The 265,292-nt window shown below is 41.6% G+C and overlaps 23 protein-coding genes across 35 annotated transcripts in view; 10 read left to right on the top strand and 13 right to left on the bottom strand.

Moving 5' to 3' along the window:
* Nucleotides 1-3,766, top strand: part of ap5m1 (adaptor related protein complex 5 subunit mu 1) — a 3,841-nt gene extending 75 nt beyond the window's left edge. Inside the window, exons 1-8 of the mRNA XM_085768217.1 lie at nt 1-157; nt 305-968; nt 1,059-1,286; nt 1,377-1,516; nt 2,192-2,277; nt 2,361-2,473; nt 2,625-2,721; nt 2,814-3,766. The exon at nt 1-157 is cut by the window's left edge and continues 75 nt beyond it. Of these exons, the coding sequence (XP_085624343.1) occupies nt 90-157; nt 305-968; nt 1,059-1,286; nt 1,377-1,516; nt 2,192-2,277; nt 2,361-2,473; nt 2,625-2,721; nt 2,814-2,896 (1,479 nt within the window). The 5' untranslated portion in view covers nt 1-89 and the 3' untranslated portion in view covers nt 2,897-3,766. The remainder of the gene's footprint in view (nt 158-304; nt 969-1,058; nt 1,287-1,376; nt 1,517-2,191; nt 2,278-2,360; nt 2,474-2,624; nt 2,722-2,813) is intronic.
* Nucleotides 3,767-4,543: 777 nt separating this feature from the next.
* Nucleotides 4,544-7,815, bottom strand: LOC146963852 (uncharacterized). The gene is made up of 6 exons (XM_085768218.1): nt 7,280-7,815; nt 7,103-7,185; nt 6,855-6,914; nt 6,664-6,747; nt 5,877-5,991; nt 4,544-5,759 (listed from the first exon to the last, which is right to left on the bottom strand). Exons 1-6 carry the CDS (start codon nt 7,476-7,478, stop codon nt 5,560-5,562), a joined length of 741 nt encoding a protein of 246 aa, XP_085624344.1. The 5' UTR covers nt 7,479-7,815; the 3' UTR covers nt 4,544-5,559.
* Nucleotides 7,816-10,100: 2,285 nt separating this feature from the next.
* On the bottom strand, nt 10,101-28,955 carry slc35f4 (solute carrier family 35 member F4). 2 transcript variants are annotated; one of them, XM_085767796.1, is made up of 7 exons: nt 27,358-28,955; nt 14,714-15,014; nt 13,384-13,603; nt 13,149-13,274; nt 12,560-12,752; nt 11,443-11,532; nt 10,101-10,857 (listed from the first exon to the last, which is right to left on the bottom strand). In XM_085767796.1, exons 1-7 carry the CDS (start codon nt 27,722-27,724, stop codon nt 10,616-10,618), a joined length of 1,539 nt encoding a protein of 512 aa, XP_085623922.1. In that variant the 5' UTR covers nt 27,725-28,955; the 3' UTR covers nt 10,101-10,615. The 2 variants fall into 2 exon arrangements, with proteins under 2 accessions (XP_085623922.1, XP_085623923.1); XM_085767797.1 differs by lacking the exon at nt 27,358-28,955 and adding an exon at nt 18,599-18,741 and having other exon boundaries at nt 10,483-10,857.
* A 22,262-nt stretch (nt 28,956-51,217) lies between these two features.
* Nucleotides 51,218-66,536, top strand: pgfb (placental growth factor b). The gene is made up of 7 exons (XM_085767244.1): nt 51,218-51,863; nt 62,771-62,807; nt 63,926-64,125; nt 64,221-64,300; nt 64,765-64,794; nt 64,903-64,965; nt 65,062-66,536. Exons 1-7 carry the CDS (start codon nt 51,801-51,803, stop codon nt 65,081-65,083), a joined length of 495 nt encoding a protein of 164 aa, XP_085623370.1. The 5' UTR covers nt 51,218-51,800; the 3' UTR covers nt 65,084-66,536.
* A 480-nt stretch (nt 66,537-67,016) lies between these two features.
* On the top strand, nt 67,017-72,653 carry cipca (CLOCK-interacting pacemaker a). 2 transcript variants are annotated; one of them, XM_085767640.1, is made up of 4 exons: nt 67,017-67,206; nt 68,280-68,402; nt 68,862-69,031; nt 70,181-72,653. In XM_085767640.1, the coding sequence occupies exons 1-4, from the start codon at nt 67,182-67,184 to the stop codon at nt 70,994-70,996; spliced, it is 1,134 nt and encodes a 377-aa protein (XP_085623766.1). In that variant the 5' UTR covers nt 67,017-67,181; the 3' UTR covers nt 70,997-72,653. The 2 variants fall into 2 exon arrangements, with proteins under 2 accessions (XP_085623766.1, XP_085623767.1); XM_085767641.1 differs by having other exon boundaries at nt 67,086-67,206; nt 68,285-68,402.
* A 50-nt stretch (nt 72,654-72,703) lies between these two features.
* Nucleotides 72,704-76,744, bottom strand: zdhhc22 (zDHHC palmitoyltransferase 22). 2 transcript variants are annotated; one of them, XM_085767865.1, is made up of 3 exons: nt 76,569-76,684; nt 74,772-75,329; nt 72,704-73,988 (listed from the first exon to the last, which is right to left on the bottom strand). In XM_085767865.1, the coding sequence occupies exons 2-3, from the start codon at nt 75,325-75,327 to the stop codon at nt 73,711-73,713; spliced, it is 834 nt and encodes a 277-aa protein (XP_085623991.1). In that variant the 5' UTR covers nt 75,328-75,329; nt 76,569-76,684; the 3' UTR covers nt 72,704-73,710. The 2 variants fall into 2 exon arrangements, with proteins under 2 accessions (XP_085623991.1, XP_085623989.1); XM_085767863.1 differs by having other exon boundaries at nt 72,705-73,988; nt 76,592-76,744.
* Nucleotides 76,745-77,779: 1,035 nt separating this feature from the next.
* Nucleotides 77,780-108,641, top strand: tmem63c (transmembrane protein 63C). Of its 2 annotated transcripts, none has more exons than XM_085767324.1 (23): nt 77,780-77,871; nt 89,811-90,039; nt 94,136-94,215; nt 95,602-95,689; nt 97,759-97,796; nt 98,572-98,714; nt 99,594-99,645; nt 99,741-99,849; nt 100,193-100,266; nt 100,394-100,474; nt 100,569-100,689; nt 100,916-101,049; nt 101,235-101,357; nt 102,542-102,695; nt 102,798-102,904; nt 103,557-103,643; nt 103,891-103,956; nt 104,044-104,206; nt 104,304-104,409; nt 105,971-106,138; nt 106,233-106,345; nt 106,437-106,511; nt 106,684-108,641. In XM_085767324.1, the coding sequence occupies exons 2-23, from the start codon at nt 89,827-89,829 to the stop codon at nt 106,921-106,923; spliced, it is 2,535 nt and encodes an 844-aa protein (XP_085623450.1). In that variant the 5' UTR covers nt 77,780-77,871; nt 89,811-89,826; the 3' UTR covers nt 106,924-108,641. The 2 variants fall into 2 exon arrangements, with proteins under 2 accessions (XP_085623450.1, XP_085623451.1); XM_085767325.1 differs by lacking the exon at nt 77,780-77,871 and adding an exon at nt 87,384-87,726.
* Nucleotides 108,642-115,392: 6,751 nt separating this feature from the next.
* Nucleotides 115,393-117,428, bottom strand: ngb (neuroglobin). 3 transcript variants are annotated; one of them, XM_085766812.1, is made up of 5 exons: nt 117,155-117,428; nt 116,810-117,044; nt 116,242-116,350; nt 116,010-116,129; nt 115,393-115,898 (listed from the first exon to the last, which is right to left on the bottom strand). In XM_085766812.1, exons 2-5 carry the CDS (start codon nt 116,905-116,907, stop codon nt 115,746-115,748), a joined length of 480 nt encoding a protein of 159 aa, XP_085622938.1. In that variant the 5' UTR covers nt 116,908-117,044; nt 117,155-117,428; the 3' UTR covers nt 115,393-115,745. The 3 variants fall into 3 exon arrangements, with proteins under 3 accessions (XP_085622938.1, XP_085622940.1, XP_085622939.1); XM_085766814.1 differs by having other exon boundaries at nt 115,518-115,898; nt 116,810-116,965; nt 117,155-117,349; XM_085766813.1 differs by lacking the exon at nt 117,155-117,428 and having other exon boundaries at nt 115,518-115,898; nt 116,810-117,074.
* Nucleotides 117,429-119,310: 1,882 nt separating this feature from the next.
* fam161b (FAM161 centrosomal protein B) lies at nt 119,311-123,722 on the bottom strand. The gene is made up of 8 exons (XM_085766811.1): nt 123,500-123,722; nt 122,899-123,416; nt 122,160-122,455; nt 120,868-120,986; nt 120,334-120,501; nt 120,115-120,214; nt 119,853-120,028; nt 119,311-119,603 (listed from the first exon to the last, which is right to left on the bottom strand). The coding sequence occupies exons 1-8, from the start codon at nt 123,706-123,708 to the stop codon at nt 119,522-119,524; spliced, it is 1,668 nt and encodes a 555-aa protein (XP_085622937.1). The 5' UTR covers nt 123,709-123,722; the 3' UTR covers nt 119,311-119,521.
* A 937-nt stretch (nt 123,723-124,659) lies between these two features.
* Nucleotides 124,660-133,661, top strand: coq6 (coenzyme Q6 monooxygenase). The gene is made up of 12 exons (XM_085766816.1): nt 124,660-125,047; nt 125,409-125,543; nt 127,017-127,075; nt 128,958-129,084; nt 130,355-130,485; nt 130,585-130,692; nt 130,972-131,034; nt 131,143-131,250; nt 131,927-132,129; nt 132,316-132,431; nt 132,791-132,957; nt 133,534-133,661. The coding sequence occupies exons 1-12, from the start codon at nt 124,846-124,848 to the stop codon at nt 133,561-133,563; spliced, it is 1,449 nt and encodes a 482-aa protein (XP_085622942.1). The 5' UTR covers nt 124,660-124,845; the 3' UTR covers nt 133,564-133,661.
* A 213-nt stretch (nt 133,662-133,874) lies between these two features.
* On the bottom strand, nt 133,875-142,666 carry entpd5a (ectonucleoside triphosphate diphosphohydrolase 5a). The gene is made up of 13 exons (XM_085766823.1): nt 140,751-142,666; nt 140,229-140,308; nt 139,761-139,904; nt 139,286-139,361; nt 138,722-138,757; nt 138,175-138,263; nt 138,010-138,089; nt 137,814-137,875; nt 137,621-137,722; nt 136,795-136,938; nt 136,620-136,676; nt 135,619-135,734; nt 133,875-135,412 (listed from the first exon to the last, which is right to left on the bottom strand). Exons 1-13 carry the CDS (start codon nt 141,214-141,216, stop codon nt 135,329-135,331), a joined length of 1,536 nt encoding a protein of 511 aa, XP_085622949.1. The 5' UTR covers nt 141,217-142,666; the 3' UTR covers nt 133,875-135,328.
* Nucleotides 142,667-146,675: 4,009 nt separating this feature from the next.
* Nucleotides 146,676-154,950, top strand: LOC146963862 (basal body-orientation factor 1-like). 2 transcript variants are annotated; one of them, XM_085766821.1, is made up of 11 exons: nt 146,676-146,891; nt 147,696-147,948; nt 149,313-149,378; nt 150,915-151,058; nt 151,139-151,219; nt 151,349-151,419; nt 152,154-152,298; nt 152,874-153,367; nt 153,566-153,670; nt 154,456-154,527; nt 154,720-154,950. In XM_085766821.1, exons 1-11 carry the CDS (start codon nt 146,848-146,850, stop codon nt 154,817-154,819), a joined length of 1,575 nt encoding a protein of 524 aa, XP_085622947.1. In that variant the 5' UTR covers nt 146,676-146,847; the 3' UTR covers nt 154,820-154,950. The 2 variants fall into 2 exon arrangements, with proteins under 2 accessions (XP_085622947.1, XP_085622948.1); XM_085766822.1 differs by lacking the exon at nt 146,676-146,891 and having other exon boundaries at nt 147,839-147,959.
* Nucleotides 154,951-155,103: 153 nt separating this feature from the next.
* aldh6a1 (aldehyde dehydrogenase 6 family, member A1) lies at nt 155,104-161,150 on the bottom strand. The gene is made up of 12 exons (XM_085766819.1): nt 161,034-161,150; nt 160,523-160,564; nt 160,349-160,423; nt 159,693-159,854; nt 159,408-159,486; nt 158,688-158,990; nt 158,090-158,211; nt 157,534-157,723; nt 156,819-157,000; nt 156,539-156,718; nt 155,559-155,657; nt 155,104-155,477 (listed from the first exon to the last, which is right to left on the bottom strand). Exons 1-12 carry the CDS (start codon nt 161,070-161,072, stop codon nt 155,373-155,375), a joined length of 1,578 nt encoding a protein of 525 aa, XP_085622945.1. The 5' UTR covers nt 161,073-161,150; the 3' UTR covers nt 155,104-155,372.
* Nucleotides 161,151-161,392: 242 nt separating this feature from the next.
* gstz1 (glutathione S-transferase zeta 1) lies at nt 161,393-163,917 on the top strand. Of its 2 annotated transcripts, none has more exons than XM_085766824.1 (9): nt 161,393-161,668; nt 162,080-162,131; nt 162,219-162,286; nt 162,477-162,557; nt 162,643-162,768; nt 162,852-162,927; nt 163,021-163,073; nt 163,508-163,557; nt 163,738-163,917. In XM_085766824.1, the coding sequence occupies exons 1-9, from the start codon at nt 161,639-161,641 to the stop codon at nt 163,862-163,864; spliced, it is 663 nt and encodes a 220-aa protein (XP_085622950.1). In that variant the 5' UTR covers nt 161,393-161,638; the 3' UTR covers nt 163,865-163,917. The 2 variants fall into 2 exon arrangements, with proteins under 2 accessions (XP_085622950.1, XP_085622951.1); XM_085766825.1 differs by lacking the exon at nt 161,393-161,668 and adding an exon at nt 161,790-161,972.
* A 59-nt stretch (nt 163,918-163,976) lies between these two features.
* Nucleotides 163,977-167,598, bottom strand: LOC146963865 (uncharacterized). Of its 2 annotated transcripts, none has more exons than XM_085766818.1 (13): nt 167,446-167,598; nt 167,173-167,343; nt 166,981-167,086; nt 166,709-166,828; nt 166,516-166,629; nt 166,246-166,423; nt 166,036-166,164; nt 165,698-165,885; nt 165,421-165,617; nt 165,240-165,331; nt 165,092-165,146; nt 164,732-164,829; nt 163,977-164,538 (listed from the first exon to the last, which is right to left on the bottom strand). In XM_085766818.1, the coding sequence occupies exons 1-13, from the start codon at nt 167,505-167,507 to the stop codon at nt 164,309-164,311; spliced, it is 1,740 nt and encodes a 579-aa protein (XP_085622944.1). In that variant the 5' UTR covers nt 167,508-167,598; the 3' UTR covers nt 163,977-164,308. The 2 variants fall into 2 exon arrangements, with proteins under 2 accessions (XP_085622944.1, XP_085622943.1); XM_085766817.1 differs by having other exon boundaries at nt 166,975-167,086.
* A 920-nt stretch (nt 167,599-168,518) lies between these two features.
* Nucleotides 168,519-171,592, bottom strand: tmed8 (transmembrane p24 trafficking protein 8). 2 transcript variants are annotated; one of them, XM_085767086.1, is made up of 6 exons: nt 171,463-171,592; nt 170,935-171,067; nt 170,687-170,780; nt 170,478-170,571; nt 169,975-170,268; nt 168,519-169,845 (listed from the first exon to the last, which is right to left on the bottom strand). In XM_085767086.1, exons 2-6 carry the CDS (start codon nt 171,042-171,044, stop codon nt 169,628-169,630), a joined length of 810 nt encoding a protein of 269 aa, XP_085623212.1. In that variant the 5' UTR covers nt 171,045-171,067; nt 171,463-171,592; the 3' UTR covers nt 168,519-169,627. The 2 variants fall into 2 exon arrangements, with proteins under 2 accessions (XP_085623212.1, XP_085623211.1); XM_085767085.1 differs by having other exon boundaries at nt 170,935-171,046; nt 171,435-171,592.
* A 203-nt stretch (nt 171,593-171,795) lies between these two features.
* Nucleotides 171,796-174,015, bottom strand: noxred1 (NADP-dependent oxidoreductase domain containing 1). Of its 2 annotated transcripts, none has more exons than XM_085767647.1 (6): nt 173,659-174,010; nt 173,370-173,551; nt 172,840-173,020; nt 172,619-172,773; nt 172,326-172,524; nt 171,796-172,109 (listed from the first exon to the last, which is right to left on the bottom strand). In XM_085767647.1, exons 1-6 carry the CDS (start codon nt 173,814-173,816, stop codon nt 171,965-171,967), a joined length of 1,020 nt encoding a protein of 339 aa, XP_085623773.1. In that variant the 5' UTR covers nt 173,817-174,010; the 3' UTR covers nt 171,796-171,964. The 2 variants fall into 2 exon arrangements, with proteins under 2 accessions (XP_085623773.1, XP_085623774.1); XM_085767648.1 differs by having other exon boundaries at nt 171,934-172,109; nt 173,370-173,539; nt 173,659-174,015.
* Nucleotides 174,016-174,171: 156 nt separating this feature from the next.
* atg2b (autophagy related 2B) lies at nt 174,172-191,931 on the bottom strand. Its single transcript, XM_085767646.1, has 43 exons — nt 191,775-191,931; nt 190,709-191,122; nt 190,443-190,605; nt 190,158-190,310; nt 189,972-190,074; nt 189,478-189,640; nt 189,213-189,392; nt 189,022-189,118; nt 188,739-188,903; nt 188,478-188,629; nt 188,226-188,337; nt 187,682-187,925; nt 187,403-187,565; nt 187,187-187,279; nt 186,860-187,048; nt 185,797-186,070; nt 185,589-185,697; nt 185,308-185,509; nt 184,708-184,850; nt 184,327-184,484; nt 184,032-184,207; nt 183,769-183,919; nt 183,408-183,610; nt 182,014-182,094; nt 181,771-181,877; nt 181,587-181,679; nt 181,391-181,461; nt 181,221-181,297; nt 180,934-181,104; nt 180,032-180,164; nt 179,183-179,382; nt 178,861-179,090; nt 178,285-178,402; nt 177,995-178,186; nt 177,814-177,915; nt 177,649-177,727; nt 177,355-177,562; nt 177,094-177,163; nt 176,927-177,009; nt 176,679-176,800; nt 175,834-175,988; nt 175,595-175,741; nt 174,172-175,507 (listed from the first exon to the last, which is right to left on the bottom strand). The coding sequence occupies exons 2-43, from the start codon at nt 190,868-190,870 to the stop codon at nt 175,277-175,279; spliced, it is 6,225 nt and encodes a 2,074-aa protein (XP_085623772.1). The 5' UTR covers nt 190,871-191,122; nt 191,775-191,931; the 3' UTR covers nt 174,172-175,276.
* A 10-nt stretch (nt 191,932-191,941) lies between these two features.
* Nucleotides 191,942-198,276, top strand: gskip (gsk3b interacting protein). Its single transcript, XM_085767649.1, has 3 exons — nt 191,942-192,128; nt 196,198-196,443; nt 197,115-198,276. Exons 2-3 carry the CDS (start codon nt 196,201-196,203, stop codon nt 197,271-197,273), a joined length of 402 nt encoding a protein of 133 aa, XP_085623775.1. The 5' UTR covers nt 191,942-192,128; nt 196,198-196,200; the 3' UTR covers nt 197,274-198,276.
* A 2,607-nt stretch (nt 198,277-200,883) lies between these two features.
* Nucleotides 200,884-216,510, top strand: gabra2a (gamma-aminobutyric acid type A receptor subunit alpha2a). Its single transcript, XM_085766502.1, has 9 exons — nt 200,884-201,224; nt 202,622-202,734; nt 203,468-203,535; nt 206,642-206,862; nt 208,517-208,599; nt 209,175-209,318; nt 212,089-212,241; nt 214,203-214,405; nt 215,993-216,510. The coding sequence occupies exons 1-9, from the start codon at nt 201,157-201,159 to the stop codon at nt 216,299-216,301; spliced, it is 1,362 nt and encodes a 453-aa protein (XP_085622628.1). The 5' UTR covers nt 200,884-201,156; the 3' UTR covers nt 216,302-216,510.
* A 5,857-nt stretch (nt 216,511-222,367) lies between these two features.
* Nucleotides 222,368-234,197, top strand: gabrg1 (gamma-aminobutyric acid type A receptor subunit gamma1). The gene is made up of 9 exons (XM_085767650.1): nt 222,368-222,508; nt 227,014-227,174; nt 227,440-227,507; nt 228,164-228,384; nt 228,687-228,769; nt 230,352-230,489; nt 231,022-231,174; nt 232,670-232,872; nt 233,747-234,197. Exons 1-9 carry the CDS (start codon nt 222,432-222,434, stop codon nt 234,023-234,025), a joined length of 1,383 nt encoding a protein of 460 aa, XP_085623776.1. The 5' UTR covers nt 222,368-222,431; the 3' UTR covers nt 234,026-234,197.
* A 17,669-nt stretch (nt 234,198-251,866) lies between these two features.
* Nucleotides 251,867-257,824, bottom strand: LOC146963872 (glucosamine-6-phosphate deaminase 2). Of its 2 annotated transcripts, XR_015034738.1 has the most exons (7): nt 257,655-257,824; nt 257,462-257,563; nt 256,124-256,306; nt 255,205-255,389; nt 253,501-253,675; nt 252,171-252,815; nt 251,867-252,135 (listed from the first exon to the last, which is right to left on the bottom strand). XR_015034738.1 is itself a non-coding variant. In XM_085767565.1 (6 exons), exons 1-6 carry the CDS (start codon nt 257,776-257,778, stop codon nt 252,757-252,759), a joined length of 828 nt encoding a protein of 275 aa, XP_085623691.1. In that variant the 5' UTR covers nt 257,779-257,824; the 3' UTR covers nt 251,867-252,756. The 2 variants fall into 2 exon arrangements, 1 of the variants encoding a protein (XP_085623691.1); XM_085767565.1 differs by having other exon boundaries at nt 251,867-252,815.
* Nucleotides 257,825-261,570: 3,746 nt separating this feature from the next.
* On the bottom strand, nt 261,571-263,555 carry cox8a (cytochrome c oxidase subunit 8A). Its single transcript, XM_085766968.1, has 2 exons — nt 263,385-263,555; nt 261,571-261,906 (listed from the first exon to the last, which is right to left on the bottom strand). Exons 1-2 carry the CDS (start codon nt 263,499-263,501, stop codon nt 261,811-261,813), a joined length of 213 nt encoding a protein of 70 aa, XP_085623094.1. The 5' UTR covers nt 263,502-263,555; the 3' UTR covers nt 261,571-261,810.
* Nucleotides 263,556-265,292: the final 1,737 nt, after the last annotated feature.

Below are 265,292 nucleotides of genomic sequence, written 5' to 3' on the forward strand. Positions count from 1 at the left end.
ACGTGCGATAAAATGTTATTATTCTGATGTGTGGTGAATAAGAGTTTGTTAAGTTAAAGTTTGAGGACGTCAAGCAGCAAGCAGGACAAATGAGCGTGCGTGCTTTGTGGATTATATCTCACGAGAAGGGAGAAAATGTGTCGATACGCTTTTCAAGGTTTGATAATTCATTGCCTAGTGTGTATAATATAGTATACAAGTTTAGAGCAGCGGTCTGGTATCATAAAACCTCCGCTGTCACACTGCTTGTCGGCTGTTTTGTGTCATAATGTGTGTGTGTGTGTGTGTTGTGTGTCCCTGACAGGAGGTTCTCCACAGTGGAGCACCGTGCGCAGCGCCTGGCCGGTTCCTCCTATGTAGCAGTCCCAGAGGAGAGCACTGTGCTGCAGCTCCTGCTCACTGAGCTGGGCCTGTCAGATTCAGACAAGCCCTACGTGGCTCTCAGAGATGATTGCCTTCATCACCAGAGGTCTCCAGCCCTGGAGCTGCGTGTGGACGGTCCTGGGAAGGGAACACTTTGGCCAGTGTTGGCCGTCTCACAAGGGCCTCTTATTCTGGCCTGCTTGTCTTTAGTGGACGCCCCTCCTGAGCCTCGGCCGCCCCTGGCCAACCTGCTGTCGGTCTCGCAGGGCCTGGCGTTCCTGGAGGGGCTGCAGACTTTTCTCCTTGGCTTAGGGGGTAAGCCTGACAGTGAGGGGCTGGCCTCTCGCCTGGCGATGTTGCCCTCTGTACTGCTGCAGGTTTGTCCGCTTGGCACACCCCTGGATGTACCGGTGCTGGGGGCACCTGCTGCTGCACCCACGATGCCCACACCTGCTGGGAGCCAGAAACAGCCAGCCTGGAAGACGGGGCTCCACCGCGGTCGGGCTGTTGTGAATGTAGCACTGACAGAAACGGTACGGTCCATGCAGTATGGTAGCCGAAGCAGACAGGACCTCTGGGATGTTTACGGCACGGTGACATGCAAAGTAAGTGCCTAGTGGAAGGGAAAGCAATTAATATTATCAATATTTAACTTTTTCTTGATGCTGTGCATTTTCTTTCTCCCATCTTTAAAGTGTGAGGTGGAGGGAGTGCTCCCAAATGTGACAGTGACCCTCACACTGCCACCAAATGGTTCTCCGCTGCAGGACATCCTGGTCCATCCCTGCGTCACCTCGCTGGACTCTAGTATCCTGACTGCCAGCAGCGTAGAAAACTTTGATGGTTCAGCTTTTTCTGGGCCATATAAGTTCCCCTTCTCTCCTCCTCTGGAGCCTTTCAGACTATGCAGCTACACATCACAGGTTGAGGACCTATAAATCCTGCTTACGTGGTTTTACGTTTACACATTAGTGATGACTTATCTTAAGAGACTTTTTAAATGTATTCAACAGGTTCCTGTTCCCCCTATTCTTGGGTCCTATCAGCTGAAGGAAGAAGAGAACCAGTTACGTGTGTCTGTAACCCTCAAACTTCATGAAAGTGTGAAGAATAGCTTTGAGTACTGTGAAGCACACTTGCCCTTCTTTAACAGGTAAGAGCACAAGAAGACATATTTATTTTGATCTGAGAACTAATAGATATCTGTTTCCTGATAGAGCAGAGAGGTTTGGTGCTTCATGATCCATGTCATCTTTGAGTTTGGATGTGAACTTGCTGGGAATAAGAAATAACAACCTCTTACTTGTTAATTTTTTATCATTAGCTGATAATTTTTGAATCCTTGTTTTAAACAGGACATTCTTCTTTACAAATCATCTGCACTGGTCTCATTACAATTCAGACCAGTTAGATGAAAAATTTATTTCTCCAACACCTAAGAAATAACCCAGTAACAAGATCCTCTGACAACCATATAATAAAATACTCTCACACATTTCACAGAAACAACCCTTTTACCATTTATTATATCAGCAGGCGATTCTACTTCTCTGATTCTCACACTAAATACACTTACATTTGTCCCTGTGGGTTGTCCTCACAGCAGACACTCTCTTTTATTGGTCTGATCAAAATTAAAAAAAAACAAAAAAAAACAGGTTCCTCTGTGTCATATCTGCTTTCATTTTGTTGCTCTGTGTCATTTTGAAAACAAAGAAAAATGAATGCATGTATGTTTTTGGAGCTAAAAGTTACCGCAACTTATGTCCAGCATGGTTTGTGATAAATGTCATAAAGTTTGCATGTGGGCTGTGTGTGTCCTCTGTAGGGATCAGATTGGCGCTGTGGATGTGAAAGTGAGTTCAGGACAACTGGAAGCTTCAAAGGAGAAGAACCTGCTGGTCTGGACCCTGGGTATGCACTGTTCTGTAAAATAAAAGTACAGCCGTATATCTGAAAAAGAAACTAAAGTGTAGATTTCCCTCACTATTATTCAGGACAAAAGTTCCCTAAATCTCGTGAGGTCACGATGGAGGGCAGGATCACCTTCTCCGGGCCAACACCAGGACCCACTGACCCCCTGTGCACAGAACTTACAGCTTACATTAAAGTAAGCAAAAAGAAGGACTTCATGAAACATGATCAGATCTGTTCATATCCAGTCACAGGATGTTGCAGCAATTTTTCAACGGCAAAATCTCTAAAAGATCCATTATCATGTGGTCACAAAGTGACTAACGCATCTGCTGTTTTCTTCACAGTTATATTTCAAGGTGCCTGACATGACGCTGTCTGGATGCTGTGTGGACCAACATTCAGTGCAGGTTTATTCCTCTGCCAAACCACGGATAGTAACATGTGAGTTTACAGTCTTGATGTATTTGAATAATATTTTCCTGGTTTCACATTGTCTGAAAGTGACAAAAATGCTCTTTCTGCCTTATTTCCAGCGCGAGAACTTCACTCCAAAGAGTATTATATATGGAATTCAACAGGTACCGCTCCGGTGTCCTCTGGGCAGATGATGCTGTAGCGTGGATCCGTAAAGAGTCGCTCAGTGGAAAGGTGCACAGGTCACTTACAAAGTGATGGGACTGAGGACCATGTCAAGTACATTCAATGACCTAGATTGGATATGTTACTACAAATAAACTAATTTGTTACTATTTCACTGGAGTGTTCAGAACTGAAAGAAATTGAAAAATCAGATATGTGTTATCTATTTACATTGAAGGATAAAATAATTTTGACTAAAGTTTTGATTTCGTTGATGGATAGCTAATTTGAAGAAAAAAAAAACCTCCCCCTGTAGTCCAACTTCTTTTATCCCCCCAACCTCCCCTCCCTCAAATTTATCCCATTGCAGACACAAGGGCCACCCTTCGCTCCGACAGTCCCACTTCAGTGACTCTCCATCAGCCGGATAATTAGCAGCTGGGACCTTGTCATCAGCTGTTGTGGGCCTGGAGGAGCCGGGCGGCTGGGCTGTGAAAGGCCAGGCTGCTCTGGCCAGTGTTTTGGCTACAAAAGGCTCCTCTTTTAGAGCTGGCAGGAGTCCTTACCCCGACCAATCACTCACCCCCACCTCTTTTGACCCCATCCCCGCCCTGTCAACTAGTGGTTAGTTCAAACACACAGCCTCTCCAACCAGACTCTGATTGAGCACTGACCCTCTGGACCTCTGAGACTTTGAAAGCAGCTGGTCCCATTCAGCGAACAGGACCTGCCTAATTGGTGAAAAAGTCACAAGGACGGTAATGGCTGGGTCGCCTCTTGAGGCTGCAGAGGTGCTTTAACTCAATTAATGTAAAACTTGAAGTATTTGATCTTTATTGCTATGACACAATTGTCAGGGTCAACCTCTCTTTGTCTTTACCTGATTATAGAGAGGTTATTTGAGGATGTGTGTTTAGTTTCAGACACTTTTTCACAGTTTACCATTGGTGTACCTAAACTATGATGGGTTATTGACTAACTATGTTACACTTCTGCTACATAAGCTTTACCTCAGTGTATTAAACTGAATGAATAACCAGCTGACGAAGGGTTAAATCAGTGAAGATTGTGCCCCACTATTCCACAGCAGCCAGACTCCTCTGAGTGCCCTCATTGTCTGCTGTTGGCCTCTTGTGCCCCTTGCTGGTCCAAATGCTACATTCTCACGTGGATTTCCACTCAGAAGGCTGACCATGACCAATCCTCTGTCAATTGGAACCAATTGCTCACACGGCATCCTTCACCTTCTTTTTATGTAGCGGTACAGAGTGGCAGACACCAAGACCTCGCGGCTCTCCCCCTCCACGATGATTTGGCTTTAAGGCCCAGTGTGTGTGGCTAGCGAACTGGAAAAGGAGAAGTTTTTTTTTTGTGAAGACTTGGGCCACTCTAAATCTCTTCAGTATCCCAATATGTGGTCAGTCTGGCTCCTCCAGTCTGCAGTCAGTGGCCTCTCACTGGCAGCCATTGCTTTGTTTGATTGAATGGCTTGCTAAGTAGATGGACTCGTTTTAATGTGTCTCTCTGCTCCAGTGCCTTCATACCTTGTGCCTTTTAATTCTGCTGTGCTTCTCAGATTCATTCATTTATTCCATCATTGCTCTAGTATACATGGATACACGGACAACATTAACATAAAAATCACACAGGCCAAAATACATGTGTGAAATTAAAACAGCAGTGGTGATCCTCATAAACCATTTGAATGCATCATTAGGTCACAATTCTCAAAATGAGCTTTGATACCAAAAGATTTTCCATAACAAAACATTTACTACAAGGTTATGAACACCACTAGTGTAGTCTGCTGGACTGTAGGAGCTCACTTCCTCTGTGTCTCTCAGCCCAATAATGACACCCAGTGGTAGCACACAATATTGCTCATGTTGGACTGTTCAGATCTGCTTAATACAGTTCAATGCACATTTCCTCTATTGAAATAGTTTCACTCCAACACTGCCAGATAATCTTAGCTGATTTCATTCATGTCCAGGCCTCTGCTGTGTGATGTGATCCTTGTGGCGTTCATCTAAGGCGCCGTGCCTGAGGACCGGGCTTTTGTCGGCCGCTGTGGCCTCAGGTGTTTGGTACGAGTCCAGTTCCTCTCAGCCTCTCTGCATCCTCCACGAGCCAGCCTCAGGGAGAACACTTGAAGAACGATAGTGCAATTAGCAGCTTCCTGTTCTTCTCAGACTAATTATTCTTCAAGAGCTACAGATCTTTTCATATAATGGGATATCTTTGGATGCTGGAGGATTCTTTTGTGATCATTTGGGCACAAAATGTCCAATAATAGAGTAGAAGCTTCAAAGCTCACTGATTTCAATCAATCTTCAACTCTTTGAACTAAATATAAAGTTTATTTTTTATATATTTGCTGTTAGTATTGTAGGAGGGCTAACATTAGATGTGCACTAAGTTTTCCCACTTAAGTGCATCTCTCTCGCCCATAGAGGGCACCAGAAACTTAGTCAAGCAGGTAATATGTCTGAAACATCAGTTTGACTTGACATTGCCAACTTGACCATAATGGGTTATTAATTTCCCATGACATCACTGAGAAAAAAATCCAATTTTTTTGTCTTGAGTTTCAATAGCCAAGACATAGCTGTGTTCTCTATAAATTCATATTACCTGACCTGATGATTGAGCTCTCCAGCTGTCTGTGGTACTTTTCTATTTAAAAACCGGCTGCCGTATTCAGTTTCTTCCTCCTTCTGTATTGCATCTGCTGCCTTTGCACAGGAGCAGTTTGTTGGGCTGGTGGCGGAGAGGCAGAGATTTAGGCTGCAGAAGACGGGCAGGGTCCAGACGTTCTCCTCTTGACTCATCCCAGAAGATGTCCCTCTCCGTGGGCCTTCTCACAAGTCTCACCCTCTGGATCCCTTCTCTGTTTGGATCTCCAAAATAAAGGTACAAATGAAAGAAGCAGATTATGTTAGAATCAAACAAAAGATCAAATTAATTTCACTTCTCTGTCTCTCTCTCAGAGTTTTTAAAATTAACATAGTTCCTACCATTGACTGTGTAGACAACCTTATGTCTTCTCTGCTCTCTGGCTTGTCGGAGGTGAGTTTGCCGATGCCGATATTCCTGTTGAGTTAGGGCTGCCTGGGCCTCCAAAAATCTTCCCTAGAATAGCCACCAGTGATAGAAAGTAAGTAAGTGCATTTACTGCAGTAGTTACTGTAAGTTACATAGTTTCCATCTTACTAATCACAATGCAATTAAATGTTACTCGTTCTGGACAAGTAAAAAATATATCTTTACTCAAAAAAAATAAGTAAATTGTGTTTTTCAGTAAAGGTTACTTGATCAAACCTAGTATTATAACAAATTAGTAAAAGTTACTCATTTTTTCTAAGTCGTGATGACTATTATGTTTTACAGTGTAGATTCAAATGCATACTTTACTTTACTTTACTCCAGTAAAGGTAAACAAAGTAAACCCAAGGCAAACTGAATTGTCAAGACTTAACTTTTCTTTGTGTCTGCGAATGTGTATCTAATAGAGGGGGCTTTTCTGTTCCCCGTACCCTGAAAATAGATCCCATTGAGAGCGAGTCATGGCTGTGTAGACCACCCTACTTTCCACTCCACCGGCACTTTAATCAGATCCACTGGGACAGGAGGGGTCCACGCTCACAGCTGCCTCCCTCTTTCTCTCATTTTCTTTTCACCCATCTCCCCTCTCTGAAGCACCGCTGCACACTTTAATTTTCCCACAGAGCAAAAATGTATGATCTGAATTATTGATGCTATAGATGCACTTCATCTCTTCCGTAAATTGTCCTGATGCTTTACCTGAATCATTCTGCCGGTGCCAGACTGTCCTGTTTGGCAGGTTGTAGAACACGGGTGGACACCCCCATCTCTGCAGCCCCTGCCCTACAACAGACATCACAATGCTTTATTGGCTTTCAAAATAGCAGGAAGGCAGAGACGGTGGCACAGTCAGCAGGGGTAGGTTTTTTTTCCATAGTTTTTTTTATTACCATGGCAATTTGATTGTCTGCGCTTGCATGGCCAATTTGAAGGGCCAGTGGTTGTAGTAGCTGAGGAGAGATAATGATGTGACATCTGGGTAAAAATCACAACCAGATGGAGACAATAATGCAAAATTATGTCTGCCAGGGTCCAAGAACAGGATTGAACAGTTGAGAAACTTCATGAATTAATCAGACGGCAGCAATAGCCTGTTCTTGTAAATAATCTACTGGGTGGCTGATTTCGCCGTGCTAACCTGAGGTCTCCGGGGAGGATGAGAATGGATGATGCTTGAATTTTTGCTTTGCTTTTGAGACAGGTTTCCTGCAAAGTATGAATCTTATAGCACACACACATACTCACAGTGTTATCTAGTATCAAAATCAGTATCACAACACAGAGTGACGGGAAAAAAGGACAAACTTCTACTGACCTGAAAGAGAGGAAAGAGTTATGTCCTGTTTCAGTGGAGGTAAGATAGTCTTCCGCCGTCCCAAAGATCCCAATGGCTGCTCCAGGGTGACCGGCAGACCAGGGAGGGTCCATTGTGGTTTGAGCTGCTCTCCGTCTTCTTGTGGACTATTACATGGGGCAACTTTACGTAACCTGGGTCTAGAGCCTTCGGATCCCATTGTCCTGCTCTCTGTCCTAAAGGCTGATGCTTAAAGACCAACTTTTCCTCTAGTACTGGTGAGAATATTTTTAAAGTTATCTTTCTTCTTGTTAATTCAGTAATATCTCACCTTCACAGAGTCTTGCCTGCAGTTTCTGTCCCTGGGTGTCCATTGGTGGTCTTGACCTATCCCATATAGAAAATGTAAAAAAGTTTTGGCATCTCTTATAAAAAAAAACTTCAAGTTACAGAATAACTCCACCCAGGGATTTGGCTCTTCAACGTTATTTTCAGGACAAATGTATTGTTTGCCCTGAAGCGTCTCTGTCTAGTGCTAAAGTACAAATGCAATAAACACTTTTGGTTGTGGTTAACAGAGTTGATGCGTACTCCATCTCTGCCTTTGTACTTGATTTTCTCATTATAATGAGCAATGTTTCTATGGCAACTCTCCCTACAGGTTACTCTGTAACTCATAAGTTAATGCTTGAAAGGACCCGTCATTTCCCTGCACCCCCTTCCCTATTGTAAAGCCCAGAGGGTTTGAGAACCAGGCAGGTTCTGTAGGAAATTGTTAACTGAGTGAAAAATATGATTCCATGAGTGCTCAGAAAACCACAGGGGAAAATCAAACACTCTGTGACAGAGGTAGGTCATACTGTATTAGGTTGCATGTCAGGCCATTGTTTTATCAGCCCTTTCTGCACTGTACATCATATCCCCACTAGTTGGTGTTACGCACTCTACAGGTATGAAATATCATGACAGATACTATCTACTGTACACATTCATGGTGCCTGTTTCCTGTACCATGACCATGAAGTTGACACTCATTTTTATTAGTAATGTTGTAAAGACCTTTAAGCCCAAAACATTCATTTAGTGCCAATACAAGGTCAAAATTTCTGTTTGTCCAATAAAAAATACCTGTACATCAATTAAGATAGGATCATCTCAGCTGTATTTTGTGTTTAGTGTTAATTAACAAATGTAAGAATGCTAACATACTAAACTAAAATGGTAGGCTGCATATTATGGTTTCCAGGCATCAGCACGTTAGTATTGTCACTGTGAGCAAGTAGGCCTTAGTGTTGCATGCTGATGTTAGCAATTAGCTCAAAGCACTGCAGTGCCTCATCGAAGCCTAGAGCTGCTAGCAGGGCTGTGCTCTCCTTATTATGTGAATGATTTAGCTTTTTTTTTTTTTTTGGGAGCACTATTAGTCGTCTCATGTTACTTAAAGTGCTGATAGCAGGGCCCTTTTTAGCAAATGGTGCTGATTGGCATTCAACCTGTAATATGACCAGACCTTGTAGCAGCATTTTGTAACTCTTTACATATTCTCCTTGTATTTTTTTCTATGCACTATTCAATTATTCAATAAGATTGTGTATAAAATTCTGTTGTTTAGGCTAAGTCCCCCTTCATCTGATAAATGTGTCTTATCCAGCTGAGTGCCAGGGAACAACATGAAATCAAAATCTGAACGTTACATATCCCTTTGTTTCTTCTAGCTCATTTATTTCAATATGTTGAAATGCCACCACAGCTGCTCAGCTGAAACTGTCACCTCAGCAAATGCTTCATTAGAGGTCTCACCTCACTGAATGTACTCCAGCATCCATGGCAGCGCGGTGGTGTGACTCTTGGGAATGTGTGTGTGTGTGTGTGTGTTTGACAGAGAGTGACAGAGAAAATATTGAGAATTGACTCTACTAACACTTCCATCTCCTCAATAGTACTATTTGGACAACAAATTAAATTTGCCACCATGTTATGTGACACCAAGAGCCTATCACAGTGTTATGCTCTACAGACAAAACAGGTCCCAAAGGCTATTTCCAGATAGACGTGCCTTATTACCACAAATTGTGTGTATCTGTGAAAGGGGATAAAATATAGTAGAAACAATCATTCTTTTTCAGTTTGCTGTGTTTATGTGTGTGTGTCAGTGACAGCTACATGCAGCACAGAAAAGCATTGCATAATATATTATAGTGCAGAGAATTCTGCGTAGTCATCACTGCCAAATCAATGCAATGCACTTTACAGATTACTAATACTGTATGAGTCACACCACTTTGTTCTAGCTAAAAACACTTGGCCATAATACAATTATGGTGCTAACAACAACAATTTGGCTTATACGTTCTTATAGGGCCATATTTTAAGTTCTGAAAACAGTTGGCTTAAATCCAACTTACTTTAACATCAAAACAGTGGTCTCATCTTGACCATATGATCATTGGTATATAAACATGTTGAAGTGGACGAGCAGATTTAATTGCATTAAAATGTAAGCAAAGAAAACATTGTAGGTCCAAGCTCATCCCAACAACATACTTTGGATAATAATAATAATACTATTTTTCATGTTTGGCCTCACTGCTGTGCCCTTTACTTTTTTATTAACCTGTTGACCCAACATAATCAGACTCATATACAAAATGAGGAGCCTGTTATTTCCACATAGTTTATAGACCAAGTGTTTTTAAAGCAAATACTCAATATAATTAAAATAATATGTTATCAGCAGCATCAGCAATGTCTGCATTCTTCTTGTGCAACAAAGTGACAAAAAAGATGTTTCAAAATATTGTGTGATCAATGTGAGTGGAACTGGAAATATGCTGCAGTGAGGGAGGTTTTTTAGTCTTTTATTATAAAACCAAAAGAGCCTGTACATTACGCATAATATAATTGTCATTCTTGTATATAATCCTATTCAATAAGGCTTAAAATGAATACTCTTATTGATACAGCTATAAATAAATATCATAACTACATATAAGTTTGAGCCTAACTGGCCCTGCCAATATTTATATTCACAGAATACAGTCTGCGGAGCAGGTCAGGGGTTGGATAGTCAGCTCCTGGTTTGGGTGCGTGCGAGGAATGGGACTGAGCGTGGCAAGTATTTCACGAAAGTAAATAACACTTTCCACTCTTTCAATGAGCAAAATCCATTAATGTTCTCTTCCGCCCTACTGCCGTGAAGTGACGGAGACAGAGATGCACCTCCAGAGTGAAGTTTAAAGGTTAAGACAATACTTCCTGTCTTCCTGATAGTGAGTCCATGTGGACTGACATCCTGCCACACCTCCTGGTGGGCAACGGAGAAACATGAGCACACAGGGCTTCAGGACTACTGCCACGTCACGCCAAGGGGATGGAGACGGTGCCGTTTGCTCGACTGCGGCTTCGGGTGTGGACGCTGGACTCTGTGAGTTCCTCGCCGTGTTCCTCTGACTTCTTGTCTGCAATATTGGCCAGGAAACGCAGCGTGACCGAGTCCCACTCTTCTGGCAGCAGCAGCAGCAAGAAACCCAGGCAGATGATGCAGGTGGCTGCCAGACGCACCACACTGAAGATCACCTCGTGTTTCAAAACATCCACGGCTACAGCAGGTAAAGAAAGACAGGAACAAGAGAGGGAGCCGGAGAGCAGCACAAGGAGAGAGGGTGAGGAGGAAGGGAGGAGGGAAACAAAAACAAATTGAGATTAATTACATAAAGTAAGATAAACCACAGGACACTGCGGCTGTAGGGGATGAGTGCGGCAAATGCGGCTTATAATCAGCACAAGCGATCCACTTCATCCTCTTGTGTTTTTGCGGTCTGGAGCCCTGGGACAAGTTGGCGTAACCCACTGTCCTTCATACAGTCCATCGTGGTTAAAGAAAAGAACTTGTCTGCTGGCATTTAGTGTCGCCTTGGCAACCTGATCCTCCCTCAGCGAGAGAATAGTTGCAGGGTCTGTTGAAGCACATTGATGATTGGGTTTCCAGGATGAGAGAGGCAGGCTTGCTGTGTAATCTGTTTGCCTTAGTGGCCATCAGTGCTGACCTCACAGTACAAAACCACAGGACGTGTGGCCACTTGCTCTCATTTCATAATCATTTTAATTTCCACCATAATTATCAAGTAGAAACAATCAGCCAATTGGAGGTAATACTCAATACGTATTACAGTAAGAAACCCTACCTGCATTGCCCGGGACACTGAGCAGCGTCCCTATAGAGATGAGAATTGGGTAGGTCAGCACCACACCAACATGGACCAAGATGTTGAACACTGTAGGGGACATGAAACAAATGTATATTTATGAGTAAACTAAATATCTTTGGGTTTTGCTTGTCAGGCAGACTGTGTACTACAAATAAGCCAGCTTCTCAATTTTCTATAGAGTTCTATCATGTTGAGTTATGCATTTTCAGATGCACAATAATGTGGCAGAAACACATGACAAACCACATAGCAATCACTTACTGTACGAGAAGTATATCATGGAAAGTAGCTTGCAAGTGCAAATGGATGTAAACTATGTGGAATTTTTATTTGAGAACCCAACTTTACAACCACACACCACATAGCACTTGAATATAAAAAAATGACTGGCTAACTTATTAAAGCAGAAGTAAGCAATATTTTTGTGTTAATATAAGTCTTGAATAGTTCTATCTTCCGACAGCAATCACTTACATAGAGTGTTTGGACCGAAACACGGGTCTCTCAATCACTCTGCTCTGCTCTGAGCCGAGGAGAAAACTTTTCTTGTATCCTACAGTTTTTATCCAATGAGGAGAGAGAACGGCATGCAGGGCTGTGTGTGCAGCCAAGGGATGCGCCTGAATGTGGTGACATAGGGACGAAGACCAATCCATGACGAGGGCGGGGGCTGCTAACTCCATCGGCTGACAAGACGTTATGGTGCGTTCAAGGCAACCCGTAACTCGTGTTTTTCCGACCTGTGAAGTCGTACCAGTTCGATCTGGTACGAGTTCACGGGTCGGAAGTTACGAGTGGCCGTTATAGTGACTTTCACAGGTAAAACAGGTCGGAAAAACACGAGTGGGTTGCCTGGAACGCTACAAAGTCGTAAGTCGTGACTTGAAGCTGTAATTTATGGTTTCAAAAGCCTGCCTGGAACGCAGCATTAGCCAAAACGACCGGATTGCTTACTTCTGCTTTAACCTAATAACTAAATCAATAATGAAAACAGCTGTTGCAGCCGTAAAATTAATTCATATGCTTTGTTTATGGAAACACACAGTAGAAACCATGGTCAACACACTCCCTCTGGATGTATGTGCACTCTCACCCAGCCACAGTCCTGCCAGGCCACACATGTATCCCCAGGGCAGTGAGGACAGCGAGCCCCAGTGCTCCACCTTGGTGAAGTAGAGGATGAGGGGCACACAGGAGATGAAGATGAGGTTGAAGAAGCCCATGGTGGAAAGGAAGTGAGCCACCTCTCCAAGGTTGGCACTGCCTAGGAACATCTTGAACAACACCTGGATGGAGAGGAGGCAACAGTCAAGTATGTAAATTTCAAAAAATGTTCAAACAAAGGAGCACTTCGTGGACTCGTTGTTTAAAAAGAGGTGCTCTTTGGAAAGGGATCAATGATGTGAGGAAACAAAAGAAAAATTCCAAGGCACTCTCTTAACTATAAAATGCCTTTATTAAATTATGGCATGTCAAAAAAACTCCCTGATGAAGGCTAGACGCCGAAACGCGTCAGAGTTTTTAATTGTTATTTTGACCATGCCATAATTTAATAAAGGCATTTTATAGTTAAGAGAGTGCCTTGGAATTTTTCTTTTGTTTTCTTTTGTTTCCTCAAGTATGTACATTTACTTAAAGGCCAATGCTGGGACTTCAAACTGTGATACGCTGAGCAGTCTGACCTTGTATAGAGCGGATGTTGAGGCTGAACCCACAGCCAATGCCACACCCACAAAGGAATCACCATGGAAACCATCTGCATAGGCCATCATGACGATACCTGTGATAGCCATTATGGCAGCCACAATCTGCAGGTGAAGATTAAAAAAAGGCATCAGTGACAGTTCCTCTCAGAGGAGTGATAAACTGTCCTCAACAGGATACTGTAAGTTGCATTGTGGGTGTTTTCATACGGACCCGAACGCCCATGAAGCGATCCTTGAGGACGATCCAGGACAGGAGAAAGACGAAGGCCTTGTGGCAGCAGTAGAGGGCAGACACGTCAGTGGCGGTGAGTTTCTTCAAAGCCAGGAGGTACAGGTAGTTGGTCAGTGTCCACAGGATGGAGAAGGGTGCTGTCCTCTTTACAAAAAGCTTGAGAGTCATCCCTTCCTCCCCAAAGAGCCTGCTGCACTCCCTGATGGAGAGATCACACAGGAAGTCATGTCACCTGGGTTCTTCCTCTTTTGTTTGTTTTGTTTGAGGATGGAAATGTTGGTTGCTTGGTTGCCTGGTTCCTCATGGACAGTCAGGTGGTTTCATTTTGTTACAGCTGAGCGTAAAAGAGCAGCCGGGCCTCTGCGGGGGCCACTAATGAAGCTTTAATGATCAACTGGTACCAGACTTGATCTTATACTACTTGTGTTACAGTTTTTCTCCATTGGTTTGGCTCATTTCTTGAAACAGAAATTACATTTTCAAAATAACATGGACAAACCTCCAAACCACTTGTTCACAACAGAATTGAATTTCTCATTCATTTCATCAAATTGCAAATATATAACCCTAACTCTTTACAAATGATTAAGTACAGATAGCCTGCAGTTAGCACAATTTCCAAGTGAATAGATTTCTCAGTCTAATGGTTGTTCTCTCCAAAACATGTCAGCATCATTTCATTGTACAAGTCATCACATGCACAATAGTCTGTTTTTTGTCAAATTGTCAAAATTAGTCAAGAACAGTACAGTAACCATTGTCAATGAAGGACTGGGCTAAGACTGAGAGGTGGACATGAGGGATATTTCAATGGTTCTCTGCCATAGTGACAAAACATCTCAACATTTTGACTTGCAGTGCTTAAACAACGCCAAAGGGATGATGCATTTTGGGGGCACTGACTATTTATATGAGAAAGGAATTTAGTTTTGACACATGAGTGAACTGTTTTGGGAGAGATGTGAGCTTTTGCAAGTGAGCTATGGTGTTGTGCTGAACTGTTAAGACTGTTTTGCCAAATGATCTTAGAGTGTTGAGAATGTCATTTCTGTTTCAGGAAATGAGCCAAACCAATGGAGAAAAACTGTGAAGTGGGAATCATATTGATGAATTGTGTTTCCTCTCTGATGAACTGTACTTTATTTGGCTAAACTTCAACATAACTATCACATAATTTCCCTTTATTTTGGTGTCTGACTTTTAGTGACTTAATTCCAGCGTATTTCAGTAGAAAAAACCCATGTCAAGTATTACGTATTACATTTTTCCTATTTTGTTGAATTACAATTTGATTTTGTAGGTACATTACCTGAATTTCTGGATGGGGGTCTGCTTATCCCGTGTGGTGACCACATGCCCAGAGTAGTAAATAGGGAAGAAGAGGATGTTCCAGTTGCTGCTGAACCAGGAGATGAAGAAAGGACAGGAGAACGACTGGAAGGTCAGCTTCACCACCTGAGTGGTGCCCACCCAGGAGGACGACACACACAGCACCACCAGAAGACCACCCAGCACCTTTAGCACTGTGTTGGTGCAGCCTTCGTAGGATCGGCTCTCTCCGCTGGTCTCACTGCCCGGTGTCTCAGCGTGAGACTCCGAACCATCCTCTCCTGATGAGAGACAACAGGAGTAAAAAGGTCATGTAGTTTCTCTGCACATGGATCCCACGTCCTGTACAAACTTTAATAGGCACCACAAATATAAAACAATGTGTTGTAAAAAAATCTTTGTAGTACTATGTATACGCTTAAATGTAGCCCACAGTAAGACTGCCATGCTGCGGTCTTGCTCATAGACATTTATTGATCAGCCGTCCTTTGTGATGACTACCACAGTTTGCTGTGGAGGCACTAATGCATGAGGCAAAGCTTTGTTTAAAACGTGTCGGCATCTCAGAAATAGCTTTGTTGCTAAAGAAAGACACGTCAAATAGATGATCAACACGATAGATAGATAGATAGATAGATAGATAGATAGATAGATAGATAGATAGATAGATAGATAGATAGATAGATAGATAGATAGATAGATAGATAGATAGATAGATAGATAGATAGATAGATAGATAAGATGTGTTAACCGTGCAGTAGTATAAGAGAGGTGCTGTGTGTGAGAGTATTTCCGGAGTGAGCTAAGATCCGTTCTTTACCTTTCAACAGTGAGATCAATTTACACCAGGGCAGGAATAAAAGATGACATGTGCTGGCTGTTTCCTCCCTGTGCTCTCTTTGCCTGCTCAGCATGTGACGCTCTGCCATTTCCACCATGGCTACAGATACTGGAGCCCTGTGAGCACTGGATCTTGTATGTCCCTCTTTACAGCAGTGGATACATCTCAGGAGTGCTCATTATTGTATCTGTTAGTCTTTTGACCTCAGCAGGTTGTTAACCAAAGACCAAGGAGGTAACATCACTGAAATGTATCATGGGAGTGAGTTGTGCCCCCACTAAGTAAATAGTAATCCAGAAGAAGGTAAGAAAAGACAGCGTGACGGCGCCTGGTAGTAGTGAGATGAGATGCAACTACAACTTCCCTGTTAATTGGCAGAGGAAAATGCCACCAATCTTTCACATTGTAAGTCAGGGACTGTCACTGGAGAGTCCTGCCAAACATATTTGATAAACCTAATGAATACATGAGATCACTGCTGGCACCCAGGAAGTGTTTTAGAGTAAAGTGTTGGCTGTAACTGTGATACCCCTGGAGAGGTAAATATGTGTGACAGTGCGGTGGTGGAGGAAGGAGTCAAAGTTTTAACTTGAGTAAACAGACTAAAACCACAATGTTAAAATGCCCAATGTAATGACATACAGTGACAAAAGTGATATGGCTCAATGTTTCTGCAGAAAACTGGCACCTATGATTGATGTATACAGTAGCATTTTAATGTTGCAGCTGGTTGGGGTGGATTTCCAACTACTTAGCTATCATATAGTTTAGTAGTAGTAGATAAAAGGTTTTGAGGAAATACATTTTTGACTAAGATTTATATTTATTGAGGATTTTTCTTTTTCTCATATTTGTGATATACTTTGGGCTTCAAACCCAAATACAATGCAATGTACTTTTACACTCAACACAATATGTTTTATGTAAACTAATTTAATTGATTTCATACAATATAGTGGAGCAAAGAGTATGTTATTGAGCTGTTGGAGTTGAAAGATAAAAGAGCATAAATGAAAACACTAAAGTAAAGAACAAGTTTCTTACAAAAGTAGCTACTAAAGTACCATACTTGAGTAAATGTGATTAGTTTCCAACACTGCGTCAGTGCAGTATACTGGTTTTGGGTCTGCCCACACTGCAGAACTAAAATTTCCCACTTGCACTAATGTTTGAGGCACGAGCCCAAAAATATATCACATTTCAAACTATGCAGAGATGAAAGCCTTCAGCATAGCGGGTGATGACTCCCACACATCACATCATACTCTTTTACAGCTCAGTCCATTAGTGAATATCACCTCAGAAATCTTCCAGGTAAAATGTTTCACCTTAGAATACATGGGAGCAGAGCTACAGTATGTGGTGAAAGCAAAATGTTTAACACCGATACCAATTCGTTTGTACGGGCTCATCGAGGGATTTGGTCTAATTACATTCTGTCACAGCAAGGATTCTTAATCAACCTAATGAGCTCGGTGGTTTCTAACTGGAAAAGTGAGATCTGATATTACTGGAAGAGAGAAGCTGCTCTTTTATTCTTTTTGTCTTCATGTCTGCTTTTTCCTCATCCACCGAGCGAGAGAGACGGTTTTTGTTTCACATCACTGACAAAACCTAAACCTTTTAGTGTTGGATACCGGCTCGTCTGTACTCAAGTGAAAGCCACTACAGGCTGATCTGGTGCCAAGATGCAGTAATATTATAACTCAACCATTCTCCTGCCTCAAGAAAACGGCTTTTCAGGCCAAACTGTGTGCTCACAACAGACAGTGTTATTGCTCATTGTTATTGCTCATTAACAATACTGGTAAACAGAAACTTACAAAGGAGAATCAGGGATGTTTCTTTTGATAGGTAGTAATCATATTTGTTTCAGATGTGTTTTCATCAAAAAAGTTTAAATATAGGCTCTCCACATATACAGCTAAATATGAACTATAACTGCTTATAGTATCTACCCAAATGTGAAGCAACAGCATAGCCATGTTATTAGTGCTATAACAATAATAAATGCAATACATCTAGACTAACTGAAATGTATATTTCCATAGCTTTAATAGGGAGTTAGCTCAACATAGTTTCAAGGTGGTTTCAGAGCATTAACATTATACCATTGCATTACCACACAGTGCTGCAAAGTATCCTTCACTACTTGCACCCATTAACAGCGCTTATCCTCTCTGTGTGACGCAGCACGCTGCTCAAACCTCACATTTAAATCCATTCTGTGTTTTATCCTCACCACTGACGCCACACGCCACTGACATTGATGGATGGAGTCCTGCTGAATCCAATCTGAAGCTCACAGTCACATCTGCAGTGCTAGGCAGGCTTACTACAGGTCAAACAGCATGAAGCCTTTACCTAAATTAGGTCAGACCATGTGCAATGGTTCTGATGATACTGATGAAAGGGTGATTCGTGGCATCTCCCTCTAATCTCTGTTACAAAAGTAAAGGTGTGTGTGTCGGGGGGTGAGGTGAGGGTTTAGATGAAGTGGAGGCTTTAAGTGATGAGGAATGAACAGATGTGAAAGCAGCTGAGCTGGGCTTGTTTGTTTTTTTTTTTTAACATCAGTGCTGGGCCACACAGGGCAGCCAGAAACAACCAAACATATGCTCCTGCTACAACTACACTTCCTGTTGACACATTTAGCTTCTCAGCCATGCCAGCCCAGCAGGAAGCTGAAATGATACTAATGTGTTTCTGCACCATCCCAAAGCAAAACTGGAGTTAAAGTAAAGTTGAGAAGACACCGTTCAACAGCTGGCCTTTGCTTCTTTTTCAAAGTTGATGCAACACACCACAAACTAAAGTAGTTAACATCAACGTCACACTAATATTTCTAACAAATACCTGTGCTCACACTTGCACATGGAAACAACGTCATCAGAGTAAAAGTAGCTCATGGTTTTAAGCAGCCAGAAACACACACACACAAACATACAACACACACACACACACACACACACATGTACAGTTTAGTATAAATGCCATGCTGGGCCTTTGGTTCTTTAAGTTTACCTTCAGAGATGGGGCAGGTCAGGACCTGAGTGCTGTACGAGCTGAGAGGAGCCACTCGGGCTGAGTGCTTCTTCATCCTCCACTGGGGGCACAACACACTGTCCTTCCCTGGGAAGCGTGTGTGGTGTGTGTTTGTGTGTGTGTGTGTGTGTGTGTGTGTGTGTGTGTGTGTGTGTGTGTGTGTGTGTGTGTGTGTGTAAATGTGCCTGGGCTGCTGCCTGCACGCTCAGCAGCTCCTCCTGCTAGCTCTGTGCATCCTCAGACTCCTGACTCCTCCGCTTCTTCTTCACGCTCTTGGTCGCCCCCCTCCTCCCAGATCTCTGTCAACTCTTCTTCTCTGTCTTCTTCCAGCACTCCAGTCCTGACTCTCCGTTTCCTCTCCTCTCCAGCCCCGAGCCCTCACTGGAACTCTCTCTCTCTCTCTCTCTCAGTCTGGATAGTGACACAGCTCAGTGGAGAAAGCTCAGTGAAAGTGCAGTGAAGTGGAGACTCTACTGTCTCACTGTCATGCCGTGATCCAGCAGTGCCACTGTCTCCAAGGGAGACTGAGCTTCAAGTGTGTGTGGCATGGCGCAATCACTCCCCTCATCTCTCTCTATCCTCCTCCTACTCCTCTTTTCTGTCTGTCTCACCAGCTTTTCCCCTCCTCTTCCTTTGCTCCACAAATCAGCAGCTTTGTTTGGAAGGTAACCAAGCAGCCCAGGCTAATTATGCTGCGTTAGCTGCTGCCCCCTCCTTTCCTCCATCCTCCTCCCCTCCCCTTTCTACCTGACCAGGCTCTCCTCACTGCTTCCCTCCTTGTCTCTCTCTATCCACTCTTGTCCTCTGTCTGCCAGTGACTCTCTCTCTCTCCTCTTGGCTCATCTCCTGCTCTTCACTACTCCTTGAGAGTCAGATTATTAGTAGAGCTCTCTACTGTTGGCTTCACCACTGCAATATTAATCAATTGTGCTCCGAAAACGACAAAAACCGTTGCACCCACGCTACACATGAATACATGACAACTTCATAGATGTTAATTCTGTTGCTCACTGAGGTAATTTTAGTGCCCTCAGTATTTAGAGGAGAGATAAAGAAACCCTCTCTACCCACACAATCCTCACACCACTACTGCATGTCTGCACACCTCCACTATGATACGCTACGCAGATGAAGCCATATTGCACACAGATTGCATGTAGGAGATAATGGTCCAAATGTTAAAAGGAATACATTACCGTACTTATTCTGAACCAGTGTTGGTACTTTACTGAAAACTTAACAACAGCATTTACAACTTTGAATCAAGAATTCATCCAAATTATCTTAACCACCCCGTGTTATTTACTCAAACTAATTTATCTGAGGAAGACAAAAAAGGAGAAGACTCCTTAGAATATAGAGCAGGTTACACTGACTCTCACTCCTTTTCATTTTGTCAAAGTAGCCCTCGGTGGAAAAGTTTAAACTATAGCCAGCAGAACATGGTTCCCCCTCAAAACATTACAGTTCACCACCAACATCTTATGCAAAAGGGTTTTAGAGTTAGATTTGGCAGAAAACACTCTTTGAAGACGCTCTCAAAAAATCAGAGTTGCAACTAGGACTTTGTTACTAAATCAGCCCTAATCTGGATCACAATAGTCCTGAAGGTGTCCTATGATATTTGGCAAAGAGATATTAGCATCAGATCTTTTAGGTCCTGTGAGTTGAGGGGTAGATCCTACATGGATCAGACCATGACATGCTGTCTAGATGCTTGGGGATTTGGAGGTCAAGTCAACAGCTTGAACTCATTCTCTTGTTCCTCAGACCATCCCTTGAAATGCTGAGAGAGAGGCCACAGATAGGGGTGTAGTTGGTCTATAATAATGTTTAGGTAGGTTGCATGTTTCAAATTTACATTCACAAAAAAGCCAAGAACAAATGTTTCCCAGCATAGAATGGCCTGAGGCATCACACTGCCTCCAATGGCTTGTGCACATCCCATAATGCATTCTGTTGACATCTTCTCACCAACGTGATATCAAAGAAAGCACAAATCATTAAACCAAGCTTTGCTCCATAGTGATGCTATTTCTAATGCTGACATACCCACTGTAGGCACTTAATTCACTGGGCTCGATTTAAGCTATGAATGGTGCATTTCTCTATAAAATATTTACATTGTGATGCTGCTATTTTAAAAAGAGTTTTCAACAGTTTTACATCATTGTTGCACAGTCATGGGAAACCCTCGTGTCACTTGAGTCGGCCTCTGATGTTTCCATCTCAAGGAAAGCCCTCCTACCCTTCTATCTTGAGCTGTGGTTTATCCACCATAAGATTTAATGGAGCTAAATGTTGCTTGGGCCTTTACATCAATGACATATCAGTGTGCGGTCAGACACATGAGGCCTCCCAGCCTGTAATACAATCTTAATATAACCTATGCTATGCAGTGTTCACGCTCTCACCAGTAAAATCAATACTAGCCCAGCCAGGAACAGCAGCACTATGACCTGTGAAAGAGAAAGCACTAAAAGTAAACATGCAACGCAGTAATAGTGCAGTGGCCTTTTGTTTAAGGTGGTGGTGAGTTATATTATTACTAAATTAGCACTGTTGTGCAGTCACACTTGCTCCAGGATCTCTGTCATTATATCAGTATCACTCTGAGCCCCTCCCTTCTCGTCTGTCTCTAGTGCTCATCACCAAAGATCTGGCACTTGTATAGAGAGAATAGCAGATCAGAGTATTTGTCTGTGCATTCTTCAGGCTGAGAGAGAGGGAGCAGAAAACAGCAGAGTTCTGGTTGGGCTGTTTGTTACAGTGGGAAACTGCAGAGCCTCATCCCTATAACAGCATGGTGATTTATTTGTTTGAATGCATAATTCAATATTGGCCTGACACTTTGAAATAGCAACATTTGTTTTAGGACAACACCATGGTATACTTAATTTCATCACCCAATGCAATAGAATGAGCGCGACCCTAATGCAAATGCATTAAGTGATGTCACGAGGTCTGGTCTTGTTTAAAATGTTGGTGCATTAAGTGTGTGAGGCGAGCGTGGCTGAGACTGTTTGGTCAGGAGTAAGCAGGGGATGAGCTGGGGGTATGGATCCACCGAGACAAGGAGGGTTAAACTTAAAAATAGCTTTGCTGATGAGTGGAGCCAACAGCTAGACAGGGAGGGGACTGAGAAACAGCCCAGTCAGCAGAGCCTGGGATGCTAATCACTATCAGATTAAGAGAAATACCTGGACCACGGGTGCATCAGGAGGCCACAGTTCAATCTCAAATATTGGACCAAGGTTCTCAGGAGATTATTTCTGCCTCTATTCTGTCTTTGTGCTGTTTTTAGGTATCTAAGTTTAGCTTCAAGCTGCAGTTCAATTGGCAGGATAGATTCACTTTTCCACATCCATCCAAGGAGGAGGAGAGTATACAGCACTCATTTTCAATTACATTTTCTATCCTTAAACTACTTCCACAGGCCAACAGTGGGCTATTATATCCAACACTGTGAACCATAAACTACAACTCCAAAATAATCCACCAACACCTCCCTAAAGCAGTTTGAATGAAACCCAAACATCACAACCTTGTATAACCTAGCTAGGTGTACCTAATAAACTGGAAATTGTATAGTGTAGCTATATTAGCACAATGGTGCAGTTGCATCACAGATCAAAGCACAAAATGATACAGTGTCCTTCCTGTTTACCTCCATAGCAACAGAGGGTCTCCTGTGCACACTGATGCTCCAAACCCATTCAAGCTCTTTTGTCATTTAGATTAACACATGCTCCTCAGTGTACGGTACAAGGCTCTTTGTCTTAGCGCGTCTCTATTCCTCATCTCATCACATCTCGACAACGAGCAGGAGCAAAGAAGAGGGCTGAAGGACGCTGAGTGTTGCAGAAATGGGGCCTAGGCCGTCTCTGAATGAAGTTCTGGTTGGAAGTTGTGAATCCATTCACTGGATCTCTTCAATGCATCAACCAAACTCCAAGTAGCTGGAACATTGGAAGATGAGGACACCTAGTGGTGAATATGATGGATTGCATTCCAGGTGCATAGACAGGGGACATGATGATAAATGTTTCTACATAAGACAGTTACCACTCCCATCCTTAGTGGTGTCTTGTTATGTGTATAGCCCCAGTTTGATGAGATGAGGTCTCGCTACTAAAGATCTTACCTCCAATATCAGTGAATGCAATTTTTATTGATGGTTTAGCTGTTGAAGCATTAACAAAACTCCACAGTGTGTCGCTGTAAACAGTTTTATGTGGCTTGTGTCTCCTGTAGAAAGTGGTGCTGATGAAAACTGTTCACACTGAGGTCTGCAGGTGACAGGAACAATATTGGAAATAGCAGCTACAGTAGATCAGCCTGTCAGGAAGCCCCCAGTGCCTTTCTAAGTAATAGATGCTGTATTTCTTAACCATTTCTTCATTTATGGGAGATGGCAGCTTCGTTCTTCACCCAGAGACCAACCAGCACTTCCGCGTTAGAGTGATACGTGTGCCAATTTATGACAGTTTGATTAAATGCAACTTCATTTAGCAAAAATGCCCTTGATATTTTAAAACCTCTTTGACTTTCCCATGGGTGTATATTGGATATTATGTTTTTTTTAAACTAATGGGGTGGGTTCAAGCTGAGCAATTTCTTTAGGCACTAAACTGGAACATCACAAACCCGCGCTGACACAATAAAATGTGAAATAAAGTGTATTAGTCTCTCCATTATAATTTATACATGGAAGTAGTAATTATACTAAGTAGTAAGTACTCATGTTTATTACTGCCTGACATTTCAGTGGAGGATGTGGAAGGTCACTTTATTGTTGTTGTTGGATTAATAGACCACACGGGGGCAGTGTTAGGCTTCTGATTAGACTGTTGGCATAGTTGTTGCTTACACATGTTGTGCTCTTATATTATGTAATATTACTTTTCCCAGAAAGTCTTAGCTACGAGGAAAATTGCTTCGGCCAAAATATTTATAAAACCAACACACAGCACTATAATGCACGGCTGGCATCACTGTGGCATGAAAACAGCAGGTTTTTTTTAACTCCTGGGGAGAAAGATTTTACCCATTAGATGTAGGGTGTTTCTACTCATTCCCAGGAGCATGTAAGAGTCACAGCACTGCAGGAGTCATTCAAGCAAAGCTCATATCCCATTCGATGGTGGGTTGGTTATAAATAGCACAGAGTGAACAGGCATGGGAACGGGACAGTCCAAAATAAGTGTATGTGCGCACAGAGTGACCTTGAGGAAGAAAGTGAAGATTCACCTGCTGTTAACACCGGCTGCAAATGATTTCCAACATTACAGAGTGAAAACAATCAGTACAAGCATGAATGGGTTCAACAGCTTGTTTATCTTCTCTATCACTCCACACGTTTGCTGTTATGCCTGTTCCTTCATAATTTGTGCGGTTGTCTTGCTGTGAGGCCAGCGGTGAACAACACAGGCAAGGCGCTGAGTGGGAACACCACAACAAGTACCTGTCATTCCTCCTGTATAGGAGCATGCCAACACTATACAGACTTGCCCTTTTCTAGCAAATTATTGTAATGGCTTTCCGGGAGATGCTGAGAAAGCTTTTTACTGCACACACCATTGTTGCCTGGTGTAGCAGGAGCCAAACGGGTGCTGTTACTTTTCTTTTTCTGATTTAAAGTCAATTCCACTTTAGTTTTTCTCTTGTGCACACCGTAATTATGCTCTTATTTACAAGTGGTGCAACAGGAGGTACTGTACCTTCCTTATTTAGAACGGCTTTTACCTTCTTGCCTTGTCCCTGCATGTACACTGTACATATCATAACTGTACAACATGTATCACATCTTACACCCTGTCACCAAATGTAGTCCAAAGTCCCCCTCAGAGGCATTTTCTTATTCCACACAGATGGCAAGAGGCAATAACAACAAACTGGCAACAGGATCTTACTAAATATATCATTACCCCATAGGCTTGGCAGGATGAGCCTATGTTCTATTTACGTGCTCCTTTGTCTTTGTCACCCTTTATGGAAAATGATACTCACCAGCTTGAGGGCCACGTGATTCCCAGCACAAAGTTGACAATAGTGTAAACAAAACTAATAAAACTAAGTGTTATGCTCGCAGGCAGTGAGAGAACTGTTGAGAAAGTGACGTTTCACATTTGTATTTCTAAGAATTAGAAACATGCAAGAGGAAGACGGGCCTGCAGACTGGCAGTAAGAGCAACATCAAGTTTAATCGCTGGAGTACCTTCTGTTGACTCTGGCAGAGGAAATCAGCCGGTGGATAGATGGAGAAATGCGGGGCTACAGATGGTGTATTTTATCAGAGGCAGGGGAAATGTCTCTCAAATCAAATAACCCTCCACTCGCAGATACACTGGATTATATGGGTTTGGTATCAGTGCTATTACAATCCACACCTGCTCCTTATAACTGAAATTACATCACAGACAACACCACATCTTTCATTTCCCTCTCTCTAGCTACAGCAGGCATGGAGACGGGACAGATAGAGGCCAGCATATTAAGAACCTGGGCCCCCACTAACGATTACTTCCACTATCGATTAGCCGGCCAATTACCATTAAGCTTAATCAATAAGTCTTCAAGTCTATGAATTTACATTGAATGTTGGCGCCTATAAAAACAGGAAATGTGCTTATTTGTCTGACCAACAATCCACAACATATATTCTGTTTATTGTGTTATAGGACAATGAAAAGCAGCAAATCTTCTCATTTCAAGTGTTAAAAAAGTGGATTATTTGTTTGTTTGTTTTTATTATAATTTTTTTTATAAAGTACTGATATTCACAGACTGTATCTTGGCCTCAGTGAATAAGAAAAAAAAATCATCTCATCACCTTAAACTAGTAGAAAGGATGGTGCCTTTTTTCTGGTAGATGATTTCAACTGGCCTCTGTGTTCATGTTACATAAAGTTGACAGAAGGCAGTTTAGTTTGTCAAATTTTCACTTTCAGTACTTTCCTACAATTGTTAATTTTTTTTCTTTCATTATTCTGTTTCAGTTTAAAGTTTTGGACGTCTCTTGTAAATCAGGTATTCTTTCCATAGATTCCTCTGGACAAATAGATGTATTCTCAAATGAAATCTGATTGCATTCATGGTTAATCTACTGCAACTGTCAGTCCTAATAAACAGGAGGCAGTTAATGAGAGACAGACTCATTTCCTCTTCCTTGGCCTCAATCTTAAAAATCCACTGAGGTCCTTTCAGCTCATCCAACAGGGACTCAGCTGGAACTGTTCTTGATTGAATGAGGCCCTATCTGCATACTCACTCATTTCCTTTGAGATTTAAAACAGGTTTCTCAGAGTAATGTATTAAGTCACAGAGTGCCAAGGTTCAGTGCAAAATTCAGGAGATGGCTGTCATAACATTGAAAGAACAGTTCACTCTTCGTCATGTATTTCTAAGTCATGAATTTGTAGTCAGGCTTTTATGTAAGAGCCAGGGGGAGATGTTAGGGAGTTTGCGTGACAAGTCAAATTCATGTGAGGTGATAGGTGAGATATCGATGGCAGTTTTCACTTTATATAACAAAAGTGCCAGTTATTTCCCACCCTCAGTGAAACCTGCATGGTCACTTACGTAACACAGAGGTGAGGGTCTGTAGCTGCCCTGCTGCTGCAAACCCCGTAAAATCCTGCTCTGCACACCTTGCTTCATTTCCATAAAGCTGCGTGCACACTGCACAGCGGTGCAATGGTTGCTCTTTTTGTCAGTTATAGTCCCACTGGCATTGACCACACTGTGAAAGACCTGGAGGGCAAGATTGTAAAGATCACCTCCTCATATAAAGTGCATCATCAGCTCTATCCTCCGATCATTGCCGTTGTCTTGGTGTCAGCAAAATTCAGAGCATTGCTCTACCAATCACAACCACATTGACATGTGAAAATTACAGAGAAGCTTAACGTGCTGAAGCCACGGCCATATCTCAGGAATCTCAGGAAATAGATGGCAGCGTCCACATGCATCATGGGAGCAGCTGCTCTATTTGTCATCTGGGAAATTGGTTGTTTTAATTTGGAATCCAGAACGACGCTGCCATGTAAATGACTGTTTGCAGAGTTTCATCCATATGTGTTTGATCTGGACAACATTAGGCCACAGTTTAAATAATTAACTCTGAAATTGAATTTGAAATGGCAGCATAATATTTTGCCATGTAATTGCATTGCTTGATAGTGTGAGATTTGTTTAATATTCTCTCTCTTTCTCGCTCTGAGTGTGTGTGTGTGTGTGTGTGTGTGTGTGTGTGTGTGTGTGTGTGTGTGTGTGTGTGTGTGTGTGTGTGTGTGTGTGTGTGTGTGTGTGTGTGTGTGTCAGAGATGGGTAGGCCAGTGCAACCCTCCAGCCCCCAGCTGATAGGGACATTGATTGACATCATGCTGCTCCATAATGGCCCATAATTAAAACCCGGTTAGCTGAATTTGCATTGGCGGATTTTTTTTTTTTTTTTCTTCCAATAGCTTAATTAAAATGAAAAATGAAAACTAATTTGCAAGGGAGGAAGATTCGTGCATTATTCCTCGACACACCAGTGGCGCCGTATTAACAGCGTCTCTGTTTTCCTTATCAGTAAATCCCTTCATGCACACGTTTCTCATCATAATCTCGTTAAATTGTGGTCTCTTTAATTCACGCGATCTCGCACCTGCCACAGAAATGCGTGTCCCTGTCGCACCCACTCATGATCCCTACCCACCAGCCCACTTTGTTTTTCTTTGCATCTTTTCACTCACTTCTGTGACTGGAGTATCCCGGGTTGTAGCCGTAGTAGCCGGTGATCCTCAGAATCCGGTCCTCGATGTCGTGCACCCCGTTGGCTGTCACTTTGGGGGGGCTGCCGTCCATTAAGACGCCGCTGCTGCCGCTGCCGCCACCGGTCGGTGTCGTCTTGCCCGGCAAGTGTGTGTTCTTCAGGGGCTCCAGCTGGATGCAAGGCTGGTCTCCACTCTCCAAAACACTCTCGGTGCTCATCATCATGTTAGGTCCGAGCGGGCAGAGATGAGAAGAGACCGGGGACGAGCCCTGATCATCGGCACCATGCGAGACCCTCGGGGCTGCATCAACAATTAGCAGGCAGGAGGCGGACATCCAAATCCTCATTCACATTCCTTCAGTGATGCTCCCAGACGCAGAGCAAGGTTATCAAACTCCAGTAACCTGGCAGACGTGAGACACTAGGGGGCGTGTCACTACTACCACATGCTTCTTATCAGTATTCAATCAAATAGAGAGTTGGCTGTGGGGAGCAGCAGAGGAGCCAACATCATAAACACAAGCCCCTTAAAGCATTGCATTTGGCAACACATGTGGGTTCTGTTAATACCTATTTATGATATTAATTCCTCTGTGGGTTTTTAATTAATAATGAGTCACCTGATGCTATTTTTTACCCCCTTTGTTTTTACTGATGCAGCCAAGTAGTTTTCTTGATTGATTGTTTTCCAATAACAATGCTGAACACTCTGAGGTCCTTTGACTTTAAAGTGACCTTCACTGTGATATTCCTGTAATATTCGAATTAGATCTTGATATTTGATTCCTTTTGAAGTGAAGTTCCTTTATCTAAAATAAGCTTCTCTCTGAGGTAGTCCTACTTTTATTTCCTTTCACAATCAATGAAACATAATATGTCCAAAAATAAAAACAACACTGTGCATGTCTATGTCTATTCTGAGGACAGAAAAACCAAACACGACTGACTACCTGCAGGGATGAAATAAGTGTTAACCTTTCATTCAGAAATAGCCCAGTGAAGTGAAGCACTCAAAAAAACACTCTTTAAGACAGTATTTTCAGTGTCCATTCTCGTGCTCTGATATCTGTGGACTCATGCTGGACCTCTTAGTGATGCCTCCATTTGTTGTTCACAATAAAATATGTATTGTGCTCTTTGAGAAACACAGGTTTCTCTCATGCACTGGTTCACACTCCCTTCTACATCTGAATGTGGGCCACAAGTGTTACTTCTATTTTCAGCACTGTTTTCCTTTGAGTATAATAAGTTACAGATTATGAAGTTGGAGCACATTACTTTATGGCATACCATATAAGGTTTTTTTATTTATTTTTTTTATTATTATTTTCAAGCACTTATAACGACATGAATTTTATTCTAAAGGTAAAACCCAGAACAATCTCTTTTCCTCAGCTGGCTGCAGGTTCTTGTGCTGGCTCGGGTAAGCTCGCCTCGACTGGATCCCCCAGCTTGCAGTTGCTGCGGAAAAAAAAAAAAAGAAAACCAGAAAACTGGGCTCCAAATCCAATAACACAAGATGCAGTATTGCAGTGTCTCCCCGATACGCCTCTTTCCAAGTCCTCCACTCTCTGTGTTAAATCGATTCCCAGTGTGTGGAGAATTTGCGCCCCTGTTGGCATTGTTGTGCAGACACATGCTGGGGTTTATGATGCCCTTGGACGCCAGAAGTGCTTCCTCCCCCTCTCTTACTTACTAAACCAATCTCCACCTCATGTTCTTTTGTTTCAGTTTGTTTGTGCTCCAAAGCACTTATCTCACACATTCAGTTCAGGGACAGCTTTGTGGCTACAACAATGAAATGCCAATGCCCAGAAAGTTTCTCCACGCCTTTTGAGAATTGCTAATTTATTATTGGACCCTGTCTTACAAGCCTGCGCAGCTACACTCCAGAGAAACTTTTCTTCTCTTCTTACTTTTGTTGTGCTGCTTTACAGTCCTGTGTACAGTAGTTCATAGCAATAGAAAATGTAAACAGCACAACACTAGAAGATAATGTGTTGGTTGCTCTCTGTCATGTCTGAGGTACTCGTCAAAGTTATAATTTTCCATCAGATGCAGTGCATTAAAAAAGAGTTTAGCATGAGAAAATTGCTCTCTGACAGCAGAGGGCTCATTAAAAGTCTCTGTAGCCACATTAAGAAAGCAATTTATGCATGAGCTGTGTCATTGTAAGTTCTGGCTTTAAATACACATTTACTGTATTGTATTGTAGTGCGTTTAAGTGTCATCCTCTGAGCAATATCTTGAAAACTATCATGAAGGAAAAATCCTCGCATCCTATTTAATATCATGCCTAATTGTCCCCCAGCGGTGTGGATGGAATGAGTTTGGCTTCAATCTCAGACAACATGATTAGCATTCAGAGTATCCCCAGACAGGAATGCTCTGTGCATGACAATTGTCTCATCTTTGCCTCTTTTTCTTCTTCTGCTTCAGAAGAATAATTCAAAGGGCCTCATTTGAAAATGCCAATTATTCATCAGATCCCTAAACATTTCTTTTCGCTGTTTTTGTTGTTGTTGTTGTTTGTTTTACCTGTGGCATGACAAGAGATTTTCTGCTTATTCTGTGTAGTAAGTGAGTGTTAGGGGATTAATCAGATGAGTTTGACCATAACTGCCTGACTGTAATTGCTCGTTGACTCTTGTCTTCGGTGCTCGTGGTAGGCATCCAACCATAAAACACAATCCTCTGCCTAAGTGGAATAGAAGGACACAGAGGAGACAATATGTCCCATGTGACTTCATCCCAGTCCAACCCCAGCGCACCAGCACCCCCCATCGAGGCCCAGCAAGTCACCTTACAGATCAGTGACCGGCTCCCCTGCCACCTGCTGTATAAATATTCAATGTGCACTAAAGATAACCTGGCTCGTGCAGCGGAGAGAGAGAGAGAGAGAGAGAGAGAGAGAAAGAGGCCTGTTCGGCAGAAGAAGGGGTTGTCATTTGAATATAGCGAGCGCTACTGTGTCTTCATGGTGCGTTGGCCTGCAAAGGTCAGGTTTAAAAGCTTGGTAAATATTTAATAACTTTGATCAGCAGGTCTCTGAGGTAATGTATGGCTTTAATTACAGAGAGAGAGGAAAGTGAGAACAATGAAGAAGAAATAATCCTATTAGAGCTGATTTACAGTATGAATAATCACATTTTTAGGCAATGAATGTGTGATCATGCCGGAGAAAAATGTGATATTTGTCCTCTTACAATAGAGGCCATACGCTTGCCAACAACAGAGTGTTAATCTTGCTTTCTCTCTTTATCTATTGTGGCTGTGCTCAAGATTAAATATCATAATGTCCCTTGAAGCCTGATATGACCTTTCTTTGTTGTCTCCATGCAAAGAAAAACACAGTCACCTGCTTGTGAAGTATCACACAGCATTGAAAGGCCTATAGGATTTCCTCCTCCTCCTCCTCCTCCTCCTCTCTTCAGCAACAAAAGTTGATTCGCCTCGAGGAGGCAATTGGCGAACAAGTCTGCTTGCTCTCTTTGCCATTCCACATATAAATAAAATATACAATGACCAGACCGCATTTTTAAAAATAGACGATCCACAGAGCAAAGCCTCTCTGTCATGCCAATTTGCCGCCCAGCCATGTTTCATGCCTCTTTGAACATGTTTTTATAGAGAGGTAGTTAAACACTGTATATGTGCAGTAACACTACAGACTTAAAGTGCTGCGTGTCATCACTGTCACATGTCCTGAACATCATTCAGATTCATTTATTACAGTAAGGACTGCACAACAAGTCGGCAGAATTTGCTTTTGGACGGAAGAGCATAATATTACAGCACATAGTTCTGTGTTGGCAAGAGACAGACAGTAGCTACATCAACATTACATGCAGACATTCAACATAGACAAAGGTAGTAGAGGTGAGTAGAATTTAGTGACCTAATGGCAGTGGGAAAAAGCTGTTTTTGAACCAGGTTGTTTTTGTCGATGTGGATATAGCAGTTGGAACAGGTGGTTAGCTGGGTGTGATGGATCAGAAATGATCTTATGTGCTTTTGTGCGTTTATGGTAAAATGAGTCAGATGATGGGAGGGGGATGCCTGTAATTAGTGATGCTTTTTTAATGATGCGTTGGAGTTTACTGCGTGTATGACTGTCCAGACTACCGTACCAAACTGTGATGGATGATGTGAGGATACTTTTAAGGAGAGCTGTGTAGAACTGGAGGAGCAGATTTGTTTTACTTTAAATTTCTTGAGTTGCCTGAGGTGGAATAGCCTTTGGTTGGCCTTTTTGATTATGTGACTGGTGTTATTGCCCCATTTCAGTGTGTTGCTGATGTGAGTGCCCAGGAATTTGTAAGAGTCTGTGATTGTGATGGGTTGTCCTGAGATATAGCATATGTCCAGCATTTTATTGAAGAGTTTGACCGGGTCTATGGTGTTGAAGGCAGAACTAAAATCCATGAAGAGGGTGCGGGTGTAGGTGTTGGGTGTGTCCAGGTGCTGGAGTGAGCTGTGGAGGGCCAGGTTGACTGCATCCTCGACTGATCTATTTGGGCAAAGTGGTGAGTGTCCAGCAGGAGGGAGGTGAGTTATTTCAGGTGGGGAGAGGATGATGCGTTGACATTTTTTTTTCATAACTATGGATGTTAGGGTGATGGGGTGGTAGATGGTTTTATTGGATTTTGTCACGGGGATGATAATAGAGTCCAGAACAGTACAGTGACGGAGCATGGAGTTGAACAGCTTGGTGAACGGTGGAGCGAGTTGTTCTGCACAGTGAAACAGTGTAGCTGGACTCACACCATCAAAAACGGGTGTAGAATTTGTTGAAATGGGGGGGACTTATTGCTGATAATTTTTTTTCCAGAAGTATTTCCCATACTGTGTTTTTGTTTTCCTGATGGCTGATCTGAGTTCTGAATTTGCAGTGTTATATAGTTCCTTATTTCCACTGTGGTAGGCTGTGTTCTTTCTATTGCACAGGAGTTGAATACCCAGCTGGCAATTATCCTCAGTATCACATACATCATCATCATTGAACCAGATATGTTTTTGCACATGAAAATTTCATAAGCAACAGTCTAGGTATCCGCTTTTCTCCATAGGTGGTCAGGTTGTAGAGAACATGATATAATGTTGCCTGACAGGTGACGCTGTCAGCAAAATGGAAATCATATAGCCTACAACATAACTTAAACATGTGGCTTGTACATGAAAAGACACTTAACCTTTGACCTCAGACAATATGGTTAAAGAAACGATCAATGTACTAAACCAAATTACTTTTAATATTACAGTAGGAGTCTCCATCCCATCAGTAGGAGGCTGTCAATAAGGAATATGTATATTGAATACTTGATGGATTGCTGTTTAAATAGTTTAGTTTTAATAGTTTGTAATGTTTTACATATTCATACTTACACAATATGTTTCTGTATTATTGATGTATATCCACGCCTGTGAGAGAGACTTCAAAAATTCAAGAGTCTGTTTAGATACTGTATATTTGGAGATGTTGTCTGTGAGATGAAGATAAAGAAACTAGAGAGCAGTTCAGAATTAACAAGGCAGAAAGGCAAATAAAATGCTTGAAAGAGTTTCAGTCCATTAAGGCAGATTGTTTATCAAGAAGAAGTTGAGAAAATGTACATTTTATTTTGTGATGACATAATTTATCACTGAGATATGCTACAGTCTGAAAAACAGTAGCTTCATATGCCCCTGTATCTGTCATGCAACATCATGTGTGTAATCATTTTAAAATGATGCACAGTGTTTCTGTTCTCATTTCATGAAGGTGGACACAGGCGCGGCACCCCGGGGCCGGTTTGGCTTGATCTCACCTGCAGCCTCTGGGAGGCCTCTGCTGGAAATTTATGGCCCCTGGAGGTAACAAAGTTAAATCCCTCTGCGTAGCTCTTCCACGTGCTCCATCCCTCCTCGCTGCAGTCAGGATGACGGATTAGACCTTTAGTGAAAGGGGGGGTTGAGGTAAAGGCTGGATGACAACAGCGGGGACGAACATTTAGCCTGACTGACCAGATTGGATTGTGAGTAATGTTCACATCGATATTAGCCAAAGGTCTGTCTCGCTGTCTCGCTGTCTCCCGCTATGAATTTAAATCACTCCAGGATGTTTATTGTAACAAATTCTGTTCAACAAATTTAATCTGGAGATATTTCTGGTCCATTTCACTACTGGGAGACTGATGTGGTTGGACATACTACACGTTTCTGCTGAGCTATTTTGACATATGACAAAAAATCTGGCACCACTCTGATGAGGCTGTTATGTTTAATGCTCATGGATATGTCATAACTCATCAAGTTGGCTTTGTTATAAGATAATAAGATGTTTAGCGATGCATTTTGGGACAAGAGGTTGATGTTTTTTCGTTTGTTTTTTACAACATGATGAAACAAAAGTTATAAATGGAATATAATTGATCTGTAGATTGATATATGATGATATGATGATCCTTAAGCTCTACTTCCATTTTGGCAACACTATTCAATAATAATAATAAAAAAGCTAAACTTATTGCCTTTCCTACTTCTAACTACAGTCCTGAGATAATGTTTGACATCTGATATCATTTTCATTGTCTTTAATTCGTGTTACTTTGCCAACATTTACAAATTAGTATTAAAGCGGACCCTGGTGGGAATGTCATTAGATTGGTTGGTATTTGGTCATAAAGAAAATTATTGAAATAAATAGACAACTAGCAACTTCATGGTTGCACTAAAGGAAAACATAAGGTCACCACCAAAGTTGTTCAAGCAGCCATGAACATCTCTGCATAGGAAGATCCAGGTTCCTAGATCGTATACAATCAGGGTCAGTGGGACACCAGCTCTGGAAACAGATAAGCCGTAACGCGACTGACAATCAATCAGGACTTAAACCTCAATCCAATACGCAGCACTCATTGAACCACGGCTGACCTCACTGTCTTGCCAATGGATGGTTAGCTTTTGATTTTGTGGTGCTAACAGTGGACTGCACCTTCATCGACTCAGTTACCATTGATGGTAGAAATGGTCTCTCATCTGCTCCGCAGGCTGATTAATGGTCCCACTGAACCCCCAGCCTAAAGCTACTCTCCTCACAGCTCATTAAGTATGATCTAATAGAGGATGGGGATGGGGTGGATGGTATCAGCCAGGAGGGTCAATTCTGTTGAACTCTGATGCAAGAGCGGCACGCTGACACTGGGAATTCAAGGTCGAGATGTGTATTGACTGGGAGATCTATTAAGAGAGTTGGAAATTCTCCACAGAGTCGTCTGTACCAGTCATTGTCATTTGTCCTTTAATGAAGAATAGTGTGGGGGGCTGCCATTGTTCCAGTGGTTGTCTCTTGTGGCTGGTGCCCAGGGTGAGGTGGTTGACACGTGTGGCAGAGCAGAGCACACGGCCAAGTGGCTCAGAACCTGTATTGCTCCAAATTATCTTTTTTCCCAGCAGCTCCAGGCATCACTGTGAGTCCACTTTCATTCATTAAACTGTGGTTCAACTTCTTTATGGTTCCTTACACACACACAGAGCGACCGAACAAGGGAATAAGTGTTGTCAGGAAGTGCTAGTCAGCAAACACCACCTAAATAATGACACAAAACAGTGTTTTAGCAGCAAACAGCTAGAGTGAAGGTCTGACTGTTGCAGACCTTTTTGCCTTAATAGGCAATATGCTCTCAAGTGACACAAATGAGGCTGTTATGGTACAGTAGTTCATTCTCAGCTCATGTGCTTTCACACTCACATTAAATAATTCTGTGGTATTTCTGGTGCCACACAACGCGTTAAGGAAATAGTTTAACAGAGTGAAATAAGAAGACTGATAACACTCTCAAATCCGTACAGTAAATATGATGTTAAAGGCTTTCAGTGGGCTGATACCGTCCCTGTTTTCATTTCGTGTACGCTAACAGGCTGTAAGCAGTAACTTCATATTTACCACATAGTAGACACAAGAGTGGTAAAATTTTATTTCACAGTAATTAAATGTACTATTTACAATTTCATTTAATGATTTACTTAATCAGTGTTGTAGGCACAGGGTCACACTCACTCTCTCTCATGGTCACTGTCTCAGCAGAGAGTAGTTTATAGAGAATCAATCCCTGCTGATAGCTCCTAAGGGGTTTTCTTAAAAAGGAAATGGTCCCAAGCACCTGCTGTGCAGTCAGCCACTAACCAATAAAGGCTGGAGCGATGGGGTTATTGGTGATTGATCATTTGTTTCGGCTGTGTGCAGTGTTTCATCAAAAGTAACAAGACTGCACAATCAGTCCCCGTGTAAACAAACTCACTAACCTGTGCACCAACCTCTCAGTGAAAGAGGAACTTACTATTTGGGAGATGTACTACAAATCTTACAAAAAAAAATCTGGAACGCATATACTGTAATGTTAGAAATTCAAAATGAATATGATGTGAACATTGATTGATTGTAAACGCAGCTAGAATCTCTTATTCAGCTTGTTCTCTCTCCAGTTCTCATTTAACACGAACATGTCAACATTAAACTTTTAAGTGGACTCTGAGTAAATGCAGCCATTACCATGTGTCATCACATTAACCTTAATGAATAATAGCTTACTCAAGCACCAGAGACTTTTTGTTATTACTGTATGACAACATTATATATGAAGATCATTTATATCCTGCAGGTTACTCTGCATGAGTGTGTGTGTATAATACATAGCACTAAAAGAGCCTAGCTAACCTCATTCTACCACTGGTGCTTAAATTCATATAATATGTATGATGTCTTGTAAATGCAGATATTACACAATAGAAATTATGACACAGAGGCAGAAAAGCCAATGTTTAACATAAGCTTTCTTTGGATTAATTAGGTCCATTAGGAACTAATTAAAGCTGAAATATATTGAAGAATTTTGACATTTCAAAATCACATTTTTGAAAATTAACCATTGTGAAAGTGTCTCTTATCCTGGTGCCACAAAGTGAGTATCTGTTGGCACCATATTTATCCAGCCTTGCTCTTACAACAAATTATGTTGTTTTCCATCATTTTACAGCTGTTACCAGAGTGCCACCCTCTGGTCAACTTGCTAATTACAGATCAGGTTCCCAGAGGCACAGTCGCTACTAAGATGCTGCAGACAGCAGACATAGAGGGCACCGATACAGAGGGAAAATGTCTCAGCTTGTGCAGAGGGATTTGGGATGCAGAATTGATAATAATGTTGATTTCACTTATTTTCACAGAATATGTTCAGGATGTATGTTGCAGAGGGACCCATCTGATGCTCCTCCCAACTACACTCTCTTGCAGTGGTATAGATAGGCTATTTGTAGAATGAAATTCTGATATATCTCATGTAGATGACATTTTCTTCTGTTTTCTATTTATGCTATATGTTTTAATTTCAGGGAATCAGATAACTGCCCCTAAATGGACACAACAGTCATTTACTCCGTCCAATTAAAACTGGTGCTCACCGACAAAAAATCCCACTACAGCCATTCAGGACTTCTAAATAGCTGCTGTCTACTATAAAGATTCTTTTCCTATTTCTGCATTTCCTCATTGCCGACTGACTCAGTCCCTCACAAGGTAACACTATCATCACTTGAGAAGTACAGAATAACATCAGGAAAATGAATTGCAATAAATAATCTTGTTTTCCTCTCTTAAATTGTATTATTATTCATTGTTTTGTTCCTTTGATGAAAAACCACTTTCAGTGTGCACAATGTTTGAATGTTGAATATGTGTCATTTTGTTGCAAATATTTGTTTATGAAACATCATTTTTAACAAGCTACTCTACAATTATATTCTATTCAGTTCTTCATCAACATACAGTATAATAGGGCTTACGGCAGACGCACACTGTGGTGTGCAGAGATCCTGCTGAATACTCACAGTGTATAAATGCTCCGCTCGGCAGTCGAACAGCTTTGTCCTGATTAGTTAGACGATTCACAACTGTTTTTCTCTATCACATGGTACAATAAAAGTGCAACAGCCCGTTCTCTTGAATTCTACACTGTTGTTATCAGATGGTTAAGTGTGATATGTAGTATGCAGTATTAATAAAACAAGCAAGTAAAGGTCAACATTCCTTTGAAACAATTTAACACATAATAGTATACGCCCTATAAGACAGAGAAGACCAAAGAACCAGTTAAAGATTTTGGCCTATTTATACCTCCCTTGGGGGATTTAAATTTAAAGCTTTGGTTTCATAAAATGGGATGAGAGCTGCTTTCACTGTTATAAAGACAGGGCAGAGAGGATGCATAAAACATGGTGGTGAAGTTTGGATTTGAGGTAAAATCGTGTTCAGTTTCTTAAATGAACATCCGCCTTAGCCATATTGTATCACAGATTAAAGTGTAAAATTCCTTTTTATCTCAAATATTTGCAACTATTTAATTTACTAGCTGACAGTTCAATTCAACTTAATTATCCAGGCAACGAACCCCATGACCTTGTATTCAAGGGCAGATGAACTTTATCTGACATGCATATCCAGAGGTCTCATGACTCCGTCTCAGCAGTCAAAAGCACCGCTGCTTCTCACTCCTCAGCCTGCAGTGTCAGTGTTCACTGTGATTTGACCAGACTTCCTTACGCATGCCAAAAGTTATCGCACTGGCACCTCATGAAAAACAGAATTTAATGGGTGAGGGAGTCAGGGTGCTCCAACTGCACGGCAAGATGGTGTTTCCCAACAACTTTCTGGGAACTGAGATTAGGAGTAATTTCAGATGTTACAGTGATTGCCTGGTCTCCCAGAACAGAGCTGAGTCCAAAAGCCCAGTTTGTGTGGTCAGTGAGTGAGATCAAGTCCGCCTATAAAACACGCTACATATGGAAAAGACTCATCAGTAGTTCAAAATGATCAATATTGCTTGTGACAGACTGGGCCAACTGAACATACTGTAATATATAGGGTATACGTTTGTGCAAGGAACTAAGACATACTAAAGTTATAAAATATTGTAATTTGCGATTGATTGATGCTTGAATTATCTTTGATAGCACAACTTCTCAAACATCATCTGGTGATTTAAGTGTGCAGCATTTGGATTTTATATTCATGTTCATATCACATATCAAAATGTTCCCCAAATTTATATCCAACATATCTCCACGTGGACTTATTATGTCAGAACTACATTTTTCTTTTTGTCAACACTGCATTACCTACTCTCATGAATGATGAGTGTCATAGAAGTGCACAGTATTTTACTTATTTTTCAAGCTCAACCCAAGTCTCTCCCTTGACTTTGACCCACAGCGCACTCTGTAAATGCAGCTCATCACAATGCTGACGTTTTTAACTTTGAGAATTTAGCAGATTCTCAGTTTCTTCACATACATATTTATTTAAGCTAGATCATTTAGATGTGCCCTTAAAATGTTGAGTTGTTGTCTTTTTTGTTTTGTTTTTACACAACATGTCTTGTAGGCTATTTGTTGTTATTTTATCTTTATAGTTCAAGAGTAGATCTGCACAGCAAATAGGAAGAAAGTGATGACACCAGGGCCAGGTCTAGCTGGTTAGCATGCTAACTTCAGTGGAAGACAGACAAAAATAACCCTGGATTTGCTTTCCACCACTGGAGACTCTTTGATACAGACCTGGGAACATTTCTTGTAGACTGGTGAGTAAACAGCTGTTAATGTGAACACTGGCCATGTTGCAATAGCAGAACTTCCAAATAGCACCTTTAATCGTTTCATTCATTTCCCCACTTGGTGAATAGCACAACAGTTTATGAACTTCTGAACCTCAAATGCCTGCCGTCCCTGCTGGCTCATTTTTTCATCTTTCAATAACAGCCAATATATGATTTTTATTGGAAGCGTTTGAAAACGTGTAGAGAAAAATGCAGCACTGATCTGATAAGCCACAGTTAAGTTTTCATGACTTCACAGCTGCTGGCTTTCAAAGGCTTTAAAAGCCACTACAACCACTGTACTACTGAGGTCATGTGCTTTAGACAGATGCTTGTTAAATGGTAGCATTGGCTTTTCTGAGAATTACCAATGTCATTTAAGTGTTTCCACACATTGCAACCAAATAGAAACACAAAAACAATGCCTCACACAGTGACAATATATTTTCCTAACATAGCCTACAGTTTTTTTATTCCTGTTTTCTATGTCTGCTATAGAGCTGAAATCTTCAGGACAGTGGATAGCACACTGGAACAGATGTTTCTGATGCCGATATCCGGTATAAGTCTTCACAGTGTAGATCGTTCCCATTTTCTGTTTCTCATTAAAGGTATATCAGTTCTCATAAGGTAAATAGACACGCCCACACAAAGTGACGGCGGAAAACGGGCCAAATCAAACGCCAAATTGCATAACATCTTGTCCTCTTGTGAGCCAGATCATGGGACTGGACATTTCTTGTTAATTTGAGGTTTTTCACTTCTTATTTCCTATTCCTCAGGAGACTCGCTCTTGGCTTGCAAAGTATCACATAATCTCAGATACCATCTGCTTTGGACTGGACAATGACTGTAGTATTTTAGCTCATATCTGCTCTGCATCTTTGAAATTGCAACGTGCTCTCATCTCTTCCCCCTGCTCCACTTTCCTCAGCTTCCATCTCATTTCCACGGCGGGAGATAAATACACAGCAACTCAACTGTCGTTTGTGCCTTTTTGAAGTTAAGAGTGTGCACATGAGAAAAAAATGCAACTTCTCAGAAACAGACACTGCAGAGATCAGTTCTGTCTCCATTCACATGCTATTAAATGTAAAACATCACAGGCTCTTACATGTAAAACTCAGCAGCGTGAACTGTATAATATATTTCATGAGCACTTATTTCCCATGCTGTAGTTTCTGATGTCTCCCAGCTGTTCAACATCTGCAGATTTGTGTTTCCTGCCCAGAGTAAGAAGGTCTGTCGATTCATGAGCGCATTTCCCATGCTTGCGTGCTCAGCCTGATCCTGTTGCTCCTATGCTCTGTACCAGTCCACTTCTCTCAGGCCTGTAATCTAATCCTGGACCCAGCAGAATGCATAACACAGATCTTGTATAGCACACCATCCGGAGTGCCACAAGACACCCTGTCTAATAGTTATGAGGCACGCTGCCCCCCCGCCTGCACCCCCCTTCCCTGCTGCAAATCCCTTGTCACTGTAGACAGAAGATGAACAGCAGTGTGCAGGCTCCTCAACTTAAGTTGGCATTTCCTTCAGTGACTTCTTCACATTGATAAGAGTCCTCTCAGGGGACGCAGGGAGCAGAGGATGGGGCGAGGGGAGGGGATGGGAGGTGGGAGCGGTGGGGCACCAGTATAATTGCTGGTATCACGTGAGCATGTTGTAAAACCCACTTGCCAGAATCCATTTGTCAGAGATTATCTGTTATTTGGAGGACTGTTAGAGAACTGGGCCAGAGGGTGGGGTAGTGGGGGTGGGACCCCTCTAACCTCGCCCCCCATCAGAGCCATAAAGCTGCTGGGTATCTCTGCGGCGAAAGTGGACACAAGTCACAACAGAAAAGGACCCAGATTCTCCCTGGTCACAGTGTGGGAATATGTCATCTCAGCAAGAGGCAGGAATAATAAGAAGATGAGGAAAACCACAGGGAGGAGGGTCGAGAGGGAGGGGAGGGGGGAATCACTTGTAACTGCACCATCAAAGGCGGCAGATGTGGGACTGCTCCTTCCCCTCAGTTCCCCTTGTTACCAGACAGGGGAACCCCCTTTGGTTTGAATCCTAGCATTGAATTCCAAATAATGGCCCATTTAGTTTCCTGCTGTACCATTTAGTCCCCAGGCACCTCCCGCATATACATTTCTGTGTGTTATGACCACACTGTCACAGTTTCCCATAAATCACCAGCATCGCTCCATCCACCGTGTGATTAATCTCTCCATCTGCGGCGCGCTGGCTCCGCAGGTGCCTGTGGGCTGGTGTTTCTTTAAAGCCAGGTGTAGTGGAGTGCAAATGGAGAGACTCAAGAGCTTGGACAGTGGAACATTAGAGCAGAGTGGCAATTGTTCAGTTTCAAAATATGTCAAAAATGATAGATGAGTTCAATACTAAGTGCCTGCCTTTGTATGTTGAGAGAAAACAGGATCAGGTGTAAAACAAAGGCTGTGATTCCTCTCTGATCACAGGGACAGAGACACGGGATGATTGTCAAACTCTTTTCATGTCAGATTCACAACATGACAGGTTATTATTTGTTAAATGAGCGGTCACGGAATAATAATGAAATCCTCCCGACTACATATGGTTAATATCATCTGTCAGAAGATGCTGTTTTATCTAAAGAAAAAAAAGTCCTAATCTGTCGCTTACTCTTTCTCCTTATGCTGTATTAAAAGTTTGAAAACTCACTCCATGACCCACCCATTTTGCAATAGTAGTTAATGTGCTATTTAAAAAAAAAAACAACCTCAAAAATCAAAACAATCCCTGACATCCTCTAGCTACAATCTGAAACCTCAGCATTTTGTTGGTTTGGCAATCTCTTACTCTCTCTATCAGCTGTCAGATGAGATAATGTGGCATTCAGTGTATGCTAAGTTTAATCAGGAATTTATATTGAAAACATGTTTTTTTAAATAGTACTACACTGTTTATCTCCCATGTCCAAATCCTTTGGGGTTTTTTACAGAGTTGATACATCTAATTAATGAGGTAGCAGCTCAGTGGCTGATAGGAACATGCATACCACTCGCTATCTTGCTGATATGAAAGCACTCCATACTTCCTGGACATGGCTTTCAAACCCACATCGGCACCAGTTTGTCATCAGTGTGTGTGTGTGTATGTGTGTGTGTGCGAGTGTGTGTGAGTGAGTGTGTGTGGATGTCTGCCATGAAGCCACCACTAGCCTCCTTTTAATCCCAGGTCATTCAGGTCTGCTTAAACACTGAGCCACAGAATGTAAACACAGCCTTATTAACACTGCCAGACTCAGTAATCTTCCTCAGTAACCTTCAACCATGACTCAGGCTCCAGCTTCAGATGTGCACACTACACTACATACTGTAGTACTTTGCTCATTACAGCATAGTAAGTCTTACAGTCGAGACTCTTCTAAATTTGATTGTTTTCAGTTTTAATTGACATCAACATGTTGACACTTTGTACAGCACTGAGATAAAAGTGTCTATAAGAGATTTTAAATGTGCATTTTCTAAATGGTTTTGAATAAGCATCATCGTAAAGATAGCTGTGGTGTATTTACAAGCAGTTTGATATAATGTAAACAAGAAGACTTTCCTCATGCGCAGATGATGATAAGAGTTGCAAACATGTCATTATAACATTAAACATTATAACATTAAACTATTTATATTATACTATTTAGGCAGCCCAGATGTTCCCTGTTGTCCTAAAATGCCCTTGTAGGATTTTACCAAATCATTGAGGCTCATGTGATGATCGTTTTCTATCCATTCAGAGGGCACTCCAGTACCAACTGAGTATTGCACTCAAGTACTGTAACATGTTTCAGATTCAACACAGCACAACCAGATTTACCAGATATATCATCTCAATAGCCAACACTTTCATCATAGTTGGGTGTGTTATCTTAGCAATGTGGCTGCACAAGTTACATCAATGAAAGTATTGTTTATCTGACTTTTAGATTTCATTTGTAAAATCAGTTCAGTTTACACATTACATAAAATTACACACAAAGTCAGGCCACCGGCTCAGGTATCACAGCATCGGAGGGAATTTTTAAGCTGGAGGCTTTAACCTTGGCACTTTGGTTGAGGGATGATCTCTCTAACCATGAGGCCGCCCTGCAATCCTAGCTGCCTAAACAGTCTCATACCAAAAACCTTATCTTGGAGGATGGCATGGCAACATGGACATTTAACACGCCTTGGTGTAAGCCTTATATCTTGTCCTTCTGCTCTCCCACCTTAGGATAGTGAGTCAGTCTCATCTCCAGTGGGAGCTCCTGTTCCTCCTCTTGCTGATCTGTTTACAGACCAAAACACCCGGTGACTGGCCCAAAGTTCGTTTCTGTCTGTTTACGCTGCGAGCCAGAGTATGCACGTCAGAACTGAGCCTCAGGAGCCAAGGGGTTGGACTCGAGGGATGTCAGAGCAGGGCTCAGGGGAGCTGCAGGTGCACAAGGCTAAGCCAGAGAAGATTTATGGTGAAACCAACTCCAGAGGCAATGATGAGAAGAGGTCTTATCTTCAGGATTCCTCCTCCTGCCATGTAGTCGGGGGGGTCATAAACAGGACCAGCTCTGGGAACAAAACAGTTAAGCTTGATCCCACCTAGAAGAGCCAGCTAACCAGCACTTGTCCATCTCAAGTGGGAATCTCCAGAACATGACGTTTCTATCAAGTCGCCCTTGTTTGTGTTTTTCCATGAGAAAGTTGGGAGCTCTTGGACCGACTCCATGTGCTCACAGCTCTGTACCTAAAGGCAGTGCCTCCCACAAAAAGGGCTCCTTCATCATGTGATCGAGCTCAGGGACGGCCACCCTTCCCATGGTGCTCATGTTCCTCCCCCGTTCCCCGGGGGGACGCAGGGCCAGGTTTGCTCCAACGAGGGAAGGACACAGAAACGGAGTCGGTGCAACAGCGCGAGAGCGAGACAGAAAAAGAGAGAGACATCTGCTTCTCATCTCGATGGGAAAATTCCCCTGATCCTGGAGATTAGGATGGAGTCCCCCAGACAGAGCACGCTGGCTCCTCCGAGGCTCACCATTTGTAAGCAGGCTCCCTCAGGCCTCGTTGGCTTTAATCCAGAGCAACTCATTTGAGTGAGTGAACCTCTGCTCGCATCGTAGTGACACACCTCCAACACGCCACACAAAAACATATGAGAGATCACTGCGTCTCTGCCACCATATAAAACTCATCTCGTATCTTGGGGAAATTGTAACATTCTTTTATTTTGTTAAAAACAAAACCGAAAGTAATATGGGTGGACCCGTCAGATGATAGGCCTCACCCTCCTGCAGTCATTCCTCCAGTTACCATGATGCCAGGGGGTGGTGCTCTGTTTATTTTCCCCTGATCAGCACTGCACAGCTTCACTTGTTCACAGCTCGGGTGTGGGGGAGTCAGCTCGTGGTCTGCGTTTATTCAACACTAGCTCCTTCCACTGTGGTTCAAAGCTTATCATGACACCTTCCAACCCCCCCACCCCCCAATACTCTTTCAGATCCGTGCCCTCACACCCAGACAAGACCCACGTTCTGATCTTTGTTGATCTTTGCGTCAAGCACCGGTTTTCAATCATTCCCTCCGAGCCGATCACAGAGGAGATAAAAAGCATTCGCCAACGGTAAAGCAGGTTTGTATGGTCTGAAAGCAATCATGCCTGTAATCACACTCAATATTTCTGGGATGTCACAGCCTTACAAACAGGATGGATGTCCTGGTCTTCATCAGAGAACGATATTGGAAGGACCGCACAGTTGGTTTCTAAAGAAATTAGTTTTGGCTCCACTACAGATCCTTTGGATAAGCACACTGGATTAGTGAAATCTCTACAAATGTAATAAGAGAATTGAAAGGTCTTATGGTTTAAAGTAAGAGCTGTGAAGAGCTACAGATCAGTATAATGAGTGATCAGCTTTTATCTGAACATAGGAATTCACCATACTTAAAATCAATCAACTTCAGTCATAGGAAAATAATATTTTATGTCTCATATCCTATTTTATGTAATTATCTTCAATTGTTTCCACATATTTGAGGGATGTGTTTGGATTAGCTGAGGGATTTTCCTGTGCAATGGAGATGAAATCAGAAACTACAGAGCAAGAAAAGAATTGGTTCTAACCGCAGGGCAGACGGGCTCCTCCTTTCTCACAACCCCAGCCTCACCATCCTGGAGCTTGTGTATTTATTTGCTTATTTTCTTTTTTAGGGTAATGGAAAATTAAACTTCAGCCAGAGTCAGTGAAAGTGTTTCCTTTACAAATGGGAAGTCAGAATGATTTTTGTCACAGAGGACTGAGGGTGGTTTTACTGAGCCGAGTGAGAATCTCATTCAAGATGCTGCAGGTCAATCTGCCTTTTATCCGCTGCATTTGCTTCAACTTAGTTAATATTACGCATGTCCATCCTGCAGACCCAGTGTCACTGTCGGGGCGTTTTATCCACTCTGGTGGTCCTCATTTATCTGTCCCCTCTGGGCGCAGCGCCATCTGGGATTGGTTGTTTCCACCATCTCCCTGGCAGCGACACTTCCAAGACCAGAACCAGACACTTAATCGCAGGAGTAAAACAACAAACATTCACATTGTCTTGAGTAAAGCAATCTCCTGTCCCAGCAAGTGCACAGTAGCCACCAAGCATTCAGCGCAGTCTTTTTTTTTTAACCAGAGTAAATCTACTCATGATAATAAATGGCACTGCAGCCAAATTCCCATCAGTCGGCTGTATTATTTATTATTTCAAGTTATTAACTTTCCCTAGCTCTTTGACCTCCACCAATCTCCTCCTCACTCTGCTCCCATTTCCTTGTTCCTTGTTCTACAAGCTATAGTTATTTGGGTAAATGTATTTCTCTCCACAAAAATAAATCTCAGTGTACAATTTTGCTTGGCTGCAGTTTGTGTAAATACTTGTGCACAGATGAACTTCACCTAACACTTGCTCAGGCCATGGCCTACTTTTGTCATTTTCCTCTCAGGGCACCTATTCTGACAGTGAATTCGTCATTTCAACACAAAACCTCGAAATCACTGCTGTTAAATACGAGTCTCCGCGGCTTCGTTCGAAGTATTAGTGAGAGGTGAGTCACTCCAGCTTTCTCAGTGGTTGTGTTGATATTTCCAAGATCAAGCATTCCACTGACATATCTGTCCCGCTGATCCTTTTCTTCTAGATCCAAGCATGTGTTAGTTTTTTACTGTTTTCTATGTTGTGGTTATTGTTCAGATTAGACTGATTTGTTTCCCCAGTTTCTCATAGTGACTCACTGCAGCCTCTAGTCTGTTTTGAAGAAGTATCTGCGCAGAGGAGGTAGCCTCCTGGATCATGAAGACAACTATGACTGAAAGCGACAATCAGAAAATGCTCACACAATAGCCCCTAAAGGTAACCTACTGCCATCTCCTGCTGCTGCCATGTGAGTGATGTCAGTCTTCTCATCTAACTCTCTCTAAGAAAGCAAAAATGCTAATTTCCCCAAATGTCTATGTGTTGTTCTAAAACAGCAATAAAAGCTGCAGAGGCTGAATGAGATTATGTTGGAATTATAAGCAGCACCATTACAAAGTCAAGTATTACAACATGTTTGTGTACAGCTACAGAAACACTTACTAGAGCTTATAAAAGATTTACTTTTAATGCCATCTTTACACTAATTGCCCCAGTGTTGCACAGCTACTGTCAGTTTGCCCAGATTTGTGAATGTGGCTGATGTGTGTGTTTATTGAGAAAACCTTTTAAAAAATCCTACACAAAGCCCCCGAGGGAGGATAAACTAATTTGAGGTTTTTAAAAGAAATCTGTCTGTACACTGAAAAAATAAACACCAGCACTCAAGTGCGACTGCAGTCCAGTAAATCTGGCTGCCTGATTGAATTCATGTTTACTTAAGGGTCTCCTACTCGAGGAATAAATCTAATCTCATTGCCAATCAATCTCAGCACAACATTTACTATTATAAGTATTCCATTAGCCTCAGCCTCCTTTATTTCATTCAATAACATGTCAGAGGGCCGAATGAAAGGATCCTGTTGGTTTATAAGGAAGCATGTTTACTGAGTAATCTGAGTACACCTGCTGGCTCTAACATTATGTTTACATTAAACATAATTTGGTGGTTATTATTTGAAGAGAATGTTTTAGCACGAGAAAGATGTTAGAAACATCTCATTTATCTGTGTAATGGCCCAGGCTGAATCGCCACCACCAACGGAGTCAACCCATGAACTCGAATGTGCTCCACATGTGGGACCTCTTAATGGAGTTTAGAGTATCACCACAGGCCTGAGTTATAACCTGCTCTGTGACTGCGGGACTACTTCCGCACAGATTGCACCGCTCGCCCTTCATTAATAAAGCTAACGGCTTTTTTAACTGGTGGTGACACAAGCCGCGATAACTCACTCTCAGTGCTGTTTTTCCTTCTCTCTGTATTACCAACCGCAAGACTGTGTCCTCCCAGCTTGTGGAGGTGATGAAATTTTATTTTAGACAAACAATCAGTTTCCTCTCTGAGCTGCTGCTGCTGCTGCTGCTGCTGCACCAGGTTCCCTGGTTCTCAGTTAGCAGGAGCCGCCGCCACTGAATCACAAACAGATGCAGAAATTCTCACAAAAGACCTTTTAATTGAAACAGTCTTTGTATTAATTAGAAATATACATCATATTGTGTGAGCAGGATGAATTGTAATTTAATGGAAATGGACTTAAATCCAATATTCAAAGTTTTTTTTTTAACAATTTAGGAAAATCAGTTTCTTGCTGCCAGCAATTAGCTTAGCCTGTAATTAGGGAAACAGATAAGATTAGGTTCTCTGCTGATTGAAAAAAAACAACCCAAAAACCAATCAATCAAATATTAAACTGACATTTTAACATGTTTAATAGTTTAATCTTCACAGACACATCCTCCCATTAGCTGTAGCCTTTAGGAGCCAATCCCAGCTGACATTGGCCGAGGGCAGCCAACACCCTGGACAGGATGCCAATGAATCACATTCACATTCACACCTATGGGCACTTCAGAGCCGTCAGTTAATTAAGTTAATGTGCATGTCATTGTGGGAGGAGGTGGGAGAACCCAGACAGAACCCGGAGAACGACCTTCCACTGTTAGGCGACACTGCTAACCACTGCACCACCTTGTGGTTTTAGAAAAAGGTTTTTTTTATCCATCTTTAACTTTAGACACAGCCAAGTTAGTTGTTGTTTCCATGTTTTTTTTTAGAATAGGCTAACCATTTCTTAGCTCTACACGTAGCGTCTCTGACAAAAAGGGCAACTGCACCCTTTTCATCTAAATCTAGGAAACAGAGGAACGTTTCTCAAAATGTCAAAGTACCAAGTGTTTTCCTTTTGAACTGCTCCCACTGGGTGTTATTGTTAAACACAGAACACCCTATAGTTTGCTGTAATCGCTCCTCAAATAAAACGTGATGAATTGAGCCATATTTTTGTGACATCAAGAATTAAATGCTCATTTAGCCTGTGATTAACATGACCAACTGACATTGTGATGTCCCAGACGCAGCTGCATAGGGTTAAATAGTATCTGGAGATTTCTGCAGTGACTGATTCATGGCACCCCAAGGCTAAAATAACTTCCAATTGTCTCCTAACATGTTGTCTGGCTTCCTACAAAACAAAACAATGCTCGCATATGAACAACAGACTGAGCATGAAAACAGGATGACACCTGACAACCTTGGGAAAATATGTCAGAGACATAAATATGTCAATGCTGTACGGAAGTGTAAACAGGATTTGACATGTTTTACATGAAAGAACTTGTTGTGTTATAATGCTAATCACCTTAGGTAATGCTAAGGAGCTTTTTACTCACGGCTGGAGCATTTCCTATTTACCACTTATTTCAGATATAGTTTGCTTCACAATGATACAGTGGGTGTGGGAGGAAAGGATTCATGGTTTGTCACAGCTAATTAGTGGCAGGAAAAAAGGGGTCTGGGTGTTAAATATTGCCATATCCTGTTTGGGTCTGCTGTCCAGGTGGTTGAACATAAGTAAAAATCATATTACATCATCTCCTTGAATGGTCTTGTTCAGTTTACCCCTTCCATTTTGTACATTTTATTGTCTTATAGTTTTGGTTTGCCTGTTTAAAATGTATAATTTTTCACAGTTTTTGGACCACACCATAAGATACTTCCAAGGATGAATTAATCTGCACAAATTACAGTGGCACTGTGACTGACTTCTTCTCCCTGAGGGGTTCTAACTATTGTTAATGAGATCCTTCAAAGTAAGGGGCTCTCTGGCTCTCCACCTTCCCCTTCAAGGCCCCACTGTGGAGGAAACCGAAGTCGCCCCAACAATGATGAATGGACATCATTAATGTTGTTCATCTGTTTACCTTTTACGCAGCAATCTGGGAAAATGAGGGGTCAACAGCATAAGGAAATGTGCTTATACTTTGGCACTCCAGTTCCACTCATTTGGTCCTCACAACATCAAGAGAGGCTGCAGACTGTAAGGGACTTATTATTCTGACCAGCTGACCTCCCTTCAATCACGAAGCCTTATCACTAAACCTTATTAGAGAAGAGGCCTGGCTGACATTTTGGTCCCCTTTTTCCATCAGTGGAAGCTTTCAAACATTTTGAATATTAATGAGGAAATTGTGAGTCTTTCTATCTGCTGTTCATCCAAACATTAGGCAAAAAACAGCGAATTTAAATTGAGAATAGATCTTTAAAGAAATTAATATCCACACTAAAAGGCATGGGCCAGTTTAGTTATCTCCAGCCCCATTGTTTGACACTGATCAAGACAAGACACATGTTAAACACCATCAAGCTTTGCGGTTTCAGTAAAAAAAAGCAATGAGGGCCTCAAAGTTGACAGCAGAGAGATCCATCTCCCCCAGAGCACAATATCACTCGAGCCTAGTTTGTTTGTCCTGTCGGATTATATTTATAGTGTAAACAATTTGTGATCTTATTAGGCCCCCATCAGCTGGTGCACCTTTAAAAACACAGATAGATCACTGAGCAGATGGCGAGACGGCGTTAAGAGTCTGCTTCTGTCTGCTGAACACACAAACCAGCCTGTGTGGCAGCTGCAGCAGGGAGGGGAGAGCAATGATCCTCAAGTCATCCATTTAAAATAACTTTGAGACAAAACATGAAACTGACTCGCACTACATCATTATAGCCTTACATAACCCTTTTCTAAAAGTGGAGGTATTAATCTCACCATTTAGAAGGGGGGGGAAACAGCTTGTGGGCCATCTCTGGTTCATCTGCACAAGCAATATTTCAGCAATAAGATGGATAATTAGATAGTTTGTGGGAAAAGATTTATATGGCTGTAAAGGAAAATGCTCACCGTCCAGACAATGACAGCTCACTAAGAACAGGACTAAAACAAAAATAATTGTGGAGTCCAATTCCTTGAAGAATCACAGTTTGCTTTGCTTTCATTCTGTCTGACTTTTGAAGAGCATCCATCACGGCAGTGTAGAGATACAATTTAGGTAAAGACTACTGTGATATTGCCCAGTATAATTAGAGGAAATGTCTTTCATCCACTGGACTGTCTGCGCTCACAGATGCTCCGGCCAGGGACGGCTGGATAGTAAAGGGTGGTGGACGGCTTACTTCTTCTGCCTAAAGTATCTGAGATGTTTAGAAACCCCACACTCCTGGAGGAATGTGTGGAAGCCCCACCAGGAATCCATTTTGTTTCAGGGTTCCTGCAAACACAGAAGTCCCTCGCTGCAGATTAGCTGGATGTGTCAACAGTAATGGAATCTCCCCCCTTTCTGTCTGTGCAAACTTTGACTAAACACTGAAAAGCCTCAGAGGAAAATCTCCGTGTGTCCTGGAGCCTGCTCGGGCCAGCAGTGAGCACACACACCATCCATGTCGGCAGTGAAATGATCTCTAAATGTTTATCTTCCTGAGGAGCTCTCACACAGAGTCCTCAGAAGTTCTGTGCAGTGTAAATCACCTGCGCTGTGTGTGTGTGTGTGTGTGTGTGTGTGTGTGTGTGTGTGTGTGTGTAGTCTAGAAATCAGAAATAAAGCACCAGCAGCAGTGTCAAAAAGCTCTGTGATAACCATTTACAGCATCACATAAATCACCATTACATGCAGAACACACACACACACCCACACCCACACACACACACACACACACACACACACACACACACACACACACACACACACACATACACACAGAGAGAGGGAGAAGGGGAGGAGATTTAAATGGCCAGCTTGTGAAAAGGTAGTGTGGGGCAATTAGAGGCAAGTGTGTGTGTGTCTCTGCCGAGTGGAGCCGGGAGCAGGAGTGAAAACTGAGACTTATCGGTGCAACTTTGTGGTGCTTTTATTTCGTAAGCAGCGGATCAACACTTCAAGATTTCTGGACTGAACAAAAGTGCGCTTCTTCTTATTGTTTAGTTTTGGCAAAAACTGGACATTATTGGACAGAAAACTATTTCGATTCACTTGTTTTTAAATGTGAATATAAAAACAGAGTTGCCCTTTTCTTTTCTTTTTTTCCCTAAAAGTATTATTTTATTGCCCCAGCACCTCAGCCAGTTCGCCTCTGGGACCTTATTCATTAGTAAGCACTATCTACTTCATCAGGTTACACGCGGCAGAGGAGCTACGTGACTCTCTGAGCATTTACACCAAACCCGGGAGCAGATGACTTGGAAATTCTCAGTCAGCATCTTTCCCGCTTTATGAGTATTTTGGGACTCTTTTGTTGGATTGTTTTATTGTGAGCACCGGGAGCCGCCGCCCCGCCTCTCTCACTCCGCACACTTCGCGAAATGAAACTCGGTTTTGTCATCGAGACTGCGGTGGCGCTTTATCTGCTGCTCTCACCTGCACAGGTAAGAACGACTCCTATAACAGAAAGATTTCATCTCTACTTACTAGATACCGTGGGTCCTTCGTGGTTGGAGTAATAATAAAACGTGCTTATATATTGTCAGACATGTTAATAGTTTTTCTGTGGGTCCCAATGTGCCCGAGTCAGCACTGTTACACTGTTAACAACCTAAGTGATAAACTATCCCTCGCGCTTTGGCACCTTCACGCCGTTTCTGAATGGGCGCCATCCTGCTGCTTCATTCATAAGGTGGAACGTGACAAACTGCATCACTCTCCCCGTGGAGCTCGCGCTGCAAAGTGACTCACTGTTTCATTTGGCGAAGATTACTAAGCTCATAATTACAGCCGCATCTTGCGTTAAAGGCCAGTTTCACAGACGTGGATTACGTTCATTGCCTTAGGATCAGAGTTTTTTTTCCCCCCCTCTTCTTCTTTGTGTAGATTTCCATCAAGGAAATGCTTTGATTTCTATTTGATTTAGGAACTCCTCAAACAAAGGATGTTCCATGATCTGCATTATCATTCTTGCATTGTAATCTTGTTTTAAAGAAGTGTTTACAGGTAAAACAGGTGTTAATCTACAGTAGAACCCTTTGAATGCAACAGTTTTTCTTTCTTTCTTTTATTTGCATGATACAGGCAGGGTGGGATATCAGGACAATGAAGATGACCATGCAGTGTGTGTGTGTGTGTGTGTGTGTGTGTGTGTGTGTGTGTGTGTGTGTGTGTGTGTGTGTGTGAACTCTTTTGAAGCTTCTTTTCAGTGCTGGTCATATCGCTGTCAGGCGACAGTGCGTTTGTACAAAGCAGTTCTATTCTCTGTTGCCTGGCATTGCCTTTTAGTCTTTTAATGAAAATATGCCAGAACAGGACTGAGCTGAAACTGGAGTGAGGCCGGCCGCTTTCAAAGGCCCTGTGTCACGCCGTAGAGACACTTGTAAGAGGATGTGCCTCGGACAGCAGGACTCGTGCCAACTAACGCTAGGGCTCTTGAACCCATTCAGTCTCTGATTTCCTCCCAAGGTGGCTGAGAGCTGGCAGCTGTCTCTGATGGCTCCTCATGTTTAATGCAGAACCAGGCCGGCCCTGCATCCATTCACTGTTAACTGTCAGAGTCTAAAAGTAACGCTGCAGGAGTTTTACCTTTTTTCCAGGCTGGAGCCCACGTATAGACACGTTAACAGACTCAGGCGGGCTCTCTAGTTTGAAAAAAAAAAAAAAAAAAAGCTCCATGTCCCACCAGATTGTCTAAGTGGAGACTTTGCAGCTGTTGCTGAGTTGAGGGTGAGTGGGAGAGGCATGGGATCACCACATCTACACTAATCCTCATAATCAGCTCATGGCCTGCTTAGTCAAAACAGGAGTGACAAAATCCAGGGCCCTCAACATGTAGTAGGCTAAATGGCCTCCCGCTGCCATGAAGACTGACAGCAAATGTAAACGGGTCATTTCAGAGAGTCAGCGTCCACTCTGTCATGCTGATGATCTATGATGAGCTCGGCTTGTTATTTCTGAGGTCTGGGACCTTCTCTGACCCCTCAGTTGCCATTAATGTTATTTTTTAAAAGGAAAGATTGTTCTATTTTCCTCCTTCACTACAAATAAGCGTCTTGAGGTTTTTATCCTCGAGTATGTTTGAGGAACTAAATATTTCACATTTTAAGCAAACAAGTGACACTGACACTAGCAGCTCTTTTCTGCTCACAGTGACAAAATGAGACTGTTCTGCTGGGTGTCTGTCTGTCTGTCTGTCTGTCTGTCTGCCAGCTCCCACAGTAAGCTGTCAGACTGGAATACCCAAGTGGAAAAAGCAAACATTGGCCATGCGGTCGGCAATGCTATTTCCAAATGTCTTTCTTTCGGATCCTTTACCCATAAATATGTGCCACTAATTGACAATGAATGATGATTCTTCATCACTGTTACAGCTGGATCTGCCGTCAGAAGCCTCATGACTCATACAGTCATTCATGTCCGCTATGAAACGTGGAGCGGCCAAGAGAGGGTGGGGTTTAGTTTAACTTCTTCATGGTTCTTCTTGGTTTACTACCAAGGATTTACAGCAGAGTTGAGTCCAGTGTGTGTGTGTGTGTGTGTGTGTGTCTCTCTCTCTCTGTCTGTGTGTGTGGAAATGCTCTCTCTTTAAATATGCTTGCTGAAATGACGTGGATATTAATTATAGTTGCATTATATTGTTTTCATCATTGTATCTTCATACAGACTTGTGGTTGTAATAATAATAACAACAATTATAATACAAATAGTATGTGTCTTGTCCTTTTTGGGGGTTTTGGTGAACTGTTTGTTAGCCGTGGCTGCAGTTGTAATGAGACATCACCGCTGCTGCTTTAATCTTGTTTTACTGAGCTGGCAGCAGTGTGTGAGACACAGCACTGGGCCAGCAGCCACTGCTGTGATAGTTTGGGAGGAATAGTGGAAATTATATTATGGCAAGTAAAGTGGTCAAGTACAGGCATGTGCTTGATGGGAGTGAGGAAGAGTTCAGCTAAATATGTAAATGATTCATTACAGATTTCTACATAAAATACCAGGGTAATTAGGTGTGATTTAGTTAGTCATGTTTCGCAATAGATCATTGTTGCTAAATGTTGGGGTTAATCCAAAATCAATATCGCAGCAGATAAAATCCAATTCCAAATAATCCTCCATGACTCACGTGTGCATTTATGATCTATTCTCATGAAACCCTTCAGGTCCTATGTACTATATACAGTGTGTGGCTCTTGACTGCGGGTGGAAGCACCTGGCTTTCCCTTCTGAACAATGGTGGCCTCTCTGTCACCCGATCACCAGGCTGTCTGCTGGAGAATATGACATAACTGCCATCCACCGGCTATTTCGCTCACATTCCTTGACACTCTCCATTTTCCTGTTTGATGTATTATTGTTACTTCCTTTGTGTGTGTGTGTGTGTGTGTGTGTGTGTGTTTAAGCCACAGCAGTGTGACTATCACTTCTCACATTGTCTGCGCTGCAGATTCAGGGAGTGTTGCCAGTTACTGCGCTGTACCTGTTGCCTCCTGCCCATTTCACAACTTCCACCAGCTTATAACAAAACCCCCGGAATGCCATTTACTGTATATGGTATTTATGTCACTGTGATATATGAATACAGGTGAACCCTTGCATTAACACAACCAAACCTGTCTAATGTCAGTCGCTGTTTCCAAGAAGAAACCTGGAGGAGATGCTTCAGTACTGGGAATTCAGCTCAAATCCTCAAAAAAACGTCCATTATATTAAGAAATCAGCGAAGGATGAGAATTATAAGCCTCTTTGGAATGAGATTATGAAATTCTTTGTTGATGTCTCTTTTTTAAAATACAGCATTTCCTTTGAATAAAACCACAGAAACCAAATATGGGAAAATCTTCTTTCACAACTCATTTTTCTTGGACTCATCACTTCACCAGTATGCAAAAGAAAAAAAGAAAAGAAGCCACTGAGTCTTATACCTTCTGCTCTCGTATCTGTGTTAGTGAGGATGTGACGCTACGCAGGTGTTTCCTTCACATCATCACCAGCAGCAAAACAAAACTATATGACCATCTGCATGCGACATATGTGCCCGTGTTTGTGCTCATGGTGTGTCTTTCTTATTTAGTAAGTGGAAATGACTTTGTGACTTCATATTTCCAGTTGTTGCAATGAGGGTTCATACAGTAAGCAGAGAGTTTCTGAAATACCCAACAGCAACAGAAAACACCACGTGTGGGTTTCAGCTCTTGTCAGGATGCAGCTCAACTTATCAACAATCAAAGTGAATACCCCCAGCTTCCCTCTGGGTCTCTTCCTCTCTCATACACTTGAACATCTTCACTAGATCAGATGTCTGCCATGCAACAGGGAGTAGTGACCTGCTGACTGATGGGGCTTTTATTTGCATTGTTGTGGTATTTCTCTGGAGTTGTAATGTCCCGGCCCAGGGGAGAGTCTCAATCTCAATCAGGAAATATGGATTTCTCCTTCCTCCTGTGGAGGAGGAGGAGGAGGAGGAGGAGGAGGAGCGTCGCTCGGGGCAGCCCTCTACTCAGCGAGCTTTAATCTCCCATCTGGATGTAATTTACTGTGGTTTACACAGGGAGAACAGCGTTTACTGTAATAGAGACCACAATTACCACCGGTCAGCCTTATCTCAAGACCTGTGTCGTGTGTGCGTGTATGTTTGTGGACAGGGTGAGCGGTTATACAGTGGTTGTGTGTGTAATGTGTGTGTGTGTGTCTTTGGGGGGACATTTGTGCATGCATTAATGGACTTATACAGAGGAAACAGTGTTTATCTAAATCAACATTTATATGGACCTTTACCTCTCCCCTGTTTTTATACTACAGTAGGCTACTCAAAGAAAACATGATAGTTTGTAACTAAGCTTACTGTCAGGGATAAAACTGATCATTAAAGGGGATAATAATCTTTATCTTGATAATTATTGGAGTGGAGTAATCTTACATTCACATTTTGGGAAATACTTGCATTCACTTTATTGTTGAGATGCTGATCGGACTAGCAATACCACTCTCATGTCTCAGCTCGGGCCAGGAGATGGTTAGCATATGTTAGCATAGAGACTTGAAACACCGGGAAGGGCCGGCTGCCCTCTGAGTTTTCATTTTACAATCGGTAAGGTGCCTGGCTGGCTACATCTTATCTAACTCGTGGCCCAGTAATTTCCGGGAGTCTCGTTGTCACCATGAGGCCAGTCAACCAGCAGGGACTCCAGGAAGTACCTGCAACCTGCCAAGACAGTATGCTACATACTCATAACTCTGGTTCTCAAAGGCTCCATTCACCCAGATTATTTGAGAAATTGTTGTAGCACATCTACCGCATACTCTGTTGAAGTTTGCCGGTGTTTTGGCATCGCTCTGTGATCACAGGCCCTGACCTGACCACCCTAGAGACCCAGCTGGTTACTGTCAGACCTGTAATGGCACCGCTGTCATTTGCAGTTTTACCCCTCTCGTGTATACAAAACAGAGCCCGTCTTTCTTTTGTAGCGGTGGAGAATAGATACAGTGACCTGCAGGCCCCCGTGAGAGCTCTGAGAATTAATGTCGCGGTCATGGTGTTGATGATGTGGAATCTGGCTCTCGATAAAGGATGGATGAGGGGGATCAGTCAGGCAGGGAGGTAGCTCTGTTTCTCACTCGTCTAGCTGTCTCTGTGTTTGTATTCATTCTCTCTGCTCTAGTGCTCCCTGTCCTGTGTGGTCCCATGTTCAGAGTCGAGTTTTAGTCAAAACCAGGACAATGCCCTCTCTGGCTGGCCTGCATGTTCCAGGTGCTTCACTGGCCTGGGTTACAGCCAGACCTGGGCCTTGACTTTTATTTCTGTCATTGTTTTCTGCTGAACTTTTCCGTATATCATTCATCTCCGCAATCACCACACTCAGTTCAAGAGCCACAAGCCTGCATCTCATCCAAAAACCGTTTATCCACTGTAACCCTCACCGAATAAGGTTAAGTTTGAACCTTTGCAGAAAGCATTGTAAATAATGGCCTTATGCCCAGTAGCTGGGATTATTGTTTGCCAGAGTCAAGAAGAATTGAGGAGCCAAAACTCAGTCTGGCTTCTTCTGATTAAAATGAAACCCAGCGCATACTGTAGCAAACCTGACAACATACAGTAAACTTTATCAGTTTTAGTCCTATGACAGTTTTCGCTGCATATTGCAAACCTGCAGTCAGCCAAGTTCAATCACTGGACTAAAGTTATAATACACTTGTAAAATAGTGAAATACACCTCTACAGCCATAGTAGCTGAAAGGTTTTTAGGTAACTATACTCAACCAAATTATGGTGATGATGTTGTAGAAAGGTTTATTTTTTTCCAAACTGCAGCAACCTAGTATGCTGTTGACTCATGGAAATTCCTGAGCAATACAAGCACATTGTGATATTGATACTGGCACTTTTCACCGACTTGGCTCTGCTGAAGTTTTGAAGAGCATAAATGAAATCTGTTGGCACTGTCAACCCCAAGGGGCACGAACCAGCATGTCAATCATTTTTTTGTGAGGAGGAGCTCATCAAATATCTACAAACTCCAAATAATCTTCAACCTATTGTGATGAAAAGCTGAATCTTTAGCTTGCTATGTCAACATATTGTACCCTGCAGAGTTAAAAGAGATTAGTTCATGATAATAAACAGGATTCTTCAAGTTCCTTTTGTTCCACTTATTTGGAAACAGGACAGGCATTGCTCACCATTTACAGTCTGTGTTTTGCAATCCAAAGGAGAAGAGAAACCTCGATGAATTAGTCTAGTTTTGCATCACCCCCCCCCCTCCCCAGTCACCCAGGAGAAGGAGTCTCATCTATTTAGTGTAAACTGTCAAAAAAAACCCTGCCTCCATTGATTTGCAGCGCTTTACACTGTAGAGTATACACCCTGGCTCCTGTCCAGATCTTTTTTGGCAACTGACCATGGTACCTGCTGTTGAATTGCCCATCCCCCTCCCCTTGCTTGACCCGCAAAGTTGAAAAACCTTTTATGACCATTATCCTGGGTCCCCATCATGTTTTATTTTTGCTCCCTACGCACACTGGCCTTCCTCTGACAGATGGAGTTAAGCAAGGAGGTTAAAGATGACGCAGTTCAGCTGTGTGGGAGTGGAGAGCAATGGGGCCCGGGGCCTCTGTGGCCTGACAGCAGGAGCCCAGGGACACAACAGGTCCTCTGATCTGACCCAGAAGACGGAGCAAAACTCTCAGCTAGCAGCTTACAAACTTACGCTGGAGACTTCAGAAACATAAGAGACTTCTTTTTTCTTTTTTTTTTAAAGCAGCTCTGCAGTCAAGCGTGACGACCCATAATGCCGCAGTTTCATCACCGCTGTAACTGCTACAGATGTTTGACTCTAACCTCTTCTGCTCCAACTAACTGCAACTCATGCTCTGCAAACCAGTCTGGTCAGGGGCAGCGCTGATTCACTACGCCGCTTAGAAAAACTTTTCTGAGAAGCAGCCGTTTGAAGAAGAAAACAACTTGTTCAACTATGGGACAGAGACCAGAGAGGCCAGGGGGATCATGACTCTCATTACATATCCAAAATGCTAATAATCCAATGAGAATGACTTTTAGACAGGAATCTTCTGGCCCAACAGTAGTGCTGAAAAGATTACACAATTAATCAATCACAATTTTGCTAAGAGATTAGGACTCATTGAAGTCATTTATCAAATGAAATGACCAAGTGCCAGTCACAGTAAACGTTGCTGTCTCTCATTTCATGACTCGTGCCTTTTTTCGAGCTGTTTTTATTATTATTGTACCATGTTTGGTCTGTGGAACATAAGATGAGCATTTGCTTTATCTGTCACTACAGCTTATTTAAAAATAAGTAAACAATATAACATTAGTATTATATAAAAAATATTTCATGTGATTCTGACATGAAACATCTGTGAGCACAAAACGTGTTCACGCCTAACTACAATGACCCCCAGCTCTTTCCCATTACATCCTTTATTTTCAATGTAAATGTGCTGAGCACTTTATAGGCTTCAGTTCACATCAAATATCAGATTTGAACACGACATGATTGACAGTGCCAGTTGGGTTGCTTTGAGTGTTTCTGAAACTGCAGACCTCTGGGAATATCACAAACAACACTCTATAGTTTTTTTTTTTTACTCAGATTGGTTCAAAAAACAAAAAGGAACCAATGAGCAGCAGCTCTGCGGACGGAAACGCCTTGTTGATGAGAGAGGTCAGAGGAGAAAGGCCAGACTGGTTGGAGCTGACAGAAATGCTACAGGAACTTATATAACTGGTCTTTACAGCTGTGGTGAGCAGAAAAGCATCCCATAATGCGCAACACGTCGAACCTCGAGGTGCATGGGCCGCGCTCAACAGCAGAAGACCACGTCAGGTTCCACTCTTGTCAGCCAAGAAGAGAAATTTGAGGCTGTGAGTGGGCACAGTCTCACCAAAACTGGACAGTTGAAGACTGGAAAAAAGCAGCTCGGCCTCAAGTAGTCTCAATAGTCTCATGAATCTGGTTTTCTGCTGAGGCACACAGATGGTAGGGTCAGAATCTGGCATCAACAGAATCTACGAACCCACCGTGTCAACAGTCAAAGCTGGTGCTGCTGGTGGTGGTGGTGGTATAATGGTGTGGGGAATATATCCTTGGCACACGTTGTACCCCTTATTACTAATAAATCATGGTTTGAATATTACAGCCTTTTTGAATATTATTGCTGACCATGTGCACCCGTTCACGGCCGCGATATTCATCATCTCCGGCTACTTCCAGCCTGATGATGCAGCAGGTTAAAAGTCGCTTCAAACTGGTTTCATGACCATTACACGTAGTCTGGTGTTCTTCACTGCCTCATTAGTCATTACATCTGAAGCCAGTAGGGGATGAGTGGGATGTGGTAGAAATGAATGTGCAGCTGACAAATGATGTGACGCAATCGTGTAGTAGAGTCTCAGAGGAATGTTTCTAACAATGTTCCTAATAATATATTATTTTAGATATTTATTTTAGAGTTTTTTCTTTACACAGTTGTTGTTACCAAATAAGGTTTTATTCCACTCTAGTCACTCCACCTCTGCTTTTTGCTCTGTAGATGTTTAGTCAACCATCCAAAGCAATGTGTTGATATGCTGTTGTTGTTTTTTTGTTTTTACAAACTCTGTCTTGTTGTTGTTTTTAGTCAGTATTAAAAATGTGGCCTTGTGAAAGGATTTCTCCCCCACGCTACAGATGTTGTACATACAGTATAGTGCAGGGGGACACAGAGTAGAGGTACTTCGTTTGCCAAGACTAAAAGAATTTATTGTCAGGTCAAGTGAAGTCAAGTTTATTTGCATAGCCCTTAATCACAGTTAGTCACAAAGGTCCTTACACCGGCAGAATGAAAACAATAAATGAAAATGAGGCAAGGCAATGTCTGACATAAAACCCTCTGAAAGGGGTCACCGGGGAATGAAGTGAAACCATTAGAGTGAAGTGAAACCCTGAGAGGACTACACACAGAAAGTGATCCTGCTCGTGGACAAGTTTATACACATAGTGATGCAAAGTGGTTTTCCTTCTCTGTCAGAGCTGAATTAACTCCTAGTCACCATTAATCACAGAGTTACATACTGTAAGGATGGAAGAATGACTACGTGAGGATCCTCATGCAGCCTGTTATAATCTGGCAGCGTCTTGTGGCCAGCTCACTCTTCTGTTCTCAACCACAGGAGGTTGCCAAAGATGCTTCCACGCCATGTCGAGGCTTAACCCGTGACCAAGGTCAGAAAATCCTCCCCACCTCACCACATTCTTAACGGCAAACCCCGAGGCCAGAGCCAAAAAGCCCTTGTGATGTGGGGCAGTCTCATGAACACCCGTAGACGTGAGGAGAGGGAGCAGATCATATGCCAATTAACACTGGAAAAGGATTTGTTTTATCAGCCTGGCAATGCAGAAAAGGATGAAAAAAAAATATATAATAATAATAATCGATGCCCCGGAGAGTGGAAGTGACTTTTAACAATAACTGAAACTGAACTGTGACTTTCCCATGCTGTGCTTTAAGAATATTCTGCAAGTGGAGCTTATATCCTGCGGTGCTGCTGTAAAACCAGCACAGTTCAGTGAATGCCACTCTGTAGTAAAACTGTTCTGTCAGAAGAACAGCTGTACGCTTTGGCCAGATGACCAGCCACTTTGACAAAAAAAAAAGAAAAAAAAGGTGGGGGTTGGGGGGGGGGGGGGGGTTGCCTCAACAGTTCCCCTAACACAGGGAGGACTGAGCCTAAGTGTCTGACTGGAAGCTCTTGTATCTATTGATAGGAGGGTCTGTGTCACGCTATGTTCTGCTGCAGAGGGGACAGATAGCACCCAAATACACAGAGCTGCCTGACACTTATCTCAGTGACAGTTTTACAGGAACCTCCGAAATGTTTGTGTGAGTGTGAATGCATCATCATCATCAAAGCAGGACATTCCTCTTTAATCACATTGTTTGGGAGAAAAAAAAATGGCTGAGTATAGCACTGTGCTGACAGATCCTATCCTCACTCTCAAACTAATTTTGGTACATAACAGGAAGTGGATGCAATTTAGCAGCGGACAGATGGTGTAAAAAACGACAGTCCCAACTTCCATCATCAAGGAAAGTCCTTGTCTGTCTGATTTTGTATCGTATGACACGTCTTGTCTCAAGAGTTTCGGATAATGTTACAATCATTTTCTACACAGGCAGTGATACATTATAAATTTCTTCAGGTATGTGTGTGTTTCCGTGTATGTTTGTGTGTGGCAGAGACACTGATATGTAACACCAGTGATGAGGAGGGATTGCGGAAGCAGGTTGTCTGCCGCCTGTCCTGTGCTGTCCGCTGGAGGGTATTTTGTTAAAATGTAGATTTCCCTTCCTGAGATGGAGTCAACTAGAGGTTTTGTGTTTTCCCAGGCGAATGAGAAATGCACTCTGTTTATCATGGGATGATGGGAAAAAATCAAGACGGAGGAGGAAACCATCAATGGGAAAATAAATAGAGAGCTGAATCTTACACCACAGGAAACAGGTTTTGAACCTAAACAGTTGGGCACACAGACAAACGTGACATATACAGTACGAGGGACAGAATCTGCTGCTTGCTTGTCAGGAAGAGTTTTCCTCTGCAGAGCAGGACAAAAAAAGCTGCATGGTCATCCATGTAGTTCCAGCTTCCACCACTAGAGGACAAAGATGCAGGGTGCTGTTTTCTTATAGCTAGAGGATATTTGTCACAGGAATGTGTTTTTCATGTATAAAAATGTGGATGAAGGTAACAGGATGTAATTTATGTGAACATGTGTTTTTGTTACGTTATGTTTGTTTCGATCAGTTTCACTGTCCACTGTTTAATTTGGATTATTTTTTGTGTCTTTTGCAGAGTCTACCTTTTGCAAGCATAACCAACACAACTGAAGGTAGGAATGTTCACTTGTTTCATTTCTCAAATAGTTAATAAAATATTTTATGGCAAGAGAATCAAAAAGGATTACTTTGGAAAAATAGTTCACTGATTCCAGTCCTGACAAAATACTTTCACACAGAGGTGTACTACAGTACTCACCCACACTGCATTTGTCACGCACTTTTCACGAATATAAACGACTAAGCTCGCAAATGGAGCGTGAGCATTCGTCAATTATTGGATTTTAAGAAAAACAGGATATGTCTGGACTAGCAGGGATTACTCAGCTGCTAAACCTTCTCTCCTCGTATCCTCTGTCTACCTCACATCATTATAAATTAATGCAGCATAAAGTGAAATCACTTCTTTGTTATAGACTTGTGCAACTTGCAGACAGAAAAGTTTAAGAGGACATGTAGCAGACGCACACGTCAGCCCAAGGAGCAGTAACTGGCCAGTGAACTGGCCCTTTGCGCTGTACAACATTACAGTTCATGGCCTCATCTCCCTACCGTAGATGCTTCCCCAGCAGTCCCCTCCCAGCCTGTCTGCTTTTATAAACAGCTGTTGTGGTGTCAGGCTCCATTCGGTGACCTCGGGGGTCAGTGTAGTCCCAGAGGTGCCTGCGGGGTAGCTCAGCTCCAGCTCCAGCAGGGTTCTGTTCATGGCCATGTTTCCAGTGTTTGTTTTCTCTTCCCTCTATGTTTGTTCGGCCGTAGTCATCTCTATTCCTCCCACACAGTCTGTGCAACTGGGACACTTTCACACATATACTCCCACAGGAAAGCATACTGTACATTATACAAACATTTTTACTTATAATGATAACAGGATACACACTGGCGCATTGCAACTGGTTTTAGGTTTCTGTGTACATGGAACGAGCATGGCATTGCTGGATTACTGAGATAGACACTGATACTGTGTGTGTGTGCGATAGCATCATTAACAGAGGAGTTTGCTTGTTTGTATTTTTTCCTGGCACTTCTAATTAAGCTTCATAAACACCTCCACATCCACAAACCCAGATAAGTTGTCCGCTGCACTTTGCGCTGTGGCAGTAACATAGAAAGGCAGACATGTGATAATTATTCCAAACTGACCCATTCTCAACCTCTAATTTCTCATCAGCGGTGTTAATGTTTCAAGAAGTGTGGGGTCGCAGCTTCTGCCGAACCATTGAGAAGCTTGTGGAGGTGGTGCAGGAGTACCCGTCGGAGGTGGAGCACATCTACAGCCCCTCCTGTGTGCCTCTGGTGAGGTGTGCAGGTTGTTGTGGGGACGAAAACCTGGAGTGTCATCCCACACACACGACGAATGTCACCATGCAGGTACGAAAAGGGTCGGGCTTAGAGCACAGGTCTGCTGTCACTTTACCCACTGTTTTTGCTTCTGTTGATAATCTGACCTCAATTTTATCCCTCAGCTGTTGAAAATCAGGCCATCAGAACCGGGTCAGGAATATGTTGAGATGACTTTTGTGGAGCATCAGACATGTGAATGTAGGTAAGAAAACAATAATTTAATCATAATTTGTGATATAAAATACTCATAAGTTTGCAAATACCTGTTCTAGACATTACATTTATATATCCTATAAGCAAAGTAATGCTGCAGAGTTGTATTTTTCTTTAAACATGATGAGGAAGTTTCTCATAAACTGCCAAAATAGGCTACACCACAACTTCACTGACAATATGTTTCACTTTTTCCCAACACATGATAATGTTTCTAGGAAAATATCTTAGACTGGCTGAATACCGAAAATGGATATACAAAGATGAGACATCTTTAGTTCATTAGAACTTATCTGAAACCACAATATTTTTCTAACTTTACCAAAAAAAGTGCTAGGAGTGCTGGGAATGTCAAATGTAATTTCTGGGGAACAGTGTTGGAAAATACTTGTGATGATAAGTAATACTGCACCTGGATAATCTCTCTAATTTATCAAAACATTTCCTCCTCAGAGTCAGGAAACCAGTTGTGAAAGTTGAAAGGTAAGAACACGAGCAGACTGTTTCTATCATCAGTTTGTTAAAAAAGAACCACTTTCCATCTGAGTGAACAGAGGCTCAGTGTTGTTTTCGTTCTGGCTGTAGGAAAAGACAAAGAGAAAGAGGAAGAGGAAGGAAGAGAAAGGAGCGACAGAAAGCGAAAGAATGCGACAGGTGATGGCCCAGTCTTGGGAGAAAGAGTTCAGATACTTTCCCAACTATCAATTAACAACATTAAAAATGCATCTGTGTTTTTTTTGTGTCCCTTAGGTGCCAGATCCCTCGCAGGTAACTGCAGTGGTGACCCAACCCCCTGTTGCAGTGTGGCTCATTATTTATTTCCAGCCCAGTGACAGCATCAGGAGTGCCCTCCACTCATCAATCAGAGCTGCGTCTGCGGCCGAAGACTCAGAAAGCTGGGTTGTACTGCTGACATGCTCTCCTGCTGATGGGCAGAGTGTTTGTAATGACAAGGTTCAACAGGAAGTGTGTTTGTTTTTTTTAAATTGGTGGAAACACTGCTGTTACACACCAGATACAGTGGATATCCCTGGGAGCCAGTGCAATGTAGAATTAAACAGACTGATGCCTTTTCTTTTATACCTGCTATTACTGTATCAGATATTATAATTTGTTGACCTCTGTGGTATTTAAAGGTGGTTATGTTTAAAATCTATATTTATTGATACAGCTGAATATATTTGGACCAGCAACCTGTTAAACGTTTGTCATTCTTGTTCAAATTATTATCCAAGAGTTCTTGACTTGTCAAAGCAATACAGTATATGATGGAACGAGTGTGCAGATGCTTTGTCCACACAGTAATGAAATGTCTCCCTCTAGTGTTTATGGAAAATGTGTTCAACACTGCTCTATAAGAAAGATTTTTTAGGTCAAATATACAAATAAGATTAGACAAACAGGGTTTGTAAATCACAAGCAATCACGTCATCAGCTTATAGGTGATTTTTATCAGTCTTATAAAGTATCAATCCCACTGTCCCTCCATAGCACCATGTGACCAGGCATGAGCTGGAAGTGTTCTATTGCAAATTCACACTCAATATTTACCAGAAAAGTTCAAGTCGTCCGCAGAAGATTATATATACATAAATATATGAAATTGTCAAATTGTTATAATCCAAATTGTTCTTTGAAATCTCCCTATTATTGCTTGTTTTGTTGGGCAGGATAGAGTAGTAATTATAGCTGCCTTACAGGTAAACTAAAACCTCAGCTATTTGGAATAAGTTTATTATAATAGAAAACACACACACACACACACACACACACACTAGGAAGTGTGCAGTAGGCTGCACGGCGGACGTGACAAAGCCCAGTAGGAGAGAGGGCAGATCAATAATCAATACTCTAAAGCAGCCCTGATTTGATAATATTGATGCTTTTTGAAGAACATTGATCACAGTTGTTATTATTTTGTTTACTGTGGTTACAAGCTTTCTGCAGTTATATTAAGGAAAAATATTTCTCTTTGTGTGGACCCTGGTGACACATGAGTCACACACGCCCACACCACAGGTGTCTTCCTGTGTCTGTTTATGGAAACACTGCAGTGAGGAAGGGATCAACTGAAGTAGTTATATAAAGTCATGTCCTTTGATTTGTTTTTTCATGTACTAGCCTACACAAAGAAAATGTCTATGAAAATGTCAAAAGTAACGTTTCTACTCTTTTAGCATTTTAATTCATTTAAATATTTATTTTGTAATTAAATTGTTATGGTTGTCAGCTTGTCTTGTGTGATTTATTTTATTGTAACCCCTACAAATGAGTAAACTGATTATTCTATAGCCTACATTTGACATACACATTTTCAAATTTTCACAGGCAATAGCTCGTTATTGATGTTTTTTTGTTTTTCCATATGACGTACATCTACAGTAGAGTTTTAGCCCAAATGAGCTTGAAGAGCCACATATAAACCTGCAGGGGCCGCACACGCTGCAAAACCCCAAAACCCAGCGCTTCTGTTGTCTCATCATCTGGATTAGACCCGTTTCCCTGGCAACGCCTTCGCCCAGTCACGTTTATTTCTGTAACTCTGCCCTTCTCATTGACTTAAAGGTCCCCCCCACTCACTTTGCTCCACCCTTCGGAGGCAGACGAACACTGATGTATAACCAACCCCACCGAGGCATTGTGTTTGACAAAAAACCGAAGTAATACGTTGGATAATTACATACTTACATTGATTGCGGAAAGAGAGGAAATCTATCAAAGTTTCACAGGAAAACTGCGGTTACCTGTAAGACCTTACTTGAGGAATAAGGTTGTTGGTGTTCATCCCAACAAGGCGTTGCTAGCGTTAGCTGGGAGACGAGTGTAACTGGAGGCCAGCTATAACCTCGGGTGCCAGTATAGACGGATACATGTTTTCAAGGAAAAGACGCATTGGTAAGGACTGTAAAATAATACCAACAGCCGAATAATTATGCTATCTTTGGTGCAGTGATGAGCTGGTTGCAAAGCTAAAGCCTAGCCTAGCTAACTGAGCTAACAGCCAGCAGGGCAGGGGCAGGGCAGTAAACACAGATTGCGTGGATGCAGACAACAGCAAACGTGACTGCTGTTATTAATGTTGCATTTAAGGAACTGGCATGTTTTTATTTATAGCACAGTAACGTTAGTCATCCTCCTGACCATCCTGACAAGCTCAAATTAACCAGTGTTTGTCAAGTTTTTAGCTGCTAGATAACGTCAGTTGACAAAGTTGCTTGTGTACGCAACAACAACCGCTGGCTGCATGAAACCAGTTCAGACTGCCGATGATATTTATTGTTAACCTTTAAGTCTTTTCTTACTTACCACATATCAGTTACATACATTTTATGACGGGGGATGGCGAAAAAAGCACATCTTACATTAGCTAATGACTGTGTAATTAGCCAGGCTAATTGTGTGGGAGTGGCAGGCCTCTAAACACCAACCTGAAATAATAATATTGCAAGTTCTTGACTTTACAAAACTTAAGCTAAACTAATTCGTTCTCATCATTAGCATTTCTTCAAAAGAAGATGTGTATGTGTAAGTTATATTGTTTTGCACAAAGCACAAATACGACATGCCACTAAGCCAACACACACTTTTAATATGATAATGAGTATTTTGTGGAGGGATGTAAGTAAGTATTAATAGCAGGGTTGTTATATTTACATGTGTTAGATTATACCTGACTACTGTTTCTTATTTTCTGGTCATTTGGTAAAAAAAAAAAAGTTGAGGGATCATGGAGATAACACTGACCTGTAAATGATTAATAAACAAAGATGAAATAGTAATAATTCAGTCAGTCCTTAATTACCCTTACTTTGAGATATCAAAATGACAAATGACGATAAACTAAACCAGAAACAAACCAAATTGTAGTTACAAGTTGACTGTGTCTCTTTACTTTTTTATTTTATTTCACTTTGTCCATCAGAAAATCAATGCTTAGATTTTCATCCTTTAACTCTGTATTTTTCCAGAACAGACTAGGGTGACGATGAGCAACTTTAGTAGACCCGACAGACACAGGACACCGGCGTTCACCAGGGCAACACTCCTCGGAGCATCCAAGTCTGACCTGGAGAGAGATTCAGGCTTTTCAGGTTTGATTCAGTCCTAATTTTGTTTCACAAAGATAAACATTTGAGTGCCTTATTACGCTGAAAGCAAGGAGTTTCACATGGTGGAATTGATAGTGCGGCACACGTTGTGAAATGGTGTTAGTCTCTAGACAGTAAATGTTTAAATGTTTTGTGATAAATTACAGTGAAGTCATAAACAAGGTCATATCTAATCAAAATGGGGGATCTAGGTCACATTCTCTATGTAGGCTATCCTCTATTGGGGCAGTTTTTCTGATGACCGTTATTTGCACCATCAGGGCAGACCTGGATTTGGTATAATCCACCTCATCGGGTTGATAGTATACTCAAGAGGTGCTTATCTGCATCTGCCACTGTTTTCGTGGAGATTCTATTCTTCTCAGTTACAGTGCACAAAAGAGAGGGCAGTCTGTCGCTTTTAGCCATGATGACACCCATATGCTTGTCTTCTCTCCTCAGATGCCAGCTCAGAGTACTTGAGTACAGTCGACCTGACTGACTCCGAGGATGCAGGAAGGACTGGGTCCATCTATGGCCAGGACCCGAGTGGTCCGCAGGTGGCTCTGATGGGAGGCTCATACGCTGGGCTTTCTCCAATGATCATCATGAACAACTTTGTTCTAAATCAGGTAAATACAGCGTTGTATGTTCTGCCCAGAGTTGTTTGTTTCATTACTCCTACAGTAGAAGATTCGGCTCAGCTTGTTTGGCTCTGCACTCTTTATATATGCTTTTCGATTCAAACCTTTAGTGAAAATGAACAGCTTGTGTCACTGTAGAAGAGGTGGATGCAACAAGATGATGCCGTTAAAAGAGTAGTGAAAAAACATCATAGAAATATGGCATTTATCTTTGTGCTTTGTTTTGTTTTCATCTGCTGCCAGAATCTGTATCTTCTGGAGGGTGGAAACCCCGGTGGACATTTACGTCACAATTATTTAACTGAACCAGTCAATTTATTGATACATAAACTTCTCCACCACAGCCTAAAGATTATTTTAAATCTCTGGCAAACCTTTTTATTTTTTTTAATTATTTTTTTTCCGGCAGGCTATTAACTTACCTTGTGCAGATATTTTCCCCTCAGTTTCTAAGAAAAAACTGACTTGTTATGTCAACTGAGTTTTTTGATTCAGGCTTTTCTCTCATAGGATCATAGTTTAGTCATTCTTTACTATGAATTCATTGTTGAATTTCCTTTAGCTAGGGAAGAGGAACTATGCAGGATTTGTAGTTTAACTATGCTACATTTCTACCTTAATTAAACAGCTTTGGAGTAATTGTGATGGTTTAATAAATGGCTTAACTTGTTATGAGGGAGACTGGACGCTCTTTGCCTTCCTCTTATTGCGTCTCTTGGCTGAAAACCAACCTTGCAAAACCGCTCTCGTCTTTGCGCACCGCGACACAAACACACCCATAACCCGTAATTTCTTATTTACGACAGATTGAACTACACACAAATATACACATCGTAACATCATGTATGATATATAGTGTTATCTACCGCTCTCTTCATTGCTTTCTGGCCAGCTTCGTTGTAAACAAATCCACATGGCCGGGAGGACTCGGGTTAGCAAAACAGCGGAAAAGCGACCGGACTTGCATAGTTCCTCTTGAAGTCTTTCTGGTCATTGTAGTTTGAGTGTTATTTTTATTTGCAATGCACTTTGTTTTGAGTGTTTTTTATTTTTTATTTTTACATGATCCATGTGTATAATACATTATGTATTGTATTATAGCGTAATATTTTAATAGGTATTTTTTCCTCCCTATAGGCATCTTCAGTGGCCCCAGCAGAAAAACAGTGGGGTTTTCCTTCGCCCTTGGAAGTGGTGCCTCAATCACAGGTGGTTCTTCTCCAACCAATGGTTTCAAACGGCAGCAGCAGCAGCAGCAGCAGCAGCAGCAGCTGCTCTCCAAAGACTTGCTCTGAAAACACTCGACAATCAAAAGGCTACATGCCCATCCTCAAGTCATACCCCAGAATCGCCCCTCACCCCACAGACGTGCACACGAAGAAGGCAGGATCCTCCAGGATGAGGGGGCACTCAGGGTATGACCAGCGACAGAGGAGGCACCACCACAGCCACAGGCCCTACAGCTTCCCGAGCCCACAGCCGGCACTGCAGAGTCCAGCCAAACCCATCTCCATGCCTGAAGCATCAAACGACCAGGCGCAGGCGGTCGAGAGTCAGGAGCAGCTCGGTGACAGCTCTCTCTTCTCGCTGGCAGGAACCAGCTCCCTCACCCCCTGCACAGATGAATTCGGGATGGAGCTGGACAGTGACATTCTCCATGCTGACAAATACCAGGACGCCCTCTTGATGGACAGTAACAAACTGAAACGTTTCAGCAATACCTACAATATTCTCAGCAAGTCTGGTTTGCTGGGAATCACCATGCGTACAAAGCAGCTGATGAAGGAGAATAAGCACACCCAGGGCCAGCTGCAGCAGCTCCAAGAGCAAACCTCTCTGCTGCTGGAGGCGCTGAGCAGCAGAGACCCACAGCTCTGGACTAAGCTCCAGCTCTCTCTGCAGGATGTGGACAATGAACAGTGGGGGGCTAAAGCTCAGAGAGTCCTGGCTTAAAGTATGAATTATGGGTGCACGTGACCAGCAGTTCTCAATCAGTGGGACAGAAGATGATTTAACGAATTAAGTAAATATATCAAATCTTTACAAGAAAAAGCTTTCTCCTCGTGAAATAGTCAACGCAACATAAAGCGTTATAACTAACCCAGCAATTACAAAACTAAACCTTATGCTTTCATGCTTTTGCAGGAGGATGGAGGTACAATAATTTTACATTTGCAGATTCAGAACTGCTGGTCTAAGCTCCAAACAGCAAGATGCACCACATCCACTATTTTCATGTGGGAGATAGGAAGCATGTTTTCATTTAAACCCTTGCCTATAAGAAATCTTCTTGCCTCTGCTGTTTCAAAATAGCAAGTATCACTTGCAATAGGGCTATGCCTTCTATACTTTGAACTCTAATTGCATAAATGCATGCCTTACAGCACATGTGAGGACAGATGCGGTTAATTCATACAGAATATGCCTCGAATGTGATTTCTAGGGAGGAAACATAAGCATCATTTTTACTTTTTAGATCAAATAGACGACCCAGTATGGATTAATGTGGCCTGCATTCTCTCTCTCTCTATTGACCTGCGTCTTGAGTCACTGAGGTTTTTTTTTCTATTTCCTTTGTTAATATATTGTATAGTTATGTGACTGAACAGAGAGATATTGTCTGTATCCAGAAGTGGATCACTCACAATTAAGCGTGTTGTTTTGTTTTTTTAGTATAAAGTTGTTAGTTGGTGTCAATATTATTTATTTTTAATATTGTTTTTGACCAAGCTTAAAGCTGTTTGAATCATATAAACAAAGTAAGAAGCACATTATAACAAGTTTGCCAGTTCACTGGTAAAATAAACTCTTTTTCTCAAGATACATTTGAAGAGGAAGGAAAAAACTTAAACTGTAGCAAGTGAAGTGCTGTAGCTAATAATTGTCTTGACTTTGTATATGTTGCTGCTCATTCTTCCTGCAGTTTTAAGCTTAATATGAATATGATGTAGTGTTACTCAAACCTTTAAGACAGAAATGACAGCTAAATATTCTCATTTAGTTTCCTATTACAAATTCTTGCACTTTAGGTACGGAATTACTGTCATTTTTAGACAAAATGTTATGACTTATATCTCTATCTGAGCATTGAGTCTTGATAGAATAATGTGAATATAAATGTTTAACTGGATGCCTGTGCCTTTTTGAACATGTTTATGTTTGTATTTCATATCAACATTTGAGCAGCTTTGATTTCCGTTCTTCTTTGTGAGCTTTATGTGGAAGAAAGTTGAATGTATTTAAATGTCCCCAAAGAATTCACGTTCTTTTCTGAAAGTGTAAAACAAACTTTAGCTGTGCCAACATTATACAGTCAAAGTTGCAGTGGAAAGATAATCATAAAGAAAAATGAAGTCCCAAATGGTTCAATTTTAATCATGAGATCAGCTATTGTTTTATCCATTTTTAGACACTTTAAACACTGCTGTTACAAAATTTTCTAATCATGAGAAGTATCAGTAACAAATCAGTCTTGGTTTTAAACGAGGAAAAGGAGAGTGGCAAACATCATCATGAATATTGCTTTTCGCTGTTATTGTGAAATGTGCTTTCTGTATCACTTTTAATCCGTTTGACTAATGATGAATTCTCATAAAACTTTTGGGTTTGAGGACTACTTCCTCTCTGTCATTTATTGAATTTTCCTCCATGTGTGTCACTTTGAAAAACAAAAAACGGCTGCTTGTGATTTGAATACTTTTATTGGTATAACAGGAATAGACAAAATATTTCTAAAAAGTATACTTATTGAAATCCAAAACATCTTTGACACAATGTTGAATATGTCAGTAGCTCTAGCAGCAGCATAACAGTGAAAAGTCCACACTAGTCTTATAGAGAAGGCTCTATCATTAGCAGTATAACCTCATCTTTGGGGTCATCAATAAGCATGTAAGACACAATCTTATGGCACATTGTGAATAATACCCTGGATAATAATATGGTAATCATTTTCACATTTCCATCATTCACCCGTTCTTCTAAAGGAGCAGATTACTGTACCTTTATCCAACTGTCTGACTGAGTGAGTCACATCCTTTTGAGTAGAAAATATCAACACGTAGCAGTGTATTGTATTGTCTAAACAGTGGTGTCAAGCCTGGCAGTTGATGCTATAGACACTGTAGTTTTCTCTGTCTGCTAGCCCTTAGTGTCAAAGTGAATTATTGTTGTAAAAACTGAATTTTCCTGAATGTCACATTGTAGTGTCCTACAAGGAAGTCTGGAAGAGCGACGTACTTTGACTGATAATCTCAGAGCGCTGCCACACGGCGGTCAAATCAAAAGCATAATACGAGTTTGCAAAGCTGTGAATGCATGCACCTACGCAAAGCTGTCTGTGTAATGTAAGCATGTCGCTAGAAGTGCATGTAAAACGTTTTGTATCTCAAAAACAACCAGTTTATTTGTCTTAATATTGCCTTGTAAAAAGCTACTTAGAATGATAAACTTACACTATGCACTTATTCAAAAGTTTCACATTGCTTATATGGCTCCTGTCCTTAAAGGAATGTATACTAACAGCTAACTATTTCATGACTACTTTATAGAAGTCATAAAGCGTCCATTTAGTTTAGTCAATCACCACACGGATTCCCTGGAAAGCATTTTCTACAACTTGTGCGAGCTATTGGGAGCTATTGATATGACCAATATGTGGTTATCACTCAGTCTTGTTTGTGTGCATCTATGTCATCTGAGCACATCCCCGCTGTCTGCACAGGCACGAGAAGGCCGAGGATCCAGCGGGTACCGAAGACATCCTTGAGGTTGGTTCTCCAGGGGCTGCGGTTCTCCACCAGCTGCCCCCTCTGCATCTGACACCAGGTCTGTCCCCGTGCCACCAGCAGCACCTGCTGGCAGCAGAAGCCGGCGCAGACCAGGCCGATGCCCAGCCACACGTACAGCATCAGCACCACGAACAGCTGCAAGCCTGAGATGGTTCCTGTGAGGAGAGATTGAGAGGGGAGGATGTGAACAGGGCCGGCCCCCGGTTGTTTAGGGCCACAGCCGTTAGGTGGGGGGCCACATGATCAGAAAGGTACCGGGGTTCATCAAGTCATTTAAACATCCTGAGGTCTGCACGTGCACGCTATGAGCTTTAGGCTATATGTAATTTGAAGTCAATATTCAGCTTCTTTTATCTCACATTGAGACTTTTGGTGAAAATAGAATGGCAGAATGACAACATTTGTGCTCAAAAAGCAATCTTACAAAGACTTGTTTTCTACACGTATCTATTACTGTATTCATATCCTATTTCAAGCACCAAAAACAGTTCATTCTCATGACTGAAGGTGTGTTTTCACAAGGGATTTGAAATTTTTCAAAAAGCAGACCTCAAATTTCCAGCATTTGACCTAAATTATTTCTTTATACAGTGTTCTAGGACAAATTGGCGTCAGTGTGCTTACAGCGGAGGTTCTAATATTTAGACATAAAACACTTGAGTATTGTTACATCTGCAAGTATCTTAAAAAGATACATTTAAGAAAATATGTTAAATTCGAGAAAATGGCCTCAAACCTCAGAGGGTCAACATGTCTATATTCAGTTTTAACCAGTGATTTGGTGTTTGTGCTTAGAGTGCAGGGCCACAAACAAAAATCTTGTTTAGGGCCACCAAAATCCTAGGGCCGGCCCTGGATGTGAATTTCTCAGAAAACCATGTGCCTCATATTATATGATCATCTTTGAAGTGGAAATACAACACCAGGCAGCAACTCACCCATGAAGAAGTAGCCGGTGGAGAGGGGGAGAAGAGTGAGGAAGGTCAGCGGGTTCTCGAAGGAGATGGAGTACTCCACTGTTAGAAAGGCCACGCCGAGAACCAAAGAGTACAAACATGTGCATGATGTGTAGATGCAGAACATGATGAAGTAGCGCATGTTTTTGTTGCCGATGCAGTTCCCCGTGAAAAAGCAGTGGTGGTCCCTCTTCAGGATCACCTTCTTGCACAGTTTGCAGAAGTGACGTCCGTTCAGGAGGTAGTGGGCGTCCACTTTGTCCGAGCAGTGTGGCGAGCACACCGGGACCACAGTCTCGTTGGCACTTTCAGCAGGATATTTGATAGTCATTATGTAATTTCCCAACGCGTTGAACATCAGGAAGAGGAAAACAACTGTGTGGAGAGTCGTGGACACCCTCGGTGACGCGTCCACGTTGGGGAATATTGTTGGGATGAAGAAGCAGAAGTGCAAAATGAAGGTGACCGCTGTGGCTGTGAAGAAGTACGCAGGTGCCACAGCGTTGAGAAGTCTCAACTTTAACATCCTGGTGAACATGTCTGCATGAGAGTGAAGAAGACACAGCAGAGATGTGAGTAAGACAATAAGAGGTCAGTATGATAGATCCAAATACAACAGCTGTTTCTATGTTATGGCTTTTACATATCACCTTTAGATTTTTCCTTTCCAATCTTAACAACTAGGTCAGTATTATTCACTTAAAGCAGTGGTTCTCAACTGGTGGGTCGGGACCCAAAAGTGGGTCGCGGACCCGTTCTGGATGGGTCGCGGACAGCTGGTCAAAAAAGTAAATCATATTTAATGCACATCTGATGTTGGACATGTCTTTCATTTTGAAAAATAACTTATATTGAAAGGCACACGAGACACGTGAACACATGCAGTTGTAATGCTCCTCACTTTCTTATTATTTGCTCTGAATGCAAAGATATCAGTTTCTTATTAATGTGGTCTGAATGCAGTGAATCTTGTTTTGTTTTGTGGGTCTTTATTTTGTGCAATTTGATATTTATTCACTTTTGTGAACATGCTCTGAATGCAGAGATGCATTAGAAGTCAAATATATCATTTTGTTGGTCTCCATTTTGTGCAGTTTGATATTTTTTTATTCACTTCCGTACATGCAGTTGTCATGGTCCTCCTCAGTTTCATTAATGTGCCCTGAAATGCACTTTGCTCAATAAAGAGCAAAATGAGTTTTTAAAGGCTTAAAAAAAAAATCTTGGTTTGAATTCTATAAAAGTGGGTCGCGACTTAATGACCATGGGAACATGTGGAGCCCAGAGTGAGACTAGTTGAGAACCCCTGACTTAAAGCATCGATGTGATGTAATGTCCTATAAGGTTATAAATATTGTATGTCCTGGCTGTTCTGTCTGCTCTGAGGAAAAAACTCATTTCTGAGCAAATGTAGGTCTGGGGATTCTCAGGGGCCACTGAGAATACCAAGAATATCCCAGCCTTTTTCACATGGTATCTGCTGACCTACAGTAGGTACCAACACACAGTGCAAACCGCACAGTGAAAACAAAACTGGGTCTTTATGCTCTTGAACAGGGGTCTTCCGCATGAAAATACCGGGGAGCTCCACTGCATGCCCCAGATGACACATGAGAGCATTTTCTGTTACGATCTATGTATGTAGGGCTCCTTGATCCCCTCTCCTTAAATTCAAAATCAGATCAAACCGGTGCAACTGAAGGCGCCAATCATTGTATTTCCTTGAAGACGCATTTGAAATTATTATGTAGGCTAATATTAGAAAAAGACCGTGCTCACCGTGTCCGGGGCTTCCCACCTACCTGCAGGTGTCAGGGAGCAGAGGAGCAGAGGAGCTGTCCTTTCAGCACCACGGAGCTCGGCACGTTCATTCAAACGCAGAGACGAAGGTGTTGTTCAATCACATTGACGTCTTTTTTCATTAAAATGGTGTCTGCTGCTTTGTCTACCGCCGCCTGTTGGTCTGGATGCGTCTGTTTTCTTTCCTTTTTAATATTTCTGAAACGTCTACGTCTACCTACATTTACTATAGGAGAATATGACTTGTCAAGGCAGAACACGTCCATAGAGATAGTGAATTAATCACAGCACAAAACCAGCCAGTTTGTGTGGAAATAGTGTTGGATGAAAGATTGTTCTTTATTTTTGTTTTAATTTGGCTTTAAGAAAAAAAAAAAGAAGAAGACAAAGAAGAAATGAATGTGTTTTCACCTGTATCCAGTGTCCACCCACTGAATAAGCGGGGCAATGTCCTTTTAAACATTTTATTGTTTATAGTGATTGAAAAGATGATCAGGTCCATCAGGTCCAGGAGAAAATGCCTAAATTAAAAATATATAGCCCACTGTATATTTAAGAATGAATTAAATACATCAAAAGAGCAAATCTCTGCATAACAGTGTAGTTTAATTTACTCAATGCAGAATCATTCTTCAATTCATTCATTCATTCAAGATTTCTTTTGAAGGAGAGTCTAAATTTGACTTTGTAATGTGCAGATGCTAAGTAGATGTAGCAAGTCTATTCAATACACTCATAATATAGTGGAATAAATATGTTTAAGTGTTGTGAAACAAACACTCAATCATTCATTTGTGTGTATGGTAATAAAATAAAATAAAATGGAATAAAATAAAAGCAGATGTTTGCAAGAGAGACGGTTTTCCTGTAGGTGGCAATGCATCCTCAGTCATTAAACCTGTCCTGTCTGACTGCTGTCATATTACTGCTGTAGATATGTTTTATTGTTATAGCCTATTCCCGACTCCACACTTTTCCTATATCTAGTTTCCCCAACCATTTAATCCGCAAATAAGTAAATAAGTGCATAGCCTATCTGATCACATTATTGCACCTATGACCTTATTTATTCGCATATCATAAAATCCTAAACATGATCAGAATATTCTTCCCAACACCTCTCGACGCTCCCTTAGCAGCCTATTGTGGCAGGTGTTTAATTGTCATACGGTCCCTAAGTAGGTGGGAGTTTCTCTTGTTTCTTGGTATTGGGTAAAAAAAAAAAAAAAAACAGCAGCATCTCCATCACCACCAGACGCCAGCGACCAGGACGCCTCTTGAGGTGAGCGACGGGGATTTTAAAATAAGTAATTTATGGATATTTAGTGGTTTAAAGGTGCGGAGGAGCGGTTTATTGGCGCTATTTGTGGCGCAATCGTTATCATCAAGTTGGAGAGCTGGAGGGAGGCGGGTGTGTAGACTGTTGTGAGTGGTGCAGTAGCATTATAAGCTGGGGGAGCACAGTACAATCGCTAAATATATCGCTCACTTAACCAGCTTTTTCTTTCAATAATAACAGATGAAAGATGTAGTCAAACCTCCGCTTCCTTCAGCCCCGCGCGTCACGCTGCTGTGTTGTTAAACTGGCCGGTGAGGAGGATGAGGATGTTTCTGGCAACGTGTCAGATCTTTTACACCCCAAACCAAAACAGGTACAACCCTTACTGCCAGTAGAGGCACAGGTCTATTGTTCCTCGTGGAGTCAGAGGGCTGAGCTGGGGGCTTTTCACTGTGATCAGAGGTAAACACGGGAGTCTGTGGGGCTTTTCCCTTCATGCTGTGGCCATGCTGCCTCCACTCTGCTGTCGTCTGCTGCTGCTGCTGCTGCTCAGTGTGTTGTGTTGGGGGGTTGTGCAGACACAAAGCCTTGTGTTGGTCAAGTGTGAAAGTAGTTTGACCTGTTGAATCCATGTTAATTCTGCTGTAGGTTTTAGCACAGAAATGCAAGGTTTTAAATGCTGCCTCGGATTGGTTTTCCAGAGGCAAACTGGGCTCATAGCTGAGATGAATTTGCACTTTTTTGATATTATGGTCATGTTGAATGAACTCCTGACTTCTGCCATTTGCACCTGACTATGAAGAAAAGAAGTGGCCTTTGAAAATGTCAGATTTATGGCAGGACTTTGAATTGGTTGAAAGGTTTTGTAATGGAAAGTGATATTTAGATACTGAGTTGAATTTTTAATGTGGAGGCAGAAAGCCGTCTTCTACGGCTGTGTCAGATCTGAGGATCAGGGATAATGATATTGGCAATTAGTGATGTTCATTAATTACAGAGGAGCTCCATTTGGTTGCAGGCTCCTGTTTATGAATCTTCCATAAATAGATAGAGATATTATAGGCTCTTGAAGACCTCTAATTATTTTAATGAACATCTCTATTTACATGAGAGTCATTATAGCTTTTAACTCTCTACAATCGCCATCAGGCTTGAGTGGTCACTGTTAGTAGCTTTTATAAAACATAGATTCAATTGGAAATGAATCCAATGACACCAGTACTTTAAAAAGGAGCAAGTGAGCAGATAATAAACTCCCACACAGTATGTATGTAGCCTACTGTGTATATTTTATTAGCTATGTTAAAGTGTAATTTACTGTTCTTCTCTCTGCTGTTTGGAGTTTGACTCATTTTCTCAGTGGTGTGGTTCAGGTTCACCTTGTTTTTTTCATGTTTCACTCCTGAGGCAAAGGTCCAATCAAAAGCTTTTCAGAGGTCTACCACTTTAAATTTTAATCTGCGACAGCTCCAGGAGGAGTGCACACTCAGTAGGTCTCCCAAGAAAAGGGAGCGAATGAATGCTGGTCATCTTCAAGTATCACACACGCATTAATATTTCAGGAGACTCTAAGCTGAGATTGAAAAAGGAGCTTGCAGTGGAGAGATGGCTTGTACAACATCTAACAGCTGCTCAACATGAGTTAGACTTTTCAGAAATTCATAAGCAAACATAAGCCTCTACCCATGATGGATCTATTTTATGTGGTTGGCTGTTTTTCTTTTCTGAGCATGTGGACACAGGTCCAGCCGAACACAACGATCAAACAGTGAAGTAGGTGTATGAAGATCCTTTGTAGATTTGTGAGTTACCACTTCCTTTTACGCTGTGAAGCATCAAATAATCACGTAATCCTCTCTGCTTCTCATGGAGAGAGTGAAAGAGACAGAACAGAACAGTGCCTGCAGCACTGAGGCTCCAGGAATATCAAACATAAAGTCAGAAGGAGCTTTGAATGTGACTTTTTTTCCTGAAAAAGATTTGAATTACATTAAATCTCAATTTTCAGTACCTTTTTGTCACATAAGAGCTTTATTGTGATGGTCTTGAACCTTAGCTTTAAACAACATATTAGCAGTGTAAGTATATATCAATATGAGGGTGGGATCAATGGACAAAATCATCGACTATGGTATAAGACATTTCCTGCAGTGTCAGTGTTTAAGACTGTGTATTGTATTGTCTGGAAATTCAAGAAGTCATTTGCAGAGACAGAAACCAGACATGAATGTTTTTATGTCTAATCCAATTAAATATGTGAACGGTAACTCATTCAAAATCAAAAATATCCTGTATTGCTATCTGAGCATAACTCACAATGGTCTGACACACTCAAAGATATCAAAGCATTAGGTAAAAAATATACCAGTGTATATATAATTTGTCATATTGTATAATGCTACACGAGATATAATGTAAACATTCCTAAATTCACTTGGCACTGCAAGAATTATTCATGACTAAACTCTCTGTAATACAGATTCAGCATTCTCTGCATTATCTACAAATTATGGTTGTTAATGCCATAAATATGTCAGATTTTTCAAGATCCATACATTATTTCCTGAAAAATGAAAAAAAATTATCTCTAGATCTGTACCAACATTGAAAGGTCTTCCCTCCCTGGCTCGTGCCCGATCCATCCAACAAGTTTGAAGCACATCTGTAACCTTGGTGACAAATAAATAAACAAACCGACAAACAGAGACAGGTGCTAAACACAACCTGCTCGGCGGGGCCAATGACAGTTAACTCTACACACAGCACAGACTGAGGATAAGAGAGGAGCATGCTGTTGATAAACTGCACACACCACTAGGGATGTCACGATTACTTCACAATTAATCGTGGTATTAAACACCACAATTAATTGATCGTAAAGATTCCTAAATACCGTCACTTTCTGAAAAAGATTATATTGGAACCATATCTGCAGTTGTGCGCCAAAGTAAAGGTAAATGCACAGATACTGGTCCATTTATCTAAAGTAACACTGAATTAGTAGGAATTTAAATGTTAGCGTGTCATTTGTATTGTGAAAAAAATGATTAAAATAAACGTAAACATTTGGTATAGAGGACAATTAATGACATAAATATTTCAAACAGTTCCCCCTGGGGGATTAATAACTGGTCCTATAGATTAGTAAGGTGTAAATTCAAATAAAGTCAAAATATAATTTTATATTTTGACTTTATTTGATTTTACACATTCATAGTGTTGTGAAATGTATTGATGCATAATAATCGTGGTAATCGTAACACCTTGATTATTTCTCTGACAATAATCGTACCAAGAAAATCTATAATCGTGACATCCCTACACACCACTATGTTAGTGATGATGATTGTGTGTGTGCGTGCGTGTGTGTGTGTAATACATCAAAGATTGTATCTAAGTGAGATGTATTTCTGTGACTCATCTCCGCAGACACATGTCACAGGCTGCAGGGGATGAATAAAAATGTCACAAAACACTTTGGTGAAAGGCTCCAGTGAGATGATTGTACACAAACAGGATATCAGAACAAAACAGAGGCTACGCTACACACTGTAAATCCCATCACTCACTTGACTTAAAAGGTTTCTGGAAACAGCTTCCACATAAAGTTTTAGTGTAGTTTTTGGTAGAAAACTGATATTGAGGCAGGTACGTAGTATGTTTCAGTGCATCTCCACTGTCCAGGCTGATTCCATCTGCTTTGTGATTGGATATTGTGAATGGATCAAGATTTATAGTGTTAGCATGGTGGTTAGCTGCCTTATAACCACCGTCGCTCTGCATCGTAAACTCGCTTTTGTTCTTTTTACGGCTTTGTTGGTGAGGACGCTCGCTGCTATTTGAGATTCCTGTTGTAAACTTCCCTGTTATCCCACAGGGATCCATCACAGTCATATTGATGCATGCCGCCCTGTCACTGATGTATTGTGCACAGATCCTCACCACCAAAGCCCACACTGCCACAGTCTTGCTTACAATATCAATAAGGAGCTTTTGACATTCATTTCATACCGACTCTGCCTTTTGTTCGTGCACTGTGGGCTGGAAGATCTGTCTGATGTAAAGGAGCTCCTGCAGTTACATCAGATGTTGTGATATGAGCCGGTTTCATCTTGATGCTCAGTTATTTCTGATCATGGTTTTGCCGAGGGCGACGGTCAGAGTTAACTGTAAATGACATACTAAACATTACTGTTCAAACAATTAGTCAATTATTCAAACTATCATGACAGGACATTGATATGATCTGCATTAATCTGCCACTGGATCAAAATTTATTAAGTCTTTTACTTGTTGGAATATTCAATCTGTGCTTTTTCTAAGCTTTTTCCTACTTTGTATACAACATGTTTTTAGATTTATCATTAGAGTATGATATTTCTGGATCCTGAAGAATCAGTATTTTTCCCCAAAATCCTCATGACATGTGAAAAGCAAACTCGGAAGATGGGAAAAGAATAAAATATACTCTGGATATTTCCTGCATTGTACAGTAAACGCTGCTGCTCAGCAACTGACTCTCAGATCTCCGATGTTGGGACTTTCTTGATAACAATGCGCACTATCCCTGCTGGCAACCGCATTTCCTCATGAGGTCGTGAATCTGACAACAAATGAATAGATGGAACAGTTAAGGCCTTTACATGTAAAGCAGGGAAGATATGGAATAGCTTTGCAATGAGCCTGGCGATAGTGTGGCTTTAAGAGGGAGCATAACTAATACACGTCAAAGCAGTGCTGATGAAAAGACCCATAACAAATAAAACCTCTAATATATAATTGTCCTTTAATCTTTTAAGTAAAAAGATTAATAACATCTACAAATAGCCAGGGAGCAAACGTGATGCTGAAAACTATTGCTGAGACAAGTTGTGTGACATTTTACTGCAGAAAATGGTTTTGATGCTTTAGAAAGAGGAGGTTTCTCTGCAGGACTCTGTTCTGTTGAGCTGTGGTTGCACTTTGTGGTCGATGTGGGGGTGAAGACCATTTTAACTCTGAGACTCAGGTTTTCAGGATCGAATCCAGCAGCGTTTTACAGTGTAAAGAAGCTGTGGGTGGAATCTTCCAGAAGCTCGGAGGATGCAGTGAAAACACAGCTAGCCTCTGTGATGGTTGAACTGGTTGAGTGTCATCCCAGTGTTACGTGTTGGACTTGAGCCATCGCTGAAACCAGATGGGTCCTAATGAAGTTCACACGGCGGCAGCAGGGCAGACACAGGGTGCCCTCCTGGGGATCTACTGAGCATGTGCAGCCAGACAGCAAGCAGGTGTGTGCGTGCAGCCCTCGCTCCAGGCAGGTTATGGCTCATTCAGCCTTCAGAGAGAGACTGAGAGAGAGGGGGGGGGGGGGTCAGGGCCGCATTAGCTGTGTGCTCTGAGCAGACACACCTCAGTGATCTGTGTTTGCGTATGATGTGATGGAGAGAGAGTGAGATATGAAAAGAATGGAGCCTCCTCCTTTAATCGATCTGCATTGAGCAGGTGGTGAGCAGATTGTGCTGAAACCCTCCGCTTCCCCTTTTTCTCCCCCCTCAGGCTAGGTCTGCCCCTCCACACACACCCCTCCAACCAGAGCCATCACAGCAGAGGCCTGTAGCTCCTGTGGAGTTGAGAAGAAGATGCATTCACACACAGCATCCCCATTAAAATGTCAAAAAATAACTGCACAGTTAGACGAAGCCAAAAGTACTGTATGTAGACGCTCTTGTCCACAAACTGACTGATTTTCATGGATTTCCGTGGCTCTTTGGAAGCTCTTTCAGAGCAGTGGAGGCTGTTACAGCAGCATATTAATATCCATTGTGCAAGAATGAGATGTTCAACAACCCCATTTTGGTCTCTAGAGACCTCTAACCCTGCATGCTATGAATATGAGCAGTTGGAAGCTGAAGAAGTCTCATTACAATCCTCTTGTGTTTCTGCAAATGTGCTGTCAGACTCTGACTGCAGTTGTATTTGAACTCTGCTTTGATAAGACTTCATTAAACCATTATTCTGTCTCTGGTCCATGTGGATTATTAGAGGGTTTATCTGTGACCTACAAGACCACCGCAGGTAAACGGCAGGAGGAAGACAAAATAATAGAAGTATGCAAAAACAGAAAAAAAAGATTTAACAGTCATGGTTATGTTGCTACAAACACTAAATGAAAATCAGCTGGATTTATCAGCCTTAAAAGAGGTTTGTCATTCAGTTGTAGTATGGGAGTTTTGATAGGAAGCTCAACTGCAAGCCTGTCTGAAAACTGTTAGGGAATTAATTGTGTCAAGTGGGCAGCCTTGATTGTGTGACAATGTGTTACTAACTATAAATGGGTAAAACTAGAAACTAACCAACACAGTTACTGACATTCACAGAGATTAAGTAATGGTTTGTCAAGTAGCTAATACTAATTGCTTTGGAAGTTCAGTCACTTTTAAGCTGCACTGATCAATATTTAAACATTAAAGATGGATAAAACGACTCTGTAATATGAAAGAGCTTCTTGTAGTGACAGACCCACAGAGAACCATCATTACTCAGCTCTGTATTTCCCCAGCTACATAGAGCTTTTTTTTTTTTTTTTAGCATCTCAGCTGATTTTATATGGCTCTGGCCCAAAGTGGTCCTATCACATCAGGCAGCTGTTTTTATGATTACCTACTGCACACTGCAGCAACAGCACACGGATAAAGTTTTCTATGTGCTCACTAGTAAGCACATAGAAAACTAAAGCGAAATAAATTTCCCTCAGGCGTTGGTGGAGACCAAAATGAAGCCAAAAGAAGGAATGTTAGATTTGGATTTTTAAGTCGTCCAGAAACAGAAATACTTTTTCTGCATGTAAAAAGTCAGTTATTTGCTAATGAACTTAATGATATGAAATGTCAATTCACTTCAGTACAGTTATGTTACACACATGTGAAAATGAAACATGTGATGCAGGTTTATAGCTGACATTCTTTAAGCCAAAAATTGTTTCCATTATTTTTCAGTCAATTGGAGAAGGATTATTTAGGTTACTCTTTAAACAGCAGAATTTTAATAATGAGGATCTCTGTTTTGGATTAACAGGCAGAGCACAGCTAAGAATTACTCATACATATTTTACCAGCTTGGGGCCTTTGTGATGAAGCCAAAGACGGGGGAAATGTCAGCCCTTTCCTGTCCATTGCAGGCATTGCTGTCTCATACAGGGAGAGCAGCCTTTGCCAATACAAACACATTAGTGACAGGAACAAGTGCATGTTTAACAAAGCTGCAGTGAAGAAGACGGTGGCAGCTCTGAAGCCATTATTCTTTTATTTATGATGATTGCAAATCGTCCTTGGGGATAGTCTTTTATCTCGCAGTGACTGGCATTTGATGAGGTGCAGTGGTTTGAAGGTCAACACAAGTTCACATATCATCGATGGCTCATTTCTCTGGCAAAAACACCACCATCTCTCTCATTCCCTCAGGCAGGTATTGTAATTTATCTCAATCCAACTGAAAGTTTGACGATGGGAGGAGAAACTCTGTCGGAGCTGTCCAAATGCTTTATGGTGCTGATCAGGTTTAGTGCAGCAGAGAACGAGGATCCAACCCATTTGGAAGTTGTTTAAGTGTGAAGATGTTTCCTGTTACAGCTGTTTTTTTTATGACGACAGCTTCTTGACGAAGAGCTTGTTAATGTTTGCATCAGCGGTGAGGTCTGCATTTGTATTCGAGTGTGCTGCATGCTTGGTTATCTGCCATAATGAAGGCCCTTTACTGTTCAACATAGGCTTGTTTGTTGTGTTTTTTTTTGCTTTTATGCCTTTGATTGATAGGATAGTCAGAGTGAGGGGCTGCCGGGGGATTCGAACCAGGGCCAGCTGCAGCGAGGACTACTGTAGCCTCTGTATATGGAGGTGATACAGTTTTGCAAAGTCAACTTCCAGGGTTTCGCAGTCACCTTGGAGATATTGGTCAAACTTGTCAAATGCAAAGATGACAAGACACTTTGCTGGTATTTTATAGGATAGGCTGGTAGCATGGCCGATCTCTGGTCTGCAGGGGTCAGAGTTCAGAGGATGAAGCATCAGTCTGTCACTGTGCTCTGGAGGATCTCCAGTTACTGTAAGTGTTGCCTTTCATGACCATTTGTTCTGGTACAAGAGGGGAGCGTACCTATGTTCCCCGGGTCCTATGTTACACGGTTTTCCCAAAAAGGGTCCTATTTTCCCTGGTCGCAATACATACTGGGGAACATAGGACCTTTTTCTAAAAAAAAGTCCTATGTTCCCCACTGTTACCAGTCGATGGACTCTCTCTACTGTACTTATCTGGACTCTCTATCTACTGTATCTGGCCTGTCTACCCTCTACCCGGTCTTTTTACTAAACTTAACCAACTCCTTTCTTTATTGCCTAAACCCAACCAATGGGACAATTCCACTTCTCACTCAAAGTCACAACTCAACTTCTCATTCAGAAATAGGCAAAAATCTGCAAAGTCACAACTCCACTTCCAGGTATGGGTACAAAAATTACATGTTCCCCGCCCGGGTCCTTTTGGGGAAAAGCGGGGAACATAGGATCCTGTTTCTAAAAAAGGGTTTACAAAGTACCAAGAGGATGAAAACTATTGACCCTGGTGATTCTCTGACTTTTCATCAAATTTCCACCCTGTGAAATATCTCAAGCAGAAGATGAAGGCCCAAAGGAACAAAACATTGTGCAGAGATCTCCTGTCGACCATTAGGTTGACATCTGTCATTTTGAAGACGATAAAACATTAGACTTGCTAAATATTACCACTGTTTTCCTCTTCCTATTGTCACTCATTCATGTCATGCTAGCTTTAGCATTTAGCTCGGCACATGTGGACTCTCTAGCTCGGCTGCAGACACTATTTTAGGTCAAAACATGATTTGGTCGTGTCACCACCCCTTGAAAAACTCCATGGTACGTCTGCGACAAAGCTAATTTAATCAAAATATTACATGAGGAGTGATGACAGATATGTGGATTGTATCAGAGTTTATTGTGAGTTATCGATCCTCTGGCTTAGAATTTAATTGTTTTGTCTAAATCACCTCAGGCATGATATCCTCTCTCTCTCTCTCTCTCTCTCTCTCTCTCTCTCTCTCTCTCTCTCTCTCTCTCTCTCTCTCTCTCTCACACACACACACACACACACACACACACACACACACACACACACACACACACACACACACACACACACACACACAGATACCTCAGCTGTTTTCTGGTGCAATGAGCAGATAAGCTGACCTGAGCTAGCTGTTTTTTTTTCCTTCTTCTCCTTTTTTTCTGCTTCTCTGACTCAAACTCAGGTATAGGCCTATAGCCTACTGTATCTCATCACCAGCGCACGGCCCCTACACATCCGTCAGCATCTGTGATCAAGAACAGAGAGCGAGAGAGGAGAGATTTCACTCAGGCTGCCAGTGGGAGGCACAACGCTGCTTCCCAAGCCAAACATCAGTTTGTAATCTGCTGTGTTGGCTGGGAGGCTTGACTCAGGGATGAGCCGGAGAGGAATGAGCAGAGGGGCAGGATTAGGAAGACTTCACATTTTCAGTTGAACAAACTGGAGAAGAAATGGATACCATGGGATGTGTCTGAGCCTGTTTTAGTGTTTTAAGAGGGACGAGATAGAAGGAGAAAATCCACGGAGTCTCATAGGCAAAGTGCTGAGTCATGCGGGGTGACGTTTGTCCAAATGTTGTGTGAAACCACACCACACTCAGCCTGTATCCTTTAGCATCCTGCTCTGCTCTGGAGGTGGAGGGGAAGGAGTTTTACTGTTGACATCTGCAGGCGGTAGCACTGGAGCTGAATGACTCGTCAGATGCAAGAAGAGAAACAGCTCCATGAGCCGATAAAGGTCTGTGTAAGCCTCTGCATGTCAAAGTTTATCAGTGTCTTTCCAGTTTGCTGCTAGTTAGGCATGTTTTTCTTTCATAATGGGGCATCGTTTCTGTTTGATTTAGCTCCTGTTGCACAGTTGACACAGCTGCTCTTTGATTTGTTTGCTGCCATAAGCTCATCTCAGGAATATAATAATAGGCACTCATTGTTTACCGTTTTTTTTTTTTTTTTACTGCGTCTATTTATATCAGACAACGCGCATATTCCCTAGAGAAAGTGTTTCGATACAGACTGGAAGCTGTGGATGATTTGTTTTTCTATTGATCATAGAACTTCAATGAGTTTGTCCATCATTTTGTCTGATAGTGTTTTTCCAGAAATGACAATTTTGGACACAAACCTTCACCAAATCTACTAATAAAGAGCTACGAGTTTTAATTTTCAGAGAATGTCATGTTCTTTCCTTGTGCTGTAAGCCAGTTGTGGCGGTTGTTAATCCATTTTTGGCAGGAAAATAATCCCCTTGTCCATATTGATGGCCCCATTCATTATCAGCGGGGAGAGAAAGCCTGAGATATAGTACACCAGCATCTGTGGAAACACATTCTCTGCAGACCGTGTGTGTGTATATGTGTGTAATGGATTTGCCTTGTGATCCATCCTCAAGGAAACCCCAGTCGTCTCCTCAGGGAGGCTCAGATGTTGTGTATCTGTACAGTATCTGGGTATTGACTGCGAACTGTACACTCTCACAACAACTAAGCGAGACACCGGAGTGGTGCAGAAAGAGCTGCTACAAGATCACTGGGTTGTATTTGACAGAGTGATGTAAAGCGGCCCAGCAGCACTGCCATTGATCAGCTCGCCTCCTACACAAGACGTCCCGCTGTGGCTTCTGTTGCACAACAAGCGCCGATTGGGAAATGCTTGATAAAAACTGTAATGGAGCTTCACAGGAAGTGACATCATTGGCGCAGTGATAAATCTCACCGAGGTTTTGGTTTAGCTTCCTTTTCTTCGCTTTCACACATCTCATTTAATATGTTACCTCACAGCTCCAGTGAGAGTTGGACAGCAGAGGACTGTGATGCAGTTTTGGCTGCCATTCACTGCTGCAGAGCAAACACTGTTTACTACAGTACAGTACAGAGCACCCCCGTTCTGTCACTGTCCCGGCATACGTGGCTAGAGGTAATGCTTCCATGAAGGCCAATGATGGGTGTCTTTCACTCAGGTGAATTGGCAGTATTGATGCAAAGCTTTGTCAGCACTCGGCTGTTGCTGCTCCATTTTCTCTGACTGTTTGTTCAGCGAGGAGCGTACATGAGCAGAGCAGCTGGGAGCCGCGCTTGTATTGATTGAGAGCAGGGAGACTGTGTGCTGTTGGAGGACAGATGGTTCAGGCTCATGGGAGTGTGAATGATGCTACCCTGTGCATGGCTCGCACAGAAACACACAGAGGGTCGTCACAACTGCAAACCACCAACAATCTGGATCAAAATATGGACAAAAAGATTGTTTTACCACTAAAATGTATAAATAACCGAACGGTTTGCACTGTTACTCTTGAATGGTGTCTCACAACAGAATAGATTATGTTATATTCTTGCCTTCATGGTTCAATTGACTTGTTAGCATTTTACTGCTCCATCTTGAAGCTTTTTAAAGAGTCTACAATCAGATTGTTTGCTTTTATGTGACATTTCCACTTCCACAGACACAGATCAATGGCTGCTAATGGAGCGCGGTGGTCATTAGACCGATCCTTGCAAATGGTATCATAATTGCACTCAGAGTGAATGACAGACACTTCTGATGAGAAATGAGTCTCAGCAATGTTCAAAAGAAACACAGACCATTACGCCCCAATCTCAGCAGTTACTGTCATCACATTCATAAACATTGTTACTATACAGGCTGAGTGGCTACACAACAGATTTAGAGTTATTCCATAGTGTCACTTGTTGCACAGCTCATAAATCGGTGTCCACAGCTGCAGGTTCAACAAGTGTGGCGCACAAAGCTTATAAAAAATTTTAAAAAACCACCTTCATCTGCCCTAATGGTCTCTGTCTTTTTTTAACCTCTCTTTTTCTTTAGGTATTGTCCAGTGCTGATGTCGCACTCTGAGCTGTTTGTGATGAGAGCGCCCCCTGCGGCGGAGGGGAGCGCCTCGGAGCTCAGTGCTCTGGGCCTCTTGGATGCCTTTGGAGAAGAGAACAGCACGGCTGAGAGATGCTACCGCTCCCACTCCCGCAGCAGCGTCCTCCAGGGCCTGCCATTTGGAGGGGTGCCCACGGTCCTCGCCATCAATGTGGTGCTGTGGATGGTACAGACTCACACACACACGCACACTATCAGGGCCGTTGTATAGGGGAGAAAGGTGATGATAATTCTAGGGGCCCAGTGCCCAGTGGGGCCCATAAAAAACCCCAGTAGTCTAATCTTTGTATGACTGAATTATTCTGCATAAGACCCTGACTAATACTCATAGTACACTGTAAAAACTATTTACAATTTTTGTCTTATTTCTTGTCCAAATGTCTCATTTCTAGTCAAAACTAATCTCTTTCCACTTAAAATAAGACTCATAACCTAAAAATTAACTTGTTTTTGGATCATTTTCACTTGTTTCAAACAAATTTTCACTTGAAATAAGTAGAAAAATCTGCCAGTGGAAGCATGTTTTTTGTGCTTGTAATAAGGAAGAAAAACTTGTTCCATTATCAGATTTTTTTCTACTTATTCCAAGTGAAAATCTGCTTGAAAGGAGTAAAAAGTGTCTAAAAACAAGCTACTTTTAATATGATGTGTCTTATTTTAAAGATCAGTGGAATGTTTTTGTTAATATAAGTCCTAAATAGTCCTATTTTCCGTCAGCAATCACTTACATGAAGTATTTCAGCCTAAACACGAGTCTCTCCGTCACTCTGCTCTGCTGTAACCCGAGGAGAAAATTTTCCTTGTGGGATACAAGTGTTATCCAATGAGGGGAGAGAACGGCATGAAGGGCTGTGTGTGCAGCCAAGGGATGCGCGTGAATGTGGTGACGTAGCACGAGGACCAATTGATGCCTGACAAGGGCGGGGGCTGCTAACTCATGGTGCGTTCAAGGAAACTCGTACTTTGTGTTTTTCCTTCCTGTGAAGTCATACCAGTTCGATCTGGTACGAGTTCACGGGTCGGAAGTTACGAGTGGCCGTTATAGGGAACTTTCACAGACAACAGGACGGTAAAAACACGAGCTACGGGTTACCTGGAACGCTACCAAGTCGTAGTTGTGACTTGAAGCTGTAACTTACGGTTTCAAAAGCCTGCCTTGAACACAGCATTAGCCGAAACGGCCGTGCCGCTGTTATCTGCTTTAAGTATAATGATATTTGTTTTGACTAGAAATTACATTTTGACCAGAAATAAGACAAATATTCTTGGTAAGATACTTGAGTTTTTGCAGTGTAATGCTGCATTAGCATCAAAACAAAGTAGGCTAAATAATAAATGATAATACATACGTAGTCTAAGAAAAAAAAAGTGGAAAAGTTAGGGGGAGGGGCCCACTTTAGTATTCTTTAAGGGGGCCCAGAATTCCTAGCAACGGCCCTGCACACAATAATATCAAAAGTAGAAAAATAGCTCCTGAAAAGCCACAGTCTAGTGACATCCAGCTGTAAATTTAAATATGAAACAGCTCTGAAAATGTCCTTCTTCTGTAGACCCACCTTCAATAACATAGATTAATCTGCTCATAATTTTATTGATTATGTGTTAAGCTGCAGTGCATTGAGCTCTCAGGGCCACTGTACCAAACCTCATCATGCTGTAATACGTATACGTCTACCTGACAATTCAAAACCAAGAAATACTACTTTAAGTACAGAACACTAAATCAAAACATAATAATTTTTAAAATTTTAAATTACCAATTGTCCCAAAAATATTTAAAAACTGACTCAAACATCCAGCCATCTGCAGATCAGTTAATCAACTCTACACCTGTAAAGCCACATTTACTCTCTTATCTTGAAGCTTGGGCCCATCTTCTACTCTCCAGATCAGCTCTTCCTTGTTGTGCAGCTTGAGGGGTCTCCAGAATATACCCAAACTGCCAACACCATGTTGAGATATTATGGAAAGCTCTGATACAAACAGACAACAAGAGGTGGTACATGGTCAGGGGGGGGGCATCGTGTCTCCAGCACCTCACTCTGCTCTTGATGATAATGAAGTACAGCAGCAGCATCAGGGGGGTTAGTGATGCTGGACATCATCTGTGAAGGTGTGACATGAATTCTGACACACTGCGTATTGGAAACATGTCAACACACACATGTTGGGGCAGCACTGTCTGTGAAGGACAGTATAAATAAATAGATGATTAAATTCCATTTGTGATGAAAAATGCATTACTTTTTCGTATCTTTTTAATTTCTGTATTACTGTGTCCTTGGCAGCCCAAACATCAGTCTTAATCGCAGAAAAATAGAACACAGACAAACACATTTTTGGTAGGGGTTAGCATTTTTGTTACCAACTTTATTCATTTATTGTTTTTTGTCCTTCATAATATACTTAACGATGTGGCACCATTTTGGTGGCTAATCAGTACTTACCATAGACTGTAGCCTATATAAAAAGGTACTTACTCAATGAATCATTGGCTATCACAAATTAATATTCATATTCAAAATAGTAATATTAAACAATAAGTTTAAAATTGATTCAGAGACAGACCCCTTACTATCAAATACCACAGCATAGTATAGCATAGCATAGCATAGCATAGCATAGTATAGTATACAGTACAGTGTGTATTTTAACCTTACCTGCCGACGTCTTAACTAACCTTAAGAACTGTCTTCATAATAATCTACTAAAGGTCAGGATTTCTCAGATAGTGCTGTGTACATTCTGGTTTTACAATCCAACCCACCCCCGCCTTTATGAACTGCAGTAAATGTTACAAAATTGGTCTTAACGGCCTTAATCTAATGTGCTCTTTGAAGGGAAACTCAAAAAAGTATCTTTAGACTGAAGTAACCTCTTAGGAAATGCATGCTGCCAGAGCAGTGTCACTGTGGAGCTTTTCATTTGCCTTCTTCTCCTCATCTGGGCTTTTGGGCTTCATAATGATCATGAACACAGATGAATGCAAACACATTATTCTGTGCATGTAGCTGATAATGTTAATTTGCACAAAAGCTACATGTCCTAGCTTTCAGATTTCCTTCTGCATTGTTTAACACGGTGTTTACAAACAGTTGCATATCTGTCTCCAGATAATAATAGGCCTCCACTCTCAGCCGTCAACCAGCTCAGTTCCACTGTCAGGCCTTGTCAGACTTGATCTCTGCACTGATATCGCTCTCAATCTGCCACCTCTACGTTTTAATTGGCTCATTTTATCGCTGCCTGGTTGTCAAGACAACGCAGATGGTTGAACGCTGTCTCTTAATGACAAGCATGAGTCAAAGCACGCGTCCCCCCCAGGTGACGGGAGCACGCCTCTGCATCAATTCCATCATCATACAGAATAAATCATCTGTGGGACTTGAGGAGAGCGTGCCCACGCATCGAGACCAAATAAAAGAAAACAACAGGGAGGAAACGGCGGGATAATGGAGAGGGAGACGCTTATTTAAAGGAGTTTGGGCCCTGTCTGCTGGTGTCAACACAGGCTCATTATTCAGCTTCAAGCCTGAGTCAAGGTTGCTCTGATCGTCTATGCATGGCTTTGGATCACTAAAGAATGAATCATTCAACATTCATGGGAGCTTTCTTCCTATTAACGTGGCTGCCATCCATGTCCACTTAACCAAACGTCCTCTCGCACGGATGCACAAATGATTAAACACCATAAACTAAAAAATCAAACATTCATCAGCACTTTTGCTCCATTTGCATTTGTCAACATTCATCTGTCATGTTCCTGTTATGCTCTTAGATTTTGACCCAAGGCTGTTCAGCATGAATCCACTACTATGTCTCATAATAAGTGGTTGAATAGGGTTTTTTATCCCTTGCGATGTGCAGCTTGCTCTCCATTTGAGGCAGAATGGAGGCTATTGAGGTTTATTCTTCCCATTGACTACATTCATTCATTATTAGTGCGCAGCATGTGTTCGCAGGGTCTATGCTGACCTGTCGCTGGCAGTTTCCAAGACAACCACGTACTACTCTTAAGAAAGAAGATAGCTCATTATTGCTGCTGCTTTTTTGCTTTTTAAACCTGTCAATTATCAGGAGGGTCTTCATGAAAACGCTGAGACGGGCCTTAGCGGTGTGGTAAGGGTGTGGTTGATGCTAAACCCAGAACGGATGAGGACATGGGGTGTGTGTGTGTGTGTGTGTGTGTGTGTGTGTGTGTGAGTGTGTGTGAATCAGGTTCCCTGGAGATCTGCATTCATCTTCTTGTTTTTATCTTCCAGTTCCTGTTGCTCATCTTCTCCTGTCTGAGGAAGGCAGCGTGGGACTACGGCCGCCTGGCTCTGCTGATGGAGAATGACAGGTAAACCCTCCACGTCTTTGTCTCACACTGAGGAACGGGATGCACTCGCTTGCTTGTGAGCCATGTCAACAATTAAGATGGAGTAATAAATCTCAGTTGAACCACTCCTGAGTCCTGATGCCGCAGCCTCCAGCTCCCTCTGCTGAGTATAAGTGGTAACTGCACAGAGAGCAAGCATCTGTTTGAGTCGTCTGTTGTTGTTGTTGGTGTGATCAGTATCCTCTATATGTTCACATTGAATCTGAAACCTAAGCCAGACGTACACATGTACAGTATATATAAACATACAGTGGTCTAGATGGAGAGATCTCATCACTCCTCTCAGTTAAGAGTTGCGCCTTTTGAATATTTCCATTATTGATTAACCCAGTGAGTATTTTGTAATATTTAAAGCAGTTTATGCTTCAACTGACATCTTTATATTGGTGTCTGAACAATAGTCCAACACCACAAGATGTTTAATTTATAATTGTATAAAACAGAGAAATATTAAACTAAAAAGCTGGAATTAATCAATATTGGCATTGTCACTTCACTTGATGAATGAATTAAAGACAACAAACCAAAACAAACAATGTATTTTCTCAGTAGCTCGTGACTTCCCATTCTTTAAACCTTGGATCATTTCCTTAAATATCTGTAGTTTATGGCAAATACAGGTAAATAATGCCTTTATTTGTGACTAATTCCAGCTGCAGGTTAACAAACAGTGTTTTGACGACACCACCTAAACTCTGGCTACACAGGCAATAGACTTTTTGCATGTAAAAATTATTTTTGATATGGGCATTTTTATGTTTTCTGTCAACAGAATTAAAAATAAGGAGTATCACCAGACTTATTCTTTAAATTATTAATCAACTGTTTCTAACTTCTTGTGGATCGATTGGTATTTCATTCAAATACCTCAGAGGTTATGAAATGAGTCTGCAGTGGTTTCATCCTGCCTGACCTGACTCCCTCTCTGTGGGAGTGTGGGCTTGATTAGTTCTGCCTGACCGATGGTGGCTTCACTGCACCCGAGGGCAAGCAGCATCTGTGTGTTTTGCCAAGCGGTTCTCTCTTGTACTAATTCAATTATACTGCTTAATTTGACGCGCTGTGGAACTGTCAGTGCCACAGCCCACAGAGAAATATCCACAAATTCAATCATCACTCTGGCTTTATTAGATCTGACCATATTGTATGTGTTTTTAATATCTATGTCTTCATGCGCACTGGGATGGATTGCAGACCGGTGCTATACGGGGACTGTCTGCAGCAGTTACAGTACATTATGAGATCCCTTACACTCTACAATACTGAATGTACTGATAAGGTCGTGTCAGGCCACAGTCAGTGTGATGATCCTGCTGTTTCTTTGTGTTTATTTTCCGCCCACGTCAGTCTCACATCCCTGTTTTATGGAGAACCAAGTGAGAAGGAGAAGTCGCCGTCAGAGTCCAGCCCCTCTGACTCTGAGACCAAGGACATGGTGAGTTATGACTTTGAGAGTTTTTCATCAGTTTTTAAAAGCACAAAGGAGCCCTTTAGTAGTACTCTCAGATCCATTAAAGATACCCTATAAAGCTCTCTATAAACAAAGACCGTTGTTTGATTTCCCTCTCAGCAAAATATATTTTATGCTGCCTGAAGGTCTAAAGATTTCTTACCTTGTAAAATATTTGCAAAGTTTTCATTAGTTTTGAACTGTTGATTGTTGACATTGTATGTGGTCTTTTTCTGTGACTAATTATTTTCTATATACAGTATATATTAAGAATGCACCAGATAAAAGTGTGTAATGTGAAATATGTGGATTAGATTAGATTAGATTAGATTAGATTAGATAGAACTTTATTCATCCCGAAGGAAATTATTCGGCCAGGCCACTCCAGAGAAAAATAACTTAGTTAAAGAAAATAAATAGGATACAAGGAGGAAAATATATGACAAAATATATCCTGCAATGTCTAGACAATATACACAACAAAAGAGCAACCTAGATATAAGTTAAAAGTTAAAAGTTAAAATACAGATTATCAACCAGTTCTGCAAATCAAAGTAGTTTCCAGCCACAGCAACAAAGTTAACAACTACCTGATCGTGCACGTCCCTGAATTGTGGGAGGGAGCTGGATAGAGCCCACACAGACACAGCGAGAGCATGCAGACATGAGACAGAAAGGAATCAAACCCTGAACCTTCATGCAGAGAGGCATTACCACTACAAAACTGTGCAATCATCAAAGAGACAAATATTTTCAGACGGAAAATAGTGGAAACAAGACCAGAGTTTAAAGCAGAGTGAATATAGGACTGAGCCCCTTATCTGCTGGGCGTGTAAATAGGCAACTCTTCACAAACACAGTCAATACACGTCAGTCAAACGTGAATTACTGCAGCTTTCAGATTGAATGTTTATTTAAATGTTTTATTTGAAGCTGCTGGGTATAATTAACTAGAGCTAGCGCTGCTAAACAATGCCACCACTGTGATGGTAAAAAAAATTAAAAATCCTCTCTCCATGTTTAGTTTTGTCTTCTGAGGAAGAGCTGTGATAATATTTAGATATTTTCACAATTTCCATTCAGCGCTCTGCCCCCCACCCCCCAGCCCCCAGCCCCCCTCCTGCAGGAACAGCCACCGGCTCAGTCACCCTGCTGCCACCATTTTGGCTCGGGTGCAGAAAGATGTTAGCCAAACAAGTCTGTACCACAGAATGGAAACTATTCCACTGTGTCTCCCTTTTACGGTCGGCCAGCGCAGCTCAGCACATACGATGATCCGTAGTGCGCTGTCATTAACCACAGCACTAGGTTTAACCACAAATAGTCTTTATTTTGTTTTTTATAGTGGGACAAAGCTTGAGAAGTTTGTTTAATAGCTCTGAGATTATATGAGATAACATGTGTCCTCCCTCTCAGGCAGCGATGCAACATTATGTCACCCCCATGCTTCTTATGCACACATAAACAATAAAGGGACCTGCTTATAAACTCCACAGGGCACAATAAATCAGTGAATAAGTAATTAGAGTAAGGAAAAGACTGGCACATTTTCGTTACACTTTAAATTATGATGGAGACCATAATAATATTTTTTATTTTGAATAATTATAACAATGTGCTCCAGTTAGTTATTTAGCAACATATTGATTTCTGAAGATGCTGCGTGCCGTGTTTCATTATGAGCCCCACTCGTCTGCGTCAACTGTTGTGAGAGGAAAGTTTGAGTCATGACTCAGCTGGAATATGTGACACCATGACACCTGTGTGATAGACTGAGGTCACTCTCCGCATGTTTACAACGGTGTAAGACAAAGAGTCAGACTGGAGTCATCGCCCTGTGCCTACACAAAAGCTGAGGCTGCAGTAAAGTGGTTACTGCTCCAGGCTAGACCTATTAAACCTCCATCTCCATGTCACTGCAGATCTTATTACTATGCAAATAGCGGATGCATGCAAGAAGACAGATGTGGTGTGCTCAGACTTGAATATGTATGTCATATATTATCTTTAATAACCGATACATTGGGTGATTTATGATTCTCCTCTCCGTCCAGGGCTTCTGCTCGTGGCTCTCATCTCTTTACCATATGAAGTAAGTACACAAAGCAGTTGCCCTTGTAATTATTTTACCCTCTTCTCATCTTAGCTTCCATCCTTTTATTGGCCCTCGTGTCTTCAAAGCTGAGGTCACTCTCAAATGTAAACTCTCGTGTTATATCTCATTTAGCAGCAAAAACAAACGAGTCTGGGCTCATGCGACCGCTGGTGCCACGATTTCCAGTTGCATATTTGCACTTTGCTCGAGTCTGACTGCACACAACACATTTAGGCCCCGTAAAAAAGCCGATTTTCACGCTGTCCATAGTTTCCACGGCATTATGGTGGAGTTTGCGTGCTCCTGTTTTTAGCTCTCGTGCCAGTGGCTCACCCTGCGATCCCTGGGAAAAGAGCAAACCCACCCTGCAAGTTCGCAATGTGTGGGCTGCCATGAGACCGGTGTACACCTCATTTCTTCTTTTTTTTCATGCTTTTTTTCTTTTCTTTTCTTTTTTTTTGTTCTATTTTATGACATTGGTTTTTCAAAACCTCCCGTCTGCTAACCACAAGCTCTAGCATCAAAATAGTGGTGCCACAATTTTACTCATGATGGGGTACAAGCTGTGGGCCCACGTGTCTTAGCAACAGATGGGGCTGTATGTGTATGTTTGGTTAGGCCTGCATTATTACATCTGCACATGTGGAAATGTCATCACTGACACCTCTGGGACAATTTAACATGTCTTTATTTTTTGTTTGTTGTGTAGATAGTTCAGAGTGTTTGTTATTGACTGATCCTGAAAGACTCTCTCTCTCTTCTCCATCTGCAGAGATGAAGAGATCCGTAGCAAATGCGGCATCGACGCAGTCACATACCTGTCCTTCCAGCGCCACATCATCCTGCTCATGACGGTCGTCTGCTTGCTGTCTTTGGCCGTGATCCTGCCGGTCAACTTTTCCGGGAAACTCCTGGGTATTTTGGTCCTCATACGATGTGTCCGAGCTAGTCGTGTGTCTGAACAGCTGAGGGATACCCTTAACCTCAGGAGAGGCACCTCGCAGGGAGAGAGGCCAGGCCACACAGAGACAATCACACACATTTTACTCACCAAAGGACACACTGCTTAAATACACAGAAATTTCATCTTAAAATAACCAGTGGTAAAGCTGAGGTAGAAAAAAAAGTAAAAAGAGATCAAAAGTGAAACCATGAAACAATATCATAGAGTAAAACTACTTTTATTTAACATAAATTCATACATAGCTACACAGGGGCTGCACTTCATTTAATGGGAGTTGCTAGCATACCAGTGGCAACTCATCAAGTGCTTCCCCAAGTCAGATTGTAGGAATAGAAAGTGCTTCATTTCCTCTCGACATACACATGTAGGTGTCAGGGGTGGGATGGTGAACAAAAACCAGCTGCTAAATAGCAACAGAAATGCGTTTTGGCAGTTGTGTGCTTTTTATGTAGCAACGGGATGAAGGCAGGAGCCATTATGGGGTCTACGAGGAGCTGGAAGCCTTTTTTATTACTGCTGGGCTGACATCTTATGGACCAGTGTGTGTCACCCTCATCATTAAATGAACCAACACCCGATGACAGGCTGCCATAGAAACGGCAAACAAAGGGTGTGCCAAAATTAAAACAGCTGTTAGAGTCGGGCATGAGCACGGCACTTTGGGTTTTGTGTGAGATTTCATTAAATTGGAAGGAGCAAGTGGCATTGCTTCATTCAAAAGACATACAAAAGAGGTAAAAGGGGGGAAGAGAGGGGAGAGGGGGTCCCCGCTTAAGTCATCTAAAAATTAAAAATGTCTCACTCTCTGTCATGTTTCATTATCTCTACAGGGGACAGCCCTGAAAACTTTGGAAGAACAACACTGGCTAATGTTAGCGCAAAGTGAGTCTAACACTAAATCTCATGACATATCACAGGGACACTGGACTGTGTTTGACATGTTTGACTCACTGTGTGTGTTTTTTCGTGTGTGACAGGGACAGTTTTCTGTGGCTCCACAGCATCTTTGCTCTGGTTTACTTCATCCTCACGTTGCTGTGCATGGCTCACCACTCCATACGGCTGGAGTACAGGGAAGACGAGAAGGTCTGTCACCGCCATGACCCTCTGTTCACACGTTGAGGCCTGGAAGGAAAAACGTCTTTTTATCAAGCTGGTTTCTCTGTTTTTTTGGGGTTTTATTCCAACACAATCAAACCATTGCTTTGAAAACAGTGTTTTTTACAAAGTATAGGATCAGATTTCTGCACTAGTATCAAGTTAAATGCTTAAACTACTTATAGTCTGCAGCCATAGCAGCAGTTCTGGAGGCTGTAATTTCATGTAATACCCATTTGAACCTAAATCACAAAACCACTTGATAAGATGGATCGTTTTCTGCAGTTGACTTTAACACAACTACTCATTGTGGTTGCCTTATGTGTTGCAGGTAGCCAGGACACTGATGATTACCTCCATACCCAGAGAGATCTTAGACCCAGGACTCATCACCAAACATTTCCAGTACCTGTTTACTGCTACCTCTCTCTTTTTTTTGTCAAATTTGTTTTATTTCCTTCCTCTCCTTAGGAAGACCTGGTTAATTTTTACTTCTTCTTTCTTAATGATTAACTTCTGCTCCATTCACTAGTGAGGCCTACCCCAGCTGCACTGTCACTGACATCCGTTTCTGCTTTGATGTCCACAAGCTGATGAGGCTGGACCTGGAGAGGTACAGTACAGTAAAATAACTGCATGCAGATCTGAAGACCACACAGTTTTGTGATCAGCCTGAAGCTCTTGTATAAAGATGTTGTATTTCGCAGGCGTAAAGCGATGAAAGGAAGACTGTATTTTGCCACCAAATCTCAAAAGGAGGGGAAGATCATGATCAAGACTCATCCGTGTGCTCAGATATTCTGCTGTGACATCTGCGGCTTTGAAAAGGTAGATTACTGCATATCAGTGTCACTGGGCTTTGCACATGGCTTCCCTGGCTTGTAGAGTTGCAGCATAGTTGGGCTGCACAGAGAAGATGCCACCACTGGATGGCACTGCAATCCAAATGTAGTTCAATGTGGTAACAACACATCCTGCCACTGCATATCTGGAGGATCTCTGAGAGTGAAAAAAAATGCAGTGAGTAATGGTGCTGTAACTTTTTTTTCTGCAGGTGGATGCAGAGCAGTACTACAGCGAGTTAGAAGAAAAACGCACAGACGAGTTTAACGCCGAGAAGAACCGCATCTCCATGAAGAGGCTAGGCATCGCCTTTGTGACTTTCCGTGATGAGAGGATGACTGCTGTGTGAGTAAACATCAGCACGACACTGAGGTTTGGGTCTGTCAGATCCTCTCATCACATAAACCCTTTTTCTCAGCAGGGAGCACCCTTAAAATTCATGGAGAGGCATAAAAGCGAGCGTGAGACCGAGCGTTGGTGCAGACTTCAGCAGCGCGTTTGTCTTTATTTTTTGTTGTTTTGTCCTCCAGGATCGTGAAGGACTACGGTCGCGTGCGCTGCCGCCGCCGACCCCAGCAGTCCAGCATCACCACGGTGGTGCAGTCTCACAAATGGGGGGTCAGCTATGCACCGGCTCCCAGTGACATCATCTGGTCAGTACCACTGGAAGTCACGGTTTTTATTTGGTTCTTTTTATAACTCAGATTACAATTCCAATATTTAATTTTGCCACTATTAGTCCGTTTTTAAACATCTTAAAACAGGAGATATCCCCACTCATCCTGTTCATGCATACAGGGATCTGAAACCTCTCCCCAGTCACATTCACACCTATAAAACAAGCGAGTATTAACCTTCAACCTCCAGCATGTCTTTGGACTGTGAGAAGAAACTCAGGGAGACAAAGGGTGTAATATCCAGTTTTGCACATCTCATGCATCATTTTGACACATTTTCTTTTTTCTTTTTAAAGTATTTTTGGGCTCTTAATTGATAGGACAGTCAGAGAGACAGACAGGAAATGGGGAGACAGCGAGGGGAAATGACATGCAGCAAAAGGCTGCCGGGGGAATCTAGCTGGGGCCGCTGCAGCAAGGACTATAGCCTCTATATATGGGGTGCCTACTACTACAACGCCCCAGACACATTTCCCTTTTAATTAAGCCTGAGACGTGTGATCTCTTCGGATACTCTAAGATCACTTTAAACTAAAGTTCTATGAGTTTCAATTGTGCTTGTCTGTGCAAAGTTAGCTCATAAACATGGAGTTTCTGCATGAATTATGCATCTCAGCTTTGGTATTAGTGCTACTGTTCCTATTTCCTTTTCACTGAGCACAACATTCAAGATGTATCAGTGTGTTGCTGCTTGTTGTTCAGCAGATCTTTAAAGCTCATTCCCTGGCCGTGGTTGGATTAGCCACAATGCATGTGTTCTCATCTTGGAAAGCAAATGCAGCAGTCCCAGCGAGATTATGTAACAAATGAGTGATGCATATGTATGGGAGATTAACCAAAGAGATGGTACTGTAGTTTTCACCGTTGTGTGCTTCACGCCTGATTGGCTGCAGCGTGTTTGTTGAAAAGTGTGTTTTTGCGCTACTGTAGACTACTGGAGCAGTGTTAAAACTGTTGTCCCCAACCTGCTCTCCAGCCCAGTGCAGTGGTAACACAACCACCAAGTCACACAGAAGAAACTACTGTTTCTTTCTTTCTTATGTCAATATATGCAGTGCAGGCGTGTCAGGGGGAGGGGAGGGGAGGGGGTTGTGTTAACTGTTCCCGTCTGTCCTGCTGGATGATTGTGAACTGAGGCTCATTATTTCTCCTGTCACCAGGGAAAACCTGTCAGTGTGCGGATCTCGCTGGTGGCTCCGCTGCATCCTCCTCAACATCCTCCTCTTCCTGCTGCTCTTCTTCCTCACCACTCCCGCCATCATCGTCAACACCATGGACAAGTTCAACGTCACCAAACCTGTGGAGAGCTTGCGGGTCATAGTTTGAGATCAATTTAAAACTGTGTGACCTCAGTTGCTTAGTTGTGACCCTCTTCTGTGTCATTAATTAGCCTTTTTTTTTTGCTTTCCAATACAGAGCCCTGTCATTACCCAGTTCTTCCCCACCCTCCTGCTGTGGGCGTTTTCGGTCCTCCTGCCCTTCATCGTCTACTACTCAGCCTTCTTTGAGTCCCACTGGACCAGGTACTCACCAGCCATCGACCACCGCTCTCCTCTGAAATGGAAATGCCCGTCCTTTACTTCTTCAAATGGACTCTTCATATGAAGCAGCCTGTCTTCCTCTGAACTCTCTGCATTTCTTTTTTTTTTTTTTTCATCTCAATTATTTTTCTTCTCTTTCACCCTCTTGCTCTTTATTACTCTCTCCCCTCTCTCTCTCTCCTCTCCTTCTCTCTGTCACTCTCCCTGCACTGTTATTCTGGGCAGGTTGTCATAGAGATCTCCATGTGAGGATAATGATATGCACAGTAGTCGCCATGCGCAGAGGAGCGCTGCATGGTGACTACTAGTAGGAGGAGGAGCAGAACAACCGTGCATAGGGAGACAACCTCATGCAGCACCTATGAACACCCTGTCTTTACATAACCACCCCCACAAACGTGTTGTGCAGGCGTGATGTGCGAGGGACCGAATGCAAATCAACTGTTTACTGGAGTGAAAAGCGTTGTTCGTGCTAATGAACCCAACAGTCAGCTGACTTTGCATTACATTATTTCACACAACTGCATTTATTATGTAGAGGGGAATGGTTTAGGTGCGTTTTTTAGAGCTGGATGCGGATTACACAGTGATCCATAAGTTCTTATGATCTCGTGTTTGTCATTTAATGTTTCAGATCTGGTGAGAACCAGGTAACAATGCACAAGTGCGTTTTACTGCTGGTCTTCATGGTCATCATCCTGCCTTCACTTGGTCTGTCCAGGTACACTTGCTTTAAATACACAGTCTCACAAAAATCAAAAATACATAATTAATTGTGTAAATAAACATATGCAATCACTGTATACATGCAAACCAAACCAAAAGGAGAACAAAAACACACACACAAAAATAAAAGAAACACACTTTTACTCTTAGTGTTATGCAGCACTTCAGGTTTTTCACACTTTTTAATTTTTCACTTCTTTTTTTTTCATGTACATCCCTTTCATATTTTATTCTTTCTGTAGTCTGGACCTGTTCTTCACCTGGCTCTTTGATGTCAACTTTTTGGATGAGAAGGATGTCAAATTTCAGTAAGTTTAAGTAAAATTCAGCATGAAGCAATCTTAAAAATGAATTTCCGTTGCAGCCCAACACTAAACGTTGTTTTCTGGTTGCAGGTGTGTGTTTCTCCCTGACAACGGAGCGTTCTTTGTAAACTACGTGATCACGTCCAGTCTGATCGGCACGTCCATGGAACTGCTCCGTATCCCGGCGCTGACGGTGTACGCCCTCCGCCTCTGCTTTGCAAAGTCCCAGGCTGAGCGGATTCATGTCAAAAGGGTTGGTGAACCCTCTCATCAGCAGTGTTTTTAATGTGAGCATGGATTTTTAAAATTTGAAACCCCCCCCCTCACTGTGTTTGTGTCTGTGTCCACAGAGCCAGGCCTACGAGTTCCAGTTTGGCCTGGAGTACGCCTGGACCATGTGTATCTTCGCAGTTAGCATGACCTACAGCATCACATGTCCCATCATTACGCCCTTCGGTGAGCGAGACGCTGTCGCCCTTTTCTAACCTCATCTACCTCTTCCTTCTCTCCCTGTTTTCTCTCTCTTTCATGTGTGCCTGCTCTGTCTCTCCTCGTACTCTAACCTCACTTTCCTCCACTGCCTGCCAGTCCGATGCAGACTGTGTGAATTTGCTGCTGTAGTCCCAGACACCCAGACACAGTGAGTTGCGAGCCAGACGCCCACTCTGCTCCTGTCTCTGCCCAGAGCTCACCGAGCTTCTATTTACTAATGCAGCCCGATCATCAGTCCAAACAGACTTCTTTATAACTCATATACCTTGATGCTCCATGTCTGTCCCCTGTGTAGTTTCCTGTGTATATCTTTTAATTCTTACAAACAATTCTCTGTGGCAGAGCTGAGGCAAATAATCTCACAGGTTGAGTAAACCTCATTGGCCCTTAAAGGGATAGTAGCATTTTTTTTAAAAGTGGGGTTGTATGATCTACAAATAGCCCCTAAGTACTTTAATTGCAGTAGAAGACTCTCTACACTCCTCCCGTTAGCAACGCCAGCCCATAACCTTGCCCAGAGATTTACAACATACATTGTTGTGAATGGACCCAAAGAAACGGCCTATTTTCGCGGCCTAAAAGAGGTTTTATGTGAAAAAAAAATAGACAGTTCCATTGTAAAAACCTCTTTTAGGCCACGAAAATAGGCCGTTTCTTTGGGTCCATTCACAACAATGTATGTTGTAAATCTCTGGGTAGGGCTATGGGCTGGCGTTGCTAACGGGAGGAGTGCAGAGAGTCTTCTGCAATTAAAGTACTTAGAGGCTATTTGTAGATCATACAACCCCACTTTAAAAAAAATGCTACTATCCCTTTAAATCAGAAGCTGTGTTGGTTCTGTGTGGTTCCAGTCAGAGTGCAAAATATTAATTTGCAGAAATGAACCAACATTTTCATGTCCCTTTTGAAATCATACGTCATACTGGAGCCAGAAATACTGTTACTACTGTACTTTTTTTTTTTTTTTTTTAACGACGTTTCAAAGTCAAGTTAAACAACCCAAAAGTCATATCCAACCTTGCTGATGTGCAAATTAATTATAGTAAAGGCACAATAACACCTGAAATGGAAGGCCATATAGGTGGCTTTTTGTAAGTGTAGTATATACTGTACGTATAGTACTATACTGTATTTGTTATTATCAAGTATTTGTCCTTCCTGCCTGTACAATGTGGTTCATTTCCTAAGTTTCCCCTCTTTTTATGACACTCATCAGCAGGGCCGTTGCTAGGAATTCTGGGGCCCCTGAAAGAATACTAAAGTGGGCCCCTGACTTTTCCACTTTTTTTCTTAGACTACGTATGTATTATCATTTTTTATTTAGCCTACTTTGTTTTGATGCTAATGCAGCATCACTATGAGTATTAGTCAGGGTCTTATGCAGAATAATTCAGTCATACAAAGATTAGACGACTGGGGTTTTTTGTGGGCTCCACTGGGCGCTGGGCCCCTAGAATTATCATCACCTTTCTCCCCTATACAACGGCCCTGCTCATCATCCATGTGTTTTACTCTGCTCCTCTAGGTCTTCTCTATGTGATCCTGAAGCATATGGTTGACCGATACAACATCTACTATGCATACGTTCCCACCAAACTGAGCCAGCGGATTCACAAAGCAGCCATCAGCCAGGTCGTCATCGCTCCGCTCCTCTGCATGTTCTGGCTGCTCTTCTTCTCTGTGCTCAAATTAGGTACTTTATCACTGTCATTTCTGTCCTGATACGGTTTCTATAACTGTTACGCTTTAAGTGTTTTTTAAAAATTGTTTCACTCTCATTATTAAAGGTCCAGTGCATCCCATCACCCTCTTCGACGTAGTGTCCCTGCTCTGCTGTATTGCCTTTTCCCTCTTCCGCTTGTGCCTTAGGAAGCAACCAGACAAGTCGATGAGCTACCAGGTGAGCAGCTCTGCTACAACTAGAAGACACATCAGGTTTATCTGAAGAACCGGTGATATTCAGTGAAAAGTCTTCATTGTCTCTGTTTCAGATGTCCGATCAGCCAGCAGAGGGGACATTCACTGATGCAGACAGGACTACTGTAACAGCAACCACCGCCTCCAATGTACAGTACCATATTTTTCTCTAATTAATCAGTAACATGATTAAAACATCTTAACTGGGTGCAAGGATATTCTCCATCTCATTTAGGAAAACAAACCCATATTTATAACCATGAATTAAATGATTTACTGTGTGATACGATCATAAACTGTATGTCAATCTGGCTTCCTCAGCTCTTTGTGGCGTCCGTGCTGCTGGAGCCAGAGCTGGCTTTGACTCCGATGCCCTCCCCGGCCCACCACAGCTACGGCGCCATGGCGAGTTCCCAGGGTTCAAGCCACAACGAGGTGGAGGAGGAGGAGGAGGAGGGCGAGGAAGACCATGCCCAGACCCGTGAGACTGAGCTCCAAGACCCCCCAGACCCCTACTGCTCCAGCCCGCTCATGGACAGCCCCGTGGGCTACCACCAGTAACACCAAAATCCTGCAAGCTGATTTCCACGTGTCCTTCACCTGGGGAACACAGATTGCTGAATGCTGCAGTGCTGCATTTTCGCCACTGACCTCAGACTCCAACTTAGCTGCCTCAAACCCCGAGATTAGACTTGGTTTGTTAGAAAGGATGAAGAGCCTGAAGGAGTTTGAGAATACAGGAGCAGGATCCATCATACACATCAATATAAATGTATAGACAGACAAAACGGACATGAACGACACATCAAACTTAATAGAACAACTTAAATGTACAGATGATTTTAGTTGAACTATTGGATGCTCCATCACAGGGATAACATCTTCTTCTGTGGCTTCATTTGCAAGTTAAAAAGGTTCAAAGTAATTGACTAGGGTGGAATCGCCTTTGGTTATCTATCAGAGATGCTCCGTCTTTGCGGTGCCACTTGGACATGAGCGGAGGTGAAAGTTCCCATCAGAGTGGGTGGTGTGAGCAGGCTTGCCCCGACAGACTGACAGAGTGGTCTGGGCACTGGGTGATATCTGGTTCCCCGGCAGCAGAGCGCGGGGAGGCTGAGGGTGAGGGCAGCTAGTTGTGAAGCCATCTGCAGCGAGAGAGCAGACAGACGGAGGGCCGAATGTAACTCAGAGATGTACTGTAATAGATGTACACTCTCTCCACAGAGGCACAAGCAGCTCGACCGTACCTGAAGCTTGTAACTATTATCAATTCAAGGTTGCTATTTTTGCTACAGTATTTTTGGTGTCATTGATATTGTGCTTTGGGTTGGGGGCGGGGACCACTGGAGACTGGTCAAGGATTTGCAGAGCTGTCTCATTTTAATCAGACTATTCCCTGTTTATGCTGTGTGGTCCGTGTATGTGATACACATTTTATTCTAAATGAATAATTGAACATTTGGGGAAATACACTAATTTGTTTTCTTGCTGAGAGATAAATGTGGAGATTACCAGCAGCCACTAAACTTAGCTTTGTATAGTTTAGCTTAAAGACTAGAAAAAGAGGGAGAGAGTCAAGGTCAGGACTATTTCTTGGTGACACAGAAAGTTACGACATCTTTTTTTATTGTAACTTACAAGAAGCCAAGTTAGGCTAGTAGCCTTATTCTGCAAGGTAGCTGTGAATGGGTTTGCTTTGTCTTTAACAGAAAAACAAGGAGTAGGACTATCAAATCTCCTCATTTAACGCCTAGCAAGAAAGTGAACCAGAGACCCTGAAATTAGAAGCACATCCTGGATTTACAACATTTTGAGAGTATATCACGGAGTCTACAAGACAAAAATGGAAATTTCTATAACTTCATTAATTTTGCTAATTATGTCAGCTATAATTACACTTCATGTTTCTACTAAAGTTTCAAAAATACTGAAAACTAAAATTCAGACAGTTCAGTTTAATTCACTTTCATTTGTTTAGCGTCCAAATGTTTCTGTGCTAAAACGTTGCGATATTCAAACGCCACTCTTCACCATGATTTCAGTCACAGACCACTGCATGTCAGCTATGTTGTAAAAATGAGGTATGCATTTGTATCCTTAACTGAAGTTTACCACCTTTGACCCATTGATTTGTTGTATGTCGGCAAGTTTTGTATTTTTGGATTATTTTCATGAAAGTTTTTTTTTTCTCATCAATCTGAATGTAAACTAGATTGTAGTTTGTTTTTCATGTCTCTTGCTGTGCCTTGAAAAAAAAAAAACTCCCTTTTGTGTGACAATCCAGCATGGCCTGAAATATGCTGCATGGACTAAACTAAAGAGCAGGTAAACAACCAAGTCATGACAACACAAAAACAAACACAAAAAACTCAACAACCCAGAGCAGTGACTTCATGCTCACTAACAGGTTAGTTTAGCAGTGACTTCCTTCCACTAAGATATTAACAGAACAATCCTAACACAAGATCCGCTTTCTACCTTCTCTTGAATAACTTTCTATCATGTCACATGGTCTTCATCAGCAGATACGTTTGCTCCGTTTGCTCTTACTTAACTTTTTCTGGAGCTTTCAAGAATGACCCATGAATCTAGTGTAACAGTAGCTAACACGAAATTCTCAGGTCAGCAAACTATATCTGCTGATGCAGACAGCGTGACGTGGTTGAAAGCTCTGGAACAAGCGAACTTCAGCTCAACACGAAGCTAACTTACTGTGTCGTTATGTCACAGCAGTTGTTGCTTTTTAAGATGTTTTGTATCGTGGCCTTGTTGATTTCAATCAGTTCTCAGCTGCTGCTTTCTCTGACCACATAGACCTTCGTATGATGCAGCTCTTTTTCAGCTTTAAAAGCTGTTTGTCTTACGTCTCAACAAGTTTGACTAATAGTGACAGTCCTGTTGTTGACCAGTTCACATCAGTTATTTCACAAAACAGCTAAATGGATTTGAGTCCATTTTATGTTCTGAGAGGGTTTACTCTAACTTTAATCATGAAAAGAAAAATCACATGCCTGTGATGTGAAGTTTTCAAACTTTTTTTTTTTTCATTTGTGCTTTCTTAAAAATTAACGGCATATTATTTCATAAAATGAAATGTATTGCTCCATTTTACAAGAAATCTAATTCTAGTTCCTCATGCTGTATAAAACAGATGAAAGCTGGCTGCAGAGAGGGTCTGAAGTGGTCAGTGCACAGAATCATGAAGTAAAATCTGTTTGGGAAAAAAAAAAAACATCAAAGAGCATCTCCTGTGGGTTTCTCTTCCAGAAGCTTGTTTCACAGATCATTAAACGTGCTTTCCTTTGAAAAATACAAAGTAAAACTTATTAGGATATTCTTAGCTCAAACAGCCATGCAAGGAAAGGATTGTCCATTTTCAGGCTTAACTAGTTTTATTGTATCCTGTCATGTCTGTTCATATACTGGGTAGATACATTAGCTTTCCAGACGTGTCGATTCCTTTCTGCTCTTGGTTACGAAATGTGTGTCTCATACATGATTTTCAAACTTTAGCCTGCTGTAAATGTGGGTTGTATTATCGCCAAGAAGGCTGAGGTCAATGGATAGTCTGCCTTTGAGATTCATCTGTCAGGCTAACGAGTCTTCATCTGTCAAAAGTGAAGTGCTGTGATCTGAAATTAAAATTAATTCAGCTCAATCCACTCATCTTGTGCCATGACCTCCTCATTACTCTCCTCTACTGTGGTCTATGATGAAGGGCTTCTGAGAGCCACTGAGTCAGACTTCATGTGGTAAGTAGTAGTGTAATGTGCACAGCATGCTTTCAGGAAATGTGTACATTTTCTTTAGTCAATATCTTAACACTAAAACTGACCAGTTTAATTAGATAAGTGGTTTAATATTTTTCAAAAAGTTCAGTTATTTGCTCCCATCAAAGGACTAATGACGACATCAATAACACTCATTCAGACTAATACTTCAAGATAAATGTGAATCTAGAGCTGAGGGGAAGCAAACATGATTAAATGAAAAAGCTATTTTTTGCAGTTGGGATTTAATAGACAAACTAGTGAGATAAAACACAACACATATGAGCATTAGAGATGCTGCAAGGTGGATTTGTTTTACAATTAGACAGAGCCAGGCAGTCTGTCCTCTGTTTCCAGGCTTTGCGTTAAGCCATAGCAAACTGGCTTCTGAGCTGAGTGATATCTTGTCACTGAACTCACGACAAAAACAAACACATTTCTCAAGGTGTCATACTACAGTGATTCCTCCGATCAGACCCTCTTTCCACAGACAAGCACAAAGCAGACACCTCCATCTAAAACAGCAGGGGAGAGTCGGATAATGAATGCAGGTGCATGTTGGCCGAGTGTGTGTGCATACAAACTAGCCTCAGGACAAGCCTCAGTACATACTATAGACCTCATGGGCCCCTGAAACCACATCAGTGGGTGGATGGTGCAATTAATTGCATGAGCATCTGCTTTTATCCAAACCACATTGGAAAGTGGTAACACCATAGTGCTGCAGCTGAAGATACTGTTCCAACAAAGTGGTGCACAAGTTTCTTTTCCAAACAGGATCGTAAGGTGGTTGAAAAACCCCAAAGCATGCCATCGCCCGTCATTATATACAATGCTGCTTCATTACTAAGAGTTATGAAAGAGAGAAAGGTCCCTGACATTTCCCCTGTCACCCGTGGCAACTGCCGAGAGCCCGCTTCTCAGTGAAAGGTGAATTCCTCTGGGTACGTGACCCGCCGCTCGCCTTTCTCCTGCCCAGATGCCTAGAATAGAAAATGTGTCTGCCTCCTGCAGCAACCATATTGTCACTCCCATGTGGCTTAGTTTCAGCATGCAAATACAGTTTAATAAGTCAGTGTTGTTTAATATTTACATAATATAGAAGCTCAAAGTAATAGGCTGGCTGATTAGTATGGAATCTGCCCTGGGGTGTGCATTCTTCCAACATTTATATATATAATTCTTAGCAGGGCATTGAGATTCAAGGTTCATCCTATGACCCTGGAAAAGCAGTTGACACAAACAATCTGAACACAAAGGCCTTCACTGTCTGTCAATAGCAGGATGTTCTGAGAGGCTGACAGTGGGCTCCTGGCCTTGGAAAAAGTAGGTGTAGCTTTCAATCATATCACACAATCTTTTTCAAATTTCAGTCCAAAGAACATGCTGACATTGTTTTACCAATTTGATGGGGATTACCTTTTTGAACTGAGAAGGTTTCAGGTATAGGCAGCCGTCGTATCCAGTATGATATACATCAGCATCCCCCTCTTCTATTACAGTAAATCTCACTACGTCAAGAACAGTTACCTAATGTAGCACTTAACCTGTTGTATTTTTGGACTTGCAGCTTAACAAGGAAAACCTTGTGGGAAAAACCCATAGAAAATCACTTGTCAGAGGGTTTAATTGGATACCCTTTTCAAACTCACACTGTGATAAATTTGTCCTTGAAGAATTCACCAGATTTCTTTGCTTCAGCTGATCCTCTTACACACTCCATTAAGGGATAAGACCAGTAAGAAAACAAAATGAATGGATCCTAATTGACTTTTGTCTGTGTAGCCAAAGTCTGATATGTCTCATTCCTCTGATCTCTGTGTATTTACCCACAGCTGAAACACCAACCAAATAAACTATTTACTCTAATATTTGTTCAAATCTACTGTACACAAATGTTTTAGGGAATTACTGTAACTCAGCCTTTCCTGAATGAAACAACATTCACACCTGCAGCATTAACCACCACAAACAGGATATGGGATTCAGAAAGCAGAGAGAAACTGACATACAGTACGCCATCTCAATCTTTTCATGGGATTTGTTTACAGTCAGATTATACAGTATATGACAAACACCAGCTTCATCCTTTATCTGACTGTGCTTCATGTTTGCACTACAGTAACTGTTGCAGCTGCTGACAGACAGACAGACAGACAGACAGCCAGCCTTTTCCCACTGGCTCGTGTTGCAGGCTGCAGCTCCTCCAGACCTATCAGAGCAAACCTTATTAACCTGATCCTGCACCCGCGGTCTCTGTCCCACTCCACAGCGTGATTAAGGATGACTGAGTGATGGAGCAGCGCCTTGCCTTGCTTTCCTCCCCTCTTCATCGAAAACAAACACACACACGCACACACACACATGTACGACTCTGGACCATCACTTAACAGTTGCCATGACAACGTCGAATACCCCCTTCATTCCAAAACACATTGCAGACTTTCTAAAAATAATGTGTGTTATGTCTTTTCTCACAGACTCCCGCTCCAGACGACAGCCTTCACGAGCACATCCTCGTACACAACAAGGTAAGACTGCGGAACCACAGGGACTGATTAATTAATTACCAACAAGAGAATTTAGCTCACAGCTTACTGGATTTTCTTTTTTTTTTTTGCTCCAGTCTAACCATTGGTGACCTGAGAGAAGGGTCAAGCCAGAGCCTCCATGAAGCCCAGTGACCAGACAGGTCTGGCTCAGTGTTCCTGAGGCTGCAGCGAGACACGGAGCATGGATCCAACATAAACACAGCAGACTCTTAGCGGGACAGAGAGGGTGAGGATACTGTTGGCAGTGCAGGGACGACAGATTAAGGCCATGTCAGCAACTGCTCCAACAGCAGAACAGACAGCCAGCTCATGGATGTGACTTTTACAATGATACAAGCAAATTGTAGAAGGGAGAAATGAGCCCTGTGTATTATAAGATAACTCATCACAACTATACCCTCCCTTCTCCATTTCCCTCATTACTATGGCTTCACCTACACACATACTGTAGGCTACAGGCAAACTGGTGTTCACGCAGCAACACATCACATGCAAATATGTGTAAGGTTTTTACTTGTGTTTAGAGGAAAGTAAAAAAAAAAACAGCAATCTGCATTTTAAAAGCAGAATTGGTGAAATTTCCTGACAATTTTGTGAAATTCTGTAAACAACCGTGATGTGACATTGTGCAGTTGCATGAGTAAGTGGGCTGATGTGCCTGAAGTCGCCCTCGTCTCTGTAGCCAAGGGCGATGAGCCATTCGAAGCTTGGATCTTATGTAACACTAGGAGATGGGCTGTCAGTGGGAAGGAAATCAGGCATCGTGTGATTGATTTCAAACGCTGACTGTTGTGTTGTAACCATCATCACGTCTGTGACAAACAATCTGAGAGCAAGAGGAAAACACACTGACCTCATTTAGCAGTAAAATATCCACAGAAGATCACTTTATTTAGTCTCCAGTAAGCACACAACATGTTTTCCTTTAAAGTGTAGGATGGATTCCAGTTTACAAAGAGTGCGTGCTTGTTTTAAATAATTATGTGCGTTTTTCTTTCTTTTTTTTTTCATTTATTTATTTATTTTGGTTGAAGGATAACTAGGTGAAGTTATCGCTGTTCAGTAGCAGCTGATAATAATGAATGAGGTAGACAGAAACACACCCAATATGTACAGAGCTGGATGTTAATGGGATAACAAGCCAGTTGTCAGTCATGCCTGCTAAAGAGACCTAATGTCAGGTAGAGTGAAAAGTAGAGACATGGAGAACAACAACCTGCATAGGGCTGTGTACTGATACTAAGAAAAGAATCACTATAAATAATACACCACCTACACAGACAGTTAACAAACATTACACCTGTGGGCTGGACAGTACAGACTGAACCTTGGAGGGATATAATAGTTCAATAGAAAACTTTTATAATTATCTGTGAGGATTGCACATTTAAAAGTTGATAATAATTCTATTATACTGATAATAATTCTATTATACTGATTGATACTGAATAGATTAAACTTGTTTAACAATAGCAGATTTTAGTTATCTTGTATTGGGATCATTAATAGGAAATGAACACAAGGTTATATACCTTTGGATAATATACTGTACATCAAAACAAATCAATGCTTTTTAAATAAACATTTACATAACATTTCAGAATATAAAAATAAACTTTATAAATGTAAACTCAGACTAAAGCGATAATAACCACATATCAGCAGCTTGGATTTACAGTTGTATGGTGTTATTATCTAATACTTGGCGCACTGTTGCTAAGTTACTTGGCATCATGATCATGAATGTAAATAACAGCTGAGGATGATACATACAGTGTCATGGCAGAAGAAACATATCACACATACCGGATGGTGTAACCACACAGTATCTCTGCATTATTGGTTTTCAGTTGATAAATTGTAAAGATAATAGTCATCATTAAGTCAGCCGCTGTTTCATGATCCTAAACAAATCCAGGTAGTTGTCTGTGCTAGATTAACACAGGCCACTCTGCTTTTCTACACCTCTAAAGCCGAGGTAATACTACGTTAGTAGCCACAACAACACGGTAAATAATCATCACTGACAGAAGCGACTAGAGCACAACAAAACAAAATTCCTCCAAAGTGCCTTTATACTTTTAAGCTCATAAGGTCACATAACAGTCTAGTAGTGAGAGTTTAACAGTCAGCTGGAGCCTATTGAAATACTCACAACCTCTACAGGGGAGCGCATCACACACCATGTGGAGAAAGGTGCACTCGGATGCCTTTTTAACAGTCATAGATCACTGGAGAAAGCTATCAGAGTGTAACAGTTCTTGTCATTAGCTATTGGAGATCATTGTTAAAAATTTGCTTTGCTTGTCATCAGTAGGTTAAATGTTTGATGACAAAGTCACACACAGAAAGAGGTGTGGTGATGTGCAATATTAATATTAATAATAATAAAAAACAACAACACAGTAATGATTGCGATTAAGGTGATAGGATTTTCTTTCTTTAAGGTCACATTGCTTTGTCCCAAAGGTCTGAATGTGTATTGAAAAATATCACTGTGTTCCAGTATGATAGAGAGCTGCCGTGCTGGCCACAGTAACCATCACAGTTTGAGTAGTGTGTGATGCTTAAATATAATATCTATTGTTTCACAATTGTGCAACTCTTTTAATATACATCACAAAGACCACTACAGTCACTGGTATCGTCTGAGTATATATATATATATATATGTATATATATATAAATATATACACATATAGATATACATATATATATATTAAAGCCATTATGTACAAAGAGACAAAACTGTTTTCCTTTTTCTCAGTGTGAGGAGCTCAGATTACAGATCCAAACTCAGATAAACCAAACCAGAGTGGCTCAGACCCTCACAGCCTCATCTGGTAGCTAAAATATCCACAGCAAAGAAAACAAACTCTGTGATTGGTCGATCCAATTGTAAAGTGCAACCACACCATACAATCGCTACGCTATGCGACCCCACTCACAGAGCAAATGTACAGCAGCCAAAGCCACAACGCTGCAAGTTACACAACCTTATTCCATGGCAACCATGTTGAGTGATTTGACAGCAACTGCTCAGCAGCTCCCGCTGCGCACCTCAGTCGGCCTTGTCCTCGCCGTTCTTGGCCCACCCTCGGCTCATGGCTGCGACCACGATGCTGTACATGTTGAGCCAGGCCTGACGCAGCGGCGCCGTGTAGGCTTGGCCCAGACTGCACTGCAGCATGTAGAGAAGAGACTCTCCCACCACCTGCAGAAACAAACAAACAGAATAAAATATTCTTTACTCGGCTCATCCACTTGTGAAATTGCTTTTTTCTTTTTCTTTTTTTAGGGTTGTGGTGTAAGATGTTGGTCCTACAGCAAATGACTGTGTGTTGACCCCCACTGCCTGATGCTTCCTCCCAAGGTTGAGGAGAAAGTCCTCCAAGGTGTGAAGGTCGTCCAGGTGGCTGACTGCTGCATCGATCACAAGCATCACCTAAAAACACGCAAAACACACACACACAGATACACAAGCAAAGTGTGCATAAGAAAAAAACCCTTCAAATGTGTGTATACTTGTGGCGGTCACTGTGGTGGACGATGCTCACCTTGGTGACATGTTCCAAGAACTCGGGGCTGGAGAGGCAGTCTTGTGTGGAGCCACAGTTTGTACTGTAGTGGAAAAGGCTGAGCAGCGCAGGGTCCAGCTCAAACAGTCTACCACAGACAAATACCACACTGTTCTATAGGTGTATACAAACGGCACTGGGTTGCCAAACACTGCACACGGACACAGAATCAATCTGTTAATCATACATCTACAAATCTCTCCTGCTAGAGTCTGATTTATCGGCAGCTGTCTCAAAGTAAATTGTGGATTATTGCAGTCTGTCGCCAAGCAACAAGTCAAGCCTCCGGTGCCTGCACGGTGAAAGTGTGCAAACGAAGGATCCTATCCTGATTCTCTCTGCACACCTGTGTTACATATTCTGACACCACAATTATAAAGCAAACTACACAGAAAACATTACCACTATTGCATGTGTATTAAGTGTCATAATGCATGTAAATGAGGGGATAACTGCACAGAATAACAACCTCAACCTGAAATCTTCTCTAACAAGTCACTTTGCTGTCTTATTCTGTTTGCATCGTGCTAAATGTGCGGGACATTACCTGGAAAACATGACGACACCATGAGGAACTTTGTTCTTGCCCAGACTCTCCCAGCTGCCTCTTATCAGCTCCTTGTCCTTCCCTGACAGCTTCTCCATCCTCCCTCGGGCTGGTAACGCGAGACAAGTTCTTCTACAGGGGAAACACACAACTCCTCTACAGGACAAGAAGCCTCAGTTTGAGGAAAGCCATAACACTGGAGTGAATCCGCAAGCGAAACTTTCGGCCAACCCACCTGGAAAACAAAGTGAAGCATCAAGTGAGTGCAACAACAGGATGTTTCAGAGGGGACAACGGCTGCAGGAGATATGACTCCTAGGCTAAAGACGCACACACATACTGTACCTTCTTGAGGTCAGTCTTCTCTCTGAACTTCTTCTGGTGATGTCAAGCTGAGGGGTCTGTCTGTCTGTCTGTGTGTGTGTATGTGTGTGTGTGAGTGTGTTTGAGTGTGTGCAGGCAGTAGCCTTGCCTGACACTCTGGTGCACTTGCTCTCTCTTTTCCCCCGGCCCACGGTGCAGTCAGGGAGACAAGTTCTGCCACGCTCTTATCTGTCAAACTGGCTGCTATCTCTCTCCCCTTCCCGTTTGCCTCTTGATATGCTCTCTCTCCAGCACTGGGGATATTATTCATGCCACTGAAGGAGAAAAAGAGGGATCTCTCTCTTCTGCTCCAGAGAGGCTACAGCGAGCCACAGCTCCTCCTGCAGGTGAACCGAGGACTCAAACACACAGAGACTCAACAACGTGCACACACAACTCTCCGCTCACAACATAAACTGCACTTATGTAAATACTTGGCCTTTGCACTTTCACGCGAGTTTGAATAAACAAGGAATTAAAATGAACAACCTAACAAAATAAGCAACCTAAGCATTTCATATAGTGAAATTGCTGATGTTTTAACACAGGTAAAGTCCATCTGAGGCCTATATCATCTCTTCTAGGGTGTGTCCTCCACTGCCTACATTTGCAAACCGTGCATTTACAGAATTAAATGTGTGGGAATTTTAATATTGTACAGCGGCTGGAATAATAAGAGACCTGAACACACCACCTTGGTGAAATTATATTGTTCATCCAGTAAGTAGAGCCACTCCTCAAACAGCGTGATCATAACATTTGGTGGCCAAGAGCATGGCCTCTCATTAATCTAAATGAGATGTGTTTGTTCCCTTTCTCAGCCTCCACACACATCCGCACCGCTCCACAGTTTGTTTAAAGAGATGCCACAGGCGTCTGCTTCCTCGCGCATTTCACAAACGCAGGCTCCCGCTCGGATATTATCTAACAGGTTGGGCGAGATTGGTTTTGTTTTCAGCCGTGCACCGGGGAATCAGAGGTGCACAGTGTTCTCCTGAGGGACTATAAAGCAGAGAGGGGAGTGATACACGGTTCCCATGACAACCTGACAGGATGGAGCCCTTGAAGCTTTGTCATGTGATGTTTGAGATCTCAAGGAAGGGACAATTTATTACATCTATAAGAACCACGTGACAACGTTTCAATCAATTTTTCCTATCTTGGTTATTATGCAAAATGAATCATACTTATTTAATGAAAACCGTGACAGTTAAATTGAAGACGGTTACAATCAGCGTTTCTCTGCATGTAAATAAGTCTGGAAGCAAAAAATGAATCATAATTATTCATAATATCAAGGGCATTTATCTGGGTGGTACATTTTTCAAACATAAGATTGCAGTTGAGTTATTTTAAGAAAAACTGCCGTGTGATTTCTACTATTTAACCCTGACCTCATGACTTCAGCAGCTTCAACATGTGACCCACTAGCCTACAAAAGTAACCATATGGTATGTACTGGTGGCCATGATGACTTTTTGATTATGATTATTTACTTATTCAGACATTCCCATGTGGTTTGTAAGTTAAAATGATCTTTCAACTGCCTGAGGACGAGCAAACAGCTAAAGCGGAAAAACACGAGCATTTGATGTGGGTCTGTGGGCCCAGAGTTGACCTCCGAACCGGTCTGTGTGGATGCAGATGCACAGTGAGGGCTGTTTATTTAGGTGGCAGAGTGGCGGTAGGAATGACTGGAAGGTTTAACCCAGCCATGTCAGACGCCTGGTGTCCTCACAGGCTCTGCCCAATTAAAACGTTTATTTGATTTTTAAGTAAACTAAATAAAATACATCTAAGAACAGTAGCAGATACAATATCTCACTGCATAAGTATAATTCATTTTATATGGCTATTAAAATTTCAAGCTGGTTAAAATAAATCAAATCAATGTCAGACTTTCAGCTGGTGTCTTAATTTTGTTTTTGAATTGTTTATTCTGGTTACCAAGTGCTCATCATCCTTGAAATTACAGTCTTCATATATTCCTTAGCACAATTGTTGTCATAAAACCAAAAGTAGCCTTTTTATTCCCAGTTTAATCTGCTTGAAATGTTACGCAGATCTGTATATATGGGAGAGTGTGTTAAACTCAAAGCATATAAAAATATTAAGTACACATAAACATATACAGTATACTATAAAGTTTTATTTTCTTCCAGTTGTAATCCCCAACTTTTGAGACTGTAAAGTCCAGATGTTTTGTAATTTCATAATTTATGGTTGCACATCTTAAACTATCAAACGTTTGGTGCGGATAGTTAGCCGTGACATGAATCATTTTTGAGGACAGTGTTGTTTTCTGGTGGAGAGGCCACAGAAAACTCTGTGCCGCCTGACCCTTTTTGATCATGGCATTTCTTCCCCTTTGGACTTCACGCTCTCCTCTTCCACATCTTCAATTTTCTCCCCGTCGTCTACATTTTCTTCCCTAAATCAGACATGTTGGGTTAGAAAACGGCTATATTGTAATTACATCCAACTTTTGCTTGGCTGCAGTTATTTGTCTTTTCTTCGCAGAAAGACAGCAGGGCGAACTCAGAAAATTATGTAATGTAATATGACCAAACCACATGAAGTCCTTGGCTCTGCAGCAGTAGTGCTATTCATAATTTTACCGGACACAGTGGGATTACATAGTGGATGAACAAAACTTGCTAAAAATTCTCACACTGCATACCTGCTATGAATGTTTTTTTCATTGCTGTGGGTATTCACGTCTGCATCGTCCTCAGAACTAGACGAGACTGATGTTCCTTCAGTTGTTGCTCCGTTTTCTTCAATAAATTGCTCCTTAAACCCAGCTTTCCTCAGCTTTTCTCTGTATGTCTGCTCTGCTTGAGCCTTCGCATTTCTCTGCCAGTAAAAACACTAAGTTACTCCCACTGGAGTTGCATGTCGCTTTACAATATGATGCAACGTTCAAGCCTTGTGTCGCTTACCTGTTTCACCTGTTCGAACAAGTAAGGTCGTTCACTGACTCGTGCTTTCATGTTCCGTAACTCCTTCATGTATTCTCTTGTCCTTTGTCGGTCAGCCGCCCTTCATGAAAGAGAAGATTATATTTTGAGCTGCTGTGGCAAGCGTGTGTGGTTGTTGTGATGTGAGTCAAAAAGGCTGAAAAACACTGCAATGAATTGTGTCTTTTGACCAGGACTCACATATGGAGCTTTAGTTTTTCATTATTCACTTCTTTCAAGCTGCTGTGTGGGTCCAGTAGCTTTGCATGGAGGGCAACTGTCTTTTTCATGGCCTGGGACCTCATTTGGTACTTCCTCAACCAGTCTGCACTCTCTTGGTTCTTACTATCCCTCATCTCCATTGACTTTCTGTAAAAGTAAAAATATACATCAGTAGATCCAAATATTTGTGCGCAGACATGGTAACACTTTACTTGAAGGTATCGTCATAAGAGTGACATGACACAGTCATGAACGTGTCATAAACGTTATGTCAATGTCATAACGTTGTCATTAAGTGTCATTTGGTTAACCCTAACCCTAACCCTAAACCTAACCCTACAAAAACCAAATGACACTTAATGACAACGTTATGACATTGACATAATGTTTATGACACGTTGTCGCTCTTATGACAGTGTCATGTCACTCTTATGACGATACCTTCAAGTAAAGTGTAACCGCAGACATTTTGAATAGAAAACTTTAACAGTCATACCAAATAATCCAGCTCACCTGATGGCCGTGCAGCGCTTCCTCACAGAATCTGTAATGTACAAGGGGAGAGTGTCCGTGGACAGAGACGTTAAGGCCCCAAGTGACTTGCTTCTACTGAGGGGATTTATTTTTGGTTCCTGTTAAGAAGAGAGAGAGAAAAAAATTTCCTTGATGAAATCAAAAGAAAATGTATTGGTTGACCTCATTTTGCATGAATTAAACTAAGTTACAAAAGAAAATGTATTGGTTGACCTCATTTTGCATGAATTAAACTAAATTGGAAAGAAAATGTATTGGTTGACCTCATTTTGCATGAATTAAACTAAGTTAGAAATTTCTTCACTCAAAAGACAAAACATAGGGGTTTGTGGCGAAAAACTTTCACTGATTATAAAGTTCATCTTAGCACTTGGGAAACTTCAAGTTTCAATCATAGCTATTCTAACTTAATTAGTTATAATTGATCTTACTCTGTAATGACAAACTGAACATACATGGGATTGTTGTAGTGCTATTTGAAGAACACAAGCGAACAATATACAGTATGTTTCTAAAGTATAACAAGTACTGTGGAAATGGAGTTTGGGTTAAAATCCATAAATCACAAAGTAGAAAAAAGTTGAAAGACAGTGAGAAGCGAACACTGTCGTTGTTGGTGGCCTAGTGTACAAATCTTAAATAACTTCCACATCTGAGGGAAGTGGTTGGAACCACCTCAAAAATAACACACAGGACATGGAAAAACCTAAACCATACTGTAAATCCTTATCATCAAACAAATTGCTCCCAGGCATAAAAAATAAAAATAAATACAACCTGGTCAAATCCCTTTGTCACATTTTATGATATACACACCTCTGGGTGTTGAGGGAACACACAAGGGACCATTATACAGTCCCCAAAAAAACTGCAGGGTAATCATCTGTCCCTGGGCCAGTTTCTGTACATTTTGTGCAACAACTGACCCAGACCTTTTTAAACAGGAGAGTTTAACGGTTTCCTGTCTTCCTTAAAAAAGAGATGGGTATTATTGACTTGATAAGTGATGGACCAATGTGTCCTGAACTGCAAACAGAGAACTTCTGAAGTTGTGATGGAGAACTGCATCGTGAAACCATCGGGACCTGGATGTCTTCTTATGAAACTCCTCACGAAACACTGTGTCCTGACCACAGACACTGTCCTTCACATTTACTGATGTGACACTCTGAGAAGTAATTACATCAAAATGCATTGTAAAGACTAAGGCAACAAAAAAAAAACAATTAAACAGAGTAAACAAAACAGCTGGGGTGAATAAAGTGTTTTACCTGAGTGTTTTCTGAGCTCATCCTGCTTTGCCTCGCTGGGAGAGCTGATGTCCTGAGGTGAAAGGGTTCACACTTTGTCACTTCTCTCGTCTGTGTTTTTCTCAGAGCCTCTGTCTGCAATGCCTTGTGTAGCCTGCTGAAGTCAGGGGCCTGATGGATGATTTTGGGCTGAAAGCTCGGCTTCTCATCCAGGAATCCAAGCTTCTCTTTCCTGGTTCGCTCAGCAGTGCGAAGTTTCGGGCTGCAGGACACAATGACATTCTCCTGTCGCGGTGGACTGCATACCTCCTCCTGGCCTGTGTGCAGAATTAGAGTAAGATAAGGCAGAAGCTGTAGTCATCATGCCACTATGTAAACTGTATTAGAAGCTTTTTATATATGTATTTAATATGAAATGGTATCAATTAGATGTGTTGACAGTTTGGTTTGAGATAATTTGTTACAGGCAAATTATGGTAATTCAGGAAATGTTCAAAGTCTGAAAAACAAACTGATTTTATATAGGGCTGCAAATAACAATCATTTTCATTATGAATTCACCTAGAATAGTTTAGTTTTTAAACTATAAAAAATGGAACAATCTGATAAGAAAACATCACTCTTTGATTGAATGCAATTTCCCACGCAGTAAATGTATGGAAACACTGACTGGTAACATCCTAAACTGGCAGTCTACGGTACCATACACTCCACTAGCCAGCATCATCCCATTTGGAGGAAAACAAATCAATCAACCCACCTTTTAAATCAGAATTTAGTGCGCCCCTTTCTACTTTATGTTTTCTTACAGTAGGAATCTTGTTTTTCTGAACCTGTAAGACTTGGTTTAATGTAGTTATCAGCTTCTCCCTTTTCTCCTTTTCTCTCTCCTGGAAGCTGAAGGGTTTCTGTATGGAGAGTAAGAAGTTCTTCCTCTGCTCGTGACACTGCTTTCTCTCCTTCTCCCTCAGCTCCATCACCTCCTGATAGAGGGGCTGGCTGACATGGCTGGGCACTGGGACAGCACAAAACTTCCTCTGACATTCAGCCTCGGCCTCCTCCTCTTTGTTCATCTGTGTTGTTTTAAGCGATGCCGCCTTTTCACATAGATGTGTTTTATCAGGAGTCAGTGAGGAAGTACCGACAAAGCAATGTCTCTCGTTTGTTGAAGATACCACTGCTGCAGAAGATGCGTTGGCCATCTCTGACTGTCTGGGGTGATGGGACATCTCTTTGTCTGAGGTAAGGCCAGATGTGGAGATGGTCATTCCTACATGTCTGAAAAAATAGTAAAATGTTCTTTAAGAAAATAGGTGCATCATAGCTAAAACAAAACATAAAAGAGAGTTGAGAATACCCACTTGGCCTGACGGTTGACTTCTTTTTTATCACTAGACTTTTGTGTTGACAGGAGAGCGTTCTGATGAATCCTCCTCTCCAACTCCTCTGTCTGTCTCTTCTCTGCCTCCTGCAGCTGCTGTCTGAGGGTCTCACTCAGGCTCTTCAGCTGCTGCTTCAGCATCAACTCTGATCTGAGTCTATCTTCCAGCAGGGCCTCTACCTTTGACATGTTTGTCTGAGAAAAAAAAACAAGGATTAACAACAGGCATAAATGCTTTGCTCACTGCTTTTAAACTATTTATGTCTATTAGAAAATGTGATGGAAAGCAGCAATGTGTTTGTTCAGGTACAGTGCCTGAGGACAGTGCAGAGGGGGGTTGCATTTTACTTTACAGTATTCCCATTTTATGGTACTCTATGTTTCTATTCCACAACAAAAACACTAACGCATTAGTATCAGCAGTGTAATAATGTCACATATTAAAAGGTCATTTAAGTGCAGAACCTCTAGTCTTACTTAGAGTCATCAGAGTCAGACACATCTGTAATTACCAGCTGTAATATGCAATTTTGATCCAACAATGTACGTATTTATCAATAACGATAATCCTCATTAGTGTTTTAACGACATGTTATGTTTCCCCATTGATTTAAAAACTTCAAACTTAACCTCCTCTCAGTCTGTGTAAACGGGTTACCATGGTGACCAGACCTCTGCGCCTACAACAGTGTGTGATGAAGATTTTGTGACATGTAGCCTATTTAAGGCTAACTAAGCTACAATTTCAATACAAATCTACTTCTATAATTATATAAAAACACACTCTCCGTTGTGGACCACTTAAAACCATGCTATAGTCACGAAATTCAACTTAAAAGTAGTAATGATCCTCCAACCTGGAAAAAAAAAAAAAAACAGTTTCAGGAAGTAGTATGTTATCTCTCTGTCGAAGCGGTCTCCAAACTCGTCGCTGAGAAGACGCAGGGCAGCTTTCACAGCAAGCTTAAGTCTGTTGTTGATATGAAGTAGACAGAGGGTTAATATAACACTTGAAATGCAGCAAGTCTTCTCCACTTGCCCTCAGTCGTCCGTTTTGGTAGCATTAGCACTGTCGGTGGACAGAAGCGGCAGCGCCGGCTGCGTAAGACGTCTTCTGTGATTGGACAGGAAACCGGAAGTACTTCCTCTGGAGCGCCGCTTGTCAACACAACATGGCAGGATTACACGGCTGCTGTTATTAGGACACATTCAAGGGGAATCAACTGTCTGGCTGTCATATGAAAGTATCCAGACGTCGGAGTTGGACTGCTTTCACCTTTTTGATTCGCGGCTTGTCTCTTATGAAGACAGGGTGACGACTGAATAATGCACAAGCTCTCAAAGGCGGCGCTGGCCTGCAACGGACTTGGCCGGTGTTTTATAACAGACAAGCATGTATCTGCTGTAAATATCATCAGACGAGGATTAGTGTGTGCAGAGCATGGGGACGACCCTGGCAAGAAAGATGTTTATGATGTTATTATATCCGGGGGAGGGATGGTTGGATCTGCAATGGCATGTTCCCTGGGTGAGTGATGCCCTCATTGTGCTCAGTCACCATATTTAATGTGATGTAGCTATTAATAACCTGTCCTCATGAAAACAAAAGGCTGTATTACAAAGCACTGTTACAGGGCAGTGTTAAGTATTGCTCTTTCTATTCATTCAAACCTGATTTATCTATGTAGAGTTACATAAACCTTGTCACTGTTATCCAGAAAGCGATTAAAAATTAATTTCAAAGTGTTATGTAACAGGAGAGATGGTGCAGAATGCCTGAATATAAACACATGCGTCTATTCTGATAAATGAGTCTGCTCTGGTATCACTACCAATACTCATTCTAATATATGTGCTGTGATTTCTTTCATTCATTCAACTACGGACAGGCATGGACCCCAACCTGGAGGGTAAGAAGATTCTGCTGCTTGAAGCAGGCAACAAGAAAGTGATGGACAAGGTCCCAGACACCTACAGCACCAGAGTCAGCTCCATCAGTCCAGGCTCTGCCACACTCCTCAGCGGTACAGTATCCCCCTTTCACAACGTAGCATCAATAAACAGCAGATTTTGTTGTGTTTGCACTGACAGGAAATAAAACAAAAAGTTATTTATGTGGTGATTAGCTCCCTTCCTGGGAGAAGCCTGTAGTGCCAGACTAGTGAATGACTCCCACAAGGTAAGCTAGGGATCAGACACTGTCCAGTCACCCAGGCTTAGCAAGGATCATATCTGACCTCAGTTTTTCCTCTTCACCTCTTCACCCGGTCATCTGACATTTCTCCTGACATAGTTCAGGTGGTTAGGTGGTGGTAGTTTAGTTTTCCCACAGCCCAATTTTATATTTAAAGGTATTTCTCTCAGGATTATACAATTAGGAAGCCAGAGAGAGGGAGAAAGGGAGAGTCAGGGATGCCAGGTAGAGTAAGTTTAGCTCAGCTGGAGAGACTTGTCTGTGAAACATATTCTTTGTCCTAAATTACTGTGTCGGGTCTAGAATCCATGAGAAGTAGCTGAATATGAATATCAATTCAGACCTCTGTGTTTTGTTATTGCATATAATTATGCAGACAACAATCATTAGGTGCAATTACTTTGATTCTTAAACACTTAAGTCCATCCACATTTATCCTGACTCATGTCCTAAAATAACATCAAGCACAGCATGTGGTTGTTCTGAACAGTTCAGCGATGAAAGCCTGGACAGTGACAATTACAGTATCTCTGCAGTCTGCCCAGTTCACTATGATAATATTTTCAGATAATTATAATCTTGAAAGTGAGACACAAAGACTGTAAGGTTTTGCTTAAACATCTCAAATAAATTCTGCTCCCTTGAAATATTTTGAACTGTCTTAACAGTATTATCCCCTTAATCAGATCAGAAACCTCGTAGTGGTGCAGAAGGAGTTTATCATTATATTGTATAGATAATTCAGATCTCCAACTACATACAGTAGCGTGGGCTTAAGTTCTAGCATTTAGCATGTCAGTGTAATCTCCTCACACAATAGTCAATAGTGAGTCAATGGTTAACCACAACTTTCCCCCCTTCTTTTGACATTTACAGTGTTTTATTAATGGGTGGGTTTTGACTCATTCTCCTGAACAGTGGAAATCACAGTGACATCCCTAGATTCACACCTGACTGCTGGTCACAGTGGAGACAAAATTAGCCTGTTCCAACTCAGCCTTTATCTAATGCACTTTCCATTTGCACATTCATTTATATTACTTTCTTTAAAAAAAAAAAAGATTTACAGAATTTATGTTTTAGTTTTATTTGTATAGCACCATCTCATAAAATGCATTATTTCATGGCACTGGTACAGGGTAAGGTCAAGACCTTTCTCTGTTACCTTTACCTTTATAACTGTAACTTTCTTTATACGACGTACTTTGACTTTGAGTACAGTAAGGATTATGTGTAATACACTGGTGTGCACAGTTGCATTGAATTATTAATTGTAATTGTTTCGATGTGTTTGCACATACAGGTATTGGAGCATGGGACCACATCACAGAGATGCGGTGCAAGCCCTATAAAAGAATGCAGGTATGTTAATCTCCAGTGCTCTTATTATGTTTTATTGCTTTTTTTATTTGCACAGTACAGTACAGTACAGTATAGTACAGTACAGTACACTAACTACCACTGTGCAGCCAAGTCAAAAGTTCAGAAAAGTGTTATTTCAAGACAAAATAAAATAAAATCTGCAGCCTTCTGCAGCTCTGAACAGCATCCAGAATCCCTCCGTTACCCAACTAGATTTTTTCTGCATGTCCTCCAGACTTTCTAATTTACTGGCATACAGTATGTATTTCTGTCATCCATCAATCATTGCACCATACAATTTGTGGAGAGAAAAATCTGTGACACTCAGCTTCTACTCAGTCATTCAACGTAATGAACAAGCAACACAATACCGTATCATATAATCATGTATATGGTATGTAATTGTTCACATTATAATGGCAAACAGTGGTTTCATGCAACTTGCATTTTGTTCATTCCTTTGTAAAATGTATGCCTTTTCAGTAGCTATGCCGGCTCTCTGGCACTGAAAGCCTAAAAACATAAGGTATAGTTAAAAAAAAAAAAGAAAAGTCCATCCCCAGGCTTGTTCAGAGAACTTCATCGCTCTCTGAACATCCAAGACTTATTTATTAAAGCCATTTTTCTCTATGAAGAATAAATCATTTTTGACATTTTCAAATTGGTACTCATGCCCCACATCTTCTAATTATGAAGATTCATGTGAACAACGGGAAGAAGATGAAAGATTAGGAGAGTGGTTGTTTGCTGCAACGTGAACCGGCTTTACGGCTGCGGGTGCAGGCTCAGTCCCGCTTGTAAGATGTGGTCTGTGCGTACCAAACACGCGACCGCAGGGTTTCTCTCTGGGCCCAAGATGTCATCATGCAGAGCTTTGCAGTGATTATGGTAGTGTACCTCTCCCATTATACCTTCACTATGCTACCGCTGTTTTGGCTTGTTTGCCCGTTGCATCTCAGTCATATACATCGTAGCCATAGCACTGGAAAGTATGTACTGCAGGTCAGCTCTAAATAACATTCTTTCCACGCAGTAAAATACTCTTCCACGTTAAATGTGCAGTAGGCATTGAGGGTTTAGATTCGAAACAGAAGGCAAACCGAACGTTTGCCATGAAGGCCTCATTTTGTGCAAATTTTTCTCTATAAAGTTGCAAGGAAGTATATTTTTTTTAGTTCTTGCACAGAAAGTAGCAACTCATTCTTCCCCTTAGCTGCATCATTCACCCTGCATTAAACAAAACCAAAACAATTTTTGGGCTGGTCTCAGTAAATCTTTCTCCCCAACCACTTATCACAAGTTGCAAACCCACTGCCATTAGTGGTTTTCTGTAGGGTATATCCCCCTACTTTATGGCAAGTTGGAAAAAAGTAGAGCAGCAGCATATTACTGCACAATGATGGGTTCTGTCACCATAGCTACAACTCAGGAGAGGATTAACCTTGTACAAACACTTTCACCCCCTTCATGTTAAACTCAAACAGTGCTTTCCAAGGCTGGAATTACAGTAGCCAAAAACTATATCTCATTCTTCCGCTTTTGGTCGCGGATAAATATTGACTTACTCTGTGATGTTCACAAACATGTCATCTGTTATTTGTGTTTCCAAGAAATTTCTTGTGTAAATCCACATCACAAAATGTCATTCGGTTCTTCCACCCCAGAGAGCTCCATTAAAGATGAAATCAGCAGAGGGGTGCTGGTGACCCTCATCACTCTGGGTTTGATGAATGAAGGCCGTGCCAACCTCCGACAGCAACTAACAACTTTGATGTGTTTAGCTCAATGAAGCGACGCTTTGCTGCCCGGCTATATATACGGAAAGAGGATGCATTAAAGGATAGACTTGGAAGACCGCAGGCGTAATGGGTCTCTCATTTAGGTTTGGGATGCCTGCTCAGACGCCCTGATCACGTTCGATAAGGACAACCTGCAGGACGAGATGGCGTACATCGTGGAGAATGACATCGTTGTGGCTGCGCTCACTAAACAGCTGGACTGTCTGTCTGGTAAGCGCAGCATTTATGATTAAAACATGAAGCCCCACACAGCAGCAGCAGCAGCAGCAGCAGCAGCAGCAGCAGCAGCAGCTCTGTGAGACCTCTTGATTCCTGTTCCATCTGCTTAATGGATGCTGAGTCTGGCAGTTAATGTCACCACATTTATTCCATCCTATTCCCCAGGTCTTGTTTATTTGTACTCTCTCTCTCTCTCTCTCTCTCCCGGTGACTGTTTTTAAAGACAAGTTAAGCTCTTGGAGCCGTTTGTGTTTTTCCTGCCATTTGTTAATAAAAAACCTCACATTTTGGGAACTGCTGATCCCCGGCATCTTCTGAGGACACGTGAAGTGGTCCAGTGACCTATTTAAAGTTGCCATGTGCTCCCGAGCTTTTCGCCACCTCCTGAGACACCAAAGCTCTGACGGTGTCGAGCTCTGAGTCGCCGTTAGACATTAGAGTGACTTTTTTTGTGTGAGATTCTCAAATAAAACAGAACTCTTGACGGTTAAAGTGGCATATTTATAAACAGTTTTTAACATTTTGCGCAAAACAACGGATGTGTGGTTACAGCACGTTTCTTGCCTCATGTGCCTCCCATTTGTCCACTTCTCTCTCTCTCTCCCTCTCTTTCCTCTCGTGGTGTTGTTATGCTCAAGATGCACTACATGGAGTAGTATACTCCTCCAGCAGCTGTTTTCAATGTAACCCTGCTCTCCAATCACCGAAAACCCATATTTGACATCAGCGTTCAGGAACCAGTAGCCGTTCTGCGGATGGGTCCGGCTCCAACTCGGCGAGAGCCAGCGTGCAGCTCGGGATCCTTTCATCCTTTCATGTTCGGGGATGACCAGCTGCTGATATTTTTGGGAAGATGGGCAGATTTAGTGCAAAATCCTACGAGCTGGCAGCGTGTGCAAAAGTGTGGCGTGGTGTGCTTGTAGATAAACACTATTAGTCAGTGCAATGTGGCAGGCCAAGACCATTAAGAAGATTGTCAGATGTGAACTTCGGCAGCTACCATGTGCCAGGGAGGAAAACCAGTAGTGTTTTATGAGGTGGTTTATAGATCTTCCACTGTTTTAGCTGCAGGCAAACCATCCTCTCAAGGAAAAAGTGGCAAAGCACTGATTTAGATTGACGATACATACACAGAACCAAGATTGATCTTATGTTGTGAGAGAGTCACAGCAGTTGCCCTTTTTATTTGAAGGATCACTGCTTTATTTTTCTCTCCCACTGCCTCTGTATTGAACCGGTTCTATGTCTTTGTGCTTGTCAGATAATGTGCAAGTGAAGTACAGGTCCAAGGTGGTGAAGTATAGGTGGCCCAATCCCCACCACGTCGCAGAATCCATCCCGTGGGTCCAGGTCAGGTTGGCGAACGGAGAGACTCTTCAGACCAAGCTGCTGGTCAGTTTGACTCCGTCTGTGCTCGACCCTACAGTACTCTCCTTCTCCTTTTGTGTGTTTTTTTTTTATTCTTTTCCTTTTTCTCATCTGTTTTTCCAGATTGGTGCTGATGGACCAAACTCAATGGTGAGGAGGGAACTAGGGATTCCCACAGTCAAGTGGAATTATGACCAGTCTGCTGTTGTCGCTGTGCTTCACCTCTCAGAAGTGAGTATCACATTTAACACAGGCATACGGTGTAATGCTTAATACTCAATTTTATAATGTATAATTAGTGCAAAGGAATATTGAAGCAAGCATTATTGTATGCTGCTGACTTCATTTACTCATTGTTTTTTTTATTATTATAGTTATTTTAATGTCTCCCAGCAGTACCCTTTATTATAAATAGTTTTTATGTGCAGTACATGCAATCAAAATATAGCCATACAACAGCAAACACTTTAAGTATAATATTTAATTTGATTTAATTTATGTCTTGGACAGCCCACGGAGAACAATGTCGCATGGCAGAGGTTCCTCCCAACAGGACCCATTGCTATGCTACCGGTAATATATCTACATCATTTACTGCAGTGGTGGTAGTTGCAACCTATCTGTTTGTGACATTTATAAGCACTCGATGAAGCTTCAGCGTCCACACTCTGTGCCCCGCAGCTGTCGGACACAGAGAGCTCCCTGGTCTGGTCCACCAGCCACCGGCTCGCCGAGGAGCTGCTGGAGCTGGACGAGGAGAGCTTCGTCGACGCCATCAACTCTGCCTTCGTAAGTCCGACTCTGGTGATAAACAAACAGATGCCGTCGTGTCTCCCCCTTCAGATTCCACATCTGTCACCAGGCAACGTCTTTGTGCAACATGGTCTGTATTTGTGAAGCCGTGTAGCGTTTTGTGGCGGGGGTTCTCCATAGACTCACGCACGTGTTGAGCTCTTTCCAGTGACTCACACAAACAATACTGTCATTGTTTTGGCCACACTTTATACAATACTAATATTTCACTCTGAGAATGATATACCTATCCATTTTTTTTTTTATGTTTGGAGAAACTCCTTTTTCCCAAGCGGGCTATTTTTACTGGGCCTGCTGATGGACGGGGTCAGCACGGTTGAGTCACGTTTGGTTTCAGGCCTGGTTTGCTAATTAAACCTGTGGTCTCCCAGTGTCGACCATTACTGCATGGAATGTTTTTCAAACAGAGCTAATTCAACTGCATAGCCTGGCCGGCATCTTCTTTTAATTAGCCCAGCTCCCGAAGCCCTGCCAAACCAGTTAGTTAGGGAGGGGAAAAAAAGCACTTTCTCTGGCCTGGAGTTCAGCTTTGCTCCTATGTCAGCTAATTTCTTTGTCCACTCGAAAGGCATAATGTCTGTTTTCTCTCTCTTCTGGCCATTTCTCATTCTCTGTGACCGTCGCCGTGCCCCGTCTGTGCGTGTACTGACAGTGGAATAATGAGAACCAGTCAGAGCTGATGGAGACGGCTGGCTCTCTGTTCCGTGGCGCCCTGTCCACCATCATGCCGTCCGCAGGTTCACCTCGACAGCTCCCCCCGAGCGTGGCTGGGATCGGCCCAAAGACCAGGGTCATGTTCCCACTGGGCATGGGCCACGCATCAGAGTACATAAGGCACCGGGTGGCTCTGATTGGGTAAGATAGTTCACACAAAGTTGTGCTCTGAACACTTTTGTGCTGTTAATTGTTCATTATTTACATTTAGTTGATCCCTTCTTTCAGTGGTAAAGGAATGACTTCTTGTTTTTACTGTGTGCATAAAAAATAGCCCACCGTACACTGTGTGTGTTTGGATAGTGGAGGATGTGTTTGTCTTTACAGGGATGCAGCCCATCGTGTCCATCCACTGGCGGGTCAGGGAGCCAACCTAGGCTTTGGGGATGTGGCTTGCCTCACACAGCTCCTTAGCCAGGCGGCCTTTAACGGGAAGGACCTGGGTCAGTGGGAACTCTAAACAGACGCAAGCTCTGCAACTATAGCGTAGTGGTTTTCCCCCTAAGCTCTTTTCCATAACCCCTGCTGAAATGCATGCTGTTGATCTGAATTATAAAAAGCATCAGCTTTTCCGGCAACATTTATTTGATGTTTTCCTGCCTGTTCTGCCAGGAACTGTATGTAAGTTGCTTTTCATAAAAATGGAAATCCTGTTATGAGATATTGTATTTATTTTTCCGTCCGTTGAATGTTCTGAAGTGAAAATAGCGTCGTGACTCAATGTAGAAAACATATGACAGACATACACAGATTTAAACTGTGTCCTCAGTTTTAACCCTGAGTTTTTTGTTTCTCGGTGCAGGAGCAATGCAACACCTTTTAGAGTATGAAACCGAGCGCCAGCGGCACAACCTTCCCATGATGGCTGCCATCGACCTCATGAAACGCCTCTACTCCACTAACGCCGTTCCTGTGGTTCTCCTACGCACCTTGGGTCTGCAGGCCACCAACATGCTCCCAGCACTGAAAGTAAGCTCCCCGTCAGACACGAGCTCCTGTACGTCCCAGCGAACCTGGACATTGCTCAGATAATATCCACCACCTGTCAAACCTAAGCCCCGCCTCCTCTCTGTACTCACCCTCCACCCTCTTTTCTGATTACACGGAGCTTTACTTTAGCGGTGTCTATAATTTCCAGGGTTCTGAACCTACTACTATGGCATCTAAGTTTAGCCCCAAATTTAGTGTTACCAAAAGTGTGTGGGTGGGGTGCAGGGCTGGCCCTGGGGCAGCGGACAGCGGTGTTGGCTTGTGTTTTCACACCCCTTTTATTACCGACCACTCATGTGAAAGGGCTTTATTCCCTACTAAGTGATTCAGACCAACACAACTGTAACTTGTTGTAAAGGCATTTCACTATGGAGTCACAAAGTTGAACGTGTCATTCTTTTCCATTCTTTTACTATCTATTAAATGATGTGATTTCACTGGTTTTACAGGTCTTATATAGAGGTCTGCAGTAACGCTCATTTGTAACAGGCCTTTGGTAAGCATGAGTCAAAGGTTACAATGTGTTTTGATACATCTCTCTTTTTGTCTCTGCAGGATCAGATCATAGCATTTGCAAGCAAGTGATGGATTCATCATGGAGTGGTCGTTGATGGATCTCCAGTGATTGTGAGAAAATGTGACTGTAAAAAAAACCTAATATAATAAAGATTTATTTTACTCTATGGTGATTTGGTGTATAAATTCACTTCAACAAACAGCACACTATTTTGTAGCTGCCCAGAGCAGACTGTAACATATCACCCATGATTGGTGAAGCACTTCAGTCTTAGATGGAAGAAGCTATAGACTCTACAGTCGTGAATAACAACATGAACTAAGTGTTTAAAGATAATGAAAGAGAAAGTGTTGATCATAAAAACTGGATCGATACACAATTCACATTTTGATGTTTTATTAAAACATACATGTATAGTACACACTTATTCAACTGGATTTGATAAAAACAATGTACATATGTCAGTCATCAGGTTATCCATACTGATGAACATAGAGGCATTTCAACTGTGCAGCATAAAGTTTCCGCAATGTAGAAGTCGTTCCTGTCAAAGTAATTCACTAATATAAGTTTACATTATGTATATACAGCAGTAGTTATTGAACATGTTGAATACTGAAAAGACAGCAAAGGCATGGCTTAGGGAGCAGTTACACAGAAAGTCCAAGAGTTAATATGAGGATAATTAAAATACTCTACATTAGATAAAACTTTCAGTAATTAAATATTTGTACAGTTCACAAGAAAAATTACAAATAATTCAAAAAATTCAATATTTCTAATGTTTTTGAGCAACCAGCATCAAGTGAAGGAGTAATGAGTGTCAAACTTTTTTTTCTTTTCTTTTTTTTAAAACATAATTTCTGTTTACATTTTTGTTGCATTTAACGGCTGTAAATGATGTTGTTGAATGCAAAATCTTCCCTTGATGAGAGGGTTTTCTTTTGCTGGTTTAATATACAGTTCAGACCTGAGGCCCCTGCAATTTAGCTCTGCTTGATAAGGTCTTTTCCACTCTAGACAAAACAAACAATAATGGCCAAACTTGAAAAATACAGGCATTAACCTCAGACTTGTAAAAGCTGTACAACACAGTCTGTGAGAGGCATCTCCCCACAGCGCTCTCTCTCTCTCTCTGCCCCCCTGAGTCAGGATGAATCCAACATTAGTGATGAATATGTACAACAACTCTCTAGTTGACATCAAAGCATCTGATCACGTCTTAGCTACAATATCTGCAAATAAAGTGTTATGTGCAAAGTTGAAGAAAAGAGGCTGTGTGGGTTTCATCTGCTCGAGATCCAACGATGTAACTTGTCACAGGCTAGGGGCAAATGAATTAGGGTCCTGTTCGATATTTACTACTAGAATTAAAAAGAAGTGAAAGTTAAAGGTTTTCCACTGCACTGTACAGTGCGCACCAGGACCACAGTAAGCACCAAAATACCATGACTGGTCGTATTGCTTCTAAATTCCCCTCTACACACTTAACAGGTAGGTGAGAAAGACACTTCAGATCAGACACCCATAAGGAATCAAACATGTAAACGTTTTACAAAAATAAAGTCAGCCCACCAGTTATGAGCTCAACATACAGTAGAAATAGCTGGCCTTATAAAAATATAGTGATTTCTTTTTCAACAGTTCTTGGAGTGTTCGCAGGGTGCTGAGGTGGAGGGATTGAGGAGGGGCACGGTGGGTGAGGGAGCATGGTGGTGGGACCGGGTGTGTCTGTGAGGGGACGGGCTGATCGGACGGGTGGATGGAGGAAGGGACGCCTCACAGTGGCAGACTGTCCCTCTCAGTGCCGGCTGCAGCGACAGCAAGCTGTCCTTAGTGGATGTTGAGGTTTCTGAAGTAGTCAAAGGTTGCCCCCAGGGCCCAGCTTGTCTCCACGTTGTTCACCTTCTTCGCGAGCTGTTGAACAGAGCCAGAGGAGGAATTCCATCAAAACCACAGAGGAGCAAACAATTTCCACCGCCTACTGTCATGCAGATCGAAAATTGTTGTAATCTTGTGAAATACTGCATAGCAAGAATGTGAAGGTTTTGTCGTGCAGCTTTTCACATTGTGTATTCCTCCCACATCCACTGTCCACAGTAACCTGGCTCTGATTTGCTCACCTGCAGCACAGTGTTGTCCTTGAAGCCAAAGCCCTCCTTTAGCAGACAAGTGATATATGTCATATCCATGCAGAGGAACGGGCTGATAGCACGGTATTTGGTCATTTTGTTGCACACTGCAAAAACAAAAAGCCACAGGTTTCAGACATAACATTAGCACGGGTTTCGCGCGCATCTGACGAAGAAAGCATTTGTTGCATCATGTAATAGAGTCACATTCCATGTATCAACACAAAAACAGCTTTTCTAACCCCTGTGCTACATGATTAAAAGATGACCTTTCTGTTTTGTTTGGCTGAATAAACAGGGAGGTGTGAGGAGGATGGCTGAGGGTCAGCGCAAGGCTGTGGGTGGGTGGCTCTGCCTAGTACACAGTGTGTGTGTGTGTGTGTGTGTGTGTGTGTGTGTGTGTGTGTGTGTGTGTGTTTGGGTCAGCATGTGTCAGCCCCCAGGTGTTGTGTGGCTGTCAGGTGCCCTCCTGCCTGGGCCAGACAGACATCTTCAGCTCAGCTGCCAGCCCGGCCTGAGCCAGACTTGTGACAGTGTTCTCACAACACAAACAGCTTTATATAACACAGCAGCTCATTCCTTCTCGCTATAAATCTGCTTTGACACGGACATTACAAGTGTCACAAACCCGAACCGATAAGCATGGTGTGTATCTTTTAACCTACTGAAACCTTTTATAGTGATGTTAACGTACATTTACTTGATAATAAACTACATTTATCTTACAATCTGCCTCCATAACACATTTTAGCAAATAATCGGTTACACTTTACTGTTGTAATAAATTCTTTTTTGACAGCATAAGCTGTGCCAATTTGGCACCATTGTACCATTGAGTGCTTTGGGCAAAAACAAGCTAGTGCTCTTGCTGTTTGGAGCATGGACTGTTCTGCATGAAGTTTGAGTGGTTGGCTGATATATATAACTTGTAAGATTGTTGGTTTCGTACACAAGTTTATCTAAGCCTAGAGAAGATAACATGTAACTCTTACCTTCTTTAGCTCTCTTCTTAAAGTCCCTAACTTCAATCGAACCACCACGACTGCCATCTGTGTGCAGAAAAAACAAACAAACATGTCATTTGAATACCTACTTTGTGCAAAAGATGATAATTAACATGCGAGATAATGGCACTGGAAGGTGGCTCTTTGGTCTGGGCCCACTCACCGATGAGGCCAGACTCCACAGCTCTGTCGAAGTAGTAGGAGAAAGCGTAGAAGATGCTGCTGCCCTTCACTTCATAAGGCTGGTGCACTATTCCTTTGATTACCTTCATCACTTCATAGTAGCACAGCTTGTAGCCTGCATAGCCTGAAGAAACACAAGGCAGGAAATATACGGTTTTGTAACGGAATAATTAAAGTAAATGACAAAACGTGTGGAGTAAACAGTCATGTAATGTGCATGGAGGCAGCGATGGGTGGCATGCAATCGGAAGAGTCTGGAGCCTCGGTGGTGAGGTCAGCCACATGTTGAAGCTGGGGGCTCACCAAGGGAAGCCCCAGAGGGACAAGTTTCACACAGTCCCATGATTGGCATAGCTGTGTCGGCAGTTGTACCGGCAAAACCATGTGCTGACAAGAGCGGCAGTTAGCGCTGTCTATTTTTACCACATAATTGTGAGCGGTCCAGATCAAGCCGCTCGTTACACAAAAAAAATAACAACTCAGGGACAAGCCCAGCATCTTTTGGCTACTTGACTGTGGTATGGGAGTGACTGCCTTATTTGTGAAGTTAACTGACAGTTTTCTTTTCGTTTAAATACAAGGTTGACTGCAGTATAATTGTTCAAGAGGGAAAACAGAAAGCGGGAGAGTATGACAAAACATGCGTTTAGCGCCAAGGTTACAGGAACTTCAGCGGGTAAATGTTCTCATGTGAGGCCGTATGATACTGTACTGTATTGTCCTCCAGAGAAAAGAAAGGAATGCACTGATGGTTGTTTCCAAGGCACTGGGAAGCCTATCAAAACCTCAAAGTGCTTTTATCTTACCGTCTGGAATCCCGCTAACTTGGTAGGTGGTTCCTCCAAAAGTCACATCCTCTCTGAATTTTTTCGGGAGGCAGGAACTAGTGAAGACTTTCCAATCCAGACCTGGGAAAACAAACAACTGTTTCCCATCTTCCAACATTTAGGAAAGAAAGAGTGCCAGTAGAAAAGTGGAAAAAGGTTTTAGATACTCTACCATCAGCTCCTAGCGCTCCAAGAGTTGCCAGTCGAGCCGCATACAGTCCATTTCCAAGGTAACTGCGTGATGGTGACATACAATTATGGTGAGTTTCTAAATCAACAATCGTGTGTTTCACTCTACAGAATAATAATAAATGAATTTCCAATGAGCAAAACACAACCACAGAGAACAGAGCATCTTTGTTATTTACCTGTGTGTGTAGAGTTGGTATGTGTGGTTAAACAGGTTGAATCCAGCAATGTAACTGGTCGGTGCAGTCTGAATTGTTTTCTGTTGGATAAACAACATTATGTTTAGTTGCATGTTGTACACCTTTGAATATATATGCATTTACCAGATCAAATATTTAATTCACCTTTGATTTAGGAAGGAATGTGATTTGTGTAGATCCTCCACCCAAATCCAGGATCCCCACCGTCTTCCTTGTGTTGGAGTACAAGTGACCTACAGCAAATAAGCACAAGGTTAAACTCATCACAGTGGATAAAGGGCTTATGATATGTTAAGATTTAATCATCAGAGCAACAAACAGTGCAATACTGTGTGATCTTGTGTCTTGAGTTTTAGTTAGAATCTATTCCTGTGACAGCCCCTGGTGTTGGACGGATGCATGCATGCAGATTATGTTGTGCCCAACAAGAGGGCAAATACAATATTGGTTTGGTGCTTAAGGTTGTTGACGTTCAAAATTAAATGTGATGATGATGGTGCCATAGCTGTGTGAAAAAATGTGAGGGAATATTGCTTGTTTTTGCAACCTGAGTGTGGCCAGTGATTCAAGCTCATAACCTCAGACAGGAGACAAGAGTCTTTCACTGCTGGACCTCTGTGTACACTGGAGCCTCAGATATGAGCCTCCTAACCACTAACACTACCATAGCAAAACACAAGCAATGTCTTACCTGTAAGGAAGTTCACTGTGACCCAGGCAAGGACTCCTAAAACAGCACATGGGTGAAAATGTCTACATTAGCAAAAACCTGAGAAGTGATTACAACTGGCCTGTGCTGCAGTTTCCCATTCAAACGTAGTCAGGCTCACATAAACAAACTGAAGTCATGTTCTCCTTCATTAAGCTAATATTAAAGCACTAGTGTTGGTCGAACATGTAGGACTGCAGACCAGCCCAGGTAATTACAATTGTCTCAGATGTCAAGTTATTGCACTCATAAAGTGAGGATAATGAATGGCACACAGTTCTGATGAAACACAACATAGTGAGGGTGTCTTAATAAGCGATGTGGAGGATCACACTAAATTATTGGGCGTGGGACAGCGACTCACGCTGGTATATTTATTTGTCTCAATGAGGTAGTAACAAACCTCTTGTAAAAAGAATTATGAGAGCGGCTCTGTTTGATACATCCTAAGTGAATGAGGCAGTAAAAACACCTGGCCAGACAGACAATATCTCAGTGCTCTGTGTACAGCACAACTATGTCACAGGACAATAATAGATAACCTACCTTCATTTGTTCCGTTCATGAGGGAAACACTGTTGTTTGGCACAAAGAAAGGGGACTCGTCAAACACCTCTTTGACCTGTAGAAAACATTAAGCATCATTTCATTTGATTTAACTACGACCAGTTTTAAAACGAGCATAATACTGTACTGAACTACACATCTGGATCCTCTGCTCTACTATAGACTGTGGCAGTCAAACTGGTCTGTGTTAGAATGACAGATAACTCAGCCACAAGCACGGCTGCAGCAGAAGCCTGGATTTAATACTTTAAATGACAAATATGGTTACTCCACACAACCCCACAACAGCTGTTTTTTTGCAACATGATAGCCACCAAACGGGCAGAATGGCTGCCTTCTCTTTTTTTTTCTGTGACACTTGTAAGCACTTAGTGGTTTCTCATCTCCGTTCCTTGGCGGGACGGGTGGTGTCTGTGCCAAACTGTCTGAGGGCAGAGAGAAAAACGCGCCTCACCTCCTTCAGAAGAGCGTTGGCCTTGTCTTCGGGCAGCAGACGCAGACCCGCCGTGGCCTTCAGGACCACCGGGGTCCTCCTCCAGTCCTCCTCTGGGACCGTCTTCTTGGCGATCTTCAGCAACTGTCGGATGGTGTTGCCACCCTGCAGAGGAGGTAGAAACCAGGAACGGGCGGCAGCATTAACATATGTGACCAATCAGAAAACGGAGAGAGACAGGGATTTTAAAATCAAACAAACACGTATTAAAGTCTTGTCGAAGTCAAAGCTAAGTGAATACAGCAGACGGGAGTGGGCAGCCAGTGGTGATGGCATCAGCAGGAGGCATTTTTGTAATTACAATGTGTTTACATCACATAAGCCCAACCCAAAGAAAATCCCAGTGTTTTGCAGACAGTGAACAACTCCCTAATATACCTGATCATTAATAACAAGTGATGGCGTAAACGTGCATGCATACATACATACCTCCTCAGGGTTGTCCTTGTAAGCAGACAGTCCGGGCTTCACTGCATGGTACATTTCATTGTCCAGAACCGGCAGCTCAACTACAGACAGAAGTCAGTATAGACACATTATAAACCAGAGAAGCAACAGTTTAACATCTAGGAATAACAAACAGAAGCTTCAGTATATATAATTGTATAGTTTTTTGTTTTTTTGTTTCCTTTTTTTTGCCACAAGAGATATTTAGACTGCAGCCCTTCACCTACATCCTGCTGCAGTTTCACACAGTTGAGTCAGACAGCCAGGGAAATTAAATGTCCACCTTGGCTGCTTTTAGAAACTGTACTGCCCATGAACTTTGCCAGTGCATGCTTGTCCTTACACCACACACTGAATGACCTAACAGCAGGCAGACAGAGTGGGAGCCAGCTGCATGTGCTAGAGCCCTGCAATTGGTTTACAGTGGGAGGGAAGGAGGGAGAGAGTGTGTGTGAATGTGAATGTGAATATGTGTGTATGAGAGAGACAGAGCGGTGCACTCACCAGGGTCTTTCTGGATGAATTTATAGATGTGGATCCGGGTGCCTGTGCTCCCGGCGTCAAACATGATCCCATGGAAAACACGGCTGGTGTTGACGGGTGAGGAGGCTTCGGGGACCGGCTGGTACACCACCTCGGGCGGGTGGTACGGCTCAGGTGCAGGATGCACGACTTCGGGCACCGGGTCGAAAGCCTCGGGTATCGGGGGGATGACCTCGGGCGCCGGGTGGAAGACTTCGGGGATCTCCGGGTAGGTGGGCACGCCGGGCTGCGCCTGCGAGGGTTCACGCACCGGGGGGTTGTTGGAGACCTCGGGGAGGAGGTTCTCCGTGTTGGCGGAGTGCTCCCGGTAGCGGTAGAAATGGGGGATGTAGCGGTGGTGCCGGTAGTAAGTCGCCTCCGTGACGAGGCTCCCTGCCAGAAGCCAGACGGATAAAGTGAGGAGCAGACTCGGCGTGGCCATTGTCATCACAGCCAGAGAGAGATAGAGAGATAGAGAGATAGAGGAGACAACTGGAGGGTCAAAACAGAGCTGAAGAGGTGGAGAAGGAGGAGAAGAAGCCCGGTGGATGCTGGAGTGAGAGACTGAGAGACTGAGAGAGGCCCTGCGGGGATGGAGAGAGGTCGAGTGGATGCGATGCACACTCAGGACTGTCCGGTCATCTGTTTACAGTATATAAAGACATAAGGGCTTGGCATAGGGCCACACCGACAGCAGCCATCCACCAATCCTGTGACGGTCCATCCCAACTCCATCAGGAGTCCCCCCTCCTGGGAGCTGAGCTGGAGACGGACTACCTGCCTACCAGCAGCTTTTCCCATCTTTTTTTTCTTCTCCCCCCCCCCTTTTTTTTTTAAGAGGAGGAGGAGGAGAATTATTTTTGGCTATGTTTTTTCCCCTCCTCATCTTTACTGGTTGCTCTGGAGCCAAAAAAATTCCCGTAGGAAAGGAGAATGGGGTTTATAAAGAAGTCAAAATGAATGGCTATGAATGGTCCACAGTGAACAAATTGAAAAGAAAGGGTCTTAAAATACTTTTTATGAGTGTATTTAAGACTTGTATAGTAATCTGACTCAGAGATTCCTTCACTCTGCTACTTTTTGGACTTTCACAACTTTGACAAGTGCTCAACTTTGGCCACTGCCTAAATTAGGAGTCATGTAAGTTTCTTCTCAGCTGTTATAAAGGCACGTTTGTAGAGTTTTGAAATTAATTACTGCGGCTTTATAAGTGGCAACTTTAATATTACAATTTTCCAGTGTCTTCAGATGGAGTGAACCTTTACTGGTGCCGGTCAACAATCGCTGGTGCTCATTTTTCAGGATACACCGAAACAGAACCTCAAAAAGAGTTTGGTCTTGGGGCTTATAAAAGAGAGTATGATTACCACCTCTACTAACAACTCATGTTCAGTAGTTTGAATGAATGGTGCATGTATAATAAAAAAAATCTCCTTTCAACCTCCTCTTCATGATCCTACAATAATCACAGCATTAAATCCACTGCAGCAGTTTCACCAACCTTAAAAAATGCAAATGTGACCTGCACTCCAGCTGGCATAAAAGTTAAAAGAATGTTAGCAATCATCTCACTCCCACTCATCCCTGTGTTAACCACAGGCTTTCCAAGGGAAAAATATTTGGGCAGCAAGGCACGTTTCACGAGAGAATGCATGAAAAGCATGAGTGGCTGTTTCTCTGCTTTAGGTGGGTGGTTGGCACAGCATCATAAACCATGCTGTAATGTATCAGTTAATGCTTTCTCATGTCATGTTCAGAGTCACCAGCTTCGACTGCAGGATGCAGAGAGACATCCAACAGCAGTGGAGCACGGACGGAGGCACATCAAGTCAGAGACCTGACATGAACTGAGATTTGTACTGGGCTGTGATATTTTTCACCCACTTTGGATCAACAGAAAGACGACAGAGATCTGAAACAGGAGGCGCTGGTAGTCTAGCAATTCAGGCATCCCTGGGGAACTGACCCCGTCCCAACCTTGACTTATCATGAGCTCACATGAGACCGTTTCATCTCATGCAGGAGGCGATGGAGGCAGAAAGCGAGCTGACGGTCTGCCCATCCAGGAGGGTAAAGAGGAGGACAGAGGTCCTGCAGACAGGCACAAGAAAGTGCAGGAAGTCCACAGAGAGGACAATGTGAGGAGGGTGGGGCTTGGCACCAGCGTCCACCCACCATGCCACTCCACTCCCAGGACACTCGACTGTGCAAAGCACTGTTCCAACACTGTAATTTGGACTAAAAATATTGGACTTTCTTTCCTCCTTCCTTTTTTCAAAATACTGTGGCTACTTTTTTCAATCCTGTGGCTCACCAGAATGGTCCTTTATCCCCTATCAAAGCGTATGTGCAGGACCTCTCACTGACTAGTGCCCATACATGTCTTGGTTACATGTTAACAGTGTGATAATGTGACTAATAAAATCTGAATAAAAAAAATGTCCAACAAGAAAATTTAAGGAAGACAAGTTCTGTGTGTGTTCAATTTGAAATTGGTTGGTTATTTTCTTGCTGGTGCTGTCCAGACACATGCAAAGCTGAGGTTAATGTAGCAGTTAATACAGGTAATGCTCAGTGTTTGGGCAGCTTTATGCAATAAGGACATTTGGTGCATGAATCATGTTTTCAACTCACACATACTTTATTCTGACATCATGACATGATGCAATGGCATTGGTGACTGCAACTAAAGTTTCATTTGAATCTAGATTTTACAGAATACCTTTTACACATTGTGAATGTTTACTAAGAACATGCAACAAAAACAACTCACTGAAAAACTATATTATGTTTCTTGTATCAATGATATAAGAATGTGTAGCTCTACCATGTAAACTGTCCCTGTGTAACATGACACAGCATATTACAAGCACAATGTCTTTAAACAAGAAGTAGTTTCAAGACAAGGTTTGGTATTTTGTTTCAAGTTAACTGAAACCGTAAAGCATGAGAAGGGACCCCAGCTTTGTAATCTACACTGTCCAATATATCATTAATATGCTGCAATGTTACCCTCAGGAATGCCGTGTTTGTGGGTGTCCTACCCCAAAAAGTCCATTGAAGAGACCCAAACCTTGTCATTACAATTCCAGTGATAATGACAGCTTTGAAAAGCTCAGGGTTATTTCAGTTTTCTCTCCTCACTGTCATAGTAATTACCTTTAAATTTAGTCTTCAAACTCTGTTCGTGATGCCAGTGCAGAGAGCGACCCTATATGATTCAGTTTACAGTAGCTACACCCAACACTTTTGCGATATCTACGTTTTTGTTTGATGAACAATCTACATGGCCCGGCTCCTGCAGAAAGCTGAACAAGATGATGGGTAGAATTTAGTGGTTTTGGAGCTTGAATCATGACCTGAGCTAACTTTACATTGTTTCGGTTGGATGAGCTTCTTCGAGGATGTAAGCCAAGTGCATTTACGTTGATCTTAGTGGTTTTCCCATAACTACAGCAGAAAACAACTGTGGGCATGGCAGCAAGTAACACATAGTTCTTTTCAGGACAACATGGACAATACTGCTGACAAGAGCCAAATGTATCTCATGTCATCATGTGGGAGGAGATCATGTGCAAACAGATCCCGTTTGATAGAGCCCAGCATAAGAAGGCTGTAATTACAAGACAAGTGACAAATACAGCCGTTCTGTGTCAGTCCAGAGGTTGTTGAGCATGAACAGACATCTGTGTCTTATAATTTGTTTATCAATTATAACACAAAACTGCCACCAAGCGTTACGAGAAGCAACAGCCACCAGTCGGTAAACTTTAGTGATGTCCCTCCCTTGTAACTTACTTTCGATAAAAATATCTGTCAAATGAGTAAATGTGATGTTATGAAAATAAATGGCAATAAGGGAAAGGGTATCAGTTAAAACAGTTGCATTGTTGGTGATGATTTTCCATTGAGTGAGAATAATGTTGGTCTCGAATTCCAGACCAACATTATTCTGAATGTTATTAGTATTCTGAGTTAATTAATCAATTAGCCAACAGACGGAAAAGAAATTTTTATGTTAAACAATTGATCTAATCTAAAATGTAAGGATGTTTGTCCACAGTTAATATCACTGAAAATGACATACGTTTAATATATGGCAGTTTTGGACTCTTGGTTGGACCTCACCTTGTAAATTTTGAATATAAGTTCTTTAAAAAAAGGGGCAGCTGTTTAGTACGTTTAAGCTTTTAACTATGGGATGCTGAATATTTGATATCAGTATAAGAAATGCACAAGTGTAAATAACAAAGCTAACAATTCCTGAATTAAATTTAGGCTAACTGCCCCAGTCTCAGGGTGCTGGTGTTGTGAAGGCTTTGTTAGGCAACACCTGTGCTGTTGTGCATTTGGAAGGAAACTTGCTTTGAAAAAGAAAAAGAGTGCTCAAAATATTAGTGACATCGATCTATCAGCAAAACATCCTTTTTTATTTCATTTAAAAGAAAAAATCACAGTTATCTGGTTTATCATTGTTATTTAAAAACAATGTTTTACCTTAGTGTAGCCTACATCACTCTTCTCATAGAGTTTAGTTTATTAAGAGTCACTGTAGCCTGACAAGCCAGACTATATCATTAAAATGTATTTGCTGCCGCTAGGGTGCGTCTAGATTTCTAGGCTAGAGTCACTGCACAGTTATTCCCAATACTCAATTACAATATTAATACAAATACAGCAGTGTAAACTTGCACTAACACGTAATATCAGGGCCGGTTCTAGGCAGGCATATATGAGGAGGCAGTCAGAAATGTGAAGGGGGCATCATGTGAACACATCATGCTCCAGCACTTTTTTTTCTCTGTGCTTATAGTAACTTCATTGAATTGGGTTGTTGGCTGTGTGTCCAACCCCAACCTGGAGAAGTGGATTGCACTTTGAGGCCTCTGCCTTCAGACCTGTCCAACTAGGGGCCAGGGTGGCCAACCAGGGTCTTAGAGCCCAAATTTTTTACTGTCGTAATGCAAAGAGCCACATTATATGGGGGGTTAGGGGTGCATATACTGTACCTGAAGATGCATTGCAAATCCAGAGGGGGTGAAAAAGGTGAGTAGCTAATTCCCTTTAGGGGGGTCAAATTTTTTGTGATTTTAAAATGTGAGTGAAGCATTCTGGTGTACTCTGAGAAGGGGGGGGGTCTACTATGTTCAAGATTTGCAAAACTGAAAGGTAGTCTTATGAATACTAAAAAAAGAAAGAAAAAAGAACAGAACATTTTAGAAAAGAACAGTCCCTTTTTCGGCGGATTTTTGTGCTACTGCAGATAATTTTGTCAACTTGTAATATACACATTTTTTGAGTATATTAAAATGTGCTTTCTCAACTTCTAAAATTTGGATTTGAGGGGGCAAGACATTTATTGGAGGGGGCGCTGCCCCCTCTTGCCCCTGCGTAGAGCCGGCCCTGCATAATATTATCTGACTGGTCACTAACTCCCAGAAAGACATGGGTCCCCTGTTCAGACCATCTGATCTGATGACTGCAGACGGCTCTAAATTCAGGTGAGTGGACTGTTAGCTACCCTGCAATTTTTCATGTTAACTTATAACCCATAAGCCCAAATGTGTTTCATTGTAACCCAACATTGACATTGACATTAAAGCTGCTGATTTGACTGATGAAATAACCAATCACTTTAGTTCTAGACTAGGCCTGCTGGTTGGTGTCTGGAGAAATTACAGGGGCACATAGACTAACTAATGTTGATGTATTTCTTAAAATGTCATGTATATAGTTCACTAGTGGTTGTAAGTAATAAGTATACTTTGTGTTGTTGTTATTGTTTGGGGCTTTAACAACATAATACATAATCCTCCTAGAGCGCTGTGTGTGTATAAAATATACAGTAGGAGGCTGCCATATGTCCTGCGCCTACCAGAGAAATGTGACCTGTCCTTAGTAACTATTTGAACTGTAACTATGGAAACAGCACTACACAAACACCGACAGCAGGGTAGCTTCACTAGCTTGCTGTCGTTAGCTTTAGCCAACTTTTAAGAAATCACCATGCTCGTCCGTCTCCTTGTTGCACCATAGACTCGCTCTCCGTCGTGTCTTTCAGCCGGTCGAAGCAGCAGCGATGCCGAAAAAGAAAGTGACCAAGGTGAAGAAGCCGAAGCCTGGGTGAGTGCTCTGCTGCTCCCACGTATTTTGTTTACAAGTTGTTTGTGAAGGGATCGGAGAATAACCAAAATGGCAAAGGCTCAGCCTAGCGGGGTCAGCCCTATGTTCCCTCATTTCTAAGATTTTTTTTTTCACTGAAAATTTTGAAAATTAGGCCTTATGTTCCCTCAGCCCTATGTTCCCTCAGGCCTAAGATTTTTCTTATTTCTAAGAATTTTCTCAAAATGAAACTCTAAATCAAGTCATTTTTATTTTAAAGGGATGATTCGGAGGAATTTCAACCTAGGGTCCTTTGCACCATGACCTACAAACTTTCTAATGCTTTGTTTACTACTACTAACACTATTTGTACTAGGTAGAAGTTTGTTGTCTGTGCTAACTCATGGAGGTGAGTTTAATTCCCGGTATAAGGGTTGGTCACTCAACCCTATGTTGGAGTAGCGGTGTTGGAAGGGGTCAGCCCTGTGTTCCCAGGGCCCTATGTTCCCAGATTTAGCTAAAAGCTATTATAGTCAACTGCTACTGGATAATGGGTTGGGTGTAATTGACTACCAAATTGGGAGAAATGGGGATAAAATCTGATGCAAATTGATCATAAAGGAAATGTGGGAACATAGGGCCTAATTTTGGAAAGAAAAAAAAAAACCTTAGAAATGAGGGAACATAGGGCTGTGGGAACAAAGGGCTGAGGGAACATAGGGCTGTGGGAACAAAGGGCTGAGGGAACATAGGGCTGAGGGAACATAGGCACGCTCCCGCCCTAGCTGTGACGTCCAGACTAACGTGCCACGGTTTGACCCCCAGGAAAGGCAAAAAGGATGGCAAGCAGGAGTCAAAACTGGACAAGGAGTCGGACATGGAGAAGGCCAAGGCCAACGCTGCGCTGTGGGAGCTGAGGTTACAGGTCACCGACCGGTCGCTCGGTCAGTACCGCGACTCGTGTGGGAAGTTGTCGCGCGTGAACGAGGAGCTGACCACCCAGCTGTACCGCGCGGAGAAGGACACCATCGATGTGACTGAGTTTCTGAAGAGAAATGCCGCAGCCAAAGAGGAGAAGGTCAGCGAGAGGTAGTTTCAGAGCCAGCACAAGCCACCACGGGGCTTAAGCAATTTATTTATTAATCTCAGGGCCGGCCCTAGGATTTTGGTGGCCCCCTAAACAAGATTTTTGTTTGTGGCCCACTCTAAGCGCAAACACCAAATCACTGCTTAAAACTGAATACAGACATGTTTATGCCCTCTGAGGTTTGAGGCCATTTTCTCGACTTTTACATATTTTCTTAAATTTATCTTTTTAAGATACTTGCAGATGTAACAATACTCAAGTGTTTTATGTCTAAATATTAGAACCTCTGCTCTAAGTACACTGAGGCCAATTTGTCCTAGAACACTGTATAAAGGAATAATTTAGGCCAAATGCTGGAAATTTGAGGTCTGCTTTTTGAAAAATTTCAAATCCCTTGTGAAAACACACCTTCAGTCTTGAGAACAAACTGTTTTTTGGTGCTTGAAATAGGATATGAATACAGTAATAGATAAGTGTAGAAAACAAGTCTACAATGAAATTTTGTGAGATTGCTTTTTGAGCATAAATGTTGTCATTCTGCCGTTCTATTTTCACCAAATGTCTCAAATGTGAGATAAAGAAGCTGAATATTGACTTTACATATAAAGCTTGTAGCGTGCGTGCAGACCTCAGGATGTTTACTGTAAATGACTTGAATGAACCCCGGTACCTTTCTGATCATGTGGCCCCCCACCTAACGGCTGTGGCCCTAAACAACCGCATAGAGTGTTTATGCCAGGGGCCGGCCCTGATTAATCTATTACTGCCACTAATACTGATTATGGATTGTTTACTAACCTACAATCTTATTTCATTTTTCTAATCTGTCATTGTCAAGTCAATCATCAGCCTGGCATGTTTTTACCCATGTACTGTATGGTTTTATGCTGAAATGGTACCAAATTCAGCTAGTGCAAGTGCAGCTTGGGGTTGATTTACACTTCATATTCAAATTGATATAGTACTGAGTGGGATACTGAATGTCACAAGTAACAAAAATAAACCAATAGACAATGCATTTATTGTAAACACATCATCTGCTTTTCTATTTTGGTTTTTAAAAAACTGCAACAGCAATGTGCAACAACAATTTGAAGTGCAACAATAACAACTAAAGATTTTTGTAATTATGCAGATTTCTCTATGGGTCTACAGATGTTAGGCACTACAGGTTAAAAAAAAGTGAATTGCCCTTGGGAGCCCCAATGGTCACAGGGCCCTAAGCAGGTGTTTAGTTGGCTTATGCCTTGGGCTGGCTCTAGGTAGTTTGTAAAGTTCTGGATGAGAAGAAAATGACAGACCTGGTCAGTCTTGTCTCTTTTTTTCCTTTAACAAGCTGCCATTTCTTTTAACAGATCAATATGCTACAGAAAAGCCTTCAAAGTCAAGAGGCACTCGCACGTGAGGAGCAAAACAAACTGGTGAGTTCATTTAAAACACAGCCTCAAGAAAAGAAAAGCAACACTAGGCCCACAACACATGCGCAAGCTAGCGTGTTCATAGTAAAATGCAACACGAGGCCATAGTGTGATTTACTGAGTGTAACCTGTAGCATCTCAGAAATGTGCTGCGCTGTGTTTTAACAGCTGTCCTGTGTGTAATTATGTTGACATTTATTATGTAAGAAAACAACAACCAAACAAAGCGACCATAAAACAAAACAAAAAAAAAACCTCACATTCCGAGTTACATGGTCTAACGTTATTTTAATCCATGTCAGTGGCCACAGAAAAAAAAACATTATTTAAAAGAGCCTGGTCCGGGAACAGGCAGTGGCACTGCTGATTCTGATGTGTTCACCATCCTCACATATCACAAAGAGCTTTACTCTGAAAAAAACAGTTAAAGTTACATAACATACACCAAACGCTCTTATTGTTACTCCTGCCCTCACCTCTGGCGTTGACCCCTAAAGATCAAGCTATCAAACTGACATGACGAAATCCAAGAATCTTGACTGGACAAAAAAGGTACAGAAAACGTGTGCTTCTTTTGCTAGCAGCTGTTTTCAATCTTCCAGCTCTTACTTCATGCTGGTAAAACAGAGTCCAATAAGTGTCTGATGAAGGAATAAGAGGCATGGTCTGGACCAACTTGAAACATCCCAATTTTAGACATGTATGACATGAACTGCGACATATGACCACTTAGGGGGAAAAAATACTGTCCTGTGGTTGACTCTAAAGATGTGAATTCAAGACATGTTTCTCATTTTGAGGGGATAAAGTCGTTCATCTTCAAAATGGACTTAGCTAATGGAAACTACTCCATCAGAGAAGTGGTGGCTGGCTTTTGTCTAAGGAGAGGCATGATGAAAGTCTTTAGTGTTGAGATATTTAGTGATCCAAATCTCCGCTCTATAAAAAAAACTTCCCAAAACAGTAACTTCACAGCGAGAGGACAAGCGGCATCACTAATCATTGTTGACTTAAAACGGGTGGATATATTTTTAAGCTCATGATTCGATAAACCACAGAGAGTGAAAAGTGCATATGATGCAAACTAACTTGTGTAAATACTGCAGAGAAGAGCACTGATGTAGATGAACGTATACAGGGATATCTGAAGAATAACGATTAGGACCAAAGTTGTAATCAGATGGTTGATAACCTCTCATTTAGTCATCATGTGCATGTTTGTGGGTGCATGTTTTGCTAGTTTCTCATGACTTTGGTCACTTTGTCACATTTTTGCTCAGAGTAGCTTCTTCACAGTAGCATCTTGAGGTATTTAGGTTGACTGATCTGTGCCTAAAGTTGGTTTGCAAAGAAGCGTGACCAATGTGAACTTTGGGACAAAAATCCTCTTTCCTTAGACTGATACAAGCTGCACTTATGGGAAGTTTGCAGCAGCTCTATTATATAGATTAGTGGATGCATTTTTACAATCTTGGTCTGCATTTAATATGTGGAATGTGTTTCATTTTGTGCTTCTAATTATAAGGTTGGTTTCGACAGGTTGAAGATTACAAACTTCAAATCAACGAGATGAAAGAACTGTTCAGAAAGAAATCCAGCGACTTTGACATGATCCAGGACGGAATGAGGAAAATTAAGGTGTTTCAGAAGAAGAAAGCCCAGATGGAGCAGGAACTCAATGATGTGAGTACGCCTATTGAGCAGTGGTTATGCTTTTTGTCCAGGAGTTAAAATGCTACCACATGACTTTTTTTATTCTGCAGATAAGACAAAGCATGGAATTTGCTGAAAAGGAGCACAGGGAAAACCTAAACAAAATGGAATACAAATTCTTCAAAGAAAAGGTATCTAAAATGATCCCAGTCCTACCCAAGTAGTTATGATAAGATGATGACAGAGGATGTGGTGAAATTGTTGTGACATAGATCTGCTCCGATGGAACAGTGAATGACTTTTATAAAAAATCCCCGCAGGCTCGTCTGGAGAAAGAAGCTGAGCGAAAGATAGCTCTGGTGGTGAACAGGGCCCACAATGAAGCCGTTGTGTGAGTGTGTTTCCACTGTGTCTTTACGATCTAATTTTATTCTTTAAACTGCACTTTGATGTGCTCATGGAGAAAAGAAAAAATAATTTACTCATATAACTATGTATATGTATAAATATATATAACTAGAACTAATGTTATTTTCCTGACCGCACCGGTTTGTCATGTTCATTATAGTGTACATCACCTAAGCCAATGATCACATCCTCAGCCGTCCCAGAGTGTCCTGTAGGGAGGGGAGTATAAAGCGTGTGTGGAAGGCCATAGTTTATTACTTTTGAGGCCATGGGATGTATATTTCACCTCTGCTATGTTTAGTTATTTTTGTACAGCTCATAAAACATCAACATTGATACTGGTGTGGTCCTGTCCCTTTCGTCTCAGTGTCAGTAATTGATTTTCTTTTTGAAAATGCTTAGGTCGTGAAACTATAGCACAGTGACTCAGTTAATTCAGGTTCCTGTGTAAGAACCAAGAAAGTGAGAGCGAAAACGTGCGATACGCTCAACATGGTCCCCTCACTTTAAAAGCCATTACTACACTGACTAATAAACAGTCTTAAAATATTACATTCAGCATTTGTTTTACTGTACTTGGGACACTCTGTGCAGGTTAAAATAAAACCGGCCTGTGTGCGAATGCTGTCAGGCGCAAAATTCAGATTTATAATGGCGTGGTCATAATTAGAGACAAATTTCACAGTGGCTCATTTGTTTGTTCTGTAAACTATTTAGCCAGTTGGACGATGCCTCGCGCTCTGTGTTCAAGGAGAATGTCCGTCTCAATGAAGCACTGAAATATCACATAAAGGAAGCGGAGGACCTGCAGAAATTGTCAGCCTCACTGGCAAAAGAAAACGCCTCGTTGGCAGTGGATAAGGTATGTTTGAACCATAGGACAGCAAACAGCAACGTTACTATTAGGCGGCAGCACACCTTGGACAGAGAGCATTCATCTCCATAAAGTCATTTTCAATCATTTCAGTTATGAAACACTTGTCAGATCTGTCCAGAATATATTTCAGGTGGTTTTTCCCTTGTGTTGTTTACTTGTGCTGACCTTGTGTATTTTCCTTGTGGTCCTACTCCTATCCCCCCCCCCCCACCACCTCCTGACTACTACCCAGCCTCTCAGTGGTCAGTGGTTGTGGTGAGTTTCCACTGGTGTATGGGTTCAAATTCAGTGGCTTCTCCTTCACAGGTTTCTGGCGCTGATTCTTTAAGATAAATAAATATCGGGCACATTAATCTTACCAATGATGATGACAGTCAATCAAGGGAGTAAACCCTCCTTGTTGACGCTTTGGCCGCTCACTCAGCAGCACAGGCTAGCACACAAATCATTATCTGTTCTACGTCTATATTGGCATGAAAAATGAAATGATTTTCCAAAGATAGCTAGATGATGGGGTGGTCATCCATTTTACCACTGTGCTCTTCTCTCTACTCATCCAGAACACCTTTGAGTTGATGGTAAAGAAGAACGCAGCTCAGATTGAGGCCCAAAAAAGTGAGCTATCTAAACTCAAAGCCAAGATAGTTTCCCTGGAGCAGGCCCTGGAGCAAAAGGCTAAGGCACCTGAGCGAGAGGTCAAGAAGGAGAAGGAGGAGATGCTGGTCAGAAGCCAGGCCAGCCAGGTAGAGCTGGAGAAGCTGCAGAAGGTGCTCACCATGCGAGAGAAAGAACTAGGACACATCAAGCGGCTAGCGAGCACCGTTGTGGAGCAGCGCACGGAGCTGGAGCAGTTCTTCCACGAGTCGCTGGCTGAGGTGAAGCAGGAGATCACGGCGAGCAGGATGAAATACAAAAAGGAGGCGCTGCAGGCTTATCGCTGCAGACTGAACGAAGCCATGGCAGGAAATCAGAAATTCCCACCCATCCGCACCTTCCACAAAAGCTCCCACAGTACCAACTCTGTCTATTCAGACATGGAGGCAGCTGCAACGTGGTAGGTCCACTTCCCATCACTTACATGACAACTGTATGTTTTTGTGGTATTTTTAAATCTGCCACCTGTCACCTGCAGATCAGTCAGTGGTCATCAAACATCAATACTCCAGGTTCATTTTCTCACAGCCTGTATGTGTAAATGAATTTCTGCAAGAGCAGAGATTGATATTTTGATTCCATCATCCTGTTTTTGTAGGACACATCAACCAGGCAGCAAAGTTGAAATCTCCGATCTGACTTGGGAGCAGAGGGAACAAGTGCTCAGGCTTCTGTTTGCTAAAATGAATGGACAAAGGGAAAGGTAATAAAACTCTCCACCAATTGTTTATGTTTGACTTACAAAGCTCTGGTCTGGTTGCTTGTTCCTCACTCATTGACTTTCCAAGGCAATACATTAAACCCATTAATAATCCCCTAAAATGAACTTAAACTTTTGCATCAATTAACTCCGAAGAACAAAGTGCAGTGACACCGAGCAGTAGTTCAGGCTGAAACTCTGGTGACTCCTCCCTCTTTTTAATGTTTTAAACAGCCATTTTCTCAGCAGAAGAGGATACCATAAAACATCAGTTAGGCTTCAACCAATTTTCTTTTCCATCCAGCTGCTTAAAAAGAATGAAGAAAGAGTCTGGGCACAATAGTAAAAATAGGCCCAGCCGCAGAGTCGTGTGCTTGGAAACAAACATCTGGTCACGTCGATTTGCTTTCAGCCTATTGGCCCCTCTTCACGTGCACTAGCAAGTTTATTTTGTTCTTTGAACACTTGTGGTCAAAGAGCAGCTGGTAACATGATTTTCAGAACGGAGTACGCAGGGGATCTGGATGTATGGGGGTATAGCAGGCAAGACGAGATGTATATTCATGTCAACAGTGGTCTGGCACCTAGTCCGGCGGGCGCACACAGAACATTTGGAGACTGGAGTCAGTTACCAGCATCCAAGTCCATGTGCATCGTGTTGACCCAGAGTAACCCTTTTTCCAAGACAGACTGAAGGCCTGAGTGAACAGGCAACTGTGTGCTGCTAAAACATGGCTTTTACACTACAAGTGGTTGTATTTAACTGTAACTCTGCTTCGTCCTGATAGGAAAGTCAGCCACCAGCTGGCTCTGACTGCCTCCTCTGAGAAGAAGAACTCCACTGACAGTGATGCTGCCGGGTAAGACACTGAAAGGAATGTACTAGAATAAAAGTTGTACCTCACCCTTGCAATTACGAAGCCTGTGCAGATTTACTGGTCCCACATTCTGTGTTTAGCAGAGAAAGCATTGGCTGTGAGAACATGAATGCCTACGTGTGATTTATCAAGACGACCGCGTTTTAGTGTTGCATAATGAATACTGTCTTCCAGAATTAGAGAGGAGCTCTCCCCGGCCACCTTCATCACCCAGGCGCCTGAGTCCATTCTGCCTTCGAACCCAAACAGCCTGCCGGATATACACAACACATGACCTCTGCGTGGCCTCTGCATTGCACATCGCACTCTGGATTGTTTTGCCTCCGCTCTGTGGGCTTCCCACAGAGTGTCAGTCATGTGCACTGATGTTTGTTTGTGCTCATTATATATATCATGTTATACACATATATGGCTTTCGAGTTCTTTCTTTCATATTCAAAGCTTATTTTAACACGACCCATGCAAAGGATCATTTTACTCGATTCAAAACTCATGACAGAGCTGACACCAAAATATGTCCCAGATGATGAACAAGATCTCTGGAAGAAAACGCTGCAACAAATTTGACAACATTGCATTTGAGGAAGTGACAGGGATCCATACAAACATTGCCTAATCTGTACAGATCTATTGCATTGTTAAAATCTTGGCCATAGTGGTTTTATATAAGAATATCTATATATACACACACACACATCTAAAATAAAATCTTCCAAAGGGGGGGAGTATTAAGTATTAATGAACTATTCACAGTGAATGTAGGTCTGTTTTGTGCATGGGTTATTAAGGTGTTCTGGTTAATCGGATTGAACAGTAGTATGGAGTATTTAGCGTCCCATGGTAGGCATGGTAACTGCAGGGCTCTTCAAGGTGGCATCTTCAGCTTTCCATTGTGAGGTTACAGTTTTGATCTGTGTGTAGAAGTGGATGCCCTGCAGAGAGAGAGAGACAGAAATTATAATATTTACATCAAATCTGAGATCGGTTTGTGTTGCCGTCTGTGCAATACTTACTTGTTTTCCATAGAAGTTCATGTCCCCTCTGAAGGAGCCTCTTGAACCAGTGAAGGAGAACATTGGCAGCGGGACGGGGATGGGGACATTAACTCCAACCTGCAGGAAAAACAAAACAAAACGGGTCGTCCCTTTCATTTCCATAAGTGTCAGTTTTGTAGAGCGATTCCCCGGAATCCCAAATTGCTAGCATGAGTAAGATGTGGCCGATGAGAGATGTGGGACATCTGCGTTGTTTAAAAAACAAGCTTACATGAACGTAATAAACACAGCTAAACCTGCGGCTTATATCTGCAGTTTTGAAAGCAAAGGACGGTTTTCATGAAAGGGAAGGAAAAAACTAAATAAAACATTTTGTTATGAAGGCAATAGAGGCATGGCGTGGCTGGTTTAGAGTGTTTGAAACAGCGAGAGTAAGTTTGGACACACTAAGGCCTTTTGGTGAAGGTGCGGGGGGAGAAAAAAAAAGAAAAGTAGATGTTTGTTGCATCGAGGTTTGGAGAGGAGTATAGCACATGGCCTGCACAGCATTCCCCGACATGTGAACAGCAAACACAGGGCATAACTAGGCTCCACAGGCAAACAAACAGCGAAGAAAGCAGGCCATATTTACGCCTTAGCGTTGAACAGGATCCTAGGAATCCCTTCTGAGATTAATTTAAGATTTCCCCTCCTCGAATACTACCCGTAAAAATGTTTCTATGTCCCCCTGTTTCCACTCAACACACATATTTGCTGTGGCTATTTGTAGTCTTGACTGGAGAGGAAGGGGGCTGCAAAATGTGTGTATTTTAGGTCAGGGGCAAACAAGGCTATACTTGACATGGAAAATAATTGTTGTTGTTTTTAGTGTAATGAGGTTTTCATACAGAAACGTGATGTGCTGCCTGCTACAGATGCTGCATAGACATGACAGAGGGATGTGAATGTCTCCATTCTCCCAAAACAGAGGAACACATTTGGGGGCTGCAGCCACTCACCTGGCCCACGTCCACCTCGTGAGTGAATTTGCGTGCAGTGGCGCCATTTGTGGTGAAGATAGCTGTACCGTTGCCATAGGGGTTCCCGTTAATCATGCTGATGGCATCATCCAGAGTGTCTGCCTCCAGAACAACCAACACAGGCCCAAAGATCTCCTCGGCGTAGCACTTCATCTGAGGCTGTAAGAGCACAGAGGTGAACGCTCGTTGGGACTTTTGTTTCTTTTTGATGCGACGCTGATGTGAAAATATACAACAACAACAAAGAAAAACCACATACTGTGACACCGCCAATGATGGTGGGAGCCACAAAGTTGCCGTTCTCATAACCCTTCACTTTGACGCTTCGTCCATCAAGGAGCAGCTTGGCTCCCTGGTCCACGCCGCTCTGGATCAGACTGCAGACTCTCTCCTTGGCCTGGGGAGAGATCAGAGGCCCCACATCTGCACCAGGCTGGTCTCCTAAGCGGGGGCCCCAGAAACAACAAGCTATAAGGTTACACGCTGTGGCAGTCGCATGATCGTGCACACAACATCAAGGGCACAGACATCCGAACGCTTCTTTCTTGCCACAAACGCAAAAGCCTGGATGAGGGGCACCCTGAGGCACTCCCTTAAAAAATTGATACTTTTGGGTTTTTCCTGTGTACTGCGCAAATTAGCGAAGAGGGAGAATCATCCTCTATTTTACCCTCACACCAGCTTCCCTTCTCTAAAGGATTTGATGCTCCGAACCGCTATTTACGTCTAGGCCGCAGATCTGGCCACAAATTTGCAGCATGGCTGACTCAACAAGCCCTCTCTCTCCCAGCTGACTCCCAATGTGAAGTTACAACAGGCCAAAAGGCGAGAGGTGTGGTTATGGCGGCGTGGGTGGCCCCCGAGATGACTAAACCCAAAAGGCCCCGAGGGAGAATAGAGGGGACTCAGGAGAGACAGAAGTGAAGGGTAGGGTAGGGTGGGGTGGGGTGGGGTGGGGTGACGGGGCGCGGTACCTGCATTCACTCGCAGAGCCTTGGAGCGCTCCACCAGCTCGGGCAGCCAGCCCCGGGCCTCGCCTACCAGGATGGCTGTGGACAGAGCCATGCAGCGCTGTCCTGCTGCCCCGAACGCTGCGCCCACGAGCTGGTTCAGAGTGTTCTCCTTGTTGGCATCGGGCATCACCACACCATGGTTCTTGGCTCCCTGCAGTTAACACGAGGAGTGGTTTTAGGGCTTCTGCAGTTTGATCTCCAAATTACAGCAACAGGCGGTTAACTGTAATATCAGGGAGTTGTACTCTACAAATTTCACGTAGTAACCCTCCCATATTTAAAAAAAACCATGTGACAGAAAACTACTGCTGGACACAAATATAAATAAAGAGATGGAACATTTATAATTCACAGTTCGGGCCCAGTGATGCACAGACATTTGTTTTTTGTTTTCCCTCGTCTTCTCCCTTCAACAATCACAACAATCTATTGGCCAATGCTGCCACCTGCTGGACATTATCAGCCAGTCTCAGGCATTAAACCCACAATGTCACATTCATCATTTGATACTACTCACCATGTTGGACTGGACCCTCTTGCCATTTTTAGAGCCCCTCTCGTAAATATACTCCCCAGCTTGATTTGAGCCAACAAAGCTGATCGCCCTGATGGCTGGATGGTCACAGATGAAATTGACAGCTGTGGCAGAAAAACAAAGACATGTCAATGTCAAACACTGCGTGTGGTACATGTATGTCACAGAATATTATGAAATTAACTCAAGAAATGAAAGAAATCAGTTGCCATAGTTATTGATTACTGTCAGTTCAGAGTCACAAACTAAATTCTAATGTTCATTGATGGTGATATGAATTTCCTCTTTCACATGATATGTTTAGGATGAATCCCTGAACTCTTGCAAAATGTTGCAAAAGGGCATTATTCCTCTTTTTTTTTTTAGCCCTAACCCCATCACTGAACTCCAGCTTGATTAGTAGTTTCATGATGTGTTCTTTAACTGCTCCCATTTATTTTATGATAAGCATTCTCTATCTATCTACAAAAAGATTAATTGTCAATTAATAGTTAACTTTAGCCATTGACATTTTTCATATTATGTGTCAGAATACACCACCACCAGTCTCTGGCTAAAGGTCACAGAGACCAGCTCTTACCAGCGTGTTGGCCGTGGATGATGTTGAGCGTCCCGTCTGGAGCCCCAGCATCCTGCAGCATCTTGGCCAGCAGCATGGTGCAGCCTGGCACTCGCTCCGAAGGCTTCAGCAGGTAGGTGTTGCCACACACCATGCCCATGGGGAACATCCACAGAGGGATCATAGCCGGGAAGTTGAAGGGGGCGATGCCTGCACACACCCCGAGAGGCAGGCGGTAGGTGTAGGTGTCCATGTCCTTGGTGATGGAGGGGAGTGTTTCACCCAGCATCAGAGAGGTGATGCTGCAGGCGTGCTCCACAACCTCTGCAGAGGAAAAACACAGAGTGCAACCCACAACTTCATTTAGGTTTCTGCATACGTGTCAAACTCTGGCAAAGAAACCGTTCCAAGAAAAAATAAATAATCAAAAAGAGAAAAATGAAACTGAAATTGAGGAAGATAAGCATCATCGTGTTTATTTTCAGAATAAAAGCTTGACTAAATGACAAAATGAGATTCTCTACAAGGCAGTAATTGTACTGCTGTGCTAATCAGTGTTGATCTTTCAAAGGGCTCATGAGGTAACCCGCCCTTTGTTCCGGTTTATCCAGATACATAACTAGCATAACTCATTAACTATTCTCCCAACCATTAAGTAAGAGTCTACATTACATGTAAACATTTACCTATTTGCTGCCCTTTGTAAAGGTGTCTCTGTGCGTGTGAGCGACTGAAACTTACGCAATCCTCTGAACACATCCCCCTCTGCATCTGCGAGGGTCTTTCCCTGTTCCACCGTGATGGACTTAGCAAGTTCTTTCTGCAATGCAAAACATACACAATCCTCTGTTATCAACGTCAGGTTAAATATAATCTGAAGCTTTAAACTTTGAAAGTAAACAGCAGGCTCCAAAGTAATGTGTGATAAGTGTAGAATATAAATCAATAAAAATGAATTTGGACGGTGCTGAAAAAGAAAGTGTGGTTTTCAGTTGCACCTTACACTCTCTGACCCCTTTGACTTACAATGTTGTCCTTGATAAGCTGCTGATAGCGGAGAAAGACCTGCTGCCGAGCCAAGATGGAGGTCTCAGACCATGAGTGAAAGGCTCGGGAGCAGGAGTCCGCGGCGGCCAACATCTCCTCCTGAGTGGCTTTGGGTACACGTGCGATCACTTCATTGGTAGCCTGCAGAGAAGAGGAAAAAACAGAAAACAGGATGCCATCAGTTTCAATTTACAACTTCAACACTTAAGATAAACTACTTTTACCAATCAGGAAGGCATTTTAGGACAGTAAAAGTTAAGTAACAGGTGCATCCATGCAGGTGTGTAACAGAGATATGTGGGCTTTCATAAATATGTAGTTCAGAGTTTATCAGAGGCAAACAACAGATTTCCACACTGGACACATTTGTGACTGTAACATTATGATAAAACAAGTGCTGCTGAGGTTCAATGCCAACCAAAAATTTTACATTGACTTAAGATAAGGTAAGCAGAGGTGAGCAGAGGTGCGGTAAGATGTTCACAGACACCAGTTTGGAGGCTCAATTATTTATTTAACAGGTCAGGCAACTTTGTAGGCTTTGTTGTTATCAGCCAAGTCAGTATAGTATTATCTAAGTGTTCCTAATCCCAACTACGTACTATATATGCGTGGGCCCTAAACAGAATACTTACAGGATTGTGAATATCCAGCCACTCAGAAGTCTTGGATTCAACAAACTTCCCATCGATAAACAGCTTGGTGGTTGGCTGTGAGGAGACACATTATGTTAGATCGGCATCCACAAGTGACATTTGATGTAAACTGTAACAACAGGCTGACAATAAGATTGCACTGTTTCAACTCACCACAGAAGAGGAGTAGCACATGCGGCCAACTTTAAGTGGGACCTGAGGAAGAAACACAGCAGAGTCTGAAATCATCAAATGAAATAAATATGATCAATATATTATAAATCTTTATAGCTGAAGGTTTGGTTTATTCATTTTGCAGAATATCTACATGCACACAACCAGTTTGTTCCAGCTGCAGCTTGAAGGCCTAGCTACAAGATTAATCAGCAACTACAGTGCGAGTTATGAGGGGGTCTGAAGGGGACAAAGTCAAGCAGGCTGGAGTGGACTGGAACAATCATTGCATACATAAAATGCATCAAATGTCCAGTGAATAGAGGAATAAACAACTACAGTCAATCCCATTTTTGTGATAAAAAAAAAAATAAGCCAGAGCAGCTAAATCCTGCAGCACATGACCCCCTGGTACTTTGTAAACAATGTGAGCTGTCAAACCTGCCTGCGTTATATTTGCATTTTAATAATTTGGGGTTATTATTAAGGTTTTAAAACCTTCAAATCTTACCTTCGTCCATAGCACTGATCTTAATGCTGTTGACGCCATGGTGGAAATGTTTTATTGTGCTGGGCCGACTTGATTTGACCAACTTCTCCGCAAGTAGGACGGTGGCCAGCAGAAGACAGCATTCAGCTTTCCACCTCATAGAGATGTATCACCGGGGGGGCGGGCTCTCTGGACTAATCCTCGGCCTGCTATTCGCTGCGCTCTCGCACTCCCCAAATTAGCGCGTCCTGATTGGTCGGCTGTGGATGCTCGCTAGCCAATCCCTAGTGAGGATTTTACATGATCCCGCCTTGACTGTAAAAAGTCAACTAACGATTGGATAAAGCAACTTGGCCTGTCTTTCTCACATACAGAACAGGAAGTTATGCAACCAGGAGCTGAACTGTGACCAGGGAGCTCTCAGCCCAGCTGCAAATCACTGAAGTCCAGGCCCAAAGTGTTGTGTTTTAGCTTAGCTGTGTCTACATGACACTGTTTAGGACCACAAGGACAACAAATTAGGACTTTGAAACCGTGAAATGGACAGGACACCGTCGACGACCCTCTGAGCAAAGCACAGCTAATCCTAAAAAAATAAAAGTGCTATCGTTATCACAACCACAACAATGCACTTGTCCTTAGTTTGCCTCGCCAAGGTACTGTAATAACACTGTTAGCTGTTTACTGTGTGTGTGTGTGTGTGTGTGTGTGTGTGTGTGTGTGTGTGTGTGTGTGTGTGTGTGTGTATGCGCAGCAGGTCTCTAATGTGAACCATATGAAACCCCAATTATTGCCTAGTCATGGACCAAAGAGTAAGTAGGAGGGGGTTCTGGGAGCTCATCCCATTGGCTGCTTGCAGGATGGTGGGGATGTGGTCGACTTTGTAGAAAAAGTGACTGCAATAGTCAAAGAAAGTGTGTAGGAAAAACTAGAGGCAAAGACATGGCAACACAAACCAAGGTGAAGCAGCTATAACAGACACATGAAAAGTTGGAATAATAGTCAGGGGGGAGGTGTGATGTGTTTCCAAGTGGACTGAGTGTTTTCTTGTGGCTTTCTGTTTACAGCCTGTTCTTCATGGATACTTCAGAAGCTCCTGCTCCTGGAGGGTTCGCATTGGTAAGTGATGCCACAGCATTTGTCTGCCTCAGCTTGTGTTTACGTCATTTGGATGTTAAAGATAATAATTTACTTTTTGTGCACCAGCTTTTGCTCTTAAAGGTATTGAATATGACCAGACTCCAGTAAATCTAATCAAAGATGGAGGTCAGCAGGTACGATATACTAATTCACAATCCATACTAATGCGTCTGTGACATACTTTACAAATTTATGGCATGAGATACATCTCAGTAATGTATTGTAGCGTTTTCTGTACATTATGAAATTACATTATATCAGCAATCCATGTCCAAGTTTAGACTAAATGTATTAAGTCTCACAAAAGCTCTCTGTGTGCTCAAGTTGACCCAACAGTATAAAACATTAAACCCCATGCAACAAGTGCCTGCAGTGGAAATGGATGGCATCATCCTCTCTCAGTCAGTGAGTCCCTGAACTCTTCACCCGCCTTATACCGACACTGTACCTGATGCAAGCAGCTGTAACACTGGTGTTTCTGCTCACACAGTTGGCAGTGATCCAGTACATCGATGAGACCAGGCCGGGACCTCGCCTCCTTCCAGCCGACCCAAAGAAACGTGCCCAGGCTCGGATGATAAGTGACCTCATTGCCTCTGGGATCCAGCCTCTGCAGGTGAGTGGGCTCAGCCATGAAATAATGACACAACATGGACCAACTAAACAAACAATATTAACTTGACCCTGGATGTTTTTCAGAATTTGTATGTAATACAGAAAATTGGAGCAGAGAAGATGCAGTGGGCTCAGCACTTCATCGACCGCGGTTTCCAAGGTTGGTGGAAGATCTTTTTTTTTTATGACATTCCACAACTTCCTCTTTTGACAACGTTTACAACATTACTCGTATTACTTTGATCTGTTCCAGCTTTGGAGCCCATTTTAAAGCAAACAGCAGGAAAGTACTGTGTAGGTGATGAGGTAAGAGCCTGGTTATATTTAAAGCAGAAGTAAGCGATATTTTTGTGTTAATATAAGTCTTAAATAGTTCTATCTTCCAACAGCAATCACTTACATAGAGTGTTTGGACCGAAACACGGGTCTGTCAGTCACTCTGCTCTGCTCTGAACCGAGGAGAAAACTTTTCTTGTATCCTACAAGCTTTATCCAATGAAGAGAGAGAACGGCATAAAGGGGCGGTCCTCTCTGTGTGTGCAGCCAAGGGATGCACGTGAATGTGGTGACGTAGGGACGAGGACCAATAGATCCATGACGAGGACGGGGGCTGCTAACTCCGTCGGCTGACAAGAAGTAGCCAAAACGACCGGATCGCTTACTTCTGCTTTAAGCATGATAACGTGTGTGGCACACAGCACAGCAGACACTTTTCATTTGACCCATTTCATACGTTTTAGATATCCATGGCAGACATCTGTTTGGTCCCTCAAGTCTACAATGCAGAGAGGTAAAGTCACCCTGAACATGAAAAGAAACATGAATGTTATGACATTTCATGCTTGTGTTTATAGAAATGATTCCTCTGTTTACACGATGTACCCTGGATATAAACCCTGCTGAACTTTAAATCCCCTTTAAAATCCTATAAAAAGAATGAATGACCCCTACATGTCTTTAATCTCCACAGGTTCAAAGTGGACGTCGGGCAGTATCCAACTATCAAAAGGTTAAATCAAACCTTACTTGAGATTGAGGCTTTCAAAGCGAGCCACCCGTCTTGCCAACCAGACACACCTGCTGATCTGCGGACATAGTGTAACTGAGCAGCTGTAATACCACTTTATACATTCTTAAATAAAACACTTTGTTCAATCTCATTTAAGTGCTGTTATTTCAAATAACTTCAAGGGGCATGGAGACTTTGATCTTAAAATATTTATTAGCATTTCTAAAAATTAAAAAGAAAAAATAGGTTTTATCAATTTTGCCCAGTCTGGAACTTGACTGTCAAATATTTACTGTACTGATATGTCAGGAAGATGTAAAGCACATAAAGTCAGCCATGCAGATAAGAGATTTGTTATGCAAAGTGCCCAACACTTGCTGCAAGCATGGATGCTATTGAAAATAAAATCAATAAAAATAAAGCTGCAGTCTGAGCCACAATTATATAACATATAAAGAGAGAAAGGCAAGTGGAAAAATATCTTACTAAGACATATAAACTAGGACATACTAGAAGAAAGCATCATCCTCCATCACTTGTCACCAGGAACCTCCACTTTGCACCTGACTGTGTCGTTGTAGAAGGTACCAGAGCAGTCCGACCCACCGAACACCAGTAATGTGCAGCAGAGTTTGACATTCCCGCTCTGTTCATGTTTCTGATTGTCCGTCGGGAAGGAGGAGCCCAAACTGATCATGCTGTGTCCGGCACGAGGTTTGGCGCAGAGCAAAGGAGACACCACTGAACTCCACATGTTGGTGTCTGAGGAGAAATAAAGACGGGGGGGACTCACTGTATGAAACAATATTTAAATCATCAGTTTTAACATTTCAAACACCAACCTCATTTAACAATTCTGGACCATATTGGATTATACTGATACAGTGCTTTATTTAATGGATTGAATTGATCAGATTGGCAGAAATCACATAAGAGTGAAAGGATCAATACTCACCAGTGCTGAAGATATGTACATCTTTCAGGGCCCCAATTGCACTGCAGCCTCCACTGATTAAAATCCTGTTGTCTGAAACTGGGAGTGCTGCATGAAATCTGAAGGGGGTTTTATTTAAACCATTATTCTTCTACTGCTAGTCTTAAAACTAACCACTTTTTTCTATCATTTCATGTTTAGCCAGAAAAAAATATCTGAAACGATGTTGGGCAATGGTATAACCTGTCACTAAGAGTGAAAGATTATATTAGGTGTTAAAAGTCATTAAATACAAATGACTTTCTGTCTAAGACATAAAAATAATAAAACCAGATGGGCACATCAATGACATTTCTCAAGGTTGATTAGCTTTGCACTCACCCTCGAGGCAATGGTGGCATGTTCCCAGACTTCACAGCTGTGTACTCCATGAATCCTTCACGCATTAAAGAGAGAAAAAATAAATATCAGTGTAAAGATGGACACAAAATTTACCACTGCCAGAGCAGCCAAGGAAACTGGTGCTTACCCAGATCTAGGACATGGAGATCATTAAGGTAGGTCACAGTCTTCCGGCCGCCAAATATTACCAGCCTCTGTGAGAGAAGTGTGGCCGAATGTCTGTTCAATACAAACAATAAAAACATGTTCTTACAGCAGCAGCAAAGTTATTATAAATTTACTGCAGCCATTTTCAAAAGGGCACTGACCCAAACCGAGGCAGAGGTCTGTCTCCCTCCACAATGGGCTGGTACCAGAGTTCAAACTCTGGGTTGAAGATGAACAAAGCATTACTGCAGGATTTATCCCCAGAGGGGAGGCCCGGCTGGACGCCGCCAAACACAAACAGCTCTTTCTTATAAAACACTGCAGAGTGATACGCCAATGTTGGAATATTCCCTTTTGCCTACAGGGGTTAAATTAAAATTATGTATTTAATAAGAATAAATGATGATATGTTGCTGAACCTGCAACAAACAAACCCACAGTGACAAGCTTCCACTTCCAGGTCAGGGTGTTGAGGATGTACAGCTCGCTGTAGCGCTGACCGTCCCTCAGGCCACCGTAAACAAAGACCGACTTGGACTCTGGGTCATAGGTGGCGGAGTGTCCTCGAGCACACAGTGGTACAGGTTCAGACACAGAGGAGTTCATGGGGAACCAGAAGTCACTGTCTGGGAAAAGGTCAGGTAACCATATAGTATGACAAAAGCTAGTGGAAATGTATTCAATGTAAACAGGTATTTTGTGTCCTTCTGAATTCTCTGTGACATGCTTTAGACTTCAGTGATGGCAAAACAAGTGATTTAACCCTTTCCACCAACCTAACTCAAGCTTCCACAGGGAGTCTTTGCAGTAGCTTTGATCTGCCGTCTCCCCTCCAATAAGGATGGCTGTGTCAGGGTCGCTCAGACACATCGTGTGGCTCCAGCGAGCAGATGGACACGCTGAAACTACATCCAGATCTTTAATCGAGACCCATTTTGTGTATTCAGATGTGACTAAAAGACAGATCTTGTGTTTTTGTTCCTCACCTTCTCTGTTGTCATTCTTTATCTGCACCATCATTTCTTCTTGACTGTTCATCCTGGACAGCCTCTTTCTCTTTGGGGTTGAAGCCTGGTCTATGTCCTCAGTGAGACTGTCCAAGTCCTCAGAGCTCCATGTAAGGTGGCCTCTCTTACCGGCAACTGTGTGCCTTGGTGTCTTGTCCTGCATGAGTGACACACTCGATTACATACGCCACATGTAGACATTAACGTTATAAGGTAATGTTAAGTTTTTTTTCCCAGCATCTCCCTTACCCGAGGCCAAACTGTGGGTTTATTTCCCATAGTGGAATCACTGGTGTCGATTTTATTCACTTGGATCTCACTAAAGCAAACACTGTCACCCAATTGTGAGGTGTTGGGAGTCCTCTGCAAGACAGGACAACGATGACAGTTTGAAACAAAAGCAGAGAGAACTCCAAAACTACTTCAACCTTTGTTAACTTACTGTTTCATTTACAGCACTTTCATGCAATACTGTACTGCCAAGATCAGTTGCATTGTGCTGCTCTGGGAACAGACATTTCCTCTGAACCAGAGGAGTACTGCTGAAGACGGCGCCCTTGTCCTGTGTCCGGTCACAAATCATTGCATGAAACCAAACAGTATAACCAATATTGGTAAGTACTGTGATCAGATTTATGAGCTGGAAGGCAAAGTTTGTGTGTTTTCCCAATGTGAACCTTAGCAGAGGACAGTTCATTTACTGGGAACTCCTACCTCTCCACATACTGTGAGCACGATCTTGCCATAAACTCCTCTCCGGCCCCTCTCTGCCGCCGCTGTGACCAGGTCTATGTTCCAGTCACCTTCCCAAGTCAGGCACCTGAGGGCAGATATGAGTTCATATGCAGTCTGAAGTTATATGCCCTTGTTCTGTGTTAAGTAATTTGTGCTTTTTTCTCCACATACCTTCTAAGAGATGATAGAGTACCAATTTTCTGGGACTGCACCTCTGCACTGACCAGGACGTCCACTGAGATTGTTGTGTCACCGCCAGGCCACTCTCCGAGGCCGAAGATGACCAGCTGTTTGGGCAGAGGCAGCGGGACGTGGACTTGGAAGCACCGTCGGTTCGACTTGCTGCCAAAAGGATAAAAGGTCACCGTGTTTGAACGTCTGTGTTTTGGGAAAGAGGATTTCTGAAAAAAAAAAGAAAAAAAGAAAGAAAAAAGTATGGCCTACCTGATAAACTGGCGAGGAGCGTCACGCAGAGACCAAAGGACATAAAAATTCAGCTTCCCCATGTTGCAGCAGACCCGTATGCGACTCCTCTGGCAGTGACGTCGGGGTATAAATCCCGAGAAATTGGTTAAACATGGAGCATCGGTAAACGCCTCTGATTGGCTGAGGCGAGCGCGGTCGCACACCTGCATCACAGCAGGTTTAATTGGAATGTTCCGCGTGCACATTGGGAGTTCAATTTTGCAAGTAGCATGATTGAAAATAAATCTTTTTTTTATTTCTCCTATGGATTTTTTTTTTTAAATCGTTAACTTGCAGCACTTGTGTAAACAATGTGTGTAATGTTTGGAAAAATAATTAAAAAGTCATCATGAAACATAAAAATTGAGGGAAAATCATGAAATTCTATACACAAATTTGTCAATTCTTCATTTTGTACTCTGTTCCTTTTTTAAAAATGTATGTACAAGTTCAAAACTGTCTGTAAGCCTTCAGAGCTTAATAAGCACCACTGACACAAAATACATTAAATGTATGAAATGTATATACTGTAATATACCAATCTATATCTGGAAAAATTTAGTTTTACATGAGAGTGATCATTTATCACTACATTCAAAAATTGCATATTTCTCAGTTAGCTATCAATAAAGTTGAAAGGAGAATTTACAACATACAGTACATGGAGAAGCAATTGTTCATATGAGAACAATTAAAGAATATGCCAATCTTACTGCTTCTTAGAAATCCAGTACAATGTGAGTGACATGCGGTGTAACTCTGCATTCTGACTGGCCTTTGGGGAGAGCTGAAAATAAAACCTGGTTTCATCAGCCCCTCTGCAACAATGACATCAATCCCCTACTGCCACAATTTAATGGAAACACAAGGGACCATCCTGAAGCGCTTTCTAATCCTGGAACTGCAGTGAGACTATTATGAAATGACACTACACACACCAGCAGCCTTAATGACATTTTTCAAGTTAATCATGCTGCAAAGTTTTTAGTTCATCCACAACAAACTACTGACTGTCATTTAGCGTTTTAATTCGAATTAATCACAAGGATAACTAGACAATCTTCTCTTTATTTCGGAATATAAATTTCAGGAACAAATATCAACATAACTTACAGTAAAGGTACAGTACAGCAAACATGGAGGCTTTAAACCTGTTGCTTTTAGATTGTGAATGGTGTTAGCAGCCAGATCTGACATCTTTGGAAACATGCGCACAAGTGAACATGGTAGAAGCATTGATTTTAAAAACAGGATGAAGCTCGTCAACACAACCAAATCCAAAGTATGCCTGATGCACAGTGGATTTTCAAAAACAAACACACTGACTTTCACTTACATAGACTTGCTGTGGACAAAATACATTTAGATTAAACATTAGAACTGCTGAGACAGCAAAGTAAAAGGATGGGCGGGTGGGAGCAAATGTCAATATTGAATCTATATTACATAATACAAGCTTTATGCGATAAGGGATGGCTTTTAATTGTGTCATAAAAAGCACACTCTGGAAAAAAAAAACTGCTACCACTTGCTTAAGTACATTCAAAAAAATCTTTTACCAACACACAACTATGATAGAGGACATGTCTGTGCACAGAGGTTGCATTTCATAATTGTATTCTCCAGTATCACATGATTTGATTTAGCACAGATTAAAAATAATTTACACGAAGAAGCGGGAGGATAAATACAAGTGACAACAAGAAAGCAACAGAACAATCATAATCATAGAAAGTGCACGCACACACACGCAACAAAAACCTCCTCTCTTTAGAGCACTGCTGATTAAGCACCTGGCATTGTGAAGTGTATTCTCTGCAGGTCTTCCCTGATCACCGCTACCATAGAAATCTTACGGCAGAAGACAATATACGTTTTATGATGGGCACTTGACCAAATAGCACAGTGCATACATGGGAACACGGCACCTATGCAAGGCTTCTTCAAATCTATATCAGCAAGACATTGGAGCAAATGCTGCATTCAAAACTATCTGACGATATACGTGAATTCAACATGTGGCAACACAAGCTGGTAGTGATAAAAATAGATATGCCTATATTTAACTTTTATATTATAACTTCATCCCCCCCCACCCCAAAATATGGAATCAAAAATAATCCATTGTTATTAAGAATAACATTCCTAATAGACTGACATCTCAGGCACTGTAATAAACCCTGTAGTAAAGAGTTTTATTTCGCCATAGTGAGTAGGAGTTGTCAAACTTAAGCAGGTAGGTGCCATCACCTTGAAAATCATGGCTGCCCCCGAAGACAGACAAGTGACTGTCCTGCCGATATACGGGTAAGATTTCAACCAAGTTTGAGTTGGTTTGGCTTTTGGAGCCCTTCTCAACGTCTCCGTTAGGGACTGGCCCTGAAACAGAAATCATATAAACCACAAAGTCAACACACGGCCTTGTCCCCCGGCTGCAGGAAAAAACACAATAAAAACACAACTAGGGTGTGTGTTCGATATATTTTTCAAAGACGTCATCATACTAACCTTCCAGCTCCTCCTCTTCATCTTCATCATCACTTGACTCACTGATGTGCACTGTGATAGACCGGTTCGTGACGGGCGTCCAGTCAAAATAGATTCCAAAGCCAATGTCATAACCGTCTGTGGCGAACTCCCAGCACACTTTTTTGGCCTCGGGGACAGTGGGCACGTGAACTGTCATGATGTCGCCCCGGTACACTGTCACCACGCTGTCCTTCTCCAGTCGCAGCTTCGCCTTGAGCTCCTTCAGCGCAGCAGATGTCCATGTAGTTGGAGGATTCAGGGGCGGCATCTGGGCTGCCATCGGGAGGAACAAATGGCAGAGTGTTCACAAAGAGCATCACAGCTATTTATTTATCCAACTTAGCCCATAGCCTTGTGACATTTTAATAAAATTAGGGTTAGTTAAGTTTTTGTATATTTCTAACTGGTTTGTGAAACCCGTGGATTAAAATCATAGATAAAACAAAGCAGCAGTCATGATAGCACACTCAGCAGGTCCTCACCTTTCATCTCAGAGGAGAGCTGACAGCTCTCAGCACTGTTGTTCTCCTTCACTGCCTCCCCTGGGGCCGGCTCAGCAGGGGCCTCTTCATTACCCTCAAAATGCACATAGACGAGAAACATTATAACAGAAAATTTATTTTAGATACACTTCCTCCTTGTTCATTGCCACTAAGTGACAGGTTCTCCAACACACTTAAACATTAACTACCTCTGAACGCTGCCCTGAATCCTCCTGGGTTTCATCCATATTACCCTGGTTATCAGATGTGGCAAAGCCCTGTGAAAGATCTGTGTTCTGCAGCCTGAAAACAAATGAACAGCATCAAAAGAAATGTCAGTAGGCTATTTTATTAAGGTGATGACATTAAAATACAATAAACCTAACTAGGATTTACTGTACCAATCAGTCCTGGCATTAAACAGCAGAAAAAAATACTTTCTCCAGCAACAGGTTACCTGTCCAGCGGTCTGTTGTCGCAGTGTTTGGATGTTATTCCGGGGAAAGAGGAGAAGGAGAGGGATGACAGCCGTGACTGGAGCTCTGATGTAGCATCTAATCTCTCCATGGCTGTAAAGACAACGCAAACACCTCGGTCAGCCTGCGTGGCTGAAAGATCAAACCCCGCCCCTCCAACCACTGGGAGGGAAGGAGATGACAACACCACATCCAGCAGTACTGTTGTTGCTGCTAAGGCGCTTCACACCAACCAAACAACCCGCTGCTCGCCACAGATACACCGTCTTAACCACAGCACAGGCTTGTGAATGTGAACTAACACCTAAAAAGCCGTAAAAAGCAGCTGTTGCGTGTGTATGTGCGGTGTTTTCTGGCCTCATTAACTTGCCCACATCGTGGCAAAACTGACATTAGCTTGCTGGCTAGCACGTTAGCCGACCTTAGCTCGTTAACAAGCAGTGAAAAGTGCCGGCTAGGCTCAAACACAAACTTATCTTACCACGGTGCAACGCTGCTGATCGAGTAACGTTAACCCCGGCCGCAGTTTGACTTTAATCTCACTCAGGTCTTGAAGAGAGAGGACTCCTCCATATCACTGCAATCATGTGACGGGTCTCTCCACGGTGCTGCTGCTGCTTGACAGGAAAAAACACAGGCGAAATTTTCAGACTTCCGTATTTTCTCGAGTGTTGACGAAAGTCGTCGAGTGTGAGGCAGCTCAGATGTGACTGTAAAGAGAGAGGGGCTGCTGCTCTGCTGTGGTCCACAACATATGGATTTATATCATTCAATATGAAAGCAAACTCCTCTGAGACAGATTTATTTTATTTATAGGTAGGTTGATAGGACATCATAATATGTTTTCATCAAAATCTGCGTTTATTATGAAGGCTATACAATATTAGAGAATACACCCACAGATAGATGTTTACCCACTGTTTTTATGTATGAAAAACATAAATACAGTGTGAAGTCAGTTTTATTCAGATTCAGATACAGTTTTATAAAAGACAGTCTTCCTTAATGAGTCTAAATGTGCGATGATACTGTTGTTTGCAGCAGTGATTTGTATGCCACAGAGATGCACTGCTGCATAGATTTATTGCTTGATAGAAACTTTAGCAGCGGTGTCTCCTTGGTCTGGGCATCAGTGAGAGAAATCCATGGAAAAGACCTTTGAGAGAAACAAAGTCAAAACACAACAGTAATTTAAATGAGGGTTTTTGTTTCTCCTCCTTTATTCCCTCCTTATGTAATAGTTTCTTCTTTTCTTTGCACCACACTGCACCACATAAGTTTAGAGCTTATCACTGCAGTAACAGTATCCTGGTAGAGGTAAACACAAGCAGCACTGCATCATTTAGGGCACTATACACACTACTGTACTCACTCATCCCCAGGAAGAAAGGGTGCATAAGATGAACTGATGAAACTATGTGCATTTAATTGCACAGTGAGTGTCCATTTCTCCTTGAAGAGGCTGTTGATCAAAGAGAGGGCATCTCTGGATGGCAGACCAGCACAGGTACAGATATTCAGCAAGCTGTACAGCACAGCACACACCCAGTTCATACCCAAAGTGATGGCACCTATACAAGAAGACAGCTTAAATTAATACATGTCCTTCACATCTTTACATAACGAGTTCAAGTTCTACAATAATTCAACATGACATGACGTTACCGCTCATTGTGAGAGGACACGATGCCTCGATCAGCCGAGGATCTCTCAAAGCTGTGGACAGATCGGTGCAGGAGAGCCACACATCTGCAGTGTCACCACCCGCAAAGACATACTGCGGTTTTACAATGAAGCTGTGTCCAAGAAGTTCAGCTAATCTGAAACAGAAATTCAATGACAGTCTGCAAAACACAAAAACAAAAGTGTCAGTAGTGTGACTTTACCTGGTGACAGGAACAGCGGAGGTGAAGCTGTACACCAGGCAGTGTTTTGACAGGCGAGAGTGGAGATCAGCGCAGACTTTGGGGAGGTGAGAGGGCAGACAGCAGAGGAACAGGACGTCTGCCCATGCTGCCAGTCTGCGGTTGTCAAAGAAGCACTCCACCCCGGTTTGGACAATTTCAGCTGAGACACAAAGGCAACAAAACAAACACAAGTATCACAGTATTGTTAGTCTGTAAATATTACTGTTTCAGAGGTGCAAATGAATTAAATAAAGTCCTGTTTAATATTTAACCTGTGAATATCTTGTGGTTATGATGAACACTAAACTGACTTTTTGCATTACGTATTGGTGACAGCTTCCTTTTTTGATTAGCGTTAGGATTAGGTGACAATTTAACAATAAATGTAATAAATACTCAAAGAAGAGAAAACATAATGCATTTAGAAGTATCTTTTTATTAGTCACATTGGCTAAATTACATTATAACAACTGAAAAAAGCCTTGATTCATCCATTTATATCAATGTACCTGCAGACTCTGGTCTTCTAGTGGACACTTTAACATGTGATGGTTTGATACCAGTCATTTCCAGGATGGAGAGAAGCAGCTGTTTTCCCATGTGACCCAGCCCAAGTATCCCCACACAGAGGTCACCGTCTCCCTCTGATGCCACTGAGTCAGTGTGTGACCTTTGACCTCTGATGAGAAACCTGCATCAGTTAAAATGGGTTCAATCACTGCAGTAAACTCTTAACTTTAGAAGTTACTGTGCAGTTCTTCCCCCCGATGCCTCTACAAAGCCTTGCGGAGAAATTACCTCAGTGAGTGAACGAGTTTGCACAGGTAAAGAGCGTGCGCGCACCCGCAAAAAGTGAGTCCAGCCGCGCGTGCACGAAGGTAAAGTAACTTCATCTCATCTTCCGTGAGTCCGGCCTCAAAAGAAAAACTGCTCAGATCCGCAGCCACGTCCACCATCGCTTTGCAGAGCTAATATTGAGACAGAAACCGACAAGACGTAGCCTACTTTTAACACTAAAACAGTAAAGTAGCTACTGCTTCGTTGTCCTATTGCCATAGCAACAAAAGCAACTTCCGATTTAATGGGCCATATTTCAAAATACAACTCCTGGCAAACGTGGATTTTCAGAATAAAAGCATAAGTTAGCTACTGTGTGTCAAAAATGCTTTTAGAACGATCTTTTTTAATCAGAACAAAATCCAAAACATTAAAACCATCCATTCAACTACTGGATCTCCAAAAATCTCCCATAAAAAGATGGGTGTGAAGCAGTCTATGGTTACAGCACTTCCATTACAGAACCACACTCTGTTGTGGTGACTTGAACCATTTTAATTCCCTTTCATGCTTTTAATACAAATTCAAGGATCAACTGTACACATATGTACAAGAAATGTGCTTTCCACAGAAACAAGAAAATGAGCAAATCAAATATCTGTGACACAACATATCACACCAAGAACCAATATTCAAACATACACTTAGAAAAAATAGATCCATTGAGCAGGATATTAAGACTTTGCTTGAAGAATTTGAGTTGATGCAATTCCTTGTACAAGTATGTATCTACAATTTGAAAATGTGAGTGGCAGACTGGCCGAAAGAAAAAAACGGAAAAAAGCTTTGAAACTGTTTGTAAAAGCAGCTTTCCAGGACAGCAGCTTTTGTGGAAATTACACGACATTGATCACAGCTCAAAATAAAATAAAACTTCATAATAAATTTGGGCATCCTCCCATTCGTCATTATTTTTGGGCAAATAACCCTTCAAGTCACTTAAAAGTGCTGATTACAGAACTTTACACAGCTGTAACACATTCAGTTTCTATATTAGTGCTCTTATATTTGCATGAAATGTTACACATTAGGAGTATTTACAGTAAATAACAAACGCCCACATACAGTACATGTTATATAAATTAAGGGTCATTACACCTATAACATTAGTGTTCGTCAACACCAGGTAGGATAAGCGAATGTAACCACACAACTTGTAAACAGCTGTTTGAAAATGAAGCAAATGTTTGCACCTCATGAGACAACAGCGTATTTCTTCAGTATTTTATATTTAAAATGCCATCATCTATTCTACAACAGAGCAAATCCCACATATAGATGATGATATGTGGCTCTATAATTCATAATTTTTCATACATCCCTTTGACCAGACACACAGTTGGACTATGCTGAAAACCATGAAGGCACTGTGAGGGAACTGGAAAGCTGACACAAGCTGAATCACAGTAGCTCAAATTGCCACAAGATGAGCAGAATTTCTATTTACATCGGGGCTGTAACGCACAGCTGAGATGTTCCTCTTCAAAAAAAAAAATGCTCGGGTGAAAGTCTCCAGCGCATTAATCAGCTCTTTTGCTTCTGCACAGTCATGGCTTCAGGTACCGTATGGCAACAAGAATTACTCCTCGCCCTGTCTCCATTTCTGCGACTCCTCCTGGCGGGCGTCGGGGTGAATCTGATTCCTCATCCCGCCCAAAACATTGGAGGTGGCCTCAGTGGCCATGATGAGTGGTTTGACCACAGCTGGTGGCAGCTGTCGGAGGACCCCGCCCACCGCCCCTGTCATTCCTCGCTGCTCGTGCTCCCGGGTGGCCGTGTCATAGATGGTCAGTGCAGTGTCTGTGATCCCCTGTAATCACACCGTATGATTATACACATAGATCTTTTATCCCCATTAATATCACTGCAGTGGAAACATTGACGTGAGCTCATTTACCTCTTTTACCACAGTATAGGCTTTGGCAACACCTTCTCTCAGGTCCACAGGCTGATGGGCCAGTCCGTAATGAGAGAACCGTTTTATCCTCTTGTCTCTCTCATCTGGCACTGGAGACACCATGTCATATGCTGTCTCAGCTGCTGCCTAAAAATAAGACAAAGGCGTGAATTTGATGCTTCACAGAGGCAGTGCTGACAAATGCAGACATTTAAGTGACAGCTGACAAGACAGTTTACCTGTATAGTCCGCACCATCCTGTTGGTGAGCTCCAGAGCAGCCATAGCAGTCGAGGTTCCAAAGGAAGCGGTGCCGCGCTGAAACCCGCGGACTATCCGCCCGTCTTTCCTGTACTGCTCGATCGGGAGCCAGACCAAGTCCCTGAATCCCTGAACTGCACAAAACATTCATCAGAAGATCAATCTCACTGGTTTTGCTGTTTTGCTTTTCTCATGTATTAAAGCAGAAGTAAGCGATCCGGTCGTTTTGGCTAATGCTGCGTTCCAGGCAGGCTTTTGAACCCGTAAATTACAGCTTCAAGTCACAATTTACAACTTTGTAGCGTTCCAGGCAACCCACTCGTGTTTTTCCGACCTGTTTTACCTGTGAAAGTCACTATAACGGCCACTCCTAACTTCCGACCCGTGAACTCGTACCAGATCGAACTGGTACGACTTCACAGGTCGGAAAAGTTACGAGTTGCCTTGAACGCACCATAACTTCTTGTCAGCCGATGGAGTTAGCAGCCCCTGTCCTCGTCCCTACGTCACCACATTCAGGCGCATCCCTTGGCTGCACACACAGCCCTGCATGCCGTTCTCTCTCCTCATTGGATAAAAATTGTAGGATACGAGAAAAGTTTTCTCCTCGGTTCAGAGCAGAGTGACTGAGAGACCCGTGTTTCGGTCCAAACACTCTATGTAAGTGATTGCTGTCGGAAGATATAACTATTTAAGACTTATATTAACACAAAAATATCGCTTACTTCTGCTTTAATACCAACAAAAGTACATTCTGAAATATAAATGAATCTGAAAAACACAAAACAGCTTATGACTGAGTTGAAAACTTATGTTGTACTCACCAAGCTGTACCAGTGAGTGAATGGGTCCCACACCACCCAGCAGACCTGGCAGCTGGTTCTTCTTGATGTCATTAAGCCACTCGTTTATTGCGTAGGAAAACAGTTTATCCACACCTAACAATCTGAAAGACAAGTTTCAACAATTTGCTCTTTCTGAGTGGTAAATTATATGTCCGTTGTGGTGTGAAAGATATCGCCAAACAGTAAACAACAAAGCCTCACATGATATATGACTGAGGTAAACATACCCTTGTCTGTAGCACAACCGTCTCAGCTTCAACTCTGAACAATTCAGCTGTGTCAACCCAATAATGATGCCTGCAAATGTTCCCTGAAACAAAGCAGTCGTTTTGTTATTCATAAAGCACCAATATCATGATGTGGAATTAATGCAAAATGCACTTAAACCACATACCTGCTCCATTGAAACATGTTTCCCATGATAATCCAAGCGGATGGGAACCTCAGAGGTAAACCGAAACTCCCTGTCGTTAGGAAGAGGAAACATGTTTTTATAAATTACTTTGGAAAATCATTTTTTTTAAATCTGAAGTATCTACACATGAATGAATAGTTAACTTCTTAATTCAATTTACAATTTCTGTTTTTAATACCTATTAAATATGACATTCTTTTTCCTCCATTTACAAGAGGTTTAGTTTCTTTTAACACTGACCTAAAGAAGATTGGCTGGTCTGTGAAAGGAGGAGCAGACGCTTCATCAGTGACTTCTTCCCTGCCTGATGTGGAGAAACCATTGTGGCTCAAACGTCTCTGAGTGGGCACTGAGATGATGGGAGCTGGGTCCTGGCTGCTGCCAGCCTGTTTGGAGAAGCTGCAGGAGATTTCCGGGGCAGATGTTTTCTTTGTCATGACACAGACAGCTGCAAAACAGAACATCGTCAGGTGCTTGAAGCAGAAAATTAGGTTCATGACAAAAGTTGCTCATGTGACTGATCAGTTTTCTCACCTTCTTGAGCAGGCGGTGAGAAAAACTCAACTTCAGTGGCAAGACTAGTAAAGAAGTCCTTCAAGAAGAATAGTGCATCCTTCAAACAGAAAACAAAGCTGTCACTCTCACTGAGTTTGCCATGTGTTCAAAACACTGGAAATCAATCTGCATCAAGTCTTGTACCTGATCAATATTAAGACGAAGAGGCATCAGGGAAACACGCAGACAGCACTCCTGAGGAGCCTGGCCTGACTCGGGACACATGTGCATCGCCTTAACTGTCAACTATGAGCAAAAGCAAACAAGAAGTTAAACCAGGTCAACACTTAACACTGGGTTAATCTGAGTTTGTTGCCTTTCTCACCATGTTAGAGTGGGCTTTGCGGGGCATCTCTTTGCTAGAGTACAAGTAGAGGAACTTGTTCATCTGTGAAGTAGCCAGTCTGTCTCTGATCTCCAAGTCCTGCACCACAAACACCTGCCGGGACACTGGCTGGTCCACTGCTGGCCCAGAGGCCCCCTGGGCCTGTGGGTACACCTCATGTTGAAATCTCACCTGAGGTAAAAGAAAAAGTGTTAAACTGTGAACAAATGACCCAAGGCATTTATATGATTTGACTAAGCTTTTTGAGAGTAAGTGATGATTAACTTTACCTTGCTGAGCTGGATTTCCATCAGGACGTCAGGGTTCCTTCCCTTTCCACCTCCTGCCCGGCCTGAGGCCCTGGCCTGTCGGACTGGAGTTTGAGACGGGGAGCTGTGAGGTGTAGAGCTGTGAGGGAGATAACAGGTAAAAAATTAAAAACACAAATGTCTACATGATGAAATATGACTGCCTAGTTACAGCTAAAAGTGCCTAATTTTATGAGAAGATGGACCCCAGTTATTGACTATCTTGCCTATGACTCTTATACCTCAAAATTAAAATTGTATTTACATAACTACTGTTATGATTATCATTTAACTTATTTCTATGTATTTATTGTTTTTATTTATTGTTTTAAATATCCCTTTTCTGTAGTTACAGAACTATATAAGTGTATGTGTGCTCTACCTTTACTGTATATAGTGCCATCTATGCGTAACAGATGATTATTTTCTTTTGTGACGTTATTGCCTGTTAATGTGCATTAAGGGCAATAGAGCAATAAAGTTAAAAGTCTCCTTCTCAGCACATTCAGATCTCTGTCTCAGTCTCAGTGCAATTTAACAGCCCATGGTATAACTCACCCCCGGCTTCTCGCAGGAGACGCTGTGAAAGTCGCACTCCCAAAGTCTTTCCCACCATAAAGATGCCAGATGACAGAGATCTCTTTGATGAGGTAGCGCACCTCTGGGACGGGAAAGTTCATGGCTCCACGACTGGAATCGCTCCCATCCAGAGGCTGACTGAAGTGATCGTCTTTGATTTGCACTGGCTCTGAAGTGAGCTGCTTTACAACTGGCTCCTGGTCACGATCCTGAAACACAGGAGGCGGTTACGGTGAGGCAACACAAGCTCTAAAATAATGATACAACGCCAAAAAAACTCTGTGAATGAGTATATCCCCACCTCCCCTCTGGAACCAGGTGTTTCCAGGATACAAAAGTCGTCCGTCTCTTGGGCTAGGGTCGGAACAGGAGTGATAAGAGGAGAGTGAAGCATGGGGTAAGTGGGGCTTGAGTCTTGGTTAAAATTGCCGCTCTCATCTGGGAACAGGAAGAGGTCTGAGCGAGGTGGGTCATGGTCGTGGTTCCTCTCCTCGTGTGCACCTGCAGATGTGAAATATTTATAAAATTTAATGAGATACACAGTCACATCAGACGGGTAGCCTAGAAATCTCGACGCACCCTAGCGGCAGCAAATATATTTGCTCCGTAGGTGGGTCTAGAAATGAGCCATAGGAACCTTTTGAGTCTCGAACACCGTTTGTGTTCACCAATCACAACGCTCTATCTGTTTAGAGAGTCGTTGGGCGGGCTTAATGCAATGATGACATACTTGCGACGGTGAAAAACATGACAAGATGGCTTTGGCAAAGGAATCGTTTGAATCAGCGTTGGCATCAACTCTGAAAGAATTAAACTTGTCATTTTTTTAAAAAGTTGAGCAAGAAACTGCACTGAAGTCATTCATTTCGAAGAAGGATGTATTTGGTGTTTTGCCGACGGGATATGGGAAAACTTTAATCTACCAGCTTGCTCCGCTCTGACTACATCATCCTGCTCTTTGCTCTGATTGGTCGTAGCGCTACCCTATTGCGTGCAGAGGCAGTTTGAAAGACAGCCTTCATCCCGCCCCCTGGATTGAGCCGAGGTCTACCGGTCGTTGCCAGACTAGACATTTTAATGATATAGTCTGGCTTGTCAGGCTATCAGATGGGGATTTACGACTTAAATCCTCACTGAACAAACTCCTCACCATTCTGCTGCGGTCCTGGTGTGTGCTGCCCATCAGTCTCCTCCATGGCTTCACTCATCAGATCCTGCAACATCTGCTGCTCAGTCTCAGCGAGCAGGGGGGCTTGAGATGTGGGCCGGCTAGGAAACTCCGCCTGTCCAAACAAACACACTTAGATTAGGCATGTATGACTGTTAAGATCTTGAAACTAAACTCTATTATAACTATATATAGTCTACTTGCCAGCCCATAGGGCCTCATTGTGAACCCGGAAATGTTGAGTACCCCAAAGTTTTATGTTAGAAATATATAGTATGGGTCCCCAGTATTCAGAAACTGCCGGATGCTAACTTATATATATTGGGCAATTAGCATAACAGACATAATTAGCATACATTTGCATAATTGCCTATATGGGCAATATTTCAACAAAATTGACTTGGCTGATCTGGGCAATATTGGAGTGGTTTTAGGGGTTATTGATGATGCTGACTCCATTTCTGACATTTTCAAAATTCAAAATGGCTGTCTAAACCGTGAGTGTCCAGATTTTAACCGCCAGTGGGCCGATTTTGATGGATTTCAAAATCTGGTCACTTCCGGTTTAGACGGCCATTTTGAATTTTAAAAATGTCAGAAATGGATTCAGCATCATCAATAACCCCTAAAACCACACTAATATTGCCCAGATCAGCCAAGCAGTTGTTGAAATACTGCCCAGAGCAATTATGCTAATGTATGCTAATTATGTCAATTATGCTAATTGCCCAGTATATATAAGTTAGCATCCGGCAGTTTCTGAATACTGGGGACCCATACTATCTATTTCTAACATAAAACTTTGGGGTACTCAACATTTCCGGGTACTCATTGTTGGCAAGTAGACTAATATCATTGGCTCGGGGAATGGGGTCACTGCTAACCTTTGCTCTTTGTGTGGTGCTGCTGTGCTTGGCCTCGGGTTCTGCAGGCGGCAGTAAGTCACCATAGCTGGCTACGTACTGGATAAGGTTCATGAGGGCGGCGCAGGAGTCCGAACACGTTCTAATGTGAATGACGTCGCTGGAACATCGCAGCTCAAATCTTGGCTCCGACTTTTCACACAGAGAGACAATGAAAAAGTTTGAAGAAATGTGTGATCTTTGTTCCTTAAAAAATAAAAAATAAAACTCTAAGACATCAGCAGCATTCAGACAAAGTCGACTCTTACCAATTTTCCGTCCACTCCAGGTTTGACAGCTGTAATCCTCAGCTCCAGCGTCCCCATGTCAACTACTTGGACATAGTCTGCGATAAAAAACAAAAAACAAAAGTCACCTTGGTGAAAGCTGCATTTCAAACACTTCAACATAAACAGTACATTCAACTCATTGAACTCACCACGTGCCAGATTAACTGAGACTGCATTACTCTTGTCTGAGAGGAACAGAGCGGCTTCATCCAAAATGATCCTGAAAACAACATGCTCTACTTAGAAAAGGCAAATGTTTCTATTCTATAGCTCGGTTGCAACTACATCGCTTAGGTTCATAACAGTGACAAAAAAAAAAAACAGAGGCTGTAGACTGTTTATTACCTGAGTGTTGAAGAAGAGTGATCTAAAGAGACACTGCTGGAGATGCTGAAAGTCTCCACAATCAGGAGTGACCTGAGTGGCAGGTAAACGGGTCTGTCAAGAGAAGAGCACATGCCGCATAAGAATTAATCCAAGGGCGACACGTAACTTTTGAATGAGTCTGAGTTAGCGAGGTGTTCTTTACCTGTAGTCTAGAGAGCAGCTCCATAGGTGTAAATGTAGGGTGGTGACAGATGTAGGAGGGGCGTAACCCAACACAGGCTCATCAGAAACATTCAGAAAGTCAACAATCTGTTGCACATAAATTGGCGATAAGATTACAGATGTCTGAATTTACCACAAGACATTCCCCTCAAGTGACATCTGAACATTGCATGTGAAAGTAAAATAACAGGGTAGTGAAATGGTGGACCCATTTTTGCCTCACCTGGTCGTACCAACCCAGACTGGGAGGGACAACTCTGTGCTGTAGCGTGGCTCCTCTCACCCCGACAGCAACCAGGAATTCCTGCATTAACAAACATCAGCACAGTCAGCAGCAAACTAACAGCAAGCTGACTTATAAACTTTAAACACCAGTTGCTGCTTGATTGAATGTGCTGATGTGTGAAATATAAAGACAAGTGGTACTGTGTGGGTTTGGTTCAATAATCATGTCTGGCGATTTCCGGCATAAAAATGTTGACTTAGCTGACTATTATTTTTCTACTATGGCGTGGCGCTGAGAACTCAATGGGCCCCATTTATAAAACACCAGTTATTTACTCTGAACTTACACGACAGGGTCAAGGTTTAGACTGCAGTGTGGAAAATACATCCATTTTGACTACAGCCCCATCTGCAGGGCAAACATGACCATGGACGAGTCTGAGCTGGAGTGAATAGTAATTGCAGCCAAAGCAGAGAGTATCAACACACTCTTAGTCATTACATCTCTAACAAATGAAGTCATTGGGTAAATCCATGGGGTTACAACAGGAAAAGAAAGCAAAAGGTTTCTGACACAAAATAATAAAATATATTTTTCCCAGCTTTTCCCTAATATTTGCTTTTTTTGGTCTCTAAAAATATCCAGATACACTGCTCTTAAGATGCAACATATGATCCTGAAGCCACTTCATAAAACTAAAATGCTGAGAACCACCACAACAGGGCTCTCACACCATCCCAACAAATAATAAGTACACTGGACTTTTCTCTCTGTCGATTGGACCATTCTGTGACTTTATGACATGTCAGGCTACAAGATGAGACTGTTGTTCACTCATGACGGACAAATATGGACACATGTGCAAACACACACGTAATCTGTATGTACTGTCTAGAGCTAAACTTCAGCTCTGTATACTGCCTACTGCTGTAACATGTTATGTCAAAATGTCATAAGTAAAAGAATGTTATATCAAAATGTAAAAAAAGCAAAAAGAAAAGAAAAGATTATGATATGATCTGTATACTACCTACTGCTGTAACATGTTATGTCAAAATGTTATAAGTAAAAGAATGTTATATCAAAATGTAAAAAAAAAAAAGCAAAAAGAAAAGAAAAGATTATGATAAAGATTTTATTCCCTGGGTAATGGGGGCGGGACTAGATAAGCTTTTGCTTCTCCCGTTTTCCCTTTCGGCCATGTGTATTGTATTATTTGAACTAAGATGAAGTGTGATGATGATGATTTAAATTGACATGCCCGAAATAAACAAATTGATTGATTGATTGATTGATTGAACAGTACATAATACACAAAACAGTCTATATGCACAAAAAAATACACATATGATGATGTGGAGCCACCCTGTAGGATTATCTGAGTGTCCTACCTTGACATTGCGTTCTGCATTCTGTGATGAGATCTTGACAGCGACAGACACCATGCTGCGGGCCTCCAGACCGATACCCTCTGAGGGAGTCGAGGACCTCTCAGGGGACGTCTCTGATTGGTAGATAGTCGGCTCTAGCCAATGGGGATGAGTCCTGCAAGGCAACTTGATGTCGGAGACAGAGGGGCCTCCATCCATGAGTCCTGAGAAGATTGACAGAGTGGGACATCAGTGAAGAGAACAGCTACATCGATGACGTAACAGCAGAGATGTGGAGGGGGATTCTGGGATATTTTTACATCACATTATCAAATGATATCACATATTCACAACAACATTAGAGTAATAGATGGAGGTTTACCTTGGTGATACATGCAAATGCTGCTGGTGTGGAAGCAGATGTAGTGTTGGTCTTTAAAGCCTTCATACTGTGTTACACTGAAGAGCACAGTGTTTTTCACCTCCAGCCAGAATTCCCCATGCTTGTTTTTCATTATGGTTTTATCTTCCTTCTATAGAAAAAACAAGGTGGAAACTCAACCCCACTGTGTGTTACAGAAGCTGGAAGGGATACAAAAATAAACCTGTGAGAACAGTTAGTTATTTAGAGAAGACTGTGATTACCTTGGCATTAGTCTGAAGAGCCACCAGGCCGTGATTGACACTGAGGATGACAGAGAACAGACTCTGGGAGTTCTTGCTCTGAGCTTTGGGTTTTTTCTTTTTGCGTGACCTGAGGCCCAGGTCAGTGGCAGGAGAGTAGTAGTGCATGTTCTCTTCCTCTGAGCCGCTGGTGTCCTCTGAAAGCACAACACAAAACGCATCTAAAATGACGAAAGCTGCAGGGTGTTTAAAAATAAACTCAAGTCACAAATCTAAAACCTGAAAAATGATGTTAAAATGTTTTTTGCTGACTCACCCTCTGGTCCAGTAGAACGAAACTGGCTGAAGCTGTCCTTGGAGTAAGTGTTGATCAGCTGACTGGCGACAGAGAGGCCAACTCCATAGGGCATGTTCTCAACAGTTTCCACTGGCGATGGAGCGGTGGGCTCCCACAGCAGCAGGTCATTGTTTATCCTAAAACATTATAAACATTATTTTAAATGTGGAAAAGGTGAAGATCAAATATCTTGAATCATGATCACAGTATAGATTAAATCCTGGAGGTAAACACTTCATCGATTAATTATCTGCTAACTTTCAGTATGAAACATTTATACAGTGGCCTACCACCAATTATTAATATTCAACAATTGCTTTGCAGTGTTTGTATTGCCATGCTGCTTCTTAACAACTCTACCTGTTGTGTAGTTTTTCATAAAATGCCTTGCTGGGTAGTGCTAACTGCACATTGGGGAAACACAACTCTAGGATGAAGCGAGAGTTGTTCATGGTTTTCTCCTGGAACTCAGTCATCTCAGCCACATCACCAGGAATAACCATCTGGAGTAAAAATTAGAAACATGGGCTCATCACCACATGCTCCGTAAACAGGTTAGGAATGCAAAGCAGTGCTTGTGTTGCTTTTTTGCATAATGATGCCTCTGCCATACATTTTAATACATCAACTGGAGGATAGTCACGCTCCTGAATGCAAATTCCTGCACCTGCATGAAGGCTGCCTGTTTTGGACTGCAGCCATCATAAATATTAAAACAACAATTCTTAAATTAAGCAAATTTAGGAAGAAATGTTTTTAAATATGAGGTCATAAATTTTCTTCTGGTCATCAAATCAAAGCCCTTTTCTCTTACCAAGCACGCGTGTGGATGGATAATGGTTCAAATTGGGAGGTATTGTACTGAAATGTAAAATGTTAATGTAAAATTGGTAGTATAATAACAGTAGTTGGCTACTTTTCAACATCTATCATGAATGTGATCCTCCAGCTATGACCCACCTCCTCGTTCTCATACATAACCCGTCGCGAAGAAAAGGGTGATGGCTCTGGTTTCCCAAAGTCACACACATCCTTCAGCGAATGAGCAGCCCCTTCCTCCTCCTCTTCTTCAAGGGAATGATCTTCAGCCCCCTCGTCATCTTCAGCTGTCACACGCTCAAGGATGGAGTGGACAGCAGTGGGGTTCATCTTCAGTACAACCCTAATCGGAGAAAATCAACTTAAGTGAAAAGTTCCTCTGAATGGACAGGTTGGTTTGAGAGGTGATTGGATGAATTTACCTTGGCCAGTCAAACTTAACACTTTCAGATGTTGTCATGTCTCCATCCATGGTGTGGGACACTCTGAGGAACCGGGCAGCTGGTTGATCTGGCTCCTCCTGGAACTTCCCTGTTGAAATACAGAAAAAAAGAGCAGTTAGTTTAAGAGCAGCTCCATGTTTGGAAAAAACAAAAAAACACTCCTTAAAGAGCAGTTTGGACCACATACCAATAAGGTCCCTGAAGGTGAGCTCCATCTTGGTTTGGTCAGGACAACTTCCTCCCATGAACTCTGTTTTTACTTCCAGGTCTTCAAACTCCAGGTAGAGCACTTCCTTCTGCAGGGACTTCTTGAACCAAGGGCCCCTCTCCTGATCTGAGCGCAGGTCAGGGATGGGGAATCGGACCGCAAGGCCCAGCACTGGAGCACTGACAGTCAGTGATACGTGACAGTTGGTTGGAGTGTGGCTGTCATCAAGGAAAACCTCTGTAAAAGCCTTGTGCTGTACACAGACACAAAGATATATTTTATATACAATGCTGTAGAGCAGATAAGTACTAAAGTGATGATAATAATAACTGTGACATTATATTTTATATTTGAGGTATACATAGTTGTAGAAATTCCTTTAAAGGGATAGTAGCATTTTTTTTTAAAGTGGGGTTGTATGATCTACAAATAGCCCCTAAGTACTTTAATTGCAGTAGAAGACTCTCTGCACTCCTCCCGTTAGTAACGCCAGCCCATAGCCCTGCCCAGAGATTTACAACATACAATGTTGTGAATGGACCCAAAGAAACGGCCTATTTTGTTGGCCTAAAAGAGGTTTTACCTGGAAAAAAAATACACAGTTCCATTGTTCACTATAATACAATTTTTTCCAGCCCCTCAAAGTGCAGGAAAAACACAGTTTTTATTTGGACCTAACCAACTGCTGATCGGCGGGCGCTAACCCTGGGCGGAGGGATACGTGAGTTGGTTAGGTCCAAATAAAAACTGCGTTTTTCCTGCACTTTGAAGGGCTGGAAAAAATTATATTATAGCGAACAATGGAACTGTGTATTTTTTTTTCAGGTAAAACCTCTTTTTGGCCGCAAAAATAGGCCGTTTCTTTGGGTCCGTTCACAACACTGGGCAAGGCTATGGGCTGGTGTTGCTAACGGGAGGAGTGTAGAGAGTCTTCTACTGCAATTAAAGTACTTAGGGGCTATTTGTAGATCATACAACCCCACTTTAAAAAAATGCTACTATCCCTTTAATCTTAAATGAATAGCTCCTGGGTGAACCTTACCAAGCTGACATGTTTATTATAGGATGTATACATATGTGAGGCCATCATCTCTGTGGTGGCCAGTTTCTGGGGCTGCAGCAGTGAGTTGAGACGGTCAACGATGCTGATGTCCAGCTCAGAGCGCACTGGACCCAGCTCCACCTGGATCTCTGCTTTCCTGGGAATGGTGCTGAGACGGACCTGGCCACCCTGCTCAGAGAAGCAAAAGGGCTGACTGAGTTGAGATCAGGACAGCAGCAATGCCGCAGAAAACAAACAAACAAACAGCTTTTCTGTGCATTAGATGCTGGAGTTGTGGTTCCATATTGGACTAACAAATGCTGTTACCTGAGGGCCCCTGCGCTCAGCCTGTTTGTAAAGCAGGTGAAGGCAGGTGGTGAGCGGCGCATCAGCACTGGCTGTGGTGTCAAATGTCAGGAGCTGAGGTGTGACAGAGACACTAGTGAGAAACCCTCTGAATGCCATGCCAGCTGCAACCGAGTATACGTATATGCAGTGTTTGACCAACTAAAGCAGTGTTTAGCTCAGGCTTAAAACTCTAACCTCAGTGTACTGAATGCCTCTTTGGGAGCAACCAATGACGGCTTCAGATGGGAAGAGACACTCCAGGAATTCCATCTGGTTCAGGGAGACGTCGGTGCTAAAAGTCCGTAGGCTGGATCCCTGACAGTGCTCGTAGTTTATCTTCAGACCCTGACCCACAAACCTGTGGATGAAGGTCAGACAAATATTTACACGCTCAGATCGTTAGCCTTCCCTAAAGCACACGAGACAACAAATACAACCTTTCACGACAGGAATTAGCGGAAAACAAAAGTGCACCTGAGGTGGTCATGGGGACAGGCCTGATTAAACACTGTCCGAGACTGAAGGAAAGCAGCTGGTGCGAGCTGGCCCGGGCCCACCATGCTGAAGAAATGAGCAGCCATGGGGCCAAGAGGACTGGGAGCAGCATCTGGTGGTGGCAGCGGGTCGATGTGGAGGACAGACACAGCCAGGCTGCTCAGCGTCAGCCTTAACACCAGCTCTGGCCTCGACTCGTCGCCGTGGGTTTTGGAAGGATGGGCTGAAATACAACAATGGCAGATATACATCACCGATATACATCTTCATTTTCACGCGTTCAGGGCTCAAACAGTTGTAGCTTTTCAACAAAGAAACACTTTATCAGCTGCAACCACTGATTAGCACACTTTGAACTAAAAACGAGGAAGTAGTCAGGGAGATAAACTGATGTAATCTTTGGCTGAAATGAAAACATACGAATGTATTTCCCTCTCGAGTGCAAATGGCTGCAGAGGGACTAGTAGTTACTTATCACTTATACATATTATTTAAAAACGTGCTGTTATATTGTGTTACATACATGTCTGCCTCAGTAACTTCTGAGGGAGCTGTGAATCTCGTGACTGGTGGGGTGTTTCATTAGCCTGCTTTTCTCGTTGTCGTGGGACATCCATGTAATCATCCCACAGAGCCTGCAAACACAGATATGATACCAGATTAAGTTCCAGTTCATCTGGGATATTGTCAGCACAAAAACTAGGACACGTGTGATCATCATAATAACCATTTAAATCATTATTTTTCAATGCGTCTCTATGACTTCAGGACTTACTGTTGCGTTTCCAGAGGGAGATTCTCCTGGGGAGGCAGAGTAGTTGCTATTAAGAGACAAATCCAAGTCAACAGTAGGTGGTTCACCCAGAGGAGGCAGAGATGACAAACTGTGAGACATGTCCATGTCCGCCATTGAGAAGAACACATCATCTACATTAGCAAGCAAAAAAAAAGAAAGACAGGGACGGTTTAGATTAGACAGAAGCAACTACATCAATATGAATTGTAAGAAAATACAGCTTGAGAGTTTGAGTCCAACCTCGACTCGAGACAGTTCTGGTGGTCTGGCTGTCAAAGAGGTCAGGGTCTGTTCCTGGCACAGAAGTGTCCTTCTTCAGACAGCGGTTCAGTTCCATATGGAGCCGATACTCATCTTCCTGCTGTATGGGTCGGCTCTTTCTATCCTTAGCCCATTCCCGTGCACCTTCACACAAAGAGCAAAAAAAATCCTCCATTTGCTCCGTATCTAAATGTACTGTATCTAACATGGGGACATTTTTACCCTGCTTGACCAAATCATCACCCAACAGATGGATGCTCACCTCCACCAGAGAAAGCTCCAAACAAGTCCAGAAGAAGATGAACTTGCCGTGGGGACAGCAGGAAAATCAGTGTATCAATATGTCCAGCAACATCCAACTGAAAAGCAAAGCATGTCAGACAGCCTAATTATTGACATTTCAATGCAGATTATATAGAAAAATTTTCATAATATTTTGGTAATTTGAATTACCTTTGCTCCAGGCATAGCTAGGTTATTTTTCAGAGTGAGGGACAACTCAATTCTACCACCGAGGCTCCCAACCTGAACAGGTTCAAAGGGTGTTGTAGAGGATACAGGCTCTGTGAACTGGGGATGAGGCTCACATATTATTTTGGGATTCCAGCTAGGAGAGAGCTTCGGCTCAGTTTCCTATAAAAAGAGACAGATTTATAAAAAGGCTTATACATACACCTTCAGATACAATTTCAAAATGCCAAAGACTCACTACACAAACCGTTGGAGTGGGTGAAGATTTGCATCCAGCTCGAGACGCATCTGAAAATTCATCCCAAAATATAGTGATCCCCTCCATCTGCAGGTTTTTATGGGCAAACGTGGTTGGCTGATGCACATTAACACTTGAACTCTCCTCGCCTGTTTCATCGCAGTAAACAATCCTGAAAGTAACCACAAAGCACAGTTAGCCTGACGGGACCCTATAGTATGACAATGAAGACTGATGTATCAGCAACTAATTTATATTACACTGTATTGGGGACATCTTTCATATACTTAGTTGCATATCCTTTTTAACTTTCAAATCATGATTTCATCTTTCATGCTCCCCCTAATCTGCATTTTGCATTTGTCACTTTACTTTAATTTTAGTTATAAGTCAGGAAGTTAATATATCATTGTGATTTCTACCTGGATTCAGTTGCTAATAGTTGAAAATGTTTCTAATACTATGGAAAGTCAACTGATGTCCTGCTGACTCGACAAACTTACTTGTTGATTCGTATCTCAAGAGCGATTCCAGTTTTAGAATTTTCTGGAATGTGTTCCACTCTGAGAACGGTGTCTAAAAATGTCACTTTGACCCTTCTCAGAACTACAAGACAAAAAAAATCAAAAGATCAGTTTATGCAATGCTAGCGAAAGCAAAAATGTTGCTCAACATTATGATCATTTTACCTGTCTCTATCGTTTCTGCAAACTTCTCCAATCCCTCAAAAGGCTGAAAGCTCTCTCCCATGTCATCAGTGAGTTTCTGACTCAGACATTCTTTGGCAAGCTGCATGCTGCTCGTCATGAAACTGGACCAGTACATGGGCTCAACGCCAGATGCTGGAAAAACAGCCAGTGGTGACACATTAATATGCCTTCTAGTAATACAAATTGTCAACTTGTTTATGAGTGACACGATGACAACAGATGTTCTCAACCATCCTTTCGCAGATAATGTTGCAGTGGCCTTACCTACTCTCGGCCTCGGTCTGAGCACCATCTCTAAGCCCTTGACCTCTAGGGCACAGTTTTCCTGCAGTAGGGCTGCCCATGGTACAGTTAGAGAAATTGTCTGGATGAACCCTGCAGTTACTTCAAAAGGGGCATCTGCTGTCTCTAGGAGTTCATTAAGAGACTGTGGAACAAGACATATTACTTATTTTAGTTCATGTACATTTACTATTTAAATCGAATAGATTCATTTGCTTTGGTTTTTGCTACAAATGTAACACACATACCCATTTATCCAGTGGCACTTGGGCAAGTGATCCAGTGCCTTGATAGAGGTCTAAGCTGAGCTGATCCAAGCTCAGCTTCTCCTGCAGAAAGTTACCAAGGTATCTATGCAAAAGGTATCGGCAGGCCCGCTTCTTGATGGACTCCGAAAAGGGCCAAGGCATTTTAGCTCAACAGGTGCACAGCAGACGGGCAATGAAAGAGAGATCTTGAGGCTCTGCAACTGGAATGCTATAGCTACTCAAACAGCTATGAATTAGTCACTGGTGTTACAATTGTGTCATCCTGTCGACTTAAAGACATCAAGAGATTGTGAGTTCAAACATCCTTCATATCCCACGGTTAGGGACACTTTCGAGGATGTGTTGACACTCAGGGATGCGTGTGGGAATTGGTCCGACTCCAGTTTGCTGCGCCTACAGAAAACACACACACATATGGTGCCCCCCCTTGTAATTTGACACTTGACACAACATGGGACTCAACACATGTTTACAGGACAGCTGAAAACAACAAGCACCATTACTGCGTTGCTTTGCGACAGAGACAGGTTGAAATGCCCCCTGAGTGGCGTTATGAAACAGTCCAGTAACACACTGTCAAGTGTTATTCTCACTGCACGTTTGCCCTCATTCTGGAGCCAGTACAAACTAGCTAAAAGGCGCTTGCGAAATAGCTGTTAGCATGCCATAATCTTGCTAGTCATCCGCTACCCTTAGCTGTGTTCACTAAACCAGAGCTGTCATCGTAGTTAGGAGACGGGAGCTGCGCTCTGATCGCTGGCTAGACAAAGGCATATCATCACGCTAACTAGCCGGCTAGCGAGCTCTGTATCTGTGGGCAGAGTGAGGACACATTAGCACAGCCGGCTAACGGTCGGCTAAGGCTGAGAAGGTACAGGCTGGCTAGTTAGCTAGCTAACCTAAATGCCGACATTTCCCAAGTTATCCTCCAACATACGACAGAGGCACACTGACAAAACAATTTACGTATATATGTCAGTAAAATATGCCAACATGCACAAGTTAGTGAGCAGAGTTGAAGCTGTTAATGCAGCTCTGAAGTTACCTTCTGTCTGACTTGTTTACAAACACTTTCATGACTCCGCACCGACTAAGCCTACACGCTCCGGTAAAGGATCGGACAATGACGTCACTACGCAGCGGAAATGTGTAGTCCCTATTTAATTGGGTCAAGATTTAGTTTAGATCGGTATTAAAACACAGCAGATATAAACCGGGAAAGCGGCGAGCACCGTGCGTTAAAGTGTGTGTTGTTTTTTTACTCCTTTTGTCTATTTATCACCTGCAAACACTATCTGAGCTCCAACGGTAAGTGAAGCTCACTTGTCCACACCTTGAACATACAGTCCGTGGTGGGTTGGAAGCTTCCACAAGCCGGAAGAACACAACCAGCGAGGAGGTAAGAAAAATGAACGCAGTTTAGTTAGAAATAATTTCTGCCTCATACTCTGCTCAAATGAGATTACCTCTGGTAATAATATGTTATAAGCATTTTATTATGAAAATAAAGTGTTTTAGATGTTTTGGCTTACAGAGGGGTCGAGTATTTAGCCACCGTTGAACAGAGCTGTGACTTAGCTCTTAGTTCTCCTATAGTTTACCCTCAATACAGCACATGTTTGCCAACAAAGTTAGCTACACAGAACCAGTCTTGATAAGTATATGAATATATAACATTTGCATGAAACTCATTCATTTATTCAGCACTAACTATGATGTATGTAATGGCAGTAATCAGACTTGGTTTGCTTCAGCTAGCTAACAAGAGGGCTGCTCAGAGTCCTCAAGATGTCGCTGTGAACTGGGCTGTATGTGATTATACGTGTGTTCTGCTGGCTATGGTAGAAATTAATCCAGCAAAGTTGCTTAAGTTCTTCAGTACAACGTTGAGTTTATCGTCATGCAATGCTACGTAATTGTCCTACTCGATTACAATTGTATTTTCTTTATCTATTACATTTATTTGGTAGCTGTAATTACTAGTTATTTTACAAATTAATATTTTACACAAAAACCATATCGGCATCTTTAAAAATATGATGCATATTTATTATTTAAACTGGTAAGCAATGTATGAAATCGTTGGAATCTCTTCCACCTTCACCAGGTACAATAATAAAGTCTAAATGCCTCCACCAGAACCCCCTGGGATGTGTCAGCAGGTATTTCTCTTTAACTGGCAAACAGCCACAAGATGTTTAAGTCAAAACTGTTGTCATTTTGGTCAATCCCCCAAAAAGAAACCCTTGAACAGCAAAGTAATAATAAATGTATCTGCTTAAATTCAGTTCTTATCTGCCTTCTCTAATTAGATACATGAAATGGCCATAGTGGGGTCTTGTGGTGATCTTGTCAACTTGGCACTGTTTGACATACAGTTGAAATAATGCTCCCTAATAAAGGCTCATTGCCAAAGGCATCCAGGCAACAGAATGAATGATGACAAAGCCAAATGAAAGGCAATTATAGTCCAGTAATTTTAGGCCAAAAAAGGGGTCACCGTTAAACAAATTGCAACAGAAGCAAACTCAACTGATTTTGTATCCTCAACATGTCCTGAGTGAGGGAGAAAAAGCCCCTAAGAATCCCATTAGGGGAAAGTTTCGAAAAACACCCAAACATATCCCATTTATACGCATATAAAAAAAATTTTCACGTGTATAGGGTAAAATTTTTAACCTTTAGATATCTCCATGAAAATTACTGAGTTGATTACTTACATTAAGACAAACAAAAAATGTATTACAAGTTTTTTGAAATTCTTTGTTAACATGAGCAAATTTGCATAAATGTGTATAAATTTGCATAAATTCCGCCGTTTTGACGGCACATGTATATGAAGTTGTTGTGGTGGTACCGGCATGAAAATTGGAATGAGTTGACTCCATCGGTCAACCGACAAGTTGACCACTTTAAATTTCAAGATGTCTGCAATTTTTCAAGACAGCCACATCCTTAGTAGAGCAGGTATGACATGCTCCGTCTCTATTAATGCTCATGGGTAGCCTAAATTGGTTCCATTCCTTTTTTAACTGTAATATCATATTACAGTTAAAAAATGTCTTGTTCAATCTTGTTAACATTATGTTAACAAGATTGAACAAGACATTTTCACCTGCTCTACTCAATGTTTAGATCAGGTGTTGTATGTATGCAAATTAGCCATACGTAATTGGATTATGCACTGTTGGCTCATGTCATACCTGCTCTACTAAGGATGTGGCTGTCTTCAAAAATTGCAGTCATCTTGAAATTTAAAGTGGTCAACTTGTCGGTTGACCGATGGAGTCAACTCATTCCAATTTTCATGCCGGTACCACCACAGCAACTTCATATATACATGTGCCGTCAAAACGGTGGAATTTATGCAAATTTATACACATTTATGCAAATTTGCTCATGTTAACAAAGAATTTCAAAAAACTTGTAATACATTTTTTGTTTGTCTTAATGTAAGTAATCAACTCAGTAATTTTCATGGAGATATCTAAAGGTTAAAAATTTTACCCTATATACGTGAAATTTTTTTTTATATGCGTATAAATGGGATATGTTTGGGTGTTTTTCGAAACTTTCCCCTAATGGGATTTTTCGGGGCTTTTTTTCCCTCACTCAGGACATGTTGAGGATACAAAATCAGTTGAGTTTGCTTCTGTTGCAATTTGTTTAACCTTTTCTCATAAAATGACTGGACTAATAGGCCACAGCTGACGTGCAGGGAAAAGCTCATACAGGAATGCCGAAGGTAATGTACCTTGATGTAAGTGGGACATGACAAGTTTCTACATGTTTAACAAATGCACCAGAGCACACATAGTGGGTGTGAAGGAATAGAATGGGTGTTGGAGTTTTTATTCCTCAATTTGTTATATTCAAAGAGTAGAAAGTTTTATAACCCTTTTACATTTTTTGCAAACTCTATGTTTTGTAGATTTAATTATACAACTTTCACTTTGCCACTCAGTATACACTCTAAAACCCATTGTTTTTTTTTGCAGACCTGCAAAAGAACTGCACTCCTATTTTTACAGAAGTATTTTAACCCTTAATTTGACTTCCCTTTTTCGGGAGTTATAGCTCAGAGTCTGCTTAGGCTCTAAAAGTTGGGTTGTCCATGACCTGATGAAAACCAAGCAGGAAATATAGTGTCCGTAAGTTAAATATTTAAGGAATTCGTTGGGAAATACCCATTTATCTCCTATTCACTCATGTAATTTCCATTTTACTTAAAACAACAGAAAAAAGAAAATTGAATTGATAAAATACAGAAGTAGGTTCAACATGGTGATTGAGTTCCTCTAAAAGTGGTTTAACCTTTTCTCATACCTGACATCATAAAGGATGTTGGCCATTAAAATAGTCCACTTTGAAAAAAGGCATCGGAAGTCAGATGTTTCACTTCTGTTTCAGACACATACAGTATACATTATATGACATATTGCATTGAGGTCTGGGGAAACACATACAGAACAAATACAAATTCTATTTTTTTATTGCAAAAAAAGGCTATAAGAATCATCAGTAATAAACCTTTCCGTGAGCCAACCAACTCACTATTTAGTCGCCTGAACATTTTGAAATTCAGGGACTTAGTCGATTACATTACAATACAAACCATGTACAAAGCAAAAAATAAACTCCTTCCTCAAGATATCCAGAATCTGTTTAAAATGAAGGATTCCAGTTATAACCTGAGAAGACCACTATTATTTGAGAAACCAAAGACTCGAACTACTGTAAAAAATCACTGTCTTTCTGTTAGAGGGGTTAACATCTGGAATAATTGTCCTGAAAATATTAAATTATGCTGTATTCTAGTCGGCTTTAAAAATCTTTATAAGAACAACATAATTTCTCGTTACAGTATGGAAAATTAAGTTCAATGATTTTGTACTATTTTGGGTTATGCGCTGTGTACAATTCTTTATTTTGTTGTGATCAGAAATTTAAGTGTACTACTGATTAATTTCAAATGTCTGTGATCTGATCCTATTGTATTAATGCGTATATATATATATATATATATATATATATATATTTTATTTTAATTTTTTAAGGTAAAAGGGGTAGGGGTATATAAGCTTTGGCTTCAACCTACACCCTTTCGGTTATATAAGCTTGATATACCGAAATAAATAAATTCATTCATTCATTCATTCACATGATCTTGTACACTATCACTCACTTTATGGTCAGGAGCTGCAGCTGAGTCAACCATGGCAAAGGAACAAAGCTGCTGACTCTCAGGAACCTTTTTCAGCATTTATGACCACAGGTTGCAGTTGTAGTTTAAATGCAATGCCATCTCAGAATAGATCATAGTTAACAGGGGAGCGTGTCATCATGGCAGTGAAGAACAGCTGGTTCTGACACTGTCCTAGTTATCTACAGGGTTACTTAAATCATTTGGTCATGAAATGTCAGTAAAAATCTGGACGTTGTAATGTTGATGTGATGTTCTGTCACAGGGGATGGAGATAGACTGCCAGCCCGAGGAGCCCATTGTCTCTTCATTTGACGAGGACTGTGTTCAGCTTGGCGACGTCAAGGACATGAGATTGGAGGCCGAAGCGGTGGTCAACGACGTTCTCTTCGCCGTCACTGAAATGCATGTGTCACACAGTCTAAACAGCGCACTGGATGTGGCGTACATAAATGTGGAAACGAGAGAGGGAAACCGGTATTGTCTGGAGCTCACAGAGGCAGGACTGAGGGTAAGACACACATTGGAACAAAATGGCTTTTCATTTTCTTCTCATCACTTTCACTTAAGGGTGGGCGATATGGCGATATTAGATCGTGAAGGATTAGAGCGTGTAGACGATCTGCCAAAGTGCAGAGATCGTAGGATCGTCTGGGGCTCATTCTATAAATTGCAGTTCTATGCTGCAAAGCGCAAACAAAGGACATTTGCAAAGTTTGCTAAAAGAGATAACAACAGTTACTTTAGTTTGTATTTTTATATGACCCTTTTCAATCAGCTATTTAGTGTTTTGATACACTTAAAATCCTGTTAAAATGACTGTTTAATAAAACAAACAGTAATGTCTTCATTAATATTTTACTTTCATGTTTATTGAAAGCTACCTTTTATGTTGCAAGAGTCCACTTTATCAGAGTGTTGTTGTTTACCTTTTACTATGTTGTTTGCACATGTTGGCAAAACTGCAACTATTTAGATTAAAATCTGTTCAGAAAGGTTCTTTGGCCTAAATTGTCTGTTTCTCTTTTTTCGATTTAAGATCGTGATGAAATCGAAATCGTGACTTCATTTAAAAAAAATCGTGATATGATATTTTTGCCATATCGCCCACCCCTACTTTCACTATAAAGACCTCAAGCCAAACAAACCCAGACAATAACACATTCGTTTCTACCCTAACAGGTGGTTGGCCATGCTTTTGATCAAGTGGATGAGGATCTGAGCAACCAGTATCATGAGACTGTTTACTCACTTCTGGACACGCTGAGTCCGGGATACAGGGAAGCCTTTGGGAATGCTTTGCTCCAGCGGCTGGAGAGGCTGAAGCAAAACGGACGATAGAAATTAAAAAAAAAAAAAGGGACCAAGATGCTGCTTTAGTTATCCATGTGAAACAGGGGCTGACAATGTGGGTGTATTTGGCTATGAGCCAACAATAACCAAGTTTGGTCAAATATTATAGCCTATCATGTGACGTCCACCTGCCTAGCTACCACTACAATAAGGGGTACCCTGCCCTATCAACTTTGCTTTGTCCCGAGTTTCATATCATTGATCGACTCCATGTTTGATACTTCAATTCAGTGACTGCTGGGGTTTGACTGTGTGGGGTTGTATTGCAACATTTGTGTTGTAGACTTTAAACTGTGGAAAAGATCTTCTAGTTTTCATGTTACAAATTCGTAACTGAACATTGTTAAAGAATTCTGCGCCTTTTGTACTGAAAATGATCTGAGAAAGAAGCAGCAAGTTGCATTGATAGTAATTCAGTTTCCCTCTCTGCCCTGCTTGCACTGAAAGCTGTGACCTGATGACTGATATCTGCTCAAACATACTCATACTTGTTCATTCAGCAGGAGTCTCAGTGAAAGAGCCAAAGCTGTACTCTCTCTGTGTAACTCATATTGCCTTAAAAACTGACTTTTGGTTGGAAAAGTACAACAAAACCAAGCTATTTAGTGGGGCTGTTATTTCACACGGATAAGTCAGAAACAAAAGGTCCTAATTATCTTATAAACTGACACTGTATTAAGTTAATTGTATCTGGAAGGATATTAGTTTCCCCTCCATACTGCAGTGCATTGCATCTCAAGCTTGCATTCCAGACTAGGTGGAGGTTTATTATGTATATGACTTTTGTTGTAGTTTTGTCCCAAACAGTATTTGCCTCTGCTCAGGAAGGACCTCTAGAGCTGCTCCAAGTTGTTGGTTTATTATACGTGTGACCGGTTAGGATTTCATGTCAGTCTTGCAAAACACACTTTAGGAGTCATTCTCTTTGCATACATAACTGTTATTCCTTGCTGCTGGCCTTTGCTCAGACTAATAAAATCTCAGAAGTATATGAAGGCTTTTTTTGTTTTTATTCTCCCAGTAAAGTGTTGAGTTTAAGGTTTTGTTGTTCATCTAAAAGCTTAACCACTTAACAGGTGTTGCAATGCCAGACTGAGCAGACTTCATTCTGGGTACATCAACAAGTGACTGACTGCTACAAAAAAAGCGATCGATGTCGATCATCCCCTTGTACGCCGTCGTCAGTGTGACTTCCCCCAACTTAATTGAGTGAATTCAAGTCTTTCAATAGCTTACGTGTTTTATATGTCTTTATTTTTGTGTATATTGGGAACTACAGAGTACAGTGCATAGCCTGTACTTTGCTCAACCTTTGAATTCACTTTTTGTTTTTCTTTTGAGCAGTTGCAGCATTGGAATTGTGCAAAAAGAACAAGAAGCCAGCAACACTCCTTATCTTTAATGCCTCATTGGTCCAGGCTACTCACATAAACCGGTTTCGACGGTCAGTCTTCGACAGTGTGTCTAAGCTGTGCCCTGCTTTCAAAATTGCAAAATGGGAACTTCCATTGCAGATCTTATCCACTAGATGGTGCCATTGTTCAATGATTGGTGTAGTTAAGTGTTGGAAGAAGTCTACTTAGATCAAAAGTATCAATACCACAATGCAAAAATACCTAATTATATATAGCTAATTAAGTATTTTATCTAAGATGACCAAGGGTATTTGCACACCTCCATTTTTAGAAAGAAAACCGACCACAACACTATTGCATGCAGACAGTTTTCACCCCTGTGGCTCATAAAGAATATCCCTTATGGACAAATGCAAAGATTAAGACATATGTGATTCTGATCAGTATTTTTTAAATCAGTCCATGGACATGCAGCAGCGTTTAAGACAGAGAGGGTATAAATCTGAGCTTCTTACTCAGGCTCATAATAGAGCTTTATCACTGGAGAGGAGGGATTTGCTCAGCCCTGAACAGGAACAAGTTCAGAAACCCTATTTTGTCACTCGCTCCATCAAAGAAGCTGTCCAGATCAAACACATTAGGCTATAAAGAAAAACTGGGATATCATTGAGAGTGACCCTTCTTTACAAGAGGTATTCCCTGAACTAAATTAGTAAGGAGTTATCTTCCTGCTCACAAACCAGACACGTGGCTGTGTAGACCAAAGGTGGAGGACAATTGTTGAATAAAAGGCAATAGAATTAAATTTTGTTATTTTGTGTGTTTTCATTACCTATTTAATCAACACCCAATACCCACCTAATAATTCATTTTCATTACCATGAAGGTCAGTGTATCTTTTGGTCATTGGATTTTCTCTTGAATGAATGGGAATTAAAAATAAAAAATCATTGGTTTATTCTATTTTCGTTTTGAAATACAAAAAATAGAATTGAAACACAAAGTGTTCTTGTTTTTGAGTGTCAAAGAACAATTAACTAAATTTTAGAAACAGTTTGATTGTCATGTTCTGTCACATATCAAAAAATAAAATCAGCAGTCAACAGAAACAAATAAACAGACCAAAAACTTCTTTTACTTCTGTACGCATATCCAGGGCCGTTGTATAGGGGAGAAAGGTGATGATAATTCTAGGGGCCCAGCGCCCAGTGGGGCCCATAAAAAACCCCAGTAGTCTAATCTTTGTATGACTGATTTATTCTGCGTAAGACCCTGACTAATACTCATAGTACACTGTAAAAACTCGACATCTTTCCAAGAATATTTGTCTTATTTCTTGTCCAAATGTCTCATTTCTAGTCAAAACTAATCTCTTTCCACTTAAAATAAGACTCATTACCTAAAAAATTAACTTGTTTTTAGATCATTTTCACTTAAATTCACAATAAATAGAAAAATCTGCCAGTGAAAGTAAGTTTTTTGTGCTTGTAATAAGGAAGAAAAACTTGCTCCACTATCAGATTTTTTCTACTTATTCCAAGTGAAAATATGCTTGAAAGAAGTAAAAAGTGTCTAAAAACAAGGTACTTTTAATATGATGTGTCTTATTTTAAGTATAATGAGATCTGTTTTGACTAGAAATTACATTTTGACTAGAAATACGACAAATATTCTTGCTAAGATACTTGAGTTTTTGCAGTGTAATGCTGCATTAGCATCAAAACAAAGAAGGCTAAATAAAAAACGATAAAACATACATAGTCTAAGGGGAAAAAAAGGAAAAGTTAGGGGGAGGGGCCCACTTTAGTATTCTTTAAGGGGGCCCAGAATTCCTAGCAACGGCCCTGCGCATATCAGACGAAAGTGGGGGCAGAAGAGGATTTTCTGCAACAAGTTTGAGGAGATGAAAAAACTGAAAATGGCAGAAGCTTGAGTCCCCAACGTAGCCTACATCTGAGGTGGCGAAAGTTATAACCAAAGCATAAACCTTCTATATCTCCCCTTTTCCCTTCTTCTTAATTCTCTGTATGTTGTGAGTGTGCATGTGTGCGTGTGAAGACTTTGTCCCCCGCTTATGGTCTACTGTTTTACATCGGCAGTGCACACACATGAAACGTCATCATCAAGAGATGACAGCATCTCTCCCTCCCCCATAGTGCGCGGTGTGGAGCCGCTCTCGGTCAGTGGTTAAGCCGAGGGGACAGGGCAGGGTGGTACTCCTCTATTTCTCTCATCACCTCCATCCTGCGCACACGCGTCCGCCGGTCTCTCCTGGCAACCCCGGGGACGCCCTGCGTGCATCACTGAACGGTTGCCACTTGGACATATTGCTATAGGAGCTATGGAGACAGAGACCTGGTGGTTCATGTTCAGACAGCTGCAGTCTTTTAGATGAAGTGAACTTGTTGTGGGTCAGTCTTAATGAAGCCATAGTCTCTGCGTGGACCAATTAACGCTCCAACGTTTCACACCTATAAAGGCTCTGACAGCTTTCCCATCTGGATCAGGCATCAGCCATGATAGGACGATGGAGCTCCCATTCCATGTCCGTGTTGATCTCTCTGGTCGTACTGTGGCAGACGCGGTAAGTTTGTGAGCCTATACAACCAGATAAAGTGCTCATCGGGCGCGCATCGCACACCGGCAGATCTCACGGCTCTCCGGCTGTTTGCCTGTGTCCACTAACAGGCTGTTAAACGATGTGTTTGTAGACCGCAGTAGCCTATAGGTCGATAATGTAGATGTAAAAAATATAATGTAGTAGTAATGTAATGTAGTAGAAAAATAATAAACGCTAGTCTTCATAGAGAAATGTTTGCATAATGATAACATTTAAATAAATATTAATCTGTCCATCAAACAGCGGTTTTAAAAAGAGTCACTTGAACTTTTTTTTTTATTTTTACTAGACTTATGAATTAAACTAAAGCCTTGTGCCATTTGTATATTTGCCTCCCCCATGTTGTTTGTTAACAGTTGACATTGACATTCTGTACACTCCTGATGTGTTTCTCACAGACCTGTCCATCCATGACCAAACACTTCTCCTCTCCTCTCAGTACATTTTTGAACTGTCATTTTCTGTTGCACTTTGTAGTTTGGCCTTGGTGTCTCACACTCTGTCTGTGTTTCCGCAGAGAGGAAACACAGGTTTCTCCAATTTTTCCCTGTTGAAAGGGTTTTCTATGGAGTTTTTCCTCAGTGGATGTGAGGGTCTAAGGACAGAGGATGCTGTTGTGATGCCATGTAAAGCCCTTTGAGACAAACTGTTTGTAAAAACGGGCTAAAAATGCCTTGCCTTGCCTTGCCTTGCCTTGCCTTTAGCAATGCTGGCTCTCAGAAAAACGGTTCTGGATTTTGATGTAGCTAGTACAATATTTAAACATAAGCCTGGTCATTTGCGTACTTAAATTACAATTCAATGCAAACTATTCTGGTATAGGGGCCATTTCATTTATCCCTGTAGTACAATAGACTTTGTTGCAGGTCACATGCTGGGAGTGACAAAGGTGTGCACAGTTTGGGTTGTCTGGATGAAGGCAAGTAGCCTTAACATTTCTTGAATGCAGTGAGTGTTTGTAGCCTGGAATGTCGCTGGCGCTGTGGCTCTACAGTACATTGCATCATTCATGGTAGCCTATGTTGTGACACATGACCTTTAAGAAATTGAAGCTCCTGTTCTGGATATTTTGCGTCTCCATATACAGTTTTTATCATGTTTTTGCAGAGCCATACCTGCTGCAACCCACGACTTTCTCATTGTTTCACTGCCCTGATATTATAATATCTGACTAATGATATATCTGCCTGGTGTCTCATTTAAGATTCATCTGTCGTAAAGCTGTTATGGTCATGCTGACAACTATTCCACTTGAAGTGCATGTTTTTGATTGATCTAGATTACATGAATTGCTGTCAGTGGGAACTGTAATTCCACCTGCTGCTGTTGTATTTTTTCTTTCTCTTACATCATTCATGTAGGTCAAAGGCAGATTCCAATTCAACACGTAACTTCAAAGACATCACAACCTTCACCAAGATCCTGGACAGTCTGCTGGATGGATATGACAACAGACTCAGACCTGGTCTTGGAGGTAGGACATGGGGGAGTGTACACACATCAGACACTTAGTTTTTGTCACTTGTCTTCCCTAACAAAAGTAAAACTACTAAAAGACTGGAGTTGACATTTTTCAAGATAAAACTTAACAAAGTTCTTATCACATCAGCATGTCTGGAAATACCCACACCTCTCAAACTTACCACCAGCAGCTTGTACACCAGATACTCTCAGACTGTTTTCAAAGGGCTGGCTAGTGAACTGTTCCTTTTTTTTTATATAGGCTATAATGTGACAACCCTGTCCAGGCAGCCCTTTCTGTATGAGCCTGGTGGTTGGAGTCTGGTTATCAGAGTGATTCACTTCACCTGGTATGGCTGCAGTGTAGCCTACATAGCAGCCAGCAGTCAACCTGTCTCTCACTCTCTCCTGACTACCTCATTTGGTTTTTATTTCAGTTTAGTTTAGTCTCCTTTTATGTTAAATGAACTTAATTTTAGTTACAACTCATGTCTGGTCTTCCCTACTTTGTTCGGCCTTGAGTTGGGTTGTGACAATATTGTATAGCTGTGCAGCACTTGTGGAACTCTTTTGTGTTACCACATGCAGGAAGTCACAAAGTTACACACAGTATAGAATATCAGGGCGATTTTCACATAAAACACTGCTGAATTGTTTTATTTATAGGAAAAAAATTAATTTGAGGCTCTGCTCACAAAAGGAACTGACTTGTTTTTTTGTTTTTTCTAAATACATGTAATTTACAGACCGGATAACAGAAGTGAAGACTGATATATATGTGACAAGTTTTGGTCCAGTGTCTGACACAGATATGGTGAGTCGCACACAAATCACCTCATGGTATGTTACCTTCTTGTGTGATGCTTTAATCCTATGCTCAAATAAATCCACACCTTTAAACATCTTTTGGTTTGTACTTGTAGGATTTTTACTTCTGGTGGGAAGAAGGAATTTGACACCAAAATGTGGGAGATTTTGAGTCTCAGGTGGTAGTCGGACACTGCCAAGATGGCAGTGTTAGAGGTGCTCACTCTGAGCTTCAAAACATCTCTTCAGAAACCTGTAGATGACTTCTACAGAATTTACAGTCTGCCGTCTGGACTATACGAAGACGAAAGCCATCAGTTGACCTGGATAGAAAACACTATCCCCTCATATTATTTCTTGAGAAATTTAGGGTCTGTACAAAAGGCAAAATCTGTAGTAACAAAGCAGTAAGAATATGACCGTTATTGCCAAAAAACAAAAACAAAAAAAAACAACTGAATATTTATCATGAAATGAATGACTTAAAGCAGAAGTAAGTGATATATTTGTGTTAATATAAGTCTTAAATAGTTCTATCTTCCGACAGCAATCACTTACATAGAGTGTTTGGTCTGAAACACGGGTCTGTCAGTCACTCTGCTCTGCTCTGAGCCGAGGAGAAAACTTTCCTTGTATCCTACAGTTTTTATCCAATGAGGAGAGAGAACGGCATGCAGGGCTGTGTGTGCAGCCAAGGGACGCCGTGAATGTGGTGACGTAGGGACGAGGACTGTTATGGTGCGTTCAAGGAAACTCGTATTTTTCCAACCGTGAAGTGGTACCAGTTCGATCTGGTACGACTTCACCGGTCGGAAGTTACGAGTGGCCGTTATAGTGACTTTCACAGGTAAAACAGGTCGGAAAAACACGAGTGGGTTGCCTGGAACGCTACAAAGTCGTAAGTTGTGACTTGAAGCTGTAATTTACGATTTCAAAAGCCTGCCTGGAACGCAGCATTAGCGAAAACGACCGGACCACTTACTTCTGCTTTAATTTGAACCTTTCCAAACCAAACACCAAGCCTTCAAGCCTGTAACACGATTCTTAAAAAAAAAATGCTGGACACGTGCACATGTAGCTTACAAACATTCAGCTCTTGTAAACCATTTCCATGTTTTCCTTATTCTGTGTTATAAACTGTTTTCTTGTCTGTATACAACATCTATTGCATGTCTGCCCGTCCTGGGTGAGGGATCTTCCTCTGTCTCTCACCCTGAGCTTTCTCCTGGTTTTTCTTGGGAGTTTTTCCTCAGTGGATGTGAGGGTCTAAAGGCAGAGGATGTTGTCATGATGCTATGTACTGTAAAGCCCTTTGAGACAAACTGTTCTTTCAAAATGGGCTATACTAATAAAATTGCTTTGCCTGCCATCCAGCAGACAATATCCGTCAGACAGAGACCTGTCAGAACTGCTTGTCCTGTTGCTATGGGAAATCCACCCACTCCAACAGGAGAGTGATGACATGTCAGGGGACAGCCTGTGCTATTAAAGATGTGATCTGATAATACATCACCCAGCTCTGATGTGCAGTTGTCTGGTCTACAACATGTTAAATGCATTAATTACAGTACATGGGGGGTTCTGGACTGGAACAACTATAGTCCATATGATCTATATGATGCTCTCCTCCTCCTCCTCCTCCTCCTCTCCACCTGGCTCTACTCAAATATTTAAGTGGCATGGAGTAACAGAGAGATGGAAGTGGCCATGATGGAGACATTACCTTCTAAAGAAAGACGACACAGTGATGGTCTTATCTTTAATTCATAACATGTCTCCATCAAACTTGCAGCAGATAGTTTCACTCCCCCACTGTATCTTTTCTGTGCCGCTGATAGCTGAGCCCTGAGCCCTGAACTCTCCCATTAGGAACGAACACACACACACACACACACACACACACACACACACACACACACACACACACACACACCCTGCTGTTATACTTCCTCTGAGTCTGATCTGTTCTCACTGTGTGACGAGAAACACAGCAAGACGCCTTCGTAAAACACTAATACAGCTGCTTCAGACTAGTGAAGACAAACTCATATTTTTCGTTGCCGAAGCAAAATCAACTGCTCTGTAAATCTAAGTTAAGGACAAAAACTTTTGTCAGTAGCTGTATGTTGAAGAACCATCTGGGCAGTGTTGACAGATATAGCTAGCATGTGTGTTTTAGCACCAGAGATGGGATCAAGTCACACATGTGCACCGTGCCGTATCTTTGGGGGAGAGCGGTGGGTGGCGCAACAGGGAAAAACAAAAAAATCAAAACATAAACATGATTTGGCTGTACTATTGTTGTCAGTTAAAATGGCATTTCAAATTAAAGCAGAAGTAAGTGATATTTTTGTGTTAATATAAGTCTTAAATATCTTCCGAAAGCAATCACTTACATAGAGTGTTTGGTCTGAAACACGGGTCTCTCAGTCACTCTGCTCTGCTCTGAGCCGAGGAGAAAACTTTCCTTGTATCCTACAAGTTTTATCCAATGAGGAGAGAGAACGGCATGAAGGGCTGTGTGTGCAGCCAAGGGATGTGCCTGAATGTGGTGACGTAGGGACGAGGACCAATAGATCCATGACGAGGGCGGGGGCTGCTAACTCCATCGGCTGACAAGACGTCATGGTGCGTTCAAGGCAACTCGTAACTCGTGTTTTTCCGACCTGTGAAGTGGTACCAGTTCGATCTGGTACGAGTTCACGGGTCGGAAGTTATACGAGTGGCCGTTATAGTGACTTTCACAGGTAAAACAGGTCGGAAAAACACGAGTGGGTTGTCTGGAACGCTACAAAGTCTTAAGTCGTGGCTTGAAGCTGTAATTTACGGTTTCAAAAGCCTGCCTGGAATGCTTACTTCTGCTTTAACACGATTCCTTAGTCTCTAGTGACATATTGGGTGATTTTATGATTACTTACAGTAACATACATTTCTTAAATAGAGCACTTAATTTCGTCATTTTCTAACCAATATTTCAAAGCCTATTACTCTTTTTTTCTGTCAGTTTTTAAACTGCATGAGAATATCTCTCTCTCTCTCTCTCTCTCTCTCTCTCTCTCTCTCTCTCTGTCTCTCTCTCTCTCTCTCTCTCTGTCTCTCTCTCTCTCTCTCAGGAGTATACTGTGGACGTTTTCTTCCGTCAGAGTTGGAAGGATGAGCGACTTAAGTTCCACGGACCAATGAATATCCTGCCTCTCAACAATCTGATGGCCAGTAAGATCTGGACCCCAGACACTTTCTTCCACAATGGCAAGAAATCAGTGGCCCACAACATGACTATGCCAAACAAGCTACTGAGGATCATGGAGGATGGAACGCTGCTATATACCATGAGGTATCTGATTTGTACCATGTTTCTATGTAGTTATCCAATCAGCCGTGTGTTAACAGTAGCTCCTGCAGATCCAGGTGAGGAACTCCTGTTAATGATGAAACATGTTATCTGAGTGACTTTCAGCTTCGTGGTGTCAAATTTGTTCTCTCACATGCTTTGATTTACGTAAAGGTAGGGTCTGGAGTTTTGTTCGTTGCAGTTTGTAAACAAAACATTGAAACTCTGCCCCTCCTCTTGGGCTCAACTGTGTAGCCTCCACCAAAATACAGGCAGGGGGAGGGGGCACAGCCACCACCACACATGACTAGAAGCCCATAGGTGATGATTAAGATGGATTTCATTTGCATAAGTCTAGTGTTTATTTTTGGACACAAAACTCCAGACCCAACCTTTAACTATTCATAAAAATTCCGATATCCTAAATATTCATGCACAACAGTCTCTAGAACAGGGGCGGGCGTTCTAGAGTGGGAGGTGGGCTGCACAACGGGACTGCAAATGGTTTTAAGGAAGGCTCTGGGAATGGAAGAGAAAGTTACTACATAGTGCATCCGTACATTAGTTATCAGTAGGAAATCGACCAACGCATTCATCATTAAATTTCTGAACTGTATAGACAAACTTCTAACGTATTCACCTTGTATATAACTTTTTCATATCTTGTATACCATTTTTGAGATAACGCCTTTCTAAGCACATGAGGATTTCTGATAAATTTCACACTTTTCAGTGAGTGTGTATTGCGTCAGTCAAATTCTCTCCACAGCCACAAAATACACACCCGTGATTTTGGCCACAACTTGTCTTCTGGCTAAAAATCTGGTCAAAAACGCAAAGAGACTTACAGAATAATTTTGAATATTTTTTTAAATGCAGCCTGGGTGCTCTCTCTCCCCAGTACATTTTTTTTTAACAGCAGAGTAGAAGGAGCTCAACTTTGTAATTCACTGGAAAGGGCATTATACTTTTTTTTTTAAATAACCAAAAAATAGTCACATCAAATGTCACATAGAAGTCCTCTACTTAGGCCTACTTGGTGTGGCTCATTTCTACACTTTTATTTTTTTTAATTTTAAAGGGGAACTATGCAAGTCCGGTGGCTTTTCCGTTGTTTTGGTTACGCTCCTCTCGCCCATGTGCATTTGTTTACAGCGAAGCCAGCAAAAAATCAATAAATGGAGCGATGGATAACGTTGCATAAGATATACGATGTTATGACGTGTGTGTTTGTGTAGTCTTAACCGTCATAAACAAAAGATTAGGGGTTACGGAGCATGTTTTTGTCGCGGTGTGCAGAGACGAGAGCTGGGACACTGGGGCGGCGACCGAGTAACTACACTGATGTTGCAAGGTTGGTTTTCAGCCATGAGACGCCAGGTGAAGGCAGAGAGCCTCCGTTCTCACTTGTAAAAAGTCACAAGTCATGTAGTTAACGATCACAATTACGCCAGAGATTTTTAATGAAGGAAAAAATGTAGCATAGCCACGAGAGAAATCCTGCTTAGTTACTCTTAAGGCAAGGCAATTTTATTTGTATAGCCTGTTTTTAAAAACAGTTTCTCTCAAAGGGCTTTACATGCAGCAGTGTGTTCATGAAATTAAGTTTTTTTTTATGTGAAAAGAGCTAACACTGTTTGTGTGTGTGTATTTCCAGGCTAACAGTTCAAGCCGAGTGCCCCATGCATCTAGAGGACTTCCCAATGGACTCTCACTCATGTCCTCTGAAGTTTGGTAGCTGTAAGTATGATCATCTCATTATCTAGACTGTCCAACAACACTAGTGTGAACCACCACTATAAACTCATGTTTTCTGTTTCCAATAGACTGGACAGTAACAATAATGTCCCTAGCAGGAATTTAAATATTAAATATTTAGTTGCCATGCAGACATCTGAAAATTTCATTTCACATGTTTTTTCATTGTACAATAAAAAAAAACAACTAAAATACAACAAGCAGGAGTCCTACTCTGCAGAGTGATGCCTGCTCTCCTGTAGTTGCATGTATAGTGCATAGTTACATGTACGTCATTGGCACTCAAGCGTTGGATTTTGATTGACGTACTTAGACGTCAATGGCACTCAATGAGTTAAATAATTTGTTTATAGTGATCAAGAAATCCTTTACAGTGATCATTTGGGGCATTTTATGAATGAAAACATGTGCAAAAACAATTTCAAAACTACGCGTAGGCCTATTTATTTTATTTGTTTCATAATGTCTGAAAAAGCTCTGGATGCTGAGTGTTAAATGTGATGACTGTTTGCCTGTAACACTGTGTTAATGATGACTTTCTCCTGTCCCTATAACAGATGCTTACACCAAGACTGAGGTCACCTACATATGGACTCGTAATGCCTCCCAGTCTGTGGATGTTGCTGCTGATGGATCCAGACTCAACCAGTATGACTTGGTGGGCCAGAGTGTGGGGAAGGAGACCATCAAGTCCAGTACTGGTGAGCATTGGGAATAAATGTTGAGACAAGAGAAAGAGAACTGACATCCACAGGGCCGTTGTATAGGGGAGAAAGGTGATGATAATTCTAGGGGCCCAGCGCCCAGTAGTAGGGCCCCAAAAAACCCCAGTAGTCTAATCTTTGTATGACTGAATTATTCTGCTTTCAGCATTCAGCAGCTTTCAGCATTCACCCGTATTTCCTTCAGGAAATGCATTCTCTACTTCTGCATAAGACCCTGACTAATACTCATAGTAATGCTGCATTAGCATCAAAACAAAGTAGGGTAATTTTTTTTGCGTACGAACTGATGAAGCCCCTTGGATAAGAGGTGAAACGTCTTCCCAGACAAATACAAGTCTAGTTGCCTACAATTCAATTTGCCCAGAAAAGAACGATGACCTGGATAGACATAGACAAAGTATAGGCTAAATAAAAAATGATAATGTAGTCTAAGAAAAAAAAAAAAGTGGAAAAGTCAGGGTGTTAGGGGGCCCACTTTAGTCTTCTTTCAGGGGGCCCAGAATTCCTAGCAACGGCCCTGGACATCCATGATATCAATATAACAGCAGCCAGACCCCCTACAAGTGCTGGAAAAAAGACTGTTTCCAGCAACATAATTATACTAAACAGGAAGCAGCCTGTTATATATCACAGACCTTTAACACTTTAACAACATCCACTATACCTCAGATCATCGCTCATGGGCCTTCTGGTGACGCTTACATTGAAGAGAGAGCTTATGTCAATCAGAGCTACAAATTTCATCAACTCTTTCAGTGGTGGGGGAAACCGGAGTACCCGGAGGAAACCCACGCAGACACAGGGAGAACATGGACTTGGGCGGCCGGGGATTCGAACCCAGGACCTTCTGCGTGTTATTCACGGCGTAGATGAGCCAACATATGAGGCGTCTCCTACTGCAGAATAAACGACACGAGCCGCTCCGGTTCTCCTCCACTTTCTGCTCCATTTCGCCACATTTCCTCCCTCTTTTCTAACTTTCACTTTGTAATTCTTCCCTTTAGCTTTAGCTGCAGCTCAATATAACTACAGTAGGCTATCCTGACAGCCAGCCCATTAGTCTCTGTCCAATCACATTCATTCTCCCACAATAGGCGGCCTATTAAAAATCCAGGCTGTCACACTGATCTCCCCTTCTACACCGCTGCACACAAAGCTGCCGCTATCAAAGCTTGCATCCGCCACCCCAGCCTCCACCTTCTACAGGCAATTGAGGTGTGAAGAGGATTTCAAACAATACAGTAAAAGTGCTCCAGGAAAAGATCTCCAACCCTACCTTTTTTTAAAAAATTTTATTTATAGTGCAATGCAGGTGATAAACAATACAAGTGTAAAAGTGTGTAAGACAGGGGTGAAAAACAGACATAAATAGCAACACAGGACAAGACAATACGCAGTGATAACTATTATAACCAATCAAATGAAATAACAAAAAAAACAAAAAAAAAAACAATAAATGAAAAATAAAAAATAAAATAAAATAAAATAACACAATTGAAATAACAAAGACAATGTTTTTGTTTAGGATACGCGTTGTGTGTGTAAGTGTGTGTGTGTGTGTGTGTGCATGCGTGTGTGTGATGAGCATAAGTATGTTGGACTTCTGAGGTAGATATGGCAAAAAAAGGGGGGTGGGGAGACAGCAGAACAATAGTAAATAAATAATTAAATAGGTAATAAATAATAATAGAGAAAAAAAAAAAAAAGAATACAAGAAGAGGGCTCCAACCCAACCCTACCTTTAACTCTAAACTATTTTCCTCTGGCGTCAACACAGCACACAACATGGTCTCTCCTTTTTTCATTTGCTTTATTTGCAAATATTATAAGAATCTAAAATATAAATCCTGTCCAGTTTAAAGAATACACACCAATTTTCTCCCATAATTAATGTCTAGACAGTCACTAATTTCTATGATGGCGGTTTCAGCTAAATTCCACAGACTATATCTAATCAAAGATAGGAATTTAAAATGCTTGTCAAGATTAACGTTGATGGTAGGTGATATCTTAGTGATCATTAATGAAGTAAATTTTGTGCTGTTAAACTGTTTCATGATGCAGCGTTTGTGTGAATTTAGAACACAGCATGGTGGCAAGTGTGAGTCTGCAGCGGTGCATCTGGATGGGATTCAGACAGACATTTGTCCACCTCAGCAAACATTTGAAGCAGCAGCAGCAGCAGTTTGGAGGTGTGGGTCACCTCCGGCACATCACTCACACAACAGTCGGCTTATATTCTGCCCTGCTGCTGTCACATACAAAAACCACTGACCTCTGGTTTTATGGATTTGGTGCAGCTCACTGTCTGAGGTCAGGCTTAATTGGCTTAAATTTACGCCGGAATATCCCTTTAAGGGCATGGATGGATAGGGTTGGAGGGGGACATGGGCCGCTGCGCCATATGCCACATGTGGTGTAGCATATGGTTTGGATGTGTTATATTGTTAGATCTGCAAGTACTTTAAAAAGGTGAATTTAATTGAAAAACCCTCATGTGGGTTACACCACCACCTCTAGTAACTCAGTTTCATGGTCTATGGTCTGTGTACTGTAACTGGGACAAACAAGAGGATAGCATTAAACTACTTATAATACTATCTTTAGATAGTAGCCTAAGTGTGGGGGAAATAGGGTAAGGAAGCTGTATTGCATTTAAAGTAAGTCAGGTGGGGTTTCTTTTTTTTTTTTGCAATTGTACATGTGGGGTTGTGTGAAGTCACTCACCATGTCTTTCTACCCTCAGGTGAGTACACAGTGATGACGGCTCACTTCCATCTGAAGAGGAAGATAGGCTACTTCGTGATCCAGACCTATCTGCCCTGTATCATGACAGTCATCCTCTCCCAGGTCTCCTTCTGGCTCAACCGAGAATCTGTGCCAGCCAGAACTGTTTTTGGTGAGTCTTTTCATTTGACCTCTATTCCCAGAGAATAGATTTGTTCTTCATGTGACTGTGTTGTGTTTTTCCTGTGGGTCATTAGACAAGATATGATGAATAAAATAAAATAAAATTAGAATAGTGTTGTAAAGTGCTGCCTGGTAATAATAAGTTAAAGGGACAACGAGGAGTTTTGGAAAAGCGAAGCGTTTTCACACTACATTTATGAGCCTCCGCGCGCACCGTAGAATTCTTCGACCGGCGCAAGACAGACTCATGTTTTCATTCATCAAGAATTAAAGTCAGAGGTTCAAAGAGGTTCAGTTACCGTCGTAGTTCTGACCATAAACAGCGATTCGGCGGCGTTATTCTCATAACTTGCTGCGAAAGGAAACGCTGGTCGGCTCGACCAGCATTTCCGCCACCACTAATAATAACAAAATAACGATAGAGACAAAACTATATATTTATCAAAAATGGGCCCATTAACAAGTGTGGGTAGCGGAGATTCATCCACATTAACGTGAGACTTTTTTATAACCAAATAGAAACTCCTCGTTGTCCCTTTAAATAAATTATTCTCAAATAAACAAAATACATAGAAATAAGATTTCCAATAAATAAAATATTCTCAATTTAACAAAAAATATATTAAAAATGAATTTCTCTCAGCTTGTGCAGATTAACAAACCTTTTCCACGTGTAAAGTGCAGCACTAACAAGCCAGTGATGTACTGGCCATATGGCAATGTGGGCAAATGACACAACGGCTGCGTGACGATGCGGTCGCACAGTGCTGTGAACACAGGGGCAACATGCAGTCATGCGCCCTCACAACCCTGCTCTTGGCACATCTGCAGTTGACCCACAGGTGCTGAAGCTCATACCCAACAGAGAGAGAGAGGAACAACCGCCGCTGCCCTTGTTTCTCGCTAGCGGTAGCCATGACTAAACCGGCTGCACGTGTAGCTGCAGACAGACAATAAACACACACAACTTCCATTTCAGGAACTCACCCACGCACAGCCCTGTACCGAACTGAATGTTCTGTATCAAAACAGTTCAGTATCGTTACACCCCTACTCTCTGTGCTGTGTGCGTGTCATCTGCGTGTTCTTCATTGTCTTCTTTGTTTTACTGGTGGCCTACAAACCAAAAAGCTGCATGCCACCACCTACTGCACTGTCTGTGATCAAATACATAGTAAATAATTATATAGCTAACATTAGCATAGTAGTCTACTTGCCAGCCCATAGGGCCCCATTGTGAACCCGGAAATGTTGAGTACCCCAAAGTTTTATGTTAGAAATATATAGTATGGGTCCCCAGTATTCAGAAACTGCCGGATGCTAACTTATTGGGCAATTAGCATAACAGACATAATTTGCATAAATTAGCATTTCTGACATTTTCAAAATTCAAATTGGCTGTCTAAACCGGAAGTGACCAGATTTTAACCGCCAGTGGGCCGATTTTGATGGATTTCAAAATCTGGTCACTTCCGGTTTAGACAGCCATTTTGAATTTTGAAAATGTCAGAAATGGATTCAGCATCATCAATAACCCCTAAAACCACTCCAATATTGCCCAGATCAGCCAAGTCAATTTTGTTGAAATATTGCCCATATAGGCAATTATGCCAATTTATGCTAATTATGTCAATTATGCTAATTGCCCAATATATATATAAGTTAGCATCCGGCAGTTTCTGAATACTGGGGACCCATACTATCTATTTCTAACATAAAACTTTGGGGTACTCAACATTTCCGGGTACTCGTTGTTGACAAGTATAGACTATAATGATTTTCTTCTTCTGTCATTCACCTATCATCTGATTGACGGATGAGTGACAGGACACAGTCACTTCAGGGGGGCAATTAGATTTTAGATGGGGCCAATGCTCCAGATCTGCCCATCTTTCTAAATATAGCTATCCTTCATCTTTCCTTACTGTCTGTCCCTCTCTATTCCTCTAGGTGTGACTACAGTACTCACTATGACCACCCTGAGTATCAGTGCCCGTAATTCACTGCCTAAGGTGGCCTATGCTACAGCCATGGACTGGTTCATTGCTGTCTGTTATGCCTTTGTTTTCTCTGCACTCATTGAATTTGCTACAGTCAACTACTTCACCAAAAGAGGATGGGCCTGGGATGGAAAGAGTGTTGTCACTGACAAGGTAATGCTGTCACACCCCTGTGTGTGTTCAAGTGTTCCTCTTGACCTCTGCTGCAGCTGTTTCATGTTATTAGTTAAAGCGGAAGTAAGCGATATTTTTGTGTTAATATAAGTCTTTAATAGTTATATCTTCCGACAGCAATCACTTACATAGAGTGTTTGGACCGAAACACGGGTCTGTCAGTCACTCTGCTCTGCTCTGAGCCGAGGAGAAAACTTTTCTTGTATCCTACAATTTTTATCCAATGAGGAGAGAGAACGGCATGAAGGGCTGTGTGTGCAGCCAAGGGATGCGCCTGAATGTGGTGACGTAGGGACGAGGACCAATAGATCCATGACGAGGGCGGGGGCTGCTAACTCCATCGGCTGACAAGAAGTTATGGTGCATTCAGGGCAACTCGTAACTCGTGTTTTTCCGTCCTGTGAAGTCGTACCAGTTCGATCTGGTGCGAGTTCACGGGTCGGAAAAACACGAGTGGCCGTTATAGTGACTTTCACAGGCAACAGGTCGGAAAAACACGAGCGGGTTGCCTGGAACGCTACAAAGTCGTAAGTTGTGACTTGAAGCTGTAACTTACGGTTTCAAAAGCCTGCCTGGAACGCAGCATTAGCCAAAACGACCGGATCGCTTACTTCTGCTTTAATGTACTGTAATGTATTGTTAATTAATTTAATTGATGTAAAAATTGTTTAACAAACTTCCTTCGATCCCGGATGAACCACCACTTATGTTACAAACCCCAAAGACTGTGGGATGAAGGGAGTAACATAAAATCAAATCACCGGATAAGAGTAGTGATGGAACACAGGAGTTAACTGTTTACTTTGAAGTCTGTGCCTTACCTTGATCACCTTGATTACCCAATGTGTTTCACCTGTGTCTCGTTCCCTCATGTATTAAACCTCAGTGTCAAATTTATTCTAGTCACAATAGGACATAGCTGTGGCACCTATAATTAAAGCAGAAGTAAGCGATCCGGTCGTTTTGGCTAATGCTGCGTTCCAGGCAGGCTTTTGAAACCGTAAGTTACAGCTTCAAGTCACGACTTAGGACTTTGTAGCGTTACAGGCAACCCGCAACTCGCATTTCTCCGACCTGTTGCCTGTGAAAGTCACTATAACGGCCACTCGTAACTTCCGACCCGCGAACTCGCACCAGATCGAACTGGTACGACTTCACAGGTCGGAAAAACACGAGTTATGGGTTGCCTTGAACGCACCATAACTTCTTGTCAGCCAATGGAGTTAACAGCCCCCGCCCTCATCATGGATCTATTGGTCCTCGTCCCTACGTCACCACATTCACGAGCATCCCTTGGCTGCACACACAGCCCTTCATGCCGTTCTCTCTCCTCATTGGATAAAACTTGTAGGATACAAGAAAAGTTTTCTCCTCGGCTCAGAGCAGAGCAGAGTGACTGACAGACCCGTGTTTCGGTCCAAACACTCTATGTAAGTGATTGCCGTCGGAAGATATAACTATTAAAGACTTATATTAACACAAAAATATTGGTTACTTCTGCTTTAATTTTGATCACTGATCACTCTGTCCAACCCTCTCACTAATCATGAGACATTTTCCTTGCAGAAAAAAGAAGCATCCCTCATGAAGAGGAACAACACCTATGCTGTAGCTGTGGCTAACTATGCTCCAAATATAACAAAGGACTCCACACTGCCCACCATCTCAAAAAGTGCTCTGATGAGCGACCCCAACAAGATCACTGCAGACTTTGAGACAAAGCCTGAGCAGAACAGGAAGACCTTCAACAGCGTCAGCAAGATTGACCGTATTTCCCGCATCATGTTTCCTGTGCTGTTTGGGAGCTTTAACCTGGTCTACTGGGCCACCTACCTGAACAGAGAACCGGTCATCAAAGATCTGGATGACCGGTGAGCTGAAGGAACTCCCCCCACATTAGGACTTGGAACATCTCTCAGCTGTTTTTTTTTCCAATTTTGTGTTGCCTTGAGAATTTTCTTCTTTCTTTCCTGAATACAGTGTTGGATCAGGTGAACAAACTGGGTCAGAACAAACCTGAGGAATGTTTGACTAGCTCAGTTTTACATGTAATTGCACAACACACAGACAAAAACCAAACATCAATTTTGATTGTTCTCTTTGCATCCAAAAAAACCCCCCTCCTAATTAAATGATCGTAACATCATCTGGTAATATAAAAAAAAAACTGACACACTCTGAATGGAAGGGAAACACATTTTTAAAAACAAAAAATAAATGAATTTTAAAGCCGAAATGTTCAATATCTCTACACTAATGACAATAAATAAGACGATTATATGTAATATGACAGTGTGAAACCTACACTGAATTTTTACCTCCTCCCTCAGCTGTACGGAGCTTTTCAGCTCATTCAGCTAATTTGTTTTATATCCATCAGCTACAGATTTAATCATTTAACTGCTTCAGATCCAGTCGTTTGGCACAGGAGCTGGTGGAGAGTTAAATGAGACATGTAATGGGAAATTTTCTGTTACACATTCATCACGACAAGATAAAAATATTGTGATGTCAGTTTTGGGTGGGACAGTGGTGCAGTGGTTATTACCCTTGCCTCTCAGCAAGAAGGTCCTGTGCTCCTTTCTGGGTAGAAACTCCACCATTTATTGGCGACTCTACATTGCCTGTAGCGGGTCAATTTGTGTATGTGTGTGTTGTTTGTCTCTTTATGTCAGCCCTGTGATCGGGAGATTTACGACGGACCAGGAAGAGGAGCTTCCGTTACAAACAAGCTTGAAAAATTGACTTATTTAATTTTTTTCAGAACAATTTCACATTTTGGGGCTTCAATACAAGACGGACATTACATACGAGCAGCATGGAGGTATTTGGATGTTTTCTGGTGTGTCTTTTTGATACGAAGACAGTTGGTATCCATTTGCAACCGTTATTGACATGCACTGCTACGCCGAGACCCCCCTGTAACTCAGAGAAGCCACGGAGGACTCTGAAACTTCTCCCAGCCCTTGAGGGAGAGTAGCCTAGATAATGAGTGCAATTTTAATTTTGGAAAACAGAAACCAATAATGGCTGTGTGGCCATAATCATCAAAAGTAATCAGAAAACAAGTGTCCATGATATGGTGAACAAAGGAAAAACTAAATTCAATCTAACTACAATTTAGCAAAGCAGAGAGTGAGTGAACAACGGGTCCAAATCAGGGCTACTATTAGGAGGGGGATGCAATGCAAGGGATGTATGCAAGGCAATGAGGATGATATAATTTAAGTAAAAGCAAACATTCACAGAGTTACAGAGACCTGACAACTCCTCACACTTATTGTTCTTAAGAATTTTGTCTATGCATAGACCAGGATACATTTTCCTGTTAACACTGAGTTTTGTTGAATGTTGTGTGTAGATTTGTCGAAATAAAACAACAGCTGGCTTTGTTCATTATCAAAGACTGAGATGAACAGCTGGAGTGGAGTCTTTATGGGCTCACCATGTGTACCATCATCTGTCTGGCCCAGTAGCCTAATGTAGCAAATTGGCTGTTCACAGTTCACAGTACCATGCAGGCACACACACCTCTGCCCACCAATGTTGTTAGATGTTGATATTTCAGTGTCAAGTTTTATTATTATTTTTTATTGAGTAACAAAAGTCCAAAAAAGTTAGGCTACCTCCTCACACCTCCTCAGTGCCTCCTGTCTGTCACAGTGTAATTTAACCAACATTGGATATGAACCCATTTTTTAAAATTTCCTACCAAAATTTCATGACACGTTATAATATTTTATGTGATGGTGAGAAATGTTTACGTCTTGTGCATGATATACTGAGGTTGCTCATCACTCTGTGCTCGGTTTCCTCACATAATCAGAATTGAATACTGGTGTTAACTCTCTTTAAAAAAAAAAAAAAAATCATACACGGATCAAAAATGCTGTTTTAATGCATAGAGGTCTGACACATGAGGAATTTTTTGCTATTCATTTCATTACTCACATCCCCTTGTATTCTTATTCCTTTGTGGTACTTGTGATAGTGACTTTCCACTGTTTATAAAATAAACAATCTGACATGAATATGCTTCTTTTTGTCTATAATTTCAAAATTTCTCAAGTTACTGTTCTAAGACAATTCAACACCCACTCTAACCTCTTATCTCTGAAAAAATTGACATTTCTCACAGACTGGAAGGACCCACTTTGTATTGTTCTTTTGATCATGAGGCACCTACAGTATGATTGAACTTGAACATTTGGTGGTTTGCTTAATACTTCCTGTCTGCATAAACTCACATGCACATGTGTCTCCACTTGAAATATTGAATCTGAGATATATTAATTGATAATTACAGTACATAAGTTATGTCAGTGTGTTCATGTTTGGTATCATTCTGTCTCAGTGCGAGAAGTATATAAAGATCTAAATTGTGGGGCCTGTATCAGAAAGATTCCTAAACAGGAAACAGTATGGTTCAAAGAAATTAGGAAACTGATCTGGGCAGACCATTAGTGGTCTTGGTCGGGATCTTGGTCCAAATATCACAAACAAATTATAATAACCGGATGTATGACGGCCAAAAGACTCATCGCTACTAACTGGAAGAATGCTGACCATCTGGAAATAGGAAGATGTTTGCAAACTTTCCTAGAGACAATTTCTTTGGAGGGAGATGCCTCTAATCTCCTGGAAAGGTGTAATGAGGAACAGCTTTTATGGAGAGAAATAATGAATACCATACGTCGGCTCCAGAGAATTTTGAAAGATCCTTAAACCTACACTGCAAAAACTCAAAACCTTTCCAAGAATATTTGTCTTATTTCTTCTCAAAATGTCTCGTTTCTAGTCAAAACTGATCTCTTTTCATTAAAAATGAGACTCGTCACCTAAAAATGTACTTCTTTTTAGATCTTTTCACTTGTTTCAAACAAATTTTTACTTAAAATAAGTAGAGTTTCTATCTATCTATCTATCTATCTATCTATCTATCTATCTATCTATCTATCTATCTATCTATCTATCTATCTATCTATCTATCTATCTATCTATTTATCTATCTATCTATCTATCTATCTATCTATCTATCTATCTATCTATCTATCTATCTATCTATCTATCTGTCTATCTGTCTGTCTGTCTGTCTGTCTGGGGAAAAAAAATCTGTATATTGTCTCCTGTGTGTCTCCTTTTCCCCTGTCCTTGTAATGAAGGAACTTGCATAACTGGCTTTACACTTTGCTGCTCCTAGGCTAAAATATTGCACTGTAAGCCTCTGAACAAATGTATCCAGAAAGAAGCCACACACAAATACACATAACCACTCAGTCTGCAGGTTCTGAGGGATCCATATCCCAGCAGTGTTGAAATCCTGCACTCTGCTGAGAAAGGAGTCCTGCTGAATGAGTGTTGTAAGAAGATGCTTTAATCAGGCCCAGCACAGCAGCCACGGAGCGTCAGCACATTTACAGTAACTCCTGTCTGCACTTCACCTTCCACCTGTCTTTGATCTCTACTCCTTATCCCCACTGCTGGCTCTCCTTTCACAGTGTCATCTGCCCCATTTACACTAAAGCTCAGCCTCCACCTGCTGTACACACACCAACAGACAAATATGTGTGTTACTGAGCAACTAAATGTGATATTATTGAAGTTAGGGATGCACGATAATTATCGGGCCAATAAAATATCGGCTGATTTAGGTTTTAGATTTCTGAAATGAAAATCACAGGACATGCATGTTCTCATGACACAAGTCACCGGTCCTGAAATGTGTGTTTCTCGAAATAAATAAAATAAAAAAGGAGAGACAGGTCAAGTGTGCAACAATTAGACATATGCATTCTCAAGTTACAATCTATGTAGGCAATAAAGTGGTCACTGAGAAAACAGTGCTCTTACACCACTACAGGGGAGACCGGGGATGGTTGTAACATTTTTTACATTTCTGTCTTGCAGCTCTTTTAAGCCAGAGTATTCAAAATGTGAGACAAACTGTCTGCTATTACAATGGTATAGCTAACTCTGCAACACAAACAGAAAATGCATGGTTTAGTCTCAAACACAAGAAGTGAAATGTTACAATTCACCCCATAGTCCGGGTTAGTTGTAACACACTTGGACTCTGGGGTGAAATTTAACATTGTATAATACCCCAGGGTGATGCGAGTTTTGTGACAAAAATCTGATATTGAAAGCGTTTTATTCAACAGTAAAATTACTTTTTAACATAATTGGTGTGTGGGTGTGTGTGTGTGAAGGTGTGTAGGTGTGTGTCTGGGTGTGTGTACATAACATGATGTAAGTTTGATGAGTTGAACCACAAAGGAGGCGATGGGGAAAAATTGCTATTTTTATGCCCCAAAATTAGCGTTTTCCTTCTTAAACTTCTTCACAATAGAAGGACTAAACTGAGCATGTACAGGGTGAATCAGATGATTCATAACTTGTTCCTGATTGGAGAAACTGGAAGTGTTACAACTGACCGATCATGTTACAACCTTCCCAGGTCTCCCCTACAGGAAAGTGCATGAGAATAAAAGAAACAACATCTTTACATGTAGGCCAGATCAATGAAAAACAGCAACACTTAGAACAAGAAAACACAGTAATGCACTCAGATACAACCCTGCCAGTAGAGACCAGGGCTGTTGCTAGGAATTCTGGGCCCCCTTAAAGAATACTAAAGTGGGCCCCTCCCCCTAACTTTTCCATTTTTTTTTTTCTTAGACTACGTATGTAGCCTATTATCATTTATTATTTAGCCTACTTTGTTTTGATGCTAATACAGCATTACACTGCAAAAGCTCAAGTATCTTACCAAGAATATTTGTCTTACTGTATTTCTGGTCAAAATGTAATTTCTAGTCAAAACAAATATCATTATACTTAAAATAAGACATATCATATTAAAAGTAGCTTGTTTTTAGACACTTTTTACTCATTTCAAGCTGATTTTCACTTGGAATAAGTAGAAAAAATCTGATAATGGAACAAGTTTTTCTTCCTTATTACAAGCACAAAAAACCTGGTTTCACTGGCAGATTTTTCTACTTATTTCAAGTGAAAATGTGTTTGAAACAAGTGAAAATGATCTAAAAACAAGTAAATTTTTAGGTTATGAGTCTTATTTTAAGTGGAAAGAGATTAGTTTTGACTAGAAATGAGACATTTGGACAAGAAATAAGACAAAAATTCTTGGAAAGATTTAGAGTTTTTACAGTGTACTATGAGTATTAGTCAGGGTCTTACGCAGAATAATTCAGTCATACAAAGATTAGACTACTGGGGTTTTTTATGGGCCCCACTGGGCGCTGGGCCCCTATAATTATCATCACCTTTCTCCCCCCTGGTAGAGACACTTCATGTTAAATGTAATAATAACAATAATAATAATAATAATAATAATAATAATAATAATAATAATAATAATAATAATAATAATATTTGTTTCTCTACCCAAATTTTATGCTATCTCGCCTAAATGCGAACTGCATATTATGGTCATGCGACCTCTGTGTTGCCAAATTCTTCTGACTGCAAGCCCATCAAGTGTAGCGGAGCGAGTGTGAGATTTGTCAAGGTGCCTTTGAGCAAAGCAATAACTCCCGACTGCATTCAGGCTGAAGCAGCTGTGGACTACTGGACTTGGACTGCTGTGCTGTGTGGTGTGTGCGCACAGAGCTGTAGCCATATGTGCTGGGCCTGACATCGGTGTTATAAGTAGCTAGTAAACGAGAACACACATCTACAACCAGACAGTCACTGAGGAAGACAGTGAGTGCGGCTCTGTCTGTCACGGCAGCCTGTTAGCAGCACTGCAGATGGACCAGCAGAGTCAGCGCTCGCTCCGCCTCCTCCTCCACACGCACACAAACGCACACGCACGCACACACACAATGGACGCAACTCTCACACCCCTCCGTCGCTGCATTTAACCCGTACCGACTGCATTGAGAAGCGACTTAACGACTCTAAAAAAAAAAAAAAAAAATCCGGTTTCCTCGTCGTCTGATCGCGGACACCTTCAGATCTGTTTCCAGCTGCTGAGCGGAGCATGACGCGGCTGTTTGTCAGAGCGCTGGAGGAAAAAGCCATGAGCCCCTGGATGCTCTTCGCGCTGCTCGGACTGTGGTAAGTGTTGGGAGGATGTCTCCTTCGTGGGGAGAGAGGAGTCAGGTTCGGCAGACAGCTGCAGATGTGTGGGGGTCTTTTGTTGTATCAGAGCGAGTCGTCGTGTTGGCGTGGGGGGCCTCACATGAGCAGATCTGAAAGACATAACCCTCTGCTCCATCGGAAAATTGTATTTGAATGAACCATTCGTCTGCATATATGATCTATGTGAACTGCTGATGATAGGTGTATTTGTGGCTACACCTGCCCCTGCATGGGTGAAGAGGCTCTGTCATGAGCCCGAGGCCCATCTATCTTACAGTACAGCAGAAGGAGGTTATATGGCCTGATTGATGTTATACGGGTTCTGAGAAGCACCTTCTACCCTATCCAGTCTGTCAGCTGCTCACAGAGGTGCTCAGTGTCGGGATGCAGCCAGGTGAGAGCAGGTCTGCCCTCACCTATGTCCTCAAATGTCTTCATGTTACAGTGCAGAACAAATCAATCTGCATTCTATAAACTCCCAATCTCCCCTTAATGCAAATAAATGTCTTGTCAATATTTGTCTTTGTCTATCAAACGTCTTGCTCATAGTATGAAACTTTGACCTCCTGTCATACATCTCTAGTCCAAACTGAGATGACACTAGGGTTATTTTATCTTTGCCTATGTCCACTGCTACGCTTCAATTAAACTCCAGGGAAACTCTGCTGAACCTGTTAAGTCTGATGTTAATGGTTTTTTTCAGTTGCTTTAGTCTGCACAGAGATTGTTTCTGATATGGAGCTAAAAGATTTTTTTTTTCTTACAAAATGAAACATAGGCTAAGTGTGGATGGAGCCTCAGACTTGGTTATTGTCGCTGGCTAAACAGAAAATGGTTAGTAAACCGACAGGTGTGTACATGTAGATGTGAATCCAATTAACTCCCGATCCAGGTTCTTCCCACTGTTTCCCAGCAGCTCAGGGGTTGTTTTCACATTAATCTGCTGCCGGGGGAGATTCTTACTTTTAAACTCAGTTTAACAACCTGTCTGGAAGCTGATCATGGTCCATGATCCATGACACACAGGTGTGTGTTGAGTAAGATTCAAGAATATGAAATCTAGTGGTGCTATGATGCAACATAAGACTAAACCCTTCATAGTCTGTTGTAAAACCAGTGTTATGATGAGTCTACTATACCGTGGTCTCATGAGACACGGAGAAAGGCTGACTTCACCAGTGTTGCCATATCTGTGAGGCAAAAGCAGCCAAACAGCAACTCAAAATATGCCCATAAAATCCATAAATGTTGCTTTTAAAGAGGAACTAAGCAGGATTTCTCCCCTGGCTATGCTACATTTTTACCTTAATTAAAAAGCTCTGGAGTAATTGTGATCATTAACTACATGACTTGTGACGAGTGACAAGTTTTTTAAAAGACCGACAACTTCAGCGGCAGCTGGTCACAGAGTTTCATGTCTGATATAGTGTAAAGAGACAGGAAAGCAGGGAGAGAGACCGGTGGGCACACCACTGGCTTTGCAAAGGCAGAGATCAGCCCCTCCGTGCTGGTCCCAGAGCAGCCAGGTGCTGCAGAGGGAGAGGAGGCTTTATTTCATCCAACAGCTCCAAAATTACCTGAGTGATAAATGATGTCTGAATTATTTAAAACTTACTTTCCAAATTTTATACCTCCTTCTTGTTGCGAGTTCACAGGTTTGCACGTGCTGTGTATCAGATTCAGACAGAATATCTGTCTGAATATCTGGAAACAGACTTCCACGCCATTTCCACTTGTGTGTATCTTCCAGGCAGAAATGTTGTTTGTCACTTAAGATTCTGACTGACTTCCCTTTGCTGAGCTAGAGATGACCTTTGCCCTGACTTGAGCTGAAGATCATAGTGTGAGCATGTTTCTCATCAGATTTTTCTCCTGGGCAGCACTGTTGTGTGTGCACTGCAGAGACTGAACTGTGTTGATTTAGAGGTGGCTGAGCACAAACACTGCATTTTGGAGGTGGCTGATGTTGTCCTCTGAGAGGGAGACTGTACTGTTCTCTCTGTGTTTTACACTCTAAGCATCAACGTAGATAAACAGCCAGTCAAACTCCTTTTTCAAGCGCCAGTGAGCGGCCTCGCTCCTTTAATAACCTTTCACACATTGAATTTGGAATAAAACTATAAAAGAAAGATACAAAGAAAATGACTTAATGAACAGCCATGTACATATCACGTAAAGTATCAACTGCTCAGGGGCACAGATGGGATTTTTTAACTGGTGGGGGGGGTATGGTGTACATTTTAGGACATCCTCAGGTGTCAGGCTTCAGCCTCAGACTTTAGATGAAAAGGCATAAGGTCTCAGGAAAACCTCTGTCAAAAGACGTCAAATTAAAAACAGACTATTTTTATTTCTTCAAGCTTTGATTCAGTGGGGGCATTTTTTTGGGAGGGGAGGGCAGAGTAGTACTAATATCTGTCGCTGTATTTAATGACGCCATCAAAACATGACACCAGCAACGAGCTGTCGGTCTATTTTGTGTGTGAACCGCGAACGATCGCATCAAGGGGCAGGAAGTTAAGAAACACGAGAGAATCCGGTTAATTTTCAAAATTAAAGCAATTTTCAAAATAAAATACTGCGATTGACAAATACAATAGCCGTGTGTTTGCGTTTGTGGTCTATTTGTGTTTATATACCTAAACAGAGAGCGAGAGAGATGAACACACGCACACACCTAGGCAACACGTACACATATACACACACACAGCCTACACACATAGCCACAGTCGACCCACACATACACACGCAGCCACAGACCCACACAGCCAACACACACGGGTGCAGAGGCGCTGGTTGAAATGCGCGTCTGGTGTGAATGGGAGGGCTCCAGCTCGCGCGCGATTTTCCTTTGTGCGGCGCTTCTGCCAGAACAGCACGGATACGTCATACTTATGTATTTATGTAGTTATGTCTGTCATTCTCCCATAGGCTACAACTTGTCTTTGAATAAACAATCTGCAGTCTGCAGACCATACTAGTCTGCAGACTGTTAAATCAAAGTTTGAAGAAATAAAAATAGTCCGTTTTTAATCTGATTTTTCTGACGCCTTTTGTTCTGGCGTCTATTTTCTGACGCTTTTTGGTCTGACGTCTTTTTTCTGACGCTTTTTGGTCTGACGTCTTTTTTTCTGATGGCTTTTGGTTTGACGACTTCTTTCTGAGGCTGTTTAGTGGACACCTGACGGAGGTTTTCTTGAGACCTTATGCCTTTTCATCTAAAGTCTGAGGCTGAAGCCTGACACCTGAGGATGTCCTAAAATGTACACCGTAGGGGGGGCGTCAAGCTGTCAGTAAACAATTTCAACTCCATTAGTTATTTTGCGTAACTTGGGCTTTAATGAGTGCTCAAGTAGGCTAGTTACTATCATAATATATGGGCAAATGGTTTGCACTAAAAGTTCTTATTTGAATCAACTCATCATGGATAAACAACAATGACCCACCAATACTTCATAAAACATGTTTTATTTGAACATTTGCTGATCTCAGCATAGAAATTCTATAATTAGCCTATGACAAAACAGCAAAGAAGCTATGTGCAAATAATAATAATAAAATAAAATTGCAAACCAACATGTGTTGTAGTGTTGACACTACGCACTGCGCCTCTGTGATGATCTGCTTTATTCATTTATTCAGTTATTTATTTATTTATTTTATTTATTAGAAACAGCCTATTTTCGCGGCCTAAAAGAGGTTTTACCTGAAAAAAATACACAATTCCATTGTTCGCTATAATAGAATTTTTTCCAGCCCTTCAAAGTGCAGGAAAAACGCAGTTTTTATTTGGACCTAACCAACTCACGTATCCCTCCACCCAGGGTTAGCGCCCGCCGATCAGCAGTTGGTTAGGTCCAAATAAAAACTGCGTTTTTCCTGCACTTTGAAGGGCTGGAAAAAATTATATTAAAGCGAACAATGGAACTGTGTATTTTTTTTCAGGTAAAACCTCTTTTAGGCCTTGAAAATAGGCCGTTTCTTTGGGTCTGTTCACAACACTGTAAGTTGTAAATCTCTGGGCAGGGCTATTATGGGCTGGCGTTGCTAACGGGAGGAGTGCAGAGAGTCTTCTACTGCAATTAAAGTACTTAGGGGCTATTTGTAGATCATACAACCCCACTTTAAAAAAATGCTACTATCCCTTTAACCACTATTACTCATCATGGGCATCTAGTTGTTCAGTCTGGCTTCCGGCTGTACCAGGAGTACACCTGTTCTCCAAGGCACCAGTTGATGTGTGTCAGGCAGAAATGTCACAAACTACATATAGTAAACTAAGTTATGTGTTACTTACATGCTCCAACACTTGACAGAGCTTGAGAGGTCTTCACCTGTCAGCTCTGTTCACCATTCATGCTAGTAGAGGAGCACATCCACTGTTGGAGGAAGACACACTTGAAGAACAAAGCATAGCTTTTCATCATTGAAAAGCACAGCATGAAACACAACACATCTTGTGTTTTTCTTTTTCTCCACAGTGCAGCATTTGGGCCCAGTAAACAAGAAGAAGAGGACTATGAAGATGTGCCTATTAATAAGACCTGGGTCCTATCACCAAAGGTCTACGAGAGTGATGTGACTCTGATCCTGAATAAACTGCTGCAGGGCTATGACAACAAACTCAGGCCTGATATTGGAGGTAAGTGGAGCTCATTTTCCAAAACATGATTCACAGATTGCTCCTGGATGTTCAAGGTTTTCATCACAATAGATCAGGCTATGAAAAGACCTAAAGTCTAAAGCCTGTGTTTAAAGCTACAGTTGGTAAATTAATGAAAGTGAAAGTAAACTCTTTTGTTTTCACCTTTAGTTGATGTTCTGCACGCTGATAATGTCCTACAAAATCAAAAGGACATAAATCAACAAACCTGTGTCAGTACAGTATGTCTTGTGTTGTGTTTCAGTGAGGCCGACCATAATTGAAACAGCTGTGTATGTCAACAGCATTGGACCAGTGGACCCCATCAACATGGTGGGACTTTGCTTTTCCTCTGATTTCTCTTTTGTTTGAGCAGCCCAAAGTGCTGTAGGCTACAAAAGACAATGGACAATAACAGTAATAACAATAATGAGAGATAAATGAAATAATGATACAACAGATAGTGAATGATTAATACCCTAATATGCAGCACTATGTATAAATTACCCAGACAGTATATTATTTTACATGTTTAACTGATTAATTCTCTGTGAACTGTACATACAGTATCTGTACAAAATATAGTGGCAGTTCATCCAGTAGCCGAGTGCAATATTTCAATCTCTAAAACTTGTTTTAAGGAAACAAAAACGAGGCGTGATTCTAGTTGTTTGACTGTTTGGGAGATCCCATGGCAGTTCAACCAGTAATAGTTGAGATGTTTCAATCTCCATAAAAGTGTCAACCTGCTAGAAATACTGCAAGTACTGAGTTCACCATCTGGGAAATAGAAATATTCGTACAATTCCTTAAGTCAACTTGAAATTTTGCCCTAATAAATTAGAACAATTCATGTCGATGGGATGACTGTCTGAACCCCATTAGATGCAACTCATGGAATAGATTTGAGGAATTCTTTATATCACTGTTTTGCTGTTCTTGTATAATGAAGACGCCTTGTTTTGACTTGGCTGTATTTTATTTTACAGGAATATACCATTGACATCTTCTTTGCCCAGACGTGGTATGACAGCCGACTGAAATTCAATAGTTCCATGAAGCTGCTCATGCTCAACAGTAACATGGTAGGAAAAATTTGGATTCCCGACACATTCTTCAGGAACTCGCGTAAATCAGATGCCCACTGGATCACCACTCCTAACCGCCTCTTGAGGCTGTGGAGCAACGGGAGAGTAATGTACACACTGAGGTAGGACAGTTATGCTGCCCATTAGCTGATCTTTTTTGTTAGTCATTATTAATGTTTAGGTAATGAGTCTTCAAAGTCTTTGTTGTCTGTGCAGCTTTAGTGTGTGCATTTGTGTTTTTGTCATGTAGTTTTCTTTTAGGTGACCGCAGTTAGTCACAGCACAGTGTGAAGGTCATATTATTCTGCATTTGTTGGTATAATTACAGAGAACATAGTACCTGTATTGTTTTCAGTCACACCTGGGAGGGAAAAGAACAATGCTGAGACTTGCCTTTTCTTTGTCATAATTCTGTTTTTGTCAGGTTGACTATTAATGCGGAGTGTTACCTTAAGCTGCATAACTTTCCAATGGATGAGCACTCATGCCCACTGGAGTTTTCAAGCTGTAGGTGGTCAAGTATTTTCCCCTTCCATACTTGAATCCGTCATCTCGACTTCAACTTCCCCAGAGAGAGGGGCTTCTGTGTGGGCTAGTTTAGTGGCTAAGCCCCAGTTTCTTCGTCTTCTATTTTTCTTTCTTTTTGCCAAAAGCTCCATCTGCTTGCGGCTGCCCTCTCTAAGCCTGTACTAATCTATCATCAACTCCACCAGTGCAGAGAGGAGGTCACCCAGTCCCATTTTCTCTGACAGACTTAATGAATTATGCACCCTCTCCCAGTCTGATTCATGCTGTCTGTGTCATCCTTCATTTGTCTCCTTCATTGTGCTTCAGCTGCTCATGATCTTAATATATAACATAGTAGTTAAAAATGCAAAGAACATTTCATGGAGTTGAGGAGAAATGTCAGGACCAGTGCAGTCGCACAAAATGTCATCAAATGAGCTCCAAACCAACACAAAAAATATGAAGTGGGTAAAGCAATCTCACCTAAGAAACGGCAGCATTATCATTTGTTTAAATGGTTAAAAAACATGTGACTCACACATTTCAATGTTTTGTCAGTTGTGCATAATGCTCTCTCAGTAGCAGTGATGGAAGCAAGCTTTTTAAAGAAAGAAGTCAATGTGACTTCAACGCCAGAGACCTGGCCAGTGTCCTGTCTTCTACTTGTTGATTGACAAGCATCTCACCCTAAATGAAAAAACTTTATCTGATCATATTTCCCTGAACTTAAAGACGCTATTTGTTATAATTTATAATTTAAGGTATCAGAAGATCTTGTGAAGAGACAATTACCACGGCCTGCTCCTGACAAGAAATGTTCAGCAGCCCGCTGAGCATTTCTTATGATTCCTGATTTGTTTACCTATGGCAGGCATGTCCAAAATATGCCACAAAGAGCTGTGTGGCTGCAGGTTTTTATTCCAACCAATCAAGAGCACACAGTTTGATCAATCGGCTGTCTGAAGATTGAGATCAGTTGATCAAATGAGTCAAGTCTGGTGTGCTGCTGTTTGGTTGGAACAAAAACCTGCTGCCACACGACCCTTATGGCATAGTTTGGGCATGCCTGACCTACAGTGACCATTACTATAAATGTGGTACAACCGAATTGCAATGATAAGTATAATGGAAATTCAGGTTATTTTTCTTTCTGCATAGAGACATATTGTGTGGTGTAGGTGTAAGATATAAAATAATCCAGTTAAGCTTAAGTTAAGCTCAACAACCAAATTTCCCCGTACAGTATGAAAATAACACCACGTTTTGCATGGAATGGGAGTGAGCACTACTTGACACCTGCATACACTACCAACTACTGACTTGTAGGAATGCCAGCAGAATATCACATTCTGTAGCAGACAGACTGTTGTGGAGAATTGAAGACCTGTTGCTCATTTGAAGAAATTTCATGAGACTGAGGTCAGCTTCATCTTGAATGCTCCCCTTTGCTTTGTCATGGATCAGTGTTCCCCTGTCATGTGCAATACATCGAATGACAGACATAAGCTGCCTGTTGGACATTATGGGCAACAATAAGGCGAATAATTAATCTACTGTATCTGTTTGTTTGGGGGCTTTATAGATGGGTATCCCAAGAATGAGATAATGTACCGGTGGCAGAGACGGGCAGTAGAGGTGGCAGACCAGCGGTACTGGAGACTCTACCAGTTTGCCTTTGTAGGGTTGAGGAACTCTTCTGATGTGGCACACACCCAGTCAGGTGAGACATCAAATGCTTTTTATATTATTTTCAGGAGGGCAGTTCAACATTAACAACACCACCCGAAGGTGGTCAAAATTGCTGGTGGTAAAAAAAAAGAAAGAAAAAAAAAATAGAGTTTAAATTAGCAAAAGCAGCAGGGATCCAATAGGACCCTCTACCCCCTGAAAGTTTTAGTAGTGCATAGTTTGTCACAGCTCTGTGCTTGCGTGGCTGTTTTTGTGTACACCGAGCAGAAATGTGCTCTGTCTTTAATTTTAGCATATTTCAGAGGAACAAAGCCTTTGACCTTGATTGTAGATCCTGTTTGTTCTTGTTCTCATTTTTATCGGCTTACCATAGTACAAAGCAGTCCTATGTATGTGTGCAGTCATCTGACCTATACAGTGTTTGAATACTCTAAATGTAAGTATACATATTGTAATGACATGAATCTATGGAAATGCATATAGAAATTGTAAACTGTAATATCAGCTTTTCAGTTAGGGCATGTCACTTTGCTATGTCTGTATCTAAAACTGCAAACTTTCAGGTGAATATGTGATCATGACGATCTTCTTTGACCTGAGTCGAAGAATGGGCTACTTCACCATTCAGACCTACATCCCCTGCAGCATGATCGTGGTCTTGTCCTGGGTTTCCTTCTGGATTAATAAGGACGCTGTCCCTGCACGCACCTCTTTAGGTTTGATTTGTACTCATTTCACAATCACAATTGCCAATATATATGGTCCCAATTCCGACAGTCTATCCTTCTTCAACACATTTTTCTCTACATTACAAGAATCAACAGATATTATAATTGGCGGGGACTTGAATACAGTAATTAACCCCACAATCGACCAATCAAGTACGGCGGGCAATGCACGATCCTGACACTCTACTGAACTAATAAAACATTACATGACAGATTTTGGTCTTGGTGAAAGTTGGAGACTGAGAAGCCCATCATCAAGAGAATATACTTATCAATCATTCTCTAGACTAGACTTCTTTCTAATCAGTAACACATTTTTAAGTAAGGTGTCTGAGACCATCATACATCCAATCATAATTAGTAACCATGCTCCAGTATCCATCTCCATAAAAATTAAATCAGCTGTAAAATACTCTCCCCGCTGGCGCCTCAACACCTCACTACTCAAAGACTCTGATTTCACTGCTTTCATACAGAGAGAGTGGGCATCCTTGAACGACTCCCCAGAAATCTCATCATCAGTACTATGGGAAACTGGTAAAGCAGTAATTAGAGGACAATAATTTCATACTCAAAAAACAGGAAGAAAAAGGAACAGGAACTAGAAAAAGGAGGATGAGAGGAGAGGAGAGGAGAGGAGAGGAGAGGAGAGGAGAGGAGAGGAGAGGAGAGGAGAGGAGAGGAGAGGAGAGGGCTCCATGTGACCGTTGCCATCATCTCTTGGTTTGACAGTCTCAAACTTAAAAGAGGCTTGAACATATTGTCAAAGTAGCCAGTAAAATCATTGGGGTCACATTACCCGATCTGTCCATAATCTCTCACAGGAGGATAATTTCCAAGGCTCAGGACATTATTCAGTGTCGGCAGGAGACTTAGATTGCCAAAAGCCAAATCAAATAGACTGAAAAACTCATTCATAACACAAGCCATTATCCAACTTAATTCAAATACTAAACAGTTATGATACACTCTTATTTATTTATTTATTTTATTTTATTTTTTACCTCGATTGTATGGAACAGTTCCCAGTTTGCCCTCTGGGGTACTGCCATTCAATGTTGTTCAATGTTGTGTAGAGTTTGTGTGGATGTGCTCTATATGTTCTGTGTTTTTTGCCCTTCTGCAACATGAATTTCCCTTTGGGGACAATAAAGTTTAAAGTTGAAGTTGAAGTTGAAAGATGTGTCCCCCAGCAGTCTAAGCCTATGGCAGCATAGATAAAATGGTTCAGAGCTACCTGAACCAGCCCTAACTAAAAGCTCTGTCATATAGGAAGGTCTTACGTAAGCCTAGACTTAAATGTAGTTAGAGTGTCTGCCTCTCTGACCCATGAAGAGAGCTGGTCCAAGACCAAAATACAGGCAGGGGGAGGGGGCGCTGCAGACACAGCCACTATATAGAATATAGATAGAAGTTAAGCTGTGACATACAACTGTATATCAGTCTCCCTCTGAAGAGTTTGTCTCTTGTACAATCCATTCAGGTATCACCACTGTGCTCACCATGACGACTCTGAGCACCATCTCCAGGAAGTCCTTGCCCAAGGTGTCCTATGTCACTGCCATGGACCTGTTTGTCTCTGTCTGCTTCATATTCACCTTCGCTGCCCTCATGGAGTACGGCACTCTGCACTACTTCACCAGCAACAGACAGACCAAGAAATCTAAAGCCAACAATAGCACACAGGTACACCAGTCCATACAAACTGACATTGGTCAGGCTGGTACTGTTTTTGCTGTGATTTTGTGTTTATGTTTTTTTCCTGTGATTGTGAGAACTGCAGACTGGACCCTGCTATATGTGTGTGTGCAAAGAGCAGGTAGTCCACTAACCGAAAGGTTGGTGGTTCAATTCCTGGCTTCCAAAGTGTCTTTGGGCAAGATACTGAACCCTGTCTGTGTGAATGGTTAGATACCATGCACAAAAAAGTAAGCGCAGTATGAATAGGTAAGGTAAAGGTAAAGGTAAAGGTACTTTATTTGTCACATATACAGCTAGTACAGTGAAATTCTTTCTCTGCATTTAACCCATCCCTGAGGAGCAGAATATGTGTGTGAAATGTGACCAACACTGTAAAGCGGTTTGAGTGGTCCTAGAGACTAGAAAAGCACTATGTAAATGCAAGCCTACAATAATGCAAAGGTTTAGGATAAGTAACTAGGGAATACGTGATGTCAATAATCGAGGGACAGATATTGTGTCTGTGTCATCATGGCAAATGGGGTTAGGGTTAGGGTTAACCCTAACCCTTCTAGCAATCTTTTGTGTGTTATTTAGAGAATATTTTTCTAATCTTTTGTTGTATAATGCAGGGAGGGCTTAGCCGTGCTAGCCCATTGATACCAGCCATCACTGGATATATGCCATTGTGGCATGTTACGTGGGGTTGCTTCCATCTTACGTAATGCTAGTTTTTTTGCTGCAGTGATGCCAGTTAGGAGGATGTGGCGGTTGGGGACTGAAAGATGACAATCAGAATAGCCATTTAACAAAATCACCTGAACCCTGATTATTTAATTCACCACTTCTATTGTGCTTTATGTGCTCTCCTACGCAACAGAAAGCCTCCAGCATGGTGAATATCCGACCTGGAACATCTCTGCTGCAGATGAACAACATCGTACCGTATCACGAGGAGGATGACTACGCCTACGAGTGTCTGGATGGAAAAGACTGCGCCAGTTTCTTCTGCTGCTTTGACGACTGTCGCACGGGGGCATGGCGTGAGAACAGGATGCATGTGCGGGTTTCCAAGATTGATTCATACTCACGAATATTCTTCCCCACCGCTTTTGGCCTTTTCAATCTGGTTTATTGGATAGGTTATCTGTATCTTTAAATCCTGGAGTCCTCACAGAAGAAAGGCTAAAGTTTAACATCTGCAAATGTTTCTCAGAAGCAGAGCTGCTGCAGAAATAATAACTCAGAAAACATATGGCAAAAAGTAAACACAATTAAAACCTAAATACAAATGATGAATTACAGGACCTTGTTTTGATGAAATCCTGAGGTTAGTTTCACATAGGGACTGTTCCAAAAATTGGATCAGTCCAGTCCCTGGTGAAAAAAATGACCCCGCAATTCATAATCAAATATGAAGTCTATAGGCTGTGGTATCCACTTGAACTTCAAAACTGCTTCTTGAGAATTTCTTGTCAAAGTTAGAAGACCCTAATAACTCACTTTAACTCTGCACAAAACACCTCTACTGTAATTGAATTTCTACATTAAAAACCCCATTGGCTTACAGCCTGCACATAGTACATCAGCCCAGAGCTCATGGCTGTAGATTGGAATTCAGATCTTCCCGTGAATAAATATAGGACTTCATCTTCAGGCTTATCTCCCTTGTCACCACAGTTAAGGTCACTCATCAACAAGACCTGAGAATCAAGTCCTTCCCTTGTGTCACTAACTCAGAGTGGCTCTACTTACCACTGCAAGCCAAGCTGCACTGGGGTTTCTGATTGCACCATTCATACATAAAGCAAGTATTTCGTTCATTTACAGGATTTGATAAATTTTGGATTATCCAATGAAACTCAGAGTAATTAGGCTAACAACTGTAGTTAAGTTTCAGGTTGGTAATATTTTGGGTTCTGATTGCCATTCTACTTTGGATTTTCTTTAAAGTTAGCAAAGTACCCAGATTCAGAAAGTTGAAATGCTAACAACTAACAACTTCTTCTAATAGGCAAGGCAAGGCAATTTTATTTGTATAGCCAATTTTTACAAACAGTTTGTCAGCTGCAATGATCGCTGAACAGGCCCTTGCGCTCCTGTGCCCTGCAGGGGGGCACGCAGCATGCCACTCAAATCATATTGACCGCTGTACTCTGCACTCATGCTGCACAGATGAAATGTGAACAGACAAGATATAAGATATAATAATAATAATAAATTTATAAGTGTTCAAAGATGCTTACATAAAAAATGCCACATAAAAGGCCAGATAATAGGCACACAGCAGGCTGTGTATCGGACCACAGGAAAAAAATTGCATAGAAATGAAATGATTGTCAAAAGTTTCTGCATCTTTTCATTAGGTGGTACTGTGAGTAGACTATGGAGACATGTCAAATGCATTAAGTGTCATCAAAAAGGATCTATGGGGAATATTCAAGAATTTATGAAGGAATTAAAACCCTGTTTTTATGAGTTCACCACACAACCCACCCCCATATCTGAAATGTTACAATTTTTACAATGAAAGATCCGTGATTGAGTCACCAAGTTTGTGGCAAAGAGACCAACAAACATTCCTGTTGGGAATGTTGTATGCCATCACAGCCTCACCGTTAATGTGTTTAAGGCAGGACTCTTATCACACATACAATTTTGGAGAGTTAAGACAATGCAGTGCAATTTCCTGTTTCCACAATGGGGAATATTAATATATTGTTGTGTTCAAGGCTAGACGCGTATAAAACACAGAAAGTTGGAAGGCATTTCGTAAATGTGTTGTGGCTATTCAAATTCTTATGGCAGGTTCATTGAAAATGGTGGCATGGCTATCCCCTTTGAGGTCAAGCTTTGAACAAACTTTAATCACAAAGACCTTAAGATGAGGTTGACCAAATATGAAGTCATGCAGATGAAGTCCCTAGGGGGAGTTACTGAGGTCACAAGAACAACGCCAACATTTAAAATGGTCAACTTCCTGTTTGTTTTAGACTATGGCTGCCAGAGGGTTTTTGTATGAGCCTATACTGATTTCCATCCACTACAGCTTAATAACCCCAATGTGAAGGGGTCATAGATGGTCCAGAGGAACTGTCGAGTCATTTTGCTCCACCCATGTGCGAGACCTCAAATGTGAATTTGTATCCGGCCTAATGCATGTCATGCAAAGTTTTTAAGAGTTTTTGGGCATTTTTCCCAAGTTGAAACCTCCAGTGTGCTCAGGCCCTAACAACAATTTGTTCCAATCCAGAACTTTCTGACTCCTTTGTCAATCTAAAATACAGACGTTACATCAGCTGCGGCTAATAAATGTTAATTCCACAACCTAAAATGAGCAGGATCATAAATCACATTCTGAGCTAATAAGCAGTTCTGAAAACCCATGGCAGCTCTGACTCTGAAATAATATCTGCACCAGTTAAACTCCAGTCTACGCAAAGGAGATATTGCCATCAAATGTAAAAAGAAAAGAAAAAAAAATAGCCCAAAAGTTTGTTTACTCTTTGCTACCATGAGACTGATGTTGTTGAGAAGCAGGAAAATGGATAGAATAGGTTGATCCCTCTATAAAGATATGTTCCTTGATTTTCCTAGAGAGGTATATTTGTAAAATTGGATGAATGTGGAATTCAGGGACACATCTAGTCGGTGTAACACAATCAGGGAGCATATCTTTGTCCACTGGGTTGCATTTTTGCAGGCAACACCTTGTTGCGTTGCCATCCCATCAGTGGGGTCGGACAGGGCCTGCTTTTGCTCAAACGCTTCCTGCATGGAATGAATTTGTGATATCAGTCCAATAAAGAACAGAGGTGGTTGTTTTTCCCAGCAGCCAGATTTTATACTCAAATGCATCATAAATCACAAACAGTGGTAGAGTTGTCATTGATGCACTGTTCAGGCGAATGCTTCAACAGTTAGAACACCTGAGTTCACTATTTCAAATGTCTCTTAATTGTGTTTTTCCACTCTGAAGGTTTGTCTTTGACTCCACAGCTCATTAAGATACTTGAATTTCCTTTTCTACAGTTGTGTTGCATGTCAGATACTCACTCACAACAGGTCAATCTAACACAACAAATGAACATACGTTTAGCAACATTATAACAACATCTCCATAGAACTGAAGTTTACAACATTTTTAATACAGTGTCTGAAAGGCAGCTTTCAATAGCATAGAGTCAAATAAGCATTCAACTACAATATACCAAAACATTCAATATTATTACCTCTAGGGGTTTCAAAAAATACTAACAAAACAGAGTTTACTGATGTTGTGAAGTAGTGTGGGATCATGGAAGTTGTCCTAACCATCATTGCAGAGGTTTTAAAAAGAAGCCAAATGACCTACAGAGATTGCCTCTTAAACAAACAGATCTAATGAGTTAATCCAGTAAAACACAGACTAATGTAGTCAATCAGTACGTTTACATGACACTTGAAAAAAAACAAATTATTGCCTTAATCCGACTATAACTGGACAATTTAAGTGCATGTAAACACCTTAGTCCGACTGAAATCGGAGTTGGAGAACACAAGCAGAGCCACTTAATGTGGTTGATAGGGAGATGTTCTTATAGTTATCATGGAGTTTGACATTTTCTGGTTTACTCTGGTTGAATTGTTTCACTGACTCTGTCTGAGACTGCCCTTCTGAAAATAATCGAGCCCTAGTGCAGCACAGATGTTGCTAGGCAACATCTAGTCATTATGACAGGAGCAAAGAGAAAGGTTACCTAATATAAAGAAGAAAAAGTCCATAGGAGATCGTTGTGAATGGATAAATGTGATTTAGCAGGCCGGTGTTCGAATCCCATGTGACTATTCCACAATATTTTGTGTAGATATTATTTTACCCATCACAGCAAAAATTGTCTAATGTGGAGAAAATACTTATTTTGCCTTTTCCTAAATATCACCACGCAATGATCACTATTTCTACATCACTGGATTGGGACACAGCTGTAGTCTTACAGGACACAGACCTTTGGTTTTTAACAGATGTGCAAACCAGAAGATGTTAACCCTCTGGGCTCTATCTGGCCATTTGTGCCCATTTCTTTAATAACATACTAATTCTAAAAATGTCCAGACTCAGTTTAATGGCTATGAACAGGATAGTGATTTTGATCCAAGCCAGAGGGTTAAACAGTTCAGGTTTCTTTTAATTTCTCCATAATTACAGAACATAATGTTTGTCTTTATTTATCAGATTGAAGTTGCTAACCTTTTCATTTAATTAGTCTAACTGGTCCAAAACACCTGCCTGTTAATCAGCAATAAACTAGCAAGAGCTTCTTGAAGATTTAGATATCAAACAGTCTTGACCCTTCAAACAGTGTTTCTCTGTTAACAAGATGCCATCAGTCTGCCAAGTTTAAAGAAATTGAAAGGAGGCACTTACAAATAAATCCACATGTCAGTGATCAACAATGTCTGATAGGTCTGTAGTTTTCAATCATGCAAGTAAATAACAGAGAAAGCATTGAAAGCCACATTAATCTATGCAAACATGAACATTTCTGCATTCACTCTCTGTGATAACCTAGTTTACGTTCTCTGTTCTCAACAAGAGAATTACAGTTTGATTAATCACTTTAATCTTGCAGTGGTGTTGATGATGAAACAGTAGATGATCATTTATAACATGTCCATAAAGCACCAGCAGAAACATGACACCTGACTGAGGAGCACTAAAGCTAACACAGCTGAACATGGCTTGTCTTGTGTCATGTTTCTGTTCAGTTCATTCCTTTATTTACCTCGCAAATGTAGTAAACCAGTTTCTATAACATGACAGATCAGACCAGGCAGAGTCGGGTGCTTTTTCTGAAATATCATTTCACATTTTATCCCCAGTGAGTCTGAAGAGTAAATCCTCTAGGTCACAAACACAAAGTGGATTCAGTCTTGTTTCAGTCTACTCTAAACCAGTTTTCTTGATGAGTTCAACATAAAGGCAGGATCGACCTCTCTTCTGCTCTCTGCATTTACTCTGAGTTAACAATACTTGTAATATTTGTCTATTGGAAACATCAGTTTGAGTTCAGTAAGCTTTGTTAGAGAACTAATACATGTACCAGCTTGCTAGGTAACATCAGCTATGTCTGCCTGTTGAAAAACATTTCTGTTCATAGAAACTTTGATTGCAACTTGGACAGAAAATGACCCAAAATATATGGCGAAATCCTAAAACATGAATTGAATGGCAGAAAGGAAACCAGAAAAGTGAAAATAACTTAATTTCACTGTGAGTGAGTAAGTTTCTTACTGTGGAATATGAATTTATCCCTTTTGGTTACTTAGTTTTTGTTATTGATGCCTTTATTTGTTTGCATCAGTGTAAAACACCAGCTTTTTAAACTGAGACTTTACAGTAGGCCAGTTTGAATATTTTTACATAAAAAAAATAGTGAGTGCTCCGTCATTGCTACTGTATCCTGCATCTCTATAGATCACACAGAGATTACTCTCCTCACCTCTGCAGTAGTGAACCCCTTATCTGGTTCTGCTACCTCCAGGCACATTCTTCTTTTAATTACTGGTTAAAAACCAAATTCAGATTCAGGAACATGTGTAAATGACAAGGTTCTCCTAATGTAGCATTTATAGCAGGCCAGGTAAAACCTGTTGATACTTTACCAAAAGGAAATTATGTAGATACATGGGTTGCAAGATACCAGCCTGATTCTCATCACGGCAGTGCTTTTTAATATGGTGTTTAATCAGCTGCTCCTCTGTTTACTGAGTGCATCCATTCATACTTAGAAAATGTATCCAAATTACAAACTGAATATGCTTAATATAACAGGTTATTTAAAGCATACTAAATGTGAACAGTGTTTTTCATAGCTACTTTGCAATTAATATACACAGCTAATGCAGCTCTGAAAACTGGGCAGAGTATGATTTCAAGAATTGCGCACGATTTCACGGAGCCATGCATTAGTTTAGACCTGATGGCTCCTGGGCCAGTAGTTTCTTTAGTGCCCTCAGTTTCCTGGCTTCAAACTCCACTGTCTTGGCTTCAAGATAATTGTTTTCATTACTTGTGTTTACGTAAAATAATGTAGGTTTATATTGTTTTTCAGTCTGTGTAAAGTGTAACTTGAAAATATTATTTTAAATGTGTTCATGCTTGTTCAGTTCATCAGAGATCATGTTGCAATCATGTTGAATAACCTTGTAAGCGGATTCACAGTGGAAACCAAATTCTATATTTTTCAGCGTCAACCTAAAAAATTTAATGAACGAGACAGGGAGGTTGTTGTTAATGATGATGATGCTGTGTATTGCATTAAGCCCAAGCCATAAAATTACATCTGTCATCTGTGTGCAATGTCATTCTCTGTAAATGTTGCTCATGTTGTATTGTGAATACTAACTTGACACACTGTGAGAAAATAAAGCAGTGCCTGGAAAAATGTTGTTATACCTTTTGATGCTGCTGCCGGAGACACTCATGCTAATGCTAATTATGTCAGTTATGCTAATTGCCCAATATATATAAGTTAGCATCCGGCAGTTTCTGAATACTGGGGACCCATACTATCTATTTCTAACATAAAACTTTGGGGTACTCAACATTTCCGGGTACTCATTGTTGGCAAGTAGACTACAAAGGGAACAGCATTGTTATAATTCCTGGGGTATGTGCATCATTAATAGAATAAATCCAAACGCACACATTCACAAACTTCAGCCGCTCCCCACTACATCACAAAATGAATTTCATTCATTTAGCTTATTTATGAACTTAAATCCTGTCAAACGTTCTCCAAGCAACCAAATGCTTATGCATGAGTATTTTTGAACATTTGTATTTACTTATTGCCTGTATGTCTGTCAGTTCTGCCCTGCTCTCAATACAACAAACAAACAAAAATTGTTCCCCACTTTTCATTCATCATGTCACTGTTAGTCTCAAAGTGGCACAGTATTAACTGTTGTGTGTGAAAGACTGACACACACACACACACACACACACACACACACACACACACACACACACACACACACACACACACACACACACACACACACGTTTTACTTACAGAACATACACTGCCTTTTACGTCTCATGTATAGATCAACACTTCCTTGGTTACTTTGCGCACGCTCCACACGTAACGTAGCATCCCATAATAATCACACAGTCTCTTAAAGGCACCTTAACCACTATTTAGCAACATACAGTAAACCCCATGTATCACAGAATGACCATGTTATTAGAACATAACATTAACAACATAGAGGAAGAACATACAATAGCTGAAAAAACTCCTCCATGAACAAAGCATGTATCAAAGATAACGGGAGGAGCCTTGACAGCTTTGCAGCAAGGTTAAAGCAGAAGTAAGCAATATTTTTGTGTTAATATAAGTCTTAAATAGTTCTATCTTCCGACAGTAATCACTTATATAGAGTGTTTGGTCTGAAACACGGGTCTGTCAGTCACTCTGCTCTGCTGTAAGCCGAGGAGAAAACTTTCCTTGTATCCTACAACCTTTATCCAATGAGGAGAGAGAACGGCATAAAGGGGCGGTCCTCTCTGTGTGTGCAGCCAAGGGATGCGCGTGAATGTGGTGACGTAGGGACGAGGGCGGGGACTGCTAACTCCATCGGCTGACAAGAAGTTAGCCAAAACGACCGGATCACTTAATTCTGCTTTAAACAGAACCACAGTCAAGCCAACCACCTGAATCACTTCTGATATTGTTTGCAGGAAACCAAGTTTATCAACATGACGGGCAACATGACATTGCCTGCACAGATATTCCTGGCATGCACACAGATATTTGCGAGCCAGCTTGGAGCGTTTTGGGTACCTATGTCTCCACCAAAGTGTGGGGTTGCTGTCTGCAGAAAGAGGATTTATCTACTTCATGTAAGCTTGCATCTCCTGAATGCCAACATTGCTGCCAGATTCATTCGATTTGTATAAGTCCCCAAACAAGTTCCCCATGTGCACCCAAGGCAGGAGCTGCATGCCTTTTCTCTCTTTTGTGTACAGTCACTGTCTGTCTCATTGTCCACCATCTCATGTGATAAGCTATCACTGATGTGATTCCTCTGCTCAGAGGAGAGGTGGACTAAGTAAGAGTACCAATGGTCCAGAAAGGTCACTTTATAAAGAAGCATCCACTCTGAAAATAATAATAAATTTAGCCCTATATCACACACTTTTTGAGATGTCAACACTCGGAGGTGGTGAATTCCAAATGAGACATCTTCTTCTCAAAAATGATGGCTGCCACTGCTGCTTGTTGCCCAGATGCACATGAACATATGTCATGTTTTTTCTTTAGTCTGGAAATGGCCATGTCAACAGCTTTCCCCTCAAGTCCCTTTTGCATGGCCAGGTTAAGCTGGTGGGCCAAACAGGGTAGCCTACATTAATTAGTCCTAAATTGCACACAGCAATAACATAGTTAAGGGTATTATCTGTGGTTACAGCTACAACCACTTCACAGGAGATGTTCAAAACTCATTCATGCTCTCTGTCGGGAATCTCAGATCTCAGCCTGTTCTTGCTGGGAGCTATGTGTCACACATCAGAAATAGGTCAGATGCTGAATCTCTAGACCACATGATGCAGTTGTGACGTGTGAGACATCATGCAGACAGTGTCTAATCTATTCACATGGTTACCAACATGAAAACCAAGACTTCATGCACCGCCGCACATCCAGTGTGTTCCTGGCATGAGCACCTAACTGATTTTATGCCTTCATTCAGACAGAAAAGTGAGAGATGCAGGAACATTCTATTAGGTTTGTGTACAACCCCAGGGCCGTTGCTAGGTATTCTGGGCCCCCTTAAAGAATACTAAAGTGGGCCCCTCTCCCTAACTTTTCCTTTTTTTTTTCTTAGACTATGTATGTATTATCGTTTTTTATTTAGCCTTCTTTGTTTTGATGGTAATTCAGCATTACACTGCAAAAACTCAAGTATCTTACCAAGAATATTTGTCTTATTTCTAGTCAAAATGTAATTTCTAGTCAAAACAAATCTCATCATACTTAAAATAAGACATATCATATTAAAAGTAGCTTGTTTCTAGACACTTTTTACTTCTTTCAAGCAGATTTTCACTTGGAATAAGTAGAAAAAATCTGATAGTGGAGCAAGTTTTTCTTCCTTATTACAAGCACAAAAAACTTACTTTCACTGCAGATTTTTCTATTTATTGTGAATTTAAGTGAAAATGATCTAAAAACAAGTTAATTTTTAGGTAATGAGTCTTATTTTAAGTGGAAAGAGATTAGTTTTGACAAGAAATGAGACATTTGGACAAGAAATAAGACAAATATTCTTGGAAAGATGTTGTACTATGAGTATTAGTCAGGGTCTTACGCAGAATAAATCAGTCATACAAAGATTAGACTACTGGGTTTTTTTATGGACCCCACTGGGCGCTGGGCCCCTAGAATTATCATCACCTTTCTCCCCTATACAACGGCCCTGTACAACCCATTCGATTTTCAGTTAATGTCTGATGAGCCGAGCAGCACATAATCAAGACACAATCTTTTCCCTGATGCACACCAGAGCAAAGTCTCATCCTTCTTCTTGAAGGACGCACTGGAGCCTACAGGCTGCACTGCACGACTGACTCATTGCTCTCATGCCTCGGTGATCTGGCCTCGCATGAGTGGCCCAGGTGCTTTCAGCAACAGATTATACATGTGTGTGGGTTTCTTCCTGCTGAGGAACTTGACAAGGAACTGGTCAGTCCATGGTAGCTGTATCATAGCTGAGGGGCTGTATCCTCCAGAGCATGGAGGCATGGACTCTGAAGATCACATGGACCAAAAAGAACAAACCCTTCTGAATTGTTGATATGTGACCTGATCCAGCAAAATGAGTCACGGTGACACAAATTTCAAAATTGAGATTTTGGTATCAATGTAAAGAGGAGAAAATAAGCTCAGACTCAAAACTCACTCCTGATTAAGCAGAATGAATGGTAGATTTGCCTTGCTACATATAAGTGTGGCGAGCGAGGGAGTAATTTTGATGGTTTAACTCAAATCAAAAGAATAACCAAAACCAACAACGCCACCCCAGGGTTTGACCTGGGGAAAAGAAAAAGAAACAAAAATAAAGAAAAGTAAATGTGTGAGTAAAGCAATAAACTAAATATTCTAAACCACAGACAACACAAGTTCGTTTTACTGAGAGGCAAGAGACGTGTTTCCAATCAGAAAAAAATGTAAGAAATGAGGTTTCCTTTTACTTAAAGCAGAAGTAAGCGATATTTTTGTGTTAATATAAGTTTGCCTGGAACGCTACAAAGTCGTAAGTCGTGACTTGAAGCTGTAATTTATGGTTTCAAAAGCCTGCCTGGAACGCAGCATTAGCCAAAACGACCGGATCGCTTACTTCTGCTTTAAAGAAAACATTTGTGGCTGACACACTAACTGAGACTAAGCAACCAAAAAATAGAGAAGGTCAGCACACAAATATACTAACAAAACCAAACAATATTTTGACAAAATACTCAAACTATAACATATCAAAATAATATTTAAACTGAACTTGGACAAATAATCTTGCCTTAATAATGCTTACCTTGCTTGTAATGACCGCACGCCACTGCTGTGATCTATGAAATGGGCTTCCATAAAGAAGAAGATTATTACAACTGAAGAACTTCAAACAATTTTGCTCTCAATGTCAGTAAATGTACTCTTCCAAAAGTCTGAGTTCCTGTAATTGTGTTTTCTGACACATGCAGATGAAAATAGATTTTCTTCCTCAGATTTTCCTGAGGAAAGTCAGCTTAAATAAACCATAAAGCAATCTCAGATCCATGCTGCTCAGACAAAAAAGTATAGAGCTTTTCTTTTAGTCAAAAGCCTCATAAAAAATGTATGACACATATATGTCTGTGGAAGTGCTCTGCAGATGCTTTTCCTATTTTAAAGCATGAAGAAGAAATGTCCCATATCTCCCATCTTCTGACAAAAGCTTCTTCCACTCACAGTCCCATCACGTTTCAGCTGCAGTTCGACTCTAACACTAGAACCACCAACATTCCATGTACTCCTAGAACCGCCAAGAGGTCATTTTGACCTCCATTCATTCTAATGCAAAAATGGTAAATGGACTGCATTTATATAGCCATATACATTATATAAGCAGCCAGACACACAGCTCAAAACACTTTATAGTAATGCTTCACATTCATATACATACACATACTTTACAAAAAATAACAATAGTCGTTGCTAGGCAACCAATATAGACGACTCTTTATTTTTCTATTTTTCGAACAGTGTGTGTATAAAAATTTTCAAAATTGTTACATGTCACTTTCTCATGAGAGCAGGGGACTGTCATTGTTATGTTCAATGTTTATGAGTAATGTTCATTTGTTATCTGTTTGACACCTGTTTTAACTGTTTGACAACTTTCTAATATCTGAACTCGTGTTGTGTTGTGGGATGAGGTCAAAATGACTAACTAACTAAATAACTAACTAGAACTAACTGACAAACTGAGTGACTAAATGGACATTCTTTAGCCCAGATTGCAATGATTGGAAAATCAGTTTTATACATTTTTATATACACACACAAAAATAGAAAAATAAAGAGTCGTCTATATTGGTTGCCTAGCAACGACTATTGTTATTTTTTGGTAAAGTATGTGTATGTATATGAATGTGAAGCATTACCATAAAGTGTTTTGAACTGTGTGTCTGGCTGGCTATATCATGTATATGGCTGTGTAAATCACTCTTTTTTTCGTTATCTTTTATACTAGAATCGTGAAAACGCATAAGATGATGTAGAACACACTTTTAGGAAAAGTCACCGACTGGGAGACATAGGGTTTTTACGCAAACAGAGTTACGTGCATTTTAAGAAGCAAGAGAGGTCAAAATGACCTCACGGCGGTTCTAGTGCTAACATAGAGGACACACTTACTCAACATTAACCCCCAAAAACAATACAGGCAGAAACTGGAAGGGCATTTACACCTCCACTGATACTCAGCACATGTGGCATGGACTTGAAAACATCATCAAGCTACAGAGACAGAAACAGAGGGACCATCACTGACAGCAACTTCTCACCAGATGAGTTCAATGAATTCTATGCCCGCTTCGAGGCCCACAACACCGAGCCTATTGGAAGAGAAGGTACAAGTCAGAGTTCATCACCACACCACACATTATTTCATCTGCAGACGTGGTCAAGACCCTGGGGAGAATAAACATTCGGAAAGCAGTCAGCCCAGACAACATGGACAGCCGTACACTTAAAGGGATAGTAGCATTTTTTTAAAAGTGGGGTTGTATGATCTACAAATAGCCCCTAAGTACTTTAATTGCAGTAGAAAACTCTCTGCACTCCTCCCGTTAGCAACGCCAGCCCATAGCCCTGCCCGGAGATTTACAACATACATTGTTGTGAACAGACCCAAAGAAACGGCCTATTTTCACGGCCAAAAAGAGGTTTTACCCGAAAAAAAATACACAGTTAGCACCTGCCGATCAGCAGTTGGTTAGGTCCAAATAAAAACTGTGTTTTTCCTGCACTTTCAGGGGCTGGAAAAAAATTATATTATAGCGAACAATGGAACTGTGTATTTTTTTTCAGGTAAAACCTCTTTTAGGCCGCGAAAATAGGCCGTTTCTTTGGGTCCATTCACAACAATGTATGTTGTAAATCTCCGGGTAGGGCTATGGGCTGGTGTTGCTAACGGGAGGAGTGTAGAGAGTCTGCTACTGCAATTAAAGTACTTAGGGGCTATTTGTAGATCATACAACCCCACTTTAAAAAAATGCTACTATCCCTTTAAAGGCAAGGCAAGGCAAGGCAATTTTATTTGTATAGCCCGTTTTTACAAACAGTTTGTCTCAAAGGGCTTTACATGGCATCATAACAACATCCTCTGCCATTAGACCCTCACATCCACTGAGGAAAAACTCCATAGAAAACCCTTTTAACAGGGAAATTTGGGGAAACCTCAGGGTGAGCAACAGAGGAGGGATCCCTCACCCAGGACAGGCAGAATAGATGTTTTATACAGACAAGAAAAACAAGATAAGATATAAGATAAGATGAGTCTTTATTGTCTCCCTTGGGAGAAATTCATTTTGGACAGACCAGAGACTCCAGGCGCCACAAATATACAAAATACACAGACTATAACAACACCTGCTCAAGACAAAGCTCCATGCATGCCCCCCACAGATGCCCAGAAATTACAACACAAAAAATTATTGCACAATGGCCTACGTGAATATATACAGTAGATTGACCACTTGCTTTCCATTCATAGTATGGTATGGTACACTGATGTTGCATTCAGGTGCCGTCAGGTGCAGTCAGGATGTCATTTTACTGAACGTGAGAAAGACGGTAAAACGTGGGTCAGGTAAACAATACGACATCACCATGACAGCATATTGTCACACCTGTATTGTTTTGTTCTGGCCAATTTAGTTCTGTGCACGGTGGTAGCTCTTTCTACTATTCCAGTCAAGTGATGGTGATGCCTACCATTGTCTAATTGTAGGCTTTTACATACTAGACACTTTGCAGGAGTTTTAGCATCAGGAATGGGGACATATTATTTGATGATGAAGTGTGATGATGATGATTTAAATTGACATGCCCGAAATAAACAAATTGATTGATTGATTGATTGATATTACTGACATTATACATGGATGCTGCAGAGATGCTCTTAAACTACATTTTAGCTTAAAGAATAGTTGAATGTACAGTTATAATATAGCAGCTGCGCAAATGGCATCAATCCATGCTGCCACACTCTCACAGGCAGTTGGTGTATGACTTATTAATGCAACAAGGCATATGGGTTCATTATTTATAGAACACAATGTGCGGTTCTGTCCTGTCACTCTTGATGTAATGAAAGGTGAGGCACTGGTTTTAACGTCATAAATAACCTATAGGAGTGATATCACAGTGCATCATGGGAGGAGTGGGACTGATGTGTTTCTTTGAATAAAACCTTCTATTGGAAGGAATTCTCCTCAGTAACCACATGACAGTGGACACCTCTAACAATTGTAATGGCTCTGTAATGGCTGCTGTTGTAGTCCATCCACAAAATTTTGGTTGTTCACTATGAAGCTTTCCTCCTCACAGTTAGTGGTTACTAGGGATGTCACGATTATAGATTTTCTTGGTACGATTATTGTCAGAGAAATGACCACGGTATTACGATTATCACGATTATTATGCATTAATTAATTTCACAACACTATGCATTAATTAATTTCACAACACTATGAACACAAAATAAAATTACTTTACTCATTGTTTACACAAAATATTTCAAGTATCTATTAATATAGGACCAATTATTAATCCCCCAGGGGAAGTATTTGAAATATTCAGGTCATAAATTGTCATCAATACCAAATTTACGTTTATTTTAATAATTTTTTGATTTATATTGTTGTTTTTTTAAAATACAAATGACACGCTAACATTTAAATTCCTACCAATTCTATGTTACGTATCAGTATCTGTGCATTTACCTTTATTTTGGTGCCCATCTGCCGATATGGTTCTGACATAATCTTTTGGAAAGTGTCGGTATTTAGGAATCTTTACGATTAATTAATTGTGGCGTTTAATACCACGATTAATTGTGAAAACAAGTAATCGTGACATCCCTAGTGGTTACCCAAGTCAAAATGGCCTCTCTGAACTTAGACCACTCTGTCCATTCTCTCTTACGTCGGTCTATCATCATGGCACATTTAATTGAATTAGACTTGGCCTTTAAAAATTAAAGATTCCACATACAAACAAACATGGTCAAACAGCAATATGACGAAAGCTGTGAACAAGAGCATGGCCCGGGCCTTGGCAAAACATTGTTGCTAGGTATTACCAATAGCACTTAGAGCTCAGCATTGAGAGACAAAATTCTGGTGCAATTGATGATGCAAAAAGGACTGAGGAAAAGACATTATTATTATTATTATTAGGCAAAGACATGTGAGCATTGTGCAATGTGTCACATGATCACGATAGTTTTATTCCTGGGGGGCTGGTGCACTTTTAAGGGGTGTTACCATTTTCTCCTTTGTTTCAAGTTGGAAAATTTCACATGGATGTTGGAATCATTTACAGTTCTTTTATTTATTTATTTTTTTTACGATCGCTACAACCCGTTTGTCAATACTTGAAACACTTCAAAACTGTTCACACATCACACCTAAAACATTCCCAAAACAGTTAGGTTAATTTCATGCTCAAAATCACACAGTGTAAATTACAGTTTTCACCCGAAAAGAAAAGTGAATGCTTAGACCAAAGCATCAAAACCAAAACTTCTTGTAACAATAGCTGAAACACATTGTGACAATACACACTTTCTGCTTTGCGCTTTGTTTGCAATTCTTCAACACAGTTTTTGCAGAACATTACACACAGTTTCCTACATTAGACACTTCACTCAAAAATGAAATATGTTGTTATCATTGGGAAGACACATTTATTTAAAATGTAAAACACATCTGGTAATTGTAAACACTTCTGCACACACCTGAAAACACTAACAGAAAATTTAACATCAATCAGTCTGACCTTTAGCACTACAAATTGAGCTGAAGTAGGAAGGAAGGCTGGTTGGGTGGAGTCCAGTTGCTTTCGATTTAACCTCCTTTGAAATACTATGACCTGGGCAAATGAGAATATGCACTCATCTTGTTGGTTCAGAGGAAACTACAGCACAAAAGTCAATGTATGATAAATACAATAATCTGTTGATTGTAAAACAGTAGATCTGACACAAGGAAAGTGATTCATTTTGTGTTATTCCATCAGTTGTCAGTGTTTTTTATGACACTGAGCTGTGACAGACTATGTTTATCTTGGAAGACAATGATGTGTCAGTGTCTTGGAAGATTGGGTGAATTCTATTAGTGTATTACTTATTATTATTATTATTTTTATTTATTTTTTTCACGATCGTTATGACCCTTTTTCAAAACTGTTAGCACACATCACACCTAACACTGAAATATTACCATAGCTCTTGTTATTACTAAGACAGACATTTTCTGTTATCATCACTTTCATCTGAATGTAATGTAATTATGAACAAATAGCCTATAATTTGCAAACTACTTCGTTGTTGGTTGTTTCTGCCATTATTAGGCTACTTTAATTTGCCAATTAAGTATGGTGGTGACACAGTGAAAAGATTTTATTTTGCCAGTGTTGGTTAACCAGAAAAGTCTTTACAAAGGTCTCTTCAAAACTGTGTATTAATTGGTGACTTATGTACAGTTACGTAAGTGAGGCCTGTCTCCAGCAGAGGGGATGATGGGGAGTGAGGTGAGCCCACTGCGTCACATCTACTACCCTTCACTATGCTGCTGGATTACAAAGTCTTTAAATAGAACAAAAATCCATGTGATGTTTCTGGAGGTGGTGGGTGGGTGAGCTGCTTCCAGCTGTGAGGGACACTGTGCAAGCTCACACCATCAGTAACTGTAACTCATTAACAATTAGTGCTATTGGAGGCTCATTTTCTGTGACAGGCCAATGATCTTCAATGCTGATGAGCTAGAGATGCACAGCAGCCTACTAGCTAATAAATCCATTCTATTTCAAAACCTTGGATGTGATGTGATCTGTCTGCCTCTGATCCTTTGGAAAGAATGAAAATACATATGTTAATGATGGCTGAAAGTGACCATTGTCAGGACCCTTTAGGGTTGTTTAGTGTTAGGTTCTGTCCTGTCTTGTTTATTTCCTATTTTATTTTGGTAAGCTGTCTGTCATCCCCCTCTCCCTGTTGAGTTTCCTGTCTGTGATTACCTTGATGTCTCACCTGTGTGTCTCCCCAGCCCTTGTGTTCTTAAGCTGTGCTCCCACCCCTCTGTGCCAGATCGTCTCATCCGTTTCAGTGAGCGTTTCCAGCCTTTTCTCCTCGTGATTCCTAGACTTTCTGAGCTTTCCACCCAGTTTTGTTTGACTACGAGTTTAGCCTAGCGATTGTGATACCTCTGCCTGTGAATTGACTGATCTGATCAAACACTCTATATAAGTGATTGCTGTCGGAAGATATAACTATTTAAGACTTAATTATTAATTTAACACAAACATTCCGCTTACTTCTGTTTTAAAGGGATAGTAGCATTTTTTTTTAAAGTGGGGTTGTATGATCTACAAATAGCCCCTAAGTACTTTAATTGCAGTAGAAGACTCTCTGCACTCCTCCCGTTAGCAATGCCAGCCCATAATAGCCCTGCCCAGAGATTTACAACATACATTGTTGTGAATGGACTCAAAGAAGCGGCTATTTTCGCGGCCTAAAAGAGGTTTTACGTGAAAAAAAATACACAGTTCCATTGTTCACTATAATATAATTTTTTCCACAACACAACAAATGTTGTAAATCTCTGGGCAGGGCTATGGGCTGGCGTTGCTAACGGGAGGAGTGTAGAGAGTCTTCTACTGCAATTAAAGTACTTAGGGGCTATTTGTAGATCATACAACCCCACTTTAAAAAAACTGCTACTATCCCTTTAAGCGTTAATGTACTTAAATAAGCTCATTAAAGTAATTACCTTTGATCACTATGATCAAATACAATTACTGACATTTTTTAAAAATCCAAACAGATATATCACTCAACACAATAAAACCCATAATTTACATTAGCACATGACCCCACATAAATGGGTCATGGCACAGAAATTAATCACAGCCACACAGGATATGGGTGACGGAAAAACCTTTATAAAACATGTTAACATGTAACAATTTCAACCTGTACTTTGTACTTTCTGTACCATTATTGCTGAGGCCCTGTTGTAAATTAAGACTTGCTGACCAAGGTACAGCACTAGGCCAGTTTTCTATCACATTGTCATGATTTTCAAATCTTGGGTATGACTGCCCTCTTGTGGAAAACAAGGTAAGTGCATCCCCAGATATAAAAGTAGGTGTCTGAAACTGTGATACGTTTGTCTCATATGATGGCGGTCAGAAAAGGATTCTTAGCAAAGTTTTTATTGTCATTAGAAAGTAAAGAGATAAAAACTACAATTTATTTACAAAAACAATGAGTTGAAGTGAGAACCATTACCCTGAAAGACAGGATGAGTGACTGTGTGTTTTAAAGAAAACCAAGGAAGGAATGTTGAACTCAAACAAGACATGGAAGTAAATCACAAAATATTTGCGGGAGGGTGTAAAATAGTGGTGGGGTGCACCGTGAACATCCTGCAGGCAGAAGACGCAACCAATTATCATCGGTCTTATTACAGCATTGATAAATTCACTAATCTGAACTCGGTTTCTCAGTGCTTTCTACAGTGTTCTTAGGAAACTTGAGGTAAAATACAGTGATGGCTCAATACTTTTGATTTAGCATGCAGCAGTAAAGGAGTGTAAAGTGGAGGTGAAGCCAGGGGCTGCTAACAGTTCACACTACTGAACCTCCATACAAAAGAAACTGTCATTATAGGTGACCAAAGTCCTTTAATCTGAATCATTCGGGAATAAACAATGCCAGCATTAAGGAAAGAAAAATTAAGCCCTGCACTGATTTGTTCACAGACAGCAGATACGTATGTTCTTTCACATTTTCCACAACTAAATGAAGGCTGTGTGTTTAAATCCAACCTCAAAGTTGTGACACCGAGCACAGATGAAGAGGAGTCAGGTCCCATTAAATCCAAACTGCTAAACAAAGACACGCAGGAGGAGAAGTTCCTCTCATTAACGATCTGTGACTTATACAAAAGGGAGGAGGGGAGCCCCCCCAACCAGGGGCTCTGATGTTCCACGGGTACATGACAGTAGCAGAGTAAAAATGCTGTCCAGTCCTGATGGATCCAGGAACCGCAGATGGCAGCCAGACGTCTTCAGTTCTGTGTCACTGGTCCTTTATGCTCAGCACTGGGTCCACCAGCTTGTTATGAACATGCATTAAGCCTAAAATGGAAAAAAAATAGATGCAGAAAAAGGAGAACAGAAGAGCAGTAGAAATTGGTTGACATTTTGAGACAGAAGAGACTTGTAGTTACATTGACAGGTATTGTGTATGTTTTGACTGGTGTAAAAAAAAAACACCCACATATTCAGTAGAAAACAATTGTCCAGTAAATTGAAAACCTGCCAGTCACATTGTCCAGTGGGGTCCTGTCTGATGTGGTAGACACCAGCCTCTATTGAGCTTGTGTTTAGGGCCTGTTACTGTGTGGCCATGATCAGTGTATGTATATGTGATTTTTCATTTCATTTTTCATTTCATTTCTCCTTTATTTATTCAGGGAAGGTCAATTGAGAGCGAGCTCTCTTTTTCAATGACGCCCTGATTACAAAAACACAATTATACAGTAACAAGGTCATGATTCACAATTACATACAGGTTGTAAAACATTCGATAATATGTTTTTAAAACTATCTAAGGAAATAAGATGATCCAGTTTCAGACAGTTTTGTAGGTTATTCCACTTTTGGGGGGCATAAAACTGAAAGGCAGTCTTCCCCAATTCTGTCCTGATACTGGGAATTTGTAAAACCAAGGTGTCCTGTGAACGAGTGTGTAAGTTACAGATTCTAAGTGAGATTAAGCTAGTGAGATAAACAGGTAAAATTTCAAGTAAGATGATGGTACCTTTGAAGTATTTGACAGTTTTGACTCGAAGCTCCAGCGTGGCATCCTCATCACAGACAAAGATGGTGCGTGGGTGCTGCTGGAAGGCTGACACGGTCCACATGTGGTTCACTCCCTCCTCTATGGCTTTATAGAGAGCAAAGGCTTTGTGGGCTCCGGTGATCAGAATCATCACCTGGTCAGAAGACAAGAGACTCTACGTTTATGTTTTGAACCGAGGGGACCATCCAGCTTGTAATCAGCACACATTTAAATAGCCAGCATCAGTGATGGTTTGTATTCCTGAGCTCACTACAGAACCAGGTGTCCATCTGATGGCCTAGACACCATGGCTAGCCTGGTACCTGTTTTTCAGTTTTCTTCCTCATGTTCAGATATTTCCTCAGAATCTTTTTAATGACATTATGAGTGGTAAACAATGATATCCCGATTAACAAAGAAAAAGGCTCACGCGCATCCAAAGTGTAGCCAGGTGCTGAGTCCAGGGAGGTAAGTGACAAAAAGAAGGGGACTCGCCACACTGTATGCTCCCAAAGTCTACAATATATTATTTTATTAACTTCAGTTGAGATATCATCATAGATTTATTACTCATTGGTCGAACTAATGCTGTAATGTGTATTTTGCTTAACTTTTGTTTTGTATATACCATTTTCCTTATTTCTTAGGGAATATGTGTGTTTTTTTGTGATAAAATGAGTTACTCTTGCTGTCCTCATATTTATAATTTTTTGTACCGTATATTTTTTCACACTCATCTAAAATGGTCGACCTGTGTCTTTGATATATGCCATGCCAATTGATATTTATAGATCTTGTTTTTGCTGTGGATTTCTCATGACCTTGTTGTCACTAACTGTCACCCCCCGGTGTTACTGACTTCCTGTGATCCTGTGAATCTACTTAAAGAACACCTGAAAGCAAATGCCCTAACTGACCTGATGAAGAGCATAACTTTTTGTTGAAACAATGCAATTCCCCAATTTTTTCATATTTCCCTTCAAGCCAAAAACAAACTAACATTATGCTTCAACTGCAGGACTATTTGCCAGTGTACTCTTTCAGAAAGTGGGGAGCTTATAGACTTAGCCTGCTCTGTTACCAAGTAACCTCATTCATTGAGACATTACACCACATGTTTTATTTTAGTATTACACTACTTTCCCAGTCTTTTTTTTGCCACTGTCCCATCTTTTTGAAATGTGTGGCTGGCATTTAATGTAAAAAATATAATTATCACAATATTCACAAAACAATGGTGCTTATTTGATTTAAGTCTTGGGGTCATTTATAATTAAACAGAGTTTTGTCTTACAAATCATTATTCTGTTTCAATTTATGTTTTACACAGCATCCCAAAACTGGGACCAATGGTAAAAAATATTGTGAAGAATCTTAAAGGTATAGTTCAGTTTTTTTGAAGTGGGGTTGTATGAGCTACAAATTCCCATTAAGTACACTAGATGCAGTAGAAAGGTCTATTTTTACTTTAGATTGTACTCTTGAATTGGTGTATTATTTTGAGATGGGACTTCTCATAGGCAGTGAAAATACGCGGATTAATCATCACAGTGTATCGCCTGTGTCTCGGTGCAGCGTGATGGGATTTTGTAGCTCATACAACCCCACTTCAAAAAAGCTGAACTATCCCTTTAAAACAATCACAACTTGGTGGCCAATAAATAAAGTGCTTTTGAGTCTAACCTCCTTGGAGTCCATAACGGTTCCTACACCAACAGTGAGAGCCATGGTGGGAACCTTGGAGAGGTCGTTACCAAAGAAACGAGCGTTGGCCACGATGGTGTCCTTGGCCAGGGTTTTCACTCTGGTCCTGGAAACCAGACTGGACCCTGGTTCATTGAACGCAATGTGACCATCAGGACCGATACCTACAGCAAGCAGACAGACAAGAGATGAAGTGGCCCAGGGCCGTTGCTGGGAATTCTGGGCCCCCTTAGAGAATACTAAAGTGGGCCCCTCCCCCTAACTTTTCCAGTTTTCTTTTCTTAGACTACGTATGTATTATCATTTATTATTTTGCCTACTTTGTTTTGATGCTAATGCAGCATTACACTGCAAAAGCTCAAGTATCTTAGCAAGAATATTTATCTTATTTCTAGTCAAAACAAATCTCATTATACTTAAAATAAGACACATCATATTAAAAGTAGCTTGTGTTTAGACACTTTTTACTCCTTTCAAGCATATTTTCACTTGGAATAAGTAGAAAAAATCTGATAGTGGAGCAAGTTTTTCTTCCTTATTACAAACACAAAAAAACTTGCTTTCACTGGCAGATTTTTCTACTTATTTCAAGTGAAAATTTGTTTGAAACAAGTGAAAATGATCTAAAAAAAAAGTTACATTTTAGGTTATGAGTCTTATTTTAAGTGGAAAGAGATTAGTTTTGACTTGAAATGAGACATTTGGACAAGAAATAAGACAAATATTCTTAGAAAGATGTTGAGTTTTTACACTGTACTATGAGTATTAGTCAGGGTCTTATGCAGAATAATTCAGTCATACAAAGATTAGACTACTGGGGTTTTTTATGGGCCCCACATCTACAACATACAGTTCAACCCATGAAATGGTACAGCAGAACAGAAATCATGTGTCTGACCTCCAACAAACAACTCGATCCCTCCGGCCTCTGCGATCTTCTGTTCAAAGACCTGACACTCTGCCTCCAGGTTGTCTGCGTTTCCATCCAGGATGTGAGCGTTGGTTGGATCGATGTCAATGTGCTTGAAGAAATTGTTCCACATGTAGGAGTGGTAGCTTTCTGGATGAGCACGTGGTAGACCTGCACAACAAGAGGACACCTGATTTACCCGAAAGCTGCAGAGCCATGAATCCAAAGAAGAGAAGAAACCCTACTGAAGAGAGAATATTCTTTCTCCTCTGGACAAATTATTCTTTTATTTTACATTTCTAAAATCTATTATAGTCTGTATTTGTGTAGTTTACTACTAGAAATGTGTAGGAATTTATAGACATTACAATATTATATATATTACTGGTTCTGCTATTGCCTTTTTCTCCTAAAACATTACAAAGAGGTAGGAGGTAAAGGTAAAACAACAACTTGTAATAATATGGTCTATGGAGAGCTTGGGAGGTACCAACTTTGTGTTGCAGTTAAAAAAAAGAATTATTGGTTATTGGGTGAGACTGGTAGAAGGTAAAGAAAGTAAATTGAATAAAATAATGTACAACTGTCTATTTAACCTGTATAACTCAGGTGTATTTGTGTCACCATGGATTTTGCAGGTTAAGCAGATATTGGATAACTGCGGTTTGTCGTACCCTTGGCACTCTCAAAAATGTATTAACACTTTTGAATTTATAAAAAATTGAAAAATGTATTGGTAATTATGACTAATTTGATTGTGATTTATTATTTCTGACTTTCTGGTTGCCAATAAAAAGATTTAAAGCAAAAAAAAAAAAAGTATTACGTAACACTGACTGGCCGAAGCTAACTGTTGTGCAGAGACTGAAAGATCAGTTCTCGCAAATATGGAAAATTTAACTTGGTAGCATGACGTCATGTGACATTTATAGGCAAGGCAAGGCAATTGTATTTGTATAGCCCGTTTTTACAAACAGTTTGTCTCAAAGGGGTTAAACAAGAGCTTTAATTAGGAAAGTACCTCTTGTGTCCAAATTCATAGTATAAACAGGCCATCTGCAATTTTAGAGTGAATATCAGAACACCAAAAGTCATTGGAAGGTGTAAAGGCCTACATAGAATCAGAGATTTTGTAACCTTTGTGACAATAACTGTCTTGGCGATGACTTTCATATATTTGAGTGCAAGAAGTATCAGTGTTTCCCATACATTCATTTATTTGTGGCGGGCCTCCTTGATTACTGATATTGTCTAATGTTTGTGCGCTCCATACCATGCACTTGGTTGTGAGTTAAATAGAAAGTGAAGTGAAGTGAAGAAACTCACCAACATACTCATCCATATTGAAGGTTTTCACATATTTGAATGAAATGTCTCCATTTCTGTAGTATTCTATAAGCTTCTTGTAACAGCCGAAAGGAGTGCTCCCTGAAAGAAATAAGTCATGTTAACACATCAACACCGAAAGATCTGTGTGTGTGTGTGTGTGTGTGTGTGTGTGAGAGTGAGTGGTGCTCACCTGTGGGTAAGCCCAGAGTGAAGTATCTCTCAGACGAAGGCCTGAACTGAATGATTCTGTTCCGGATGTATTTGGCTGCCCACTCGCTGGCCAGGTCATAGTCGTCCAGGATAACCAACCTCATTGTGTTGGCTCTCTAGCCTACTGACAACAGAACAACCTCAAAACACCAACAATTTGATTCGATTATTCTTTATTTCAAAGAGAAAAGACATATAAAATAAGTAACACGTTATAGTGTCCAAGTCCAATATTTAAATCAGTAAACAAAGAATGCTTGAAAAGGAGCAGGAGGAAGCCGAGCTTTTCAGTTCCCAGCCCATATTCACTACTCCATCATTCCATATTCAACGTAAAACAAAAGAAACCAAATACAAGCAAACAAAGACTCACTCTCGGTTTTATAATCACCTAACATGAGGTTCACACAGACATTCACGCATACACGGGAGATTTCCTGATATATATTTTTTAACAGTTTTATGTTTTTGCTATTTTTGAGCTCCTTCTCTGGACTATTCCACAATGGGCTTTATGCACAGCTCTACTACTTCCTGAAATAAGCCAGCTCGTTTATTTCTTGTCCTACATTATTGGAACAATTGATTAATCCAGGTGTGTCTGACCTCACAACAATGGTCAGGCACACCTGGATTAATCAGTTGGTAGTAGAGCTGTGCATAAAGCCCATTGGACCCCACAGACTGACACACACTTTTCAGAGTTGTTCTGACATTAGACTAATTCTCCTACCCACCCACCCTGCCTTTTTATACCTCACCTGGAAGTAGGTTATATCTTGCTTTTTACATGATTTGTGCAGAGTGTATGCTAAAGATATCCAGTGTTATTGACTTTTCTTGTAGCTTTTTTTTTTGTAATGTGCATTATTTAAAAGTATCCTATAGGTTTGTCTCAAAGGGGAGTAGGCTGGGGGGTATAGATAGTATAAAACAGATTACATTATCATTAACAATAGCGAGACTCTGAGAAGCCAGGTTTTTCTATTGAGTTTGCAGAGGCAGTGCTAATGTGCTAACAATGCAAGCGAGCCAACTTCTACAGGAGCGGATGTTTCCTCCTAGTTCTGTTGACGGCGCGTTAATGGCGACACGTATTTAGCCTACTAAACTCAGTTACTCATTAACTAAGCAACAGTTTAACGACGACGTGTTTTGGTTTTACCTGGTGGTGGAAGGTCCGTGTGTCTGAGGAGGAGTCACGTGCTGTCAGACGTCTGTTTTTCTTTCTGTCACATGATCAAATGTCGTAGCCTGGCTGTGGTCAGAGAATTTCTAAGCTCTGGTTTCACAATCAGACAGTTTTGGTTTCACCGTGAGCTTCGCCAAGTCAGTGCATTCAAAGTACGGGTGCTGGAAGCGGTCAAATGTCTCAAATTTGAACTCCCAGGAATTGGAAACCCCTTTTTAACAGGGAAAAATAGTAGAGTTGAGCCACCTCTTCTTGCTAGGAAACCGTAAGAAAAATTGAGCATGTGACCAAATATTTAGGAGGAGGAAGCAGACTGGGAGGATGGATGTATATTAAATAGATCCATGAACCACAACCATAACTTTTTCAAAGGGACCCTTTTTTTTTTTGACTGCTGTATATATGTATTTAATGTTTTAAAACTGTTGATATTCAATCATCTATTGATATAGGTCTATAATTTATTTGTTTATCTATTTAAATACACAAATAAATGTTTAATGTGGCCCTTGAATTTAGTTGATTTTGTCACATATATGAATTAAATGCTTAGCCTACTCATTTATTTAACATTTTAATTACATTAAAATTATTAAACCCCTTAAAATCAAGAGGGCTTCGCGACCCCCCCTGGATCTTTGGCGCCCCCCAGGTTGGGAACCACTGGTTTAACATTTATGTCCAAAACATTTTTCACTCTCAAAAGTGAATTCAGTCGATCATAAGTTTCATGAGAACTGTGTTTAGACCAAAACAGATAATTCAAAATGTGTTTTACATCCGTTGTGATATCTATGAGCTACAACATGAGGTAGTAAACCATGCACAAAAGTGCATCATTTTAGCTGTGGGGACTGATTAAGTCAATATGGTAGCTCTGGGGTAAGTTGAGCCATCTGCCCAATAGTGAATTTTGTCTGTAGCTATATGTCCAAATATCAAATCATGATTCTGGATGTTTATGAGCACAGTTAGTAAGTTCCTGAGAAGAGGCAAAGCTGTTCATGGTAAACCAAGTTTTACTTTAAAAGAGAAAGATGAGGGGTTCGTCACAATATGCCATGTGATTGTAAAACTCCCCAAAGCTCAGTGAGTTGGTGGCTCAGCAGGAAGTCCCAGCAGTTTGTGTTCCCCTGCAACCTGGTGGAATAGTGAGTAAAGGGGGAGGTGGGAGATGGATGGAAGGGAAGGAGGGGGGGTGGATCAACTTACCCCATACACAGGGTAAGTTGTGCCACAAGACCACTTTTTTGGACATGCTATATTATCAACAGTTATTGTTTATACTCATTCTGTTTGTTTGTAGGGATGCACAACATCCTGAATGTATTAGCAGAAACTATAATTGCCTCAATATAGTAATCCTGAATACAAAAAGTGGCTCAACTAACCCTGTCTCCGCTACATGACATGTGACAATACTGTGAGTCAGCTGCCTCCTTACGTATGTTGCAAAATTTAGTGAGAGGACAGTGGAGGAGAAAATTCACACTGCAGTCTCTGCTCTGTCCTCAGCACCTGTGGAAGTAACATGAATCTTACTGTATACTGATGAATAGTTTGTGTTAATGTATGTTCTTCGAGTTATGTCCCTCTGTATGAACAACTGTGATACGGTATGTGTTGTAACACATCATAAATGTGTTGCTCCTCTCACATCTAAGGCTAAGATTATATAGGTGATAGTTATATCACCTTTGAACTTAAAGGGATAGTTCACCCAAAATTAAAATTTCACTCATTATCTACTCAGCCTCATGTCGACTAAGGGCTGGGAGAAGTTTCAGAGTCCTCTGTGCCTTCTCTGAGTTACAGGGGGGCTCCGTGCAGCACTGCATGTCCATATGACGGTTGCGAACCGGACATTACATACGAGCAGCATGGAGGTATTTGGATGTTTTTTGTTGTCTTTTTGTCACGAAGACAGTTGGTATCCATTTGCAACCGTTATATGGACATGTAGTGCTACGCCAAGACCCCCTGTAACTCAGAGAAGGCACGGAGGACTCTGAAACTTCTCCCAGCCCTTAGTCGACATGAGGGTGAGTAGATAATGAGTGAAATTTCAATTCTGGGTGAACTATCCCTTTAATGTTGTTAAGTCTCAGGTGGGTGGGGAAGCAGTCATGGGTGTAGGCTACAGTGTGTAGAGTAGGATTCTGATCAGTGGGAAACCTAAGTCTAGTGTTTTATTGACCAGTCTGCTTGGAAAAATTGTTTTAAATGCAGAGCTAAAATCCATAATGAGCAGCCTCATGTATTACCCCAGTGTTTAAGATGGGTCGGTGTGGTGCCTCAAAGCTCTTCGTGATAACTGGTGTCAATGCCACAGGCCTGCAGTCACTGAGACCGCTGACTGGGTGTGTGCTGGGCAGTGGAATAATAATAGATGATTAACAGTAACATTTTGAAGACCTTTGTGAAGGCTATAGGGTAACCTTGAAGGAAGACAGAGGGCCTGTCCCATTTCTACGCTCAACTATTAAACACTGCATTTTTACATACTTGTAAATTGAGACGCACTTACATACCGGTACTCAAAATACTTAGTTAAAGTATGGAAGTATTTGAATTGAGACACAGCAATTGTCACCACTGTAAAAGACTGAGATTGAATGGTAGTTATTAGTTGACCTTTGCCCGTTACTCTTCTCTTTTCTGAGCCTAATCTGCAGGGGACAAACACACATCACAGCCAACACAATTGTGTTTAAAATTTAATATTGTAACATACTGTTTAAGAGGAAAGATGCATTCAGTATTCAATGCATCAGAGTCATTGTTTTGAAGGTAGTTGGTTTGTGTCTGAGCTGTGGAGTGGAGCAGTCAGAGGGTAAGACATGTCTTGATTCCTCTCTATAGGGGAACGTAATGGTTAAGGTCCCATTTGGTGACTAGAGACAGGAGGTTGGACACACCAGGTCAAACTGTTAAAAAGTCCAGTTCACTCTTTCTTCTTGTAATCCTCCATGTGGGCCAGGACCCAGCCAGATGGACCCAGGATGGCCAGGGCGAACATCCCCAATCCAACGGTAGTTTCCTGAAGAACAGTGAGAGAGGACATTATGTCAGCCGACAGCCAATCAGGAGCTTCAGTGCCACAGCGATGGCAGCTCATCTGCTGATACCAACACAGCCTGGAAATCTACTTACATCAGGCTTTTCAGGAGTAACATTCAGGAACATGAAATTCACTGAGCTGTGACTGCAATTCTCTTTGGCTTTTTCACTGGTCAACGTATAAATTAACTCAACCTCAGACATAACCTACTAAAATTATATGTGTTGAACTGACTTGGATTTACCAGAAATACACATGGTAAAAATCTAAATTTGTTTTACTGCAGCCTAAAACTGCTATTTGGTGCCATTGATTCGGTACTTCAAGGTGCAGGGCCGGCCGCTGGCATAAACACTCTATGCGGTTGTTTAGGGCCACAGCCGTTAGGTGGGGGGCCACATGATCAGAAAGGTACCAGGGTTCATTCAAGTCATTTAAACATCCTGAGGTCTGCATGCACGCTATGAGCTTTATATGTAATGTGAAGTCAATATTCAGCTTCTTTTATCTCACATTTGAGACATTTGGTGAAAATAGAATGGCAGAATGACAACATTTGTGCTCAAAAAGCAATCTTACAAAATTTCATTTTAGACTTGTTTTCTACACTTATCTATTACTGTATTCATATCCTATTTCAAGCACCAAAACAGTTCATTCTCATGACTGAAGGTGTGTTTTCACAAGGGACTTGAAATCTTTCGAAAAGCAGACCTCAAATTTCCGGCATTTGGCCTAAATTATTTCTTTATACAGTGTTCTAGGACAAATTGGCCTCAGTGTGCTTACAGCGGAGGTTCTAATATTTAGACATAAAACACTTGAGTATTGTTACATCTGCAAGTATCTTAAAAAGATACATAAATATGTAAAAGTCGAGAAAATGGCCTCAAACCTCAGAGGGCATAAACATGTCTGTATTCAGTTTTACCCAGTGATTTGGTGTTTGCGCTTAGAGTGGGCCACGAACAAAAATCTTGTTTAGGGGGCCACCAAAATCCTAGGGCCGGCCCTGTCAAGGTGTCATTCCGTAGCTAACGTTAACGTTACATGCTATTAAGCATTGTGCTGCCAGGAGTCAGGTGGATTAATGTTAGTCCACCTAAATGTAAAACACGTCCATTCCTGTTAATGATATTATGTTTGTCACGATTAGTTGCATGGACACAGCGCGGAGTCGGACCGGCTAACGTCTCTGCTAACATGAGCCTAGCTAACGTTACTAGAGCACAGAAAGGAGAAATAAACACACTCTGCCCCATGTGTAACTTTAAATTCAGAACCATATTAGACTGGTTAGTCACTGCACCTTTTAACTAAGCACATGGGCTTTTAGACTACCAGCTGACTTCACAAATACCGGCTTTGACCTCGTCAGCCAAGGACAAACTGCTAGCTTCTTCATGTCAGTTAGTTAGCACTGAGCCAAGTCGGCGGAGGGGTCGGAGCAGACTTACGGCGGCGCCGAGCTTCGCCTTGGCCGGTCTGCTGTAGAGACTTGCTCTCTGGACGACGGTCTGTTGCCGCAGGGCGGGGGCAGCACGGTTGGCGATGGTCCTCAGGAACCCCGACATGTTCGTCTGTTACGATGAAGAGACGTCTTCTAGACTGAGATGATGCGATGGCGTTAGCAGGAAGTGAGTCATCGCAGAGGTCATGGTGTCACCCATTTACCTCATCGAAGACTACTAGCGCCGCCTGCTGTCCGGGAGGGTAAAAAAAAAAAAAAAAAAAAAAAGCTTTGCGGGAGGCGACATTTTTTTTCGTAGGATGAGTCCGGGAAAGTCCCGCCTTTCCCGGACTCATCCTACGAAAAAAAATATTGCGTCCGGGAGGGTTATGTTATGTATGTCCTCCTGTTATATCTATCGCTCTGGATCAGACGTTCAAACCAAACTCGCCGCTCATCCGACACTGGAATCCACCACAGGCACCTTGTTATCTGTAAATCGGTTTGGTCCTTTGTGAATATGACATAATGGGATTTATTTATGCACTTGAACAATGAATTTATCAATGCACTTGCATTTTAGTTGAAGTATTGGCACTTTATTTAATTTGCACAAGGTACCTTTTGTAGGGAGACCGGGGCAATTGTAACAGGGGGCAATTGTAACATTTTAAATTGCACCAATCAGAAATGAGATACAACCATGAAATTCATTATGCACTTGTTTTTTGATATTCCCTCTCTGCCCACCAAAGGAAAAACTTATATCTCATGCATTTCTGATTTTATCTGACATGACTCATTTTTGAGGTATGAAAGTAAAAATTTTCATCATTAGTATTATCCTCATTCCTTCTTAACCTTTAATGTCTAATAATTGAAACACATCCAGTTTTGTTGACAATTTCGTTGGCTATCATTTGCTATATTTGTCATATGTTAACTTTGTTGTTTGTTGCCAGCAGGCAGCTTTTTTATCATGGATGGTGAATCGGGGGCAATTGTAACGCCCTGTTACAATTGCCCCCGACACCATCAAAATGATGTCCAGTTCAGTAACACCCTCAAATTAGATGATTTCCCCCCCTTTATAATGTAGAAAAGTGCTATATTAATGTATATGTATATTTACCTTTGTTGTCTATTAAAGTTAAAATATAGTTTTGATGACTATTCTGATAACTCTGTCAAAAAGTTAGCGAGCAGGCAAGCAGGGTAGCTTTAAATCATAGCTTAGTATTGAAACTGATTCAAAAACTGGTTGTAACTATTTATTTATGTAGCCTATTTATTTATTTTAGAGCGGCAACAATTATTCAATTAATTGATCGACAGAAAATTGATCTGCAATGATTTCGAATAATCAGTTCAAGCTACTTTTAAGCAAAAAATGTCATAAATTCACTGGTTTCAGCTTCCTAAATATGAATATTTTCTGGTTTTCATACTTTTATATGATAATAAAAATTGATTATCTCTGTATTCTGGACTATAAGTTGACAAAAGAAGACATTTTGAAAACTAATCATGGCCTCCGGGGTCTTGAGATGAGATGGACTTCTTGATCTTAACGGTTCACCAATAACTGTTCTTACCAGTAGACAAGTGTTTTTTTATATACAGTATGTTCAATTGATATTAAATGGTATTAACTATGTCTACATTCTTGGGAGTTTACTTTGGTCCTTGGTATTGATATAAAGGTATAAAGTATGTTGTTACAATTGCCCCCGTATGTGTTACAATCGCCCCCGCACGTGGGGGCGATTGTAACATTTGACTTCTTGGTGTTTGAATCAATATTGTGACTCAAACATTTTTTGTAAAAACATTTAATTACTCTTAACAAGTAGAACACAGATAGAGGATTCCTACATAAAAAAAATATCCAAATAGCTCAAGTGGTTTTTGAGTT

This window comes from Trachurus japonicus, chromosome 22 (assembly GCF_045865225.1).
Source record: "Trachurus japonicus isolate A0001 chromosome 22, Traja_1.0".
NCBI lineage: Eukaryota > Metazoa > Chordata > Actinopteri > Carangiformes > Carangidae > Trachurus > Trachurus japonicus.

What these genes read in the sequence shown, in the direction of transcription:
- gskip (XM_085767649.1), top strand. Translation starts at nt 196,201, where the DNA reads ATGGAGATAGACTGCCAGCCCGAGGAGCCCATTGTCTCTTCATTTGAC. An exon ending in TCACAGAGGCAGGACTGAGG is followed by an intron (nt 196,444 to 197,114) that starts GTAAGACACACA and finishes CTACCCTAACAG; the next exon opens with GTGGTTGGCCATGCTTTTGA.
- LOC146963872 (XM_085767565.1), bottom strand. Translation starts at nt 257,778, where the DNA reads ATGAGGTTGGTTATCCTGGACGACTATGACCTGGCCAGCGAGTGGGCA. An exon ending in CACTCTGGGCTTACCCACAG is followed by an intron (nt 257,564 to 257,654) that starts GTGAGCACCACT and finishes TATTTCTTTCAG; the next exon opens with GGAGCACTCCTTTCGGCTGT. An exon ending in GATCGAGTTGTTTGTTGGAG is followed by an intron (nt 255,390 to 256,123) that starts GTCAGACACATG and finishes TGCTTGCTGTAG; the next exon opens with GTATCGGTCCTGATGGTCAC.
- gstz1 (XM_085766824.1), top strand. Translation starts at nt 161,639, where the DNA reads ATGCACTTGTCCTTAGTTTGCCTCGCCAAG. An exon ending in CCTTAGTTTGCCTCGCCAAG is followed by an intron (nt 161,669 to 162,079) that starts GTACTGTAATAA and finishes TTCTGTTTACAG; the next exon opens with CCTGTTCTTCATGGATACTT. An exon ending in GCATCATCCTCTCTCAGTCA is followed by an intron (nt 162,558 to 162,642) that starts GTGAGTCCCTGA and finishes CTGCTCACACAG; the next exon opens with TTGGCAGTGATCCAGTACAT.
- atg2b (XM_085767646.1), bottom strand. Translation starts at nt 190,870, where the DNA reads ATGCCTTGGCCCTTTTCGGAGTCCATCAAGAAGCGGGCCTGCCGATAC. An exon ending in CTCCCTCTGGAAACGCAACA is followed by an intron (nt 188,338 to 188,477) that starts GTAAGTCCTGAA and finishes CTGTGTTTGCAG; the next exon opens with GCTCTGTGGGATGATTACAT. An exon ending in GTCTGGGTTGGTACGACCAG is followed by an intron (nt 181,878 to 182,013) that starts GTGAGGCAAAAA and finishes TATGTGCAACAG; the next exon opens with ATTGTTGACTTTCTGAATGT.
- tmem63c (XM_085767324.1), top strand. Translation starts at nt 89,827, where the DNA reads ATGTCGCACTCTGAGCTGTTTGTGATGAGAGCGCCCCCTGCGGCGGAG. An exon ending in TTTGAGTCCCACTGGACCAG is followed by an intron (nt 102,905 to 103,556) that starts GTACTCACCAGC and finishes TTAATGTTTCAG; the next exon opens with ATCTGGTGAGAACCAGGTAA. An exon ending in CTTCTCTGTGCTCAAATTAG is followed by an intron (nt 106,139 to 106,232) that starts GTACTTTATCAC and finishes TCATTATTAAAG; the next exon opens with GTCCAGTGCATCCCATCACC.
- gabrg1 (XM_085767650.1), top strand. Translation starts at nt 222,432, where the DNA reads ATGACGCGGCTGTTTGTCAGAGCGCTGGAGGAAAAAGCCATGAGCCCC. An exon ending in TTCGCGCTGCTCGGACTGTG is followed by an intron (nt 222,509 to 227,013) that starts GTAAGTGTTGGG and finishes TTTTCTCCACAG; the next exon opens with TGCAGCATTTGGGCCCAGTA. An exon ending in CAGTGGACCCCATCAACATG is followed by an intron (nt 227,508 to 228,163) that starts GTGGGACTTTGC and finishes TTTATTTTACAG; the next exon opens with GAATATACCATTGACATCTT.
- LOC146963852 (XM_085768218.1), bottom strand. Translation starts at nt 7,478, where the DNA reads ATGGGATCCGAAGGCTCTAGACCCAGGTTACGTAAAGTTGCCCCATGT. An exon ending in AACTCTTTCCTCTCTTTCAG is followed by an intron (nt 7,186 to 7,279) that starts GTCAGTAGAAGT and finishes GTGTGCTATAAG; the next exon opens with ATTCATACTTTGCAGGAAAC. An exon ending in GGTTGTCTACACAGTCAATG is followed by an intron (nt 5,760 to 5,876) that starts GTAGGAACTATG and finishes TTTATTTTGGAG; the next exon opens with ATCCAAACAGAGAAGGGATC.
- pgfb (XM_085767244.1), top strand. Translation starts at nt 51,801, where the DNA reads ATGAAACTCGGTTTTGTCATCGAGACTGCGGTGGCGCTTTATCTGCTG. An exon ending in TGCTGCTCTCACCTGCACAG is followed by an intron (nt 51,864 to 62,770) that starts GTAAGAACGACT and finishes TGTCTTTTGCAG; the next exon opens with AGTCTACCTTTTGCAAGCAT. An exon ending in CATAACCAACACAACTGAAG is followed by an intron (nt 62,808 to 63,925) that starts GTAGGAATGTTC and finishes ATTTCTCATCAG; the next exon opens with CGGTGTTAATGTTTCAAGAA.
- aldh6a1 (XM_085766819.1), bottom strand. Translation starts at nt 161,072, where the DNA reads ATGGCGTCAACAGCATTAAGATCAGTGCTATGGACGAAG. An exon ending in GATCAGTGCTATGGACGAAG is followed by an intron (nt 160,565 to 161,033) that starts GTAAGATTTGAA and finishes TTTCTTCCTCAG; the next exon opens with GTCCCACTTAAAGTTGGCCG. An exon ending in GGCTGGATATTCACAATCCT is followed by an intron (nt 159,855 to 160,348) that starts GTAAGTATTCTG and finishes TCTTCTCTGCAG; the next exon opens with GCTACCAATGAAGTGATCGC.
- noxred1 (XM_085767647.1), bottom strand. Translation starts at nt 173,816, where the DNA reads ATGGTGGACGTGGCTGCGGATCTGAGCAGTTTTTCTTTTGAGGCCGGA. An exon ending in TAGAAGACCAGAGTCTGCAG is followed by an intron (nt 173,021 to 173,369) that starts GTACATTGATAT and finishes TTTGTGTCTCAG; the next exon opens with CTGAAATTGTCCAAACCGGG. An exon ending in TCCGCTGTTCCTGTCACCAG is followed by an intron (nt 172,774 to 172,839) that starts GTAAAGTCACAC and finishes TTTCTGTTTCAG; the next exon opens with ATTAGCTGAACTTCTTGGAC.
- entpd5a (XM_085766823.1), bottom strand. Translation starts at nt 141,216, where the DNA reads ATGACAATGGCCACGCCGAGTCTGCTCCTCACTTTATCCGTCTGGCTT. An exon ending in ATTCATCCAGAAAGACCCTG is followed by an intron (nt 140,309 to 140,750) that starts GTGAGTGCACCG and finishes TTCTGTCTGTAG; the next exon opens with TTGAGCTGCCGGTTCTGGAC. An exon ending in CATGAACGGAACAAATGAAG is followed by an intron (nt 138,758 to 139,285) that starts GTAGGTTATCTA and finishes GTGCTGTTTTAG; the next exon opens with GAGTCCTTGCCTGGGTCACA.
- zdhhc22 (XM_085767865.1), bottom strand. Translation starts at nt 75,327, where the DNA reads ATGTTCACCAGGATGTTAAAGTTGAGACTTCTCAACGCTGTGGCACCT. An exon ending in CACCGGCTACTTCTTCATGG is followed by an intron (nt 73,989 to 74,771) that starts GTGAGTTGCTGC and finishes CTCTCCTCACAG; the next exon opens with GAACCATCTCAGGCTTGCAG.
- coq6 (XM_085766816.1), top strand. Translation starts at nt 124,846, where the DNA reads ATGCACAAGCTCTCAAAGGCGGCGCTGGCCTGCAACGGACTTGGCCGG. An exon ending in AGCCCTATAAAAGAATGCAG is followed by an intron (nt 127,076 to 128,957) that starts GTATGTTAATCT and finishes TCTCTCATTTAG; the next exon opens with GTTTGGGATGCCTGCTCAGA. An exon ending in CTGTGCTTCACCTCTCAGAA is followed by an intron (nt 130,693 to 130,971) that starts GTGAGTATCACA and finishes TGTCTTGGACAG; the next exon opens with CCCACGGAGAACAATGTCGC.
- LOC146963862 (XM_085766821.1), top strand. Translation starts at nt 146,848, where the DNA reads ATGCCGAAAAAGAAAGTGACCAAGGTGAAGAAGCCGAAGCCTGG. An exon ending in ACAAATTCTTCAAAGAAAAG is followed by an intron (nt 151,220 to 151,348) that starts GTATCTAAAATG and finishes AAATCCCCGCAG; the next exon opens with GCTCGTCTGGAGAAAGAAGC. An exon ending in ACTGACAGTGATGCTGCCGG is followed by an intron (nt 154,528 to 154,719) that starts GTAAGACACTGA and finishes ACTGTCTTCCAG; the next exon opens with AATTAGAGAGGAGCTCTCCC.
- cox8a (XM_085766968.1), bottom strand. Translation starts at nt 263,501, where the DNA reads ATGTCGGGGTTCCTGAGGACCATCGCCAACCGTGCTGCCCCCGCCCTG. An exon ending in AGGCGAAGCTCGGCGCCGCC is followed by an intron (nt 261,907 to 263,384) that starts GTAAGTCTGCTC and finishes ACTGTTCTTCAG; the next exon opens with GAAACTACCGTTGGATTGGG.
- slc35f4 (XM_085767796.1), bottom strand. Translation starts at nt 27,724, where the DNA reads ATGAGGATTTGGATGTCCGCCTCCTGCCTGCTAATTGTTGATGCAGCC. An exon ending in GGGATACTCCAGTCACAGAA is followed by an intron (nt 15,015 to 27,357) that starts GTGAGTGAAAAG and finishes GTCTCTCATCAG; the next exon opens with GAGAGGATGGTTCGGAGTCT. An exon ending in ATCGCTTCATGGGCGTTCGG is followed by an intron (nt 13,275 to 13,383) that starts GTCCGTATGAAA and finishes CTTCACCTGCAG; the next exon opens with ATTGTGGCTGCCATAATGGC.
- cipca (XM_085767640.1), top strand. Translation starts at nt 67,182, where the DNA reads ATGTTTTCAAGGAAAAGACGCATTG. An exon ending in TTCAAGGAAAAGACGCATTG is followed by an intron (nt 67,207 to 68,279) that starts GTAAGGACTGTA and finishes GTATTTTTCCAG; the next exon opens with AACAGACTAGGGTGACGATG. An exon ending in ACAACTTTGTTCTAAATCAG is followed by an intron (nt 69,032 to 70,180) that starts GTAAATACAGCG and finishes TCCTCCCTATAG; the next exon opens with GCATCTTCAGTGGCCCCAGC.
- tmed8 (XM_085767086.1), bottom strand. Translation starts at nt 171,044, where the DNA reads ATGGAGAGATTAGATGCTACATCAGAGCTCCAGTCACGGCTGTCATCC. An exon ending in GACAACAGACCGCTGGACAG is followed by an intron (nt 170,781 to 170,934) that starts GTAACCTGTTGC and finishes ATTTGTTTTCAG; the next exon opens with GCTGCAGAACACAGATCTTT. An exon ending in TGAAGAGGAGGAGCTGGAAG is followed by an intron (nt 169,846 to 169,974) that starts GTTAGTATGATG and finishes TTTCTGTTTCAG; the next exon opens with GGCCAGTCCCTAACGGAGAC.
- ngb (XM_085766812.1), bottom strand. Translation starts at nt 116,907, where the DNA reads ATGGAGAAGCTGTCAGGGAAGGACAAGGAGCTGATAAGAGGCAGCTGG. An exon ending in GGTGTCGTCATGTTTTCCAG is followed by an intron (nt 116,351 to 116,809) that starts GTAATGTCCCGC and finishes TGTCTGTGGTAG; the next exon opens with ACTGTTTGAGCTGGACCCTG. An exon ending in TCTTGGAACATGTCACCAAG is followed by an intron (nt 116,130 to 116,241) that starts GTGAGCATCGTC and finishes GCGTGTTTTTAG; the next exon opens with GTGATGCTTGTGATCGATGC.
- gabra2a (XM_085766502.1), top strand. Translation starts at nt 201,157, where the DNA reads ATGATAGGACGATGGAGCTCCCATTCCATGTCCGTGTTGATCTCTCTG. An exon ending in ACTCAGACCTGGTCTTGGAG is followed by an intron (nt 202,735 to 203,467) that starts GTAGGACATGGG and finishes TGTAATTTACAG; the next exon opens with ACCGGATAACAGAAGTGAAG. An exon ending in CAGTGTCTGACACAGATATG is followed by an intron (nt 203,536 to 206,641) that starts GTGAGTCGCACA and finishes TCTCTCTCTCAG; the next exon opens with GAGTATACTGTGGACGTTTT.
- fam161b (XM_085766811.1), bottom strand. Translation starts at nt 123,708, where the DNA reads ATGTCAAAGGTAGAGGCCCTGCTGGAAGATAGACTCAGATCAGAGTTG. An exon ending in GAAGTCAACCGTCAGGCCAA is followed by an intron (nt 123,417 to 123,499) that starts GTGGGTATTCTC and finishes CTATTTTTTCAG; the next exon opens with ACATGTAGGAATGACCATCT. An exon ending in GAAAAACTAAAGCTCCATAT is followed by an intron (nt 120,215 to 120,333) that starts GTGAGTCCTGGT and finishes TCTTTCATGAAG; the next exon opens with GGCGGCTGACCGACAAAGGA.
- LOC146963865 (XM_085766817.1), bottom strand. Translation starts at nt 167,507, where the DNA reads ATGGGGAAGCTGAATTTTTATGTCCTTTGGTCTCTGCGTGACGCTCCT. An exon ending in AAAGTGCTGTAAATGAAACA is followed by an intron (nt 166,630 to 166,708) that starts GTAAGTTAACAA and finishes CCTGTCTTGCAG; the next exon opens with AGGACTCCCAACACCTCACA. An exon ending in TGTACATATCTTCAGCACTG is followed by an intron (nt 164,539 to 164,731) that starts GTGAGTATTGAT and finishes ATTTCTCCTCAG; the next exon opens with ACACCAACATGTGGAGTTCA.